The 233,436-nt window shown below is 36.5% G+C and overlaps 2 protein-coding genes across 3 annotated transcripts; one reads left to right on the top strand and one right to left on the bottom strand.

Moving 5' to 3' along the window:
* Positions 1–45,149: 45,149 nt before the first annotated feature.
* On the bottom strand, positions 45,150–188,315 carry DYNC2H1 (dynein cytoplasmic 2 heavy chain 1). 2 transcript variants are annotated; one of them, XM_063148920.1, is made up of 89 exons: positions 187,946–188,315; positions 185,486–185,656; positions 184,830–184,965; positions 184,397–184,515; positions 183,700–183,844; positions 182,684–182,916; positions 182,309–182,443; positions 182,102–182,215; positions 181,809–181,920; positions 181,534–181,658; positions 180,270–180,445; positions 178,714–178,909; positions 178,032–178,127; positions 177,389–177,541; positions 177,180–177,278; positions 174,952–175,091; positions 174,633–174,861; positions 174,049–174,176; positions 172,713–172,828; positions 171,339–171,466; positions 169,722–169,871; positions 168,737–168,942; positions 167,784–167,939; positions 167,581–167,695; positions 166,871–167,041; positions 166,315–166,697; positions 165,438–165,570; positions 165,230–165,347; positions 164,930–165,042; positions 164,721–164,840; positions 164,123–164,273; positions 162,399–162,601; positions 161,759–161,941; positions 161,273–161,455; positions 160,912–161,135; positions 160,215–160,330; positions 159,205–159,404; positions 158,285–158,549; positions 157,745–157,952; positions 157,221–157,350; positions 156,158–156,313; positions 155,278–155,537; positions 154,231–154,477; positions 153,378–153,529; positions 152,739–152,883; positions 151,376–151,478; positions 150,006–150,173; positions 149,761–149,885; positions 148,345–148,593; positions 147,420–147,528; positions 146,317–146,430; positions 145,360–145,502; positions 144,561–144,642; positions 143,136–143,290; positions 142,121–142,258; positions 139,701–139,814; positions 138,378–138,538; positions 138,092–138,215; positions 137,348–137,469; positions 136,372–136,458; positions 134,871–134,997; positions 133,039–133,180; positions 132,377–132,486; positions 129,807–129,905; positions 128,523–128,646; positions 125,577–125,740; positions 124,708–124,827; positions 121,875–122,009; positions 120,974–121,117; positions 119,239–119,328; positions 117,174–117,239; positions 115,095–115,145; positions 113,567–113,644; positions 112,291–112,422; positions 110,850–110,922; positions 108,062–108,222; positions 106,048–106,173; positions 102,931–103,041; positions 101,234–101,389; positions 99,228–99,303; positions 97,560–97,771; positions 95,729–95,833; positions 79,096–79,212; positions 73,627–73,836; positions 70,706–70,795; positions 55,973–56,082; positions 55,562–55,643; positions 49,176–49,292; positions 45,150–45,689 (listed from the first exon to the last, which is right to left on the bottom strand). In XM_063148920.1, exons 1-89 carry the CDS (start codon positions 188,144–188,146, stop codon positions 45,531–45,533), a joined length of 12,921 nt encoding a protein of 4,306 aa, XP_063004990.1. In that variant the 5' UTR covers positions 188,147–188,315; the 3' UTR covers positions 45,150–45,530. The 2 variants fall into 2 exon arrangements, with proteins under 2 accessions (XP_063004990.1, XP_063004991.1); XM_063148921.1 differs by having other exon boundaries at positions 150,006–150,152.
* An 889-nt stretch (positions 188,316–189,204) lies between these two features.
* DCUN1D5 (defective in cullin neddylation 1 domain containing 5) lies at positions 189,205–202,250 on the top strand. The gene is made up of 8 exons (XM_063148919.1): positions 189,205–189,538; positions 192,122–192,204; positions 194,689–194,759; positions 195,162–195,253; positions 200,042–200,150; positions 200,245–200,349; positions 201,058–201,160; positions 201,931–202,250. The coding sequence occupies exons 1-8, from the start codon at positions 189,459–189,461 to the stop codon at positions 201,984–201,986; spliced, it is 699 nt and encodes a 232-aa protein (XP_063004989.1). The 5' UTR covers positions 189,205–189,458; the 3' UTR covers positions 201,987–202,250.
* Positions 202,251–233,436: the final 31,186 nt, after the last annotated feature.

Raw genomic sequence — 233,436 nt, 5'->3', positions numbered from 1 at the left:
TCCCTTCCAAAAGATCTATCCAAGACCCTTGGTGAGGTCCTTGACCCCTCCCCACCCAAAATGCCCAGCTATAGAAACTTTTGTTTTGATTGGTCAGAATTGTCTAAACCTTAAGACTTGAGAAAGACACTTGTAAAACCAACATCAAGAGCAAAAGACAGTGGAAGATTTGGCACTGATTTGGAAGTGTCAAAAGACAGTGGAAGATTTGGAAGATCCTGCCAGCCAGGGGCACTCTCAGTTTGAAAGCAGAGGTCAGTACTAATTCATTCCATTTCAAAGGCTTGGTGCTGTTTTCTTCCTTGTCAAAGTGTACATGATTTTGCTTGACCAGTCTGTTCGTGGTTTACATGATGTAAACAGTGAGCAAATCTTGAAATCCTCTCTTTGTGCTATTGCCTCTATCCATTGTCCCTTCCATGTGTTACATCCTTGGAAAAAGAGACATGCTGGGAAGGCACAGCAGCATCCAATTCCTGAGGGCACATAAAATGGCAACAGTGATTACTGGTTTAAATAAATATAGCACCAGTGGTGGCAATGCAATCTATTCCTACAGTGAATAAAATTTAACATCCATGTTCAGACACTTCCTGTTATCCATCAATTACTGGATCAGCAGGAAATAGCATACTCAGGAGGAGCCACCTGGGTAATTGCATGGCAGGTAGTTAAAGGAATAGGCAAGTCAGATGGTTAAAACTTTAAGGAGATAAAACAACTTCGGTTTGAAAATCGCAGATTTTAGTGAGGATTATGTTATTAAAAATTAAAAAAAGTAATTTCTGCTTCTCAGTCAGAATTTAGCATCATATAGCTGCATGAAAACAGGAAGCAGAAAGATCAGCTCTTTCACTTCCAGCATCTGACCCTTATCTTCAAACCTTTTCTAGAAGCACAACTGTGAGTCACTGAGAGAAAAGTGATGGCATTTCCCATTATTTCCCTTCTGCAACTATCTCTGGCAATCCCTGGTATTAAGTTTTTTCTTGACACTTTTTGACATTTTTAATCACTTTTACCATCTTAAATATTTGTTTAGAATCCTATTGTATGCAAAGAATAAATATGTATTTCAACCACAGCCTGAGATTTATTCTTTGCTGGCCTTAGTAAAATTCTGTAGTGGATTTAGTGGCATCCACTTGCTGATGTGCTTAGATGCATAGAGTTCCCAGTGGACATCAAACTAGGAAGCCCTTTATTGAACAGATATGTTCTTCACATCCAATATAAAGACAAAACAATGAAGAAAACTCTAAAACAAAGAAAGTACCAATATAAATGTGACAAATTAAAACTTAGAAGTATAAATTTCCTTTTCAATACAATGATTGTTTTTGCAACTAGGAAAGGAAGGTGTGATGGATTCTGGCTACTCAGGTTGCACAACCTAATACCTAGAGAAACTGTTATCATCTCTGGACATCAAATGTCCTGCTGTCTCCTAGGAAAACTTTAAGAGTGCCAAGAAAGCTGTTATTTTCAAAGAAGTCAGAGAATGACTACAAGATTCAATTTTCCAGAATGTGTTCTCTTCTGCCAAACCCCACATAACTGCACCTCCAACTTGATGAATTTAATTTTTACTTAATTTTTAGCAAGCTACAGTTTCAAAGGGAGTTCTGTACTTATTGTGTTTTGAACAATGCAAGAGGAGTCCTTCTGACCCTGGGGCAAAAAAATAATGAAGAGAAAAAGAAAGAGAACGGATTTGTACAACCAGAATTCAAACAGTAAATAACAAAAAGCCCTTCCTTGGTCCCCATCACATTCTCTGTCTTATGCCTGCTGTTCATTTAAAGAAAAATTAGTTACAAAAGCTCCTTATGAAATTTCTTATGGATATTTTTAAATAGAAATTGTTAGGTACAGAAATCTCTGTCAGACCTCCTTACATTCTAGCAACAAAAATATTTGCTTTACTTATAATTTACATATATATTTTGCCCACAATAGTAATTCCTAATGTTTACTTGAATTTCAGGCTATTTTCCCTAGTATGATAATTTCTCACAAATTACTCATTTTGCTATTTCCTTTTCTGGTGGTTCCTTCTCTGTTTTCACTTAAGTTTTGAAAGTTGTGCAGTCCATCAGCTTCTGGCTGTACACATCAGCAAAAACTTTAGTTCATTTTCCACAGTTACAGCCAGGCAACTGGCTTTTTCTGTGCTTTTAGATCATATTCTCATATTAGCAATGTTAATGTTTGCTCTAGCTGTGTTCTTCTTTCATGGTTACAAAATGAATGCTCAGAATTTCCTATTGTGTTGAAGGTTTGAGGAATCCATTAATCCCACTTAAAAGCCATGATACAAAGAGGATGCACAGAGCACACTGTGGAGAAAGGGACTTAAGGCTCTGGCAGGAGCGCTCTGTTAGGTACCTGACAGGTAGAGTATGGCTTCTCTTACCCCAATTCCTGTAGCCACATCAGGGCGCAAGGCACTGCCCTGTATTCTTTAGGCACAGAAACATTTGCACTATTTTATGCTTTTAAGTAATGAAAAGTTAAAAAACAAACAAAGGTGATCGGGCCTTGCTTGACCTTCTTGAACCTAATCACTTTGAAGCACAGAGTGTTCACACAGCATTGCTTGCCCTGGCCAGGAGCTCTCCTTCAATGCTCAGCAGACTCTCTCCATCTCATGTATCTGTTCCTTCAGGCACAGTCTGCTCTGGACCCCTATGGACCCACCATGTCGAGGACAAGAAAACCACCTGCAGGACTCCTTTTCTTCAATCTTGATGTATTTCTCCCATGTAAATAAACTACAAAGTGAAGACAATTGTGTTACTCATTTTGATTACTTCCTTAATTCACTCAGATAGATTAAGAAGAAAAGTATCCCAGTAGGTAAAAATGGATCCCGGAGAAAAATTCTGGAAATTGAGCAAAGCCAATGTCAAAATCTCATCACATTCAATCTGACACATGGTTCTATTCTGGACTTTATATACATGAAAAATGGAAATTTAATTATACCTTTTTACACTGCTGCAATCCACTATTTATCTCCTCTGAACTACTGACCTTCTTCTGTCATCCTGAAACATCATCAAAGGTGCTGTTTGTTCGATTTAATTGCCCACGGGCAAGTAAGTCTGATGTGCTCTTCTTCATCTTGATGACGTGGGTGCTGTTAATTGAGAGTGATTAGAGCACAAGCCATGCTACTGGGGGAGCTGGAAAAGTCAGGCCAATATGTGTAGTTCTGGGGGATGGTGAGAATCTTTAAGCTTTTAAGGCATCAATGCAAGTTGTAAAGATGACAGGTATGGCTGTGTTCAGGACGTGAGCATACAGTGACCACACTCCTGGAAGGAGGCAGGGAGATGTCCTTCATGTCCAGCTAGAGATGTCCTTCCTGCCCTTCTCTCAAGACATGTCTTTTCTCCACAATACCCTTTTTAAGGAGTGACAAGGTAGTGTTGTTTTTCACAGATGAATGTTTGCATTCAGCAGCATGCTCCTGAATTTCTCCATCTTATCAGGTTGTGAGTAATTACCATGCGCCACATCACCTGGAGTGCCATTATGCAAATTTGCATATGGCTTGAATACGCTACTTGGATAAATATTTATCATCCTTTAAAGCTTCTCTTGGAAAAGAATGTCATACCTTCTGTTCTCTCTTATCACTTCACATGAACCATGATTCAAAAAGAATTTACAGCTGAAGGGAAGGTCTGTGGAGAAGAGGTTTGGTGCCTGCAGAGAACTTTCTTTCAGAATTCTGGAAGAATAAAACAAAAGGAAAAATTGTAAGTAACTAGCATATAAAAAGAAACATATAGCTTGGTGGTCCACCTTGTTCAGAAGTAATTTTATTCTCTTCTGCCAGGTTCTATTCTGTAGACTCTTCTCCTGAGCCTGAACCCCAAAGGATTCAGTAATCATTGTGAGAATATTACAGAGAAAGGCTTTCTCTTGTCAAAGTTACTGGCATGTTTGCTACCATCACTCTAATGCTCTGTCATTAAATGTTCATAGAATAAAATATATAATAAAAATTACATAAGATTAATGAGCAAGAAAAATATGCTCCTAATCAGGTTTCCTTTGGAGGTATTAAGGATTATCTGCCCAAGATATGAATGAGGTCTAGCATTGACCCTTTTGCCCAAAAACTAAGCTGGTACAATATTGCCTCGTTAAAATTTTTGGAGCACAACTCTAATTTAGAGATTCAAGCAAGGCACACTGACAAGTGCAAATATGCACTTGGTTTTGATGGAAAGGAAATGAGCAAGATAAAAAGGTTCTCTTTCATAAAACTTTGGGTTTAGGAAAGTGTCAAACCCAACCTGAGATCCAGGCATGGCTTGAAACACAGGCCTTTATAAACTCCTAGTCTTGACTTTTCCAGAATGAACAGGTTGAGGATAAGGCTACCCAGGGAGACAGGACAGTAGACACAGATTAGGCCTGCTTGCTGTTCCCTCTCCATGCATGGTGCTTGTGGTGTCTGGGAAGGGTCAGAAAAGCTCTCCATACCACAGGGATGAGCTGATACTTCTGGAACTGGAGTCTTGTAAATGTTTCTGTTGATTGGGCAGAGAAAGACCAGATGTTTGTTGTGGTGAATGCTTGTTGCATTCACCCCGAGTCATCCAGCTAGATGTCATTTCACCCACCCAGAACAAACAAATTCTCTACTGCTCTTCTTGTGGGTGTTAGTGCTTCTCAAGAGGTCTCAGAAGGCAGAAGTGCAGCACCATTGCATCAGCTGAGCACACTAAATCCCCTCATCGTTGGAGGACCCCACTCACATGCTGGAGCTGAAATCCCTGTTCTGTTTACCTGCATGAGCTGAGTATATGCCAGACATTTTTCCCCCCAGTTCTAGCTTGCTCTTTCTTAGAGACCGCTACAAAAGATACATGATGCCTTCCCAAAGACACAGCATAATAGCTTGTGATTAATGGAGGACCAGTAATCAAGAAACAGGCAAAGAAAATGGTGCTTTTTACTTTAAATTATAACAAGAAACAAGCTTGATTTTATGTAAGTCAGGCTGATCTGATCAAAAATAGGTAGATAGATCAGGGAAGGGTATTTTGTAACATAAGAAGGAAACTTAAAATCTCTTGAGTGGCTAGCAATCCTAATTCTACCAACTGAAGAAAGAGATATGTAGATGCACACATTCATATTACAATTTGAGATGCCTTGAAAGAAAAGGTGGTGATGGTAAAATCTTTGCTAAATAGAAATTAGTAAAATAATGATTTGTTCATTTTCTTACCTGTTTTTCCTTAATTGTCTTCTTTGTCATGTGAAATTTACAACCCAAGTTCAACCAGAACATAGCAGTGCGTTGTTAATGGCTCACATAAATCAGGTAAATTAGCTATTTTTACCATTTGTCTTCCTGAAAGCTTTAAGACCAATTTGTGTTGCCTGTCCAACTGAAAGAAAAATATCTGTGCCTTTGTGTGTTGATAATGTGGGAGCTGCAGGAACTGTTGCATTAAGCCAGGTATTTCTTAACATACGATTTTCCTAAAACTGTCATGTTCACCTCCTTTAGGACTACTCCATTCTGCTTCTTCTTAGTACTGGGATATGTTCAGGGCTATACCCTCAGTGTAAAAGAACTTTAAAACAGTATCATTTTCTTAAGTCTCCATCTGCAATCACTAGGGAAAATGCTACAAAAAATTCTCAAGCATGGTAAAGAATTGTTGTTTCCTATGATTTGCAGACGCCTAGTTTCAGAAACCTTAAGAAGACCCTGGTTTTCAGAGAGAAGACGTTGATCTTGATATAACATAGGACACTATCTTCCTTTGGTTTTAGTTCCTGAGTGATTTAACCATGGTCATACAATATGAATCAACATTATCTTTCAGACTACTAACAGTTCATGATCAAAACAGGAATAGAACCTTGACTAGAGAGTAGCAAGTAACTATTTTAATCACTGAGCAGTCTTTCATTCTACACTGGAATTAAACCACTCCGTCTTTGTTAAATCAAATCCTGCTTTTTATTTTGTACTCCACGCCCTTCATGCACTTCAGCCAGCTTGAAAGCCTGTTGATAAACCATGCTCTGAGGAACAGAAGTTGCCTTGTTCAGCCCAGAAGTACCATATGTAGTATGGATCATCAGGGCATTGCACTTGCAGGGGCAGCCTGATTATTCCCGCATCCAACAAACCCCATCACGTAGATTTTCCCACTTACTGCTTCAGAGCAGGTAACATTTTCTTCCATTTAACACTTCTGATGTTATCCCAATAACATTGAAAAGACTTGAGCATCAAGGAAGAAACTTTAACAATGCCGTAAATACAGCCAGCAGAAACTTGCATTTTCCCCGTAAAGTCAATAGGTGTGTTTTGTGATATGGCTGAAGAGCAAATGCTGTCCATAGGGTTGGTATCCACTGTGAGAGAGTAAGACTTCAGCCAGCTCAATAGCATTCCCTGCAGCCAGAGAGAAAGGACTCATGCTCTGGAGTTCCCCCCAGCCTGCTCATCCTTTAGCAGAGTCTCCCCACTACAAATTGCACGAATCACAGATGAACAGTGAGAACGGATAGCTAGGGTGGGCAACCTCTGAACTTCTGCAGAAGGTTTAAATACATCATATGTAGGGAAAAAGGCCTAGTCTCTGCAGGCCACCAAGGCTGATATTCATAGGACACTCTTTCTTTAGGAGCATGGAGGCAAGCTTCCCCCAAAGATGAGAGCTGAAATGCAAAGTCACAGTGCTATCACACAGTGTGCCCCCCAGCTCAGACAAACTTGCTGTACATTTCTTGTTTTGGTATCCATTTATCATTTTAGCACTCTTGGAAGGTTGGCTGCTGTATCAGGTGCTATTTCTCTTGACGGAGAGAAGCAGAGTCATGAAACACCACCCATCTCCATCACGTACTCTGGATTAAGAGAACTGGATCTGGGGGTAATACCAAGTCTGGAATTCTTTCACAAGTTGATTTTACTTCGAACAAATATTTTGTTCTGCTTTTCCTTTGTTCTTCATGATAGTCTGGATTTTCATTTCCAAATTGACAGAATAAAGATGATAATAAGCTTCATAATATAAAACTTAATTGCTGATGTGTTGCACTTTTACATTTTGCAGCATGCCAGTGATCATTTCTGTTGGAAACTGGATTATACAGCATATACTTAATAACTAAATTTCCATGAATGTAAATTCCTTGTTCCATTCTACCTTCTACTTAATTTCTCTGAATAAATTAACTCTTGTTCACTCAGAAAAGGTGTTTGTAAAGTCTATGGACTTTACAAACATTAAGTCCATAGACTTTATGTGTATGTTTATGTCCATTATGTTGAACATAAACATGTTCAACATGTTTATGAGAACATGTTGAACATATTCAAAGCTCCTCCTTCCCTGCCTCTTTCCTTCCCTCAACACACATGACTAAGGAGGAGAAAACAATGTTCCACCACAAAAGTTGTTGAAAGCCCATAAACTTTAAAGGAAAAGTGAGTATGGGCATGCAATTTTGGGATAAAATGTTTCAGATTCACCATCAAGTTGCAGTTTAGGACTATCCAAGTTTTTGCCAGATAAACCACAATTATCAACTACTTCTCTCTGTGCTCTGCAAAACACTCAAAACACTTAATCTTCAAGATCTCCCTAATATTCAGTGAAGAGTCACCATCTAAACATTGAGATTATGGGATTTTATCTCTGTTTGTGTCCTGTAAGTAAGTCAGGTTCCAGTTACCTTCAGTAAGGCAACAGAAATTTCCACAGAAGAGCAGTGGTAACTGGTTCTGGGGACTCTTCTTAGTAAGGACCCTTAAGCCTTGAGCCAGACAAGGCATGTCTGGTGTGCCACTACAGCAAAATATTTCTCATCCTACAGAACCCAGGAAGAATATTTAGTGCTGGGGTAGCGCAGAAAAATATGATTTCCATTATGTGAGAAATGGCAGCATTTTGAAATTAATTTCTGCAATGAATTAGATTGTTCATGAAGAATGCTAAAATCTATGAAAAGAAGAATGCTTCTGCTAAAAATGGGAAATGCCAACTAAAACTGTCGGCATTTTCAATACAAATGAAAGTATTCCACTTGCTGAAAGAAAATCAATTTTAACCTGACAAATGGATGCTATGTTCTTGTGACTTACTCAGTTATGAAATGTAGACTCCAATTTTTACCTTTCCGTTTTCATAATCAGATTTGTCAGCTAAAAAAAGAGTAATATTTGGTCCAAGAAGTTATTTACTTGTGTTAAAAAAATCATATTTTCTGAAGGGAATTGTCCAGCATCAGTAGCTTTAAGAAGCATTGACTACAGTGTGTGGCACATGTGGTGTGTACATGCACATGTCCACACAGATGCACCCTAATTTTTCCTGGAGATCCAAGTAAAATCTCAAATTCTTAGAAAAAAAGGCTTTAGCTTCCAATGTGCCAGGCTCCCAGCAGGGTCTCTCCACCTCACTGCAGCAGATTTACTGCTTCTGTTAAGCTTTGCTGCTCTGCAGTATGTATGCACTTGCAAAGTTAATTCTGACTACTGAGAGACTACTGGAGCCCCAAATTAAGCATGGGAAATATATCTGGAATTGGAAATGCTTCTGAAAGCACAGTGAACTCCTGAAGTGTGCCTACTGTTTCTGTAAATTACATCTGCCTGGGAGATGCAATGCTATATGCTTTGGGATTCATTTTATTTGGCTTCTTGTTTGTGTAAGGCTAAGAACATAAGCAAAATCAAATCTAAGTAACTGAAAAGTTCAGCTGTGAAATAATAAGACAAGGAGAAACATTTCTTTCTCTTTGTCTCCTGGTGGAGGGTTATTGCAATCCAAGTAAAAATTTTCCTAATTTCTTCACTGCTCTTTGCACAAAGCTAGCAAGCATAGCCTCCACAAGATCCAACTTCTCTCCTACTCCTGAAAAATTAAAAAAAAATAAATAAAAAAGCACCCCTCTTTCCTCTACACCAAAAAGCTACAGGAAACACTTTGTATTCAGATTTGCCCTTGGCTTTTTCAAAGAAGATTTTGTCAATTTACATTCCCTTCATGCCCTTCCATAGTTAACTTTCTCCTGTTTGCTCAAGCTGCCCTCTCACCATTAGAATGATGTGAATATTTTTCAAATGTCAGCCTTTACCCTGAGTCACCACGCTGCTAAAGCATCTTGACTGTGGCACTGGATGCAGAACACAGACTGCTTTGATTAGGTTCCATTTTCTAAAATCTGATAGGGGCAACAGTTTTTTACACTATCTCATAATACAAAAACAAAATGAAGGATTGAAATCAATAGGCTATGGAGAATTGCATCAGCTGCATGAGAGATGGGCTGGCACTGCAGAGTGCTGTATTTAACCTGCTGGCTCTGGAAGCCTGAGAGCATGCTGACCACAGACATCAGGGCTAATGGTTATTTTCAGGCCGGTGTTTATCATCACTGCTCACACTGTTTAGGTACAATAGTTTATAATACATCAAAGCCTTAAACAGTGAATGGATTAGTGAATTAGGAAGCAGGTGATAATAGCCGGCAGTTCTACGGCAAAACAGTAAAAATGTTGGGTGCATACCTGCCTCTCTCCTTCAGCCAGACCAGCTGTGGTCTCAGGTTGTGACAGCTCCAAGATAGAGCTTGTTTCAAATGCACATCCCAGGGGTGACACAGGAACACACTGCTTTTTAAAATTGTGGTACTTGAGCAGAAAGTGATGGAGATTTGTCAGAGTCATGAGAAGGCAGAACACTGTAGCGGAGATCATATGGATTACTGTCAATACTGTCACAAGCACATAACATGCTGCTCCCCAGTGAACAGGCATCGTTTTGTCAGGCTGGAAGAAGGAAAAAAATAACAGCAACATCCCAGAAAAAAAATAACAGCAACATCCTGCAGTTGGAGGAAAAAAATTAAAGTATTATTAAAAACTAACATAAGCTGTACTAAAAAATAATTTCTTAGGTCACATCAGCAGGACAGAACATGCCAAGGTTTGCAGATGAGGCTATCTCCCTGTACAAGATAGCTGTGGAAGCTCATGGATCCAAGAAGTATGTCCTTTGTCAATGCTGGGGACCTAAGAATGACTAGCAAAGACAATTCATTTCTGCTTTATACTGCTTAAATTTTCAGACCAAAGCCATTTTTTTTAAGAAATATACTGATAGACATATGGATTAATTCAAAGTTCCTCACTCAAACTCCTCACATGAAAACAAGTTTTGTTCATTGGTTTGAAAAATCTTTTCATGAGAAGAAAACCACAGTTTATAAATTCCTCCACAGTTGAAACCACACATTTGACAACTGATCTTGCAGGATCTTAAAATCACAGAATCACATAGGCTGGATAGTAAGCCTGGGAGTGATCTGCTCCAACTGTCCCAGGCAAACCAGGGCTAGCTCCTGTGCAGATCAGGTTGTCTGGGGTCTTGGGCAGCTGAGTTGTGGGTACCTCCAAGGATGAGTGTGACAGTGTTCACAGGGGTTTTCAGGTGAGGGAAGAGACGAGAATATTGACTCCATGTTCAGAAGGCTTGATTTATTATTTTATGATATACATTACATGAAAACTATACTAAAAAGAATAGAAGGAAAAGTTTCATCTCAGAAGGCTAGCTAAGCTAAGAATAGAATAGAATAGAATAGAATAGAATAGAATAGAATAGAATAGAATAGAATAGAATAGAATAGAATAGAATAGAATAGAATAGAAAAGAATGGTAACAAAGGCAGCTGCCTCAGACTCTCTGTCCGAGCTAGCTTCGCTGTGGTTGGACATTAATTACAAACAACCACATGAGACCAATCACAGATGCACCTGTTGCATTCCACAGCAGCAGATAATCATTATGTTTTGTTCCTGAGGCCTCTCAGCTTCTCAGGAAGAAAAAATCTTAAGGAAAGGTTTTTAATGAAAAGATGTCCGCCACAGATGGGGATTCACAACATCTCTGGGGAGTCTATGACAGTGCTTTATCACTATTGGTGTAAAGATTTTCTCTTCCCCTAACGCAACTCATATCTGTTTCCTGCGGTGTCTTGTAGAACCCCTCCACAGACAGACTGGTTTCTATGCAGAGAAAGCATAAGCGTCTCTGGTTGGTATTTAGACACCGAATGAGATTCCTCTGCATCTTCTCCAGGCTACAAAGATCCAGCCCTTGCACCTCACATGTTAAAAACAACAGTCCCTTCACAGTTTTCATGGTCTCGCTCTGGACCTGCTCCAGAATGCCCATGTGTCTCTTGTACTGTGCAGCCTAGCACAGGACCTGGAATTGCAGATGTGTTTCACCAGTATTGAGCAGAGGGGAAGAACCACCTGACTCAACGTCCTGCCCCATCTCTTGATGATACAGCACAGTACAAGGAACCTGCCAGGGCAGATTTCCACCCCCTGCTCTGTTTGTGGTTCTTCAGGACTCTCTCTGCAGAGCTGTTTCCCAGCTGGTCATACCCAGATGGTCTTGTGCCTGAGGTTGTTCTTCCCTGGGGTCAGGACTTTGACATTTGCCCTTGCTGAGCTCATGAGGTTCCTGTCAGTCCACTTCTCCAGGCTCTCCAGTTCCCTCTGAATGGCAGACCTGCCCTGCAGCTCATCCGCTGCTCCAGCCAGTCAGGAAAACCCTGTGTCTGTGCTCAGTCTCCAAAAAACTCTCAGTCTGAAACTGGGTCCTGAGAAAAATACTAAATCCAGGAAACAAACCAAACCAACCAACCAACCAACTAACCAACTAATAAAACTCACCACACACCTCCCCGTATTGTGTATTACCGGTAAACACAGACCTGGAAGGAAAATCTCTAAATGAAATCACTTACATCCAAAAATTACCCCAGGTGCATGATACTTCAAACCTGACACCTTCACCTGAAGATCTCTGAAGACTTTCCATTGCTAACACTAGCAATGAGTGGGGATGTGTGCTGAACCAGCACTAAAGTGCTGAGCATGTCATTTCCTGGTCTCCTAAGACTCAGTTCAGCTGGGACAGGGAGCAGCATCCTCTGTGTGGTGCAGGCTGCTGACACACCCCTGTGTCCCCACCCTTCTGCCTCAGGAGGTCTGTGCTGAGATCCCATTGCAGACTGCAGACAGCTACTGAGCACTGTTTCTATAAACCCAGGAAAGGTGTGCTCTGTGAGCACTAATTTATCTCCTGCATTCCTCCTTTCTTTTCCTAAGGTATAACTGATCAAGTTCACTTGCCTTACAAATTACTATCAGCCATTCAGCAGAAAAAGTGGTAGCTCTTAGGTGACAATCAGTATATTTTTTCAAATGAATTGAACAATCATAGCAATAGAGAAAGAAAGCAATTTTTACTAACAGTACATTTGCAGACAAGGTGGGGGGTAGCCATTAGAAATCCTGAAGAACACAAAGGTTAAAAATACCTGATTGTGCACTGCCAGAATATTTGTATAAAGGGGAAAAATGAAAATTTTCCAGCATAACCATACTGCAATTGTGTTTCAATAAAACCAGGAAAGCCGTGGAATATGGAGACAATGCTGGTTTAATCTATGACTATCAGAGACTGATTTCCATTGAGAGTAAATGTAGGAAAAAATGCCAATGTAATTACTTTCCTTTGGAAAAATGCACTCAAAGTGAAACAGCATAACTTTATTTTCCATAGTATTTTTATGTACAACAGTTAATAATATTGGAAAGTGAAATACTTGGATGGTAGGAAAATGCCAATCTTATGATACAGGAATGAAGCCCTGTGTAATGTAGTTACTTGGTTTCTACATTCTGTACTCTGAAGGTAAGGTCTGACCACCTGCAAGACAAGATTTGCTTATTCCTTGCAATTTAAACATGTCCTGTTATAGTTCTGGAGCTCTTTATGTGTGCCCATTTCCTACAAAAGACAGATTTATGGAAGAACAAATATTGTAAGAATCAAAAGCCTTAAATCCATTATTTTAACAAACTATAAATGAATTGTCATCACTTTTGCATAGTTTAGAAGTCAGAAGAGAGATCTTATGAGTTAGTAAGATTTGCTGCATAGTACAGGAAACATTGAAACCATGAGGCCCATTTTCAAGCTCCCATGGAGCCCTCCACATGAACCATGGATCCTAGTCATGGCTTCAGCAATAACTGAATAAAATGGTAACAAAGTTAAATCAATTGGATTTTGAAGTCCATAATTTTCTATGTTTATAGTTTTGAGTGAAAAAGATGAATGCACATGGGAATGTGAACAGACTAATACAAATCATTTACATTGAAAACATCTTTTCAGCAGAAAAATTTCAAAGCACAAGTACTTTATCCTGGCAAGATCGTCATGAAAACTAATAACATAACTCACCTGCAAGACTGCTGGGCTTGCAAGAAAATATGAACTTACTTTTCCAGCAGTTAATACAATCTGTTGTCATAGAAGGATGCTTCACTTTAAAAACTTAAGCATCTGCAGTCACATGCTCTTTTTTAAGACACGGAGAGAGCAATGCTACAGTGCTCATCAAAGGCTCATTTGCATGCAGTGCCTCATTATTTTACTTCTGTTGAGGCCTCCAAAGTTTTGCTGACTGTATACAAGAAAGATCCAGTCCTTGGAAAGTTTCTTACCAGGTCTGTGAAAAGAAATATTCTCAGGTCCATACCCTTTGGAAATGAATGGAGAAGTGGACCACATGATCTGCCTTAAAAGACAGATGAAGGTCTTAGTCAAATTTTCTAAGGGTTGATAGCAAGGAATTTTTAAGAAGAAAGCCTTTTATTTAAAGTATTACATGACAGATTAAATGATGAAATACATGTTCTGTCTTCCTCATTAGTAAATTATTCTAAATCTCAATTTTTTTTTAACAAAAGCCCTGTTAATGTAAAATTTCACTGGCAATTAACCTTCAACTGATGTATCTGCATCAGTCAATCTCATAAGACAGGGTGAATCAGAAAAGGAACAACATTTTTTCTCTAACAGACTGTCACTTTAGTATTTCCTCCCAAATCACACAGTGTAATGGTTTCAGTCTAGTGAAGTCTCCTTCTGGGTCAACGCTCACAGATAAATAATGCAGCTCTCTGATTTGCATGTGCACAGCTCAGACGGTGATGAAGCAAATGCTCTGAAGGCTGCCAAGTAGAAGACTGCACCTGACAATGTGGGAAGCATCCAACCAAATAAAATTTGGGACCCCACAAGTGGTGCCTGGCTTTGACTTGGGAGTACTTGAACTTTGGCTTGGGACAGCGTAGGACAATAGGTGCAAAGATGGACTATTTCCCTAAAAAGGAGGTGGGTGGCGCCAAGGGCTGGACGTGGCAAATTCACACAGAGAAGTCAAAGGCTGTGGCTCATATGGGTCAGCAGCTGGGCTAGAGGCAGAGCTGCCAGATTTTCCAGGGAGGAAAAAACCAGTAAAGAAAGGAGCACTGGAGTACCTGCCCTAGGAAACACTCACACAGCAGAAATCCTCACTTGGACAATACAATATTTCTAGGAACAATATCCTCAGGAATGTAATCCTTGGAGAAAAGTAACTGAGCTCTGTTCCCTATTCATTTCCTTTAATTTTAACTTGTATTCTACACATTTCCTCTGACTGGTCTCCTCCGTGGAGGAAAAAGTTCACTTTCCTCACAAAGGCTTTTAAAAACACACATGGTACCTTTATACAAAATAGAGGCTACAGACATGACTCTCCAAGGTCTTCTAAACTCTTGGTGGAACAGAGAGCTTTTACATTATACATATTTTTTTGCATGATGTAATTCCTTAACTGTCCTATTTTTTTCCAAAATATCGGCCAATTCTGAAGGAAAAATGTCAACATCAGTCTTGAATTCTGGTTGCCTCTAAGATAATTAAGTATTTGAATACAGCAAAGGCACTTAAAGAAAAAATGACAAACAAACCCCAAAAAAACCAATAAGCCCAAACCAAAACAAATCAACAAAAAAAGCACAAAACCCAAACAACTCCCAAACCCTAACACAGATATATTCCAAAGTAGCAGAAACCAAATTGGAAAAGATCGTCCATGGATTCTAAGTTTCACAGGAAGCAGGAGGAAGGGCTACAGGTTTTCTGAGTTACTTTTCAACCTGTGATTCTATAATTACAGGAAAAAAAGACAGGAATTGAATATTGTCAGAGGGTAATCTACAGACTAAGATGATGGATGCATTGGCCAACATGCCCTGTGGGGGTCCATGGAGGACATGACCTTTCCACAGATGTGGGGAGGGTCTGGGAGCTCACCATTGGCACGCCTGACTGCTCCACTGCTTTTCTTAGGAGTTCATTTTGGTTTAGCAGTATTCTGACACATCTCTGCTATATCTGATGATCAAAAGCCTGAGATGAGTGACCACTGGGAACACCCATGAAATGCATATTCATACCTGCATCTCTCTCTCTCAGACACTGCACGTGTGCTCGGCTAATCCAGCACACAAAACAAACCCAACCACTAATCAGAAGTCTCTGTTTCTTGTCCTGATGGCTCCTGGGCAGCTTCTTTTTCCCATGTCATGGCAAAGATCACTAGGTAATCCTTGGGCTGAATAGTGACTTGACACCTGCTGGGTCCATGCACGCACTGTCCATTTGCTCAGTTTTGCATCGTGCAGGTAAGGCTTTGAGCTCAAACACCTGCTGTTTACAGGATCACAGAATCATAAAATATGCTCAATTGGAAGGGACCCACAAGGACCATCATTTAGAAAAAGCTAAGGAAGGCTTCTCTGTGGCTTGGTTGGTGCATATCTGATGTCCTTATGCACTGGGCTGGGTTAAGGCTTGAGCTCCTCCAGGAAAAAGCTATGGAGCTCTCCTAACCCTGCCCTGGGGCACAGGAAAGCAGTCCAGATAGTCCAGGCTTATGAAGAGGTTCACAGCCACATTTAAATGTTGTCTCACATCCCTGAGACACTGTGAAAAGAATGTTGACATCTCTTCTACATGGACAGGGTGGTTTTCCACATGGACAGTAGCAAAGCTTGGGACTATGCCTGAAACTCCCAGTCTGAGTCCACCTGCATGGGTCCTGAGGGGCCCACGAGACTCCCAGCCACCATGAGCCCCTCTAAAGCAATAACTAAGGCATGCTGCATCCCTTCTGAGGCCCTTCGAGTCACAGACAGTTTGCCATTTAGAATGTCTTTGGAGTTCATACTGAATTGTGAAACAGTGAGAGGACTGACTCTGTGGGAACCTGCCATCTCTGTTACCCCTGCAGTGTAACACAGGGGTGAAACAACAGAGCAGGAAGGCAAGTGGAGAGCAGAGGCTTTTTGGAAGAGTCTTCAAACACCACTCTGAGCCAAGACATCATCACATTGTGCAGTCCCATCCATACTGCCAGGGAGAGCAATCTCTGGACCATCCAACTACCAAACCACTCACAGTTTTTACATACCTATTTCTTCCACTCCCAACTTTTTTTTTTTTTTTTTTTTTTTTTTTTTGTTAATACAGCAGGCCATGGTCAATCAGTAAAACATGGTCATGGAGGAAAATAAAAAGCAGTCCAAACCAACAGCACAAAATGAGACAATGGTTGCAACAGTTAATTTTGCACTGAATGGGAAAATTGACTTTGAAATTTTGGAATAACTTTTTGAATATAAAAGGTTACAGGACTGCTGATGATCCATGTAAGAGTGTTCCACACATGGGCTGAAGACTTTCTGGTTTCTGTCTTGCTGATCAGATCAGTTTTCACATGAAATATTCTGACTCAAGCCCCAGCTCATGGCTAACTAGATATAGATCTTCTAATATAAAACAGTAATTCCACTAGAATCCTAGTAGAGCATGGACATTAATGGATCCTCTACTCCTCACTTTTCCTCAAATGAAGCTTTAACTTTAGGCTAAACAAATCTGAAAAATTACTTCTGGTGGAATTTAATTTCCCTGTTCACTAGCTTTACTTGTATTAATTAAAAGAAAATTCTCAGTCATATCTTATTTGACTGGAAGAAAATATTTTACCATCAAACCTTTCTGAATAAAATATTATTTCTGCTTTGAATAATTTCCTCCTCCAAAATATCCAGGTAAATTATCTTGCTATGCACATTTAATGAGTCCATCTCATTAGTATGTAGGTATCAATCAGAAACGTAAAAGCCATGATAAATTCAGTTTATTTCACCTCATCCTGAGTTCAACAATATTCATGTATGTTCCAAGGATGTATGGGAATATTGGGGTTTTTAAATGTATACTTTATTCCTTGGCTTATAAAGCTAACTTCTGATTTCTAATTGTAGAGCACGACAACCATGCCATTCAATATCTTGGGTCTTCCTCACAGTCAGGCTCAGGAGTCCTAAAAAGGGCAGAGAGTATCTTACAGGGAATTCAAACCTAGATTTATCACTGGGAAAAATCCCAACTTCATATGTTTTTTCCTGGCTGTCCTTTTAGTGAGACATTCTTTTTCATGGGAAATAACTGGTTATTTTGATACATTCTTCTGCTATTTTCCAGAGAGGGCCAGTTAGACTATTCTTTTGTACTAATAAATAGTTTTTACTAAAATCAGCAGTACATCTGAGAGTACATTTGCGTAATCACAATCTGCATCTCTCCTTCTCAAACAGAACGCAGTACCACAGTAGGAAAAACCAAAAATATCTGAACAGTTCATTCCAATTTTGCTAATTGGAATGAATTTGCAGGTGTTACACAAGAATATAGTATCAGACACTGAAGTTATGCAGGACTTGCTCAACACAATCATAAGCACAACCAAACTTTCAGAGGCAGACTGGTTGCCTGTTCAAAGGTAAGAGAGACTCTCCAGAGAGGTGGACTGGGCTTCTTGTCAGCTGTAAGGTCAAAACTATCAGAGTTTTTTAGCTCATCTTTCTACCATTACACTATTTCCACACAACTGGGCCCATGGCATAAAAAAATTCACAGCCCTGGCTAGGTCTCTACTGACACCTCTCTCCCAAGCTGGCAAAAATCAGCATGTTTCATAATCTATGTTCTTGTATGAACATGGTGTTTATAACACCAAGACATGGGTTTGACCCCCACCCATACAGGCCATTCGCTGAAGAGCTGGATTTGATGATCCTGGTGGGTCTCTTCCAACTCAGAATTCTGTGATTCTCTGATTCTCTATTTGTGTCTTGCACCTTGCTGTAATAGCTGAGTTTCTACAATTGGTAACATGTTTAACTACACTCATTGGAAACTGGTCATGTAACCTCTGGTGGTAAGTATCATGATTTTATCCCCCTTTGCTCCCTGCATAGGTGGTTCTTGGACATTCAGGGCTATTATAAATTCAGTCCTCAGTTCTGTGTTTGAGATGTCAGTGCCCTGGGCAGAGGGGGTGCCATCCCACCTCATGCAATTGTGGTTGCTGTCAGATTCTGCAGATTTACGTATCCTGCCAAAGAGCCATTCCTATAAACATACCATGGATGGTGAACTTTTAACATGGCAACATGATCCACTTGCAGAAAGGCTGCCTTTCTAGTTAAATGGCTGGCGTGCTTGTTAGAGTCATCTCTCTTACTGTGAAAGCCTTTCTTCCCTCCAGGACAACACTGACAGAGAATTTGAACATTTATTGTCCAATAAGTGAGTTATTATCATAAAATATCATGGAAAGTATTGATTGAAGAAAAAAATCTTTCTTAACATATAGTCAGGAGTTCATGACAGCAAAAATAATTTAACAACTATTAACTGACAGAAGAGATAATGTACATTATATCAATTCTCCAGTAGATACAGATCACAAAGGTTATCTGATTGAGATTCTCTGGTGTGTATAATACAGCAGGACTGTAGTAGCCTCTGAGACAAGTACAGCTGAATAATTCAAGTTGACATCTGTCTGGGTGCACTATCACAACTCGTTCCTTAAATTCCTAGATGCTGGTCTAAGATGTTTGTTCACATCCATGAGCAGTGAATGAACAATTCCCTCCCAAGACAGGTGTCCATTAGCAAAATGGCATGCCTCATTTGGCCTTAAGCATGGGTGACAGCTAATAAAAGCATATGAACATGTGTTATGTGTATATATGCCATAAAGCATAATCCTCTTTGCTCCATGCAGAAGTATTTCCTATTGCCCCAATTATTGTGAGTGCTGGGAAGTATTTCAGCATGGAAAATCATGTCCTTAACATCTGTGTCCAAGCTGGAAACAAGCAGATATTGTAGAGTGCTTTTCACAAGCATCCATTTAGGGGTTACTCCCTTCCTGCTGTCTATCAGCAATAGGATCCCTAGAAAGACACTTCACTGGCACATGCTCCCTTCCTGCCAGCTGTCACAGTGGCTGTGCTGGGCCCTGACAGTGAGTTAGGGCTGACAAGTGGCATAAAACCCTGATGCCCCTTCCTGGTGCAAAGTTGTAGTCCAGGAAGGGCAAATTGTTACTCCGGGCTACCTTCTGAGGCAAATAATGAATGGAACATCTATCCTATAAACCAACAGGTAAGTTTCAGCATTTGTGCCCAATTTTTTCCCAATGCCTTAAAAAGAGATACGAAAACACCTTCTCCTATGCTCACTGATAGGAAAGACACATTTCATTTTAAATCTTTTATGTGACAGTATGTTTCAGCAAGTAGATCATAAAAATTTAAATTACTGAAGAGGGGGAGAGGAGACATGCAAATTCTTCAAAGCTTACTGAGAGCTTGTACAAATCTGATTGTGCATCAGACTTTTCACTTAGGTAAATGCACTCCATCTCCCAAAGAAGAGTTATTCTGACTAAGAAAGGCTTCAGCAACGGACATTGATTTCAATTGCACTTCTGCAATACAATTAACTGCAACCAAAGTGTCAAAGCTGATCTCCTCATTGTATTTGAAAGAAAGCTGTCTCAAAGCAGCAACTGAGAGCTCCTGCTAGATGAGTTTTCTACGACAAAATAAGAACTCTTGGTTGTCTAAAGAAAGGGAGTGTTTTCTTCTAAGCTGGCCAAAATAACAAGCCTATGGGAGTGTCTATCTTAGATACTTTGACAGCAAAGAATTACTATTACTGCAGGACATGAGCTCAGAAAGAAAAGAAAAACGTAAGAAAATGTCATTCATATAATGAAGTTTGTTTCTGCATCTGAAAGCCCCAGGTAGCAACCTCTGTCTCTCAACTTTTAGACCTTCTAACAATTACCTTCAAGCATTCTCCAAATATGTTCTCAAAATGACAAAAAATTCCCTTTAACCAGTCTCAAGTGCTCAGAGCATTAACTTCCCAAAATCTCCCCAGAGATGATTGACTACAGAAAACAGACCCATTGGACATACCTATACAGTATTCATTACTCAATATTCTTTCACAACTTCATTAGGTTCCTCATGCGCATGCAACACTCTCACACCTTACACTTTTGTACACGTGGATCCTCCTCACCTTCTGGGCTTGTGCACAGCACGAAGCTAAATGGTAAATTCACCTACAAAGTCTGGCCAGATGAGGATTCAGATTCAGCAGCTTCTGTGGCTGTTGGAGGCACAAAGAGGCAGCTGATGACCAGCTCCTCCAGTACTGCTTGACTGACATATAAAGGTCAATGTTTCATGACATTGGGATCTTAAACATATTGTGGACCCTCTTCCTTGTGCTGGCTTAGCATCTTGGTGTGCTTCCTTTTTCTCTCATTCTCTATTGCTATTTTGGTTTCCTGATCCTTTTCTTACCTTCCAGTCATCTTTCTCCACTGCTGGGCAGATCACTGTTTATCCTGATGTCCAGCTGACAGACTTGGATAATACAGGAAAAGGGAGAACTGAGAAATTATTTGCATTCACTTAGCAGGAAGTGGTAGAGGAAGAAGCGAGAGAAGATACTCAAGTGAGTAGTCACAGGGAGACCAGGATTAGCCATTAGCTTGGGAGCCACTCTGGGCATGGTTATAACAGGGAGGTCACTGAAGAAGAGGAAACACTGAGATCTCAGGAAGATCTCCTGTCTTGCAGCCAAAGCATGCACAGGAGGATGAGTGGTGGTGCTTGGAGCAGACCATGTGTGGCACGAGGAGCTATGACTCTGGTCTTCCAGCTCCTCACTGGCATGGAGACAGAGCCAAGCAAGGGGGAGCCAGACAGGTGGAGAGTCTAGTACATAAAAACTACAGAGCAGACTCTCTCTTTACAAGATATCACACAGATATATGGATATATGTTCCTGAAACTGGGCACCAACCAGGCCAGAAGTGTGTTTGGAACACAGAAAATATAACTACTGCTTTTGTGATTTGGAAGGTTTCCAAAACAGTTCTCCTAGCTAGAGGCAGATGCTGCAGGCCACAGAGTTTAATAAAACAGTCCCAACCAAAGGTTTACAGCACTAAACTGCACACTTGAGGCCAGATTAGTAATAACAGATGGGCAAAATATAAAGCTACACAGGCTAATTGGGTTCCCTGTTAGTGGACACTTTCCATAATCCAAGGGATTTTTGAATGACATATGTTTATCTTCTCCCCCTTCTTTGGATACTATATCATTGTACACAGTAATAATGAGACACCTGTCTTGGTGATTACTGGGCTGAAAACCCTTATGAGGATGTTCACCTGCTGTGTGCCAGCTTTTTCATTGGTAAAACACAGACACTTCTCTCTGATCGCTTCTCTGGCCTCAACCTGAGACTGGCTGTCTGAAAATCACCGTGACTGGAGCTATCAGCATTTGCGAGGCACCTCTGCCTTGGCTAAGAAAGTCACCTGGAGGTCAGTTTTTAGATACAGAGGAAAGGTAGAGTGGGAAAAGGATGAAAAGAAGTGGAAATTGTTTCAGACATGTCACAGACAGTCTGGAGAGAAGCACAGCAGCAGTGAGTGAGTTCACGAGACCTCGGTTACCACCCTTGTCTGAAGCTGAGAAGCCAGCCTAGTGTCCCACAGCCATTTGAGTGGCCCACCTCTGCTTGGGGCAGTAACAGCACTTGAGACACATTCTCTGAAATCCACATGCAAAACAGCAGAATTGTTCCTCCAAGAAGGCTGTGGTCACTGAATCATTGTGGTGGAGGTTTTTCTATTTCTTAGTGATGCACAACTCTTTGTATTCACAGCCCCTTTTCAAGCGAGAGACCTCATGATGGACCTTCACAAAAGTGACTGGCCTTTCCAACACCTTAAAGGGAATTTCTTGCTTTCTGTGACACAAACACCATCCCACCAAACATCTAATGGTTTTTTATGGTTGTAAGTACAAGACAAATCCATCTGTGTCCCTGTCCCTTCCCTTCTACCTGTACATATATACCCATTGCCCCTGATGGACACAAGATCCTGCCACCTGCCCTGAGGTGTCTGTCAAAGCCGGAGCAGGGCAGGTCTGTACGAGTTCTCATCTCTGAACACCTGTGGAATTGCTGGTATGGAGCTCTAGAGAGGAGCTGGCTCTGGCCACAAAGACTACACAAAGCTCAACATTGGCTGAGTTATTGGAGACAGGCACTGAGTAATCGTGTTCCTACCTGTATAAACTGGAATCAAAAGTGAGTTATTCAGTCAGTGGAAATAAATGGATTTTTCCAGTTGGTGTAGCTGACGTGTACTGTGTATATCACATTTATATATCTTCCTTCCACCAACCAGCTCCCCTTTCAATAATCAAGCTCTATAGCTATAACAATTCTACTGACTGGAAGGAAATGTGTGTTCACAACATGCGCCAAGAGATAAATCTTGTTACAGCGCCGGCAACACATTCCATGCATTACATGTGCCAAAGGAGTAGGATTTATTCAGGTCATTTATGCTCCACTGGAGTGGAAAAAGGGAAAAAAAATAGGCTTTGCTATAATGAATTGGAGTCTTTGAGTCCTGCAAAGAATAATGCCCATGCATGGGCTGACAGGGATTGCCATCCATCAAGGCAGCAAGGGGTGGCCTTGCAGGACGTGTCTGTCCAGCACTCACAGCTCTGTGTGCACCATTCCCTCCTCAGCTGTGTGTACTGAGAGCCCTGCTCCATGTGCTGCACACCCCTCACACAGCCACCACCATGCTGTCCCCACACTTCACAGGGGCACCTCCTGCTGCCCAACACACCCTATCCCATGGGAAAACCCTTCCTGCAGCTCTCTGCTCCTCTTGGACAGGCCACTCTGACCGAGTTTCATTTTGCACAAATTATTGTTCTTCCTGCAAAAATGCCCAGAGGAAAGTGACCAGTGTCCCACTTGGCTGTGCACCTGCAGAGCCACAGATTCCTCTAATCTAAAAAGGGCAATGAGGGGAAAAAAGGGCAGAGGAAGGAGAGCTCAGCAGGCCAGAGCTATGGCAGCAACCAGAGCAGGCTTCAAAGCCATCACAATTCTCTCAGACAAAGGAGGAGAAATTATTTATAAACTCCTGGGAGTTGCTGCCTCCTCCTTCTCTTCCTTTGTCTGAGCATAGAGCTGTGAGCTCTCAAAGCAGAAAACACCCCTTTCCCAGGATTAAGAAAACAACCAGCACATTGTAGCTAGTGCTACCACTACAGGGTAACCCAATGTACATTTGCAGGCAGCTTGTTGGTATCTCAGTTACTATGGGTTAACAGCCTATCTATCTATCTATCTATCTATCTATCTATCTATCTATCTATCTATCTATCTATCTATCTATCTATCTATCTATCTATCTATCTATCCCTTTATGCCTTTATGCACCAGCATGTGTCCTTTCTTTATCACGCTTAAAATTCACTGGCACAGAGCAAGGGAAGTTAAAGAAGAAGAATAGAGCAGGGAGAAAAGGGCCAAAGTTCTGTATTTGAGTTTCAGCATGAAACAGATTAAATCCATCAGGATGTCACAGGCCACCTGTCCCTACAAAGAGAAAAGGGGCAACAAGTTCACCTTTACTGTAGTGGAAATAACATCAATGGTGCTTTAAACCCTTACTAGCTTGCACTTTACCCAGAAAACACTGTGTGAAGTCAAAGCAGCCAAAGAAGTATCTTGGAATGTAGAAACAAAAAGAGTTGTCAGTGTCTTCACATAGAGAGATCTGACTAAGCAGTCACCAAGGTTTGGGTTTTTTCACAACCTCCCTCCAAACCATGTTAAAATTATAAATATGCTACTGGTGAAGCAACTCCTCTGCTCTCTATTCAGTCCCAGGCACAATGGCTTTTATAGCAATCCTGATCTCTTTCCCACAGCACCTTGTTGAATACGAAGAGCCAAGCACATGCACGGGAAGAGATGCCTGAAGTTTTCCATGGATAACTTGTGTCCAGGCCTTTATCCCACCCAGTGGTTCAAGGTCCACTCTTAGCATGGGTGTCTCCACAGGCTGAGGTAACTAAGGAACATCAATGTCATAAAGCAGAGCCGTAAAAGGAGTGATATTCATGCTTTGAAATCCCCCTGGGAAAAAGTAGGTCTTCTTCAGGCAAATCTGATAAAAGGATCAGCAGTGAAACACCACGGTTTCTCCTCTGCCATATTCTCTGTGCATACATTACCTAGACAAATCATCCCAGAAACAGGAGACTAACACTGTTAATCAGTGTAGCATATTAAACATTCTTGATGCTTCAGGGGGAGTGGGGGAAGTCAAATGTAATTGTCCTGAGCAGAATATATTTCCATAACAATGAAATCTCAAAATCAGTCCCCTGTTCTTTTTAGCAAAGGAAAATTAGCATATCCCCAGATATCTTTGGTCAGTGGGGATACCATTACAACCTCCTGAATCTGTGAGAGCCATTTTGAGCTGCATTGTTTTATGACGACTCTGTCACTGCAATGTGACAAAATGGCACAGGTTTTAGTTCAGACCAGTAGATGGGGATTAATCAAGCTGTTATTCTTGTTGTTGTATACCACCAGTGGAGACTTTTAAATAACCAGCTGAGAGACTTATGAGTGTGGAAATTGGTTTTTTGCATATTCATTAAGAAGGAGAATTGTTCTGCCTTAGCAGAGCAATCTGTACAAGAGCAGAGGACCAAAACTTCCAGCAGAGTCAGGCGAACTGCCTGGAAAAACTGAGCCACATCTCTGCCAGTGGGAATGAGAATTTGAATGCCCTGAGAATCTGGACTAGTCTGTAAATAAGAGGGGATTTTCCCTGCAGACAAAATCCCTGCAGAGTTTAAAGAGACAGCAGGAAGCACTGCATTTTCTCTTGAAGCCATATAAAAATTGGGTAAAAATGGAAAAATCTGCTGTGTGCTCCCCTTACTGTGATGTGAGACTGTTACCTCTGCACCTGGAGAGAACAGATTTGGAAGAGGTACAAAACCTCCTATTGTCTTTATCCATCTCCAGGTGAAAACACTGGCACTGAGGGAAGAAACTTTGAGCTGCTGCTGGGAGTTTGTGATTGGCTTGAGGGGTAGAAGAAGCAGCACCTGGATCTCTAAATGAGAGAGCCTGGTAAACAAAAAGTCTGGGCACCTGAAATAATCACCTGAGATACTTACCTTCATAACTGGCCAAGGAACAGTCATCATCAAAACACAGTTCACACCACCACGAAGTACATCTGACAGGTCAGACTGATATTGGGAACTGTGCCCCAAATCAGTTTGTGTCACTTCATTGCCCAGAGGTCCCAAACACTGCCTCCTAGCACTGTTTTGTAGGTATAAAATTGGTTAGGACAATTGCTTCTTTATCCTTAAATCCAAAAATTACCCTTGAGGTCCTCAGACAAGTGAAATTTTTGTGGTGTTTTGCAGCCTTCTGCAATGCCATGTGCTACACATGCCTGTAAGACACCATGTTCCTGGGTAAGATGTGCATAGAAACAGATACCCCAGACTCTGCTCAGTGTGTAGAAAATTGCTGAACTCAGAGAAAATTGATGATGAAGACAAGTTTAGTGCATTTGGTAGGTTTATATATTTCTAAGTCATGGCTCAGATTGGGCCTTGACAGTCTATTCTTCAATGTCAAATCCCTGAGGAGTATTATTTCCAGAAATGTTTAATGACTATTTAATAACAGCTGCATAAAATATCTCTGATCATATTTTAATATCCCCAGTGACAGAATTGTTCAGTGATGAATTATTTTATGATTATAAAAATATATCTCTCCTTTTTCAGAGGGCTTAAAGCAAACCCTGGCCATGTAGGGCAGTCCAGGTATGAACTACATGAATCAGAGGGAGAAAAGGAGCACGGGAAATGCTTTGCCTCTTCATAGGAACTCACAGTGGTAAGATCTGTGACTGGCTTTTTAGAAAGGCTGAAAATCTTATCACTTAAGCATTTGTGAGTGGGCAGGTAAAGACAAGATACGAGTAATGAAATTCCTTGCTTGAAGGCACCAGCTGGTCAGCAGCAGGATGCAAGGCAAGAATTTATCTTCAGACAGCTGCCTGAAGAGCCCAGAGCAGATGCTAACACTTTACTGGAGTGTTTGGTCTTTCCCTGAAACAAAAGTTGCTGCCCAGAGGTTGGATACAGGTGTGCAGGGGTTTTCACACCCCAGCAGCATCCAGCCTCTGCCTCATGAGTAGCGAGGGCAAAGCAGGCGCAGCGGGTGCTACCAGAACCTGCCTGAGCTTGCAAAAGGCACTTGGGGCTCCCCTTGGCGTCTTCAGTGTTGCTGCTCTCCTCAGCTCAGTCTGGCTGCCTTTCCCTTGGCTTTTGGTTTTGGAGCCAAAGCACATTAGCATCTTGTGGCAGTGTCCTTCCCCCACCCCGGAGTTAAGCCATAACTCTCAGTAAGGCATCCTCTGGGATCTGGGGAGCAGATGTCACCAGGATAGCTGAGGGTGGTCTGAAGTGGTGACCCTAACATCTTGCTGGTTGCAGCTATAAGTCAGTCATCCTTCTCCGGAGGTACTGGATAAGGCAGGGCCCATTGAGCAATCCTACATGGCAGCAGGCTGCATGGCAGGATCCCCCCTTGGGTAGGGATGTCAAGGTTATTTCTCAGTGTTTAGGGAGTTCTTATAGCATCAGATATCTAACTTTGAAATCTTTAGAAACATTAGCATGTTAAACTTTGAAATATTAGTTGGGTGATATAAAAGATTGTTCATATATCATTCTTCAGACATAAACTGTTGAGCAAGCTGGGACGAGGACTGAAGCTAGGTTCCTCTCTGAAAAGGAGATTAGAACAGTTCAGTTAGGTAGGGGGTCCTTTCTGAGCCCCACAACTCAACAGGAGGGTCTTCCTGATACTTCTGACCCTGCATTCAGTTAATAACCAAGTTTATCTTGCCATCAAATCTTGTTAAACCACTACTGCATTAACCATTGAACATTTTTGACTCACTGGTTCAGATCAATACTAAGATCTCTGAGCTTCCCTCTCACAAGTGAGGTGCTTGACTCATCTGTGGCACAGCCACGCCCAGGAGTTGCCTTGCCTTGGGTGAGATGAGCACTAGCTCCTCATGAACCGAGCCACTTGTAAATGCGGATGTGATGTGGTGCTGGTCAGGAACTTCCTACTGCAGAAGATCTTACTCGTCTTTACCCAGATATCATCTGGAGCCAGCTGGTGGCACCTCCCTGCTCCTCATCTCAGACAGGCCTGGGTATCACTGCCTGCTGTATGCCTCATTTTGTACAGTGATTTTGGGGTTCACACTATTCACAGGGACATCTGTAATGACCCTCAATAGTCTCTTATCCCAAACAGGACTGCAGGTCAAGCATGGTATGTTGTAAGAGGTTTACAGCCTTCAGGTGGATGAAAGAAATATTTTTAAATAAGTGAAATACATGTGTCTGTATGTGCATAAAATAAAATATGAAGAGAAAATTTGCATGAGTTTACAGTGTTTACACTTTTACATAACCATTAAATGCCATTTTCTGGTAAATGGATTATTGGCTCAGTTGACTCAAATTCTCGGCTTCCAAAATTTATTGCTAGTTTAAACAGTTGCCACTCTTCTTAAGATGAGGTGGCTCTGAGCTGGGGAAGAAAAATATGTTCTTAAAGCACTTTGCATTCCTAAAGGGGATTGAAATAATCCTAGACCTTGTTACATTTCCATTTTTAACTGAATTAGTGACCCTGTTTAAATGTGCAGCCATTAGAATTTTCTTTGCAAATAGACATGGTTCCAGAAGGAATCTTTTTTTATTGTATCTATCATCATCAATATCCAAAAACTGTTTTCTCTAAGTTACTTACATGTGCATTTAAATTCCATTTTGAATGGGCTTCACCAGTCTGAGACCTTTGAAGTACAACTACCTCTGAAGAAAAACACCTTTAAAATCTATTCAGTCCATTGCAGACTATCAATATGGAAGACATTTCTGCTAAATGCCCTGAAGGTTTATGCCCACTCTTTCAAGAATTTTTACAGTCTATATCTTTTTGTAATTGACATTTCCTAAAGCTGTCTGTAAAAGAGCATTCCATGGCAACCTAAAGGCATCAGTTTACCTGCTGCTTTTTAACGCAGCAGCGTCTCTTTAAAATTCCAGCATTTACAGCAAATCTAAGCTTATGTACAAAAGCATTGCTAAATTAATTGTTTATGTATTGATGATTTCACTTTTTCCAAAGAAAAGTGGAGAATTCCCTGTAACTAAAACATTCCTTTGAGTGGTGTGACTCTTGTCCAAGTTGTATATCAGTTCCAGAGAATTTACTTTCTGTTGAAGGAGTTAGTGGCATGACTGATGCAACTCATGTAATTCAGACTTCTTGGTGTGCTGGAGGAAGTAACAGAGCATAGAATTGTCTCCCTTTCCGTATGTGGAGGTGCTTGGTCAGTCACCTGCACAGGAAAGTTACTGTTCTATAGGTAGCTATAATACCTTGATCTATCATCCTGTTCTAATACCTGGCTGGCGGCTTACCCTTAACAAGCCTTACAAGGCAATACCAAAATGAGTCTGGCTGCTGCCTCATCCTTCCAACACCACTGTGGACCACTGGGGTTCAACCTGGTCAGGCAGCTAAGCCCCAAGCAGACACTTCCTCAGTCTTTCTCTGTGGGATGCAGGAGATAATTGGACGGGCAAAAGGAGGTGTGCTGGTTTGGGCTGGGGTAGAGGTTATTTTATATATAGTAGCTGGTATTGGGCTATGCTTTGGATTTGTGCTGGGAACAGTATTAATAACTGAGGGATGTTTTCATAGTGGCCAAACTGTCGGAACCCAGGAAATTCCTCTGGCTGCCCTGGAGGACTTGAGCCCCTGCCCAGGGGGTTCAGAGACCTTGGCACAGAGCCCAAGACCCCTCTGCCTTTGAGTCAGCCCTTGGAAAAAACAATTACCAACTGTATATGAAGAATTACAAGCCACAAAGTTTTAAATAGAATGATGGTGAATTTATCACAGGGTGAAAATAAATTTTTGGTGTTTTAGAATGGGGATTCAGGGGGGCAAGATGGAGGGATCTGGGCGTGTCCTGACTTTCTCCTTCTTCTTCTTGGCCTCCATCTTCTGCTGTGATGTTGGCACTTTTAGGTTTGTTTAGAGTAGAAACTCACTGTCTAACATAGGTGATAGGTATTGGAAAGTAATTGTAAACATTGTAAACATAGTTTTTAGTATAAAAAGATAACACCGCCCCGAGGGCAGGCAGAGTGCCTCTGACTGTCTTGCTGAGGGGACCTTGGCAGGACAGGAGAAAGAATTTTATAGATAAGATACAATAAACAACCTTGAGACCGAGAAATGAAGAGCCCTGACTCCTTCAAACAGAGACTTTCTAATCCATCTCGGAGTCACTCTGACCAGCGAGAGATCCCGAGACCAAACAGGGCTTACACAGAGCCAAGGCCTTTTCTGCACATGAGGAGGCTGGGGGTTTGGATTTGGGAGGGGACAGAGCTGGGACAGCTGACCCCAGCTGACCCAAGGGACATTCCAGACCATATGGCATGATGCTCAGCATAGAAATATGGGGGCAGGAGAAGCAAAGGGTGGCATATCTAGAGGGATGGAGTTTCTCTTCCCAAGTCACTGCTATGTGTAATGATGTGTAATGGATCCCTGTTTTCCTAGGGATGGCTGAACACCTGCCTGCTCATGAAAACTGGGGAACAAATTCCTTGTTTTGCCTTGCTTTTGTGCATGGCTTTTGCTTTAGCTATTAACTTGTCATTACCAGGACCTATGAGGTTTTTTATTAAATTTACTGCCTTGGATCTATTTGCAAATTCTTAGTGGAATGATCATAAAATCATAGAATGCTTTGGGTCAGAAAGGACCATTCATCTAATCCAATCCCCTGGGATGGACAGGAACAATTTCCACTAGATTAGGTTGCTCTGGAGCCCATTCAATCTGGCCTTGGGCAATCTCAGTGATGTTGCACCTCTCTGGGCAACCTGTTTCAGTGCCTCACCACAAAAATTTTCACTTTTCCAATCTAAGTCTACCTTCTTTCAGGTAGCTGTTAAAGCTGTTGCCCCTTTTCCTGTTAGGTCCTGGTAAAAGACCTCCTCCCATATTTCTTATATTGAAAGGCCACAATAGGGTCTATCCAGAGCCTTCTCTTCTCCAGGCTGAACAAACCCAGAGGTGCTGGCTTTGCACCCATGCCACAGGAAAATGGGGTGCAATGGTTATCTTTGCAAAGAGGGACATTACAGTCTCACACAGAGAAGAAAAATGAATGGGCTGGGAGTTTTCTCTTACAGAGGAAGGCAGGCACACCCTCCTGCCCAGAGCCTAGTCCCGAGATCCCTAGATAGGGATGGTCTTTTCTTCTGCCCCAGCCCTAGTTCTATGCTATAAAAGACTGCCCTTCCTCCTATGTAGGCATACCATGGGATTTTTTCCCAGGCAGCAATGCCCCTTAATACTTGGCTTCAAACCCAGATCAAAACATCTGCATGCAGCCAGTACATGGCCAGCATCGGCTGCAGGAGGCACACAAACACGTGGGGAGGTAATCACTCTACTGTTGCTTCCTTGAGGCACTGAGAAGTACATTGTGATTTCCTCTGGGAGACCTGATGAGGACAGAAAGAGCATTTTTGAGCAGTTATTGTGATCCAGCCCTCCTTTGGTCTGTTTGCATGGGAGACACATGGCTGGATTGAAAGGAGTCTGAACGGAATTTGTTTATTTATTCATGTGGTCTCTGAAAGGTTATCTCCTGCATCGAGCAGCTGAGGACTTGTCCTGTCATGTTGTCTGAATAAAAACACAGCTCCTAAACCTGCCTGACTCCAATAACCTTAGTGAAACCTTGTTGGCTTTGATGGAACATGTGGACGTGACATCAGATGCCGAGGATTCGCTTGTCATCTCCATGGTAGCTCCACTTTGGGATGCTTGCTGGGCCACAGAAATCTGTCACAGACTAATCTGCTTGGGATGTCAAGGAAGCCAGAGCTGAAGCCTTGATGTATGAATCTTCTGTGCTGATAACTCTCTGCTGAGATTTGATGAATGCATAAAGAGTTGGCAGATGAGTGGGGTTTTTGATTAACTGTGCTAGTCTATGCACACTCAAGCTTCAGTGAGATTGTATATTGTCAGTCTGCTGTCTCCTGTGTGCTGAATTCTCATTTAAGCTTTTGTATTTAACAGAAAATTTTGATTTCTCTTTCACTATGGAGTTTAAAATGAAGTTCAAATCAGACACTATTTACAGCATTATAAAGACTGGGTAATAATTTCTGTATCTGTAAGTAGCTTTGAGATGAGATTACCTTTAATGTTTATAACTTCTCGTATTCACATTTGTATTAATGCATTTTCCTTAACAAGATAAGAATATTTCTCTACCAAGCAAATCCATCTGGAGTTGTGCTCATGAATATTTTTTTCCCAGGTATAAAATTCCTCAATTTCTGCAAAAAAAAAGTAGTTAACTTATGCTTTTTAAAGATGACATGGATCTAACTGAATCATTCAGGCACCAATAAAACCTTAAAAATTACTAGGAAGATCTAAATTTGTATTGCAACATACATACTGAGCAAGGCAAACAAACATACAGAAAATTATGTATTTCAAACCTGTAAGAGAAGAGAAATAGTTCATCCTGCTTTTTTTGTAATAATGCTGCTTCCTAAAGTGGTGCCCAGACAGCCACCAAGATGGGGAACCACAATCATCATCATGGACAAACATTACAGGTAATGTAATTTCCGTCCTGTTTTGCTTGTGGACTAAAAGCAAAGAGAGGCTGTAGGAACAGGGACAGACACACAATGTAAGAAGGATAGAAAGCTATTAGAAAACATCCAAAGAAGGGCTATGAAGATGGTGAAGGGTCTGGAGGGGAAGCCATACAAGGAGCAGCTGAAGTTACTTGACCTGCTCAGCCTGGAGGAGACTGAGGGGAAACCTCACTGCACTCTGCAGCTTCTTCATGAGGGGTAGAGCAGGGACAGGCACTGATCTCTGCTCTGTGGTGACCAGGGACAGGACCTGAGGGAATGGCCTGAAGCTGTGCCAGGGGAGGTTTAGGTTACATAGCAGGAAAGGTTCTTCACCCAGAGGGGAGACTGGGCAGTGGAACAGGCTCCCCAGGGAAGTGGTCATGGCACCAAGCCTGCCTGGGGCCGGGAAGCATTGGGACAATGTTCTTAGGCACATAGTGTTATTCTTGTGGTTGTCTTGAGCAGGGCCAGGAGCTGGACTTTGATAACCCTTGCGAGTTCTTTCCAGCTCAGGGTATTCTAAGACTCTATAACTCTGTGATAATACTAAAATAGTCAAAAAGGTGCAAATATGGCCCCAGGTGCCTTGATGTGTTTTTTGTTTCCTTTTTTTGGTTTGTAATTTTCTTATCTTAAATATTGAACATGTTCATACAGCCCTTGGTTTTAATCAAGTTTCCATTCAGTCAGTATGTCAGACTGTCTGGTGAAAATCATCCTGGCCTAACTGTTTTCCTGTACCTCAATACATTGGGATGAAACTTCTCATAGCCAACGTTAGATGTCATTTTTGCAGCACATCTGTGTTGACTATAGGAGTTAATCTTGTTTCCAACAATGCAGGTGAGGCCGTACCCTGCCTCTGACCCATGAGTTTGTACCTCTTTTTGCTTGATCTCACCTTGTCACTATGATGGCAGTAAAGCATTAGCCTGATGAAGAATTATATGGCTTCATCTGCTATGTTCTTTTGCACTGTCCCTTGCTATTATCCATTTTTTCCAAGAAAATCACTATGGAGAATTAACCCAGACTATGCACTATTTAATAATTATTGTATATTACAATTATTCAATAATTTTAATACATTGCCTCACTGCTCTATCTCAAAACCTTTCTGCCAGTGTCAGCTATATATGTAGGAACATGTCTTAATTATCCTCTAATTTATTCCTTTAGCTCTTAAACAGAATACACAATCTAATTCAATGCAACATAAAAGTTCACAATAGAAAAATTTATTAAGGTAAGTAATCTCCATTGTATGAAACTCCTGAAAAGGAAGAGAAAAGGGAGGAATAGCAGGTACTGGGTTTTCTTGCCATGTTTTGCATTCCTTAATGCACAAGTTTCAGAGAAATCTCTCAGACTCTTCTAACTCATTTTCATTATAATGGTCAATGGTAGCACTTACTGGCTCCAACCTTTCCTGCACCTTTTACTGTTTCTAAGGCACGCAGGACTGCAGTCAAAATTCAGAGTCTGGATGTGCTGCCAGAGCTTCGCTGCTTGCATGGCTCTGTAGCCTGATGTATTGACAATGTTTAAATGTTTTATTGCCTTCGTATATCCTGTCAGCTGGTCTTCCAGCAGGAAAGCCCAAGAGTTCTTCAGGAAGAATTGGTCACAACTGACGAGTTTTGAAAACACAATTTTCACCGTCCTTTGTAGGAATGGTGCCATTTACAACTATTTCTGGCAGAATGCCCCTCTGTGCCCAACAGAACCAGAAGAAACCAATGAAGTGTGGCTGAGTGTTTCTTTTATTGCTTTGGGGACCTCGCAAGATTTGAGTTAGACATGAGGAATTAAAAGAAAAAAAATTCCAAAGCCAGTTCATTTCATCAGTGTTTGGATAACATTAAAAAGTCTGTCTCCTACTACCAAAGCTTGGTATGCATGGCACATTTGCTTTTGACAAATCATCCTATCTCTACTGAAAAGCCTGTGAACCATTGAATAGTACAGAAAAGCCAGTGAAAAAAGGAAAAGGAGGAAAAATCCAGCATATTTTGAGTTACAAAGGCTCTACTTGTTCACTTCTTTGGAACACAATGCAACATTTCCATACACCAGTCTTCAGTGACTTTTAAGTTGTCTTTCAAAATGATCAAGTGCACTTCAGAGCACAGCCTCCTGTTTGTCACCCAGCAAGGAGTGCCCCTGTCCAAGCCATGAGCACCCAGCTCCTCCAGGAGAATGCTGTGGGACATGGTGTTCAAGGCTTTACTGAAGTCCAGGTAGACAAAATCCACAGCCTTTCTGTCATCCACTGAGGGTCACCTGGTCACATAAAGAGATCAGCTTGGTCAGGCAGGACTTGCCTTTCAAAAACCTATGCTGGCTGGGCCTGATCCCCAGGTTATCTGCATGAGCTGAGTGGTGACACTCGAGATAATCTGATCCATGGCCTTCCCAGCACTGGGGTTAGGCTGACAGGAGTTCTAGTTCCTTGGGCCATCTGATGGTACAGCCCACCTGCTTTGAGATGGTTCCTTCCACCTATTTTACAAACTGATTCCAGCATAGGATGAAAGGACTGCTATGCTTTCACTTAAAAAAAAATAAATGGGGCTGTAATATAATGGTGAGTGAAGCCCAGTGTTCCATGACAGCTGATGCCAAAGCCAGCTGCCTGCCACCCCTCCTGCATGGTGTGCGGAGCTGGGGCACAACTCTTGGGACCTGCAGCTACGCCGGGATTATAGGTCACAGCTTGACAGATGAGGATGACTTGCCAGGCCAAGTGAAAGTCATATCTGGTCCCACTTTGGACCAGATAACTTGGCTGGAAACACTCAAATGCTGATGAGAGAAATTTTGTGTAGAGAAAAATACCCTGGTATTATTCCCAAGTAAAAGCCTGTGTCAACACTTCAGCAAAAACCTGAGAGACCTGAGGTTTGCTGACTACCAAATCCTCATGAAATCCTTAAAAGCACAAGACAGGATTTTTCATAAGGTTCATAACTCCAGAGGATTAATGAGCCTGAGGCACTTCCAAAGTCCTGTTCATAATTATCAAAATATCACATCCTGTATGCTAAATTCTGAAGGGAAATATTGGTGTCTGTGGTTTCAGATTGTCTTCTGTACTTTGTAGTGTGGGCAACAGCTATTTCAGTAACTGAATTTGCAATTTTTTGGTAGTCTTCTTGCTTGTCTGAAAATATATTTTTTTTATACTTCTGTTCCATCATCCAGAACAAACCCCAAATATCGCAGCAATCTGTAGGAACCAAATAGCACGAAAATCAAGGGCACATGCTCTAAGACAATGACAGCTTATCTCCTATCATAGGTCTGAACTGCTCATGCTATTACAGTCTGGGTGAAGAATTTCCAGTGCCACACGTTTTGGAGTTGTAAACAGACAATTTATACAATTTATACAGAAGGAATCTAAAATTGTAGTCACATATTTTGGAGTAAAGGCTATAGTATGTACCTTGAAAGTGGCCAGACTCTGAAAACTAAATTTTATAATGGCAGGAATGCGTCCCTGTAGCTGACAAAAAATGCACTCGTATTAAATCAAATCATTTTTATAAAGCAAATTAATTGTCTTGACATATAATTTTAGTATTAACTGTTTGAAGACATTTTATTTGTGATTGGATAATTAATCTCAGATGTATAATTTACTTGTTTTGGTATCCTTTGGTGGTTTTGGTATTTCATTTATACTGGTATTCTTTTAGATATGGAGGAATATGTTCAGGTTTCAAAACAGAAAATTCCTATGAATTGAGGGATAAAAACTTCTGTATTGCAGCAACCCTAGAGGGACAGTCTAAAGTATTAAAATCCTTTTAAAATTTTTTATTTAGGACTGATTTCAACGTACTTTCCTTCTCAGAAGTCATGTTCTAGTGAATCATAATTTTCCAAAGGAAAAAGGAATCAGCACAAATTTCTTAACAGGCCCACAAAAAAACCCCAACCAATAAGTTCTGCTGTTCACCACAGCCATGGCCCCCACTGCACAGAATTGTTTAAGGTCAAATTAGCTCAGTGAGACATTTCATCAGCTGATGTGAACCAGCACAATTCCCCTGAAGAAAACAGAGATGTGTTGACTTATGGCTGCTCAGAGTGCACATGTAAATTTTCCAAGTTTTCCACAGCACTATTCCTTCTGATGATTTGTGTTAATCACTCTGCCCCAGATAGGTCTTCAAGGTGGTCATGATGGAATACAGTCAACAAATAGCTTGTCATACCACAGATTACTCATGTCTAACTCTGGACTGAATGTCAAACCCACAACTTTGGCATTATCAGCACCATGCTCCAACCAACTGAGCTGATCATATGAGATCTACTGTAGAACCTTGCTCGGATTAAACATCCCACACAGTGGATCCAACTCCTCATCCTCCTGTCTCCAGCAACATTCAGCTGCAGATGCTTTGAGCTGAAAGGAAAGATGATCCTTCAACAGATGCATCACTCCCTTCTTGGCTTTCCAAGAAAATCACCACAAGGCTCTTCCTATATTTGCAAGTGTCCTCCATAATGTTAAGACTAGTTCATAATAGGCTAAGATGAAAGAGGTTTTGCAATTTTGAAAGAAAATATAGTTCCTGCCTGTTCTTATTCTCTCTTAACCCATTTCTGTTCTGTTAAAAGTTTGGAGCCTGGCAGCAGTGGGAAGGGATGTGTGCCTGCTCCGGGCAGATGAAACCTCTGGGGAACAGAGGGGACCTTCCACCTGGGAAACAAGTACACCTTTGCAGTTCAAGGGACCTTCTGGAAAATAGGACAGAGGTAAAACAACCCAAAAAATCAGAGCGTAGAAATCCCACTAGATCAGAAACTGGTACTGTTGCAAAACAATTAAGAATTAATTTTTTTTGAGTACTTTTTTAGAAAAATAAAAATTTCTCTGCAAAACACCTACCTCTGAAGTAGTTCCATCTGTAGGTGGGAAAGAAATGTGATCTATTTCTAAACAACTGTGAAATGAATAGAGAAATACAAATTTGTAAAGATATATTCAAATTTAGTGTTCCTTTAAATTAAAATGGCAAGAATAAGTAAGTATTTGCTTAATGGATCTTGGCTCAACTCCCATAATTTAATGAAAGGACATGAGCAACCCTTCACATTATAATATTTGTCCTGTTCATGAAGAAGCACTGGGAGAGTGTTGTTCAACAGGATATGAAACCTGTTGGAAGCAATTTACTATAGTATATGGATATCAAATAAAATAAAAAAATTTACATAGTGTTACCTGAAACTTCGTGACCACATGATCATTAAAAAAGAAGGAAAAAGATAGTTCAGAATTCAGAAAAACTTAGCAAAAGCAGTTGAAGATGGAAAACAACTAGATGGAAAACAACATTTTTTTGCTATCAGCAGACTCTGAAAGGCTGTGATTGTTTTGACCTGGAGGAAGTTATTAAAAGGGCATATAATTAACATAAAGTAAGAATCTGAAAAGAAAAGTATGTCTTGGGCTCAAAATTTCAGACAACTCAAAGAAGTTTTACACATACATATATATGCATAAGAGAAATATTCAGGGATATTCTGGGTAATGCATGTTTTACTGGAAAGGGAATGAAATCTGTGCTTAGGAAAATGGAGAAAACCTTTAGTTTGTAGGAAAGAGAAGGAAATATACATAGCTTTACTGTACTGCTTTTGCCTATTGCTGCGTGCATTAACATTTTTTTCCTTTTTCCTCAGCTGTTCGTAATGGCAGCATACTGGATCATTTGACATAGTCCTGATCTAAACCAGAAATTTTCACCTTCCATTCATGATGGCAGCACCCAGTTGGATGCTAAATTTGACTCATCTTTGCATTTTTCCACTGCACAAGTATTTTCTGGGTTACAAGGCATACAATTCTTCATCAAGCTGATAGATTTTCAGTGTGGACTACTCTTCAGGGTAGCTGGCATGATGCCAGTAGGTGTATGGCTCTTCTGACTGCAGTTGTTTCACATTCCAGTAGTGAAGCATTCCACTAAAGAGGTACCTAAAGAGGCTGATCTGGAGCAGAGACTAGACAGAGTTAAAGGAATAAAGCAGATATTTATTAAAAGGCCTTCAAAAGATACACCTAGGGCAGTACAAGAGCCCAGCCATGGCTCTGCCCAAGATGGACTCAGATGGATGCAAGATGGATGACCAGTAACAAATTTTCACACTTTTGTAAGTTTTCGTCCATTTACATATTTGGGTGAATTGTCCAATTTCAGCTTCAGGTTAAGAAATCACATCCTCCCAGATTGCTCTCATCCATTCACTGTTGTTTGTACTTTTAGGGCCTGAGGCTGCAATGGTGTCCTTGGTTCTCAGGCTGCAAAAGGATTTTGTCAAACTGAACTGTGAAGAGAACCTGTTAACACTTTTTATGAAGTTCAGAGTCACACACTAAGGCAGTGCAGAGTACGGAAAATAGAAAAGTTAAAACTTAAGGCATCACCCCAATTCCTCAACAAGCATGTCAAATTCAAATATTATTTTTACAGAAGATTATTTGGGATTCTTCAGTAATTTTTAGGGCTTTTGCTCCTTAATTTTTAGCTTTCACTTTATTTAATTTTGTTCTGTTCAACTTTCTATTGCTTAGGAAATTGCCATGTTTCTAGTTTCTTCTGAAACTTTTTATTTGACAGGTCAGTTTAAGATGATCCCTAAGGCTCATCCCTTATTTAAAAAACACAGACTGAGATGTCAGTATGACATCATATGAGAACCACACTCAGGTTCTCTGAAATGAATTTTGATGCAAAGAATTAAGATTTCTGTTGTGGTCTTACCTTCTCTGAGTACTCTTTTTGCACTTAATCTAATAACCCAATACTCGTCTTGGCAGGCATCTTGCTTCTGAAGTGTTCAGAACATTTATTGTTGGGTTTATGCCTTGAGGTTCCTCTAAATTGTTTTTGGCTTGCTCTATTATGGTTTAACATTTCATTCATCCATTTATTCTGTGAACTGCTTCATTTTCCATTGACTAACCCCTGAACTTGCTGATTGCTTATGAGGCAGCTGTAAAACTGAAGGACTTTGCAGGTCATTTCTATATGAAGCAGAAGGTAGAAAGAGCAGAAGGACATTATTTTCTTACTGTAATTTATACACTGTGCTTGAAATGATGAACATGTAACTAATCCACCAGACGGAGGCATGGTATATTTCAGGTTGGAGGAGACACCAGGAGGTCCCCAACAACAGGGTCACCTCTGAGGACAGAACGGATTGCTCGGGGTCTTATCCAGTCCAGTTTTCCATACTTCCAAGCACAGTGACTGGACAACATCTCTGGGAAACCTGTGCCTGACCTGTCCTCCTGCCATGAAATTTGATAACCTCCCTGTATGCAATGGCAAGCTGCCAACAAGTCCCTCCCCATAAAAGCTGCCTCTTCTCCAGGCTGAAGAAGGCCAGTTCCTTAAGCCTTTTCCCAAAATTCATGTGCTCTAGCCCCTTGACCATCTTGGTGAACAGTCTCTTGTTTGGACCTGCTCCCATGTGTCTGTGTCTCCAGTGGGGAGAGAGCCCAGCACTGGGCCCAGAATGGCAGATCTGTGTTGCCAGGGCTGTGCAGGGAGGGATCACCTTCCTCAGCCTGCTGGCCATGCTCTGCCTGGTGCAGAGCAGGAGGCTGGTGGCCTTCCATGCTGCAAGGGCAACCCTTCTCCTCATTCTTCCTTCTTCCTATGCAGTCACTGAAGATGTACAGAAACAGCTGCAAAATGGGTTAGAGTGGTCAGTCAGTGCCTTTTCCACTTGCACAAACCAGGCATCTTGAAGGAAGGAGAAATTCACTTGCTGAATCACTTATTTCTAAAAAGAACTACATCACAACTAACTAAAAGCATTTTTTTTAAGATGTAGCTGCTTATTCAGCACTGCTGTAAGAAATTTCCTCTGGAACAGACTGTTGATGCAATGTTCTATAGACTATAAATTGTCTTTACCTTCCAAACTCAACTCAGTCCCCTGCGCCAGGCTCTCACCAGGGTCTAGTCCACAGTACCATCTAGTGGGAAATGCTGATATGACCATGCCCATTCCAAGAAATTGTCATTTCTTCCTGATCTCAGTAGGTGAAATGTAAGAAAATCCTCTTAGGCATGGCAGTAGTACCATGTGGGATTGCGTGAGGAGAACTCACCTTGCCAGGGGCTGAAATGAGTCAGTCAGCTCTGACGATGAAATTGCCTATCTGAAACATTTAATAAGCATGATTACTAATTACTTCTTCCAAGGCTGATCTGTTAATAAGAATAAGAATAAGAAGATAATAATAAGAACAATAAGAAGAGTCCATATTTGCTGCTCTGAAAAATTAAGTAGATCTGACACTAGGGGAAAATGATGAAGAATATACCTAAGACTTCTTCTAAAGAGAGCTGGGGCAGCTTGCTGTCTCCTGAGATGCAAAGGCAGTAGCAATTTTGACACTTCTGTAGAAACTGCTCGCAGTTAGCGTACATAGATCTGACACCCACCTAGGGCATCTGCTTACTGCAGTTCAGGCAGCTTCCCTTACAGGATCACCCAGCAGAATGAACACCAGGCAGGGTATTTACACTGTGCTCAAACGATATGTGCTCTCAGTTAATTTATGTGTTGGACAAGACACTGCAATGCAGATGGCTTTGATGAGGAAAAAGTAGAATTGCAGCATATTCTCACACAGGGTGAATACCCAAATTCTTGCATTGACTAGCCTGTCATACCTACACACTCATTCTAGAACTAGCCTGTATAAAGATCTCTGGATATTCTATCATGATTATTTATGAGCTATAATTAAGTCAAATTAATTCAACTTTAAAATAAAAATAAATAACCACCTCAATTTCCACAAATATCATATCCTAAGAACTATTTGTGCGGCGGATTGTAGCCCATACTAACAGTAATTGTTGTGAAGCTCTTCAAAGAACACCAATTTTGCTCCGTGATTTTCTAAAACAGGCCAATGGCAAGTCTTTCTGTTTGCACCAAACACACAGAAAGTGAAAAACAAAAACCTTCTTCTGTTGCTTTCTAGGTCATGAGAACTAGGAGGAAATCTAGATTTGAAAGACTGGCAGTTGTTAAAACACACTTGTTTGGTGAGCTCTGCTGTAAGGAGCTTCAGTATCTGAAGAGAAACTCAGCTCCAGGAGATGGGGCTGAGTTATGCAGCCTCACTACCTGGAGGCCATGAGCTGAGATGCAGGAGGATGGCCTCTCAGGCACGTGGGCTTCCAGGGAAGCTTCCGAGCTGTGAAGAGCTCCAGTGCACTGATGAAGCTGCACATCTTCAGAGGAGCACACAGCATAAGGACCCACTGAGGCTTAGCTTGTTTTCTCCAGCATGACCCACTCTTTATTGGTCTTCAGACTCTCCCACATGTAGTTTCTCATTCACACCTTTCATTTGCAAAGGATTAAAAATGTAAAAATTAAAGGGAATTAAAAATGTCTATGTAAATCTTCATATGGAAATTTCTAGTCCTGGTAAAGGCTGCACATTTTTATTATGGTAACCAATATTAAGTTGAATTTATGCAAACCTATTTTGTCATTGAAAGACAGTCTATCAGTTTAAGAATTCATATAATTTGTATTTGATGCTTTTGAGCATGGAGCTCAGGTTATTCCCCCTTCAACTCTAACAGTGATATAGCTGCTTGGGGAGGAATTACTGCTGTTCTGAGTATTGATGTCTGAAAGCTGAAATAAAGAAACAGAGAGGAAAGACAATTTGCATCACCAGTTCTATTTATACTCAGCATAACTTGCATAACTTGCCTTCCACTGCAGTATTTGGACTTTAGTGAAATTGCAAAAATTTTCCGGGAAAAAAATTCTAAGTCAACTTAACTTAGCACTAAGACATGTGAGGTATTCTATCAACATCATAGGTCTTGTTTCTGAAAGGCTGTTTACTCCAAATAGCACAAAGTGAGTCTGACTCTTTAACAAACCTGTATTCTTGTTTGAGTACACAGCACATTTGTGTCAGTAGACTTGCAGTGAATTTGCTAAATGCACCAAGCAGCACGTCATCCAATGGAGGACAGCACCAATATCTCACAGAAACTTGATTGCTATAAGGTGCAAAAGGAAGAAACTGGTCAAGGTTAAAATACATGCATTTGTAAAAAATTGTTTGTATTTTAAGGACATTCAGATATTAGTGCATAATCTTCATTATTTTCAAAGGTTTTGTTATCTTTTAAGGTTTTTTTCACTTTTCATTTTGTCACTTTGATTTCTGTTGATAACAATTTGCACTTCCTGAAGATCTGCAGATCTCAAGTCTTCAAAAGAGAGTGTTTACAGAGCAGTAATGTGTGTTTTCTAAGATCTCTTTATATATCTCTTTTTAGTCTTACAAGTTCCTATACCCTTGAAACTGAATAGCAGAAAAGACTCTTTCAAACCCTTTCCAGACCATTAAGGCATTTCTGATGTTTTTATTTCTTATGTTTACTGATTCATACTTCTCAATGGCTTATGCATGTGATACAGCTGCACTTTGGTGGTAATAAAAACCCTGCAGTTCTGTTTTTTCTGCCAAAAATACAATTTCTATGATCTAGAGTAGCAGTTATCTATAGTATCTTTCATTTAAATTACAACATTGGATAGAAAGACAGCATATTATACAATGCAAACAGACAATATGTATCAAGGAACAAATGATAAGTAATTTCTTTTTTCCTCTTTAGGTCATCTGTGAGCCATCTAAAACATTAGGTTTATAACTCCAGTTATGAGAAGGAAAGATTAGTAAACTTAAATCACTTAAACAAAAGAAGTATCAAACACACTGCTTAATACACTGTGAGTGCAATATATAGCTCCCAAGGTTTGGGGGTATTTTTGTGATTATAATATTACATAATAAAAATCTACTAGATTTCAAGCTGAAAAATTAGATTGACATTTAAATCAGTTTTCTGTCCTGTGCTGAAAAAAATATAAAAGACATCAAAGATACCTCAGAAGAGAGAGCCTTTCACATCTGTAACAAAGATCAGCCTCAATGGGCTCCCACAGGATGTCTGTCCAAATAAAAATATAACTCAATGCTCTGGTTATAGCTAAACATTAAGAGGCTTGGGGGTTTTTTTCATATCAGTCAGGGAATGCCTTAAAAAAAGCAGAAGCAAACCGATAGTTCCAGTAATGTGAAAGGGCTCTAAACTGAGAGGACAACCAAACAAAATGAGATTTAATCAAGCTGGCTAAGAGAAGACTCTGACAGAAATGCATGAATGCGTGTCTGGCAACAAAACTGATGCTGTTGGCTGAGAAATATTCCACAGTTCTAAATCCATGGCAGTAGTGACTGATAGAAGAGGTTACAAACCTCCAGAGATAGGCCAGTTCTGAGGGACTAGGATACAGACAAGTCATCAGTAAGAAACTGAATCAGTTCCTGACCCTGAAATATAAATACGGTGTGGTAGGTTGGGAGGAGTCTCTTTTATATCTGTTCTTTGTGATAGGATCAATATCTGTATATTAGTAGAATCAGTGAGACTAAATATACAGCAAGAGGAGACTTGAAAGGAGAGACTTTAAGTAATAATCATATTTCTCTTGGCAATATGTAAGGCATTTTGAAGCTTATAATGAGGAGAGAAGAAAAATAAAATAAAAAAAAAAAACAAGGAAATTCCTAGAATATTCTTCTAATAATTTCTTTCATGATTTCTATCACTCACCACTTTTATTTCCCATTACAAGTAAGATAGGTCATCAAAACCACCTACTATATCTCTGGTCTTTACTTTCTTTGCAAGGTAGATTAAAAGAAGATGTATTATTTTCCAGACATCTTTGTGCAAACACCTGAGCATCTGTATTTCTCTACCTGACACTAAAAAGAAGCTGGAATTCATAAGAGCCAGTATACTGATCCCTCAGTTTGAGATATATGAGAGCTGAAATTCAGTATAGGTTATGAAAAAGTTGGATCCAAAAGGGAAAGTTGCAGTATGTTCTTTACATGTGCCTAAGGGAATTAAAAGTATGCCCTATGCAAAACTTTTCATCTTCAAGAAAGTCTAGTATGACAGAATATTTTCTCTGGACAAGTCACCCTTTAAATCTTTACAGAGCTTGTATATAGATTTACACAAGTGCTTTCGTTCTGATAGAGACTTTGTTATTTTCCCCCCAATTCTTCTTCAGAAACTTTTTTTTTCCAAATTTTCTATCCTTTTACTCTTTGCTAAATTAGAATGAAATATATAAGGGAAGATAAGGCAATTATCTGAAAAGTATTAAGTAAGTCTATTCTGCTTTTAGACAGGATTCAATTTTAAAAATGTACATTCAGTTGTATCAAATTATTTCAGGACATATATTAGAAGAACAACTAAAATGGAAAACTTTCCAAATAGAGATGAAAGACCAAGTTTAAGGCATGAACAATAGAGGAGATAAAAATGCTTGCTTCCAGAAGTTGGGACCAATCTTTTCTCTGCTTTCCTTCTCTCTCCCTCAAACCATCAATGAAAAATATCAGGAAAGTGAAATATAGTCTTAATTTAAATACTAATTCAAAATGATTATAAAATCTATCAGATATATCAGACTGAAAACATCCATTTTGTTTTCCAAACAAATCAAGAAAGTGCTTTGCCTTTGGCTTTTAAAAATATCTTTATAAGGTGTGTAATTCCAGTTAAAAATTAGACACTTTCAATTGTTATGTTGAGACATCAGTAATGCTGCTTCCTGCTGGATTTTAGGATTTTGTCTAATTGCACTCCAATGCTCTGACAGCATCCCAACCTGACACATCATGAAACAGTGAAATCAAACTTGGGTATCCTGCACTAAGAACAAGATCCCAGGGGCTTCTCATGTCACAGACCAAAAGCCCTATTAGATCCCTCTGTCTTTCATTTAACAACTGGATGGAAATCTCTCTTTTTTTTTTCAGTAACTTCTAGATAATACCCATGATAGCAATCTAACTTCGTAACTTCACATGAAGGTCATCGAAATCCTATTATTTACTAGCTATACAAAGAAATACAATTACAAGCAAAACATCATTAAAAGAGACTGAAACATTTATCCTGATTCTTACCTTCAAGTAAAGCATTAAATTTCAGTTACAAAAGGTAAGTTTTTAATTTTTACTTTATTAAATAACAGAGGCATATGAATAACAGTTTCAAAAGGATAATGAAAAAAAAAAGATCAAGGAAAAAATGCTGACTTTGAATTTTTATTCAATATTTCTGAGCAAACCAGAAGAGATTTCAATAACTTCAAGAAAGAAATACAGCATATTACAATCTAGAGAAATAATCTGAATTAGCAGTTTGCTGAATAGTGCCATGTCAATTTTTACAATATCCCACAAAGATACATTGAAGTTCTATCAAGTAGAATTATTTAAATACATCTTAAAAAAATAAACAGGAATTAATAAACCATTGCTTTAAAAATATAAAAACAATGAATCTAAATTTCTCTTTGGGTAAGTAAGAAATTAGATGTTAAAATGTCTCTTAACTTCACAAGTTGATGCAATTTCAGATTACTGATTTTTCAAAAATAAAGCAGCTCCGCATTGAATCCACTGGTCTTGGTTTCCTCCGCAAGGTACATCAATATTTGTCACCACACGGTCTCTCTCCACACTAGAGTAGACTGGTAAAGATATGCATTCCTCTGGAGAATATGGACCATATGCATCCTGTCAACAAACAAGCTCTTAGTTGTCACATAAAAAGACAACAAAGCATGAGAAAGCAATATTGTCCACTGGCATGGTATCTAAAGTTAAGATACAGTTTGGACACTGCAGCCTTGGAAAAGGAAGTCTTCATTCAGGGCACTAAGGAGAAGGATTGAATGAAGCAGGGATTTCAGAAAAATTGCTGTCTCCATAACTCAAACACCAGGAAGGAAATAACAAGGGTGATCCTCTGAACTACATATGAAAATCTTCCTTCAGCTAAAACCCTCCCAAAAACACACATCAAAAGTGTCTGCCAAGCAGGCTAAGGGAAGTGCAGGTCAGTTTCCTGCAGGGAGAAACTGCTCAGGAGCCCCAGTGCTGTGGCGTGGGGAGCAGCTCTCCTGGCAGTGCCCTGGCAGACCCTACTGCCCCCTCCATCCCTGCAGCAAACCCTGCCCTCCTCCTGAGGCACAGCCCCTGGTGTCATCTGAGACACCTGCAACCATCATACCGCAGGGACTACAATCCAAAAATCCTCACCCCACCTGTTCCAGGCTACTTTATTGAACTGCTCCTCTCTGTTGCCTACCACAAACTGCCTGATTTCCTCCTAGGGCTTTGCATGGGGCCCTGTCCATATGTGTGACCACAGAACTGAGCTCAAAGACTCCATCAAGACTTCCTACAGCACTTAATTTCAACCCATGATGTATTTAGTTACTACAAATAGATCAGGGTTTGATTCAACTGATATATATTAAGCATGTTTTCTGTCAAACTCAAAATGTCCCATCCTGTCAACAGGAAAATGTCAGATTTTCAAGAACGAAATAACAAAGAAGCAGACTTGTCAGAAAAGAATTTTAAATAAAAATGAGTGCCATTTTCACTCAAATCACATCAAATGTGAGTTAGTGATGCTCCAATATTAGAAAATAACTAAAAACAGGAAAAAGGAAACATGCAAACAATAACTGTTTCAAGTACTTTGCCTTGCATATGAAGTATAAAATCATTACTAAAGAATTTTGCTGTTCCTTTTGAAAATCAACTTCCCCTGTCTTTTGAACAACAGTGTTTCAATCCTTGCAGAAGATTTATGTGTGGTAATATTTGTATAGAATAATTTATAACCAGGAACTCAGCTGTTCTCAGAAGGACTGTACTTAGTCCATTTATAACACTACTGAAGAAGACAAAATGCTGGCCAGACCGAGAGTAAAATGTTAATCAGAGAATTTAAATTTTGCCAAAGCTGGGAGCCAAAAGCTGGCCAGTTTGCCTTCAAAGACCTGTTTTTACACTTTTAGGAACAAAATATCTGTTCTTGTGCCTTTCTCAATCCTGCTGATGTTTTAAGGAATCACATTATTGGAGGGTTAAAACCATTCTGCGGTAGTCTTTTTAAGTCACAAATCCTTATGTCCTTGGCTTAAGTACAATCCAAAAGTTCTCTTTGTTAGACTGCCTCATACACAGTTCCATCCCCTTTAGTGACACCCTTCACAGCATGGGATCCATCAGTGGATTAAAAATGGAAAGGACCTTCACAGTTTAATGTGAGAATAAGAGAACAAGCTTATGAGAATAAGCATGAATATGAGAATAATCATAGTGTTAATAGCTAAAAATTTTCTGTTTAGACCACTGCAGGATTTTGAGGGGATTCTCTCAGAGAAATTCCCTAGGTTGAAGTTAAGTTTGGTTGAAAATTACTTCAAAACATTACATTATACATATACTTTTGCTCACTAGATTTCAAAAGTTGCATTTATGGAGAAAAGAAAACAAGTTCAAAACCTAAGAATTCTAAGATAATATGTTCAATTTTATGCACTCTTCTCCTAAGGAGAGATAATTAAATTAAGGGAAATGAATGATATCCAATTCTGCTTTGGTTTCTGAGCACAGTATTTGATTATAGTCAATTTTTACAGTGATTGTAAAACAACTCAAGGGTAGACCAATTCAGAAAAACTCTCCTTAGAGACACTTTGTATTTAAAAAGTGGGCAGTTGACAGGTTATGGCCTGTGTTTTATAAGAACTAGATTTTTTTCCCAACACAAAGATGCCAGTTGGTATTCATTTCAAATATAAGTACATTTGACAAAGTTTAATTCATTGATTATTGAAGTATCTAATTTTTTAATTTTACAGATAAAGCTCTCCGCTGATTTCACATATAACTTTTGGATCCTACCTTTGGAGTTAAAAAAAATAGTCTTATTAAGAAAAGTACTAAAAAATCTGTTTTATTTCAAACACAAGATGAACATCTTTCAGAAAAATGGGAGGACTAAGAATTCTCATTTAAAATGTGTTTCCATTTGGTGATACCATGGAAAACCACATATATTACCATCCTCCACATCCACCACTGAGCCAATATATTAGAATGTCTGGCAATTCTGTATTTATCCCATGCACCACCTCTCAAGTAAATTAGGAATCTGTTTATTAAGGTGAAAAAACCAAAACCTGTAAATACCAAAAAACTGAGAAACCCTTCACTGGTCAACTGAGTAAGAGCTTTTGTGATGTTTTCATTTTTTGTCCTTTTTTAAAATTTTCAGTATTTTCTTTCTTAATCAAGCTGGGAGCAATGGTGCAGATGGTGGCTAGCATTTACTTCTGTGTTCAAGGTCTAAATCTGTTGACCTTTATACTTCTAATGCTGTCCTATAATATAATGCTATATTTCCCCTGCTGGAAATAACAATGAGAGAAAAAGTAAGTTGGGATACAGCAGTGTGTTAGCAGTGGAGCTCCTTGTGCTTTATCTGTCACAATACACAAAGGCCATCATGGAGGTCTAGTCTGTTTCTAGAGTCACACTGGGCAGACTCATCCCAGATATCTTCTGATGGGATGGGCTTCCTAAATGTGAGACAAATTCCATAATAAGCAATTTTTTGTTAAAAGACACACCCTAGAATATATTTTATGTGACTTTTTGAGTTATTTATCAGCAATTGCTATGCCAATTGGAAGGCAGAAGCAGTAACAGGTTTTACTGTTTGGATTACTTTCTTTCATCTTAAAATCTGCAAGCAGTGACTTTTTTTAAATTAGTTTAAGTAGGAGAAAGGCTTTCTTTGCTTACAGCTCACATCATATTCTCTCTTTTTATTGCCACTGCATTTTACTTTAATATTTAAAATGCAAAGAAAATATATTCTAGGAATGAACTCCCAAACATATATATATATTTACTAATAAAGGTTTGTAAAAACATGCCAATGTTTTTAAAAGACAAAGAAACTAAGGTATGACTGAAATAAAGCCCTTGAGTTCATCTAAGCAATATAAGCTAAAGAATATAAACAAAATAACAATAAGTTTCAGTTTTAAATAATGTAACTGCTTTTCCTAGTAAAGACTGGGATTTTTATTTTGAAATGAAAGGAAAACAGGTCAGCAACATCATACTGAAAAGCTACTACACATCAAAAATAAAATTATGGGTCTTGAAAGTTTAGGGTTTTTAATAATTTAGTACCTGTGGAATCCAGGCCATGTAACAAGGGAGAACAGATGACACACTGGGAGAATCATGCAGATTTTCTGAAAGTCGATTTCCATCGAAACGACAACCTTCCAGTTGTAAGCCACTGATCTGCCATGGAAATATAAAATATTCAAACATAAATAACAGAATTAAAATGTCAATAATGATTACACTGTGCTTTAATAAATGATGAACCTTTTTACTGTGAGCAAATTTTTAAATGACAGGAAATTAATTACTGTTATGTTCTTTGTGAGAATAGGAAACATGATTTAAAAGCAAGATCTGGACCACACTTCACTGTGAACTTCCTCTGATTTGGATTCACATTCTTTGAAATGCCAGAGAAAAATACCTGTAAATGTCATTAATTATGAAACTGCAGTTGCCTGGCATTTGATTAATGGAATTATGATAGCAACAGCCAAGTTCACAACCATTACAATGTCGAGAAGAAGAGAAGAACAATCACTGCAATAAGCATGACTTCCTGCTTGGAAGTCTGAGCTCAGCTTTCAAAGAATGGAATGTGCAACCACAGCTTCAGCAGAGGCAAACAAAATACACTGAAATAATAGGAGAGAAAATTTTATTTAACAAACTCAAAACTTCTTAGACAAGCATTTTGTTGTTTGGCAAAAAATTAAATAAGAATCACAGGTGCTCCTTAAGTAACTATGCAATGCTTTATTTGCAACATCTTTCAAGTGTTTTCTTTTAATTAATTTCAGCCTCTGAATTAAAGGTTCTATTTTTTCTTCTCTGGAGTCTTCCATAAGTTGGTGACCTCTATTCTAGATTCCTTAAAAATTAATTCCAATATTTGCTGATAGCTTTATTTTCCTCAGTACAAATACTACTAGATTACAAATAATAACATTAACATTAACAACAACAACAACAACAATAATAATTTTTTTTTTTTTTGGCCTGCTGAAGTGACAACTTCCATTTTAACAGTAATAAAACTTTATTCAATAATAACTTTTATGCAGCTTTTCAAAGGCTAACTATCCAGCTGCAGCAGATATGTAACAGAAGCTACAATCTGAAAATCATCTGCCTGTTACACTATCGTACTAAAGCCTGAATTAAATTTATCATACTGAGGTTTGCTTTCACCAAATGCATGGTTCATAAAGAAGTGCTGGAATTAGGAAATACAATGTTGCTGGAAATTGGAGGAGTGATCACATAAGGAAAATGGAGAAAAATGTAATTTTCCAATATATTTTCCCTTGCAAGAAATTTTGAAACATCTATCAGATTGCATAAAGGAGTTAAAGTATGATGTTACAATGAAGATTAGTATCATAGATGAAATGGATATAATTTCCTTAGGTAATTTTAGTATTTTAAAATTATGTATTTCACACCAAAAGATGGAATAAAGCAGTAACACAATGTGAGTTACTGTCATGACTGAAAAGCAATGCTTTCCTCCCCAGTGTTAGGGGTTTTCAATTAATAGTGTATTAAGTGTAAACTAGCTAAGATTACATTTTGCATATTTAATCTCTAATTATTCTTTTGATTGTAGACAGGCATTACACTCTTCAAGAATTTGCTTCTTTAAACTCGTATTTCTCTTTTATTCTCCCAGCTGAGCTGGAGAATCTTCCTTACAATGTGCAAGATGCAGATGTAAAAATTTTAATATGAAAAAAAAATATTATAAAACATGGCTCTTAAAAAAGACATAGAACAAAGCTGTGCTTCTCCTTGGACAGACAGTGACCAGAGAAGTGACAATGCTCTTTAGAGCAATCTGTGCTTCATATAGACTAGGACTAACAGCAAAACCACCAAAGCTGTGGATAACCTGAACCAAAACAATCTCAGATGGAAAGTTCAGAGTAGACTTTTTGTCTAACTTTCACACAAATTTTAGAAAGATTCATCTCCTATGTTATTCTTTCTGTCCTTCTTGCTTTCTGCAGGGAATATTTTTAGGGATCATAGTTTAATAAATAACTGGCAAAGTTATTGGACAAAGATTGGTCTGATAAAGCGGTTTCAAGTTCATTGCTAGGGTGTTCAAAGGTCTGGCCATCCTGAACATCTCTGAAAGAAATTTCTATAGAAGTGGGTTACCTATTGAAAAAACTTTTTACTGCACTTTTCTTCTTTGGTATTTGCAGTCCCTTTGACACTACAGTTGTGGAAAATACCATTTGATCTCCTGGAAAACTTCTCCTGGAAACCAATGCTAGAAACTCCTTTGAAGATTAGGACCCAATTTCTACTTTCATTCAACATTAAAAGACATTAAGAAAAAAACCCCAACAATACTAGAACAATGTACTTTCCATACCATTTGACTGAGTACACCAATATGCTTTCATTTCTATAATAAACATTATAGAGAAATTACAAGTACTATGATAGACTTGAATTTCACAGCATCTGTAATATAATCATAGTATCTTTGAAACTCATCAGAGAGTAATGGCAGAAATTGACCATAAATTTTAATTCTTACAAAGAATTTGGCAGTTCACAGCTATCAGTACTAATTTAGATTCAAAAAACTTATTTTTACACATTACAGACTATGTTTCTTTAAAATACCTTAGTAGAAAGTGGGCTGATACCATGGTCCAAAGCACATCTGTTTCCAAATTTCAAATTCTCTGCAACAGATCTTCCCTTACTAATTAATGCCATAATTTTCCATGACATGATCCAAACTGCAGCAGACTTTGGGAAGCCATATTTTCACTTTGTTACCTCTACAGGCCTCCATCATTAATTTATTGACATTTTGAGATGGAGGTATACTGTAAAAAAAGACCTCTCAGCATGCCTTATAATAATATATCTGTCAGTTGCTAAGAGTATAGTTTTGATCTTAATACTCATATTGTGGATTTGAGACTCTCAGTAATTTTTTTTTTTTACTGTGTATATTAAGTCCTACCCAAGGTCATATTACTTACTACCCAATAAGTTTCTTACCATGTTTCTTCCTTTCTTTCACTCTTTTCTACAATACAGAAAATGGAATGCCAAAAGGAATGACTACCTGCTGTTGTGCAACAGCACAATCCGTGCACAAAGCAAACAGAAGAGACGTATTTGCATATCAATATGTAATTTTAGTGCAATAGCCATACATTTTCAGTACCTTTTGTTAAAGCAACGTGGAGTGACATTAAAGAAGATGTAGTTTCATACAGATTGATTCTAAATCAAATATTCATCACATCCTACTAGAGGAGATCCACTCCACATCATACATTTAAACCATCACCTGAATTAACACTGATAATTTAGTATCTCGTTTGATAATTCATATAAGACTAAGGTGTGTTCTTGGCCTGATTTTTCCTCTGCCTACTTTGCAGTTTCACTGACAGTTCTAGAACTGCACACTTCTAATTTACAGATGATCATGGGGTAAATTATTTGTATTTTTATGCATAGTAAGATCAACCATCTACAATTGCTGAAGCTTGATGCCATTTTTTAAAATCACAGCAAGACCAAGAAAGCATTTTCATCATACAGATTACAAGAAGATCTCCTTGTTCTTTCCTTATCATAGAATAAATTCTAAGTCATCAAAACCTTTTAAAATAAAAAGTAAGAAAAAAATCTTGAAGAACATGTCTTCAAAGCCTGACAGTTTTCCTAAGAAAGTTATATAGAGTATGTGTGACTATCAGGTTTAAATTCACCTGTATTCCTACTTGTACTTCCTTCAACAGAGACATTCTATTAGGTTTTTAAATATTTGTTGATTCAGAGACTTGAGCACAACTCTCCCAGAGCCTGAAAGAGAGTCCCTCAACTCTGTGAGTACAAAATCAAGTCTCGCAGTGGAGTTAGTTACATGAAGTGAAATAATACTATTTGCATCAATTGAGACTGATAAACCTCAGAATAGCCTATACCATGGTCTGGTTCCTGCAGGGGAGTCTGGTAAGCTACAATTTCTTATTTAGGTGGGATAAAACAAGTCCCAGCTATCTCACCACAGGATGTGTTCCAGGACTTATTATTTTTGCTGATGGGATTCTCTTTCTTTGAGTTCCCACTCAGAATAGGTTCCCATTCAACAAAGTTAGCCTGAATTCTTGAAACTGCTGATACAACATTTACTTTACCAGTATTAAAATTCATAGTGCTCTGGTGAACCAACCTAAATGTACAATCCAGAGGATCCTTATCAAACAAGATACATTTCAGAGAATTACTTTTCTGAATCAATAACAGTTTTATGCCCTAGTTATAGTCCCTCCTAATGTAGCTTTACTAATGGGGAAGTCTCCTCTCAGCTCTCCATGAACATGAGGAATGACTCATGGTAGGGAAATCTAAATATTCAGCATTGCAAAGGGTTCCAAAGCCTTTCCATTCATCAAAGATTAAAAGGAACAGTGAAAATACTAGTGATTTCTTACTAACAGAGAATCAATGAGTATTTCTCTTACAGAGGAAAAGATAATATTCAAATCAAGTGAAGAAACTTGACAGGATTCTTATGTTTTGCTAAAAATAACCAATCACCTGCTTCTTCTATTCTCAGGGCAGAGAATTTCTCCTTAAACAAAATTCTCTTTTGATTTTAAATCCCTCTTAGAACATGACATATTCTTGCAAAGCAATAGATCATATACATTAACCTTTTGCCTACACACGATATAGACTGCCAACAGTGTACTTTAACTAGCATTGCCAAAAATTTACCACATAAATTCTCAGACAGTAAAACATTTTAAACTTCAGTCAGAAGTTTAATATAAACTGGAGTACTGTAACAAAACTCTTTCCTCTCATTCTTTATTTGCCAAGCAGCTCTTTCAATCTGGCAACTGTAAAACACTGTGATATTTTTTAATATATGAATACACTGAGTTAATGTTGTTTAGGAGTTGAGGTACTTGACATTGACTTCTGATATTTTTCAAAAATGTTAACATCGTTTTGAAGAACTTCAAGCTCCTACAGTCTGCAACTGATAGCTACGCTACTAGAATGACTGGTCTGAGATGTGAAACTCAGTTTTGACTTACTGCTATGGCCTTAGAAGCCTTGGCTGAATCTGTAACCTCAGACCATATGATTTGCAGGTATATTTGTCATATACCAGATTTATACCAAGTCCTAAAATTCCCTGGTTTATTTATCTCCAACTTTTACAGACCTGTCTTCTCATGCTTCTTATGAAATGAAGCAGGCAAGCATTACTCTTACTTAAATATCAAGACTGAAGAATTTGCAAAATTACATTCTCTAGGTCCAACAGGAATTATTCCAAAAAGTTCAAAAGACTGCACTGTATTTAGGGCAGATTGGATGATTACAGTTATGTTTACTGGCTTTACAATATATTAATCTTTTAGGAGTATGAAATCTTACATTTTCTGTATTAATAATTTTTGACAGTGTAAGAAGCCAGCTCAGAACCCTAAAATCTCCCCCACCCTTGTTTCTGTCTGCATTACTAGACTAGAGAAGGTCCCCTGCCACTTGCTCTCTCTCTCCTCATGCAGCAATCTCTGCTTCCGCTGCAGGGACCCCACAGCTGCCGCTGAGTTGTTGCACTGGGCACAAGTGTCTCTGTGGGGATGTGGTTTTAAGGGCTGTGCTCCATGCTGACCCAGAATGTGGAGCTGTGCAGCATTATTTTGGGATCAGCACATCTGTAAGAAGACACAGCACAGAAAACTTATTTTGTCAATTCCCTACAAAATTAAGTATAAAAAAGGTGCACACAGACCTGTGCTGACCAAAGTGGTAGTTTTACCTGGAATTAAGTTAGTTAGTTAGAAGTTAGAAGCTAGTTAAGAAGCTAAATTAAATCATTTGAGGATTCATCTCTACTTTGCTGTCAAAGCAACAAGTGGTGGCTTTGAGGCTGCTGGCTGGGCTTAACTAACATTTAAAAATTCTTGGGCTTTTATCATATCAAAAACTAGTCATCTTATGGTTTACTCTGGTTTATCTCCTTAGTAGTCTGCTTCCAGTGATTAAAGAAATTCTAACACATGGTCTTAGACTTATAGATTTACATTTGTATTTCCTCTGGCTACCAGCCACTCATCTATCTGGACAAGAGCAAAATTCTAACTCATAAAAATTGCAGCTTCAATTTTCATCTAAGAGGTGGTTGAAGAGAATGGAGCAATAAGCTTAATTTTAAAATGATAACAGTGACCAGGGAGAAGACAAAAGATAACTGCTTTTATTTTCGGTTTTCTGTGGAATTTTGCACTGTCATTTTAGTAGCTGTATACGATTTACCAGTCTTTTTACCTCTGGTAGACCAATTATTTATAGTTCAGTTTTCTAGGAAGTTTATGGGCAGATGACTTAGGCTATACTGATAAAACATCCTCATAAAATACTAGTACAACATCCTAGTAAAATACCTTAACTTGGAGTTTGCCTTCCTGTATTCGCCCTTTCCATGAAGCTGTAAATTTGAGACTGTCCACCGAACACCTCATTACTCTGCAATGGAAACACACATACAGTAAATTTTACAGACGTGTAACAACAGGATAGCAAACACAATACCAAACTCAATGTATTTTCAATGTGTACCATATGATACTAAGTCTTAATTTGAAGAAAAATACATCTCTAACAGAAAAAAATAAAATATGAGTATTTAAACAGGTAACAGCTACTTTACTTCAAGGCAAGAAATTAAAAAAAGATGACTGATGACAACAATTGACATAACTTTTTGGCTCTGTGTCCTCAAAATGAAATAACCTTCTTCACACATAAGGAACAATGGCACATTAGCACAAATAGGCACATTATTTTTCCCTCACCTTGCAGTCTCCTGGCGTAAGGCATTGAGAAATGTGTCTGGATGAAACAGCTCAGAAAGGTCAAGGGTGTCTGACAACAGTTTCTGTTTCTCTGCTTTGTCTACCCAATTCTAAAAGAGAGAATAAAAAACAACAAAAAAAAAAAAAAAGAAGAAAAAAGAAAAGAGATCCTGAAATAATTGAAATTATTATTTGATTTTTCTACATTTTGAGTTAATGTGGGTATGTCAATTATTATAATTAATGAAAAAAGCTTGTGTAAACATACTGTAACCTCAAAGCTTAATTTCTATTATTTCACACTGGTAAAAAAGAAATGAATGCCCTCTTAAAAGATAAAGAAAATGAGCAGTTTATATGTAACATGACTCACCCATTCTAAATAAACTCATGTTTCGTTCTTTGTTCATTGCAGCTTACTTTCCACAGTGAAAAGTTATCATTGTGTGATGAAAATTATAATTTCAACAATTTTATCATTGTTGGAACCCTATTTCACCTTTACTTACTGGGGTGTTTATGTTTTCCATCAAATAGCTGCCATTCCTGTGTTTGCTTTAATAAGTTCAGCAAAATAACTGCATTCCTTTTAGGTACACTTTAAGATCATTTTTCCATATAAATAGCACATTGTATTGAAGAAACACTTGATTTTCAATCTGCTGTAACAGTTTCTATAACTACTTGCCAACAGGTTTTTTAAATATTCCTTACTACTAGGTTAATGCTGCCATTTTTAGTATATTAGTTGTAGACATGAATTCACAGAATTGATTATAAGATAAAAACTAGACTCTACTATATGTGGCAATAAATGAATCTAATAAAGGTGGGGGGAATAACTGTCCTCAATTATCCTTACAGAGCACATGCCTCAACCTTCTTCCACTCTTCTTACTGGCAGCTGGGAAGCCTGTTAGGAGCATCAAGCTTGAATTTCTCACCAATGCAACATCTTGCATGCCAGCATGGGAAAAGAGGCACACATTGCACTTGGCCATCTTTATAAACCATGCCATCTTTATAATCCTAAGCAATGCAATCTTAGTTTGGTTCTCAAGACATTAACAATCTCAGGCAAAGAATTTGCTCTCTTCAGACAAGATATTTAGGAACCTGACTGGTTATACAACAGTTTACACTCAAAATCCTCTTCTGAAACGCTTACAGTGTATCTCTTTGGTACAATTTATTTATATGATATAGTCACAGTCCTTACAATGGCACTGCAGTATGAACCTGAGGTCACTGTATAACCACCCTACAAGTAAGTTCTTCACAGATATGCCTTCAAGGCCAGGTTGGATGGGGCTCTGAGCAACCTGGCCTAGTGAAGGTGTCCCTGCCCATGGCATGGGGGTGGAACCAGATGATATTTAAGGTACCTTCCAACCCAAACCATTCTGTGATTCTGCAAATACTAAGATAGAAACTAATCAGAGAATAAGATTCCACATGCTATCACATGAAATATGATATCAAAACAGAACAGAGAAAGACAAGCCCCACTCCTTTCTAGATACCAGCTCCCACGAAATTATAAATTGCTGTAGTCACTGAATAAAAAATCTTGAAAGTTACACTCTCATCACACAATGTACCTGCCAAGCATCTCTATCATGTTTCAAAATTACTTTATTGTATTGTTTGAACTGCTTACAGATGAGTAATTCCATAGAACCATTTTGGAAGTGACCAAATCATCGAAAATTATAACACTCAGTAAGTTTAAGTAGATAACACTCAGTAAGTTTTATTTTATTTTGGCAGTGTGTCACACATCTCCATAATGCTTCCACCATGTTAAAGCCTTTAATCAGTTTTGGTTTTTTTTATATGCCACATCACTGACTATAAGCCCTAACCAAATGATTATGAATCAGTTCAGAGATTTCTGCTTTCCATTTTCATTAGGTAAATGTACACAGTTAATGACTCTTATCTGCATGATTCTTTTAATGACTTTATATAACTTTATGAAACTTATGACTTCAATTTCTTTTATCATATCAGTAAATGTATTCTGATTAGGAGAGGTTTTGTAAATTGTTTTGTGTAATAAAAGTAGACTTCAACTTGTAATTAATATAATCATTATATTGCTGTCATCAAATAAACTTTTAATGTCACTACTAGAGAGAAACACTATCAGGAACACAGATGTTTTTATTCCACCCAATTAAAAGACCAATATGAGTAATATTAATTCTGAACTCATATAACTAGTAGTACTAGGATGTACAAAATAACAAAAACTTTCATTAGACCACAAAAGCAAAATTTTAATGTCTTGTACTGCTCTGTATAAAGCTGAATATGCAGCTCATTTACATTTATTTACATTTAAATAAATAATTTTAGATGCAATCAAATGTATTTTACAACCCAATTGTAAAAAATATCCTTATGTTTATTTCGGTCCTATAAGATCACATGACAGCCTATTAGGGAAATGCTACAGTCTCGAGAGACAACACCAATCTATTAACAGATCATTTGTCACTGGTAGTGCCACTGCCATAGGGCTGGAAGAGATCAGGTGTTGACGGGAAGGAAATTTAAGCTAAGCTGTAGAAAGACTAAAGTGATGTTTCTTGAAAAGAAGAAATCCCTCCCCCATCCGAAATCTGATAGAAACATGTATTTGTCAAAGTGATGAAAAGTTGTTTGACTTCTTATTCATCTTGCATGGCCATGCAGCATTTCAGTCTGAAGGGCTTTCTTCCATCACCAACTCTTATATAACCAACAATGTGGTCTACAGTCCGAATATCCTAACTCTGAAAATAAGTTTATTCAAAATGTAAGAAAAAAACCATTATCCACTCTCTTTGCAACTGTTTATTTAAAAAAATCATTATTTCAATATTTTATTAATATTTCTCATTACAATTACACTAGGAATTTAACTGTCTGTGATAGATTAATTTAGAAAATTATTACTATTAGAAATATAATACCAAAACTTATCAGCAATAGTCAAAATGCTTGCAAAGAATTCCTGGGAGGGTATTTCAAAACTTCCATTAATGTGGGGTTCTGTTTGCTATAAAAAAAAATTTCATTTTCTTTTTTTTTCCCTTACAAAAATAAATCTATTAGCATGGTCTCAGGTAATTCAAATAATATTTTTTCATGCATCTTAACATTCAATAAACATCTATTCCACTTTCAGAGAGAAGTCTTCCTTATCATCAATAATCCCAAAGCAAATTGAGTGCCTCACTGAACAGTGGAACAATAAGGAGGCTGCCAGATTTTCACATTATTATTTATACAGCTTTAGGAACACAGAACTCCTCTAAAATGAAGCAAATACTCTTCCTTCACCAGTTTTAATTAATTCCAAATGTATATTATTCTACTGCATTTTTCTATTTCTGTGGTCTCCAAAGAGAACTTATGCTGAAAAAGAAAATCCTATAAATCACCACAGAGGTGATTTCATTTTTGTGCCTAAATGGAAAATTGTATTCAGTGTTACACACATATGCATAGCCAGGAACCATACGGTATAATTCTGTTTTTCTACAAGTTTTAGAAGTTTTCCACATTACTAGGGGAAAATATGCAGAACTTTGGCTAAGTCTGGCAGTAAATGATGGTGAGTAGCACTGCTAGGGGAGTCAGTACTCAGTTAGCTGGAGTTTAGACTGAGCCAAGGTCAAACAAGCAGTTATGCTACAATCCCATTTTCCTCACAGTGCAGCAGCTGTTCTACAGGTGTGCTCCAAAGTGCAGGCATTCAATGATAAATACCAGCAGGAATGACAGTATTACAGCTCAAAGAAATGAAACAGAAGGATTTTTATAGGCACTGAGCCCAGAGGAGGTAATGCCTAGGTTTCTGAGGAACAACAGGTATACAACAATTCGCTCCCTTGTGGTAATTCTTTCTATGTGAAATCCTTCAGCCTTTATTCTTGAGGAGCTATCCTTCATTAAATGAATGTGTGAATATTGCAGTATTTCAGATATATGATAAGGTGTTGGCCCATACTTACAAATGATAAGTAACAGAGTAATTAATTTGGAGTTTATGTTTGATTTTTTTTCCTTTTTCTCTTCTCCCTTCCCTTCCCTTCCCTTCCCTTCCCTTCCCTTCCCTTCCCTTCCCTTCCCTTCCCTTCCCTTCCCTTCCCTTCCCTTCCCTTCCCTTCCCTTTCCTTTCCTTTCCTTCTTTCCTTTCCTTTCCTTTCCTTTCCTTTCCTTTCCTTTCCTTTCCTTTCCTTTCCTTTCCTTTCCTTTCCTTTTCCTTTCCTTTCCTTTCCTTTTCCTTTCCTTTCCTTTCCTTTCCTTTTCCTTTCCTTTCCTTTCCTTTCCTTTCCTTTCCTTTCCTTTCCTTCCTTTTTCACCACTGGCTACTGCTTTAAACCAAATACTATTGAAGCTTTATTTCAGTTTTCCATACCTCAGAGCCCCCTGCTTGTTGAGGAAGTCTGAGCAATAACAGCACAGTGTTACAGCATGAATGTTCTCGGTCCCTCAGCATCAGCATGCTGGCTAACCATGTGCTAGAAGCAGATATACACAGTAAGGTACAGCTGACAGAAACATAAGCAGATGTGATCTCATTATGGTTACTATATTAGCTCATCTTTTATCAAACAGAACTTCCCCTGAATTTCTGTTTCCGACATTTAATATGGATACCAGAATGATGCATAGGAACTGCAACAACATTCCTACAAGTTCATGACTGACATATGCCAAAAATATCTACTTCCAGATATTTCCTGTATGACCACTAAACACAGAATCCAGTTAAGCAATACTCCTATGCTTCATGCCTTCTAGTTTCTTCTTTCCCAAGTACATCAGTCACCAAGCACTAGATTGTATTTGCAGTTATACAGCAAGTGTATAACTGGGTAAGGAAGCCTAAGAACTGGAACTATTCCTTGGTGAATCAACTCTCCATTTCCAAAAATAAGTTGCAGAGGACAGAAAACAGTGGCATACAATATTCTGGTGTAGATAACAGACTAGACTGTCTGCAATAATACCTGGACAAAGTCAGGACTACCTCAGATATAAATCCTTTTCAGAGCTCTGGAGCAGGGATGTTGAAATCTATACTGTGATGGTGCTGGTGTGACTAAACAGGGATAGAGAATACTCAATATATTGGCCACTGGTAATGATGGGATGCACTGCAGTAATTTGTTTTACAGTACCAGCTCAAAGGCTATATTACAATGAAGAGAGCCACAGAGAACTGCTTACTTTGCCATGGCTCGTTTCCCTGGTAACACTCCATGAAATACAGATTTTCCATTAGCATCTCCCTCACAGTCCTTGTTCCTTTACTGAAACGATGACCCCTTGAATAGCAGTAACCAGTCACTTTCCATTTGTTTCATTCTTGTTTACCAGTTCATTTATTTTTTGTTAACATCCTCTCTTAAGGCTGTCAAAATACAGAGAAAATATCTCACCCATGCCGGTGTCACAGAACTCTACTTTATTAGCAACTATTGAGGCTTAACCTAACTCTCAGACAAGTAAAAATGTTAATCAAACAGACTGAAGCAATCTAATCAGAAATTGCTTAACTCTGTGGGGCCCATATCCCAAAATGCCTAGAAGATACCACAATTAAAAAGGCAAAGAAGGAAATCTGGGTTTTTCACATGAGAAAAAGAGATTACCAAATGAAACAGTGGCTGGTGCCACTCCATTTAAACAAAGGAAGTAAATGATGTCATGGACAGTCTGTGATGTGGCATCCTGGCACACCCTCTTCCACTCCAATAAATAGTACACTCCAATACTGCTCAGATTAGCAAATAGTTTGTTCAAAAGAGAGATTACTGCTCAGACTAGCAAATAGTTTGTTCAAAAAAGAACAACTTTGTGAAGATGCCGAATATAATTAAGTTGTTTTTTTTAAATTGATGCAGTAAGCTAGTATGGATTGTTGTTTGCTCCTACATTGTAAAGCTATGGCAGTTAGCAAAAATATACCTCAAGTGCAGCATATAAGCTCTCTGAAGCTCATAAAACCTTTTGTTAAACCCAAAAGCAAATTTCACTTGTTATGGCCAATACCAAATGAACAGCTCATCATAAAGGCTGTAGGTCTCTTTCAGATGTCCTGTCACATGAGAAAGCTAAGAGAATGCTGAAGAGCATTAGCATGGTATAAAACTTCATTCACGCCTGTTCTCAGGAAGCCAGAAAAACATGCATTAGGGAGCAATTTAAGGAAAAAATATTTCACCAATTGTTAAACACCACATTTTCTTTTTTTGTTATATTTTAAAATTAATTTTTGCTTTCTTTTTGCTTAGCTGTAATGGATTTAGTTTTTAAATTACTTCCCATCACAGAAACAATTTATTCATAAAATTAAACATTTTGGCATGCAATCCAATTGCAATTCAGAGTAGCTCCAAATTCAACACCCAATTTAGCTTGCCCAGCGCACAGTCTACTGTAGTTCTGTGAATCTCCAAAGATACCTCCACAAAATCATATATTTCCACGAACATCTCTGGACAATATGGGTAATGTTTCTTAATTTAGAAGCTGAAAACTAGACAAGTGTTTCAGATGTTGCCTCAAAAGTGAAGAAGAATTAATAACTGCCCTTTGACCATTTGTAAGGTCATTAGGAATTTTGCATTTCTAATGGTATCTTTGGATTTACACATTGGTTTCAGTTTTATTATTCTAGTAATATCTTAATGTGTTCTTTATTTGATGGATTCTTCTGTTCATATATCCAAATCAGTGCTCTTTCTCAGTGTGATAAAATACATGAATACACATGACAGAGCAAATCTTCATAGCTTTGTAATCTGCATATCTGAAGAATGAACAATATTTGGTTTAGTTCTAAATTATTTACTGCCTTTTGCTGATATATAAGTAATTTCAATTGCTTAATTTATTGCATGGGATAATGAAATATTAGAAATAATACTGAAAATGTTAATTATCGAAACGTAGAAGAAAACACACTGTGCGTATAAGGAAGAGCACACACAATGCTGCAAAAACAGTATAAACCTGACAGGAATTTTGAAATTCAAGTTCAGATGTAGAGAACAGATTTCTCATTGGATCATAACTCTCTTAGTTCAGAGTGACTGTGTGGAATTACCACTACAAATATCTCAATATGCTTTTGCATACTGTCCTTCATATGGGGGCACACATTCTAATTTAGTCGCTATTTATAGCACTCAGCCGAACACACTGGGAAACATCATAGAGCAGGAAGGCATTTATCCTTCTGCCTTTATGCATCACTTACACACCTTAAATAGGGATCTAAGCTTCCATCACTCTTAACAACTCTTCTACTTTGACTCAAGGTTTGGTTTCTTCTCTCTTCAATTATGTACCTCGCTGAACATTTAGAAACAAGACTACATCAGAAAGAATTTTACCAAGTAAAAACCAAACAACAAAATGAACAAAACCCAAATCTGAATGCCTTTCTGTGACTTCAGTTTTAAAATTCAGTCATGTCTGTTTACAGAATTGCTGAGTGCACTTTCATCCTGCTCTGATCACTTTATTTGACTGTGAATTCCCAAGAGTAAAACTACTGCACACTCAACAGATAAGGAAGGGTTTAGTCAAGAATTATTCTTATGACTCTTTTCCTTCACAAACAAAATTTGAATTGACAGCCTTGAAACTTAAAAGGCTCCAAAATTTTAAATATTTTTTATATATTGGCAAATGGATACAATATGAAACTGTTGTAATTTCAAATTCAGTAATACTGCATCTCCTTCAAAGAGAGAAAGATAGGTCAAGATGAGGTTACATCTCTGCCTTCCCCCAAAGAAAAGATTGCTAATTAGGGATGATGCTCGCTTGTGGAATGGAAATCTGCTTCTAATAAAAAAATTAGCTTATTTTTAAATACATATCTGCAAATGATATTTGAGAAATAGTTACAGCATGTTACCATTGATTATGACCTGTTAAAATCTCAAAACAGGAGATAAAATATTTTGCAAACTGCTACACCAACCCAGTTCCCAGCAAGCCATCTAGAGGTTAAAAAGAGCCCACGATCACACTACCTTTTTGTTACAAAGCCTAATTTATTTCTACATATTCCACATAATTTATTTCTATGTATGAACTTCTAACTACATACTCTGAAATCAGAATTACAAATAAAACAATAACAATGGATTTTGAATAGATTGCTTACTTTTTAGTAGATACAATATTTCTGTCAGTGTAGTGGTGATCAGAACAGCAAGTTACTGTGACCAAGGACAAGTCCCACCAAACCAACCCAGTGGTCTTTTATAATGGAGTGACTATAGCACTGAGCATGGGCAGGGCTACATATTGGGATTTATGAGCCATCTATCTGGATATCTGTACAGCCTTTGACATGGTCCCTCACAACATTTCTCTTTCAGAGAGAGATGGATTTGATAGGTAGACTGGGAGATTGATAAGAAATTGGTTGGATGATCACATCCAGAGGGTGTTGATCGATGACTCAGAGTCCCAGTGAACATCAGTGACAAGTGGTGTCCCCTCACGGGTCAACACTGGAACCAGTGTTCCTTAATATCTTCATTGATGACATAGATAAAGGGATCAGGTGTACCCTCATCAACTGAAGGACAGGATGCCACCCAGAGGGACCAGCCAGGCTTGAGGAGTGGGGCCCTTGGAATCGCTCGAGGTTTAACAAGACCAAGTCCAAGGTGCTGCACCTGGGTCATGGCACCCCCTGGTACCAGCACAGGCTGGGGATGGGCAGATGGAGAGCAGCCCTGCTGAGAAGGGTGTGGGGGCGCTGGTAGGTGAGAGGCTGGACATGAGCTCTCTCTAATTCTAAGTTGTCTTAAAAAAGCAAAGCAGATTGATGGGATGAACCTACAAATTGGTACATTAGCATGTGCTGCAGCCTTCTCATTTATTAATGGACGGAATTTAAAATTACCAGTTTTTGACAGAATAACAGAAGGACTCATTTTCATATGTGAATGATAATAACATCGTTTTCTACCACTTGTACTAAAATTAACCTTTTTTGCTTGAGCTTTTGTCAGACAAGACTATCCATTTTACTCTGCTTTCTCTTTTGCAGACAGCTCTGTCCATAATAAAAGATACAGTGAAAAACAAGTTATTAGAAACAGAGCAATCTACACTTTTAATTTTGACAGATTAAATGCATAAAATTGATTAATATTTTATCATTGCATCTTTTCAGCTTTCTTCCTGTATTGTGAAAATGTATCTTGTAGCTTAAAGAGAAAAACCAATAAATGATCATTACTATTTTAGTTTAAATGAAGGATATCTACTACAGCTTTGCATCTTCTACAATATATAGCACAGCTTTTTGTAATTTACTAAGTATATAAATACTATCTTGCATTCATAGAAGAAATACAGAATACTAAATCTAGGTTTTTTAATTTAAATCTAGGTTAGGAAAGAAAGATAATTTTCTTTAAAAGATTGTAATTCCATATATAATATCTGTAGAAACAATGACCTGGGTTTGTCCTCTTTTATTCAACACTTACAAAAAGTCATTTTATGAGTAATTATCTCCTGAAATAAATATTTTATAATCAAAGAGCTGAATAATTGCTTAGCAGTATGATAAGGGGTACTGCGCAAACTTCTAGTTACAAGGTAGTATTTCATAATTTCAACAGAACAGCCATTCTCACAAAACATGCCTAGAATTTCAAGACTTTAATGAACAGCCGCTGAATTCTGTTGAAACAAATTACTTTTCTCAACAGTTAAGCCTGATATTTATTAAAATGCCCATAACTTGTGGATGCCTCAGTTTAACAGAGCACCAAACACTCACTGGGAATAAGCTACAACAGCTCACAATGAAATGTGAGCTGGGGAAATGAAAGGAAATGCAGGTAGTGATATTTTCCCTTTTCCAATGCTGCTTTTTAAAAACTGTTTTTCCAGTTTTTTGTGCAACTCTTTCTTGTGCAAAAGGCATGTTTTTCCAAAACTTGAGATAAGTACAGCTCATTGGCAACTGAAATTATTTACCTTTGAAATAGCATAGTTTGCAGATTTAAAACCTACTGTATTTTGGAGGAAAAGAAACATTTCACTACAAAAAAAAAAAGTTATATTTAATTTTGGGCACCACAATATATGAAAAATAGTACGTTATTAGAGAGTGTCCCAAGGAGGGCTGCAAATACAGTGAAGGGCCTGGAGGGGAAATTGCATCAATGCATTAACACAGCTTTCTGTAAGAGTACAAAAAATGCTTCAGCTTTTGCTTTAATTTCCTTGGATATTAGATCTTATTTCAATGGACAACTCCTATTATCCATCCATGTCCAAACCTTTTATCTCACATTCTGTTTGGTCCCTTGTTTGGATGGTGCATTTTTACAAAGCACTACTGCTCTATATCAGCCATTACTTAATCAATGCAATCTAAGTGAGTCAGTGATTAGAAAGGACATGATAAAACAGCTGCTAAGAACTTCAAATTTGCCTGTCAGAGACAAACAAAACATTTTTTTAGTAGTACTTGCAAATTTCCAATTTTTACCAAGCAGTTATTAATTAGATATAAGGTCTTAAAAGACATATCCTGGCTGATAAATTTGGAACAAAGTAAAATCATTTTGCAACATGATGAGAACTGAGGGAGTCAATTGAAGATCAGCTCCTTAGCAGATAATATTTGGCTGCAGTTTTATTTTTGTTTTGATATTCATGACAGCTAAAGAGGAGAACCTAAGAAAAACAGCAGAAAAATGCTAATTCTTCAGAATAATGTGGAAATTTGAGCTAAAATAATGGAATGGGTGGATTTAAAACACAACACTTTTATGAATTTTTGTGCTTCAATATTAGAATACTGAATCTGGAGTATTCTGCACTGTACAGAAACCTAGGTAACAGCTCTTCAAATAGAGAGTCATGAGAGGAACAAGGACAAGGTGGGGAACCAGCCAAACTAATCTATCTGAATCAGCCTCTCCTAAAACTGTACAGCACAAACCATTAAGCTATTGTCCCTGCTGCAAACTCTGCTAAGGCAATGTATTAGAAAACACTCCGAAAAATAAGTGTGATTACTTGGACTGGGATAGGCCTTATTATGGAGTGCCCAAGTGAATGAATAGCAGGACTCAGCATGGCTATTCTGGATTTGTACAAGATTTATTATGTGAGTTCTTTAACCTGGTGAAAATTGAGAGGATTTGATTCCCTTGGTTTTCTAATAGCAGCCTTTCTGCCTGTTATCAGCGAATGAATATTTAATATCTCAGCCCAGATGCCTGGGGTGTGAAGGAGAAATCCTGGGGTTCCTATTCCCAGAAGGTTTTATAGTACATTCAGCAGGCAATTTCCAAGAGTTCAAACCTCATTTACATTGGGCATCCAATCCACCTTTCTAGAGACCTAATTGTTGAAACGGAGGAATAGGGTTCCAAAACAGGAACAAAGTCATTCTTCCTTAAATAGTAAAAGACCATTAAAATAGTAAAAATCTTATACTAGGTGATCAAACTGGTATTGAAGTTAAATATTACCATGTTAGATTTTACTCAGGATGGAAAGGGACAAGAGAACATCTCAGAAAAACATAAGTCTCTTGAAAAAAATATCAAATTTAATTTCTTTATATACTAGGAGTACTTTTTAGATGAATGCACAATTTCAACAAAACCTTTCATAAATTATGCAACTAAAAACTTTCAGTATTCATAAACATGTCCCTGATTAGAACTCTGAAACTGGTGCTTATGATTCTGAGGTCAGAATGTACACTGCAAGACTTCTAGCAGCTTTCTAACTCAACAGTCATCCAAAGGAAGAACTGTTTTTGTAAATGACATAAAACTAGATGAGTCCAAAAGAATGAAATATAAGGTCTTCTTGGAACAAGAAGAGTTTGGGATTCCTTTTTGAAAAGGAGAATTTAAGCTCTTTATTTCATTCTAGTGGAAACAAAAATCAATTTCCAATTTGTTGACCTGAAACAATTTTTAAGGTTGCTATTCAGCTGACATTTGCCTGGGCTGCTGTTTTGCCTCTTGGTAGCTGCAGTTCTGAGTCTGCTCTCTCTCCTTCTCTCTTGCTGGTATCCACAGCCATGAGAAGACACTTATCTAGAGACTGGGATGCATTTAATACCATTATAGGCTGATGTGCCTTATTGCTGAGCTATGATCATGAACCACAGGAGAGGGAAACCACAGAAAACATTTAGGGTGCCATCATGAGGAAACTGACAGTAAAAGGACCAAGAATTAAAACTTATACAATGACCACTGATGATTCATACATTTCATATCTTAATGTTGGTAGAAAATATATCACTATAGACAGACAAGTTGAAGCACAGTATTATGAAGTTCAATGTCAGCACTGCTAATTGAAAGTATTCAGAACTCCATCTTAGAAGAATGTTCAATACATAACATTTGCTTCAATTTAAAGCAAAAGCTACCATCCAAATATCAGAACTTTCACCTGGAAAGAAACCACCTATTTACATTTTACATCAGGTCTGTCACCACAACATAGTATACAGCAACATATGGCTCTACTGCATTTTACATACACAAATTTCTTCACACTTTCATTAGGCAGGGGTTTTTTGGGGTTGTTTTTTTTGGTTTTTTTTTTTTGGTTTTTTTTTTTTTTTTTTGGTTTTTTAAATTTGCTTTTTACTGAGTAAATTCAGACTTAAAAAAATGCAAAACCTGTTGTTTTTCTGCCTGTTGTTGTGTAATGCTCTCAGAACATCTTTATACTTCTATAAATTCTGCTATAAATATTTTACCATCTGGCCTATATTTTGTGTTCCTCCCCATCCCCATTAAATGCTTGCTGCAGTTGCTTTTATTGTTTCCTGCACTGGCAGCAAACCACTTGACAAGGCAGCCTTTAACTAATAGCATAGGCAGAGACTTACTCCATCCTTAGTAAATGTAATCCTTTAGTACAACTTTGATCTTTCAGTGTCTCCTATTTTCTCTTAAAAATGTCTAAATTAAACCTTTGTCAAACAGTACAGTGTAAGTCAATATCTTACAGTTAATGTAACAGAGGGACATAAGAGTAACTAAAAAAAAAAGCTTATAAAGCTGGTCATATAAAACTAATCCAAAATATGGCATTTATTGAAATATAAATCAGAAGATAATTTTCAGAGTTGTGAGATATCTTTATTGAAGCCCTTATTGAATTTCTGAATACTCACCTAGAATTAACTACTGATTAATTACATTTATAAAATCAATAATGAAAAGATAATTAAAAAATGATCAAGACTAATCAGGAAGGTGTAATGGGCACAGTTGGGATTTGGAATCACATTTAAGCAAAAAGATGATTCAACTGAAATGCCTAACTAGAAATAATCTACATTTTATAATAATGTACAATATAGAAATACACACACTGTATTTTGGATATGATTTGACTAGAAGCTTGAGATGCAAAACAGACTGATACTTTATTATTAAGAATTGCTCCAAACACAACTATATTAGATATTTGACATTAAAGAAATAAAATGAGACAACCAGTAGCTATTATCACTAATAAAAATTTAATATCATGTACTGCTTATGGACACAATCAAGTATCTACTGCAAAGCTGTGGCTTAATAATCTTTCTCTCTCTTACAATAAATAACTGTAAAAAACTGTAAATGAGTCCTTCATAACTTTCATAAAAATGACTAATCCAAATGTACCATTTTGTCAGTAGTTTGAGAAATGAGAAAGGAAGATTACTATCATGGTAATGCAGCAAATATAATGCAACACATTAGTCAATAGCTGACTGGAGTATTATACGGAAATAAAAGCTTCTGGAATACGTGTGGTTGAAAATCACCTGTTACTATTAACACTAATTTCATCCTGTTACCTCTGCATACTTTGTATGGGAGGTGCACTCCACACAGAAGCTCAATCTTTAATCTCAGACTTCCACTAAAAATAAATCATATTTTTAAGGAAAATTTCATGCAGTTTGGTCACAACCAAATGAAAGTAGAAGTTGCAAACAGTAATGTACTCTTGAAGCTTACAAACACACTGAATCACCACAAATGATGTCTTTTTAATACTAAAGGCTGTAACAGTCAGAAAAAAGAGAGATGGGACGAAGTCCAACTCCAGTTATATGACAAATTAACATCTGAACATGCTTTAACTTGTTGCTATACATATTTATATTTTTTCCTGTTTTGTACTTTAAACTTTTTTAGAAGGAAAGGCTAAAGAAAAAATAAGTATTAGCCAAAAGAAACTGTTTGCATAACAAGAATATTATTAATACTTCAGAGACATTTATTTGACAGTTTCTTTAGAAAAAGAAATGCCTAGAAGACACATGGCACTCAAATCTTTCTTCTGAATCTGACAGTCAACATAAATGTTGACAAAAATCTTGGTATCCCATTGGACAAGATGTGTTAATCAAGATCAAAACCAACAGCTTTCTACTTATTGCCTGGAGGCAACAAAGATCTGTCCTTTCTGAAGTAGTCCTCCTCTCTTTCAGGTTTTCTCTCTATGTATCCAACACAGATAAGGAATCTGTTTCCTTAAATACTAATTAATTTAGATAAATTATTGATCTTTAGATTTTTATATACCTTTTCACACATCTAAAATTTTTTTGGACCTGTGTTTGTAAAGGTCTACTGTAGTGGAATTTACAAAATATACAGTGTCACTGAATACCAGCACAGTGAGTAAAAAATGACTCTTTAAAATTACCTGTATAGCAAGTGCTCGAGCTACAAGACTTCTAAGATATTGCAAAGGATCTTCTGGACCTTCCCACTTGCTTTGCCATGTGGCAGGACACTGAAATAAAAATATATACACTGAAAGTATCAAATCCACTGTCATTTCATTTTAAGTTGGCAACTTGAATAAAAATAAATAACCTGGAGATCAAATATATCTACAAAAAAAAGACAACACCAGCAATATAATGATCAAGAACATACAACCTCAAACAGAAAGGTTGGATCCCCGCTAATTCTTTGTGTGACCCAGCCACAGTGTTAATGGAGAGCTTGCAAGAACCTCTGCTATTCAATAAGGAAATATCAGTTGCTTCCATAAATATTTCCAAAAAGGCTAAGAGCATTATGTCTTGGGAAGTCACAATGTTATCTTTCAACTGCAGCCAGTTTCCCACTCCTCTGCTGTAGCCTCCTCAGACTTCAAAATGCAGCTGTGTGGCTCTGTGATGAAGACAATCTGGTACAATTCCTCTGCATGATTATTTTCTCATCACCTTACAGCTTTTGTAGAGCAACACCTGAGAAAAAAAGGCCTGCAAGACTTCCCAATATAAATTTTTGATTGATTTCAAAAAGAAAGGCTTAAAAGGGCATCTCTTAAACTTCCTCCTTATAAGATAAGGATAGAAACACTAATTTTACCTACTCCACAGGAATCTAAAGCACACTGAAAGTGACTGCAAGATTCCCCTACTTATGAGAAAGAGAATTAATGTAAATCAGTACCTGTGGAATATTGTACACTACTGAAGATGCTAAGCAGAATCAACAGTTTATACTGTTTAATATTTACAGCTGCATTTTCCAGGAAGTTCCCATTCTAATAGAATATGTACTGAACAGGTATTCAAAATCCAATCCCAGAAGTTTGCAAAAAAAGATATCTTCCAAAGTAAATACACTGTATTTACCTTTTATAGATAAAAACCAAAATGTAATGAGATTCAAGATACTAATTAAAAATTAATTCAATAATCTAGAATACATACAAAACAATTAATAAAGGACAGTTAACTGCATGGGGTTTTTCCTAACTGGATTTTTTGAAAATTATTTTTTATTTGAGACCTTGCATTTTTGCAGCCTCTTCTACTAGATGTGCATTTACAAGCAGCTCATCAATCTATCACTTACAAGGCATTTGCCTAATGCTGTTAATATATCAATCTAAATTACTTTAAGTCTAAAGAAATTGCTTAGCTAATTGTTATTATGCAAGTGTATCTCAGATGTGCTTATGCTCTTTTTGGGTGGGGTGGAGTTAATTTTCTTCACAGTGGATAGTATGGGGCTAACATAAGAATTTTACACAAATACAGGACATTGCCAAACCTTTACATGTCATACATTTACTGAATTTTACATTCCTATTCATAATCCAGCAGTTTCTTCAGGTGCTATAATCTTAAAAGAGCTACAATCCTAGTGGGTTTAAAATACAGCTTTTGAAAAATAATCCTTTGCTACATAAAACATGAAAACGCTAAACAAGAAGAGCGTATAGAAAACACATGAAGAAAATCATTTTAGGATGACAAATGGAGTGAGGTTTAGCTGCCATGCCAAGAATGTGGCATTAGCCTCTCTGGAAGGCTGCTGAAAAAATTGCTATATAGTCACAATCCAATGAAGTGATCCATGTCAAGGAAAGTGGGTAAGTAAGCAGATGAAATGACAGAAGCACTGGTCAATACATCAGGAAGCGCTGAACTGATGCTTATGAGAGGTTAAAATGCACAGAATTTTGAAGAAACTTTTTGAGGCAGTGATCAGCTTCACAGCTCCTGCCAATTCCAACAGAAGAGTGCAGCTAAAGCACACAAGCAAGCCATGCTCTCTTGCTCAGTAACAATAAATATAACTAAGAGCTAAAGAATGGCCATTACATGTATCCCTTCCATTCACTATGACTCGGACTTAGCGTCAGTTTCTACCACATAGTCAAAACATGTTTTAAAAGGCAATGAGATTGCTAACAAGAAAACTTAATTTAGTCTGACTGTACAGCAATTTTGCTAACAAATGCTGTCTTGTGAATCTGAAATGACAAGAAATTCAATTATTGTTTTGATTAGAATTTGATTTATCAATAAATGCATAACAGTCTTTTCAACAGCACTTGTTTGTCACATGAAGATAAATAGGATGTTAATAGGAATTATTGTTCATTGCAGAAGCAATCTCATTATCTATGCATTTGCATTGACAGAATTTATCAGTTGCTGGAGGCAAAACGAAACCAGAGCTTCATGTCACATCAATGTTTGACTATCTTTTAACTCAATTATCTAGATATTAATGAAAGAGCATGTATATTTGCTGTCACTAATTGTATCAGTTTATAAACATGCCCAGCGTAATACCAAAAGATATGGAGAAAGTACATATAATTCTGACTGATTTCTTGTATCTCAATAATATAGGGTGAGATGATAGGTTGGTATGACAGGCACAGTTTTTCTGGTGAGGTATGGCAATACTCCATACTGAATAAATGCAAAGAGAACTATTATTACAATTTAAATTTTAAGAAAATATAAAAACTAAGTAAGGGGACAGGTTTATATATTCTACTGGCTAATAGTATTTGACTTATCTAGCATGACTTGGTATTTGAAATTGAAATAGTATTCCACAACTTCTAAACTTATTGGATTTGTCTTTTAGAGAAAGTTTGATAGGAGAGTAATACATTCAGAAGATTCTGCAAATACTTCTGAAAAATGTACAGAAAAAACGGGTTTTGTTTTAGAGTTTCTACATTTAAAAGAACTCAATTTTAGAGTATCAATAAAAAAATTTAGAACATGGAAATGACTACTAGTTCAGTTTACTTGGGTTTTTTCAATGCTTATTATAATATATATTCATCACAAACTGACTTACCTTCTGGTTTAACAGAGCACTTGCTAGTTTTTGTACTTCAGAACTCAGCAGCGAGGTGCCTCTGATGACTTTACTTAAAGAAGCAAGTGACTGATGGACGCTCTGCACAAGGCGAATGGCATTGAACTGCTCCAGGGTAATGAACGCTAAGATTGGAGATGCTTGTTGTTCTGCAGGAGGAGACACCTTCTGATGGATCAGGTTAGAATTCTAAGGAAAAACAAGGGATATCCAGTTAATAAACTCAGGGAAATTATAGTGTTGTACAACACATAATTTATTTATTCATGATACTTCATATGACCTTATTAGCTTTGAAATAGTAGTGGTATCATCTCTTTTCTGGTACTGAATTATAACTACAGTGATACTTTCAGTACTGTCTGTGACATATTCAATAAAGGCACCACTCTTCTGAAACAAGTCTGTCTATCCAGTTACTTCAAAAGTTCTTGAATTGCTGAAAGATCTTCCCTTAGCTGAATCACTGCTTTTAGTATTAATGTGCTAATATAAAAAGCAGTAGTGTACTCAGCACAACAAAATTTTACTGGGTACTGTAAACTATGTTGCCAGTTCTTGCTTCCTGAGACTAGTTCAACATGGAATTGAATTAAATACTATAAACACAAAATAAATATCATTTTATGTGTAAATCTAGAGTAACTTGACTCTGAGAAGTACCGATGCTCTTACACTGCCATTTTTACTATTCACTTCCCTTCCAATAAAGTCACTAAAAATCCAAATTTATTCAATAATTTTAAGAGATGGTGCAATTTTGCAAATCTTAATTCATATGCAACTTATTACATAAATATATTTTTGCATGTGTTTGGAAACTGCCAAACTGTAATGTGGCAAGATGCTGCAAAGAATTCCAGTTATAAAATTAAAAACCTTTTAGAAAATTAAAATTCTATGAGGCACAAATGCTAAAAGTAAACCTTAGCCAATGGGAAAAAATGTTTTGGTATTTCAGTTTCTAGCAATTTAGGAAAGATAAAATCAGATTTTATTTTCTCTAAAATACGTTTTTTAAAATAACAAGTTTTGATTATTTTTCAGGTTAAATAAATTTCTGAATTGTCACATGGCAACTTGCTTTTCAGAAGGCACAAGATATTTACCTCTATAATCTTTCCCAGGCACTATGTATTTGGCAGAACATTTACATTTTTAATTTCAAGCTCATATTCCACTCAGCTACCAAGCTAAAATATGAGAAAAGCTAAATGAATGAGCAATACTTTGGCTTATGACTGACCAACAAAAAAATTAAGGATAAAGTTTTCCAACACTGTTAAAAAGGTATACAAGAAAGCTACTGATCCAAGTGCCAAAGCATGCAGTATTTACAATTGTTATGCTTTGCATTTTTTCTTTGCATGCATTAAAAAATCACAGTACCAGTTTCACATCAGTTTTTCTGAGACCATGATTTGCTGAGGATATGTAAAATGTAACACAAAACTAGCATAAGCTAGCTGATAATTTCTTATTGAAGTGTTTAATTGCACAAAATAAAGAAAACCCAAGACATTCCACCTTGGAGGCTTTGCTCCATCTTTGACACTCTCATAATTCACAAAAGCTTGTTGAAAAAGAAGTCCTTTAAGTTCCTCAATATTGTCCTTTACAATAAGAGTCTCCTATGAATTTCAGATTCATTTCATCACTCTTTCTAGTGCTTTCCATTGAGCATTTGTTGAAACAACCCATCTATCATTTCCATAGGAAAATTAAACATAAATACCAATATCAGCTTATACATTTAATGTTCTATTATATTTTCTTAAAATCCATTATGTATATAACTCACATCAGGTTTTAAAATATGTGTATGCTCATGACCTGCTTGGGAATTAAGACAAAAAACTGCTGAAGTACTGGGTGTTTTTCCTAATCATAAGAAACTGAAGGTAGATTCTAATCTTTAATATCAAATACTGTATCTTGCTACCAATATTAATCAGGTGTGTTTTCAGATGTTGATAATTTCCCCTCTTTCAGTTCTGCATATGTTGCTATCTTAGTATAATATAAGACTTCATAAAGTCTCACCTAAAGTGTCCCAGAGCTTTACTTTGTTACCTTCTTAAATGCAAGCTTTTGCAAACTCCAGTATGTCCTGAAAACTGCCTCCTCAGAAATGTTAACAAATGCAATGAAAATAAACTTATATACCTTTACTAGTTCTGCATTTGATTCAAAAAGCAGTTTTGGTGGTGGTGGTGGTGATGGGTTTTAGAAATCCCCCTTGCCCTTTTGATGTACCTGTTTTGCCTCCTCCTTCGAGACTCTCTGCCTATTTGTTTTAGATATTAGCCTCTCACTGTTTTTCACATGGTTTTCATCATTGAAAATAAAATAAAGAATGACCCTATATTTCTGTTTCACTGATTTTCCTTCATGGAAAAGTCCCTGTTGTTTTTTTAAAGCTGAGATAGCTAATGAGGTACCAGGCACGTGGTGTGATTCTTGGGGCTCTTCTGCACAGTGCCAGGAGCTGGACTTCAAACTAAATGGCAGGTTCAAGAGAGTTTAATTAATTTGGTAAGTGTCAAGATGTCATTAAATCATGCTGCAAAACACTGTAAAAGCTGTTTTAGGACAGTATTCATTACAAGGATGTTTTCAATCAGAAGAATTAATATGTATGTTTTCAAATGAGGCTAATACAGGTGAAAAGGTCATGACATTCTGCATAAGTTCAGAATGGCTTTGCTTTTGTAATTTCAACACAGATGCAAAATTATTTGAAGCTCATTTTAAGTATCTATTTCATTTAAATAAAATTCAATTAAAAATTTCAGTCTGAATTCTGGCTAGACTAATAATCAGTGGAATAAGGAGAGGCAACTGCCATGATTCTATTCTTATATATAGATAAAGAATAATAAACCTCCCAGTTCAATAATTTCAGGATACCTGAATAATTGGTAGCAACAATTAACAGGGTTTTGTATCATGCATGATCTGAGAGAAAAAATGAAGCCCTGCAAATTACCAGAAATATTTCTGAAAAGCATGTAAGTTCCTTGACACCCTATTAATGTAGAAGAATCATATTTCATTTAGAAATGTCTAAACTGAAAAAAGCTAAAATTTCCAAAGCATATCTGCCATTTTTGCTGTTTGGCCATGAAGAATAATATAGGCTCTGAAAACTGAACAAAAATAACTGCTATTCACAGAACCACAAAGCTGAAGGTTGGAAGGAACCTCTGGAGATTGCCAGGTGCTCAAAGCCACAGCAGATTGCCCAGATCTGTATCCAGTCTCCATCCAAGAATATGACCCCTTGCAGCTTTTCCACATAGACTCCAGCCAAGTGCCAGGGGTAGTGTGGAGCATATGAAGCTCCAAGGGGTCACAGTCTGAGGGCCAGACCAGCCTCAGCAGGCTTTCCACAACGTCCCACAGCTGAGCACCTGGAAGGCAGAAAAACTGCCTAAACAACAGATGAGGTCAGAAAATGGGAGCATCCTTCCCCCAGCTGCAGGGAACTGCTCACTGCTGTTCCTTAGCACTTCCTCCCGGTGCTTCTGCGTGGATCAGGTTCAGTTGGCTTTTGGAGTTTCATTAAGAGTGCAAAGAGAAAAATATGTCCACACTGCAAGATTATGATCAATCATTGAGATGTAAATTCTATAGGATATACTTATGTCAAATGGTAAATTTTGTTGAATTTCAGAATTTTCAGTACATAGATGTACAACAACTGTTTTCAAGGTATTTGTAAGATAATCGTTTTTTAGTTAATTCTTGATTGACACACTCAACATGGGAATAAAAACGTTCAAAACAACTTAATCGTTGTCTACATATTAACAAATTTCTGAGGGTCTTTTTGCCTCTGGAATAAGTTTCTTTTCCAGACTCCAGGAATACTTTTTTTTAAATTTTACTTCTTTATATCTGGGATACTGTATTAATTTCATATTCTCTGCCCATTCATGCATAAATAAAATAATTTATGATTATTAACTTAAGCAGCAATTCAACTATCTTCTTCATTCCAATTTCCAGGTCTTTAAAAATTCTGCAAACAAAGATGATGCCTTCATTGAACTATCAATCTAGAATGAGAATGTAGTACTGCATGCAATGTCTGTAAAATATTAAAAATATCCAGGCCTTTTCAAAGCTGGAAGCAATTACTGGTTGAACAGATAATGAAAACTAATTTTGATAAAAATATTATTATTCAAATTTTTTTTAAACACTCAAGAAAATGTCCCCGACACAAAAAATAAAACCTATAAAAGGTTTTATCCTTTTATAAGATATAAAAGGATTAAAGCTATCCTATTCTAAAGGATATATTCAAAAGATTAATTTAATTATCTGCTATTGGCATAAAACCTTTAGAAAATCAAAGAAACTTCAAGTTAATATGGAATCCTTGAATGTTTTGGGTTGAAAAGGACCCTAAAGATAATCTAGTTCCAGCCCTCCTGAACAGGCAGCGATACCTTCCGTAGACCAGGCTGCTCATTTAACCTGGTTTTGAATATTTCAGGGACGGAGCATCCATTAGCTCTCTGGGAAACCTGTACCAGAGCCTTACCACCCTCTCAGGAAAGAATTTCCTAATATCTAACCTAGACCTACCTACATGGATTAGACGAGAATTCAATGAGATACTCGAAAATGTTATGGTAAATTCTAATGTGTACCTCATGTCACTTCTATGCATGTGGTCATTTGAGTAAAGGGAAAGGTTTTTCCCATTACAGTGTGGGTGTGTACCCACACTGTAGAGACAGACTAAGACACAGTTTTAGGCCACAACATCTTTTGATCTTTTACTTGATCATTGAGGAGACAAAATAATGGCCTAATGTCCAAGTGGGCACCTAGCATGAGGTGGGAGAGATCCTTCCCAAGTATGCATACTGTCTGCATTCACACACATCATATCTAAATGTATGCCGGGAATAAGAATTCAATGGGTGGAAACCAAGCTTTACAATATAAGTTAAAAAACACTAACAAACCGAACTAAGCAAGACTAACAAAGGAACTTAAAGAGAGTGATACTGGATACTGCAGAGGGGATTTTCATGAACCTCAGTTTAAAGCTAACACCATATTTCAACACTATTAATATGTCATTGTATTTGAAATCATTAAAAAACACCTTGTGAATATCAGATAAATGAAGAAACTAAATAAAAATCTAAAGTGCACTAGCATTTTCCTTGGAAACACACAAAGGATGCTAGTTTATGTTTTGAGTGTGATCTCACTTCCATATGGAGAAAAAAGGTGATAGCCTGTTGCATCACATACAGACTTCACAGCTAATTATGCACCTAACACTGTACTTTCTACCTCAAATGCATTTAATTTATTTTTTCTCTTCTTATGTTTCAACACTTGAGATAATTCATTAGACTATATTTTTAATGTATTTACCAGAAAAAAAAAAAAGTCCTCTTTTCAAATTAGGTACAGTCCTACCTGATTAAGCTTCTTCCATAGGTTGAGAACAGGAGAAAGTTCTGTTGACCATATTTCTCTGTCAAATTTGCAGCCAGCAGTTACTGACCTACTCAGAATCCGAAGCTGGGAAATGACCTGAGTGATGAGAATACAAATGCATTCTTGAAGAAAGATAAACAAACTTCTTTTAGTACAAAAATGCCATACACTAGCAAATACTCTTCAATTTATCTATGAACTGTCCTTTCCTGCATACCTAATGACTGATCAAAACACAAACAATATCCATATTCAAGAACAACACATGAACTTCATTCATATGAACACTTGAACTTCATTCACATTAAACCTAAAAAAAATCCCTACATATTGTCTTATCATAATAATTGTCTTCGTCCAATTATAATTTAAAAACTAATGAGATGCATAAGTTAACAAAAAGCCTCTTTTCCACAAAATTTAGAGACAAAACTTGAGCTCTGCCTTTAACTAGGCTCCATCTGTAACTAAAATTTTAAGGGGAAACAAACTCCCAAAATATGTTACTAAATACATACAATAACTATCACACACCAAAACTTGAGACAATTATAGGAAATTCAATCTGATCTGACCAGGATCTCTTATTTACATATTCATGCCACCTCAACCTCTTTAAATGCATTACTATTAAAAAAACAAAGCATGAAATTAAAAAAATAACTGCAAACCTTCCAAATAGGAGGGGAGCTTCTAGTTCATTAGGTACAACTGCCTTTTAATGTAAGCAACCCTAGTAAGTTTGCAAATCAACCGATAAAATACATCCATACATTTGGAACAAAGACCACTGAAATTAAAATTCTTCAGTGATACTGCAGTCCGTCTGTTAAACTGTATATAACCCCCCTGGTATTTTTGAGGCATTTTCATTAAATTTTAGTTATTTTTCACAAAGTATTTTTGCAAGGCATGTTAGAGAACAACTTATTAATTCTCTCCTCTTTCACTTGAAAATAAAGAATTAAGCTTCACAGCAAAAATGTATTAATCATTCAGAATCATTTAATTGTAACACAGACGGAGGGAGAAAGTCAAGTTGTTTTTCTGAGGGGATTTGACTTATTTTCTAGTCTTGAAAGATGTGCAATGATGAAGTGCTTTCTTTTGTTTTTCATTTTCTTTCACTGAAGCAAACCTCTCCTTCCTATTTATCAGCCTTGATAGGGACTGTGAAGCACTACAAGATGATAGTACACGCAACCATCATTTCAACTTCTATAAACAAGCTCTGACCATGAGACTGTGGTTTAAAATCCTGAAAGAATAATTTAAGGGCAGTAGTAGAATCACAGTCTCAGAATGTAGGAGAGTAGATTTCAGCTTAGTCAGGGATCTTTTTAGCAGAAAGCAGTTGGCAACTGTTTTGAAGAGCAAAGAGGGGCCAAGAGAGCTGGTCAATCCTCCAGAAAAAAATTCTCAAGGCACAAAACCAGTTCTTTCTGATGCAGAGGAAACAAGCATGATAAGCAAGTCAAAGAACAATCATGACAGAAGATCATCATGGATGTAAAGGAAGTTAGTGACCTCAAATCCTAGAATATGCTGAGTTGGAAGGGACCCACAGGGATCACTGAAGTCCAACTCCTGGCTCTGCACAGGACATCCCCAAGAGTCAAACCAGGCGTTTTCTGAACTCTGTCAGGCTGGTGCTGTGACCACCTCCACTGGGGAGCCTGTTCAGTGCCCAACCACGCCCTGAGTGAAGAACCTTTTCCTGACAGACAACCTAAACCTCCCCTGACACAGCTTCAGGCTGTTCCCTCAGGTCCTGTCACTGTCACCTCAGAGCAGAGATCAGTGTCTGCCCCTCCTCTTCCCCTTGCCAGGAAGCTGAAAGCTGCAGTGAAGTCCCCCACAGAAGATGGGGACAAGGATGGACTACCCGGCAAGAGTAGAAAGGCATTGCTCAGTTGTGTTGGGGTCAGGTAAGGAAAGCCAAACCTCATCTGAGTTTAAAAGCAGCAGTGTATGCAAAGGCCTAAAAGGGCTTCTGGCAGTATTCTAGTAGCTAAAATGAAAATACGAGCTACTGCTCTTTATAGCTTCTGTTACATAAAATAACATTTCACCCTCCCATTCTCATAACTTAATTTTAAACTTTCATAATCCTTTGTGTAACCCAGCTATTGTGTATATCAAAAAAGATTCTTGTTTAATTTAGCGAAAAATTAATTTCTCTGATGAATGTTTTGATCATAGTATCTTTATCATTCTAGCTATTCTTCCTCATTTTCACTCTGCACATATGCAAATGTTCTGACAAGCAATACAGATAATAAACACACATTTGTGCCTTCCAGATATCATTCTTTCAGCTATAGTTTTGTATCTTTTAATTTGTTTTTGGGTAGTTGCCTGCCATCATTTGCTAAGCAATAAAACATTGATATGAAATACACTTTAACTGGTAATTCAGAATGTGGTACTTCATATAAACTTGCATATAGTGCATACTATAAAGCTGAAAAATGTTTATATGATTGCTTTGTGAATATGGGGGACTGAAAACATTAACTCTGGTATTCATTTTCAAAGTGCCTTTAGAGGTACAAACATGCATCTCCATACAGCTGAAATGAGTTTGAGACGTAGTGACTGCAAGGTAAGTAATTAAAGTATTTTTCTATCTCTACTCTACAGTGTTAGCTGTCTTTTTCTAATTATCTAATTATAAAATTTGTCAATATAGTTTAAATAGGAAATACAGTACCTATTCTTTATTTGAATTTTTTTTCCTTCATTGTGCCTATATGTGTTTCTGCTTTGTGTATTTCATCAAAGTAGTTCAAAAATATTGGGTTATCATTATCAAAATTTAAACACTTAAATTAAAGGTACAGAATCAAAAGAAATCAAGTCTTAACTCTCTGTGTTCTGGAGTACTGTAATATACAATGATCTTCATCAAATGTTCATGTAACATCATTAACTCTTTACAGTTCATCCCATTTCTTTTCTCAGGTATAGCAGGCATGATGGTAGCATACTTTACTCCTAAAGTTTCCATGACAGCACAGTTTTCAATTCACCATAATTTTTTTTTAAATTTATGGGTTAGGCTGAAACTTTTTGTACTGGTAGCTCTTTCAGCCTGATTTTTTTTTTCAAAATTTTAACCTACAATAATCATTCACGTTCAAGACACAGATGAAAATACATTTGATTCATGTCAAAAGACTCAGGTTAACTTTTGAACTGCTTCAACACCCCAAACTTTTGCTAATGGGCTACAAATTTAATGGCAGGACATCTGTCCGAATTCAGGAAAGAATTACAGATTGTAAAATAGTAACACATATTACTATTTAAGTATGATTACAAGTTTGATATTAGAACTTGAATGGTGCAAATACTTCATTCTCACAAATCCCAGTGAAGTTCCTTACAGGGTTGACTAGTCTATACTACTTTGAATCAGCTAAAGCTTGAGAAAATGTTTACTTTCTTCTCTCAAATCAGTCTCTATCTGGTTGTTATGAAAATGAAAAGGGAAATATATTTTTTTAAATAGGATCATAGAACAATTAACACTAGAAAGAAGCTAGGGAGGTCTCTAGTCTAATCTCCGGTTGGAAGCATGATGAGCTTTAAAACCAGACCAGGTTGCTCAGGGCTTTATCTGGTTTTGAAAAATCTCAAATACAGAGACTGAAGAACATCTCAGGATGACCTCTTCCACTGCTTTACTACCCTAATAATTAAAAGGTTTCCCTTAAAATCAAATCTGGACTTTTCTTGTTTTGGTTTATGTCCTGTAAAAATAAGAGTCGAATGGACTGGGACAAAGAATGTGTTAATACTGGGAAGGACCAGAATAAAATCATGAGTGGGATATATCACGCTATTAGAATTCTCAGGTGTATCACAGAAGTGTCAAAAGGATTGTGGTTTGTTTGCAATTGCTCCACTTAAGTATTTTCACCTTCAGGCAACAGAAATAAGTTTTCAGTTGGAAGGGAAACTGGATTTAAAAGGAAAAGGACTATCAGGAACACATTTCAGGGGTATATATGAAAACCAAAGGGACAGGACAGGAATGAACACATAGACTAGTACCTAGAAGGAAGGAGACCTTGGTTCAGATGACAAAGGGAACATGATTAGGAATCTGTGTTTAAGAAGATGAAACAACTCTTGGGTTGAAAGAGGGCATGTTACAGTCACACTAGGCAAGCACAAACTCACCCTTACCTATCCTTAGACACTTATTTGAAGCTTACTTAAAACTTACTCCAAAATATTATCACCTTAGCCTTAGCCTCCCTAAATAATCAGTAGATAGATCTTAAGTGGGATAACTTGCATTTAAAAGGTTCTCTTTTGAGCACATAGGAAAACTAAGTTCTATACATAGGTACCTCAGACAGATGGGTCTATGCCATAGAAATTAGAACGAGGCTTTTAATTTAATTTCCTGGAAACCTAGCTACAAAACTTGAGAAGAATTTTCTCTCAATGTAATATATATACAATAGCATCAGCCTAACCTATCATAAACTTCAAAACTTACTCTACATTAAGCTTGCCTTAAACATGATGTTTCTACATGATGAGCACACAGTGAGATCACAAGTGACCAGCACAGATGCATACATCCAGGTCTGTGGAATCCTATTCTTTGCACTCTAACCCAGGTATGTACTTATAGTACTAACGGAACTGAAAATTCAATCACAGATGTAGAATACAGGGTACTCAAAGTAAGAATACTTTTACAATACCTAACCTTTGAATGTTCCCCTTTCTTATTGCAATGTATCCTTTTTATATATTATACACTAAAAGCTCTTACATTTTGTGCTAGTTCACACCAAATGCAAATCTACCATTAAGCAGGAAAGCAGTACCTTCATGAAAATATGAGAGAGATAGAAAAAGAGATAATAAAAATATAAAAGCAATCACAAAAAATGGTCTGTTTAAAGAGGGGCAAGAAGATTATTCAGAATCGAAATTCTTGGTAGAATCTGTCTGTTTTAAGTAAGGCTAGCTAATCACAACAGTATTTAAATAAAAAATTCAATAGAGCAATTTATTTGTGAACAATTACTCGAATACTGATGAACAGACTAGAGAAAATGCTACCAAGTATTTTCTCTATTCTTAATAGAAAATTCATGCACTGTATGTTTTTTTCTGAGTTATGAGCACAGGAAAATACAAATTGCATATATTAAGAAAGGTGGGGTTGTCAAACTAAGAATGACAATATTTATTTACCCAGATATTAAATTGCTTGTGCATCTCAGCTTTTTAATCATTACACGCTTTTGGGTGCATCTACAGACATATGCTGCTATATTGACCAACACATTAGAGTAGAAAACGTGTATCTAGACAAATTATGTGAGATAATGAACAAAATGGAAAGCTATAAAGATAATGAATATTCCCGTGCAACTTTCTATGGAACTACTAAAAAAGTAATGTTTTACCTGAAAATTAAAATTCATGGAAACAAATAAAAATGCGGAACTGTTCAGATTTTAATTTTTCCTTCTCTGAAACTTAGAGAAGACATTTCTAGGAACACAAATCTATTTCTGTTCTTTACTGATGCACAAGACAAAGTCATGCTTTCAGTCATTCACGCTACTGCAAAAAATGCTCCTTCACAAATACAATATATAATAAATGCAGACTTACATCTAAAACTTGTATTCACTTAAGAATCAAATCAAATTTTATACACATTATTAAGCCTTGAAAAGAGGAAAGTAACACAGTCAAAAATATCTTGTGAAATTCTGACAGTGAATTTAAAAAAAATCAGATAATTTTTGAACTTAGTATGATTACTGTTCTAAGAATTCAAAGCTGGAGAGATTTGCTAGCAGATAACTGCTATTTTTTTTCAAGATTATGGAACATATAAAAAAGAATTTTTATTTTTGTACGAAAATCAAGCAAAGTCCTCTGTAAATCTACAGATGTCAAAGCAGATACTCTACTGCCATCTACCAGTTTTGAAAGGATGTAGTATTAGCACAGAACTTCTACGCTCCATTTCTCTGAATGAAACAATATATCCCTTTACACAGCTGTTTAAGGAGATATTTCTGGTTTTATAAGACTTTAGAGCTCAAAGTAAAATATGAAGCTATAGCTTAATTACTCTGGTAAATACTGTGAAAGTACTAACTAGTGCAGGGCAACTGTGTCTTTACTGTGTCACAAGAGGGAGCAGGTTTCTGTGTGACATCCCTTCTGCCAGAACTACACGCTTCCATCCTGCTTCTCACAGCTTGGCTGCTGTTCCCTCATTGCTGAGAACGGAGCCTAAGACTCAACTGGCACTGAAACCTCTCTGACTTTCAGTCCCTGCCTGTGTCCCTTACCCCCTCTGTAAGCACAGGATCCATGGATGCTGTTAGGATAAAGGTACTTAAATGGCACTTGTAAGCAAATCATTCCTACTGCATGTGGATCAGTAACAGACAGTGTAGGTCTGTCTATGCCTGCTCTTTTCTTGTTCCATCAAGGCCACCTCAAAGATGTACTTTCAATCATTAAGGATCTGAAGTAGGGCTGGACTCTCTACAGATACTTGCCTTCTCAATCAAACACAAAGTAAATGGGCAAAGATTCACCATGCCTGTATCTTCCTTTATACAGAAGAGGATCATGTATCACATACCTCTGACAATAGGAAGACCTTCTATATAGCAGGGCTTCAGGGGAGAAAGGAAGAAAGTCAACAGCATGCTGTATATGGACAGCACAAGCCCTAGCTGAACCTTCTCCTAAAGAATAACTAAGAGGTTTACTTCATAGAAGTCGACAGGATACACATTACCTGGAGACCATGAAGCTAAAAGGAGTGCCAGAAGAGCTGGTTGACCTTAACTAATCACACACCCTGACAAAATTTAAGGAGACTGGAAAATGAGAGCTGTTTTTTTGAAGAGAACAAACTTCTCATATGCAGAGCACCACAAATATATTTTCATATACACAGCAACAGTCCTATGAGAATTAATAAGGTTATTTGAAGCATTACATTGATTCACTAAATTGGTAAAGAGATGTTTTCTACCTCTTTTTGTTAGAGCACAGTACTGTGGCTTCCACTCCATTAATGGCACAGCACATTTCTTTCATGCATCACCACAGGTGTATTGAAAATACGTCCCATATATCAAAATTCCTTTTAAGTACTCAGATCTCTCAGTTGCAGGGTAATAAATACAGGTTGACATTACTCATCAGTTTCTACTAGAGACTGTTAGTCATGTATTTGTGATGTGGGATGTAATAAATGTCAGCAATTAAATGCTCTGAACAATTGAAAGGTTATATAATTGCTAAATTATTTTAGGAAAATAAATTCATGTTCATCTGGAATCTATAGTAATAAGATAAGATTTTCAATAATAATACAAACTGTTTTTCAATAGTAAAAATACTTTTCAATAATTATACACATATTACTCTATGTGGCATAATTAGAATTGTGGAGGAACAGTAAATATAAAATTCATGCTCTGAGTCCTGCTGAGCTGGATTATGAAAGAGAAAATTGTGTCTGTTGACAAACAATCAAGAAGCTACAGCTATCATTACAGCTGCACCTTGAAAAAAAAATCACACACCACAGCCCACCTATTCTATAAACAGTAGAAATTCTGCAGTCAGATGTATGACTGAAATATTGGGTGGACATACCCTAACTTTTTTTTTATCTTACTTGGGTAATGACAACTGTGGGTTTTTGGTGTACAAACTCAAGCATGATCCTGCAATTTGAGAGTTGCCAGTGTCCTCATATACCCTCCCCCACACCTTCTGTCTCTTGCTGTCAGAAACAAGGCAAAAAGCATCACTGGAACCATATATCTGATCAGTTTTAGTAAGCCAGAGAGCAGTTTAATCTAAATATAAGGATATTCAAGGAATAGCAAGAAGAGGTACAGAATCATCCAGTGACTTGCTGAAAATAAAAGTACATCATAAACTAAGTTAAAAAAAAAATGTAAAAAGCTATTTTATTGCAGTCAGTGAGATCATTGCAATTACATTTAATGAGGCAAAATTTGCTTCATGTTTCCTGACCTTGATTTGTACCTTGTCTACTTTACTAGATTGCTCTACACTGTTCTTCATTATTAGTTTAATATTAATTTTAGCTTGAGAAATATCCATCACATAATAAAAAATAATTATAAAAAAGGTAACTTTTTTCCTATAAAATTTCTCATTTTCAAGTAAGACAGAAGAGCAAGAGTATTTACTTTAAATAAATACTGTACTTAGTCACTACACTAAGGGTCAATTAGCTAGTCCTTTTGATTTCTGATGGATTTCATTAAAGAAATTGTTGTTTCTCTTTAAGCAATCACATCTATGATTCAGTAAGAGATTTCTGTGCAAGTATTAATTCCTGTGGAGTATTTAATTTGGCAACATGTTTTTTGCCTGAGTTTTAAACTTGACATTGTTCAGATACCATAATTTCTAAGTCATGTAGATGTAACGTGTGAATATTAATTCCCTATGTTGAGTTTCTGCTAGAACAATCTCTCAAGTTTTCAAATGATTCAGCTGCCATTCATGATGAGTATGAAATGTCATGTATGAATCACAGAATGACAGAATGGCTGGGGTTGGAAGGGACCTCTAGAGATCACCTAGTCCAACACCCCTGCCAAAGCAGGTTCACCCAGAGCAGGCCCCACAGCATCACCTCCAGACAGGTTTTCAGTATCTCCAGAAGAGGAGATATTCAACCACATCTTCTCTGGCAGCCTGTTCCAGTTTTATGTCATCCTCATATTTAGGAAGTTCTTCCTCAGATGGAACACCATGTGATTCAGTTTGTGCCCAATGCCCCCTGTCCTGTCACTGGGCACCACTGAAGACATTCTGGCCCCAATCCTCTTGATACCCACCCTTAAGATATCCATAAACACTGATAATATCCCTCAGTTGTCCCTTCTCCAGGTGAAACACACCTAACTCTCTCAGCCTTTCCTTGTAAGACTGATGCTCCAGTCCCCCAGGCATCATAGTCCTCCCTAGAGCCCCCTCCAATAGCTCCTCATCTTTCTTGAACTGAAGAGCCCAGCCCTGGACACAGCACCCCAGATGTGCCTCACCAGGGCTGAGTAGAGGGGCAGAATCACCTCCTCTGACCTGCTGGCACTGTTCTTCCTGATGCACCTCATGATCCCACTGGCCTTTTGGGCCACGAGGACACTGCTGGCTCAGGGACAGCTTGTTGTCCACCAGGACCCTCAGATCCTTCTCCACAGAGCTGCTCTCCAGCAGGTCACCCCCAATCTCTGCTGGTGCCTGGGGTTGTTCCTCCCCAGGTGCAGGACCCTGCATTTGCCTTTGCTGAACTGCATTAGCTTGCCCTCTGCCCAACTTCCCAGCCTGTCCAGGTCTCACTGAATGTCAGCACAGCCCTCTGGGGTATCAGTCACTCCTCCCACATGAAAACAAGTATGAATACAGGCACAGATCATTCCTAGGCATTTTTAAATACTCCCTGTAGTATAATACTGTGCACTGGAGCTCTGTACAAAAACAAATTTATATTTATAGCAGTGATCTGCAAGATGAGATTTTTACTGAGATTAAGAAAAAACATAAAAGCTTTATACTATGTCAAAGAACTGCATCAACAAATTTTTCACGGGAATTACAGCTTACAAAATCTTAAATTAAGAGTTATCTTTTAGTCACAGAAGCTCTCTAAATACCATTATTTGCAACTCTGCATATTTAAATTTCAAAATATATGTGAAAAGGCTGTATTATTAATGATGACTTCACTGAAGGCAATTTCTGAAGTGCTGGTTAACAGCCCACATTGCAAATGCAGGTAAAATTTATTATTTCTATTTATATATATGTTGAGGATAGCCATGAAGTAAACTACAGAATTAAGATTTTGGATTATGGAAATAGGACACTAGTTTAATGGCCATAAGGGAGAGGGAAAATATGATACAGTATAGTAAGCAGAGGCAAAATTTGAGGCAGTAGAATGGACAGCACATTAATTTCAGTTGATTAAGAAGGAGAAATAAAAGATTATTTTTGAATAAGCTTCAGAAGAAGTCCCCTCATTGTGTAGAAAGGCCAGAATTTTTAGCAAAATGACTGAGTAAGCATGGAGTATCTCTGTGGATTGAAAGGTGAAAAAATAAGGAACATATAAGAAGAAAAATCAAGAACAGTGAAAGAACTGCTGGGCAATTCAAGATGAAATTAGAAAAGTCAAAGCCCATGTGGAGATAAGACCAGAAGGAAACAATTAGGGATGAAATGGGTTTCAACACATATGAAAAAGTTCAAAGACAACATGAGGCATTGACCAAATGTAAGAGAACATGTGAGGCATGGTACATAAACCATGTATTCTAAGGCCTCTGTGCATGGTGTAGGAAGCAAAGGTGCAGATAATACTGGGAAATCCCATGCAAAGAACATGAACACATTCATACACTAACAAGGACTTCAATCCAGCTGTTGGCTGGTCACCAGTGGTGTTCCCAATGCTCAAAAGTGTGGCCAATTCTGTTTAAAATCATTATCAATGATCTCAACGAGGAGGTTGAGTGCACTCTCAGCACCCTGGCCGACGGTGGGCAAGTCTCACAAGGTAAGCCTCGCAAGCACACTCTCTGCCATTAACGTGAATGATAGTCTTGCCTGAGGATGCATAATGGTGGGAACCATTCATTTGCTTTAGCAGTTGAATGAAATAAACTGGCAATGAACAAATAAAATTTTGAAATGTGTTGGTCTTTCACTGCTCTGGAAAATGAAACAAGCAAAAAAATATGTCTACTAATTAATAAAATCCCTTTTTTGTTTTTGAGACAAGCACAATAACTTGCATACTTTAGGATGCTTGAAATTTCACTTCCTTATCCTGAACTTTTCAATTTGAAATTGAATACTTAGATATGATATGCAAGTGTAACAACTCTATTTACATTCTTACAATACTCAATGCAGAAATGGCAAAAAAACCTATTTTCAAAATCCTGTTCAAATAAAAATCTAATTTTTCAAGCAGTCCAGTTTTCAGAAGAAAAGAAAGCCTCCTGTATTCTGAGTAAGCAACACTTCATAGTTAGAGGTATTTTCTTTAATCTCTTCAATGCTCATGAAAATGTTCATCATACAAGTATTAGAAATGCTGCTGACATTATTACAAAGCTTGACTCAAAGGTCAATGGAAAGAAATAGGTAATTCCAAAAGGTGATTCACTCCTTTATTTCAGATGCCTATCTAAGACTGGCACAAATTATTCCCTGTAGCTGTTTGTCTTTCTTTAGTAACAAAAAATAAAATGGATGACTAGCTAAGAAGAGGTGGATAAGAGTCATGTGATTGAAGCTAGTTGAGAGGTATTACATTGGGGTTTCTTTGTTTTCATTTCAATTGGCTTTGAATTTGGCTTATCATATTTTTCTATCACAGTACCTAAATACTTTAAAGAAAAACAAACTCATAAGAAATTCCAATATCAGTCAGGGGAATTTGAAGATGCTTGAATCAATAAATACATCAGAAGTCTTTCAGCAGGATTTAAACAAAATATCCTCTAAGAGCTGAACTAGAAATCTAACAAAAACTTCCTGTGTACTCCAAAGATAAACTCTAATTCAACGATATCTGTTTTTAAAATACCATTGACTTGTGGGAAATGTTAGAATAACATCTAAATAAAATATTTGGTGTTAACACAGGAGGTATTTTAAGAAATATTAAAACACTAACTGAAGATAATATCAGTGAACGAAACAGGATTTCACACATCTACATAATTCACACCCTGGCAGGTATGAATTTGGTATCTTGGAGCTGGACTCTAATACACAGGGAGCCTAGATAACAATTAGATTAGGCACATAACTCTGAGAACAATAAAGCATTTTTAGATGACTATCATCCTTAGAAAATTTTTTTTCTATTATATTAGTTTCACTGCCAATGTGTAGTGACTAGCCAAAAAAAAATGTCTGTTCTGGTAAATAAAAGGGAAAGTTTGTGACTTCCAAGCAAGAAGGAAAATTTAAAAGATTAAATCTGAGAAAAATAAATTACCTTGTATCATCTACCCTGTCACAGAAAATGATACACAAATTTGAATTCTATTTGAGACTATACAATTAGTATGAAAAAGGTTCTTAAAGCAAGTAATTCTGTAGCAAAATCTGAACCACCTAAACTGCAGAGTATCACTGGTGTGGTTGAAAAGCAAATAAAATTACAAAGGACAAAATACAGGAAGAGAAATACTTCTAGCAAGTTCAGTTGAAGTGAACTGGAACCCAGTTAATATTTAGGTTATAAGTATTCAGACCTCAAAATTTTTAATTCATATATAAAATATACAAATAGATAATTTTTGTAGTATTTCTTCAAAAATTTGGTGAAAAGCTACAGTCTGTGGACTCTTCAGCGATGAGTCCCAAAGGATTATTTTAAATCTCTGATGCCCTTAAGCATTTTGAAGGTGTATTGGGTGGACCTTGGCTAGCCACCAGGTGCCCACCATAGCTGTTCTATCACTCCCCTTCCCAGCTGGAAAGGGAAAAGAAAATGTAAGGAAAGGTTCATGGGTCGAGCCAAGGACAGGGAGAGATCACTCACCAGTAAGCATCACTAGCAAAACAGACTTGAATTGTGGAAATTAATTTAATTTATTGCTAATCAAATCAGATTAGGTTAATGAGAAAATAATCTTCAAATCCCTTCTCACCATCCCTCATTTCTTCCTAGGCTCAACTTCATTCCTGAAATCTCTACCTCCTCCAATCCAAGTAGTGCAGAGCAACAGAGAATGGGGGCTGTGGTCAGTTCATCACACATTGTCTCTGTCTCCTCACTGTCTTCCCCTGCTCCAGCACGGGGTCCCACTCACTTGAGACACTACTCCATTCACTTTAAAAAGCAAGTTCAATCGGGCATGCACAATCAACCTCAGGAGGTCATAAAAAGCTACTGCAAATCCACAGATTTGCCTTCCACTTGTGCTGTCACTGGGATGGTGGACATAAAAGAATCAAGATGCTGTCCAAGTACAGATAGACTGTAACTATCTTTTATCTTTGCATGATAATGTGAGAGTATTCATTCATTTATGAAAATATCCAAAACAACCTAATCTTCAACCTTACTGAGACTTAACCTATCTCATATGATACTCTCTGTGAAGCATTACAATGTGTAAAAGAATGCAGAATTCCTGAGGCAAGATATTATTAGAATTATTAAACATTGTATTGTATACAGAAAAAAGCAATGAGCAAACCACGTGCAAGCCATATTCATTATCATTGTCAGTCATATTTGAAGAATCTTGTGCAACTTGCCAGCTACTGACTGTATTTTTTCTCAAAATAATTTATTGCATTATTGAAGAATGTTTAGATTACTCAGTTGAGTGATCATATATAGCTACTACTGACAGGCTGCAGTTATTTGCATTTGGCAGGATTTGTTGGGATCACTCAACACATGCTACACTCTCTAGAGTGCCTGCAGTGAATATGTCTGCTGTGCTAAGAAAGGAGACAAAACAATGCCTCTGCATTTTCATTTCATCCTCCTAAGGTGGTTACTGGCAATAAGTCATATTAGTTGCAGGTATGGTAAATCCTGTACAGAACAGGATAATTCTTGTTGCTTTTCCGAGGTTTAAAAATACATATGCAGGTCTGTCTGTTTCAATCTGTCAAAATTCCATTTATCACATAGGATAAATTTTATTTTGATGATGACACATGTATAGTTCTATTACAATTACAATGAAGGATGAGATTTATTGATAAAAATTCATAAAAGCACAGAACTAAGAGTAAGAGATGAGTCCACTGGCACCAAAAGCCCACTTTGCAAGTGTCTAAATTGCACACTCTTCTCATTGCACAGGAAGCCTAAAGCAAAGCTGCATATATTTTGATTGGTCTAATCATTGGTTATGATTAGACTGGGAGCTGGACCGCCTGAATACAGGCCAATATGCAGGCAAAATACAGGGTTTATCAGGTCAGGAGGAAGGAGCATGATTGTAACTAAGTGGTGATGACTGTTGCTGAGAATGAGGAAACTGAGCTGCAGTACAGAAACTCTCTACTGGTGTACAACAGGTAGGATGAGGTGTACTGACTCCTGCAGCTGCACTGGCAGTGGAGATTTTTTTTATTTTAATGCACTGTTCTGCAAGGAGAACATAGCAAGGGATGTGAGATTATTCATTACCATATTCAACATATGAGATGTGTCAAAGGCTTATTCTAACATCAGGTGAGGCAGAAACAAAGAGACACAGTGAACTCTGGAAATCCAGGCTCTAAAACTTTACCATCTTCATCCACTTAGCACGTCATTCAGAAAAAAACACTAAGTCATGCTTCTAAGATCATGCCTTTTTAAACAAAATTTTTTTACCTGTATGAATTCAGTATTAAGACTCTCAGAATTGCACTACAGAATACTGGAAGACATAATTTCTAATAAATCAATTAGTAATTGCCAGTGTAAAAATAATACTGGTAGCAATATTCAGCTTTTAAATTAGAAAAGTTCTCTGCTGATAAGAAGCTGTGAATATAGTAACACAACAACACTTGCAAAATTTCTAAAAAAATACCCTTTCTTTTTATTGATGTTTTGGCTTTGCCCAAACACTGGTAATGCACAGGTTACAGAAGAGATACCTGCATGACTTCAAAATGCTGCACTGTGCTGCAGCCTATTTCTACTAAAGTGTTTTGCTGCAGCAACAGCAGCTATCGCTTCTAGGCATGAAAAATTAATAATATTCATAGAAAGTCTAGAGAATCAGTGAAGTAGTGGACATGATACTACATTTCACCTTTCTAAAGCTAGAGACATGGCAGCTGAGCTGGTATCAACTTGTTTCTGACTACCCTTGTCCATTACCTTTAGCTTGGTAATGGATTTCTGAGAAACACTCCTGTTAGAAAACAACCACTGAATTTCCAGTTGTGAACCATGGCATCACCTATGGATCTAAAACAGCTGCCATACTGTCAGAAATGGAAAGGGAATAGAATTCACAGTGAGGAAGAAGCACAGTTTAAGAAAGGAACATTTCTGTTACTTAAATTGCCTAAGACTTAAAGAAATACTGCAAAATACTATCAGAAGGATGAGAAAATATTTCATATGACAAAAAAAAAATCATCTCACAGAACAGTAACTAGAGCAGTCTCACATTTTCAAGATTATAAACCATAGTTTATAGCTTATAATCAATGCTATGGCAGACCAGTTCAGCAGAATGTGAGTTTACATGTAAATGCACTCATTATCTACTTCCCTTCACACAGGAACTCTGAGTCCATTCTGATTTTCAAATATTAGCATTTTTAACAACGGCAGATTTTAACAAGCTATGCAAGCCCAGCTGAAATAATGAAAATAATCAGCAGTCTACAGTGAATCTGAGAGAAACAAAAGCATCTAAATGGATGTTTATGTAAATGATTTTAAGACAAAATCAAAGAGAGATACATTTAATCTTGGAGCATGCATTAGCTTTGTATTAGACAAGTTATTCAGTTCATCCTATTATATTATGCACCTTCATCCTACTGATTTGTCTTTACATGTCTTTATGTTTGCATGTTCTAAAGAAAATAGTTTGACAATACAGCTATGGATTTAAGTCAGAAGAAATATTTAAACAAATTTACAAGTACTGTATTTGATTGGCAATAAATGCAATACTCAAAGGCTTTTTTTTTTTCAGTCGATCAGAGGTCTTACCAATAGGACATTTCTGCTTGGAGCCCTTTTTAAGTGACTGCGAGCAAACAATTAGATACTTTTTTTTAAAACTGCAATTATTAGTCTTGAATTCATAGGAAACTCCAGCTATAGGGAACTTTCAACTGATTTTGCCAAGAATGGTTGGGCCAGATGAACACTGAAGATTCTTCCAACCTGTGATTCTATAATTTTATTTTTTCCCCTCCATAATTTGTCTGTACATAAGACATCACACCAGGGCTGGGCAGACAAATACAGAGAACCTTGATATATAGACCAGCTCACTTCACAGTTCTGATTTATGAGTCTCAAATCCATCAACTTTCACATTATCTGACACAACTAATTTACCAGTCAAATAAACTATGCTAAAGAGTATTTAAAATATTTGTACTGTTTAACTGCACCTATACAGTAATTGTATGCTCTCATCCAGACTTCACTTAAAAATCATATTTCTATTTGGAATTGAATTTTTTGACTCATTGGAAGAACTCTGGAACTTCTGGAAAAATTCTTCAGAATTTCTTTTTCAGCAAAAGCATAAAATCTTACCCATATTCCATGTGCAAAACTATCGTACCACTCTTCAATGTGAACTGAATTATATTATTGGAAACTTTCTCAATAATTATCTGTTTATTTAAGTTCTAAATGAATACTCTTGTAACTAAAGATTATATGTTATTACATTAAAATATTATACAGCTAAAAATCAAAATAATTAAAAATACACCAATTTACTCTGACTTTCTTATGGAAACAGCATTTATGAACAGGTGGTTGGGTTCTTCATCTTACAATGGCTGCAGAAAGGATTCAGAAGTCAATGAAAAATGGTAACTTTACCTGGGAACTGATGATACGCTGTGATGAACGAGCAATATTAGCTGGCAGGCCAAAAAAGTCAGGTTTATCATCCTCTGGGAGGCTTTCAATAATATGACGATAATCCTGCATAAGAAGAAAAGAATAGACAGAACAGCGGAAACTTTTTATTCCACTCATGAAAATTAACAGCATATGCTGAAAAGAATTTCATTAAGAGCAGAGCACAACACAAAGATTAAAATAAGTACATAAGACATGACACATTACGATAATCCTATTTATACAATTCTTAATTTTATGTATCAGAAACTATCTCTTTTTATGTAACATTTCCACCCTAAAAGACCAAAAAGCAATTCTGATTACAGTGATGATATCAAATGAAAACAAAAATATGCCAAGACCATTCCTGAAAAGTAGGTAAAATATTTCTGTTGAAAACTTAAAGGTAAGATTAATGACAATACAGAAAAAAATACTTTGGCATTTGGAATTCTAATAAGAGTATAACACATATTTATAAAATTAAGAACACTCACTTCTATTTAAATCTACAAAAATATTCACTCAAAGAAAGTGAAATAGTTTAGATAAAAATAGGCTTGAATAATCATTGGAGATGCAGAATAGCATCAGTAGTGGTTACAGTGTAAGTCACTAGTGATGCTCTCCTGCACAAAACAAACAGAGCCTTAGTGGTAGACTAATAGTGTTGCACATCTCTTTTATTGTGATTTAAGGGCAAAAATGTTTACAATCTGCAAGTCTGGCTACACCCTGTTGCTTATGTGCCATGTGCATTTTGTCTTTGCCTGCAGGAGCACATGCTGGATATGCACAATTCACTTTAACATGGAATCCCACTTCAGAAGTAACAACAGTAGCATAACTCTACACCAAACTGAGGATAATACTACTTGAGGAAATACTACTTGAAGAGACAAAACCATAAATTCTTACATACACAATCATATAAGATATCAAGAGATATTAAATGCTGTGCAGGCTAGAAAAAAAGATTCATCTACTTGACCATATTATCTACAAGAACAGAGACCAGCCTGGTTTGTTTATCCCTTCTGTTTTTATGATATTAACTCAGCACATCTACAGAAAATAAAAAATAATGGTCATAATAAAGTAATAAAAAAAAAATCCAAACCAAATCTAAGCAGTCAGAATCCAGGTAAAGAATGTCAAATCATAGCACTTTACTTTAACTGAGATAATACAATTTATATTTGTTCATATTAGAGGTCTAGTCTGGAGTCCTCCATTAGAATGCAAGTGAATCTTAATCGCAGTAACAAAAAAAATTATATTGTGAAAGGACAGGGGGACATCAGTTGTTTAGACTGTTGAATTCCTTCTCTTTTACACTAGAGAAATACTGAAGGAGAATCAGAATCCATATTTATCACCAAATAAAATGTCATATACCCTCCATGGCCTCTCAACAGATTTCAGAACGTTGATACATTTTGGAAGCAAGAAGGTATTATTCAGATTTTCCTGTTTCATCCAGAAGTTGTAGGAATATTTAGCAGTGTTTAAAAAAACACTTTTATGTTAATATACTAATTATATAAAACATAATTATATCTTTGTCATAAATTAACCCAATTTATTTTACACAACTCTTCATAGCTAGGCTCTGCACCACAGTCCAATCAGATCCCATAAAAAAGAAGAGTAAACAGACAGACTTAATGCTCCACACAAAAGAGATACTTTTCTGAAGAAACAGAGGTATCCTTTGGATTGTAACTTGGGTTTTCTTTGTGGAAATATTTCAAGAATAATTCTTGAAAATGAATTATTTTTTAGGTGATAGAAGATGTGTACGTACCAAAATGCTGCAGGAATTCGGTAAAGAGATGGAACATGGGAAAGTACTCATCTTCTTGCCTCTGGTATTTAAACTGCCAATGATTCGTGAATTGAAAAGCTGCTCCAAGTAGGACCGAAGAACTCTCATATCAAAGTAATTATCTACACGACCTCCATAAATTGCATTTTCAAACAAGCCATGAACAAATTCCCACTGAAAATCTTTGGAACCTATGAATTAATTAATTAGTATTAGTTTTGTTTCACTGAATAGCATTGCATTGTCATTTCTTCTTGTCACTGCAGTTCTTCAGGGTAATAAGAACAGATGAACACATCAAATAATTAAATTTTTTTTAATCGTTCTTCTATATGACCAAATAGTAAAAGCTGCAGGAACTTGAAAGAGTTTGTAAATATTTGACATTAAAAAAATGAATACTTAGTGTGTTGCAAATGAAATACTAGAAATTTTGCTTTAGACTTGAAGTGCTTTTTGAACTAAGTGGTTATATGCATTTCAGAAATTATGCTATTAAAATTTTAATTTTGTGTTTCTTTGTCATAAATAAAATTTTATACACTATTTTCTACCACAGTATCATCTGATTTCATAAAATAAGGTGAATGATTAAACCAAAAGCAGATCATGCTCCAAATAGGTAAGATTCCTGGAAATGTCATCTTTCAAACACAAAGAGGTCCACGATAGATACTTTGCAAATCATTATGAATCACACAACGTAGCAAATAAATTAAAGCGTGTTAATAATAATTTCCTGGTCAGGTTGATGTTGCATTAGATTACTCTGACCCAGACATATCCCATAAGTTCAAAGAAGTGATTTTTCCTCCATTCTATCATTGTTGCCCAAAATAACTATGTGGCACAATGATCTACTTGTATCCTACAGCTTTCATGAGCAGGTGAAAGCTTGATCAGAAAGGTAGTCCCTAAAGTCCTTGAAAGGGGGAAGTGGCAATTACTGTAAGTGGGGTTTACTGGTGGTAACTGTTGTTTCCTAATGCCTCAGTCATTCCCTCATAAGAAAACATATTTTCACAGTCATAATTAATGATTGTCATTGACAGTTAATGATTCCACCTCCTTACCTCTCTGTGTGGTTCAAGTCTGCACAACTAAAGTCTGATTTTAGAAGTACTAACCATCCACAAATCCCATCTAAGTCAACAATCATAAATTATCTCTACATATCAGTCCCTAAATTTAAAATGCAAGGAGTTAAAAAAAATGCCTTTACCATATTAACTGATATTAGAAATTCCTACACTGGTTATCAGAACAATTAATTGAGATCTACCTAATAGTGAGTTTCAATATGAAGAACTCTTTTATATTCAATTCACAGTCAATTCATTTTTTAAATATTTAGGTGAACTCACACTGAGAAGGAATAGACACACAAGATTTCATCTTACAGGCAGCCCTGTATTTCCTATTTCTTCCTCTGGACTCAAGAAGCTGAGCAGCATACTCCCTGGGCACCAAGAATTATTGGTTTGCCCAATCACCCAAAAAATGGATTTATGATTCACTCTGTTTTACTAGTTTTGCTTACTGATGATGAGCTCTACAGCATCTCCACTTTTATATGAGTGTTATAGAAAGATAAAGCTCCTCATGCAACATCCCTACTAATGGGACTTTCCTTAAGAAGTGACTTACCCTCAAAGAGTCCATCAATAATGTCAAAACCAGCACGGAGATCAGACAAAGAAAATTCATAAAACTTGGTCCAACCCTATCATAAAAAGAAACCCAAAGAATTTAAATAAAGTGATAATTTAATCACAGATGATAATGAAGTAAAATACCAGTAGCATGTAGTCACTGAATGCAGTATAATACTTGAGGAAAAAAAAAGAAACAACCTGTGTCCTCTAAAGTGTATTTTTTGAAAGATAAAATAGCAGTAGTATAAAAAAATTCAGTTGTAACAGTGCATTTATTTTATATACTTACAAAACTCAGAATCCATTGAGTATGGAAAATATAAACTTAAGGTTATTTTATTTCTCGTCAATATTTACTTCAACTAAAACTTGCTGACATCTGAGACTAGATCATGCATTGAATTACAATATTTTATTTCTGAGGGACTTTTTGTATTTCAATATACAGACAGGATTTTCATTAATAGAACTGATTCTTCAAATACAGTCTTTAAAATACTCCCTTCACCTTACTCCTTAATTCATGTCACTTATTGTCTGACAAAAAAAATTATTAATTACTGCTACTATTTCCATAAGAATGCTGACCACCATATATATTTCAATCATTTGCAGTTTGTACCTCCTTTTTTGTTCTTGGGGCATTAGTTTTTATGTAGCAGGAACGCATACTGTGTATGTAATTCTCACAAAAAGTTTTCAGTGTAAATAAATACTGACAAATGAGAAATCATTTAGGAAATCTAAGTTTCAGTGGTATATCCTGTTGCTCTATCCTTTTACAGTGTACTTTGCATATGGATGATAGCATAGCAAGTGCAGTGCACATGATTCATGATGAGAAATGCAAATGTGTCAGCCACATGCGCACGGTCCAGTGAGATGAATACAGCCTGAGGTGAAGCCTGCAGCTGCTGCCCAGGTCACAACAAACTATCAGCCAGCCACCCTGAAGGTCATACTCTGGAAAGATGTGCCTAACAGTACTATGTTGTGGTTTTAAGACAGATCTGTACATGAACCCAAAACAACTCAAATTCATTATAAAATGCAAGAGCTTCTACCTGAGATTAGCTACTGTCCATCAATGTTAATACAAAATAATTGTGAAATAAAAACTCATCACTGTATACACATTTGTGCAGCTGAATTAAAGAGAGCACCAATCCTATCTTGTGTTACTTGAAAAACTGGTGCCAAATGAACATGATTTTGAACAAGAACAAAGGAAAATTCATTCCGTTTACCACTTCAATTATTTTCACCTACTGTACTTCTTGAACATCATATTCAAAAGCCTTTTTGGTTGTGACAGGCAACCAACCTTAAAAAAATCACAAAGTCAAAACCAGCAAAAAACTCTCAAACATGCCAGATCAAATCCTTCAGATGACAAAGTAATTTCGTATCTAGTCTATACAGAAGAAAACAAACAAGACATAAAGTAGTTTGCTGTTTGGTGTTTATTTTGGTCTGCTTAATTTAAGCATCTTGCAGCCAGAAAAAATGTTCACTTTAATCAAAAATTTAGCTAAGGTAAAAATGCATCTCTGAAAATCGTTATAATCCTTGCAAGAAATTAATCATTTCCCTTGTTCTTCCTTCTCCTTGAAGGAGTTTGTATGAAGAAATTGTAGACAATGTCATCTCTTCCTTCCCTCCAGTGTCTCTTTTCATTCAACTGTGTTTCCATAATATTTTTGCCTGTCCCAGGCAAACAGGATTCACAGAATTTTTTCCACACTTCTGTAGCAGTATCACTTAGGCCACGAATCACAAAATAACCCCATGGAGGCAGAAGCAATTTTCAGAGGGACAAGAACTGAGGTTATCAGGATCTTATTTTGCAATGAATTCAGAGACAATAAAGGCAGCAGAAATATAGAAGTTTTTCTCATTTCTGAATATGACCCAAAATATACGTGATGAAAAATACTTTTAAGTATAAAAGCTAATAAATAGGGCAAATTTTTTACAATATAGCAAATAAATTACTACCTGAGGGATATAATTTCTTCTTTCTTGGCATACAGCATGAAACCATGCTAAACAGAAGAGAGAATGCGCTCTAGACAAATTTCCCTTTTTGTTGATTTGTTCTGGTGTCCAGGATTCATAAGTTCGCAAGAGATTTTTTTTGAGGCCTGGAGGTGCCTGCATTGGAAGGAAAAACACTGTTCAAGACAGAACACCTGGTATTTTTATGTGCTATTTTCTTAGATTATAAACTGGAATTTGTAACTTAATTAAATGACAAACAGTACTTAATAAAATAAAATTTAACAAGAAAAAAAAAAGTTTGTAATAAATGGCCTAAAACCAGAATGATTCTATAGTGAAAATAGACATACTGAAGGAAATGGTAACCAGAACCAACTTATAGGACTGTACTACACTAAAATAACTTAGTGGTAGGTAATGTTCACAAGCACTAGAAATAACTGCATTTAAGGTGTAGGCAGTAGCCAAAATCAAAGTGCTTAAAAGTAAAAACAACTGAACACTCAGCCATTCTCAAATTATTTACAAATCTGCAGACAAACATAAATTTTAAAGATATTGAAACTACAATTTTGTATCTCTGAAAATATTTGTTGTTCTTTCTTTCTTTTGAAAAATGGCTTTTAGGGTTTCCATAAATTACTACCATTGTTGCTTCTGACAAATAATTGCAAAATATTGTAATAAATTGACTTTTTTTTAATATTTGTATCTTCATTGGTAACATTCTACATACATTAGAACATACTACAACCATATAACAATCAAATACCATTTGCAAAGTCATTGCCTATCATGTGGTAACAAAACATTAACTACAATTGGAAAGGGAAAAAAATTATTTAGAATATTACATATGTGCAAAGTTCCAATTATTCCAAAGATAGTGGAATGAGTAACACAGTATTGCGGTTTCTATACATTGAAGACCTCAATATAAGCAAGAAGGGACTGCAAAAACTTTAAAATACCTGCAGTCAATGTAAAAGTATAACTATTTCAGCTTCTATAAAATCAGCAACATTGGACTCTTAAAGGTCAAAGTTTCCTGGATTAGCTGCAGGCAAAATCTCCAGACTCCATTATCAATGGAAGACTTAGAAGCACTCCTACTAATGATTTCCATTTTGGACATCACTGCTTAAGTGCATTCATGATTAGACTACTTTCCATTTAGTCCCAGTTATCCCTTAAGTGGAGCCATTTCAAATGCAAAGCTCTCAATTTTGAGAAAAGGCTTTTAACTGTATGTTGTGCTGTATGGAAGGAGAGTCAGTTTTTGTTGAAAGAGTCCAATGAATATAAAGCTCTAAGGCCAAAAAGGAAAATAAGGAAAAGAAACTGGGATTCTGTAATCTTCAGATGAGGCTATTCATCAAGGAGAAATTCCTTGTTTTCCATCTATGTAACAACACTTGAGTAGATTTTTAAGAAAAAGTGACTAAATGCACAAAATAATCTGGAGCACAAAACAGAACAACTAGCTCTCCGATGTAAACTTATTTTCGATTCATACTTTCATTTGAAAAAGCATCTAGGAAAAAATAATATTTCAAGGTAAACCCATATTTTTTGTATTGCATGTAATTGAAGTATAAGGTAAAACCATTTATACTATCTAAACATATAACTTGTTATACATCAAGGTGCATTCAATGTAAGAATCTAATAAAAGCTTTTCAGACAGATCTTACTTCATAAGTTATTTTCAGGCTTGATTGAAGCAAAATTGGAGTAAACTTTGGATGAACTTCTGTAGTAAGCCAAAGACGAAAGTTTGGTTGAGGATGTAATGTATTCAGTTCCTATTAAAGAGATGTTATATATTGAAATAGGCTTTGAGATGATTGGGGGTTTTTATACATAGAACAGTATTTACAAAAGTATAATATCCTGGATTAGAAAGTTAGGTTTATTTAAAAAATCGACAGTTGCTTATACACATAAAGTTATAGTTCAAGATGTGTTGCCTCCACACATTCTATATCATTGCTCTGCTCAAATCTGAAGTTCATCCTAGCTGTGTCAAAATATTTGCACCTTACTCTTAGATACTAAATTCAGTACATAAAAATATAGAGCAGTTCTTTACTTCTTTTAAGTACAATAACACCAGAAGGCTACATCAAAAATGATGAAGGCTTGCAATGTGGGCTGCATATCAACAACAGATCTCAATGACTTTCAACACCAGTATAGCTATATTAATTTCTTTTTCTTCAAGTATTTGTTGTATGAATCCTTCATGTATCATGATTCACAGAAAACTGAAGATTGGAAAACTGAGTTCTAAGAGAAATACTGTCAAAAGTTATTTCAAATATAAAGGCTTCACAAAAATACATAATTATTGAATATATGGAAACACACTGCTGGTGCTTTAGGCTCAGTTGAAACCCACACATTCGTCATCAGACACCAAAGTTGCCTGACAAGTGGTTTCAGAACAAAGTCAAGAGTTTTGTGTATGTGTATTGGAAGAAATTTAGCTCAGAAACCTCTTGAAAGACTTTCTTACAAGCCATTCATTCTGATAATCTCTAGACCATAATTATTATCATTTTGTTTTCAGTGTTTTTAGTAAAGAAAATAATCTGAAAAACTGTTACTTGTTCAGCTACTTAAGTAAAATGACAACTATAAGTGGTACACAGTATAATGGAATTGTGAAGCTTGGAAGAAACTACCAGAGGCTGCCTAGTCCAACTCCATGCTCAGAGCAGAGCCAGATACAAGTTGCCCAAACCTGTAGCCAGTCAGGTTTTCAGAATCTCCAAAGATGGAGACTTGGTAGCTTCTCTAGGCAACTTGTTCCAGTGTTTGACCACCCTCACACTAAAGTAAGCTTTATCATATATTTAAATAGTATTTCCTGTATTTTAGTTTATGCCCATGGTCTCTTGTCCTGTCATGGGATACCACTGAAAAGGGTCTGATTCAGTCTCCTTTATTCTTTCCCATCAGCCAATACAAAAAATTCTAAGATCCCCTCTGAGGCTTCTCTTTCCCAGGCTGAACAGTCCCAGTTCTCTCAGTTTCTCTTTGTATGATACATGCTCCAGTTCCTTCAGGACCTTTGCAGCCTTTTACGGAACTAGTTCCAGTATGTCCATGTCTGTCTTGCACTGGCCAGCCCAGTAGGGGACACAGAACTCCAGGAGTGTCTCACCAGTGCTGAGGGGAAGGACGACCTCCCTCCACCTGCTGACAACATTATCTAAAACAGCCCAGGATGCCAGTAGTCTTTGCTGCAAAGTCATTTTGCTGGCTCATGGTCCCCTTCTTACCCACCAGGACTCTCAGACCTTTTCTACCAAGCTGTTTTTCAGACAGTTTGTCCCCACACTGTTTGGGTGGCTGGAGTTACTCCTTCTCATGGGAAGCACTTGCCATTTCCCTTTGCTGACCTTCACAAGGTTCTTGTCAGCCTACTTCTCCAGTCTATCAAGGTCCTTTTGAAGGAAAGTACACTCATCTGTTACATCAATCATTTCCCTCAGTTTTTTTATCATCTCTGCTAGCTGAGGATGCACTTTGTTCCATTATTCACCTCATTAATTAGGATGTTAAACAATGTTGGTCACAGTATCAATGCCTAGAGCACAATGCTGATGACTGGCTCCAACTGGAATTTTAATGCTGAAAGTAACTCTTTGAGTAACTCAATTAGGCCATTTTCAATCTACCTCGCTGTGGTACACTTGGGTCCACATTCAAAGACTGTGAGAACTGAATTTCTGTACCTGGATGGAACTGACTCATGAATATGCAGCAGTCCCTGGAGAGGATGTTCAAATGTAAGAATTACATAGCCTCACACTTGCTAATGGTATGCAAAACAGGCAAGGGGATGTGCAGACTCAAACATCAGCAGATCTTAGTATATATTAAGCTCAGCAAGAAGTTTAACACATTCAGTATTACGTTCATGTGGAAAGAATAAGACCCTCCTGACACATATATCCATATTTTAATACTTACAAGATCTGAAATTTTGTATTCAGTAAGGAGCTTACAAACATTTCATTACTGTTGACTGCCTTGTTCAGACTACATGACAAACATATCAGTGTTATCTTGCTTTGCCTGTCCGTTTTTTCAGAATGGATTATCGGAATGCTGAAGGTACGTGCCACATGGTTACTGTGAGACAATGACAGACTCCAAGCTGATGTCCATGGACTATGCTTTATAAAAATAATTGAAAACTGGAAAATTAAGACTGTAGTAACTGTTGAAGGAATTCCATGATTTTCTTCTGAATTTCTTTTGAGGATTTCATGGTGATGTTCATGAAAAGTATATCATGTAAAATCAATTTTAATTAGTAAGTTAGTGATTTTATATGCCAAAAGTGCATGTTTCTATAAAATATGAGACATTTTAATTTCAAATTAGCAAAAACCTCCTAGTGACTCAGCCTGAGTCTACACTTCAAAAAAAAAAAAAAACCTACTAAAAAGAAAGTCCTAGAACTAAGGGGGGAAAATTTCAATTCAAGCACACGTAGATTCATGGTTCATGAAAAAACATCGGTAGTATCCCATAAAATACCAGAAGTCCTAACTGGAGCATTTGCTCACTCACTGTGGTAGAAATACTGTACATTGCACAAAAATTAAAGCACTCACACAAAGAAGGGAGCTGCTTAGATCTGAAGCAGTTCACCTTATTCACGACTGAGAAAACCACATAAGTATATTTTTAAACTGCAATTTTAAACATCACCATAGAAATGCCTGAAATGCTTCTAAAAGGTTGCATACTAATTTTGTCTGGTTTCCCGTATCATCTTCTCTATTCACCCTCACCTTCTCCAATACAGGAAGCCAAGATGTAACGAGATGCAGGTTCTTCAAACACAGCCATTCTCCATTCTGAGCACATTCTCTTAAAGTTTGAATAGCCAGGTCAGCTTGGCCCTGGCCCATGGCAATCTGAAATGACAGACACAGTTGTATCAAGAATCTCTCATACCTCATTTAACAGTTAAATACAATTTCATGCTTTCAAGTTAGGAATACATACTTTAAAAGAGTGCTAAAGACAACCAGAATTTTCTCTAATGTTAAAGGTTACTAAAGTAGGGAAAAGATTAAGGAAAACAAGTTCTTCTTTGCAACTTATCTAGCCAGTTTCTGTACAAACAACATTACCTAGTCTTTTAATAGAAAAAGCCATACATCACTCGGTGACAGTGATTATATTCTCTGGGAAGTCAAAAAGTAATTTAAATAACAATGACTAAAGTGCATTACTGCAAAACTGCAAATATAAGAGAGAAATGAGAACTAAGTTTCATTTGGCTAGAAGTTAGGAGTACTCCACTTGAAGAGAAATACTCAATTTTGCTGGGATATATGAATAGTTTAACATATACTCCTTTCTTCACTTTTTATAGTACCACATTAGTTCTACCTTACAATCTATTTGGAAGATAAAGACAACAAAAAACCCTGAACCAAAAAAGTAGAAAATAAACATGTTTCAGCCAATGCAAAAGGTCTTGTCCTGGTATTAGGATTCTCTGACTAAGTAGAACTGTCCATAATATCTTAAAATAATTGAAAATAGCCAAAAGAAGACAGCTGAAAGTCACTAGCAATACAGTAGCAGACGGTACAAATTTAGCACTCTTTTCATTATCCCATGTGAGAAATTTATCAGCAGAGAAGAAAATTCTATCTTTTATGTTCTATTCAAATTACATGAGAAAGTGTAGGAAAAAAACCAAAAAATATTCTCATTAGTGTTACAACTTTCAAGTGATTTAACTTTGAGTCCTGATCCTTAACTGAATACCATACTATGTTGCATTTTGAAAGTCCAACATATTGGACTTTATCCAAAGGATATTTAGAGATAAACATGAAAATCGATGTGGCAGAGTAAGAAATATGCGTTCTGCAATGTTCACAGCTAGATAAGATAACAGTAGGATCTAAATATTTAGAGTTTGATGGGAAAAATATATTATACCAGTTTATGTTCCAGGAAAGGAACAATTTCAAGGACTATTTAAAAGCAACATTAAACTCGACATTTTCCATTTCTATGCTAACCAGTTATCAGCTAGATAACAACTTCCCTCCCCTTAATATGTCAAATGACAGAAGGAAATAATATTTTTGAGAAAGTTATAAAGCATATTGGTACTGTGCATTGGGAATATTAGGAAACCACTTGATTCATATAATAATTTTAATTGGAAAGGATCCTGGAAGGTATCAAGTCCAATCTCCTGCTCAAAGTAGGGCCAGGTATGAAAGATTAAATCAGGAACTAAGGGTTTTGTCCAGTGGATTCCTGGAAACCTTCAAGGATGTAAAATATCTCAAAATATTTTACAGAATTTCATGAAATACCTAACTATTCACAAGCACTGAAGACGCAATTTGTGTTTTCTATCGAAGAAAGAAATGTGCAAATCCTATACGCAGAGGAGATTATAAAGTCTAGGTTTTAGTGGGTTTTGTTTTCTTCAGTTACTCCACACCAAGAAAGATGATGCTGCAGCACGTAAAACAATTCTCAGCCTCTTTTGTTCTTTTCCATCCATCCTCTCATTTTTTCCTTCTCCACACTGGAGGAATGTCTCTTATTTGGATTCTGCTTTTGAGAGCATGACTAATGTGTGTCCCTTCTCCAGTCCATTTTGCCAGTGGAATGAGAAGTTAGTGTCAAGACAGGTGGGAACAACAAAACAGCACAGACACCAAACTATGATTTTACTTACTAACTTTCTTGGAAAACAAAGTAAAACAGATATTACTACAAAGTTTTACACATTGTGGGCTTTAATCACTACACTTATCTAAGACTGACCTGATGGTAGCACTCAGTATTTCTTTCAACACTGGCAAGTTCCTGTAATTCTTGAGAAGGATCAGCACCAGGAGAAATTATTATCAAGATGGGTTCAACTTCCAGTGTCTCTTTATACAGACGTTTCATATTCAGAGGTGATGGAGATAATTCTTTTATTCCTGTAATTAGAATTAGAATTATTATGGAAATAAAGTGACTATACATGATGGAGTGCTTCATTATCCACTTAAGAGTTCATCTGGCTGTCAAGAGTTCTGTTCATGAGACACCATAAAACCAGTTTGAAAATGAAGAAAATATCCTTACAACATGCAGGTAGGTATTAGGCACCCCATACTGAAAAGAAAAATATTTCTCGATTTCCAGTTTGACAAACTGCAGTCTTTATTTAGAGTGTAGTCTTGAGGAAAACATATAAAAAGAGAGGAGAGGAGTGGAGTGAGAAGCTATGCTATTTGCCAAAAGTCATTGCAGTGTGTATGTCCACATGCAGAACTTCTCTCTTTACTGCTTTGAGAGCCTTAACTATTCGGCTTACACAGTTCTTGGTACTGTGATTACTTACATCTATTTTTTGTTTTAATATACAACTTAAATGTCTACAATGTTGACCTAGTAAAGGCAAGGTATTTATACATGAGGCCAAAGATACACATATAACTGATTCATAAATTAAATAGTGTTGACGACATATTTTCATGCATCTTTAGAGCAGCATTTAACCAATGTAGCATCGGGTGCAACAGGAAAGCAGAACATAGAGTAAGACAGAAGAGCCCAAATCAGTGACACCTATGCCACAACTACTAAAAGATGCAATACACACTTCCTTGAGGATGCAGTCTGTTTTCAGACTTGAGCTATTGTATGTTGCACATAGAACAACGCCACATCATTTGTACCATAGAATCATGGAATAGTTTCTATTGAGACCTCAAAATCATCTGGTTCCAATCCCCCACCATAGGCAGGGGCACTTTCCACTAGACCAAGACGCTCAGAGCCCTGTCTATCCTGGCCTTGAACGCTTACAGGGATGGGGTATCCACAACTTCTCTGGGAAATCTGTTTCAGTGCCTCCCTACTCTCACAGGGAAGAATTTCAGTCTAATATCTAATCTAAATCTACTCTCTTTGAGTTTGAAGTTGTTCCCTCTTGTTCTGTTACTACATGCTTTCTTGTGGGCCCCTTTAAGTACTGGAAGGCTGTTACAATGGTGTATTTGTGTATAGCATGTAAAATAAAGAAATAAGCATGCATCAGGTGTTACAAAATACCTTAGTAGAAAATTATGAACATTATCCTCAAAAGAAATTATTTTACTCTCTCTTCACCCATAAATTTCAAAATATAGGTAAAAGGTGAGAAAAGAAAAAAAAGGTCTGGATAAAACAGAATTGAAAGGCTTTCTTTTAGGATATACAGCTCTTTTGGAATTCATTTTTTCTCACAGGAAAGCTGCCAAATGAGATTGGAAATTTAATGGCTCCCTTTAGAACTAGGTGAAACAGTTTGCTTAAGTTGTTTCAGGGCAAGGACACTCAAAAAGACAATGCAGAAAAAAAACTATGAAAAAATATTCATACAAGCATGACGTTTTTTATTGGTTAGAAAGTGCTAGTCAGGATTTTGCCAATCTTACTGACACACATGAAAAATCTGTGGCTGATTTGTGGATGATTTACTGGTTTTGAAAACCCAAATGGAGTCCATGGTATTCTGCCTTCCTTGGTGAGGCTGTAGCTTCACTCATCAAAAACAGTCCCTTGTGCAGCATTCCTCCAAGGAACTGGCCCCAACACAAGTAATTTATGTAATACATTAAGATTTGGAAGACAGTAAACAAGCAAATAAATTTACTCTGCATTCAGGTCTCTGCTGGTTTTTGAGCCACACACACTGTAGATCACTCTTGTCATTTGAGTCCAGCAGGCAGGGACATTGTCAGCATGGGCCATGTCACCATGACCCACATACCCTCTCTATCAACTAATAATGTTTGACAGATAAGCTATACCTTAATGCTGAAAATCCCAGTCTGGCTGACAGATATGGAGCCAATTTTGAGCAACAAATAATGTCCACAGACAGCATAAGGGAGTAAGATAAAGTGACTTTTAAAACTTTCAGTGCTTACCTTGATGAGACACTCAAAACTGCTAAAAACTGAAGGAAGGGTTTTGTGTGCTGTACTGCAATATAAAGGTTATTTGGCATACTGGTTTCAAACTTTGGATATAATAGGTATGAGAGAGGAAATTGACTGACTAGAATAAATAGATAACCGTAGCACTGAACCACTCTAATCATGTGTATTTTTAAACAGACAGTAAAAAGTATTACAGACCAAGAGCTCTACAAAAATGACTGATATTAATGAAATAATCTTTTAAGACTCAATTTATAAAATATCAAACCTAATAGTCTTTAAATGGTAAATTACATAAAATAATATTTATGGAAAATCTGAGTCTTAAGGAGAGTGCTGCAGTGTAAAACTTAGAGAAAACCAGTTATCTTCCTTTCTTGATTACTCCAGTGTTCAAGAATTAAAAGATTTTGACAGATCTTTTTATTATATTTTCAATCACTGTGCAGAATAAACCAAACCATTTTAAAAGCACTTATAAGAATACAAGAACAAAATCAGCAAACCATTTACAGTATATTTTCATACACTAAAACTTAGGGATTCCATGAGAACTATAATACAAAAGCGGAACGTAGGACAAAAAATCCTATTTAATTGTTGTGCAGAAATACCCTGGTGAAAATTTAACTTACCTAGGGCTTTACATGCAAAAAGAGCCATGGCACTCTGTAGTCTGTCTGGTCTGACAGCCTGGATCACAAGTACCTTAAAATAAAATATATTCAGAGGAGATGAGTTATATATAGTGATAATTAAAAATGCAGAACTCTTATAAGAAGGATGAATTCTTTGAATTTATCTTCAGAACAAAGTTATTTTCTCTGAATATCTACAGCTATCTGATCATTGCTTTCCAAGATAATTGACTGTAATTGTCCTTTTCTAAGTAGTTTGTTCTATTAACAGAGTCAGAAGATAGATCTACACCTAATGTCTACTTGTAAGCTACAAACTTTTCTACAATATTTTAGAAGAAAAGTAGCTATGTGGGTAGCTAGAATGACAGAAAGCACACTTAGCTTTGTAACAGCATCTAAATTCTGTGCACATATAGAGGCAGCAATGTCCTACTTGGAATAGAAATATTTCTGGTTTCAGTTCAAACTAATTTATGAGTGGCATATCAATCTAACAATGTAATTTCAATACATTTCATAAACAGAAAACTCTTAATACTTTCTGTACAAGAAACAAGATGCACTGATCATTCCAGATTTACTTTCGTATAAAAGCAGACATTTTCTGACAACACACTGCAGACATAAGAAGTGGTCTTCAGCATTTCATTGATCAAATATGACTCAGAAAAATTCCTTTCCAAAAGGGTTTGTTCCTAAATTGCATCCATGCTATTTCAGAAATTTCCCTCCTCCACAAAAAACTCCAAATAGACAGTAGCTAAGAGCCAATCAACATGGAACTACATTGTCAAATACCCCATCATTTCTCTGGATGTTTTCATATAAAGTAACTTCAAAAGAAAATCACAGCATAATTTGAAAGTAAGTAACAACATCTTTTTCCACAAACACAAGTGTTTATATTTTTCTCTTCCAGAGGAAAACAACCTTCGGGTTGAGGAAGGAACTTGCCTTTCTCATATTCTTGGTGTGTTCTTTAGCACCAGCTTTTCAGAAGTCATTTTTCATTTCTTCTATTCTATAGAAGCAGAGGCGGCTACTGCATTTTGTGTCCGATGTGTGAGCTTGCACATTCAGTGAAGTAAGATGCTCAACAAGCTGACACATATCACAATAACAAGTAGCAACCATGAAAGAATTTTAATACATATTCATAAAATTAGTTCTGTGAATATTTCTAAAGAATTTGTTACTTGATAGGGTGTACTCAGTTGTTGCTAATATATCAACACTAAAAAGAATCAGATAACAGAGAAATAATATGCACTATTGTAAAAAAATATAGAATTCTTAGATTAAAAAACCAAAAAGAAACCAAGTTAAACTGCAGGACAATGTAGATACTGTCACTGCTTATAATTCAATCAGGCCTGGATGTAAAATATACTTTCCCCGGTGAAGTCATAATTAATATAATGAATGGAAAGATTACCTGCTGAAACAAGGACATTCTTTGTACAACAGCAGACGGAAAGTCTTGTTCACATACAGAGCTCTGAGAAAAAGTGCGCCACAGACTTTCATCTTCAAAGCAAAGTGTCTGATAGAGACCTGGGAGAGAAAGCTACGAAACAAATATTGTAGATTTAACTGTAAAGAAGAATAGCCATTTGGGCATTGTATATTTTAATTTATTTCCAAATATCATTATGAACACTACTTGGCAAATCACAAAATTCAATTTTATCCTTGGAGTTAGGGAAGAAAAGAGTACATTTTAAAATTAACCACTTGTTTACCTGTTCCCTGGAAAGACTAAATCTATATTTGCACTCTAATTTTAGTTTTACACCTTAAGGTTCTTTGATTTTAAATTTTGGGCTTTACCTTTAAGCCCTTTCCTCTAATAATATCTGCTATCTGGTATCAGTAATGGCTTGCTATCAGTGCATACTACTGATTCACTCAGTTACTCAAGTTCTGTTTCTTTGTTTAAACCTCTAACTATTATGCTTGCCACAAAATTATTGTGATTATTCTTGATTTCTGGTTAAAGAGAAATTAAATAGTGAACTCTGGGTTTAGCAATAGGCATCCTTGCCAAAGAGCAGTCAATGGTTTTTTCCTTGCGTCTGAGCTACATGCAGGAGGAGAAGAGGCTAAGATAGAATTGCAGGACTAATATTTTCCTTTAGTACCCTTCAGGATCACAGGACTTCAACATTGACCAATGCAAGAAAGAGTTTTTGTTTTAGTTCAGTCTGAGCAATCACAAACTCTACAACATCTATGAAGATGCACTGAGAAATCTGATAAGGAGTATATTAATTTCTGAATCAACAGTTTATGGCTTTTAATACAATATGAAGTGATTTGTGAAAGTCATTACACTAGTGAAATCCACAACTAAATATTGTTTGCAATTTTCTTCTATCATCCTGCCTATAAAAATTGTAGAATTGTGCAGTATTTTCTAGTATCAGTAAGATGACAAGTTCACTCACATGCATTGAAATTCATTACAGACAGGGTAGAAATGTTCACGAAAAAGGCTCAGAAAAATGAGATTAAAATAAAAACCAAAAAACATTTGGTCTTTTTTAGGCAACTATATATTAAGCCATGGTTCCTGGAAGATAGAATAAACAGCTTAAAACAACAAAATATTTTGTTCTGACAAATAGATATCTGAGTATTCATGTCCAGATTGCCATCTGCCAAAACCAAAGTTATTTAAATTTAAATTCAAGAGACCACATGATGTATACCTTCAAAGATGCTACTGCCCAGACTCGGTCCTGTTCTATCCAAGAGGGAACCTGGTCACGAGCGCTTCTTTGTGAATCCTTATGGAAGCAAGTTATATCACACATGTAAGCTACACAATCTTTTATCAAACACTATATTCAGTAATAAGGTTGTGAAATACATGTTTTTTAATAAAAACATTCACAACAGCAATCTTTCCGCTGTTTTTTGCTAAGTTCATAAATGGCATAACAAAAAAGCTACCAAAATATTTAAATACGAGACATAATGCTCACATTAACACTCGCTCAGCTACTTGAGCTTGAAAATACTTTATCCATTTAGAGCATCCTTATAACCTTCTCAATTCTAAGTAATTTTTTACTAATAACAAGTGACACAAATGATTGGCTATCTGCATAGGCACTCTGAGAAACTGGCTTCAAAAAACAACTCCATTGCACATATTCACAATCATGAAGATGGTTCTTCACACAAAGAGCCAAACACCTGAACATCTCTGCACTGGTAATTTGGCAACAGCTCTATTTTTCTGCTCTTTAGATGTTTGGCATGGAGGAAGTTCTAAGGATGAACAATACTGTTTAAGCTCCAGTGGAATTTCTGTATTCACTACATCATCTGTTATTAAAAGATCTTACAGTACACATTAACCAGTCTGAGGAGTCTCTGCATTTGGATCTCTCAAGGAATGAGAAACTTCAAGAGAATCTTAAACGCTCAGCAGAGAAAAAGAGAAGCTTTTTTGTGAAAGGGTATCTCAGCCATGAGTTACAAAGTCTAAGAAACAAAACTAGGAAATTTGGAAGTGATTGTAAGAATAAATTTGACATGGGTCTGCAGTATACATTCCATTTGGGCTGAAGGGCACACAAGCACAATCTTTCCAAAACCTATGGATTGTGCCTTAGATAGCGTAGAGGTAAGACTGGTATTAAATTCCATTATACAATCAGATCACACATTCCTAGAAAATGGCCTACAGCAAGAAATACTTGACAATCACTCAGTTCACAGACATTTAATTGAATTACAGTGACTCCAGACAGATGAAGGGGGACTTCTGCAGTCACACTGAAATTCAAAGCCTGTAGTTGAGCCTTCTAATGGCTAGAGAAACTGGATTTCAAGGATCATTTTAGCTACCAGCTGCCTGAGAAAATGTACCTAAAGTACAACACATACATGACTCTGGGAGAAGGAGGGATTCAGAAATACTGATTTTAGTTACAGAAGAGGGCTGAAAACGTCCTCAAACATGCAATTTCAAATTGCCATCCTGGTCACAGAAAAAAAAAAAAGAAAATACACAACAAAGGCAAAAAGATATTCAAATTAAAAAAACTATTTGCCATGTTCAAAAATTCTTTAATAAATTTATATCTTTATATTACTATGCGAAAAGTTACTTTTTTCTTTAATGTATGAATACAATTAATTAAACAACATAATAAGAATAAAACTTTAACTTTTCAGGATTAAAGAAAGTGTTCCTTATTTCAAAATATGAAAGTAAATGTAGCTTACTGATTTTCTGATGGTGTCTCCAATGATCACACCTGTAAAAGTCTCCCATTCCTGGGTGGAATAAATGAACAACTCAAATAAGTCACAAGACAACTTTAAGAACTAAGATTAATATGTAGTAGCATGTAGACAGAGTAGGAAGATAAGCAAATTAAATGCTAGATTCTGAAAGAGTTCCAAGACATTTTTTAATGTCTTGCTAGGAGATGCTACCAGAATGCGAGTCCTTTTGCAGAATTCAAGCTAAGTGGCTGCACTGCTTTATAAGAAAAAAAAGCAAAAAGGAAATTCTACACTTTCTCAGCACCCACAGTTCCTATCCAGACTGCCCATCTACAGACTATCAGGAAGCAGCAAATGTGGCTGGCAAGGGCACACGTCCTGCCTGGTGGGGCATCAGCAGCCCACACAGAACAGGTAACTATAGAAAGAATGACTGAATTTATGTATGATTAAAAATTTTAGACTTCATATATGTATCCAGAAAGACAATTTTAAGTCGTTTAGACAAGTATTTAAAACCACTAGAAATCACATAATCCTGTATTTGGAGGTGGCAAGAAACAGACCAAAAATTCTTCATAAGTATTGAAATTTTGCATAAATAATACCTATATTCTATGATGAAGATTTTTTATTAAAGAGAATAGTAACATCAGAAATTTAAAAGTCGATTGATATAAATCCCAGCATAATATTTTGCATCCATCAGTCTCACTGAGTCTTGAAAAGGCTCCCTCTTTCATTTACAAACTGATGCTCATCTCCCAGTTACAAAGAAAGTGCTTGTGCACACAAAAATGCATGGAGCATTTTTTGGTTTGTGCAATATTGTTATGAAGAAAAGAAGAAGCACAATATACACAGAATATAAAACTACCTCAGAAAAATCTATACATATTGATTCAGAAAGAGAATGTCCCTACTGAGAATCAAGGCATTCTAAGGCATATTGCTGAAGTTGTACTATAAATTTCAAATCGCTGTGCAAAAAAATACTTAAGTGAAGAAGGTTCAATTCTTCTGGGACAGGGTCTTAGAATACTAAATTCTCTAGCAGCATATTAAGCAACTCCTAGTCTCATCACATTAAAAGCTTTAGAAGAAATAATTTCAAAAGAATAACCACTTCAGCTGCATTTTCTTCACTAAATATTTTCTACAAGCACTTTTCTCTTAACAATTTAATGAAAATAACTTTTGCCTTTCAGAGAAGTAAAAAAAGTATTGCTATTATTTGCCTGTTTTCACTCTTGAGTATTCAGATACAGTAGAAATATGCATTATATGTAACCTAGATTAAGCTGTCTAAGAGCTCTAATAGCTGATGGAAATGCATGCTTAACAATAGAAACCAACACTTAGGGCTGTACTTTACAAACACTTCAGAAGCCAGGATTTAATTTAGTCAGAAAACTGTTTCCAGGTTGCAGCCTTCATGACTTTAGAAACTCAAGAAAGATAAAGCAACTTATTTTCAGAAGCTCAAATAAAATAATAAATATCAAACAGCAAACTTTGTATAATGAAGAGCAGCCAGGATATATTTCTGCTAACAAATGAGTTATTTTTATGAGGCCACATCATTGCTTTGTCAATCCATATGTCTACAATGAAACTACTTCTTCATTGGAGGGTTCCAAACAACTTGTTTTGAACCTTGTACCTTAAGCTCACATATTTCATATAATCAAGTTTCATTACTTCCTTCAAATGTATTATCTGATGTTTACCTCTATAATGGACTCTATTGAACTGACATCTACTATCATTTGATGTCTCTTCTGATCTCCAGCTTCTAGAACAGAAAGCCATAGTTTTGTCTCTCCATTCCATGGAGGTACTTTAGATAATTAAATGTGTCTTGACTCAGTATAATCAGCCATGTTTAAACAATTCTATTAAGTCAATTATGGCATACTGTTTCACTGAGGGCAGACTATATAGGATTAATCTGACTACACTACAGACAACCACAACTAAGTCCTACACTTGCTGACAAAAACTTTTTATCTACTTATTTACTCTTCATATAAAGTTTGAGTAAAATACTTGGGGATTTTCTTCTTTAGCACTTACATTCTCTTGAAAAAGCTCAGGGTGCATTCCTCGTACAAAATGTAGAGCAAACATTAGCTGATCAGCCTGAAATAAAAGCAGTAAAAATGTATTTATATACTCAGGAAAAGTCCTATTTCCAGTTCTTTTTTATGAGTAACATTTCTTTAAAAAAACACCTCCAATTCCATAGTAATGACTTAGTGACATATATCCTAATGCAAAATTGCTACACCCCTTTGCAAATTAGAGACAAAAACTAACTCAAAGTGGGCTGTGGAGTGGAGAGCAAAGGGGCCCCTACTAGGAATTAAAATCAAGTTTAGCAAGGCACTGTAGTTCTCATTTTATTGATAAACATGAACATCATACAACATTGAAAACAAACCACACCATTTAACTTTTCCATCTTCTCAGACAAGGTCTGCAAGCAAATCCATATCATAACTGCCTATTGAGATGCTCCCTGGAGGATCTAATATCCAAAATTTGAACAAGAATTGTTTAGAAGGACAATAAGTGGCCTAGACCAAACCAGCTTTGAAACAAATTTAAGCAAATCAAACAAATTTGAAAATTTAAACAAATTTGAACATTTAAACAAATTAAAAAGGGAAGATGGGCCAGTTCAAGTGCTCAGGTAAATTTCTTGGCACCACTTCATTTAGCAACATTCATGAAGCCTATGTACACATAAATAACGTCCACAGACAAACAAAATCCTTCTTTTTCATTCCAACATGCTTCAAAGGGTATGAACTCATATAAGCTATAAGCTATACTGTTTATGAAGACACTAGTAAAGACTCACTGGCACAGCAGTCTTTTAAAATTTTCATGGATAAAAGGAAGAATTAGCAGTGAATTGTGGATGGTGTGAAGAGTTTATTTATTCTCTCCGTTATTAGAACACAATAGTAAACTGGAGGGACCATTAGTTTGAAGCTGCAACAGTACCAGTAAACATATTTTCAGTATTTACTAAACTCCAGTCTGACCACACTTAAAATCTTTCCTACTAGAAATCTCTTCTCTGCCTTGCACTTGAACTCTCTACTCTTCTTACATATAAAAATTGCTGCCTTCCATATTCACAAGGTGTAATGGAAGGCTTAGTGGAAGGCTTCACATAGTTATGACTTCAAAGACAAACATTAATTATTATGAGACTATTTCATGAGATTCCACTTGGACTTTGATAAACAAAACCCCTTAGAAAGAACTGCCACTCCTATATCTTCAATACAGCATTGCTAGATTGGGGGGCAGAGGTAGGAGGTGGTGTAAAATTTTCAAGCTTTCTCCATTCCCACAGATCAAACCACAGACTTGCGTGATTTGTACTGCCTCAAACCATATATGCAGATCTACTGTGCTTCCTTCAGCCTGGTACTGTGAGACAAACACCTCCTGCTATGACAGTTTAATGTGTAAGTAAAAATTAAAACTAAAAATCGAAGGCTTAGTTTCCCTAGGTTTTCAGTAAGAAAGTAAGAAGTGAAAAGACATCTGACTGAAATAAAGAAGAAATACATTAAGAACATTTTTTTGAGGCAGAACAAGGAACAGACAGAAACAAAAAAGGTAGCAGGGAGACCTTTGGCTACGAAAATAAAAAGGCGAATATCACAATGTAGGACTTTTAGAAACACAGAATCATCTAGGTTGGAAGGGAACTTTAAGATAACCAAGTCCAAACATCAACCTAACAAACCCACTTTTGTTTTCTTTTTAAAACAAACCAAACCAAAATACAGAAAAATCCCAAATAATCACACAAAAACTTATATTTAGGAATGCAAGAAATAAGAGCAAACACAAAATGAGTGCTCAGAAAACTGTGATGCCCATGTCTGACTCTGAAGCCAGAATGAGGCAGAGAGGTAGAGCTCTGTGGAGAAATGTGCATCAGCAATATTAATTTGGTCATATACTGATTTTAAGTCTGCATTTAGCATGTTAATTATTGATAATATTTTGTATCTACTACACAATACTGTTATTTGAAATAGATCAAGTGTGAGCTGCTGAAAGAAAACTTTCAAACCCAGTGCACTGTATAAAAGCCAGAAAAATACAATCTTACCTTAAACAAACAACGACAAACGTATTCATACACTGTATGCTTCAATGTGCCAATAAGTAGCTTGATTCTTTCCTCAGTATTACCTGAATCCTAAAAAAAAAAAATTTCAGATTTCAAAAATTCCCCTGGAAGTAAAAAAATTTCCACATACTTTGTAAATTTCAGCAAAATGACACAAATAATCTGGGATCTACATGACACTAGTTCTAAAAACATATTAAATTCATCTGCAGTTATCAATGATTAAATAGGAAATTCATGCTGAAGTATTAAGAAATGAATATTTTGGCATTGAATATTTTGACTATGAACATGATAAAACTTTGTGTAAAAGGAGAAATACACTGAGAATGAGAGTACGTTTCCTTCTCCTAACCTTAAAATCATTAAGATCTCATCATTGTCACTTGATAAAAAATTGCTTATTAATTGAATTACTATATTTAATACTACTAAACAAGTATGTTGATCTTAAGTGTAGTTAATAAACTTCTGGTCAAATCTGGCCCAATTGAAAAGAACACTGTAGAAAACAGTAAGTGTACACTGTTCTTCAAAGCTCATAGACTGAAAAAATAATTCTAACAGGAAAAAATTTGAAAGACAGGACAAAAGAAGAAAGGGACTGGGGGGTAGGGAGTGTGTTACAGGTAGTATAACTTCTTTTCCACCATGCTGGAATTTGAAGAGACGAATTTAAGAAGGGTATTTGTGCAACTGATTTGCCTAATGCCTTTCCCATGTCTAACAGATTTCTTGGCATGAAATATTGGATAGAGGAGAAGGAAAAAAGAAAGCAAGTAACAAAGACAAAACCAGATGTTGAGCTTTAAATAGGTAACATTACAGGCAGGAAAAAAATTATGAAGGAATGTGAGTAAGAACAAGAAGTTAAAACATCATGTTGTGGAAAAGAAGTAATAGGAACTTCAAAGAGGGCCAGTTCACATAGTCAGAACTGTGTTCCTAGCAATGACTGGAGATGAAGGAGAGTTGTAAACACAGATGCCAGAACAAAGGAGAATCCAAAGGAAACATGATGAAAGATGATGAAAGGCTGATGAATGACTTTCTAAGTAAAAACAAAGAGAAATATGAAGAATTTTGGAGATGCTTAATAAAAAGAAAATGCACTATTACTCAGTGTGGGTATTTTGATCTAAGGAGTGAGGTGACAAGGGATAAATCCATTTTTTGCTTCAATAAGAATATACTGGCCTAAGAACACAGAAGAATAAAAAATACATTTTAAACAGGACAGGCTGCAGGCATGCTTACAGACTGTAAAAAAGTAGATAAAGGTATGACCTTCCTTCGGGTAAATGAATCAGGTAGAAATACAGGATTTTCTTATTCTACCCCTTGTTGATAAAATTAGCTTTATTAACATTTTAGATCATTAATTTATTTAAATAAAGCCCTCAGTAAACTTATAATCAGCCTTTGTTTTCCTAATTTGCCATAGACAAAGAACAAGCCTGAAATCACAAAGAGTCACTTTGCTTTCAGATGGTAGAGAAATTCTGGGATTTATATACAACATAATTTATAAGTCCATATGCCTGTATTCTGAACATCTAAAGAACAACAGGTCAGCATCACTACTTATTATACACTTCATCATCAGTTATTCTAAGCTTTTTTAAAAAAACGTCCAGATGGACTAATAAATTCTAAGGATGAAAGCAGATGGACACTTCTGCAGCATTAGCAGCTTCAGGAGAAGAGCAAATACCTGCTCGCTCTGCAGAGCCCTTTGGAAAAGCCGCAGGAACGCCGCCAAACTAAAGCGGTACATATTATTAATTTTGGACAAGTCAGAGATAATGAAGTACATCTTGCTAGCGCTCTCAGCCAAAGGAAGATAGGCATCCCTCTCCTGTGGAGGAAAACAACACACACATAAAAAAGCCAGGTGCATTACTGCCACCTACTGATTATTGCATAAACATTTACTCAGCCCACCGAGAAAATATTCCCATGAGTCCCACTGATTTAGAAAACAGAATCCTTTGCAAGCCTTCAAACTGAGGGATCAGCACTCCAGACTTCAACACTGTACTGAGATTTAAAAATTGGAAGAAAAAATTTTTATCAAAAAAAATCCTTTAAATTATGAAGAACATGCTGGAAATTAATCCCTAGGGCACTAAGATCTTTCCCCACCACAGATCACATCTCAAAATTCAATGGGAAATTTTAAACTAAACAAATAGAACACAGAAGAAAACTCTGCAATCTGTCACAAAAACAGGATGTCAGATGAATAGCACCAGCAATTATCTAAACTTTTCCAATAGCAAGGGGCATGTTAAGCAAAAACACCCACATGAACGATAATGTTTGCAACAGTGGATGACAAAAATAAAGTCAAAACCCATTACTTGCCAAAATTCCTTTAGTTCAAACTGGCAGACTTTAAACTGTGTAAGTACTCAGCATATACAAAACAAAACATTTTAATTACTGAAAATACTGCATGTACTTTCATATCCAAAATATCATTTACCCAAAAAGAACTAACATCATATGTTCCTCATCCTATAACCCCTGGATGTACGTATCTTCTCTAGATAAAAGATGAATATTTTTAGCAGGAGAAAAACAGTACTTTAAAGATTAAAATATTCTTCTACCTTATCAAGAAAACTCTGAAGTCTGGAAGATTCAGCCAGTGATTCTTGGATGAGTGCACTGCTTGCTTTAGTTTGATTCAAAGACTCAATCAGATCCTTATTTTCTAGTATATTGCCTTGTGATGTGGCAAGTGTCTGGAAAAAGTAAGTCATTTATGTCACATTAAAAAAATCCTGTAAAGTAACCATTTTGGAAGCTATCTTTCTGATCTGTATGCATTTCTGAATCATTGAATGCATCTCAAGAGCTTTCAAAAACTGATAGTCACTCCAAAAACTGAGACATTTTTTAAAGAAGTATGGAAAATACAGCTCAAGAACGTATTCCAAAAATCCAGACTGCCATATTCTGAAACCAGCAGGCTTTTGAAAGTGATTTCTATGACTAGAGTCTTAGGAACTAATATTCCCATGGTAAATACAGATAAGGTATTTCTTTCTTGTGTTTAACTTCTTATTTAACCTGAAGTTGGCTACTTGTAAAAACTTCCTGTACTCAGTCATTCATGAATTCATTTTCCTTCAAAAGCATTCCAGTTCTCATAGAACTCTCATCTCCAACTGAGATGAATATTCACATTACAAAATATGAATATTCACATTACACAATGTGAACAACTTAAGTTTCATAATCAAAGATCACTTTAAAATCCTTGGGATTGCCCCACATTTTTCCTGAGTTCTCCTCATTAAATTAAGTGATTAAGAAATTAATCTCACTTCTAAGAAGTGGGAAAAGCTTGAATAGTTCACATATATCTAAGGTTTTTTACTAATCTTCAGTAAATACACATAAAGATAGTTATTTTGAAAACTGGTTGCTTGTCAGTCAAATCAGTTCTGAGCAACCACCTGTAGGACATCATTTTAGAATATCTGGAAAAACCGATTCACCAGTTAGAGTAGTAGAATATACTTACTGCTCTACCTGAAACAAGTTTAGGAAAGGATCATCTGCTTTTTCAGATAGCCCAGTTCATCCATGAGGAATCATATTGTGAGCTATGAGACAGCACCCATGTCATTACTCTGAGGCTTTTAGAAGGAAATCAGTACAGTACTTCAGAGAGAATGGAAATGTTACTTAAGATTAACTTAAATTTAGCCAGACCTCATCCAACATTGACTTCATTGATAATGAAGTCCACCTGCCAGTTTCCACTGAGCCTTAGGTTTTTTTCTTCAGGGTCAAAGAGTATCCTGATTTCAGGATAACTAGCTAACAAGAATTCCAAAATTGAAATCAACCTTGCCATAATTACTCAGATGCTTTTTGTTGCAGATATCTTTAGGCATCAACTTCTTTAAGTTTTGTACTCAATAATTCAGATCAGATAAATAAAAAGATTTTTGAGTTCTAAGATTCCATAAAAAGTGTGTTCTAAAGTGTAATTTGCTTTGTTGTATCTCTGAACCCTCAGCTTCTGGTAGACAATATGTGTTAAAATGGTCAAATCTGGATATGAAATTTTATTGGAGAGCAAGTTTCTCTCTTCCTGTAAGAGAAATCTACCCCATCAGAGTTTTAAGAAAGGGCTGACCTTAGTATTTGAGAATTAACAGGGAGTTCAATAGGGACAGTAAATGGAAATTCAAATCACATAAAATAATTATGTACAAAATTCTCAAACTGAGCTATTAATCATAGAATTATGATTGGATGGGACCATCTAGTTCCAACTCTCCTACCATGGGCAGGGATGACCCTCACTACATAAGGTTGCTCAAAGCTCCATCCAAACTGGCCTTGAACACTTCCAGGGATGAGGCATCTCCACATTCTCTGGGGAACCTGTTCCCAGAAGAATGGTGCCTTACCACCCTCCCAGCAGAGAATTTCCTTGTAATATCTAAACTAAACTTTCCCTCTTTAAAAGCCATTCCTCCCTTGGCCTGTCACTGCATATCCTTGTAATAAGCCCCTCTCCAGGTTTCTTGTGGGCCAGTCTAATCTGCAAAACTATTATTTTATGCCAATCCATTGCACTCAACACTGCAAAGTTCTGCGACTTAGCTACAGACTGAGGGTTTAGGGCACCCGGTCAATCTCCCTGCATCTCTGACCTTTCAGAAAGACAGGATTCAAGGATCCATTCTTACAAGCATGAAGTACAATTTCTGTGAAATCCATGGCTAGAAATAATCAAAAAATAAAACGCCCCTTCCTTGGAAGCTACCTTTTTTTAGAGAATTGAACAGATGTTTCTGAGCATAAATACTTTCAATAAAATAAAAAGATGAACTGGAAATTGAGAACTTTAATTTTAAATGCAAGACAGGGAATGTTTACTGTAAAGAATACTACAACTCATTGCTAATAGGAAACAACTGTAGAGGTTTAAAATTTTAAATGTCTCAGCAATCCTTCCATTTTGTAGGGGGATTTTTTTCATTTTTTTCACAACACAGGATCATTTCTCAACTTGAGAAAGAGTCACTTGATATGACTCACAGGCTTAAAAGTGTAGCTTTTTTAAAAACTCATAATTTCAAAATAAAGTAGTATAATTTTTAATAAAGTTTTCTCTTCTTGGTATGTTAAAATTACTGAAATTTCTAATCAACCTAAATCAGCCTGAATCTATCTCACCAAATTAATAAATTTAACTATGAAACTGCTTAATGTATTGAATACTACAGTTTCATAACAGACGTACCTTCTTATCTACTCTATTCTTCCAAGAGGTCCAGGCCAATAATGCCTTTTTTTTTTCTAATCAAAAATCCTGACAGCTCATTATTCCAACACTTCCAGCATCTCCACTCAAATACACAATAATGTGATTATCATCTTATTGATCTAACAGATATTAAAGAGGTAAATTTGTTTTACCTCCAAAAGAGAATCCTCAAGTTTAGCTAATTGTATCTTCTTATCTTCTTCCTGTTGTAACAGCTTTGTCTTCTGCTCTTCCAAATCAGGCTTTTCATGCTGAATTGTTAAAGCCAAAAGCTAAAAACAAAGAGAGAAAACAAAAAAGAAGATTTTTTGGGTTTTTTTTTGTATTTCCACTTCAAGAGGGATCAGTTTTCATGTATACATTGCATGATGCCAATTCCATACCTCCAGAGGAAGGAGGAAATCCATATGGCTATCTATGCTTCACATTTTGAATTATAGCTTACTTATCAACATCTCATCTCCATCCCATTCTAAGCCCCTTGTTAGTGTAGAAAAACTTTTTTCATACCAAATAAGGAGGGGATTTTCTTCCCTTAATTGATCTCTTTCTTTTTTTTTTTGCTTTCTTCCATTTGTATGTCACATTTTGATTCCTAGACTTTATGGATAAAACCTCAACAGCTACTAGCATTTTAAAGGAAATAAAATACACAGTATTTTGGTTTCACTACATTTTTTTCTGTACACAAACTACTTTGATGATACCAGCATTATTCTCTAAGTAGGACACTGAAGAGCTGTAAGAGAAATGTTTCCATGGTACCATAAATGCACCTTGAACAGAAAGCGAAGGCTTAGCAATTAATCTGTTGCAACTGAAGTCAATGAGAACATTTTCATTTTCTCTACTGGACTCACTCCTTGTTTCCAAAGTACATAAAAATTTTACTATTTTACTTGTGAGCTTGAAAATACCTCCATAACTGTTAACGCAAACTGCACCGTAGGGCTTATTCCAGGTGCTGGATGGAGCAATGCATGTTCACTACACATACACTGGTTTTATTGTAAATGCCTACCTGCCCTCTTAAACCACTTGCTGTTGTGGTAAAGTTTACTTCTGTAACAATAGAAGAAGCATCAGGTGGAATGAAGGGACTTGGGTTCCTTGTTGATAGAAAAAGACGGAACTCTTCATTATAATCTATCATTTTTTCACCTATTTGTACAGCGTAACGGGGTCCTGTAAACAACAAGCAGATGTTAAACTCACTCTGATTGGAACATTCTATAATCATCTGAAAACAATGGTATTTATGTAATAGTTTATGATCAATGGATCTAAATATATTTTATGATATATATATTTTTTTTTAAATTGATTGAAAAAAAATACAAATTCAAAAAATTTAAAGAACACATTCTAACCTGCATTGTTAAGAGACAGAAAATTAATAACATAGCAATAATACAGGAAATTACCTAGTGAGAATACTTAATACATCTGAGTAGTTTAATTATCCTTACCCAGAACACAAAGCATCAAGGACAAAAATGCATTTGAAGTAAAAGTAATACTAACAACTTTTTGAAATCTTCAGACCATGAATAGGAGACAAAACACCACAGAAGATGACGTTGAGAATCCCACTTATGTATAAGAATTTTGTCATAATTTAAACACATTCCTTTACTTTTAAATATTGGTCTATACACTAGCCATAATTATATAATTATATACTGGTTAACTAAGATAGTTCAATATTTCCTCCTCCAAACCCATTAGATTTAATCATTGGTTCTGTTATATTTATTTGTAGAAGGTTGATGTTTCTGTATAATCATAATTCTATTAAGATACTATTTTCTACAATAACTGTTATAGAGCAAGTCAATGAAGCTAAAAACGATGGAATAGCTAGACAGCAGAATGAAAGAAAAAAATTCCATCAGAAATATCCCATATTGTATTTTAAATAATTTAATCATATTATGAAAGAAACAAGTAATTTATTAAATAACTGATGTCATGGTCTCAGTCTGTTTATACTCCTCATACTTCTCTATATGTCTGTTACAAAATAAAACTATATGTACAGTCCCCTCCACCCCTCTTCCATAACAGGTTTCCATTCCAGCAGGGTTAGAAAAGAACAGACTCAGAAAATGAGATGATTAGATTAAGATTTTGCCTCCTGATACTGAAAAATAAGTAAGAACGGAATTATAAGTTGAAAAGTGAAAATTTCCATTCCAGAAAACTTTCCAAGATGGCAAACTTAGGTGCTTCTCTATTTTTAGCACTGGGTGCAGATCAGAAATATAAATCTCTTGCTAAAACACTGGTAGAGATGAAAATAACATACCAATTTTCCTTCTATGCCAAAGATCAGAATAAATTTTAAGACTATGTTGTAAAAACGTCAAACAGAAAATGGAAGCTGTACGAAGACAAATTTACTGCAGTATATAATAATAATGCAGACAGGTCCCCACACCCAGATTTTGACAAAAAGAAGGAGTGCATGCCTGCTTATAAAGTGATGGAAAGATTCAAATAGTGACCCATTCTTCCTTTTTCAACAACAGCTCTTTAGTTTGGACCTGCACAGACTTGGCATTAACATAGCTCATTAAAAAGCAAAAGAGGACATCTGAGTGTTATGAGCAATTTTCCTGAACAAACCAGTATATTTGAATTTAATCTGCGTTCTCCACAGTTCTGCAGCCACAGTCATCTTTCATACTGTATCTCATTAGCTCTCCAAAATTCAGCAGAAGCTAGAGGGGCAAAAAAAAGTTGTTACAGTGTTCTACCTAACCCTCCACAGATCCCTGAAATCACTACTTTGCTTCCATTCTTTTAATGAGAATAAACAAGCAGGTGCATCTGTAATGGAAGCCTGATTTAAAATAACACTTTCTTTTCCCTAAATAGATCTTTCTTATATTGGTGATAAATGTATATATGAATCCTACAGTATTTGCATTTATTTTTATTATCTACTTACATTTGAAGAATTATTGTTACCTCACACATCATTAGATCTCAATAGTAGATGAAATGACAGCAAAAAAAGAGTCTTGAGCTATTTTTAGTACCCAAAGTTCATAGAGTAAATTACAGGCTGAGGAATGATCACTTGAAGCAGAAATACAATTACAAAGGATAATACAAATCTATTTTAGTTACTGTAATTTAGAAAGTACTCAAAACACACATTGCTGTACTTTTTAATTTACCAAGTTCTCTTAATATAATTTCCAAACATGTAACATAATTCAACTAAATTTATGCTGAGATATTTGCATAATTAAAATTTATTTTTGCTAAACTTTTATCACAATTTTTCATATAAAAAATTTCTTTAAAGCAGCTAAGTTTAAAGCAGTCATACAAACAGTTAGGTAGAACACATTATCTGTCCAAAACAGAGATATTATATTGCAAAACCTAAACATTGTGATTTTTCACTTTTCTTGCATTGGTTAAGGGAAACCTCCTTTCATGAAATTCCACCATTTTGCTGATCTCTATGACCCTTCCCATGCCAAGGGCACATCAGGAACAGACTTGTGTTGCCTTTAGGTTCAGAGAAATCCAAGAGAAGCAGGAACATCAACATCCTAAACCTTTGATTTCTAACTGCACTAACAGTTGTGTAACTTCTGGTTTATTTAAGGCCTAAGTTTCCAATTAAAAGTATGTAATTGAAATCATCACTGGAAATCAACTTAAAATTTAAATTTTTAGGAGTCTATAAAAACACATTTTTGTAACTTCAATTTAATACTTTTATTTACTTTTAAATAACTTTCAATTCAATACTTTCCAATATTTTTCCACTTACTAAATAAGAACATATCTGCAAATTATTTCATGCACTGAAGTGTTAGCAGCAGGTTAATACTACAGAGGAAACAAACTACACAATATTATGTTTTCAGAAAAATCAAGATTAATATAAATAGATCTAAACTACAAAAGTTTTGAGCGAGCTTATGCAAAGATCTCGGTGATTTACCTTGAGCAATAAGATCTTTTCTTAGCAATGGGTAAAGCACAGGTTCCACTCCATCCATTTCCTGTATAATAAGTGTCTTCCCAAATCTCACTGCTAGCTCAAGAGCAGTTAGGAAGTTGCTGTCCTGGATAAATAAGAACATATTCCTTTGACTCATGCTTTTTTGAAAAATACAAACACTTCAGAATGAGTAGAAAGGCATTACACCAAACAATCCAAATCTAAAAATCAGTAGTATAGATGAAAAATCCTATTATAGGAATGTGATATTTTAAGGTTTAGCCACAAATGTTTACTTTAAATAAACTTGATCAACTGATCAAGAAAACCTATTTAACATGCCTAGATCCTCAAGTGCTGCAACAGAAGAGAGCAGGTTCACTGTCATGTCTGCCAGGTGCACCTGGAAGTCCTGGTCAGGTCTCTTATCTCAAATTTTAAAATGTAGCTATGTCTCAAAACTGAACCAAGCACAGGATTCACATTATTAAGAGGTCTACAGGCAGTCTTTTGTTGCACACAGGTGTTTAAGTATCCATGTGGTGTTTATGATCCCATTAGTCAAGAGAGAACCTGGACAATATAGGCAACAGAGGCTAAAAGGTAATCAGGCCAATCAGCTACCAGAACAAACTATCAATTACCCGAAGATATGTTATCAACTACCACCAGAGAGTATCTACAAAGGTTGCACAGAGCCAGCAGGGATCTGTGGAAGACCTACATGCTGTTGAAGGCCAGGTGGGGTTCAATAAGGGACTTCTGAATAGCACCAGATGCCTGCCTGTGTTTCAGCAGGCTGAAACAATAGCCAGTTGTTTTAGCAGGCTGCAACTGAGCTGCACCACACTACTCAAGTAAGTAGTTACAGGTACACAATGAACTTCAGGTACCCTAATCTCCAACTGAAATCAAATTTACTCTTTCCAATGTAGATAATACAACACAGCAATCACAGGGAATTAAGTGAATATATACTCCTGAAATCCAGTGAACTGCAACAAAGTATACAAAAGACCTCTCTATTTGAAAATCTTTTCTATCTTCCTCTTAGCAGGGAATATGACATTCTGAGAGATAGTAGGACAAAGAGGCAAACGTGTAGAAATAATACCAGATGTTGACTCTCCAATTTTAAATAACCTAGAACTCTGCAGGGAATTGTATGCTTCACACAATATAAACTGATTTTTGGTGATTTCTATCACAAACCTTTAAACACTACTTTGTAAAATCTGGAATAGAGAAAGCTCAAACAGAAAAGACCAAGAGTAAATACTGCACCTGTTGGTTAACAACTTCCAAACGAGATTCCTTCAAATGCGTCTTCAACCATTCAGTAGCCCGGAAAGAAGGGTCTATCAAAAATGGACAAACTTTACTCTAGGGAAAAAATACAAATATATTTATTAAAATCTATTTTAAGAATAAAATTGGATTTTTTTTATTTCCCCAAACTAATGGAATATGTATTTTAAAATCTTTTTTAATTAACAAACTGCTTAGAGAAACAATAACAGACTAGGAAATTTATATCTTTCATTTTAACTCGTCTTTAAAAAAAGCAAGGAGACCATTCAAATCCAAAATTCTCAGACGTTAGTCCTACTGAAGTTAGGCAGTTCTTCACCTCTTAAAAATAGGATTCTCTATTCAATGAGTATAATCTACAGTTGTTATTCACAACTGCTTTTAAACTTAGAAGAATTATTAGTTTTCCTTTTTCTTCCTCTGGTGGGAAAAGGTATACAATACTTCTGGGTTTGGACCTCAATACATTTTAGAAAGAATCGTGAATAAAGTATTTTGCATGCACAAAGCTACACTCAACTCTGTCCAGTACATCCATGTCTCTCTTGTGTTGTGGATCACACAACTGGATCCAGGATTCCAGGTGTGGCCTCACCAGCGCTGAGTGAAGGGGAGGGATCACCTCCCTCGACCTGATGCCAATACTCTGCCTAAAGCTGTCCATGATACCACTGGCCTTCTCCTTGGCAAGGGCCCATAACTGTCTCATGGGGCTACCTGGTGTCTACCAGGACCACCAGGTCCTTTTCTGCAAATCTGCTTTGCAACTGGCTGGTCCTCAAAACATGAGGGTACATGGGATTGTTACTATCGAGGTGCAGGACTGTGCAATTCCCCTTCCTGAACTTCATGAGGTTCCTGTCAGCTCATTTCTCCAGTCTACCAAGGACCCTCAGGGCCTCAGTCCTACCCTCTTGTGTATCAAAGACTCAGTCATAGAATGGCTTGGGTTGGAAAGTCGCTCAAATACCACCAAGTTCCAACACCCCTGCCAAGGGCAGCAATGCTACTCACTAGATCAGGTTGCCCATGGCTCCAATGCAACCTGACTGAGCACTTCCAGGAATGGGGCATCCACAGCTTCTCTGGAAAACCTGTGCCACTGCTTCACTATACTCCAAGTAAAAAAATTTTCCTTAACATCAACTCTAAAGCTCTCCTCATTTAGTTTATAAATATTCCTCTTTCTCCTCTTATTATCTACCCATGTAAGGACTTGTTCTCCCTCTTTTCTGTAAGCCCTCTTTAAGTACGGAAAGGCTGCATGAGTAGTCCCTAGAGCCTTCTCTTCTCCAGGCTGTGCAACCCCAGCTCTCTCAGCCTGTCTTCATAGCAGACATGCTCCAGCCATCAGGCCATCTTGGTGCATCAGCTATGTCTCCCAGTTTTGCGTCAGCAAACTTGCTGAAGGTTTAAACATGTATTTTCCCCAACTCTGTGGTTCAGTCTGATAGAAAAGCATTTCCAAGTTTGGGGCTTTTTCTAGATCAAGTTCCAGTATTCCAAACTGAGGAGCTACACAGATCTCAAACTGAAAGACAGGACATGATGAGTATTTAAGCATCAAAAGATGATCAGCACAAAACGCTGAAAACTGTACTCTAGATCACACTGGTAAAATATCATGTCAAATTTCAGCTTTATGAGGATGTACACAAGGAAAATTATTTGACTTGATTGAGTGTTTCAAAAACCTCTTTACACATGGTGAGATTTTTAAGAGCTCAATCTATTCAACTAATGAAAAAGATGAAAATAAGGTTTTATTGTAGCATATAAGTAGCTTTAATGGTACAAGACAGTGTTTATTGAAAAGCTTTTTAATCAAACTGAGAAAAGAATATACAGATCTACTAAAAGGATGATAAAGCAAGATAAATTCAAACTGGAAAAAAATCAGTAACTAATTTAAATCATAAATCATCTAAGCAAATCACCTGTAGTAAATGCAGATTCTCCTCATGCCATTAAATATTTACTTGTTAGTAGATCTAATAAATGAGTAGAATATTACATACATATATAATCATATGTTATGTATTATAGGTATCTATATATATGATAAAACTGGATATTTTCCTTTTCTCAAGTATTATTAGACAGACATATATATAGATATTTAGATAGATATATATATATATATAGGTATATATATAGATATATTTAGGTCTTGAACGGTATCTGCATATAGCCTCTTCCTTTTTCTGAGAAAAAAAAAGTAACAGAAATTATATGCCCAAGTGAACATATATAGGACATAATCTTCTACTGGTCATTTGGTGTTAATAACTATTCACACTTTAAACCTGAATAGACTGATATGGAATAAAATAGTGGCAGCAAAACTGAAAACAAGTATTTTCTTTTACATATTTTTTCCTTTTGCTACAAAATATCCATTGTTACATAAGCATTTATTTCTGTATGCATGTGTGCTCTGTGATGCCAATAAAAAACATAAGTGAAATAGTTCAAGTTGCCATGTTACTGAAATTTGCAAAACTTTAAATACTTACAAGACAAGACAAAAAAAGCAAATTTACCTGCAAGATGACAAGAGCATTTTCTATTGAAAGGTCATCTGAAGGCAAACCTTCACTTTTCCAAACTAACTCCTCACTTTCTGTACACAGGAACCGTCGTAAATCAAACTCTGGCAAATGAAAGTGTAAGTTTCTGTCATCATTTACAGTCTGCATATTTTAAAATCATTTACCAGTGTATACAGAACAGAGACTTTGTTCTATTAATAGAGTGCAAGTCTGTAGACTTCCTTGAATCTATTATTTTATTGCTTTTATTGAACTTATTATTAATAAGTTGCAGATGTCATAGAAATATTTTATAGTTTTGCTAATACACAGATAAAAATGATAATTGAAAAAGCAGAAGCATTCAGAATGCACTGGCAAATTTACCACAGTTAATGTGAACACATTCATTTTTGTAAACTTTTCTTTTTAAGAAAGGACTATAAAGATACAATTCTTTATAAATATTTATAATGTTAATAATTTCATAGAATGATTCTAAGAAATCATCTATCGGTATCTAGAAATATTTATTGAGTAAGAAAACATCTCTTCTCATTTGGGAGTACAAAGACAATTGAGACAGTTCATTAGAACTCACTGGCATTTCTCACTTCCTTAATCAAGCATAATTACTTGCATGCAGACACTGACAAACACACACACAAAATTACTTTCAAGGCCGGCTGATTTGGTCCATTCATCCAAGCTGTTTTTCCTCTGATCCTCCGGAGCAGCAGAAAGATATGTAATAAATGCAGCTGCTAACTGAGCTCTTTTAGGCAGCGTTGCCAGGTCATCTGTTATCTCTGACACCTTCAAAAAAGGAAGTACAGAAAGTATAGGGGTTTTGCAAACATAAACTGTATTAATGTGTCTCATCAGTTACTAAAATGTCAATTAAGTTTGCCTGCCATTGGTAATACAGTTGAGAGAGTTTCTCTTCTTGCATTTCAGATATCTATACCTAGCTAAGACACATGGAAGTATGGGATAAATTCCTTTCAGCTCTGGGCTAGAGCATGCACAGATATTTCTGAGAATGTAGCTGATAAAAATCCATGAATTTGATGAACAGTTCAACTTATAAACCAGTGGATAAATAGTATATAGCAAGAAAGATAAGAAATATGTGATCCTAGTCACAGTCAGGCTGTAAGTTCAACTTACAATATGTATACAGACAATAATAACTATGTGCAACTTTTATATTTACTGCTACTCACTGCACACTTACATGATAAAAATAAATTTATCATATATCTTCAAATAATCCATCTGCACTAAATCAACTCTGGTTTGAAATATTTCAGTATTTTGAAGAAAAATACAGTGTATCAACATCATATGCGACTGCCATAATTGGTTTCAAAGTCCTGTCACTTTTACTTTAATCAAATTTACATTAAAAATAAATGCTGATGCACAAAATAAAGGCAAATTTTTATTGGTTCTTCTTCACTTTAAAGGGAGAGAAACACTGCCTTTTTACTGTCTTCATTATGGGATGAGTTCCTAATTTATCTATTTGCCAGTTTAGTCTACAGCATACCATTAACAGATAGTTTGAATTTTCTAATGTACCAAAACGAAAAACTGTGAGGAACCACTTTTAGAAGCGCTTAAACACGGGAGTTCAAATACCCAATCCTTACTACAGCAGGTAGCTATATAAAGCTAATTTCAGAGGAAAATCTTCCCAATTTTTCCAGAATGGTGGTCAACCTACAAGAAGGATTCATCTAATTTTAACTTTGGTTCTCCAAAATGCAGGCATTTAGTCTGATTGCTGAGGCTTTTTTCAGTATCAGTGAAGACACAGAATTATGAATCTCTACATGAAGATTTCTTCTGAATTATGATCTTCTGACTCATGAAAGTTACTTAAGGGCTTTCTGGAGGTGACAGCTGTTTTCAGCTTATAGGTATCTTCAGATTCTCCTTTCTGTTTCAGACTGTAGAAGGATCTGTGTCTCCAAGACTTGTCAGTTTCTCTCAAATATACCATTTGAGCAACAAAGATATGCTTACCTTCCCTACTTCAGTAGCAGAAAAGTTTCAAGCATTAAAGTGAAGACTTCAAAAGCAAAACAACATTTTGGGTATACCTATATGCACATTTACACACAAATGCCATGAAGGTGATACATTTTAAGACTGTAATTGTATAAAATCTGTCCCTTTGGCTGTATCTTAGGTTGGAGAGTCCAACTGCTGACATGTTCAGCCATCTTAACAATTCCATTCTTGGGACTGAAAACCAGCACAGAATTTTGTATGTTTTCATTGAAATACAATATTGGAGGAGTTTTACACATAGCAAGGTTATAAGTATGATGAAGTAAAAAGAAGTTTCAGAAAAAATTAAAGCTTTATTTTCTAATGAGAAATCAAAAAATGTGCACTGGAAGAAAGGCATAATGACAGCAACTCATTCTCCAAGCAGTGCAAAACTGTATTTTCAACTTATGAGCTATAAGATGTACTTTTGAAAATTTTCACTAACCTGAGTGCTCCATCTTTTGTGTTCCCTATCAAGTTGATTTATCAGCATCTCTGCAGCTTTCAACGTTTTCTGCGCTTTACTTAGTTCTGCTTCAAGTTTTGTTGCTTCTGTTGTTCTATTCTGGAACCTGCAAAACAAATACTCCTTGTAATTGCCATCATGAACTACTAAACTTACCAAGAGTTATTTTCAAGGAACTTTAACTGATTGAATTTTCATGAATGCCTGGCTTATTGTTATCAAAGAACACAACTGCAGTAGTTCTTTTTTTTTATACCTTCTGCTTCTAATTGGTAGATGGGCTTGTTAGACTTTTAGCTAACAAAATCTAGATGGATGCACAGGTGAGATTTAAAAATTGATTTGAAATACAGACTATAATGTCTGAAAATCATTCCTTCTTCTGCTTAAACAGCCTGGCAATTTTAGTGATTGTGTAAACCTTTGTTCTGCATGTAGTCAGGACAACAGCAGGCTCAATGCCATACCATACATTTGTAACTATTTGGTAAATTTTATCTATCAAATGTTTAAAAAACAGAATTAATAATTCACATGTATGACTCCAGTTTAATTCACAGTAGTCTATTTTGTAAACTAATATGAAGTAAGAACATGCCCAAAAAACAGGCATGTTTTAGGTATTATTTCACACTGTTCAGTATCTATTTAGTTTGATTAATATATCAAATAATTAATACATTTAATTCACCTATTAAAAGTAATATATTTATTACTTTATACATATGTAATATATAATGATAATATTAAATATTTAACTCTAATATATAGTATTTTATTAATCTAACAAATCACTGTATAGTTGATTTACAATAATTCAATAATTATTGGGTTTTTTTCTTTGCAGACCACAAAACATGACTTTTAGTAATATGTACATATGTCAGGTTGCAAAGTATCTCCTATACTAAGTACCTAATAAAAACATCAAACTGAAAAACTTGGATTAAACAGAATCTGGAGAAAGTATAAATGTTTATCAGATCTATTTTTATGCCTCTGTGAGTCATGTACTTGATGAGAGGCTAAGAAAAAAGGAGAGAGCTAACTAGCTAACTGTCAGAAAAGTAGGCCATCCTAAAAGAAATACTGCTTCTCTTCAAGCTGTGATCAGTAGAAGTTTTGTATAGGAATGTTTCCAAAGTCCTAAGGAGTCATTGAAGTCCTCTGTGATTCAGAAGGTGATAAACACACTGTTATCCTTTGACATCTACAATGCCTCCAATGAAGGCTACCAACACAGTCAGCAGAGAGAAGCAGATACTTTTAAGGAGCATTTATTTCATCTGATCAAGGAGATGAATTGTGATCTAACAATATTTATCTCCACTGAGAGTACAGATCGCCAAAGCATCACTAATTCTGATGTAAATATCTTGCAGGACAGGAAGTTACATTTCCTTAGATAAAATTCATTATTCATACTGTAAAATCATCCATGTTTTTTATTTATATCTTGAAATAAACACACCCAACTTACTTGTCTTTCAGTTCCAATACTTTTTGACCAACGGAGTTCAGAAGATCCTCTAATTTTCGTTTTCTGTCTTCAGTTTTCTTGAGATTACTAGAAAAATGTAACAATTATTTTAAGACTATGGAACCAAGGGAAAAAATAGAGTAAATCTAACAGGAAAATAATTTGCATAGAGATAGTTCAAAGATGTTCTTCATTGTGTTTTATATTGAAATATATATTTTTCACATGTAAAAGCTTTTGAGTACTTCTCATCACATAGTTTTAAAAACGGAAACCAAACACCCCATTCCTAGAGATCCAAACAAATTCTTCTCATACAGAATTTTAAGACCTGGAAAAATAATCAGTACAGATTCCTCAGGTTATGGATGGTCACAGGACTATGTCTTATCTTTCTGATCCTAAGGAGAAACTGATAATGCTCAGTACATGACTGAAAAAGAGGAACTTTATACCTCATAAAATAGCATGGGTTTCACTGAGAGAATACATTTTAAGCATACCTGTGATGGTTAGTGAACAGTATTCACTGTTCTGACAGTATTCAGTTGAGACAGGTGACTCATGATTGTACAAAAAGCATCCAAGATGTAGCTTCCAGGAAAAAGAAACTATTGCACACTTACTTCTTCTGTCTCAGTATGTACGTTTTATTGCCTCTGTATGAGGTTATCTTTTATCATTTGTTTTTAATAAAATTCAATTCACACAGAATCTCAGAATGGTTAGGGATGGAAATTACCTCTGGAGATCATCTAGTCCAACCCCCCGCTAAAGCAGGATCATGATCAGGCACAATTTTACTATCAGAGGAGGAGACTCCATAAACTCTCTGGCACCTCATTCCAGAGCTCTGTCACCCTCAAGTAAAGAAGCCTTTCCTCATACTCAAATTCCTCCTTGGCAGCCTCAGTTTCACCCATCACCATTGGAATTGGAATTAAAATCACTGATTTTGTAATAGAATCTAACTTACGCTTCCAAGCCAGCCTTTTCTTTTTCCAAAGGCTGAATTCGTTCTAAGACATGGGAATACTGGATGTTGGCATTCACCCAAGCTGCTAATGGAGCAGCTGCAGCACTGGCTCGTTTAGCATTCTGAAAAATTCAGTACAAGTAAAGTGGTTATAAGAAAGTCCTTGAAGTATAACGTAGAAGTGATGAATACAGGATAAATAACGGCAACAGATTTTCTAGTTACCAACTTAAATATGCTAATAAGCCAACTCTTCTAATGAACTAATCTTTTAAATTGTTACTAAGATTATATTGAAGGCCATCAATCCATGTAAAAAACCACAGTGGGTAGAGTTTTTACAACTATGAAGCTAAACTGAAATCAACAAGTTTTAAATCAATGAATGATTTATTAGACTCTTACTGGTACAAGGACGCCAAAGGAGCCAGTTAGAATTCCTTGGTCTGAGTTTTACTTTATAGCAGTATAAAAATCTTTGAGTACTCAACTCCATAATGACTTCTTACCCCATCCCTTCACACTCACCAACCAAATTTTCACTTTAGGGGGCAGTATGTAACAGAGTAATCTCTGCTACACCTTCATCTGCTTATACTGACAAATTCTGTAAGTAGAATTCATCACTTTTTCTCTAACTGAAGTTCATCCTAAAAATTCTGCTGCCAAACCAGGCAATCGTGTCTTTTCTTTTGGTCTTTGTTTGGTCTTTTTTTCCTTTTATGTAATGCAATCAGGAATTACCTTTGGATCAAAAGATGCTCTGTTTTTAGAAAGAAGTTCTTCAACACTTGCTCGTATTTCTTTTGGAATATTACGGGCATCAAATGATCCTATGTCCTCCCTTACACTTCTTTTGGCCAAGAAACTGTGAAAAGAATTAAATAAATAAGTAAAGAAGAAACAAATGTTACAAAGGTTACTTCCATATGAAACCGAGGAATTCTGAGCCGAAGATTCCTGAATACAATAGAAAGTAGTTCATATGGTAAATTAATGTTTCATTTTAAAGGTTAAATAAAATTCTTACCTCTTCATGCTCACCCACGATGTATCAAAAATCCCCATCAGGCGCAGAACGCCCTCCAGAATGTCTCTGATTATGTCAGGGGGCATCCGTAGTGACCGGATTTCTAACAAGGCCTCTGGCTTTATATTTCCAACAGCCAATTTAGCTTCAGTAACCAATGGCTTAAAACATGAAAATACATTAAAAAGAGAGATGAGCATATGAGAAACTGAGCATTTCCCATTCCAGTTTTTTTTTACACAATTTCTTGTTCTTTTTAAATACTTTATTACCTATGAAACTAACATTGATGCAGATTCATGTTTACAAGTTACTAAAAAATTACCATGTATTTACTAAGTGATAATAAGTTTACTTCCATATAAAACAGTATCATATAATCTTCACATTGTGATACAGGTAGCTTTTAATAATGATGCTAACTACTATTTATAAGCATGACTGGGGATCTCTTTGTAAATATCCATAGAAGTACAGGCCACAAGAGCTTTCTATTTCCAGTTGCTAAACAAATCCTTCACCCTTATCAACAAAGCAACAAAATGGTGAGGAAACAAAGTTACAGATTATCATTAAAGACTGTGCACACCTTGCACATCCTTCATATTTATCAAAGACCACAGAATGGGTCTAACCCTGTAGTTCTATGTCTCTTTCAATACAAGGATATAATTCCTTGGTACCTATAACATTTAAAAGAACAAAAAATTAAGTTGTTGCACTGTTCTCTTAGTTTTTAGTATAAATTTAAAATGCATGGTATGAAAAATACAGACTAAGAGCAATGAGTGAACACACATACCTCCCAAAAAAACTGATGCCTAACAGCTGTAAAATCTCTAAAACAAGCAGTTTGCTGTATCATCATTAGATATACACTTTTCAGGATTTAGGAATAACTGTAAATTATCTCCCACTAAACTATGTCCGTTCAGCTGATCATAAAAAGCCCTATATTACTAGCTTGATCAAAGCAAAGTAATGTAGTTGGTTTATATAAAATATGAGTAATTGAAAAATAGTATATAAAATCAGCAGAACTCAGCTGGAGAGCATGGCAGCATAGAAACAGCAGGTGAAGTAAAGATTTGGCTTGCCTTTCTTTCTGTAATTACTACCTAACAGAACACAAATGCCAGAATGACAATCTCCATTTGCCACATGGCATACTGTTTTCTAATGCATAAAAGTTTTAAGATCAAAATAATTTAGAGTAAAATTTACGAATTGCAGGGATAAATTCTGCAAAACTATTTTGCAGAACAGGACATAAGTCAGATAAAATCAGAGTGCAAAATATTACTTTTCCTTATCAGCTCTTACCTGAACTTCTTTCAGTTCATCTTCAATTTTTCTTTTTCTTTGTTCTATTTCTGCAGCCTCTTCTGCTATTCGTTGTTTTATTTTTTCCATTTCCGCTTTTTGCTCACTAGCACTCTGTAAAAAAAAATCCTTTAGTTTGCAAATTTACACAGATTTTATTCCTTCAGGTCTCTTATTTCTTTTAGTTTTCATTATAATAATTTGCACAATACCAATTACAATAAAATAGCTGAATGTATTTGATATCAGGCAGGCTGGCTAAGTAAATAAACTATATGGAATAAGCATAATTTGCTTTTACTGTGTGTCCTTCCCTTTCTTTACCACAGATCAGATCTGTACCTCTATCAGTGACGCTCATTATGGCTTTTTCCCCCTTGCATCTGATTTTCCATTTCTATGTCAGCCTTCTTCTAAAAGCATAAGGCTGACGCCTCTGTAACATTATTATTATATTTGAAAATACTATTTTCCTTTCACTGTCTTTGTCCTGATCCCATTTCATTTTCAATTTCTTTCACAGTGCCATTAAAATACTCTTTTTCTATCATGTTCATAAAAGCAGCAGTATTGGAACTATAGCTTATTAGGTAGGGATCATAGGTAGGGATTCTTTACTTGGAATTTCGTACCGATCTGTCTGTAAGAATAACTGTCTTATGTCATACACTTATATTGTAAATTGTTTAGGTTTACACTTTTTTTTCTGGGTTTGTACTGTACCTACCAGTGTCTACAGGCAGACAGTAGCTATTAGCCATCTCCAGGAATCCTAAACACTTCAGTACAACAATTAATACCTAGTACATAAAACCACAGTGGAAAGGACCTTAAAAGGTTTTCTTTATTCATTGAGGATAAAAGTATAACATAAAATATCAGTACTCTAGGCTCAGATCACCTAAAAGATAAAGACAGCAAAGCCCAGAGTTTCTTTTTCCAGTATATAACACATTATCATCACCAGCAATTGTCAAGTTGAGTTGAAGCTGTAGCAGAAGGTAACAGATGCATAAAAACAGAGAAAATCTTAAAATAATAATAATCCTTTCAGCACTTAACCCAAGCAACAGATCAGCATATTATTGAAGATTACATTCAAATCCATAAAACATTAGCTACATAAAACTAGATTAGACATTTCATGCAAATGAACATTTACTGAATGATAGCTCTGAATAAGAAAACTTTAACATTCAGTTGTAGGTCAAAAGCTTTTCTCTGAAAGGAGATTAAAAGAGTCTGTATGTATTAGAGCTCTCTCTGTTACATAAGCTAGATCATTTGAAGTGACATTAAAATATTAGAGGGCACCTATACTTTATGCTAATCTAAATAATCAGACTTTCACTGTAATTTTTCTGATGTCAGTGAGGCCATTGTGTTTCATTGCTTTTGGCCTATCCTTTGATTTTCTCCCACGGCCTAGCATGTGCTACCCACATACCTGTAGCTCTACTGGACAACAGCAGATGCAGATTTAAAACTGAAATCATCAATACACCAAGCCAATCATTATTATTCAAATTCATGTACTACAGACAGAAAGAGCCTAAAAATATTAAAAACTGCCTACAGGAAGAGACTTACAAAGAATGGAAGTAATGCACCTTTAAAGCACTGTGAAACAAATGGTTTGAAAGACCAGGCATTTATTCTACTGCATACTGCAAATGTCTTTGACATCAAATTTCTGACTAACCAGATTAAACGGTAACCAAATAAAAAAAAAAAAAACCAACAGTGTAGTGACAGTAGACTCATTACAGTTTATCCTACATTTATAATTCCAGGAAGTATCAATGTAGAGACCTATTGTCTATAAAATTATTTTACTTGACTGAGAAAACACTACTGAAGAAAATTACAGAATTTTGAAAAGAAAATCTGCCTCTGAGCTGAAGAATAAAAATTCAAAGGGTGATGAATATAAAGACATTATCTAACCTTCTCTGACGTTAACTTCTGAGAACCAGACCTCATGAAATACATATTTTCTAATAGTTCAAAAATTTAATTCCTGGTATTTGTTACTTAAAATAGTGCTACTTGTAAGTATTTCATTGCAATTTCCTATCTGGGATAAACATAAAAGCCATCAGTTTGGATTAACAAAGTTCTAGGAAAACTTTCAGACAGACTAAATTACAACAGTGAATACTGCTCAGGTACAAAACTTGTAGTGATATCTTCCTACTCAACCAGTTCTAACCTGATTTAAATTACATAATACTCTGTCCTTTTGCAACTTTATTCAAACCTCTGGGCTCATGCCTTCCCTTAGGTAAATTCTGGTAAATGCATCAGGTTTGTAACAGTTGAAAAGAACATGAAACATAGGCAGTTACAGAGACCAAAGATAGAAAAACAGCTGTTTTGCCTTTTTTTTCCCCCCACTTCTGATGTGATTGTATACCCACCTGCATAGATATTGTAATTTCTTGAAGAGCAGCATCAGCTTCATCCTGCTTCGTTTTGAGCAAAATGCTTTGTTCTCCAGCTTTCCTGTTCAGTTCATCTACCAGGGCTTTAGCTTCATTCAGCTTTGAAACACCTGCCTATAAAGATTTATAAGAAGCAAATATTTAGGAACAAATTTGAAGTGAATTTAAATTAACATTTGCTACAAACAGTATGGATAAACAAAGAATAATATAGACTAATCTTTTTTTTAAATCGTTTTTCACATTTTCTTGATACTATTTAACCTAAAATTTAGATCTGGTAGTTCTAGCTGTGTCGCTCTAAGATCTATTACTACAGCCAGAAGATAAAAAAAATCTCAAAATAATAAACTTTAAATGAAAAAACAGCTAGCATATACTCTTTTTCCCAGTAATTCAATAGCATTTCAGTTAACTGATATTAATTCAATGTAACTATATCTCCCCTAAAAGCAAATCAATAAAAGTTAAACAGAATGAAATAAAATAGATTATCTGATTTCTACATATTTGAACACTAAAAAACATATATATAAAATAAAGTTTCAATTATGCTCAAAATTAACTATTTTCTTAATTCACACTTTCTACATTGTTTACTTAATACTAATTATATACTACCAATATTTCAAGATATGTTTAAAAAAAATATCTGGAAGATATTTTGGTTGAGGATAAACATCTCTAATTTTCCAGTAAATTATAACTTTACTTAACAGAGCATTTAATAAGAAAACATGCCCAGTCTGATACATTCTCGAGGAAAAGTATTAATAAAAACAAGAAAATCACCTTTTACTCTTTCAGGCACTTGAACAGAGAAGGGCATTAAGATTGATACTATTTCTCTCCTGAAACCAGAGCATGAGCATTTGCCAATAGAGGACAGACCACATTACCATGCTAACAGCTACAGCTCATTAATACAAGAGACATATCCTAATGCAAGAATATATTGAAGAGTCACATGTTAAGGGTTTCAAACACATACCTGCAAGTGGTTCTGCCTTTTTATTAGCTCTCTTCTTTTACTGCTGTTGATGGTACTGTACACACGGAGGAATGTCATATACCTGCTGGGTGTTGCTCCGTACATTTTGCATGATTCGTGGATTGCCAAAAATGACTTCAGAAAATCAGAATGACCTGTGCAACATCATTTGTTATACAGATAAAATTATACTGAATTTTATCTCACATTAAAATAACTAAGAAAAAGCAAGAGAATATGCTTGCTTTTCGAGATATGAATTAAGAGTATTCAAAATAGCAAAAAGACTACACATTTTATAGCACTCTCAAGGAAACAACATATAAATACATTTGGAATGCCTATTTCTCAGAAGGAAATACACTGAAATTGTTTGATGTTTGGAAAAGCCAGCAAAATTAATTGCAGACTACTGAAGGCTAATCTTATAAGAAACTACTTCCACAAGAACTGAATTTTAAAATACTTGGGACTGTTTTAGAAATAAAGCCCATGTGTTTTTGTCTTCTCCCTTATCTCTGATGACAGGCAAACTAAAAGGTTTTCCTGTCATTCAGTTTATTGAACAGCTTCTCAAAAAAAGCCCAAAGATACTGTAAAATAAACTGCATTACCCTACAAAAGAAAAAAATGCTAGAGCATATCTATATATAAATGAATGCCTGCAATAAGTACTGCAGCCTAGATTAATTATGATGATCTAGGATAAAGAGGGATGGTAATGTGAACACCAAATACTATTTTTGCCCATTATTCTGATTGGTCTATTAAAAAGCAATATAAACCAAGAAACTCCAAGTGATCCACTTACCATCTTATATTCTGTTAGCTCCATGACCTCTAAGTGCTACTTTTATAGGAAGTGGCTAAAAGTAGTATTCTGCAAGTGAGTGCTGGCACTGGTCACTTAGATTATGTTTGAGACACTCTTTTTAACATGACTATATTTGAAGCCTTATGAAAAAACCTAATTATTCTGAAAAAGGGGCATTACTTCCAACAAAGGAGTTTTTGAAATTAATAAAGTAAAATGAAAATCTACAAAAATAATAATGAAATATATAAACTGAAAAACTCTCAAAACATCAAATTTTCAGATTGTGAAATAACATTCACATAGAAGGAAGACACTGACCAAAACAAGATATAGCTAAATCAGTGTATAAAACTGAATATATACAGTGACTAATTGTATAAAATTGAATATATACAGTGACTACTTGTGACAGAAGAGACTGCATTTGATCAGCCAGGATGTATGTTCCAGACTAATGCTCCCTTGTGCAAAATGCCTGTCATGTGAATAGCACCAACGTCTATGAATATGCTGGTAAACACATCCTTAAAGTATCTATTTTATTACCTACGCCCAACACAGGATCAAGTGTTTAATAATAATAACTAGTAGGTGTACTTAAACATTACCTGAATGTTTTTTCTTAACTTCTTTATGTGTTTTTCCAGTCTTTTCTTGTTCATCTGAATCACACAGAAGCATTTCAGGTATCTAAAAAAGCCACAAAATTTTTTGCATGAAAATTATGAACAATGACATTTTGAGTTAAATTTTTTAAACATCCAAAACACAAACCTTCCATCTAGTTTCTCTTCCGAAAAGACTGAAAATGATACACTTAGAATAAGGAATCTACAGAATACTTTTAGCATTAGAAAGATAAATTCTGCCTTTCCATGTCACTGATAACTTCCTATTCTCTCAAGTGGAAGATATTTATCCCAGAGGCACTGCCACCACTGCTGTTGGGCTCAGCCTTGGCCAGTAGCACATCCTTCTTGGAGCCAGCTGGCATTAACACCACCTGACATGGGGGAAGCTTTTGGCAGCCTCTCACAGAAGTCACCCCTGCAGGCCAACCTGACACCAAAACCTTGCCACACAAACAAAATACAACTGGCTTTAACATTTTGCTTGTAACCTATATTTTGTTCTTAAATGCTGTGTTTGATCAGAGTCATAGTAGTCAGCATGTTGCTCAAGTCAGCCCACAGAGAGAACAAAACATAATGTTACTGGTAAAATAACAATACTCATAATACTTCACTGTTCTGTGGAATTTTCCATCTTTGTAGAAGTGTACAAAGGGATTAAATAGGTACAGTGATAATTATTCCTTCACAACCTTAAATATCTTGACCTTATTCACCAGAGCTCAGTTATATTTAGAGATACTAATTTAAGTAAGTCACAATTAATGCAACTTACCTTTTTCATACTGTCTTCTGACCAGGTTTCCATCCATAAAACCTGACATTTCTTATACAGTGCTGGATTACTTTCACAGTTTATTGTGAAATTTAAATTGGTAGAATCCATGATCAAGACAACATGCAGATTTTGTTGGATCCCTAAGGAAATGCAACAATTTTTAGTAAATAAAATCTGACTACATGACGGTAGCTTTAATGCAAATACAACATAATTCACTTTTTTTAAAATACTTATCAAAAGGCAATTTCTGAAAAAAAAAAAGCCTATAACATCAAATCACACTAGGAAAGGAATGTTTGTAAGTAGAAACTTATTAAGTACCATGAATTCTTATTAACTATACTACAGTGCATTTTTTAATTCTGAAGAGCTGGCAGTATTTAAGTAGAAAGCACTAGTTCTCATTCTAATTCATGTAGACCAATAGAACCAATCAGAAGTAGTTCCATGGCTGGCTGCTATGACTGTATTCTTTCAGTCATATTCCTTGATTTATTTCTAAACTATTTAATCTTCTCATTGGGCCAAGGAAGAAACACAAATAATTAAGAAAACTATCTGTAAATTTGCTTGTAATTACTCAGAATTCAGAGTGATTTCTTGGTATAATTGATCAATAGAAGAAATCTCTCTTACCAAATATAAATAAAAGCCATACAAACCAGAAAATAATGGGAAAAAAATCTTTCTTCCTTCTAATTACTTTCAAAAGCAGATTTCCTAACATTTGTGCAACATTCAATACAAAATTTCAGACAGAAAAATAAATTTTCAGCTGAGGGTTCTGTGCTCTCAAATACCACAAATATTATTCCTGCCTGCTATTTGATTACTAATTAAAAGTAAAGACTGCACACAATAAAAAGACTATGTTAGAAATTATTTGAGTCCATTATTATATCACTTTTTAAACTTCATATTTAATTATAACTTATAACTCTGTTGACATACGGTATGTGAAGTAGTTGAAAATTGGTCCTGTAAATCCATCTTGCGAAGCTTGATCCTTCAGAGGAGATAGCAATGGTTCTAATTCTTCTATTTTATACAGCCCAGGAACTTCTCCTATTTCAAAAATTAATTTGAGTCAGATAAAATACACTTTAATTATTTAAATTGCTTTGAAGGTCTCCCTTGAATCCTCTGTATAGAGAATTCCAATTTCATAGTTTTCACCTCTATACTTTCTTGACTATTATCCCACTTTCTTAATAATTCTTTTCATGATATCATGAAAACAAAAAAAAACCAACTTACAGTGATTCTATTTAACAGTCTACTTTGTTTATATTGCTGAAATGTGTTTGAAAAAGGCTCCTTCAAATCTATCCAAAGACAGTGACCCTGTTCTGCATACAAAACAAATCAAACCAAACTGACACACACCAGGAAGATGAAAGTGAGTAGTCATCCAGATTCTCAGACATAAAGTTTTAACACTGGATAATCAAGATTTGGGGTAGATCTGGGGTAGCACCTGAGAGACAGGAAAATCTGGTGCTCTTATTAATCAGCTCTTAAACTACCGCAGTTCCAAAAAAACAATTTAGTAACTTTGACTCAGTCCTTCAGTGATCTTCTCGTTGATCCAGGAACAAAGCTGGACACTAAAATAAAGTCACTTTTGTTATTTGTTATTGTTGCTTATCATCCCACTACCTTCAGAAAAGTGAGCTTTGCTGGTGACTCTTTAGTAAAAGAACTCAGTCTATACAATCTAGTAAAGCATTGGAAACCTCTCAATTTTGAGTTTTATTATAAAAGGGAAGCAGAAGAGTAGAATGCATTTTCATTCTGCTGCTATGCTGTTATCAAGAACTCCTTTGAAATGAATTAGAGGAACTGAAAGCACTGTACTGTAGGGTAAATTAAAGGACAACTAAGTGGACCTTGAGTCAGGCTCTTACATACAAGTACTCTAATGAAAACAGCACAGAAAGCTATCTAAAACTTCTGACAGAGACATAAAGTTAGAAAACATTCTCTAATTCTGCCTCGTTGAGCTAAGTCTGTGTGGTAAAAGTAGTACCATACACTCTTTGGACTTGACTCACCTGAGGACAGTAAACTGTTGACCATCTCCAGGAAAGTGGAATGAACAAACTGATAATCTTCCAGCAGCAATACCACCTGCTGGGCTTCAATGCCTGCAAGCTCCATCACCTAGAAGCAGGGAAGACATTTAAACCTCAGTGTATGGTCCAAAAGAGAATGATAATCATACAATATCCTGAGTTAGAAGGGACTGGCATGGATCATAATCTTTCCTTGACTAGATATTACAAACATATTTTCTCCACAGCATCTACACTATTACATATTTACAAAAGATTTCCAGGTGATTCAGTTAAAAGGGATATCAAATATAAGGAACATTTTACCTAGATATACAGCTTAGTAATGAAAAAATAATTAAAACCAGGCTCTTTCATAAAGTATATTTTTGTATATTACTCAATGATAGAATTGTATCACTCTTTTGTATAGGCAAAGATCTAGAATTTTCTTTAGGATAGCTGAAGGTAATGAGAAACTGTTGATTCAAGGCTTGCATCTGGTTTTAAACAATATGTATACTTTCGCCAATCACTAAAATTTCATTTTATTTAACTACTGTTAACTGGAAGATCATAGTAGAGACAGAAAATAAAAGTAAATACCAACCTGAAAATATATATATGAAAAAGCCTGTCACATAAATATTCACATAAACTTCAAATTTCTAAGTTCTACAACAATCAAAAAGAGCTCTGGTATTCCAAAAAGAGGATTTTCAGTTAGTTACTCTAAAGAACAGTATCCACATCTAGAGTGAGAACTTCTAAAAAATTACTTGTTTCATTTAGACTATCATTCTTCTTCTCTTAAAATATCTCTTTTCCACAATCTTTGGTGTCCTTCAAAATTCCCACATTCTTTTTTTTTTTTCTTTAACATACACCTACAGCATTAGAAAATAGATCAAACTGAGTGACTTACATATTTAAGATCAGTTTTGAACTGCTTCAGCTGATAACCTCTGGAAATTTTGGGAGTAATCAGCACAGCTCCATGCATATGACTGACTAAAGAGGTAACTGTCCGACGACCTACACCACTCCGTCCTGCTAAAAGAAGTGATCCTCCAGGAAAACTCAGCACTCTGTCCACTTTGGACATATAACTGAGGACTTCATGGAACAGTAAAATATCTATCTCTTTTTTGTCCCTTCCATAATGAATTATACCCTATTTAAAAAAAAAAGAGGAAAAAAATCTGATCACTAATAATAAATATAAGCAGTGAGATATGCAAACATCCAACTTTTTAACGTCTAGAAAAGAAAGGCTTAAAAGATTAAGAGACCACATTGGGCTTCATTCAAAAGTTTTTTTTTTCACAGAATTTAGAAACATCACATACCCTTTATGAGTAATAAATATATCAAAAATTAACATATCACACTACGCCCAGCACCAGAACACCTTGGAAGTCTTTGATATATTGAAATAGGAATCTACCACTGAACTAATTAAAATTGAATAATGGACCAGAACGAAGTCTGAGCTGTGTTTCTGACTACAGATTAATTAATAACTCAGGAGAGTGTTTTAGGCATCTAATTGCTGCATAATTGCTTATTATGGAAGTTCCTAGTGAAAGACACACAACAGCAGATCCTATGATTAAATTACGACCTTGTTATACTCATTAAAACCTCATCTTTGAAGCCCAATGTATCCTGCAATGAGGAAAAAAAAACACCAAAACCAACAAACTCCCTGCTTACTAAGGCTATTGAATTTCATAATTTCCCATATAGTGTATTGGTCACAAGTTGGCACTTAAGGAGAGGTGGTAGATTCCCATCTACAGGCCATCAAACACTACGACTAAGGGTGACAATCTCAAAACTCTCATCCTAAAAATCAGATAGCGTAGAGGAGTTAAAATGTTTGCATTTCCTCATCAAGCTCACTTTTTTGTACTTTAACTGCTTAAAAGCACGCCAAATCTCCAGCAGTTCCTCAAACAAAAATTATGCGACCATACTGCAAATTCATAAAGAAATCATTTAGTAAAACACTTAGGTACTCAAACAATACACAAATATATATGGACATAAATGTTTCTCAAAATGTTGGTTCATCAAACTTTGAATCAAAATGTTGGTTCATCAAACCATCAAATGTTGGTAAATCAGCAGGAAAGACAACTGATGTCCTTTCATCAACCTAACCTTGCTACATACTTCCTACTGCCTGCCACATAACACCACAAGTCTTCCCTTCATCAAATGCAAAATGCTTCCTTGAACAGGAAGCAGCCCCAGCATAAGCCTTGTTGCTTGCATGTTACTCTTAGGCAAAACTGTCTAGAATCATTGCTGTGTATATTCTTTAATCACGCCTCACTTTTTGAATAACATCTTTCAGGTCGGTTGAGTTTAGTCTGCCAAGTGGCCTCCCATGTGGTGGTAGTGCCTGGCCCGGTGTGATGAATGCCTCTTGACAAGCTCCCCAAGTTACATAAAAGGTATCTGTGGGAAAAAAAGGAAACTTTTGAAACTTCAGATGTTCAACTCATATGCTATCTAACTTGACTAGGCATTTCCTAAACAAATATTTCAGGTTTGTGTGGTATGCTTCAAATGGCTTACCTGCCATATTTTCCAGAACATTTGAGCCCCAATCATCTTGAAACACATTGGTCAAAATGTTATCAAATACTTGAAGTTCTTTTGTGCCAACAATTCTGTCACGGAACAAGCAGCGTGCCTCATAAGCAAGAACTTCCAATACAAAGTCTGCAGTGTGTATCAATGAACCTACAAAATTTAATGAGAGAATTAATTTCATATATTTATAATAGATATTCAATTTTCTACTTTAAAATATGAAATTGAAAATGATTACATACCAGCAGGAGAGCATCGGTAAGGAAGAAATAAGAGAAAAAGTAAATATTATGAAGTGCTTTTTAATAATTTCTTTATGGATCATTACAAGATAAAATGAAATATATTCTATTAAAACAAGTTCTCTCTATTAAAACAAGTGTCAGCTTTTAACAAAACTGAACAAGGTGTTGCACTCAAAGTTAAAATTAAAAGTCAATTTTCCAGGCAATGAAACCAAGAAAAGCCAGAAGACATTTTTAAAATTAAGAGAAAGACTGATAACAAATACTAAAATAATAGTAAATACCCAAAACAGTCTGTATTAGAAAATGCCAATAGAGACTCCAAATCTTAAATACTCCTCACAAAAGGAAGATGAGTAAATAACAAGCCTTCATCACTGGAAAAGCACAGGCACATGTCAATGTTAGATACAACTAAGAAGTCCTTAAATCAGCTAAGATTACCCATCCATTGATTGTCAGTACAGCTTTTCTGACATCATTCAAGCTGCATTTGCCATCTCATGATCCCAGAAAATAAATGGAAAGGGAGCACAGCATTCTTATCACTTTTATCCTCTTTAAGCAGCCCTCTATGCAACCTTCTAATGAATGTAAGAGCTAAAACATAATGAGTAAATTCTTGTGATGTAGTAATAATACCAATTTCAGAGACAAAAACAAGATAAGAAAGCAGCCTATGAAGTATAAACCAGGTTTATACAACCAGGTACAGCAGGACAAGCATGAGGCAAGGCTCTGGGAACACAGAAAACAACACATATGCTCAAAAAAACCTCAACACAAAACAAAAAACCACAGAACAAAACAGTGAAGAGTAGGGGGCACAGTTCAAATTCCCATAGAAGGAATGCAGTCCCAAACCATTAACTTCCCTTAAACCATAAATAGCTCCCACACGTATTTTAAAACATTGTTATAATTTTTTTTTAACTTGTTTACTCTTATATTATGGAATGAACTGTCAGGCATTTTTTCCCTCCATTGAGTTACAGACAGTTCACAGTTTAAAAAGATCAATGTGGAGCCAACAGTAAGACTGACATCAATGATAATCTAGCCCATTTTAGAACTACTTTATTAATGAAAACCAAACAAGTGACTTACCACCTTCTAAATCATATCTGAATAAACCAAGAACCCACTGAGTAAGAATACATGGTGTAAAAAGGTAATGACTGTGATCATCAACTGTGAATTTTGCTCGTACCTAAAAATGGGAGTTAAGGAAAGGAAAAAATGATATTGTAAAATTTAAAGTAGTTTTCTAAGGTACCAGATAATTAGTTTTCCAGTTGGTGAACATTTAGATATTCTATGAATGTACTCCTTGTTTAAATCTTGTTTTCTGACCACGAAAGATTTTCCTCAGAACATTTTTTCTGTACCATTTTGTGATGGAAACAACTGCACATCTCACCTAGGACTGTTAGTGCAGTATTACTAGACAAAATACATAATTTTTTTAAACAATACCAAATATGAAACATAAAGGCAATACTGAAATGTAATAAAAACCTACCTAAATTATTAACATTTTCTCACTAAAACCTACCTAAATTAGTAATATTTTCTCACTACAAAATACTTCATACTTACTCTTCTCCCAGAGAGGATATTCGAGGATATTCTAAGTACATCTTTAATTCAAGGAATAACTGCTTTCATCAGTTATTTGATCACAGTGTAATGAGACTTCAACTCATATTTCTTGGAATACATCAATAATGTCATTGGAATACATCAATAATGTCATGAAACTCCTGCTAGGAGGTGAATGCCAGCCAGTGACTGAGCCCACATCATAGTCAAAAGGATCAAGTCTGTCTATATCATGCTTCTGCCTGGATGGGGATGTTCATACATTCTACAGCAGCACCACACAGCACCTTCCCCAGTAAGGCTATGTACTGATTAAGAAATACAAGCAGTTAAGCATTTTGCTAGACAAAAGTTCTTAAAATTTCAAGTGGGAGGCTAAAATGAATTTGTGTCCAGTTGTAAACACCTGCTTTTAACAGTGTACCATTGTAATAGGTAGTCCTTGATGTTTGTAAAGGATGCCACCCTCATATCTTCTTCTGTGTTCATAACAGCATCCGTAACAACTCGACACACAATCATCTGTGGCACTGACTGTCTCCTCATCCATTAAGTACTAAAACACTACTATCCACATTTTATAAATCAGAAACTAAAAGTACAGAAGTGTTAAGATGTGAGCCAAAATCCTAAAACAAATCTGTGGGAAAGCAACAGCACTTATTGCTTACTCTGCTTGCTTCTAATACCTAAGATTTTCTGAAAATAAGAAGTTCCAAAATTGATATCAGCTTTATTAAAAAGATATAAACTTAGATTTTAATACTGATAAAACTTTTTACTTGCATGTTAATATCAAAAGTTTATTATTTGTAATAAAATATCTGAACTCTCCATCTCCTTGAAGAAAAAAAAAAGGTTTCCATACCTGTTGATAGATCTGAACCATAGATCCTGCTAGCTGATGTATTTTTGATAAAGAACCCCAAACAGGGTGATTCTTTAGGTTTTTCTGTAGTACAGGTTCCAAGTAGGCACTATAAATAGTTTGCAATTGTTCTCTTTCTGGATAGCTAAAAAGGGAAAAAACCTAGTCATTATGGACTTTTTCTGAGTAATTAAAACTGAGTTATACTTATATAATTACTGAAAAATTTCATTGAATAGCATTTCCATCCAGCAGCTAAGAAAAATCATAATTTTATTGAATTAGGCCACTCAATGAAATTTTCTAAGTACATCTGTTGATATGGTCACACTTAAATAAATAAACTTCAATTTCTCTAACTTTATAACCAAATACCACCTTAATATAAAGCTGCAGAAAGTAGTTTACTGCAAGCAAAATTATCCAACAGGAAACATCTTTCAAACACTTCACTACCAATAGGCACCTGCAGTTGGACTCTGAGGCACCAAATAGCACCAAATCTGACAATCACAAACTGTGAGAAAAAATGAAAGACTGGAAGAGCCACATCTTTGTAAAGACTAAATTGACAAGACGTCCTTATAAAGAGAGGCTGAATCTGAGTTCTGAGAGTTTGATTAATTTACATGCACTTACTCAATTGCACAGAGACGAACAATAGAGGTAAATCTGGAGGTAAGTTTATGTCTTCCTAACGTTCCTCCAGCTGACATGGAAGCCACAATTTGGATGTTTTCTAAACCAACCCATTCCAGATTTTCATCATAAAATCCTTGATATGTAAGAACCTTTAATAATCAAATAAATACTTCATTAAAGGAAAGTCAACAGAGTATCATACAATATAAAATATAATAAAAAGTGAGAAATATACCATTATTTATGCTTTCTTAACTGCCTGAGGCATCTTACTCCTTATAATTTTGTCATCTGCACATTTGCAGGACTCCATTTCCCTATCATTAATGAAGATGTTAAAACAGATCACAGCTTCCAAATAGACTCTGTACCACTGACAATCACCCTTTGGGCCTGGCTCTTTAGCCAGCTTCCAACCCACCTCACTATGTGCTTATGTAGCCTGTATCAACAGCTTTTCTTGTGAGAATCTTTTGGGACACAGCATCAATGGTCTCAGTGAAGTCCAGGTAGACTACATTCACTCTCTTCCCCTCATCAAGCACGACTTGTCCCTGGTGAATCCATGCTGACGGCTCCTGGAAATCTTCTTATCATTCATATGTCTACTGCACTGTAACTCATTGAGATGAGTGCTGCCTTTATTTGTTTATAAATATCAGCCAAACAAAAATGGTATCTTATTTCTGGCTGACACCTACACAGTCTACTAAAGCACAAACAAAACCAATGCCAATACAGGATGCAGTATTTCAACACTGAAATTAATCAACGTAGGTATTTACTACATATGCTAAATTATATCCAGTATACTTGAGTCTCTTTATAAATAACAGACATAAGTATTCACCTGCTGCAGAAAAGCCACGAGAGTACTTGTTCCCCATTTATCAGGTTTGGGTAGATTTATGTCTTTTAAGTACAAAACAAGCCTTTCACAGTCCTTTGGTCTGTACACTCGCCCAGTGTTTGTGCTGATTACAATGCAAGTCTGACTTAATTTCTGTAGAAGATGTTGAGAAGTAGTCTGTGCACTGCAGTGAACAGTGGCAATCTGAGTGGAGCGGAGCTGAGAAAATGCATAGTGAAGCAGCATCCTAGAAAACCAAACAGGTACATACATTTAGGCATACATAAATTAAAATGCTGTGTATTCAAAGGTATTTTATAGTTTTTGAATTAACATGCATATACTACATCCTATATTCATGGAAGAGGTGGAACATGAAGTTTGCTGAATTCAATATAAGCAGCATCCTAGAAAACCAAACAGGTACATACATTTAGGCATAAATAAATTAAAATGCTGTGTATTCAAAGATATTTTATAGTTTTTGAATTAACATGCATATACTACATCCTATATTCATGGAAGAGGTGGAACATGAAGTTCGCTGAATTCAGGATTCTTGCCTTTAAAACTCTTAATATTTTCCATTCACAAAATTCAATGGAAGTGTAGTGTATACAGCTACACAAAACAAATAGGTAATTCAATACCTTGGTTTAGTGACTCAAACCATCTAAATAAGGAATCTAACAAAGGCAACAGGACGTGCTAAATTGAGTTGCCTGCACATGGCATCTAGAGCCTCTTGAAACGAGACTGGATCTCATGTGCCTCTCTAAGCTGCTGCTCCATGACAGTTGGTTTTCCAAAGATCCTGTTTCATATCTACAAGCTACATTCAGATATCTTGGATGCAGTGTGACACTATGAAATGTCTCTGTAGAGCTTCATAATTTACTTACTTGCACTACATAAGGTTTTTTTAATTAATGACCTAAACCAGTCATATTCTATCAGAAAGTCATATGATAAAAGCATTATAAAAAACCTACAGATTCTGTCAAACAACTGGAAGTATATTTTACTTTAAGCAGAAATTATTTTTACCCCTTTCCGCATCCTTCAGGACCAACAAGAAGAAATGGCTGCTTATTATTAATATCTAGCCACGGTTTAAAGTAATCTAAACCTCTCTGCATGTCAGGGGTCTGGATGACAGGAAGTGTTTGGTGATTACTGAAGTCATCAGCTGTTAAGTTTTCAGGTTTTTTCAGCTGATACAGCATTAACTCTCCAGTGTCAGTGTCATAATATGTGTCCAGGGGCTTCCTCGGATCAGGAGGAGACGCTTGTGCCCAACTGAAGATCTTTAAAAAAAATAAAAACAAAGTTTCAGTTAAATCCAGATTCCTAAGAACAAGATCTACCATTTCAAGCTAGTCTAAAGAATGTTCAAAGAATATTTACGTAAAATCAAACATATAGTTCTTCGATTTGATAGTTTGAGACTGCCTTTGAGAATTAATTAATATCATGCATATACTTTATGATTAAGTCCTTAACTAAACAATAATATATTACTCTTCCACTTTTCATAATATAAGAAAATTAAAATAAATTGTATTTAGAAAAGCTTTAATTCTTTTTTATATTAGGCATCCTAATAAGAAGAATACCTAAGAATATGTCCCTGATGAGGAGGAGGTAGAGTCCTGTTTCTATTTCAAGTATTTTGAACAGAAAAAAAACTCACAAAAATAAATCTGAATTACATATACAATACATATAGACAAACACAGTCTGCTGCAGTGAGTCCTAGAACTAAGCAGTATGGACAAAGGTATTTCACTGTCTCTTGGTGCAGGACCAAAGGATTGCTATCTGGGATGGTTGCAATGTATCAGAAACACATAAAACATTCCTTCACTTCTCAGCTTTTTCCCTACAGATTACACAAATCAAAATCAAATTAGACCACAGAGATTACCTCTTTTGCAAATTCTTGTCTTGATTTCATGTTGAGATTGCCACCAAGACCACGTAACAAGTTAATAATAAACTGTCCACGATCAGTGCTCCCATGAAGATGAGACAGCCCATTCATCACAGTTCCAACTAAACTTGTTTCCACTACAAAGTCATTCTGTAAATTGAAATTTATAGTAGATGTAAATATATTCCTCAATACAAATGTGATGTATTGCTAGCATGCTTTTGTTACTCATTGCTTTTTGACATTTATGCAAATGAGGTAAAATCTCAACACTGCTATTGTTCTAGAAAATTCACTTGACATTAAAATATTTCTAAACAATGATATAGTGGTTTTAATTCCAGACTATGAGTTAATGTAATTTAGGATAAGCAATCAGAACTTTCCTCACAGATTTTCAGACTCTATAAAGAATAAACATAACTGTACACTGGAAATCTTCCTTTTGAACAGATTATTTATGGATTTTTCTCATTGGCACCAAAGGGAATTTGCAGCCTCAGGAACAATGCCATGGCTTTTACTTTGATACTTTAAAAGTCAAAAAAATGCCATGGGTAAAAGAACTAGGAGGAAAAATAATTAGAAGAACACAACAGGACCATGTATGTTCCCCATGAGGAGATAACGCACATTTGTTAAACACTAGCCCACTGGACATAGCAGTGGGGAAGTTTCCTAAAAAATATTTTCAGCACATAAGCTACTTGATCAATGCAAATTCAACTCCTCCAGAAGGTAAGTCTGGGAAGCAGAATTAATGTGGTCACAGCACAAAGCCTGCCAGAGTACAAGAAGGGTTTGGACAATGCTTGCAGGGGCATGTTTGATTCTTGGGGTGGTCCTGTGCAGGGCCAGGAATTGGACTCCAGTGATCCTTGTGGGTCCCTTCCAACTCAGGATATTCTACAATTCTATAATTCTATCTAAAAAGTGCTGAGATTTTTTTTTTAATTACAGTTCAAAAATTAATCTGAATGATCCATTTAGTGCTAAACTAGAAAAATGAATCATACTTAACAGAAGCTGAAATTTGATTAAGTATTCATTTACTAACCTTCTTTACAACCCAGTTTAAAGCCTTTTCAAAATAGTCCCCAATCCAATTTTCAAGGTTGCATCTGTATTCTTCAGGCTGACTTCTTATCCAAGACTTTATTAGAGCATTAAGATCTGTATCTTCATCACTAAGTCAAAACAAAACAAGATTCAGATAAATACAAGGCACCAATGTCTTTAGATAGATTGTTTTAAAAGAACAACAAAATTCCAGAAAAAGTCTAGTAAAATACTTTAATAATTTCTAACCAATATTTAAAAAATATTGGGCTCTCCAGTGAAGAATTTAAAGTGTCTTTTAGAAAAAATCTATAGATTTTAGAAAAAATCTATAGGGATATTTCTGTCAAAAGTTTATAACAAACACCACAGAAGGGATACGCAACCTAAAGAAACTTCCCCAGTGATTTACTTCCTAAATGTATGCAACTAATCAGATGCTCCCTTCACTTGAGCATACCTTTCAAGAAAACTAGTACATATTTGCTCACTTTAAAAGTATGGAATGCTCTTCTGGCTTACCTGAGAAAGATCATTCCCATTCGAGATATTGTAGCAGGAGAAGCACAGCTAAGGTCGTGAGTTTCAAATATAAAGTTGACATTTGAACCAAACTGAATTCTTTCTCCACTGGGCATAGTCAACAATTTGTTGTCATCCAAAACAGAATTCAAAGACTCAATCCATTCAGGATCAATATCACCATCACAAATTATCCATGAAGTAACATCTATTTCCAGACAGAAAAATAAAATATCAAACCCAAGAAAACCAGTTCAAAAATATCACCGCTTGCTATCTTAATGTTATTTCTTATTCTTTCTTCATTATGACTTACATTTCTATGAAGATACTCCTCACATGCTTTACCTTCTGCTGCCTATTTTGTTTTCTTATAACAAAATTTGCAAAGAATGTACCGAGGCATTTGGCTACAATTGTTACTAGAAGTTTTCCTTGCCTTATGCTATCCACAAACAATACCCCAACATGAAGAAGTACTTGAAAAGGAACGATTTCAGTAATTTCAGTGTAACACCCACAAGCCCCTCTCAGACATACCTCGGGGCTCTCGCACCACTTGCCGAGCACTGTTTGTAAGCACTCCGTCAGACCACTCCCTGGTATCCATGTCAATGCGGCCCAGCAGCTGATGCCGGGGCATGGCTTTGGGATTCATTGTGTACTGCTTCACCACTCTGCCAGTTTTACCAAGGGCTGCCTTCAACATCCGCCAGAGCGTCGATTTACCTCCACCACTGGGGCCTACGATAACTACACCCATTCTTTGACGCAGTTGTTCATATAACTCCAAGGCCTTCTTGATCTAGACAATGAAAGAGATAATGGCTATGCAAAACTGTAAAGCTAAATGAAACATGTTCCTTTACAGTATTTCTGAGATTTACTTTGCATGCAGATACTTTCTATAATTTTGGGGTTTTTTAATAATAGATAATAGCAGATATATTTAGAGTTATGATACTATGGTTTATGAAGAAATTTATTTTACATGTTAGGAGCATTTCACTAAATTGCTAATATAAAAATATGCTGGAAGATACAAAAGCTATCTTCCAGCATATTTTTAATGAGAATTTAACAAATCTTCAGTCACAAAACTTCATCCAGTTCTACAATAAATAAAAACAAGGCAGAGAACTGCTTGTGAAAATCAAATATTCACATATTTCATTCTTTCATTGTCCAAAATATTCATTGGCATTTGTATCTGTCTTGAATGAAACTGTGTGTCACATGTTCACATCTTGATTTTCCTTTCACTATTTTTCTTTGAATTACATAACTGATCTACAGTGCTTCGAACACACATGTAATTTTTTGTATACATGTAAATAGAATCTAACAACCAGTTATTCTCACTTTTTTATAAAGAGTTTTTCAAAAAAACCCAGAAACTTGTTAAATGAATGTAATATGAATCAAAATAATACTGTTTTGTTGCTGTAGTTGATGTTTACCTGTGTGCTTATAATTTCCAAGTTTGCCTCCTCAAAGACTTGTTGTAAAGCTGCAGTTAACTCAGCATATTCCACATCTTTAGAATCAGTGCCAGGAAATACATCTTTAACCAGCTCATCAAAACGAGTGCAGTCTGCAAATGTAAGCTTTGATGTGGTGTTCAGTCGCAAAGCTTGAACCACTATGTGACTTTCATTAACTGGAAAGAAAAACAAAGAAAACAGATCAGTTTAAGCTGTGTCAACACTGCTCATACATTGAAAGTAGAATTGGAGGATAGATTTCAGAATTCCAGTTCATATACCATTTTACTTGCAAGTCAGGTATTGTAAGTACAATATATGTCCAGAAATGCGTTCTTTACAGATATGAGGTGGCTATGATGCTGGTCAGATGCAAACCATTTGTTATGTCAAAATCTGTAAACTTTCAGATACATGCTGGTTAAGCAAATAAAAGCAGTAGCTGTCTTCTAAAGATGTGAAATGCTCATCCATTCCACACTCTTTAATTCCCTCTCATTTAATATCTAAACGATAACTTAAAAAATCTTTTAAAAATGCAGTGACTCAGTCTAGGCCAATATATTTCTATCATTCCTACCTATCCTTATATTTGTCTGTCTACAATCTGAATCTAGTGCCATGTGATAACTCTGCAAAACTCAGAGGCAAAATGGTCTGATAACTAATGAATACTGACAGCATCAGAAGATCAACTTTCCTGTCCTGAGACAAGTGAAAACAAGAGTTTGAGAATCATTTAAAATGATTCCCAAATGTAGCCCTGTAATCTATGTTCTTATCATCACATAAAAGCTCAATCTAGAATGCAACAAATCTTTTGTGATCTCCTGGTGAAGGTGGGCTTTCATAGATATTTTTTTCTTTCCTAAATTACCTAGAGATACAAGCCATGGCTTTATAAAACTCCAGTGAACAAGAAAGCTCAAGTGAATTATAATTGTATATGATTCCAAAGAATCAAAATTAGGTATGGTCAGTCTTACCTTCTTGTTTTGCATCACTTTTCTTCAGCTGATGAAGAAGAGTGCCACAGCCTCTCAAAACAGTCTTCAGTGCTCGTAAACCCCAATCATAGTGCTGCTGTGGTGTCAGAAGCTCCCTGAATTTAAACATAACAATATTGCAATAAGCTCTAGGTGACAACAGCTGAAATTTTGGGTTGGTGAATGAACACACTTATAATACAGGTTTGATCAAAAAAGAAACTGTCACATATTTGTACTTCCATCTGAAATGCATCTCAGAAATACAGCAATGACACTCTGGAATTTTAAGAGGGGTTATATTCAACACGTACTTATTACTGGCCCTAACAGCATTCACTATAACTTCTGATCTTTGTACTCTCTAATGCATATAGTTTTAACCAAACAGGCACTTGCATTTCAACAGTTTTTAGAGTTCAATACAACACAATGCTTGTCAGCATTCATATCCTCACATTTATATTTAGTGAGATACTAGGAAAGCATTTTAACTTATGAAGTTAAGTATTTTAACTTATGAAGTTAAAATACTGATGACCACAGCATCCCAAAAAACCCACTTCCTTTTCAAACCAGGACAAGTATCTGTACAGAGATTTGCATGGTAAACCACTTAGATTTAAGATCTACAAGGGAAGAAAGTTACAAAGGTAACTTTACTAAGGAAGGGAGAGGTGGGGGGGTGAAAGCTTACCTTGCTAGATTAAAAATAGCCACTAATTTTCTACCCAGTATTTTAGCATCCTTAAAGCCTTCTGAATACAATATAACTTCTGCAATGAGTTCATTGTCTGGATGAGTCATGGCAACTGGCCTGAAAAGTTGCTTGAGGTTATCGGGCAGCTTTTGTCTTCCTCCATAACCTTTTCCAGCAGGATTCAGTGTGATAAAAATTCCAGAATTCGGATCCATTTCAACCTAGCATTAGAAGTGCATTGTAATGATATGTTGTCAGATGAAACAGCACTGAGAAATGCTGGGTGGACCATGTTTAGTTACAGTAGTCAGTTTTTAAATGTGGCCGATGTGAACAAGATAATTAAGATTTGCTGTACCTTTTTGCCAAGCATCTCACATACAGGACTGTGTTTCTTCAATGCATGTTGAATAGTCTGAACCTGCATGGATACTGCAGACAATACAGCTTCCTCAAGCCTATTGAATTCATCAAAACATCCCCAGGCACCACACTTCACTAAGCCCACAAATATGCGTCCCATTGACTTCACATCGATGCCCTTGAAATTGAAAAGAATGTTGTCAAAATTCAAATAAAAAGAAAATATAAAAGAATGTCTTCCCATCCACTAAAAAGCAGGTCCCTGAAAATATCCACAAATTTCTAATGGCAACTGACAAACTATTTAGAATAATTTCCATAATAAAACTACTACAACTACAACAAGTACTACTACTACTAATAATAACAACAACAATAACAAATAATATTATCATTTTAATATTATTTATGGAAAATAATATTGCTTTATGAAGTATGCGTGTAGATATCCATTTCCTAAATTAAACAAAACCATATTCACCTCATCACAATTAAAGACCAATACTTGTCTTCCAAGAATCCCACCCAAGGCTTTCACTGATTCTGTTTTCCCAGTTCCAGCTGGACCATAGGGATTTCCTCCAAGGCCCATCTTCATGGCCTGAGTAAGAGTTAGGTAACACTTATCTGTCAAAGGTGTATAAACAAGTTTTGGGGAAATCCCCTGCAGAAACAAAACAGATTATATTGATGGGTAGACAGAAAATACTGGCAATTTAGTTACTTTTATTTTATCATAAGTAATTAATTTGATAATATAAAGCAACAGTCAGAACTTCTGTGTCATTAAGAATATGAATTTATTTACAAAGCTGTCCTGGTTTTATATCAAATGCCAATGTATTGTTTAATTTTTTTCACAACTACAGATGAAACAGCATTCGATATATAAAAACAAGCATATTAAAAAATATGTAGATGATAACTTGATACAATTTATATTTACCCCATCAGCATTAGGAATGAAAATTATTACCCTCTCAATATTATCTATGAAATAGCACGTTAAGGACATAACAAAGTTTAGAAAAATGACAACAGGTCGGAGACAATCAGCCGCATGTATGAAATGAGTAAGTGTTTTACACATACATAAAAGCCACTATGTAAAAATATCACACCTGATATTCATAAGTATATTGGAGTTCAGCATCTACCATCTGAACATAACATTTTTGGTCATTCATATAAAATCTCAGCTGCTTCTTCCAAGCCCAGTCTTCAACACTGTGAACCTCAGCTTGATTCAGCTGCTTCACCACATCAATGTTATGAATGATATCAAGAATCAGAGCTTTAAGCTTGAGCTCAAGAATTCCAGATTCTACAAATAATCACAACAAAAGAAAAAGTCACTCTTGTATAGCAAAGAAGACACGTTACCAATTCACAAGTTCATTGTGCTGCTTTCTATTATCAGCAGATTTTAATTAGATTTTGTTTGAATTATATAAAGGTTTTTTAATTTTTTTTTTATTTTCTAAAGCAAGCAGTGTAAAATAAGATCCTGACAGACAATGTAAATCATGTAACTTTAGTCATTTTGATGCGACTTTGTCTGCCTCTATATGGTGGGGGGGAGGTGGGATTTGAGACAGAGGAAGAGGGGGAGAGGAAAAAGGAGAGGGAGAGGCTTTTCTGCAAAGCAATTTATGCCAGGAGTCTGACATAGCCACGTCTACTTCAGCAATCAGTGGCTCAGCCTGCTGAGTGACCTGTTGAAAATCTCAAAACCATTCTACACACACTCTCCAGATTTTACTCAGAATAATTATGGTGATGTGGAGTGAAAGTTCATTAACAGATTGGGTAAATTAAGTATACTCTTAGAGCATATTGTTTCATTTAGTTTCATTGAAAGAAATCAATGTTTCTGTGTTTCTATACCATTCCATGATGGGAATTAAATCAAAGTAAGTGAGAATAATCACAGCTCACCTCCAAATCCCACCTATTTTCCAAACTAAAGCATAAATGTAATGTATTATACAAGAGATGAAATGAACACTCTGTAACTGAGGAAAATTCTCAAACAGCTATAGAAACAGCACAGAAAGGGAGCTCAGATAAAGAAACACACTTACATACTTCTGGAGGTAGGTGATATGAATCCTGATTCTAATTAATGTATCAGATGTTTACAGTTCACAAATTGTAAGCTAAAATTTAATGCAGTAAGCAGCTATACAAATGTGGTTGAAGATTATCAACTACATATCAAGTCTTTTTATACCTAAGATAAAAGCCATCTCACTTAACCTGCAGTGTAGAGTTTTTTATCTGACGTAGTCACTCAAAGCCCCACCTCTCATGAAAAGAAAGAAAAAAGCACTCAAAGGCATAATTATTCTAACCCATTCGGACTATGTAAGATCTAGAACAATCATGTCTTGAGAATAACTAGCTTATTTTGCCTCAAAGGTACTCAAAATTATTAGCTCAGAGGCAGATGTGGATGTCTAATATAGAAAAAGAGAATAACCTACACAGTTGGACAGTATATGCTGGCTTGACACAACGTACCTCAACTGTTGTTTACCCACTTCCTGTGAAACAGTAGATACATAAGCTAAAAGACAGAAACGTACTAAAAAAGTTCAGAAAAGAGGTCTCCAAATATATAAACTCTCCAAGACAGTTTCTAAGATATATATAAAAATCCTTTTGTTTACTTTGAAATATTAATGACTCTAATCTGGGATGCATTAGGTGACTTTATGTAACTCAGCTTTGTGAACTCAAACTGAGACACATTTATATAATTTCCTGTTTAAAATAAACAATGTAAAATACTACACAACTGCAGTCATAATAAAGAATTATATATTAAATATCATTTTTATACCTGTACTCCCAGTATCTTCTATGTCACTACCAATGCTAGTATAATGGTCCAGTTTAGCTGTGAGTTCTAATTCTAATTGTTGCAGATTATGGGTTTTGATAGCACTTTCAACATCTTCAGTGAACAGAATTTGTTCTGCCAAGGAAAGAATCTTTGGAAGAGAAAGTTCAAATTATATTTTGTAAATACTGAACATATATGAAAATTAACCAGTTTTTCAATTAATTTGTACTTGCTTATTATGTCTGATATTTAAAATATTTTATTGTATAATTTTTAAACAAAGCCCTACATTTGCTATCATCCTAAGAACAAGTAAAGCCATCAAAAAACCTAGCAAAATTTTGCCTAAACTTGCAACATAATCTAAAACAGCAAATCTTTTTTATTAAGTGGTATGTCAAAATGCCATGCAAAAGACTTGAATATTTCAAATTTTGCAAAGGAATTTAGTAAGAGCACATATTTTTAAGGACTTCACTACATGATCAGCGAATAAAATGGACTTGATTTGGGTTATTTTCTTCCAAATCTAAAAGAAAATAACTTATTTTGTAATTCTAAGACTACACAGTGGCATTGTTGGATCAACTACTACCTGGGAAGGAAAGAGTGATGGATCGATTGAACCTTGAGATTGTTTTCCAGCATCAACACAGTCAATTAACATTTTTTTCAGGGTCTCCTTCATCTCCAAAGCCAAACTGTTTAGCCACACCTGACAAAGAGATAAAAAACCTCAAAATTATATTAGAAACTAATATCTCAATGATGTTTGAACTAGACTAGGATGTGATTTTTTTTTACCTCCACATCATTTGATAGAAGAACTTTATTTCTAAGTGGCACAGTTTCTCCTTCTACAGACTTCATGGCAATAATGTATTTAAATTCTTCATCAAAGCTCACACTATTAATGCCTATTAATCAGAAAACATCAATAAAGTTATATATTCTCAAAGTCAAATATTAATTACTAAGTGTCTAGTCATGGAAAGAGAAGAACTGCAACATATTACATGGCTTCAAAGACACTTATCTCTATAATAAGTAAATAAGTAAGTTTCATAAATAAGTAAATTTCACAAATAAAGATTAAAGCATTACCAGCAAAAAGTTTCTTAAGATGAGACTGAATAACCAGAGGATTCGTAGACTGTCCTAAAATTTCTAATAAATCATCATCTCCAACAAAATAGAATCTTGGAAATGCTGAGCGCTTTTCCTATATAAAAACAGAATAAATCAATTTTGTTGATTTAAACCCAAGCTTACTGACTCTCTTTATAAAAAAATGTATTAATGTTCACTGTACCTCTAAAAACTCATTCAGAGATTTCTGACACCTCTGAAGTTGGTCAAGTATGGTAGTTAAGGTATTTTTTATTCCTGCCCGGGCATTCAGTGATGTTATCCTATTGTCACTCTTAATATCTGACATAATGGATCTTGACAGAAAAAAAAAATCATAAATAAATTATAATTTTAATTTGAATATTATATATATAAAGTTATGTGAATAAAAATTAACACACAAACAAGTAATATAAACAGCTGATATATAACTTTTACATTTTGTTATTAATGATGAAACATTTCAGAATTTACCTCAACGTCTCTCCAATGTAATTTAAGAACAATTTCCTGCTAAAATTTCTCTACCCAGAACCAAGATAACTTAATTTTTTGACTTTTATTTCCATTTAAGTTATTTCAACTCAAGCCAAGACAGATAATGGTACATATTTTTCCACATTTCTAAAACCTACTCCCTTTTTTATCTTTTTATTTGTTTGGAACAAATAAACCATCTGTTTCCTCCAAAACTGTGTCACTTTCTTAGTGAACAAAGTGATATTCTTCAACATGATTCTTGAAAAAACAATTCCATCCCCTCTACTTCTGCTGCTAAGACTAACCTTGTGTTTGCCTGCCTTGCTCACAATCTTTGATACCTCTCAAGATTCCCTTCTTCACATGTTCCCCATTAAATGAAAACATTACTACTTTTATTCAAATATATGTTGCCATCACACATATATATCTTCTGAATTCTGAATATATATCTTCCTGCCACCGACCTTTTTGTTCATACATATGCCAATTGTTCCATATATTTTCACTATGAAGAATGTTCCAGACTACATGTCAAAAGATACTACAAAAGGTAAGTTGCATTCCAAAACACTAACCTAAAGTTTTCATCAACTCTGTTAAAACGAGCTTGTTCTTTGGGGAGAGCTCCACGACCAAATATGGGTTCCAAATAGACCCATTTCCTTTGAATTTGGTTTAAATTCTGCAGGTACTCATCCAAGTCAGCTAGCTTTTTTTCCCAGATGGACACTTTATCTTCAAAACCTTTGTAATACGGGGAGTCCTTAAGAGATTGCAGAAGGCAGCGATGATCTCCAACTTGATTGACTGTATCCTTCCAGTCTTTAATAAGCCTGATAGTCTTGCCTTGGCTATCTTCATAATCTGTTAACACGAAGACAGCTCCAACTCCCCAGAGTTCAAGCTCACGTAATGCTTCTCTGATTGTGATTTCACCTTGAGCTCGACAATTCAAATCCTATTTAAAAGCAAGAATAGATCTTATATGAAACTACAGAGCTTGCAATAAACTCTCCATTCAAAAATATAACACAAATTCTACTTCTACAGTATTTAAAATATGGAAAAACATATACCACATAAAGTAAGCCATAAAATAAATATTGATCCTGTATTTAATATTATTCATACCTTAAGCTCCATTGCATTTTCAATAATGGCATCTGTCACTTTTAATAGATCTCCAAATAGCAACCCCTCAAGTGTAGTGCCTCGGGGAAGACCCAGAAGACGAAAGAGATCCAACCAATGGTCTGGAGAAAGATGTTCTCCTCTTACATATTTTAGGAGTGGAATTATCATCTATAGAAAAAACACACAGGTAAAACCATCTAGGTGTTAGGAAAATTGCATCTCTTTGATTACAGAGTGACATGCCATTCAAATAAAAATAAAATTTAAATTCTTAAACTGAAGTACAATTTTTCCAGTTCCTGAATTTAAAGTTTGGGAGTATGATTCTGAAGACAACTCACTGTAAATCTGTGTCTATGTAAGCTGTAATGACCACTCTGTTTACTGTAGAGAACTAAAAGTTCCCAAAATTAAGTGAAATGTTCAAAACACTATCAGAAGACATTTTGTTAAATATTAACATGGTTTTATAGTAAGAAATTAACAATGAGGTATAGAATGGAGTACATTACCCAATAATATCAAAACACTTTTTGTTTCACAGGACTTTTTGAAATTCATAGAATCACAGAATTATTTGGGTTGAAAGTGACTTTAGAGATGACGTGGTTCCAACCCCCCTGCTGTGGGCAGGAACACCTTCCACTAGACCAGGTTGCTCAAAGCACCACCCAACCTGGCCTTGAACAGGGTAATTAGCATCTTACTTTGTATTTGTCCACTTCTTTTTGCAACTTTACTGTCATTACAGTATGTTCTTTCATCTTCCTCAGTCTGTCATGCCAGTTAAACAAAAATTCTTCAAATAGGTATATCTTACTTCTGCAGAATCAAACATAAAAAGGTCATAACAACACAGTACTACAACCACACCTGTATGCCCATTAAAAATAAAGTAACAAGATGTTACCTAAAAGTAATCCAGTCTTCTTTGGCTTTTTCCTGGAAACCTTGATAAAACTCTTCATACAGTGCCCAGACATCTGCACAACTCTGAATATCTTGACTTACAGCTTCTGACAATGATAAGTCAGGCTCCTCCAACTTAAAATGACGGCATTCTTCACTGCATAAAAAGATCATTGCATTATGCATATTCCACTGTACTTTTATGGGTTAAGAAATGGTACCACACAAAAATCATCATACTTTTTTAAGAAAAGTCATTAGTTTTATTGAAGAATATTGCTGCCAACTGCACTTTCCTTATAATCCCCTTCTTGAATAAAAATAATGAAGAAATATGAGTGATAACTCTTTCACACAATAACCTTCTCCCATAATCACTATCATTTTCCATAAACTTTCATTTATTTTTTATTTATGAGAAAGTTGAATTGATTTGTTCCCTCAAAATCCAAGCTGGAATTAAAATATTTTTGAATTGATCATTTCTTCCTGGTGGTAAAAAGAATATGCTAATTTTATTTGCCATCATTTACATGCCAAGGTAAGAAGTTAAATAGAAAACCTTATCTTCAAGATCTGCAATAATGAGCACAGACACCTACTGGGAGAGGTGAGCTCCTCTCCACTTAAGTTACAAGATCCCAAATCTTCTCTTAGTGAGAATTTCAAAAGTCAGAATTAAGCCTTTGGGGTACAAACTTCCTTTTGCAAGACCTCAAGAGACTTCTCAATATATTTATGCAAAAAACATCTAGAAAAACTTAGCTTAAGAAATTCATGTTATGTAAAACCAACAAAAAGGACCCTGAAAAGCTAATGAAAAACATGTAATACAAATTAAATTATTTGCAACATCTGTTGTGATAAAAATTAGTGAACATTTTCTGAGATACTATTGCTGTAAAAGATCAATACATTAGTGAATAAGATATACAGGGAAATAAACACACATACATGAGTTTTTCTTTCATGATTTTAAGTTCATCAAATTCTTTTTTTTTTTCCTTTATCATCTGAGCACTTTGTTCGAGTACATCCTGACCACCTGTTTCAATTACATCATCACTTGGCTTTAGCTGATCCCAGCGAGCTTTGAATTTTTCAAGATCTTGAAGATATATATTGACACGTGAAAGCACATTTCCTTTCATCACTTCCATCTGCAAAGCAATAGGCATAATTACATTCCTTAATGGTTTCTATCTACAACTATGATCAAAATCTATGCATCAACTTCAAAACTTGATAATGACTACTTGATCAAAAATCAAACTCAAACAACTTCTTGTAAAATACCTGAAGAAAGAGTTCAACTTTATTCTCCTCACTCTTTTTCTTTTAAAAGGGGCACTACTGTTTTTATCATGTTAGTACTTGAGACCTATTCACTCACCCTATGCTACCTACTTAGCCTTGCCTCTTATAGCATATAGAAAAAATGCTACATGTATGGCAAATTAATTTCTTCAGCAGAACTTCAAATGAGTTAAGTAGTTTGCCTATGGACTGGAATTACAGGACTGTGCATAGGTTAGCAAAGTTAAGTGAAAAGAAAATAAAAAGCTTCAATACTAAAATCATGATAAAGAAATGGAAATGCTATATTTAAGCTGTTATCCTCTTTTCCTCTGTTAACCATTGCATTTATGAAGCCATTTCTGTCACGAGAAAGTTGTTTTGAAACAGAACTACAACAATAGAACATTTATTTTAGCATCAGTTCAACGAAAGTTTCCCCTAGTTACTGCTTCAGAGTTAACAGTTAGTGCTTAAGAGTCTAAGCATTCTTCCTCAGACAGCTCTCCCTCAACTCAATAATGCCCATGTTATTATTGAACTGACAATATTTATGTATTTAATCTAAGAAAAAAGTATTGTTCCAGACATACTCAAAATAATTTCAACATTTTCAAGTAAAACTTTAAGCTTTCATTGCTACCTGTTCAGCAATCATAAGCTGGTGGCTTTCCATCATTAATTCAAATTTATCCCATGTAGCTCTTAGGTTACTGATACTGTCCAAACCTGCACCAGCCACAGTTCGCAGAAGTTTGTTTTTATCTTCAGCCTCTTGAAACAGAAGAAAAATCTAAAATCAGAAAGATCAGAAGTAAGTATGCATGTAAAAATTCAGCAAATTCTGTTTACCTAAATCAAATACATATGAATCACCAATTCTGTATGCACAGATAACAAGCTTATATACAGCTGGTTTTTTTAATATTGCTTATAGAATAATATTAAAATATTTGAAAAAAATAATATCTGAAGTATTTAGAGAAATTCTAAACCTTGATCCTAACATGAGATATACAGAAGTGAATGTTAACTATGAAAGAGGTAAGTGCCACCTTATAGATTGAAGAGATCAATTCAGTTAAATTGAAGAAGAGCAGCAGCGCAACAGAATGTGATAAATCTCTGCATATGTTTGCTGGCTTTGGCTGGCATGCAGGTCATTTTGCTCTTAGTAAATGTTCTGGACTGCTCAAAATGCTTATAAAAGAATTGGAAAAGAAGACCAGTCTGTGAGATTATTAAGTTTACTAATGATAGTATGTTATTTCAGGCATTAAAATACTTCACCTGAGAAGAACTACAGAATGAATGCATAAGAAATAATAACTGATGATAATAGTGACAAGCAAAATTAAACTAGATAACCATGAAGTGACAGAAATGTGGAAAAATAAATTTCACATGTACAAGCTGAGTTCTAAGATAAAAACTGCACTTGACTGCTATCTTAGGCCTGTGACAGCTAGTTTTACCAAAATGTGAGCTAAATCTAAGGAGTACGAAGCAAAACTAATATTATGAGTCACAGAGACCAAAAAGATAATAAGAGGTAATATTACAATTTCATCATGTAAATCCATGGTTTATTCAGATCTTAAAAGATTTAAAAAATCTGTTGGTCACACAGAAAAATGAAATAGAAAGAAAAGACTTATCAAAAGGCAACAAGGATAATCAAAGTTATGAGTGGGCTTATGCATAAGAAAAGATGAGAATAACTAACACTATTCAATCTGCAACAGAGATTGCTGATACTAGACACAACAAAGTAGAATACAGACATGTGCCATGAAAAGGAAGAATAGGAACTGTTTGGTCCATATCTCTTCCAATATAAGACATAAATGGCATGAAGTTAACAGATGCCAGTTGGAAAAAAATAAAAAGAGGGGTTCTACAAGTAATGGGTAATTGATCTACACTTTACCAGAGTATATTTTGGATGTCAAACATATGTTTGCTCTCAAGAGAAGACAAGGTAAGGCTGTGGAAAAGAAATCCACTGTGTTATTATATGCTCAGGAACCACATAAAACTCAACAAGGTTCAGGTTGAAGGTTAGAAGTAAAAAGTATCAAAAAAGATACCCTGATTTTATCACTCCACTGCTGGACACAAATTACTGTGCTACATGGACTATTGCCCTATGTGACCTGAGCATGATCTTTACTAGTTGTTTTTAAATTTAAGTTTCCATACTAGAAAGAAATTACAGTTTTATAGCTGTTGCTCTGGATAGAATAAAATAGTCTCTTACCCCCTCTTTTCGTTCATGTAGGCTTAAATATTTTAAATTGTCTTCTGCTACTTCCTCTACAGTCTGGGGCCTAATCACTAGTGTTTCCATGGCATCAGTGAGAAATGTAGAAACATCACAGAGGTGAGCTACATAAAGATGGAAAACAAAGTTACCATGGAGAGAATATTTCTAGTTTTAAATATCCAAGTCAGACAAATGCACAAGGATACAGCATTAGTCGTAAGTATGCAAAGTATTTATTTAAAAATTGCAGACTCCAATCTTGTCTACTACCTGAACCAAAACTGTACATTTGTGTTTACAAGTAGCTTTCCAAATGTAATCCACTGTGTCCAGTGTATGATTTAGACCATAAGTATCAGAGCTCCTTCTGAACATTAAACATAAATAAGTGAGGCATTTATTTATATACTTTCAAAGGTTGTAAAAGTCTTTTTTTATTTTTTTTGGGTAAACACATATAAATTGGTTTTGGGTTCTTTGGGTTTTTTTCTATTTATTTTGGTTTGGGTCTTTTAAAGAGGCTAACTAACCAAAGCCACCCTGCTTTACATATTGAAAAGATTCACGAACCAATGCCTGCATAAGCTATAATGTTGTATTTACCTAACAAGGTAAATCTCTTTTGATACTGAGAAAGCAGCTGTACAGCTCCAGGAAATCTTCCAGGAAAGATTCACCTTTCAGCTATGAAATAATTCACTTTCTTGCACAATCCCTCTTTTATGTTTCCTGTGACAACCATTAGATTTAAAGCACAAAGCACTGTTATTCCTCATCGTCTATGCTTTATTCCACTCTGTCCTGCTGTTCCATATATAGGTTAATCACCCAAAACAGGGAAATGTTTTGTATTCTTCAACACAGCTTTAACAGTTTTGACATGCAATTCTATGGAGTAAGTCCAGATTATTGTAGACTGCTCATGAAGTATTTCAATTTGTAAAAGAAAAATCTAATAGCATTTTTATTACATTTTATGACACCTTCTCAAACATCTAGGAAATTTTCCTCTCTCAAACATTAACTAAATTTTCTTCTCTGAAGAAACAAAATTTTTCTTCAGATAAAAGAAACAAGCAAGACAATATCCATATGTATTCTTTTACATCTGTAAGAGAGGTGGCCCAAACAAGAAAACAGGAAAGATACACAATGGACATCAAAGGGTCCTAGGCTACATCTGTAGTGAAAAAGTAATATTGAGGAATACACAGCTGTAACAGATTATTTTCTCTGTATTGTGACTTCTGCAGTTCACTCTGCCTGAAAGTAAAATATTTTTATAAAAAAGTATATACATTAACACAAATGTGCCCAAGTACAACAGAAACAAACAAAACAAAAATACTGTTCATTGATATTATTTACCTTGAATAGATTTTCTCAAAGAAACAACTAGAATGTCATACAACTTCTGGATGAAGTCATCAATCACAGTTTTCACAGGGTTGCAATTCACAGTTAAACAATCTATTCTGATCGTGCTTCAAAAAAAGAGATTAAAAGACAGCCAATATTCAGTAGCATACTTAGTTGTTAGTATCTCTAGATCTATGTACAAGTATAGTTTACCCCAACTTCATAGTTTAATGAGAAATTTCCCTTATAATTCTACAAGTGAAAGTCATAGCTTCTTGGGAAATTAAGCCATAGTATTGAAATTTTTACAACAATTATACATTTTACTTTCAGTTTTATGGGGACTGAGGTCCAATGCTCTGCTTCTCCAAATAGTTAGAAAATGGCTTGATTTTATATTACCAGTGCCATAAAATTCTGAAAGGCTATTACCATACTCAAAAGAAAAACACATTCATTATTTGTATATTCTTGTCTTTAATTCTCTGATTTCCATTACAGTTCACTAACTCAGCCTTCAACAGCAATAAGAACTGAAGACAAGCCATAGAGAATCATTTCAAGGCCCCATATCTAATATATCAGTGACCATAAGTAGATACCCAAAGAACACTAAGCAAAAGGTCTACCTTACTTGATATCTTCCTGACTATCCTCCCTCAACACTAATCTTTTCACCTCATGGATTTCTTAGCAACATGTTGCTTCTGCCTATAAGGCACATCAGCCAGCTTCTCTTCTATATACCTCAGTTTGTCCACGAACTCATGGAAATCTTTACTATTCAGAGTATCACTACCCACAAGTTCTACTTCTCCAGCCTGGAATGTCACATCTTTCTCCTTGCTCTAAACATGATTCCTACCAGTTTTACTTTAGAACTCTAACCATACAGTACAATCGGTTTGTGAGAATATACATAGGAATAAAAGCCTACCCTACCGTATTTTAAACTACAAGTTGTAAGAGGTGATCAAATGTTTCATTACAGGAATTACTCCAAGACAAACATTTGCTATGCCTGCATCTAACTCCCACATATATTTCACATGTACAGGACTTAGCTAAAATATTTGTTAAAATACTATGTTTTGGAATATTTCAGTAATAGCCCTGAATTCTGAGGAAGTTTCCCATTATATCAAGAAGAAGTAATTAGTTTTCAGAGAAGGTGACACAAATAAAAGAGAGTATCTAAAAATAAAAATGAAAAATCGAAATCTAAACACTTAAAAACTACATCCACATTTTAAACACTTGATCTATATCTTCATCTCTATTTCACTACCTTTAAAATACCTGATAGAATACAATATTCAAACAAAAGAATAGAGTTACACTATACCTTGGAAGACGTTCTGCTTCTTTCCCTCTCACTTTTAATGCCTTGAAATTTTTTTCCCAGTCCTGTTTGCTAGAAAGGTGTGTCTTCACCAAATGTTCCATATCTACTTGGCCAATTACGACCCATTCCTTTCCAACATTATTTTTTTATTCCATGGAAAAGAAATATTTTCCAGATTAAAAAACAGTTTCTCAATAACATTAAAATACTCTAATAAGGTTTTCAAGTTACATTCTCTTTAACCTTTGTGCTTCTTCAATTATCTGTACATTTTCCTAGTGCAAAAATCAGGAGGTAAAAAACAGTTTGACATGTTCACACATCTAAGGCAATTCAAAACAGAAAGAGTGAAAAGTCAGCTATTATACAGTGTATTCAAAAGGAACTATAGATATAATTCAAGTCAGGCATGTACTTCAGTGGTTGGCTTGACAAGGATGGACTCGCTAAGCTTTCGCTTACATGCCTTGAAGAAAAGAACAATTCACAAATGTCATTGCTCAACTACTTCTAGAATGTCCAAAGCATAAAATGATACAAATCTAAGTGAAAAAAGGTATGAGTAGGTCTACTATGGAAAATACCTTGAATTGATTAGAAACATCTGTCAGCCTTCTGAACAAATCCTCTGCTTTGCTGAAAGCGGTCAGAAATCCATTTGCATTTCTTTCAGTCATAACAGTGAATATAGACTCATCTTCTGCCTCACTTACTCCCCTAAACTGATTTGGAATAGAGATGAATCTCTTCATTTCTCTGTAATATCTAGCTCGCACTTCTTCAAAAGGAGGTCTGAATTGCAAGCGACCTTGCCTAAAAAGTGAAACAAATAACAGAAAAACTAGTATCTTAATGTAATATGTGCCCGAATATTTTCTTTTAAGAAAAAAAAAAAAATCTTACTTGAATGTCAGATCAATAATTATCTCTGGTAAATTCTCATTGAGTGCTTCTAAGCCCATTTGATACTGATGCTCCAGAGCTTTGTAAAGTTGATGATTCCAGTGTTGTCTCCAAGCTTTCATATCACTCGATTTGAAACCCTAAAATTTAACAATGTTTATTTTTATTTTATTCCTCAAACCATAAGATGAAACTTATACAGTATAAAATCCAAAGACCGGGATCTTATTAAAATTCAGTAATCACACAGCTGGCACAGACCAGGTCATGGCACCAAGCTGGACAGAGTTTAAGGACCATGTGGACAACATACTTAAGTCACAATGTTTAGTTTTAGATAGTCCTGTGAGGAGCAGGGAGTTGGTCCTTGTGGGCCCCTTCTAACTCAAGATATGAGTTTTTGATTTTGTGACCAGTTATTGCATTTATTGCATTTATTTCAAATTAATATAGGAATTAAAAAAATATCCACATCAAACAGTCTCTGTGGTAAATCAACATAGGAATTTCACTGATATTCATCACCCATTGGTTTAACCAGAACGTTCTTCAGGGTTACTCTAAAATGCACAGGACTCCACTGGAAATAACATAAAGAGCTGGCTGAATATGAGACTTAAACCTGTATCACACCTCCTATTTTCTTATAATATGTAAGCTACCTTTTAAATATAATTAATAAAAATTCTTGTGTGTTTCCACAGAACAATGTTAACTAATAGATTATTGTAAAATTCTACTTCAAAGAATTCAGTTTTTCATCGAAATCTGCTACACTGGACTGTAAGAACATGGAAAGCCTTATCATACAGTCAAGTTCTGTAAATCATAGAATATTCTGAGCTGGAAGGGTCCCACAAGGATCATCAAATCAATCTCTTAAGTGAATTGTCCATACAGGGATCAAACCCATTACCTTGGCATTATTAGCACCTTGACCAATGGAGCTAAATGGTCATTTGCATATCATGGAGGAATTTGCAGAAGGACAACAGAAGCTAGGAAATAAGCTAGAAACTCCTCCCAGGTTAAAAGGTTATTTTGTTTAATTGGAGATTTTCAGGCAGGGCTTTGGAGGCAGTCCAGGTTTGCTGCAGGAAGCTATACAGTTAAGGTCCGTCCTACAATTCAAAGCTGCCTATAGGAGCTCTTCCAAGATTCTAAAGATTAAGATAACCTGAAGTTGTCTTAATTAAGCCTTAAAACAATTATAACAGGGTTTTTAAAGAAATATGTAACACATTGATGACAACAGCATTAAGACTACACCATCTTATAATTCTTGGAATCACATCTAGTCAAAGATTTTTGAAGAGTGACTGAAAACAGTTTAGGTAATTTTCCATCTAAAAACATTTCATAATATCAAAATAATTTTCAAACAGATCCTAAAGGAAATCTAGATTCTTTTCATAAAATATACCAACTTAAAGATAAAAATCTGCAAATTAAACTTGAAAAGAAACCAATCCAGATTATTTTTTATATTATCTTGGGAGAATAAAACCAAAATTAGAAGTAAAATACTGTAAAGACACTACATTTATTTGACTAGCAAATACCAATGGAAGTAATTTGCATTATAAAGCATAAGAACAACATATCCATCTAGGAATATAGTCCTTTGATTGCTGAAGGCTATAGGAAAAACTAAACTGGCTTGAATAATAACTCAAAATAGCTTCCTTGGTAATATGATATTTTTAATCAAAATCATTATCATCTTAATGACACTAAGGGTCTTTTCCAACCTTAAGGATTCTGTGATTCTGCTTAAAAGTTGTCAGTCGATAAGTGAACAAATAAAAATATGTTTTTCTCATTATTTCAGGCAGAAATGCATTTTAATTGCAAATTTTATACATTTGTTTTATTCTGTGTGTGGATCACTCATTATCTGTACCAATTTCTTGATTTTAATTTGCATTAATGGCTCAGACACAACTGATTTACATTACCCAAGGTTTTCCCCATTTCCTCATCTAACACCTGTCATTGACCAAAAGTTCTTCTCCCATTGCTAGTATGACAAAATAAAATTATCTCCGTCCTCCTCATCTGTAATTTTATCTCACGTCTGGCATTAACTAGGACACAGATGTTTTCCTAAGACAACTAGTAACTCTTTAATCAGAATTAATTCAATCATGCTATGTTTGAGTCTTAAATCTTGATTACTGTTGAAAAGTCAAATGTTCGCAGTTTGCAGTAGGAAAATCAAACCCTGCCTGTGACTCGAGGCTGGCAAAACCAGTTCTGAGCTCCTGAAGTCCATCTTTCCAACGCTGCTGCTGCCGCAGTAGATCAATATTCATAAGGGATATGACCTGTTAAAAGAATTTTAAGGGATAATAAACATACTTATCCGTCATGTAAATTAAAGAAAGGTTAAGGTATGCTATGACAGACATTACTTAATTTCATCGGGAAAATATACCTTTTGTATGAAGTTCGTGTGCCACTTTCTTAGTTTTCTATTTTCAGTGGAAATCCGTTCAGCAGCACGTTGGAGTTTTTGGATATAAGCCTCTAGTTCTCTGGGATTATCCCATGTTATTTGAGCTTTTCCTCCAGGACCTGATTTTGGATGCTTTAAAAACACACATTTGTAACATTTAATGACAGTCTATCAACCAACATCCAGAAGTGATAATATAACAAAAATTGTTTTATTCCTAGCAAAACAAATGGAGGATCTCCCTTTCCCTAGCTGCAATAGAGACAAGATAATCTGGCAAATCACAGACACGTAGGGGCATAGCATTATAGCTACACCAGTGCACTGGAGAGGGATTAATGACAGACTCCTAACAGAGTTTGAAATAGGTCAACTGATGTTGAGACTGCTGCTCCACAAAGATAAGCAGACATCTAAAGATGGGAGAACACCTTAAACGCCTCACTTGGTCTTTGTTCTGCATAGATCAAAACCAAAAATGTGACAATAATTGCTAATCAACTTCACCTGTTTATCAAGAAATAATTTTTTAATAACAATGCAATAAATGTAAAAAAAGCAGCACAGAATATGCACAGATACCACTGAAATTAAAAAGACAAAGATAGGGGAATTGTTTCACCTTAATTATCTGTTCAAATGCTAGAGCAGATTGTAACATCATTGGCTTTTGACTCCAAATCATTTGTTGATCAATAGAATTATAGAAATGTGCCACCTGTAAAAAAAAGGAGAGCTTAAATTTAAAAGAAAACATAAAAAGTCTCATGTCACCTTTGCCCAAGCTGTAGGAGTATCCCAGATATCAATGACACCTCATGCGAAATTGAACTGAAATACAAGCCAAACAAAAACATATGTGGCATTCAGTGCAACCAAAAAATAGGCCCCCCACCCCCAAAAACCCCAAACATACTTCCATTAAAATACTTGCTCATATATTTTCAGTTGAAAACTAGCAATGGTGAGGAAAAGTTGTTACATTTTATGAGAATTCCCTTTAGCCATAATTATAAAAAACTGAAACTAAAACCGGGTAATCAACTAATTACTTGTCGTATTTTTGTATATTCATACAGTAACTTCATATGGCTTTAATATTGTATTTCAAAAGAAGACATATTCTGAAATTTTAAAGCATTTTTGTTTTCTTTTATGGGTTTTTCTAATTTTTCAAGAAAGAAGTCACTTTCATACAGACAAGCACAATGAAAAGCTTGACCACACAGACAGAAAAGACAGCACTGTAGAGAAGTTCAAGCAGGGAAGTCAGAACAGGAAGTTGTTATGGCATAATCTTATACCTGCTTGAGGATGACTGCCTGCTTGCAGAACTTTTGTGCAGTGTTTGCAAGATGCTGTATTTTAGCTGGTATAGCAAACCCAAGGGCTGAAAGCTGACGTACTTCTCTCAGCAGAGTCACCAAACGATCTGAATAAAGTATGTTTAATGTTCCAGAAATGGGATCCAACTCCATCACAGGGCTGTTAGCTTGGATACTGAACCAAAATCAAACATATTACTGAATATAATTTGATATTTATTCTTTCTTAGGTGCATTTTACCACAATATAACAAACTATACAAAACAGCTTCATGTCATTCTATTTTGTTTTTCTACGCATATTAACATTTTCATTTACTCAGAAATTATTCCAGTAACCCTTCCTTTAATTCAAAGCCAATGAAGATAAAACAGATCATTTTTGCTTACAAAGTTTTTCAGGTTTGTGAGGATAGTTAACATGTAACTCACAGCTAGACACTATTTTAGATTACACTGTATCCATCACAGTCTGTCAAGCAAGAGCCTTACCAGCCCCAGTCTCCAGCACTGCAAAGAGGCAAGAAAATAATGAAACAACCAATCCTAAGAACCAGAACTTGTATCAATGGAGAATTTTGGTATATTCAGCCAGATGCTCATAAGAACATCAGCCTTTCTGCACACTTTATTCTATTTTTTTCTCTACTTTAGCAATGCTTCTACTACCATCCTTTCTTAAATACTTCAGCCTTACTGATTCTTTTCTTTTTTTCTTATCTCTTTTCTAGTTCCCATATCCATTGCATTCCCCTTTGTAGGGAGCTACTTCTTTTCTTGTTCTTTTAGTTAACCATTTCACATATTTTAAAATCTCACAATAACAAGATTTTATAGTACTAATAAATTAGATGGCTGTTATATATTTGAGTATTTTCATTAAAATAAAAGCTTTTGCTTAGTATAAACTCCTGTATCCCCTGTAACTGTGGACAAATTCTTTTCAGAGGAATTATGCAACACTCAGAGTTGAAGACAGAAGATATGTACCCAATCAACTAGAATTGTTAAAATATATTTTAGTATCCCATACAGAAATTTTATTATTTTGGGAAAAAAATTCATGACGTTTAAATTCATCTGCTTACCCTTCTTTCATCTGCCTTATGTAGACTGCAGAATTTCTTGTGCATAACAATTAATTTGTTACTCTGCATGTGTTATCTGTATATCAGAGCTATATTCTCATTTAGTCTCTATGCATTATCACTATAAAGATTACAATGGGTAACAAGTAAAAACAACAAGCAAACCAAACATGTCTTTCATTCCAGGTGCTAACAAAAACTCCAAGATTAGCTATTGATCTGCAATATTGGCTATTAATTAATAATTCATAATATTGCCCTATATACTTCATCTTACTAAGCAAGACTGGCAGGATGATGACAGTAAAATAAATTGATCTATTTTGTCTCTCCATTCATTCTCAACCCTGTAATAGTTTTTTATTTCCTTTGTCAAGTTCTAATGAATTATACCACACTACAGATTTCATTATTTAATAAACATTATTTAAACAAGAGTGTATTTACCAAAGTCCTGACTTGGGATTTGATAATTCTGACTGGATATTCCTAGACCAATCATCAAATTGTTCTTGCTCATATACTTTCAGCTGTTCCAGAAAAGAATTTGCACTTTGATGAAAAGTTTGAAATCCAGGTAAGTCAGACAGAAGAGCCTCTGCCAGCTTAATAGAATCATCCACCTTAAATACAATAACAAAGAAAAGAAGGTTAATTTCCCAGTATTCAGTCAGAAAAGAAAAATCCCCACAATAAAACTCAGTATTACAAAACATCCAAGTGGGATTCAAAAGCTGATTATGGAAAAAAAGTGAATTCTAAACTGTGTCCCAATGTCTGAATTCTCTTTACAGTAAATTGGGTTTGAATAAGCTGTTCACTAATAACACTGACAATGGCACCCACTCCTATTAAGATACCCCAGGATATCCCACTTGGTCTTCAATTAAGTCTCTGTAAAGGTACAGATCTCCCATGAGTCTTCTGTTGTATCCATAAAGTCCATGACAATACTCAAAGGTATTTGAAATGGAATTTCGTATCTACAACGGACAAATTAAAATCCTAGTCAATACAATCAGTGGATATTTGAGAGCAATTAAAAAATTCAGCACAGCCTAAAGCAGACATAAAACTGACATAAATCAGCTGAATCAGGCTAATAGATATTCTGGGATAAACACCTTCTATTCTTATTCAAATCTAGAGTTATTGTAGAGGGCACTTATGTTCACAAAAAACATTTTGGTTTTCACTGGTCAGTGTTGTCCAAAAATGTTTAACGTTTCCTACTAAAGTATAAATACAAACTTTAAGAAACAAGATAAATTAAAACAGAATTGTTGTACATTTACTGCAAATTCCCTGGCAAGCACAAGCTCAAAATGTACTACTCTTTGATTTCAAGAAGACACTACAAAGGTTAGTAATAACAAGTGAGGATCAGGATTTCAGATTCTGGGTACCTGTGAATCCTAAATACAATTTTAAAATGCAAACTGGAGGGTAAAATTTAACAAAAACACCTACTGTATGAATTTTAGTCTCTTTTTTTTTTTTTAAGAGCCAGTTCAATTTACTACAAAAAGACTACATTCTGGGTCTGCCAATAAAATTCAACTTATCAAGCAGCATCACTGATAAGGAACCTTGATTATATAACTCTTGGGAAGCTCACCATTTTTCTGTGTGGAATTCTCCACAGAAATGTCAAATACCATGTTCTACATTCTATGAAAAAATGTGTGCAAACAATAACAGAATCTGTTACCTTCAGCTCCAGCTGCTGTACCCATACAATATTATTGACAACTTCAGAAAGGTTCTTGCCTGACAGCGGTCCAGAAACATCACCAGGAACACCATGGCATCGAGTTCCAAAGTCTGTCTCATAGTCTAACACATGCAAAAGATTCATTAGAACAGAAATCTAACAGAGCAACTTTAGATCATTACTGCAGTTATAAAAATATGAGGAAAACTGGAATAATTCTGTAAATAAATAAAGATCCCTGCATGCACAAAAATACTAAAGCAATTAAATACCTTTGACATAACCTTGAAGTGCTGCCAGCAATGTTTCCCTCTCAAAAAGCAACTCTTTGCTTATTTTTGGATGCTTTATCAGTTCCTTATGCTTCTGAAATATTTGAAGAAGCTGGAATATAAAGATTTTTAAAAGTTATCACTTTCTTAGGAAAAAAATTAAACATAGGCTGATACCACCCAGTAGTGCTGTCTTTGGCTCTAAGTACTTACTCCTATCCCCTAAACTGACTACTTAGGAATTAAATAACTTGATCTTCAGGAAAATTTTCAGAATACAGAATTACCCATACCTGCAGTGGACTGTCCTGAATTTCTGAAATAAATTTCTTCAATTTGCTTGCTATTTTTTGTTCCGCTGGTGCAATAATTCTTTCATACTGAGAGACTGCTGCTCTCCACAATGGCTAGAGATAATGAGTTCATGTGTTAGTTTAGGGCTATATACATTGCAGAAAGACACAGAAAGAATGTGAATAAATTAAAAATAAGCATTATACCTCTGTGTAAGGATTATAGTGTACAGGATTTAGGCCAGCAAAGGGTTCAAACACATGGGAAAGATGTAAAGAATTTTTTTCTCCAGCTGGCAAAAAGAACACAAGTTTTTCATGAAGAGTTCTAACAGTTAGCACCTATGAGGGAAAGAAAGTATTTGATATAACAAATGTATTTTTACATAAAATTTATATTTACAAGTACACATGTCTCTCCTTTTTACAAGAAACTTTTGAAAGACTCAGACAAACAGATTATAGAATACTAACTGACTCTGAAAAGACTATGGAAGTACTTTAATTCCCTTTTTTTAATTTGAAACTATGCTGTTTAATTCTGTGTCCAATGAAACTAATGTGTATAATTCAAACCTCTACCTCATCAAGACGTTGGCCAAGTTTGGCTATCAGTTCAGGGGAATATTTCTCATTTTTCCATGGATGCAGAGTGTAATGTTGCCACAGTTGTCCAGTCAGGTATTCACAAGCTGACACCCACTGCTCACAAACCAAGATGCCAGCCTGTATATTTTCTTTAACACTGTGAAAAGTATCCTCCCACAAATTCAAAGCTGCTAATTTTCTCTGAACAAATCTACCTAGTGAGCCACCTAGAAGACAAAAAAAAATTAAAAAACCAAGATGTTTAAAATAATTACTTTAATGCTACACCACATTCCAATCACATTAAAAAAATAGTGTAGTGTCTTGACTTGAAACCACAGAAATGTAGCAATAACTGATTATTTTGTTTCCGATTCAATAAATCTCTTGAATATCTCCAAGGTAAAGAGAAGTTGGTTCAACATGTGAAGCTGATGGATATGGATTCTGGATTCCACACACAAGCATCTGACTTTATCAGCAGCAATGGCTGAATCTGGCTGCTCCCCACAACTCTTCCTCACACACACACACATCTGGCAGGAGCACACAACCTCACTGTCCTATGCCTGTCCCCAAACATGGGGCTGCTGTCAAGAGAATGAGAGAAGAACCTGTCTACACATCTTGCTCTCATCTTCACACAGACTGAACTGACCTTTAATGGGAGTTTATGTAAATAAGTTTTCTCCTCTGCAAGAAAGACAGGGAGTCAAACAGAAGCATGACACATCCAGCCCACAGGCTGAAAGATATCCAACTCCATCTTCTAACTATCTATTACAACTACATTATAACTTACTATTCCCAAGCATATGTAAAGGCATCAGAACTGGCTCAATTACCACATACTAGAAGGCAAATAATATTCATGGATCATAATTACAAGAAGTAAGCACCTTCATGATGTGGGCTGTTATTGGTGCCTTTACAAGGAAGAAGGTCTCTGCTCAAGGAATCATTTTACTTTTCTTGCCTGCTCATTTAATAAAGACTGCATAAAGGCTTACCTATCACATCCAAGAGATTATGCATGCGAGACTGTGGATAAGGATCATGCTCTGTCTGTCTCCACACACTGTCAACAGTGTCCTTGGTAGCCTCCACCAAATCCACAACTTCAAATAATGAGAGGGTATCCAAGTTGTAATAATCCTAGAATAAAATATGCTTAATATGTTTACTTTGCAAACAGCATTGTCAAAATATTTACACTTTTCTGAAGATGGCAAGTGCTGTAGTTTCCTGAGGTTTACTGCATAACAGAATATGTCACAATCCTCTTGAAAAACCAAGCATTTGTGTAAGTTTACTCGTGTGAAGTATTCATTGCTATCTGAAGCACTATTCAAGAAAGTGCTTTGAGGGTTCCTGAAGTGTTGCACAATAGTATTAATGGCATCCCTTTCATCTCATGAGTCAATCCCCAGCTCACAAACCATAGCATACAGTTCTATTTCCACAGCAGCTCCTAGTATTCAATGACCAAATCCACTCCCAAGTAAATGTCAGCATTCCCATGCACCACTGGCACTACAAGATACATGAATATCATTTAAAGTAAAACTTCGCCTAAGAAAAAATAACTCAATAGTTATATATTCATATATTTGGAAAGAGTGTACATATACTGACATAGATTTCATAGGAAGAGCGGTTCTTACTAAGTCTAGAAATATTTCCCCGATCACACGAAATAAAACATACTTTTGCAATGTCCTCAAATAGGTCTCTAAAATATGAAGCTCTCTCTTTACTACATCCTTTATGTCCACGATGAGCACATTCTCTCCAGAACTGAAATTCATCTGTTGGTGTAAGTATAGCTGCAAATAAAATAGAAAATATTTATATATTAAATGAATGAATGTTTATAAAATACATTCAGTCAGAACATACTTTCTAAAGCAAATTTATACATACGGTTATGCAAATATTCTCTAACTTCTGATCCTGAGTACATGCAGTATAAAAGTCAACTCTGCTCTTCTGGCATGACCAAGTAATTCCAGTCTACTAGCAACAACCAGTTATATTTTACACTGTGAAATCACTGGGAAACCTAAACTCTCAACTTGTAAATAAATTATTTACTCTGAATTCAAAAATTAACTGTAAAAGACATAATTGCAAAACAAACCTCGCACATCATCTTCACTGAATTTTGTTCCCGTGTAACTGGGATCTGATCGTCTGAGAGCAGTACTCAAGCCAGCTTCAAGCTCACTTAGAAGTTTCTGGAGCTTGGGATCAAATGCTTTACTCCATTTCTCATCCTGTAATGAAAATTTTGAAAATTATGACTCACATGATAGAGGAATTAGTATTTTCTTCCCATTAAAAAAATACAAAATTCAGATTAAGTACCAACCACGTAGTGGGACAATGTACCATTTTTTTCCCTGAAGTCAAGGAAGAGCACCTCATTCTTTTGATTTAACAATTCAGAATAATACTATAAAAAACATTTTTATTACAAAATCAAAAGTCAGTTGCCAGGTTCATAAAAGCACCCTGAAAGCATGTGAGCCATTTTTCCACATTAACCACCAATGGCTAGTGTATTCCACATTTCCTGTCAGGCATATGTATGACCAGAACCCTCCTTAAATCCTTACTGATAGGAGCTTAAGTACTTTCTTTAACTTAGCAACTATAGCTATCAACCACTGCTTAATCTCCTCAAACATTTTGGTTTCATGACATGAAATATTTAGCTCAGAATTAGGTAACATCCTATTGAATTCCAATGTCTCAATATAAATCTACAGAACATTAAAGTAATATATTGCTCACCTTTAGTAATACTGGTGCAAAAACTTGTCGTACAGCTTGATAAAGGGTGTTGATTGGTGAATCTAGCATAGATGACACAAGAATATTACTGTGAAGATTATCTTCAGTAATTACATCAGGTCTCAGCTTAAAGAACACCAACACATTATTCTTTGAATCAGTAGCTTCAATCTGTAATAATCAAGAAAACAGGATTTGTTTAGAAAGCTGTTACTAACCATTTACAAAACAATTTACCTCAAGAAAACATATAACATAACCATATTCCTCCCTCTGGACTTTGATAAAATTCTGGTAGTATTTTATTTGCACAGAAAATTAAAATTTTTATGATACTTATTTCTGAGTCCATAGGAACCTGACTTCCAACATCAAATACATAAGGCCTTCTACAGCATATAATGTCTGTAATTATCATCAGTTCTTACTATATATTGAAAACTCCACTTACCACTTTCTCTGGACAAAACAGAAACTCTGTCTTGTGTAGAGAAACTAAGCATTAAGCCTATTTTTTTAATTGCATTTTTATGCTACAAACCTTTGGGAATATTTTTCTATATATTCTAAATATTCTGTATGGTTCTCCTGAGTTTGTAAATACATTATTATAGATTTCTCAAGAAGAGAGACAGGCATGCTCCTTCATCACTGAAATCATAAATTGCAGCATGACAAACGTTCCATCCACAGCCTAACTTATGGGTAAAGTTCAAAAACTTGCTATAAAGTAATTACTGAAATTATTTGTGGCTAAGGAGAAATCATAGAACTGGAAAATTTATTAAACATTTGATAAATTTATAGCAAAAAGATATGCTAAGCGAAATCCCAGATCCTGTACAATTGCAAACATTTGTGTACTATTTTTCTGTTAAAAGAAACCAAGGGTAGTAGAAACAGCTTTCAGTTCATTGGGCAGCATCAGTTTTACTTTCTTATCAAGTGTTTAGCCTAGCTCCCACAGACATAGCTTCACTGAGACAAGTACAGAGTATAAGACCAACATGCATCTGATCTTCCACAGCTGCTGAAAGCTGCTTTGCACTTCAGACAGTGGCTCAGCAGCACCCCCAAAAACTGGGTCACAAATATGTTCATTCTTGCCTGAATACAGCAGGCACTAGACTTCACAGAGGATTAACCAAGGAGTTATGTAAGTTAAGGGTCCACATCCACATGCTGAGGACCCCTTACATGCTTCTTCCATGCGTGAAGCCACTGACATAAGAGACACCAAGTCCCTGGTCTCACTGCAGAACAACAGGTCCCACTGCCAAGACCCACACCTTGCCTGTACACTCTGAATGGCTGCACCACACCATGCCCTCCCTACATGGTGACACTGAGTGCACATCACACCCCATTGGCAGCAATCCCAAGAGTCACTTGCTGAACACAAGACTCAAGGCAGGACATTTCACACAATGAACCTCTGATATGCTTACAGCTGGACCCATCAATTTGAAAAATACATGCTTTGGACAAACACCCACTTTGGATTTGTCAAATATCAGCCAATGTGCCATACATTGGGTCCCATTCCCTGCATGGACACTGTCCATGCAATCCTTTGGGCCACGTGCTTGCAACCATGCCCAGGAAGAAATCATACATCCAACTCCATGCCCTGGGCCATTCACATAGAGACAATATACAACACACTAAAGCTGCACCAACATGGGCACAATCTGCTAACAAATGTATCGTCGGCTGACCATACAGTCTTCGTGGACTCTGGGGACGATGTTCTTGTTTCAGCAAGGATAGAGTTAATTTTCCTACAGTGCTGTGTTTTGGGTTTAGTATGAGAATAATGTTAATATGACACAGTGGTTGTTGCTGAGCAGTAATTACCCAAAGCCAAGGACTTTTCAGTTTCCCATGCTCTGCCAGTGAGGAGGGCACAAGAGGGCAGGGAGGCAGCATGGCCGGGGCAACTGGCCAGAGGGATATTCCGTAGCACAGAGCATCCAGCTCAGTGTATGAACTGGGGGGAGCTGGTCGGGAGGCACCGATCGCTGCTGGGGGACGGGCTGAGCATCAGTCAGGGGGTGGTGAATAACTGCACTGTGCATCTCTTGTCTCTCTTGGGTTTTATTCCCCTCTCTCGCCCCTTTTCATTACAGTTATTAACATTAGCGTGTTAGTAATTAGCTATTATTTTACTTTATTTCGTTTCAGTTATTAAACTGCTCGTATCTCAACCCACAGCGTTCTTTTCTTCCCGATTCTTCTCCCCACGGCGAGGTGGGGGGACAGTGAGTGGTACTTATTTGCCGGCTGGGGTTAAACCACGGCAGCCGCCAGAAGCTTGCAGCAGACACAGAGACCTGCACAGATATTCGCAGAAGGGAGATGTCTCCCAAATCTGACACGTTTTTACGGCCACCAAGCCTGGGCTGACTGCGGGCTCTGCCTCCCCGCTCGCACGCCGGGACGCGGCGGACACCACGGTACCTTGTTGGAGGCGCTGAGCTGCGCGCCCGAGCGCTGCACCACGAGCAGGAACTCATTGCCGTCGTCGAGGAAGCGGCTCAGCTCGGGACGGGAATGCAGCCCCCCGGCCAGGGCAGCGGCACCACCCGCCGGCTCCAGCCCGAAGTAGTTGGCAGCCGTGGCTGAAATAAAGCGCTTCCTCCTGTCTCCCTCCCCGGCCATGGTGGCGGCGCGAACCCCGACAAGGCGGGATCAAGGCGGGGGCGGATCCAGAGCGCCAGGGGAGCACATGCAGGCGCTGGCGAGATTGGACTCAAAAGGCTCACGGCGGGAAGGACGACGGCTCGCTCCGGGGCACAGAGCTCCGGAGAGGCCCGGAGCCGTCCCGGCGTCGTCGGGACCCGTCACTATGGTGACCAGAGATGGCGGCCCTGGCGCGCAGGCGGCCTAGCTGAGGGTGGCGCGGGGCAGGGAGGCGGCGCTCGACGCGCTCGGAAATCAGCGGAACGGGGCGGGACGGGGCTGGAGCAGCGGGCGGAGCGGAAAAGGTGCAGCGCTGCTCCTTGGCGCGGCAGCAGCGCCCGGCAGTCACCCAGGGCTCGGCCGGCCCAATCCGCTGCCAGGCTTCTCCTGGGTTCACCGAAGCAGCTCGTCTGCCATCAGCTGCATCACGGCCGCCGCAGTACCTGGGGTGTTTTCCTCGCCCCCGCCCCACTCCGCTAGGGAGCCCGTGGTGCCCGGTACAGCAAGGCGGAGAGGGACCGCGGTCCCAGCCCCGGCGAGTGCTGGGAGAATGCTCAGACCGCCCACCGGGACCACAGGCTTGTGGCTGCCCGTGGTTTCGCGGGCCAGTGCGGGCGTAGCGATCCGCGCCCCGCTCAGCGATCCCGGCCGCTTCTCTAGAGTCTCCCTAAAAGGACGGAGCGCCTCGCGTCCCGCCCAGCAGCTGCCCCTGAGCTCCGCCACCGCTCGCGGCTCTCGGCAGGCGGCTGTCCCAGCCCCGAGCCCGCCTCCGGCGCTGACGGACACCCAGCTCCCCCCCGGCTGTGGGCTGTGACCGCGCGGGTTCCAAAGCACTGGAGGGGTTGGCGCTTCCCCGTTTATTTCGCTGCAAACGCCGAGCCGTAACCGGCACGCGCGCGGGCCCCGCTCCGGCCGGGAAACGCGCGCGGCAGCCCCGCCCTCCCGGGGGCGGGTCCCGGTGCGGCCCCGCCCCGGCGGCGCTAGCACTTCCTGCCCGGCACCGTCTGTGTCCGGGTCGTTCTCGCCGTTCTCTCCGCAGCCGATACCGCCCGCGCTCGCTCCCGCCCCCGGCACGACACCCGCTTCTGCGAACGGAGCGGCGGCGGCGTCTGCCCGCGGCCAGCGGGGGACGGCAGCGCCCGGTGGGGCTGGGGAAGAGCAGCAGGAACGGGGTCTCCCCTCGTTTCCTCACCGCCGGTCTCGGGAGGCGGCGGCGGCCAGGGGAAGCGAGCCCGGGGGGGCCTCGGCTGCGGGCCCCGGCAGCGGGGCGGCCCCGCCCCGAGGCAGGACGATGCCGGTGAAGAAGAAGAGGAAGTCCTCGGGGGCGGCGGCGGCGGACGACACCGGCCTCAAGAAATGTAAACTCGGCAGGTACCGTCTCGCGGGGCGGCGGCCGGTGCCGGCGGGCACGTCCCGGGCCGCTCCGCTGCGGGCCCCGGGCTGCGGCGGCCGGGGGGCTCCCCGGGGCGGCGGGCGGGCCGTGTGGGGCCCGGCAGGGCCGCGGCCGTGCCGGGGGACACGTCCGGTGCAGGTGCGGCGCTCGCTCGGCGTGCGGCCGCAGCGGCGGCGTGGTCACGCCTCGGCGAGAAACGCCACGGAACGGCTCCCGTTCCCGGCTGGCTTTGCCTTTGGCTCTGCCTCAAGGGCCAGTTCTGGCATTTGTGCCCATATTCTATCTCGCTGGGGTAGGCGGCTCTCCGCTCTTTAAGGTTGCCGGTCCTTAGAGGCTCCGTGCTAAATCGTCGTTTCCTCTTTTTTTTTTTTCTTTTTTTTTTCCCTTTTCCCCTTTTCTTCTTTTTTTTTTTTTTTTTTTTGCTTTTTTTGCAGTAAATTGGTAGGATCGGTCAGCACACTGGAAAACAAGAGCAGGAAAGGTTTCTCTGATAAATACAGGCGTCGGAAGCATCTTGTTCATTAACTACTCTAAAAAGACCGCTTTATGCCGAGATACCCAAAAGTTGGTGTTAGAATGATAAGCCATTAGCGCGGTGCAGCAGGAGCTTACAGGGTGGCTTCCCCGAAGTAACTGCCTGCTTCGTCTATTAGACCTTGTTAAGTATGCCAGTAGAGCAGTAGTTACGGCTAACGTCCTGAGGACATGAGGATACAAAGGACTTGCGAAATCCACACTACGGGAATGGCTATTGCAAAAAATTGTGGTGTATGGCCTTTCTCGTTGGCTGGCCAAACTTGAGCTTAGAAGTACACAGGCTTTTATTTTGTTATGATTGTTCATTTTGGGTAACCATTCCAGAGCTCATTTTTTGTAGTCATTGATGACCTTTTAGTTTCAATCCGTTATTCATTGCCTATAAATCTCTTCTTGTGCCAGCATGATCCTCTGTACCACTCTACTCTCTCATGGTTCTGCCTCAAAGTATATTTAGAGGGAACACTTTTGTTTTCTCATACTTTACTTTGTATACTTCTAAAAACTAAGTTATTCTGGTTTGTAATACCAAATTTCAGTTTCCGTGCTCATCTTAGCACTTGTTTGCATGTGTTCACTTTCAGTTTGTCTTTCTAGAACACTGTTAATGGAAATTTAGGATTTTAATTTCTTTCACTTAGTGTTTTTTTGGCTTAAGAAAGGAAAAAAACTCACAGATTCTACAGGGAGCTGGTTGTTGGGCAGAAACTATGATGTCAGTCAGAGTTCATGCTAGGTGATCAGAAAATGCTAGATACACAAGCGTTTTTGGCATTATGTTCTTACACAACAAGTTATTGGTAATATTCTTTAGTAAAATCAGTGATTACAAATTGATCTATGTTAATCTGGATAAAGCCAATAAGCAATAGCACACCATATGACTGCCTCTTTCTGGTGACTTGAGTTCCTCATGCCAGTTGGATGGACGGATGAATGTTTGTAGGACTCCTTTAATTCTAGCTTTCAGCACAGAATGCTTCTTCTTAAGAGTGTTGTGTTCTTTAACAGTGAAGCTAAAAATGATACATGGGAGTTAAAGTTGTTCATCCCTCTCAGAATTGAACTATTCTTCTCCTGCTTGACGTTTTAATTTTAAAATTGCAATGTGGGAGCTGCATAATTTTAAAGCCTCATATGATTAGTTCTCACCTCATTGTTAGAAATAACCTTAGCTTGTTTAAAAAGTCTGTAATTTGTGTTTGAAAGGAGGATGCATTGAAAAGGTGCTGCAACTCCTTACTGACTGAAGGTGCCTTTGTGTAGTCGGTGTTTTTACTGGAAGAAATTCTGTGCGTTCTTTTAATGAACGATGAATTAGAGAATTCTCTTCCTAGGCAAACTGGGTTGTGTGTTACATAATGAAAACAATAATGGGGGAAGCTCTGTGTGCTGAGCAGCTTCAGTCTTGCCACAGATTGCACACTGCTATTCTGGTATATGTACCAAATAGCTATAGAATTTGTAGATGCTTAATTACATGTATAATGTAAACCAATTGACCGGGTATTTTTCCCAGATTTGAATGGTTAACTATAAATAGCCTGACTTTTAAATATGTCAAACTCTGCAGCTTCTGTTGACCTTAATGGGGTCTGTGCATGTTCAGCACTCTTGAAAATCAAGCTGCTTATTGGAGACCTAACATTAAATGCTTGTATGTATAAATAAAAATAGATAATGAGGCATTTGAATTACTGAGGAGTGATATTTTGGCCATCTGTGTGGGGCTTTTTTTGTTTAATATCTACAAGATAACAGTACTTCTGCATTTCAGGAAAAGTAATAGTTGCAATAAATTGAGCTATGAGATGGTTGTAATCTAAAGGTAATTTTATGTTCCAGCAGCTGAGGATGACACAGCTGCCTTTTATGAAATTCAGCATAACTCTAGATGTATACTGACCTCATTAAACAATTTAAGTAGATTCATGATAAATATTGTGTAATTTAAGTTTTCCTGGTTTTCACATGTGTCATTAAAATAACACTGTTCATCCCTGTGTTTCTATTTGCTACTGCAGATCACAAGCATCTGGTAAAGTAATAAGTGGAGAGGAACATTTTTCAAGCAAAAAGTGCCTGGCTTGGTTTTATGAATATGCAGGTAATATGCAATGCATTCGTGTTTGAAACTATATGGTTTTGTTTTAAATAATGCAATACATAAAACATTACTTGTGTTTTGCTTTTTGTATGCTGATGTAGACATAAAAATATGTTCATGTATTTGCTTCCTTATAACATGCACTTGAATTAGGATAGCTTTTATTATTGCATTCTTGGTATTTGTTCTTTTTTTACTTGTTTTTGTTTATGCTTTATAACTTTAAAATGAAACAACAGATATGAGCAGTACAATGTTGAGCCAGGATATACTGAGTGATTCATTTCTTGCTTTGAAGTTGTCAAGTAGAAGTCAGGACATTCAGAGATGATTCAGATTGATGCTTATGTGTCTAACTATATCTTCTTTGTGATCATATTGGAAGGCTAATGATATAGGTCATGATTTAAGCTCCTTGGATTTCTGTTTTACAAAACAAAATAATAGAGGTTTATACTGGTTTTCCATCTGAGAATTTGTACTAATATTTTTTATATTCTAAATATCAATGTTTCATTCCATTTGAAGTAGCCTCTTTCAAACAACTCACAATTGCCATCAAATAGCTGCTTTAAGTGAATATGCAGTGTATATCACTGCTATTTATTTACCAATTCTATTTTTTCTGAATTCAGGATTTCTGAATCGTTACTAATTTCTTGTCTGGTCACTACTTAAAGTCCATCATAGCTGGTTGGTGATTAAAACTCAATAATTGTCAGATCTTAGTATGGAGAGAGCTGCTGATTTATCTGCCAGCAGTTGTTTTGATTATATTTATCAAGACTGATATTTTCCTTGCAATCTTTTCACACCAATGAACTACTCTTGTTTATAGTAATCTGCTCTATACTTTAGATTTGAGGCATACTCTTCTGGAGTGGAGTCTTTTCTAGGGAAATAATAATTCAAAGTTAATTTTCTTGTAATAAATTTCTTTGCACATTCTTCAGAATTAATGTCTGTAAATTTTGTCATTGAGTCAAGAATTGAATGTAGGAGGTTATACTTTTAGTTAATCAGCAATCAAAAAATGCCACGTTTCTAGCATGAGCTAGAATTCCAATTAAATTATATACAACAGAAGCTAAAATGCTTCCATTAAAAGATAAAACTATACACACACATTTAAGTGTATGAGTTTTATGTATGATTTCTGGACCAGAAACACTCATTCAAGCTTTTACTTGTCATTGCCAGTGGACCCTTGTATGTGTTTCTCTTCATAACTTGCTGGGGTTTTTTAAGAATTTTCTATCTAACACTGTTTAGCCTTGCTTACCTAGGCAAAATGTCGTTTGCAATATTTTTCAGGAGGTAGGTATTCATGATGTTAAGTGTCAGTTGGATTTTATTTTTCTGCAGAAGTAGCCATTCTCAATAGGTTTTATTGACGGTGTTCTTACCTCACAGTGAGTAGTTATTCAAAGCACATTATCCAAACTCTTTAAGAGGCTTTTGCTTACACTGGCAGCAGATAAAGTGGAGACAGATTCGTCAAGGACTCTGCCTATTATAAGCAGCAAAATTTGCCAAAAAGTTGTGAAGTGGTATGTTGTTTTGGAAGCTAAAACCTTTGCCTTTTACATTAGTTCATACTCATTAACTGTTAATGTAGTGATCCAGGACGCATTCAAATACTGTGTTGACAGGTCTTTTAATAATATTTGGCTGCCCAGTAGGAGTCATTTTTGGAGGCTTAGTCGAAATAACTGAAGCCAGAGAGATTAGAGGAAAAAATGACCTGGAGTGTCTGTATGCACTCTTTAAAGGCACTATTTTGCTGCATTTTAGAGATTTTGCTGTTAAAATGGAGAAATGACAGCATAATGCTAACTGTTGTGGTCCTAATCAATTTGTTTTCATTATGGTCCTGAACCTTTTTTTTGCTTTGTATATGGCTAACATGCTCAGCATTTCTTCAATTTATTGTTTTCACTTTGTGTGTTTTACTCAGCGTTGTAAAACTCATCTTACTTTATTTGTAGATTCACTCTCTGTGTTAGTGTAAACCCATAATGTTAGCACCATTGAAAGAATAATATGTGTAATAGTAGCTCAGACAGAATTAGAATTTTTTTTGTTGGTGATAAAATAATTTTTTAAGAACATTATTTATAAAGTGACTTCAGCAGAGAGTAGCAGTACCCAAATTGTCTTAAAACAATTGAGTGCCACAGTTATTGGAGTTGAGCTGGTCAATAGGAAGCTCAATGGAGTTTTTTGAGAACTCGGATACAAAACCAAGATGGCTCATCTGCTATCATAGGGAGGCAGTGCACAGCACAAACATTCTGGTGTAGCACATACATGTCTACACAATTGCACTTGATAGAATAGGTCTTTCTTAAAAGCTACTTAATAGTGTAATTCAATGTTTTTAGAAATACTTTGGGTGCAATATAGCCTAATTATTGTTCATAACTCTTATGAGCAGTGAATGTTACTTGGATTTTTCACTCTGGTGTGGTTTTTGCTTTGAAGGTCCTGATGAAGTTGTAGGCCCTGAAGGAATGGAAAAATTCTGTGAAGACATCGGTGTTGAACCTGAAAATGTAAGTTTCTTTCATAGTGCTAATAACACCTAAGGGGATATTCGATAAGGTTAAATTCTGTGTATAACTCTTAACTCCACTAAGCAGAGAGTTTTTCATCTTCCTGCTTGTAGGAGCTGCTCTAAGATATTTCAGCTGAATACATCAGTTTTACTTGGCTGGTGTGTGAGGTTTTTTGGGTGGGTTTATTATAGTAATACTTAATTTTCAAAAATTGAAAGTGAGGGAAAAATTACATGTAGCTGAACTTTTTAGTGGTAACAAATATGAAGACTAAGCATGTATCACAATTGCTAGAATGTTTGAATGCTTTAGAGTTTTGTTCTTGGACATTAGTAAATCAGCCTTTTCTTATGTTCTGACTTCTTTTCCTCCCCTTATTTTTATTTTTGTTTCCTCTAGATTATTATGTTAGTTTTAGCCTGGAAACTAGAGGCTGAAAGCATGGGATTTTTTACCAAGGAAGAATGGTTAAAAGGAATGACCTCATTACAGTAAGAGTGTTTTTACATATCTAATAGAATGTTCTAATTTTATAATTGTACCTATAACTTAACTATTCTTGTTCTGTTTCATGTATGTTGGAAATAAGACACAAAAAAAGCTGTCTTTTAGTTCTTGTTTTGGTCCACAACTGCAAAATTAATCTGAGTTAACTCAAAGGATTAAATTATTGTCTAAACCTTGTTAAGTCAGGTTTTGATGGCTTCCTTTTCTTGCAACAATACGTTAAAATACCATTGTAGTTAGCAGATATAAATAAGTAGATCAGGAGATGCACATAAGCATGTCTCAGCACTGATATTATGGAAAGATTTTACTGATTTCTGAGCTTTATAGATGATGACTGGATAGTAATTTTGGCTATTGGTGTTATTTATTAGATGCACATCAGAAGCCATACTTAATGCTTAGGTTAAGTAACACCTTTTCAATTTATAAGTTAACTTCTTGCTCTTTCTGTTTGCATTTGGATTTTTGATTAGTTAATGCTCTGCCTAAAGAGTATTTCTTACATGAAAGTAATCAGGTTTTTTTTTTTGTGAGGCTTAAGTCAGTTGTTACTTTTTGTTCATTCTTTGTTGAACTATTTATGGTACCCTAGTGTTGTAAGGCTGTCTTGTTATGACACTGCATTTAATATTACAAATAGGGAACTACTCTTGCAGCTAGAGCAGAGTTCCCTGTCACTTGTGGATTGGTTTGGGAAATTGTATCAGGCATATACCCTCTGGTTACTCAAAACTCTGGAGTAAGTGACTCTGGACTGACTCTCAACTCTTACTTGATTTGGCATCAGGCTTCTGACAGTTGCCTTGATTATTTTGTGACTATCACCAGAAATTAAATTAGGAGTGGGAATTATTAAATTGCCTGAAGTTCAGGGTGACAGATTAAATTCTGTGTGCTTGATTTTTCAGATGCAGTGAATGGGTATTGGTCACTTATCTGAAGTATTTAATTCTTACCCCCAAATAGAAGCTTTAAGAGTTATCCAGTTTCACAGAATGCAAGCACGGACATGTATGAAATCAGGCCCCTGTTCAGAGCCCATGTTTTAGACTAATAATTTGCTGACTGGAAGTCTTCTGGTTCTTTTCAGAACAGAGCTGGTCATGCTATAGTCTAAATGTGTTTAATACTGAAAATAGGGTACTGCTGTGCATTTTCATAGAAACAGACTTCTGGTGAGAGCGCTTGCCTGAGCCTAAAGCAGTTGATGTGTATGTTTGCTTCCCCTGTTGCTCTCTAAAAAGCTGGCTGAGCAGCTGGGTGAGGCAGAGATGCTCACATAGCACAACTCAAGATCCATAGGCTAAAAAATACGTGCAGGTTTTGGCTGGGAGTGAGCAAGCAGTTCTGTGATGTTTAGCTGCCATCTGAGGTTAAACCATGATGAAAGAAAATACAAAGCTGTAGACTTGTGCTGTTATTGCTTACTAGAAAGGGAGGATTATATTATGGGATTCCATCTGGAATGGGATTATCTATTTTCTCTTGAAAAGTCTGAAAGGAGTTTGAAGGAAAAGGGTTTTACACTTAATAAAATATTATTGCATGCTTACACAGCTTATTTCTTTTCTTTCTAATTTTTGCATGAAGAAATGAGATTGAAATGCATTAAAACCCTGGAGTGTATTCCACATAGACTTCTGTATAGAATCTTTATTTCAAGATACGTGAAATGTTACACAAGATAATTGCATGAACAGTGCTGGGTGGGATTTAGCTCAATAGTAAGATACCTAAATGTTTGGTTTATGTGCAAGAGCTGGATTTCTTAAACTCTTACTGCAATCTTTGGAGATCCAGTCAGTGTAATGGAGCCTAGGGAAGTAGCCAGTTTGCCCTAAGACCTAATGACTGGTCACCTCAATTGCTCTTAGAGGTTGCTTGAATGAATGGCAACACCTGAAGCTTAGGACATCCCTGACAGTTAGATGGCAGCATTTGGGTGCCTGAATCTTGAAGTGACATTCTCTCTGCATGTTGTTTTGTAATACACTGGTGAGGTTTGCTGTTTATGAGAAAAATAAATGTGTGGTGAGGTAGATACTGTCAAAATGAAGGTGAATTCAACCTAAATATCATCTTATGAGACCTAAGCAGCTTAGGCTGGGAGGTTTCCAGTATGTTGTGTAGGTGGGGTGAATTCTGCCCTGTATGTGTGTGTGTGCATATACATATATATGTATGTATATATGCAAGCTCTCTTCCTGGCAGACAGAAACAAGTACCTCTGCTAGGCTGATTATTTCATCCTTCTTATGATGAAATGTATATAATAACCTTAAATGCTTTTGGTTTAATGTTTGTAAACATCTTACTGATTTTTCTTTTTAGTATAAGACAAGTATATATGAATAGCTATGAAATGTAAAACATTGGACTATCTGAGTAGGAGTTAATGAATCATCAGTTTGTCCGTGTGAGCTGTGCCTCAGATGATCTCTCTATCTAAACAGAAATTAAAGTACATTCAGTTTGTGGTGCTAATTTGAGTTTTGTTAAAAATGTGACATAGGGATGAGAAGAGAATGTAGTAAGCTAATGTCTAATTTTGTTCATCTTGAGGTAACACTATTCAGTGCTATCTTTCAGTAAAGACAGTTTGGGAAATTGCATCTTTTTCTAGTGTCTATACAGGAGTTTAGTGTTAATTCACTTGTGCTAATGAGAAGGTTGTTCTGCTTATTAGGAAGATTATTCCAAGTATGGGTGACCTCGGTTGTGTGTTTTATGGTGCAGCCACACAGGCAGCTGTGCCTTTGTAAAAGAGGAGTTTGACAACTCCTTGCCTATTTTTGGGAGGAAGGTCAGTTGCTAGGTACAGAAATGCCTTAAACAGCTTTAACCAAAATATGTCTGTGTGTCAGGATCCAGAGGTTGGTGCTGGTCTGAGCATGATCCATTTGGCTTTTTGTTATAAATGCACTGATAATAAATTGCTTAGGAGTCGTGATACTTAATTATTGCTCATTTTCATACCAGCTTTTTCAAAAGAATAAATTGTGTATTAAAATACACATAGCCAATAGTATTGTAGACAATAGCTGGCATTTTACTTTGCACTTAGATTTATGATTATTTGAACAATTTTAACAAAGTAGTTTGCAAGAAATTTAAACATACTGAAATTTGAGTTTACCCATGATATGGTAAATAGTCTATCAAGTTATATCTAACAATGTGTGATAAACCCACTATAAATATTTTATATGTCACTAGTACACTTAAAACTTGAGCATTTAGGTAGATTAAATAGGTAGATTTGTCCTCAAATGTGTAGAACATTCTGGTAGAAATAGGAAGCTTTGAACAGTAGAAGAGATATGAATAAAAAACACAATGCCTTTCTACCATAGCATAATGCCATTTTAAGGGTTAGATAGTAGAATACAGACCAATTCAATAGCTGAAGACAAAAAAAGTAATTTTTTTTTTTGTTACATTTACTAAATCTCATTTAACAAGAGATCTTTTCAATTCGTTATATGGTTTATCACAGAATATACTAGTTGTCATCTGAATATGTAGCCTAATTAGCTAATAGTTTTATTTATTTAACACCAGTGTTGGCTAAGACTTAGTGCTGCTTTAGGTAGATGCTGCTAGGTACAAGAAATAATAAAAGGTTGCATCAGTTAGAATTGCTACTGAGACAGACTGACAGACAGCTGTGCACACACGGGCTGGCAGATCTGAGGAATGGGAAGTATCAGCTGTGGGCAAAGTAGAGCATCAAAGCCCAGCAGCCCTTGCTGGAGGCCTGTGTGACAAGTCAATGTGGAGCTGTTAGAGGTGCCAAATGTATTCTCTGAGAGGCAGGCTGCTAAAAGGGGGACACGTGACCAGAGGAAGTATTTATGTACAGCTGCTTTTCTGAAAGTATGCTTCTTCATGAAGGATACAAGGCAAGGCAGATTTTTTAATTTATTCTTTTTTAGTCATGGCAGCTTTTATAAGAATAGAATGTCCTGTTATAACTGTTCTATTGAGTGAATATTTTCTGGAGGATTAGCAAAGTTAAATTGCATTCTCCTTTGGCATTGTTGGTGAATCTGACCCATTTTCTATTTCCTTGCTGAGTAAAGTACAAGGAGATCTTTCTGCCAAGGGGTTATTTTTGCCAAAGCTTTATCCTGTTGACTAGTGGACCTGTATGTTCTCATAGAGCCTTTGATTTTTCGGTTAAATGTTACTGACTATTAATCAGGTGATTAATGTTTTATCAGAGCTTGCATTTATCAGTCATAAAACATGAGCAGACTAGTATGTTTTGCAGAGTGCCTGCTCAATCCTGCCAGTTGTAAACACACACTTGAAAACTACGTGTTTAGGGTTTACATTTTCCCATTATTTACAGCTGGATTTTACCCCTTAATGCTCACTGAATGATGTTGTCTTCAAACATTCATAGTGATTGGAAGATAAGATACTGCTGGGTGTGAGTATAGATTACAGAGTTTGGAATTAAAAGACTATTATTTGAAATGTGAAGCATGCACTTCATATGATGTTGCTGATATATTTAAAATTAAAAACTTGCTTACAGAAGCCAGCATTCATTTCAGTGAGCTGCAAATATTGAGCATGTTCAAGATTCTTCAAGTCAGTTTCACAGTATTACTCCTGTGTTCAAGTATTTCACAGTATATCTAATGATTGCGCTGTGACAATTTCAGGTTTTTGTGTTTGCTGGCTTTTTTTTTTTTTGTTGTTGCCTGATGTTGTGTTTTGAACTCCTAATGTTTTGGTTTTTTGTTGTTTTTTTTTTTAAGGTGTGACTGTACAGAAAAATTACAGAGTAAATTTGACTTCTTACGGTCACAGTTGAATGACATTTCATCCTTCAAGAATATCTACAGATACGCCTTTGATTTTGCAAGGGTAAGACTGCTGAAATGTTAGGAAAGTTCTTACTTTTATTTATTCAACAAGCTTGTACTTGATTGGTTTCTGTGCTTTCTTTATTCAACCTTAGGAAAAAGACCAGCGAAGTCTTGATATTGATACTGCAAAGTCCATGTTAGCTCTTCTGCTCGGAAGAACTTGGCCACTGTTTTCAGTATTTTATCAATACCTGGAGGTACAAGTTTCCTTGACTTTTTGAATGTTGGCATAGTAGTTGAACTGTTCTGTGAGAATATTGTGGTTTTTTAATTCAAAAATGTCTCTGTATTGCTCCCTTTACCTTGCTCAATGTGCTTATGAAACAGTAGTGTTCTTGTATGCATCAAAATACTTTTCTTCCTCTCTATGCCCCAGACCCTTTTCTTATCAAAGACAGCTAAAATTCCATCTTGGTTTTACTCTTAAATATAAACTTGAAAGTAAGTAGTAGAACCCCACTAGTCTATTCAGCTGCATCTGCACTGCATTTCAAGTTTGCTTTTTATGTCCTTATGATCATAATGTATTGTACCCTGGAGAAAATAAGATTTTTAAATTTTTTTTAATAGTTCATTCTGAAAATACATCTCAGCTAGATATGCCCCACTTTAGGGCTAGGCAAAAATATACCAGTTTTTGAAGCTTAGAGGGGTAACTTAACTGATTTCCAGGTTTTGGGGAATTTGATTCTGTTCTGATCGTCCAAGAAATCATTTCATGTTGTTTCATAACTACAAAATATGTTCATGTGTAGTATTTTTTAAAATAGAAAATCAAGTAAGTAATAGCCATTGTAACCTATTAAATAGTTTGTTAGGAACTCATTGACGATAAAAAGATAAATGCAGTGCAGGAGTACCAAATGCCACTTGACATTTTAATATTTTGAAATTACTTTTCCTAGCAATCGAAGTATAGAGTTATGAACAAGGATCAGTGGTACAATGTACTAGAGTTCAGCAGAACTGTCCATGCAGATCTTAGCAACTACGATGAAGATGGTGCATGTAAGTATTCTTAATGTTTTGCTTATTCAAATATTAGCAGAGAATTTTAAAATTGCATAAAATGAATTTCTATTGCAGAAACAATACTGTAAGGTTTGGGTTTTTTTCCAACAATGAATACAAAAACAGCCCTGATAACCATCCACCTTCAAGCTGCAGTTATTAATTTTTCCTACTTGTTTGTCAGGGGTATAGTATGTAAATAGTATGATGATTTGCTTGAGCCAGCTTGTATTCAGTGAGAATCTAGTGAAGGTGCTTGCTGCATGCAACTGTAGACTTGCAAGTAGAATTATAAACAGCGAACTCTCATTTTGTTCTAATATATAATAAACCATATATAATAAACCATAGCTTAACAATTTTTGCCTACTTGCTGGTATTTGGGGCTGAACTTTCCACCTGGCTGGTAGTCAGTCATGCCATGACTGAATTGCCTAAGTCCTATTTTGGTCCATGTTGTAATTGTTCACAATTTTGAAAACTTAGGAAAGAAGGAATTAGTTGTGCTGTTTGCAACATTTGTAAGATTATTTTTATGCCTTCCATTCCGTTCACTCCACCGGTCAGATATCGGGAACAATTTTTTCCATAAAATGGGGGTTTTTTGCACTTTTTGTCATCCTTGGATTGGAATGATTGTACTAATCTATGAGTATTTTACCATGGGATTGCCATGGATGTTTCCTAGAACAGTAGTTTTAAATCCTCATACTGAAAATGTTTGAAGGACATTGCCCATTATAACTCCAAGTTTTGTCTGTCTGCAGGGCCCGTACTTCTGGATGAATTTGTTGAATGGCAGAAAGTTCGTCAAGCGTCATAGCAAGAATTCAAAAGAAAATGCAAGAGTTTTTTTTTTTGGTGCCCGCCTGTACACAAAGTAATGAGAAAAACAAAGGATTGCATTTTCATTCATAAGAAAGACTTTACAGTAATTTTTTTTTCCTTTTTTAAGGAGACTTTCTTGTTACATGTGATATGGGCATTGAACCACACCTCTTCTGAGACTGAAAGTTGGAGTTCTTGTTTTGAGTCTTATGTTTATAGCATTTCTTTCAGAACAATAAAGATTCAGATTTGTGACAAAGGCCTAAAAGTGAAGGATGTCCCTTGAATGTGAGTGTGGTGTCTATTTTTAAAACCAAATCTATAAGATATCTTTCTCAGAAGTGCCCTTTGCTATGAATTTTTGAAGACCTTAAAATGCTTAATTGACGCTCTTGCTTGCTGTTGGTGTGATTGTCTGTGTGGCAGATGTTAGAAAGAATGGCTGATTTTGGAAGCCCTGGGTGGGAGTGTGCTAGTTTATGTAGCAAGTATTGGTCATGGGTTGTGCCACGGTTTTCAGCTCCTCGTGGAGATAAAGGCCTTAAACTCCTGCTATTGTTTTTTATTTCTCTGTCTATTTCCCACCCAGTGGCATGGCATTTAATGGCAGACCCTTTCAAAGTAGAAAGGTGTAGAAGAAATGGCTTTGTGTGCAGAATGGCTGAAAACTAGTTGCCTGTACTTCAGATGCTAAACACAGATACTCTTTGGTACAGCAAGGCAGCTTCAGATTTTTACTGCTATTTAGGTTTTTTGGATTGCTTTGTACAAGTGCAATTTATATTTTAAAAGGGAAAACTGGGAAGACTTGTTTTCATGCTTTTCTTCTTGCATGTTTTAGACTGGAGGCACTCATAACATGACTTTTTTTTCCTCTCTGGATGGTTTTCATAATATAAATCAAGAAGCAACTATTTAATCACCTACATTTCACCAAGTAACAGGCTGCATGTAACAGGATATTAAATAGCACCCTGTTACTCTGTGTTCTGAGTCCCAAAACTACTGTGCTTGCCCTTTTAGGCATTCAGTATTCATTACAACTTTTAAATATAGTAGAAGTTTCTCACTCTACCTCCATGCCCAGGAGACTCAATGCCACCCTAGATAAGGGAAGGGATTTTAATCAGTACATGTGAAAAACCAAACCAGAATGAGAGAATGAAGCATTTCCAACTTCTGCTTTATTATATAAATGTATTATACAGACTGTGATAATACTGGAAGACTCTCAGTTGGTGATCAAGGCCTGTGTGCCAAATATTTTAACAAGTGAAATAAGAATAGACAATGTAAGCTTGGCATGACTTGAAGATCTTTGCCTCAGGGAAATTCTGTTTTGCACATCCCTTAGTCAGACTAAGAAGCGCGAGTTTTCCTGTCCTTAAGGAAAGCTGTGTTTCCAAGATGATTTTTTTTTTTAAGAAGGCGGGTGGAAAAAGGAAGGTATGAAGAGAAATAAGGGGTACCAACCAAGTGTGTGCCTGTGCTCTTTTTCTACTACTGAGGACCACACTTGCAGCTTCTCTAGAAGTATGCTTGCTGTGGGCTGCAGGACACTGCAGTGCTGGGCTGTGGGCTGTTCTGCGAGTCACCTTGAGCTGTAGAAGCTTGGTTTCACCCAAGTGAGGAAAGCACCAGAGGAAAAGATACTTGGAAGATTTCTGCTTGTACAATAGCTAGTGTCTGTGTGCATGTAAACAGATGCACTACAGCTGCTCTAAATATTTTTTTCCCGTATTTTACAAAAAGTACCTAATTTTAGACCTTGTGTGAGCTGCAGCATTTCCCTTCAACATGTTACAAGTTATCCATTTGCATTGCTGATAATTCTGATGTCACTCATAACAGAGTGCCTTTCATTTAGGAATTGCCCTACTCCACAGGAAGCTTCTGCCAGAATGAGATTAATTTCAACAGTCCTAAGACCTGCTGGTACAATAAGGTCCTAAGATGCACAGATAAACATGCACCATGTTACTGATGTCAAGGGATGTACTGCTGTACACTAAATCTCTTCAGGGATGTTGATTCTAAAATTACTTTCAAGTTCACTGCAATGACTCCTTGCATACTGTGTTTAGTCCCCACTAGGGTGTTCTCTTTCCAAAAGTTTTGAAATTCTGGTCAGAAGAATCTTTTATAGCTTGATTTTTAAAAAATCATTGCTTTTAGGTAACTGCAAGCTGTTGTGAGTTCAATTTAAACCATTTGGTCCTAGAGGATGATATTAGAGTGTAAAAGTAGGAGTGATGCACCTACCAATCTGAGTCAAGTACTTGCCATTAAGGTGTAAGACACTATATTATGTATCATTTGTATCTGTTAAGGTTTTATCAGTATTCCTATAATAAATCCATGTTTCAGGGATTTACAATGTGGTTGTGTGAGTGATTGAAATTCATCAGTTACTGTAAAACTTTGGGGATTAATGTATTTAAACTAGTTGAAACAGTTTCTCAAGTTTGAATAAAATAGAATTTCAAGCCCTGGTTTTTTGCTTAAAACAGCAGTCCAGGTGTATTGTTTCAGTGTGAATTAATGGCTTGTACAGTTTCATTGTGAACCAGTCATGTTTATTAGCTGTGTTTTATTACATGACCTTACAGCTTATTATGGATAACTGCCAATAGCTGTTAGCTTGGTTTTTTGTTATTTTAATTTTGTGCATGCCCACAAGCCAAACTTGACTCTGCTTTCTTTAGTCTTTGAACTTTAATTTTTGTTTTGTTCAGTTGTATTTCACTCTGTGGAAATTTTTTTTAAGTGTTATGCCTTATCTTTCAGTGTTCTAAGATGAAAGTTTCACAGGTGAAATATACTGCCACAGAATGACAAATTGAAGGTGAAATGTCTTCCAAAATTAAATCATAGTGGTGTCTATATTAGTGGTATAAATTTCACATTAATCCCACTTTCACTTCTTGACATTAGTTCTTCCTAGCACAGTTAAATCAGTTCTAGTTTTCTTAGGTAACTAATAGTTTGCAGTTTAAAGTCTGAAAACACCCACCTCTTCATGGGAAAAGCCATACCGGTAGATCACAATGTAGTATTTCTCTTATGTAAAAATGTGATCTTGAATTGAACAGTTGTGTCTGTTTACCTATGTCTCTAACTGTTTATGTAGTTTTCATCCAATTTCTCTTTACTCTTTAAATTAGCTTCTTAAGTTCTTTACTAATGGCTATAATTTCACTTTTCTCTGTAAGAGACTTTGGCTCTTGAGATGACTGCGGACATCAGCTTGGTACCTGTTTTGGGTAGCGTGGATGAGGGCCCTGTGGTCTCTGTGGCTTTTGTTCAGGGTTTTTTTTTATCTATCAAAAGCTTTGTGCTGATACATTGATAGTGACTGCACAGAAAGTGCGAAAGGGACCATAAGTTCAATGTTTCTGATATTTTCATATTTTGAGCTAGTAAACAGTTCCTTCAAAGCAAAATGTAGAAACTTGTACAGGTTTAGCTTTATGAAGTGTGATGAATAAAATGGTATGTATTAGGACAGAAAACTTATTTTGTCATGCTGCCTCTTAGTTTTTCCTTATGTGTTTTTGTGTATGTGTATTTGTTCATAAAATCACTGAGGTAACTTAATTCCCGCAAGATGGATCAGTCTCATTGTTAAGTCAACTTTATTGAAGAGTTTCTTTGCTTCTGTGTTTAGATGTAGGAAATAGAACTTTATCACAACTGTGAGTAACAACAAACACTGTTCTTGATTATATCATCCTGTGTTATTAGGTGCTGATAGAACATCATGATCCTGGACATTGACTCTCATTAATTCATTGAATGAACACAGTGCCAGCAACCTGTTGCAGTGCGTGTGAATGAAAAGGGAATGAGCTTTCCTGTCTTCTCCAGCTGCATCCCATTGCTCTCCCCCAGTGTCTCTTAGGTCACATGTGTGTTTTTAGGAAGGGACTTGGTGTTTTGTAATATACTCTTCCATAAGGTTTTTCAGAGCCCATTACAGAAAGGATCAAAGACAACATCCTGTCATATGTTTGAGTTAATAGCACTGCTCTCTCTCAGACCTAAGGCAATGGCTGTTTGTTGCCTCCATGGTTCTGCTTTATATTGGTTTTGACAATGAAGTTCCTGATGCCTTTCTGAGCCAGTAGAAGTTTAGTGATATATGGACAGCAGGCATCTCATATCTACAAGTGACAGCAAGAGTTTTGTTATTTCTTTACCCATCTGTATTAACATTCTTCCTATTTTTAGCTGTCTCTGTGAGAAAGGGCATTGAATTAATAGGTAGGTGCATTAAAGCCTGAATGTGCACTGCAAGGTTATGTAGCCTGTGTTACCTTAATTTTAATTTCAAGCCACTGCCAGATGTGTCACCAGAATGAAATTGGCGTATCACGTCATCTGGATTCTTAACTCTAATCTTGTTCCTGTTTTTGTCCTGTTTAATCAGAGTATAGCATTCTACATATTTGGATCTCCTTGGCTTTTTCCCCTGAATAGTTACCATAATAACAATGGCAGAAGATGGAAGTTACTGCATTTGTTTTATAGGCCTTAGATTAGACAGATGTTCGTCTTGATGAGTCAAATACTATTTCTTTAATCCAAGTTGGTTCCAGTGTGTTTCTGTTAAATGACTTACTACTTTATAAGTTATGAAAATGTAATTGTTGTGTCCTGTTTCTCTAGAAACTGTACATTGATCAAGTTGCTTTCAACGCATAAAGTTCTCAAACTTCTTGAATTAAATTTCTTGCCTAATTATGACAATTTAAAAAAGAATCACTGTATGTTTCAGGGATTTATCCATGAGTGTATTTTTATCAGCTCAGTCGTGAATTAGTGCTGATTATAAAATAAAGGTATTTTTGGTTGATTTCAATTCTACCTAATGTGCAACTTAATTTTTCCTTAGTGTTTATAGAATTACTTTGTTTCCTTTAGTCTTCATTTTGTGGTAGTAAATTAAAGGGCTAGAACACAGACTGCTAGCTAATTTTTTTCTTGTGGTAGCACTGAGGTGAGTTTTTTTTTAATTCTTTTAAATGTTAGGATATTTCAGAAAGGTTTGTTGTGCCTATTATAATAATTAAATGATGAAATGAAATAGTAGATGTGGTATCTAGCCTCCTAGCTATCAAAGGCTTAATTTGAAATTATTTTAGCATTCAAAATCAATTAACTATAAATCAGTTTTTCTAATGAAAAAAGGAGTATCCTATGATGTAATGTCTCTCAATGATTAAAACTTACTAAGAAATATGATTAACAGCTGTATATTTCATCCTCATAAACTGCTCAACATATGTCAATTAGAAGACGGACAAAATGTTAGTCCGGACACATTGGAAAAAGAATTATTAATCCATGGCACATATAGTGGCTTTAATTTTTTTCAGATTACAGCAGTAGGAAGAGGAACATTTATTATATGAAAAATAGGTTCTCTGCATACTTGACACTTGCACTGGAGTGATGCTTTGTGTAGTAGTTACAGTTCTGCCTACAAAACAAAGGAAATGGTTTATTCACTCCTGCATGTTAGGCGGTTTTTGCATCAGGACTGAGAGTAATGCAAAGAAAAGGCCACTGCTGGAGCTCTGAGGACTGGGCATGGGTCATGACATGGTACTTCTGCCAAGATGGGAAATGGAAATATTGATGGCACATAGGGGAAGGAATAGGAAATACATTTCCAAATAAAAATATTCCAAATAAAATCCAGTCATATCCTGCCATTTTCCCCTGTATTTCCATGATTCTTGGTGTGACCAGGGGTATGCTCTATCTGTGTTTCAGTCTTGCAGCCTCTATACATGCACATGCATCTTTATATATAAAAATAAATATATAATTGTTACCCATCTAGTGTTTAATGTGGTGGAAACTGCTCAGAAAGATTTTGAAGCGGTAAGGAGAATTAGGAGATTCTCATTCTGTTCTGCTCAGCTTTCCTAAATCATATATACTTCTCTGGGGCTGTGGAAGTGGCTGATCACCTTTCTGTCCTATGCAAATCTACCCTGATGGTGTTTTTTCTACCTTGGAGTGGTTCTGTCCTCGAAGGGAGCTTGTTTAAAGTTCTGATAGTGAAACACTGTTTCCTTCCTGTATCTTCAGTAAGCTGATTCCAGACACAGTGACTGACTTTTTGTGATTTGGGGTTGGCTTTTTGGGTTTTTTCCCTTGGTATGGCGATTACTGGCTTAGAGAAGGAATATTCTAATGAGGAAAAATGTATTTATAGAGTTGTTCATGGGAAGACAGTAATTATTGCTGTCACTTGAGTGAACCACTATGATATTTATGTACCAAGGCCCACCCCTTGCCAATGTTTCTGACTTTCTTTTATTTCTAGTTTATTCATGAGGCTGTGATTTTAGGTCGTGGATTAAATCACACAAGGATATTGCTGTGGCTGTGCTGTACAACTGAGTCTGTGCTGTACTGAAGTTCATTACAATGTGTACTTCTAAAATGCATATCTTATGACTTTAATTATGTACTGTGTTACAGTTTGTGGGGCTTCTTCACATAATTTTGCAACATAGTGAGTATGCTGCTTTGCTCAATGGAAAATGGTTTCTGAAGTCATGGGTAAGCACCTGAAATGTTAGGAGCTGTTGAAGCGGGAGTAAGCTTCCAAACAGAGTTGAATTTGCTTTTTTATTTTTTGATGCTCATTTTATTTTCCTAAAGGGTCACTGTTCATCAGGGAACATGTTCATAGTCCTTGTTTAATACCAGAATGCTATTTTTCTATCAATTTGAGAGTTTGCTGACAGCTAGTGCACTAGCCTGTAAGGCTTCAATTTCTTTGTACTGGGTACTGTGTTGTTAGTAAAATTTTATTCCAACCTAATGATACAACTGTCCTACTAACACTGTTCTGCTTTGCATAGTGCTTGTCTTTTAACTAATCTTCTTCTGCAATTGCAGTAGTAAATATTTTTTCCATTTAGATACATCATCTATAGTTGCTCAGTATTCATTAAAAACATCATTAAACCAAGAACTTGTGTGGTTCTTGTTGTCTTGGTGGTAACAAATGCCAGAGAGAAAAATCACCTCATTCCCATGTCTTGCTTAGTTTATATGTTCACTGAATGCTTTTGCCTTTTTTTAACTCAAAGATTTGATGTGTATTAGTATAGTTAAATTCATCAATAATTATTCCAATCAAGCTGTACAATCATTTTGGTAAAGTTAATAATGGAAGTAAATAACAGAGACTCATTTCTCTGAACATTTTAAGATTTCATCTTTACAGAAATTGGATTCCTAATGATTGAACAGACATTTATTTTATGCCCTTCTCTCTTAGATTTTAATAGGTATTTTTAAATTAATTTTCTGCAGTCCTTGAAACAGTGCTGTCATCAGTGCACACTAATTGCCAAGCTTTTGCTGCTGAGCAGTTCCAGGTGGAAGACAGAGGAAGTGCTGACTTATAGATTGCAGGCCACTTTTGGAACTGCAGGCTGTCCATCCACTGGATTCCCTGTCCATCACTTGGGTTACAGTTTGAAACAGGTGTGAGGTGGGCAGCATCTTTTTGTGTTACACAGCAGTGAGAAATAAAGATGACCGTGTTGCATTTTGTCATGTCTTCACGGAGTTAGAAATGGCGTGCTGTAAGGCACAGGGATACAGAAGGAAGTTTCAGGCAGTTTGGGATAGTTAGTTAGCTTTTGGCAGGTATACTGCTTTATGCAAACACTGGTCTGGATTTTCAGGCTTTGGATGTTTCTTTATGCAGATATTTAATATGCTTCACAAAGGGCCTGCTTTTAAGATTTGAATATCCAAAAATGTCACTGTTGCAACAATGTAAATCCCTATAGTGTTATAGTGGCTGATAGGAAGAGGAAGCCATTTAATGTCTGGATATTTCCCACTAACAGAGTCCACAGGAGACAAGACCAGTGAACTCTTGTTGAAACTTGTATGAGTTTCATGCCTTCAGAACTAGAAATTAAAGGACTTTGATTCAGTTGTATGGTTAGAATTGGTGCTGCACATGTACCTACTATTCAGCAGCCCTCCTCACCATTCAACATTATTTTATCCAAGCACGGAGGGATAATTTTGGCTAGGAATTCATGTTTATTGGCTTATCTTTCCAGCAACCAGAGGAGAGCTTTACATCTTACATGTTTGCAAGTACATCTTGCCCCCAAATGGTATGCATTGACCTTTGTTACTAAATGTTCTTTATCAGTGTTTGATGTTTAGGACCAGACTCTAGTGAATTAGCAGTATGCTAAACAAGTAAATTTACAATTTTATACAAACACAACACAAGTTTGTAGACAAAGTAGAAATGACACAACCAAGAAATCTCTCCCTCCCTACCCTGCTTCCTTTCTCTGTAATGTCTATCTTTCCTGTAAATGAATGGAAAAATCCTGAAGAAAATGTTCAGAACAGTTAAATGACAAGAAACTAGGTTTAGAGATAAGAGTTTTGTTTTAGTTATCATTTTACTAAATAATTTGATTGGAAAATAATGGAGTTGGAAGTTAAGCTTCATAAAGTGCAGTGAATTAAAATTACAATATTTCAGTGTGTAGTTTCAATGAGTTTTGTAAACACCTTAAAGAAGTCATGCTTGTATAGTTATAATTGTGGTTTTCTTCCTCATTCCAATAAAATACAATAGGGAGTCTATAGTCATTCAAGGAAATATTTAAATTTGACTGTTACTATTGACTCTCAAAGTTAAATGTTTCTGTTTTGTTGAAATTACACCTTCTATCTAATTTTTCATAGTCTTTCTCTGCTTAAAGAATCAAATGGGGAAAAAAGTAGTACAAAGGAAGCAGAAAGTAGTGGTGTCTCACTTAGATAATGTGAGTAAACTTAACTGAAAATCTGCTAGATATAGTTAAGCAAAGTTCTCTGATGAAAAAGACTGAGAGCAGAGGAAATAGGAATAATGTTGTATTTGAAAGAATATTGAAAATATTGGTTTCTAGCTAAAGCAAGTTTAAAAAAATTCCACCAAAAATTTTAATTCAGACTCCGTGTTGTAAACATGTTACAGTATTTCAGGCTTTCAGCAGTGACACTGACTTTGAACAGTAATTTCAAAATTATGTTTTTAAAAGATGAAATTAATTAGGTTTAATAGAACTGTGTTGCCTTATCCAATAGGCCTTTTTTATGTTTGCCACCTGTGCAATCCACTGTTGTAACCAGTATAGAAATAAGCATCTCCTTACTATCTATTTTTGGCTTCAAAGAAAATGGGTTATATTTTAGAATACTGAAATACAACAGGTTATTTTCAATTTTAACGCAGAGAGAGGATTTGGAGCTTTTAACGGTGTGACTGAGCAAGTTGACTTTTAGGTAAATATAACTAGAAAAGAATCAATGTGTATTCTACTGTTCATTAAAGGATGCATTTACCAAATATCTCGCATATGCTGCAGTGCAACAGCACAGTTTGCTTTTTGAAAAGGCCATTTGTTTTTTAAATTGAGACTGATTTCATTAAGAACTCAATCCACACCTAAATTTTGCTCCACAGAATCTCTTGATGGTACCAGAGCCCATCAGTCTTCAGGGCTGTCTCCTTGCAAAATACATGCTAGAAAATGAGCAAAGAATAGCGAGAGTCCTGCTATGTACTCCAGGAAGCCAATATCAGAGACTTCTCATTAGGACTGCAACTTTAAAATACTGTTTTCCAAAGAGGCCTGGAAAGGTTCTCTTTAGGCTATCATAGTGATACACCTATGATTACAGATAAAGGAATACACTTGGAGCAATATTATTCAAGTCTGCTTGTAAATGTGTTAATGCAATACATGCACCAAGCATAACCAACTGTGCCCACATAGAATCCTTAAAAAAAAAGGAAGAAATACTGTTTCATTATATTTACAACTTTTACAACCATGTGATTTTAATGCCTCTTTCTAGCCCTTTAAATATTTATACCGAATCATTGTGTCCTATAGAACTTCAGGTAGTGGATGGAGGTGGGTTTGCAGAGTGCTCTGGTAATGCAAAGACAATATTGTTTCCCCATGTCCCTGAATTGGATCCTGAAGCTCTCTGTCCATCTGGAAATGAAGCCTTTTGCTTCTTCCAATAATAATTGATGAGCAGGGTGTGTTGGGGAGGTCTGAGAACACCATTCCTTCAACAGACACTTCTGTCTGGAGCAAGGTTTGGAGCCAGCATCCAGATGCTCCTAAGGCTGCAGGCAGACCTTGGGCACCTGTGCAACATCTAACCACAGAGGTGACTATAGCTCTAATGGCCCCAGGTTCTTTCTACTGCTTTCGTAGCAAGTGTACCAAGTACCTGCTGATGGGGGTCCCCAGAACTGCTGCATTTGGTGTGTCAGAGTCAGTAGATGCCTGAGTTATGTCTAATCCTAATGGCAGTTCAGGGAGTTGGCAGCTATTTTGTTTCTGGGCAAAACAGATTAGGCATCCCAAAATATACCTAATTGTTTGAGCCACTCAGGAACAGTCACAAACAGAGAAAACAGTCTTATTTTTGTCCAGTAGCCTACTAAGCTTTTGTGGCTTTCAGGAAAATTCAGGTGAATATTCATTTTAGTAGGGCTTAGATTTCTGATAAGTGCACTCTCTACCAAAGGCAGCTCAGGCACATTGTAAATTTGCTCTCCAAATTCTCTTAATATCACTTTTTGCTCTGGCTCGTCGGTCCAGTTCAACAGAAAAAATAAGGTTTATAACTGAACATATTCAGCATAATGTCAGCGATTGGAACAGTGGATCAGAGGCACTGGGTGAGTTCATCAGACCATTGGAAGCTAGAGCAGATGGGTCACAAGCCAGTTCCCATGGGAGATGGCAGCACATAGCTGTCTTGTGACCAAAGCAAAGCAGGGGACACTGGATCAGCTGAAAGATCCTCAGAAGAATCTCTGCTCTGAATCTCTCAGAAAGAGATCCTCCCTCTTTGTCAGAAGACCTTCTAAAACTACTTTGTTCAGCACTTAGAATTTCCTTGGAGATCTGCTCCAGTCCATCTCAGTTTAATCATTTTCATTAAACATCTGCCCAAGGCCTGCAGAAATTCAGGTGTAATAAAAATGGAATGAACAGATTTAAGGCACTGTCACAGGTATGAGGATGAAATGAGAGGCTGAGCTGCCAGGGAGACAGACACGATGGTTTTAACAGCAGTAAGAAGAGCATGCTCAAACACATTTCTGTTCATCACTTTTGTTTTGTCTCTTGCAATTTTGCTCTACTTTAAGAGACATACAGACCTGGACAAACTTCAGAACTTGTATCTTTTTTTCTCTATTGTTTGTAGAAAGAAGAAATTAAAGCAGGCATAATTACTTCATTGGAAGAATCACATCTATGCAGCCCACTTCTGCTATTCAGATTAGCCTATTCTGGCTAGGTTGGGTTTCTTTACACTGCTGCACAATGAATGATGCTTAAGTGTGACTTTTACTTGCTATCTATGTAAGATGAAGTGGTAAATGCTCCTATGGCTTGATCTGATATCTACAAAAAGAAGATTTCAAAGATTTCAAAATTCTAACTTTGTCCATATATAATTTGAAAAATCTAAGGACCATTTCATTTGTGAACTTTCTCAATAAGTAGAAACTTCAAATAACTTCAGTAAAATGTCAGTAGTTCCTTTGTCTCATGCAGATTTTTCTTCCTAAAGTAACATTATCAGGAAGTTCCTTATTTTCCTGTTTATGAGGTGATATTTTTTATCAACAGGACCATACCAAACGCAGACCAGGTAGATCAGCATTTCTGCATAGACTGGGCCAGCATTATTGTTCCAGCTACAGGACAGAGGCAGTGGACATGTTAGTTTTTGAGGTCTTGGATGTGTTTTGAAAGAATTTTTCCGTCCTCTTCCTGTATCGTTTTGTTCCTGTGGAAGTCATATTCATAACCTCATCTGAGGTGGACTTGATGACAGAAAGTTCATAAAAGTTATCAGATATTTGATATATTTTAAGTAAGCAATGAGGCAGTCCCTTTTAAAGTTCATACCTCATATGGAGATGCTTGCTTGCAAATATTTCATGTTTTTCCCAGCCTGGACATGTCACTGATGTAAATCATCAGTCTTTGCTTCTACTAAGTATTTTGTACTGGGAAGTGTTGTTTATAGTGCAGCTGCCCTGTAATAGGTATGCCCAAAAAACTCAGAAGGCTGTGGTTCCTTGGGAAATTTTAGATGAAGATTCTACAACAAATGTTGTAAAATGTATATAATTCAATGATGTGCTCTATTGATTTTCTAATCTGTATTCTTTATTACCTTATATGCACATCTTCTGTAAGAATTACATTTTTCTATTACTTGTTTTGTAAGCTGACCACTGATTCAGAATTCACTGGATAATATCATGTGGCCCAAGAAATTTAGAAGTAAACCATATTAGTCCCACCTTGTCTTAGCACCCATGCATGTATGAATGCAGTAGTACTGTGGGCTTGACCTACTGGGGTGCTGTACAATTTTATTAAGTGTTCTTGGGGTAGCTGCCATTTTTTTTCATTTCAGGAGTGGGTGATGTCTGTATACAACTTGCTTACAATAGTGTTGTTTTAAGAAAGCCCAGTTACACATCTCAATTTGCTATTAGTACCATACTGCGATTTGTTATTCAGCATTACCCATTGTGAATTATAAACCAGAATTTTAAGAATTACTATAGTTGCAAGTCTAAACAAATACAGAAATAGTTTATATCCATTTGATAGTTTTATTCCAAAGCACAAAGTTGATTCATGTCCTGTACCACCAAAATTTTGGCCTTACCGGTTCTTTTTTTTTCACCAAGTTTATGTGCCTCTTTCCTGTCCCAACTTTTGTCTGCTATTCCATCCCTCTTTTAATCAATTCAGCTGAGAGCCAGGTAAATTCATCTCTCCATGGTACATGCCCATTTTCCATGTTAAAACTTTGGATTAATCACAGTCATGGAATATGCTGTCTTGGAAGGGACCCATCAGGATTATCAAGTCCAGTTCCTGGCCTTGAGCAGTATCCCCAAGAATCACCCTGTGTGCCTGAGAGTGTTGTCCAAAGTGAATCTCTTTCATTGGTCCCAGAGAATCCAGATGGCAGTGATGAGTTAGAGCGCTTGCACAACTCCAGAATTTTGTTTAACCATAAAAATAGCCATAAATTGTCTATACCGCTGGGAAACGCTGAAACTTTAAGGGCTTTTGCTAAATATTTTATGCTGGAAAACCATGAACTTCATGCCTTTCTTCTTTTATTTATGGTTTCTTCATTTGCGCATGTCATTTTCTTCTGTGAGTGGGACAGATACATTTCAGGGCAGGAGCAACCAAAATTAACGTACCCGTTTTTAACCTCTGGGTGACACTCCTGTGGATCTTTCCCTCGCAATTCCAGCTTTGGAGGAAGGCAGTCTTTAGCTGGCTCCCCCTGGGCAGGATCAGGTGCTGCGGGCATCCCGAGCCAGGCGCGCTGAGCTGCGGGAGCCGCACGATGCCGCCAGGTGGGGCCGTGTCCCCAGCCATGCCGGGGCCTGCTGCCACCGCAATTCCAGCTGCCACCGCAATTCCAGCTGCCATCGGAACGCGGCACGGCGACACGGGACGGCGGGAGCGGGGCAGGCGCGGCTGCGGGCTGAGAGGGGACCCTGCGCTCTCTGGGTCTGGCGCACGGAACTCATCGGCTGCTGAAAGCATCCCATGCTGACAAGGCTCCTCAGATAGGCTCTGTGCTTCCTTCGAGTTACACGAGGATATGGACAAGGTCAATTTTGGATTATTTTCGCTCTTTCGAGTGTAATGCGTTGACTGAAAGACTACAGAAAGTCTGATGTGACACCGAGTATTTAGTGCGGCAGGGCGCAGGAGTGGGGGTTTCTTAAACACTGCGTCCCTAACTCCTTAAACATTAACAGATGTGTCCCTAACATCCGAGAAACAAACAAACAAACAAACAAAAACAACAACAAAAACAAACACAAAACCCAAAGTCCCAACAACATCAGCAACAATACAAGCTGAAAATAAGATTGAGAACAGAAGCCAATATTCCTTTTTAACCTATAGCTGAGTGGTGTGCATATAATTTTGTTCTGTCTTACACTCTCTTATCTGGACATGAAGAGTAGCATCTTGTCCTTGTCCCACAGAAGTAGGATTTTGTTCATACCTACACTTGGAAATGCTGAAAATTTAAAAAAAAAAAAAAAATCCCCCAAAACCCCAACATATTTCTTATTTTTCAACTTTTTTTAATGTGGAATATTGATATGCACTAGACTTTTATAAAAAGATTCTCCCACTCAGTGATGTAAAATGCCTAATGTTAAGTTCCTAGGGTTCTGGTGGAACTCTGCCCCAGCTGCTACAACAAAATAAGAATTTTAAACCATCTGGAAATTTGAACACTTCACATATTCCCTGTATACCTATATATAGTAGGCCAAATGTGCCACTGCCACTACAGGGACTGAAATAAGCCATTAACCCAGTTGGACCAGCCAGTTAAACCACTATTCTGTTCCTGTCCATACAGCCACATTTCCCTGTTGACTTTCATGCTGCGCTTTTTCATATGGCATGTCTATTGCAAGAATATAATCAAAATATAGTTAACAATCATCTGGCTACTTTAAAATTCTAATGCTTCTGCAAACTCCCTAGCAGAGTAGAGATTTTATTGTTTTAGAAAACATTCCATAATACACTGACTTGTGAACTGATTTAAGTGGTCAAACCGTGCTGCAGTAGACAATTTCAAAGGAAATGGAATACAGCTCTTTTCCCTGCTGATTCAACTGCTGAGCTATGCATCTTGTGATGAATATGCAAGTGATTCCTAATGGAAATGAGAAACAGATAGGAAAACTGCATAGTTTTTGTGATTCAGGGAAGTTTCCAAACAACAAGCAGAGCTACTGACTTCTATCTGGATGGCAGGGTGAGGTGGAGCTTAGCATTAGGGTGCACACAAGCAAACGTGGTGCCTCAGCCCCAGGACACCACTGAGGTGTTTAACACAGCCCTGGTGCCCCCTGGGCTGCCTCACAGCCCAGCATCCTAAGGAGATGCAAGATACTGGCACACAGGAAACAGGACCTGGGGAAAAGGCACAGGGCTTTTATTTTAATCTCAGCTGTGATGTCTCAAGGTCTGCTGTCTCTGTACATGGACAGTGAGCTCACACCTGGCTGCCCTGAGCAGGGTTCAGGAGTCTGGGAATAGGCCCTCCAGATAATAAATCCTGAAGTTGTCTTTCTTGAGCATAATTCCCTTTTCCTAGCTTTTGTATGTAAACGTTTTATATTTATATGTATGTATATGTTTATAAAGTGCCTGGATAGCATAAATAGAGAGTATAATAGAACAAATAAATTTGGTGCACTAAAGATTGTAGCTCGGGAATACTTTTACATACATATAGCTTCTGTATGGGCTCAAAGCCTAAGAAAAAACAGAATGCATTTACAAGAGTTAAGGTGATCGAAAACCTTAGTGTAGAGGATAAATACTCCAGAAATAAACTTGAAGTACAAAAATTGCTATAATGAAGCATTCTAGATTATTACCAACAGCCACCAATTAGAATTGAATTATTTTAAGGCATATTAGCCAAAATCTTGCAAATGTAGGATTTGTTTGAATGAGAAACAGTCTCCCCCAGGAATTCAGAGAAGCAACTTCACAACATTTAAAAGTAGACTAAATAAATTGTAACTAAAAAAATCACAATAAGAAATCCTAATGACCTGGTAATGAAAGGCACCAGAAATTTAATAATGTGGTTTTGAAGTCTGATTTCTATGATTACAATTCTTTCTATGATTACAATATATTCTCTCCTCAAAGGCAGCTAGCTACTAAGTCAGACAACTGTCATACCTCCTCACTGATTTGTGTTCCTACCACTATAACATTTATTTTATGAAGAACAAATGTCTAAAATAATCTATTTTTGTATTGTATTAGCCATATTTTCTCTGTTATTTTCGTGATATTGTCCCAGACAATATCACAATATTGTCTGGGAAACTTATTCTTCTGAAAATAGAGAACTAAGTAATATTTAAAGACTATGGTAAGTTAAAAGTTAATGTACAAGGGCTCTCTGAAACTAGCAGGGCATTCAGGCACTGAGGTGGGCAAAATGTAGAGCTGCTTCCTACTCAAGCCATTAGCAGTCAGGATATTCATTTTTCCTAAGATGTACAAAATATTAATACTTTCAAAGGCTTTTAAAGCTATTGTAATTCAATATAGACATTCCAGCTACAGACACCAATCTTTCCTGGAAGTTTCTGTTCAGTATTTCACTTATCTTGGTAACTCAGTTGGTGGGCATGACTGGTCTTGAAAACATGCCCATGTTTTCCTTACAACTGGATGTTAAATGCATAGAGAACCACATTTTTAAGCGCCCCCACATTTTTAAAAATCCAGATACCTTGACAAGGTGGCTTCTTATCCTGTATCAGAAAAAAATGTCAGTAGAAAATTAGTCTGTGTCCATAAAGACTTATGATTCCAAAAAATGAAAGAGCTTGGCTCATAAGTCACTGCTCCGTTGTTCTTATCATCTCTATATCTTGGGGCTTGGAATATACAACCACAAGTACAACTTTTGGTCAAAGCTGGATAATCAGCTTATTTTCACACCATTGAGAAGAATTAAGATACTTGGACATGTTTTTAATGATTAGTATAGTCATAATTGACAGCAGCATTGACGCAGTTGAAAATTTAATCTCAAAAGAAAATAAATATGGTATTTTTTCCAGAGCAAACCCTAAAAAGCTCAGGCTTCCTAAAAATTACTTGGCACAAGAACTTAATTTGGGCACAGTAGGTAATAACCCTACATTGGCAAGGAGAATGATCAGATGACTCATCACAATATTCTTCCCCATCTCTTATTTTTATGATTTTTGTTAAGATTCAAGCAGAGGGCTACCTCTTATTTGGCAGAGAAGCTCAACTGCAGAATATCAGCTCCAAGTTTCTGCATCTCCAGGTACTCTTTATGAAGAGAAGACACTGGCACAAGCAAAGTGAAGGAAAGCCACCTGCTCGTTATTGGTGGGCAACAGGGCTGGGCACTGATTTGCAGCCAGGGAGTTTCTGTCTGGCCTGGTTAGCTATGAGCTCTCCTAAACTGCAACTGCCAGAGTTCATCTTTTCTTCTTGCATTGAGGGCCAGGAGTAATCTGGAGAACAAACCAAAGCAATGAGCAGATCAAATTAGTTCTATGTTGTGAAGGGACTGAAGCCATATTTTACTGTTACCTTCATGCATTAAGTAATGGGCACTAGTCAATGCTCCTTTGATTGCTTTGTATCTTCCACCTCAGTGCAAAGGCGTGTTACAGCCCCTGCTGCTTGGCAGCCCATTACAGGCTGTTTAGAGCAGTGTTTAATGACTGGTTGGGTTGTCTGTCTCTAATTGGAAAAATTCTTTTCTTCTGAATACCAGAGAGTAGCAAAGTCACAGCTGTTCAGTTGTTCAGTTATAAACAGTCAGAAATCAAGATTTACTGCTCATTTTACTACTCATTCTTTTTTTTTTTTTTTTTTTTTTGAGAGATGTATCATCATTTTTCTTATTACCTGAATGTAATATATGAAGTATCCATTTCTGTTGCCATTTTACTAGTCTGTGTTATACCCTGTCTCCTCATTCTTCATTTCTTTGTTCTTTTTGGGACCACAAATGATATTGATGATATCACAGTACACGAAGTACTGTGAAGCACAGACAGGATTAGATTGTTTGTGAAGCTCACAGAGAGGGATCCTTCTCTCTTGCATGGCTGTATAGCTGTGATCACACTCAAATTTCTCATAGAAACACATTCAAAATAGTTTTTTTCAGATGTGCCAAGAACTATCAACCTTACCCCCAACAAGTTAATTCCAGGAACAGCTGAGTACAAAATAGTATTTTCTTCCATCTAGAAGTATTTACAGCCAAAGAAATGGATCCTCCTGGGCTCCCGTTGATGTTTTCCCAAAGCAGAAAAGATTTAATTAACAACACAAACATGGGGAAGCTCCAAAGGCATCAATAAACACATAATATAGTAAATTTTTGCAGTTACTCTTAGATCAAAATTTAGCAAATGTCTGTTTTTTAATACAACTCCTGAGCTTGCTTCAAAAGTATGTGATGAGAATGAGTTCCAGGGAAAGGGAAGAACAACAGAAGTTTTCAGCCCAGATAAGCTAAAATTAAGGTAAAACCTATTTGCAATACCCACTGCTAAGCAATTAAGTGTTCAGCATGACTCTCATTAATTGAATAATTTAATGGATTGATAACTGAGGAGAAAACTTTCCCTCTTGCACTTCTGCTCTTTGTATTAATTACATTGAATTCTAGTGCATTAAAGAAGATGAATTAAGGATTCACCATAGGACTCATATCAAATATGCAGTATTCATCACAAAATACACCAAAAGGATAAAAGACAAAGCTATAACCCAAAACTGTGTGCCTTAGCAATCCTTCCTTTCAGTAGCGTGGCTGTCAGCTTCATTATCTCACAATTCTGAATCAGCATCTATGTATTGAAAGGAAATCCTGAAATCTGAAATCCTAAGAAGACCAAAGCTTTACTATTTTCAATACTGGTATATTTTTTACTCAAAATCACTGACAAAATCAGATTTTTAGTGTTACTATTTTGATTCATATAAATATTTGGATTTTCTCTGCCACCTGGGCAAAGATATTTATCCATAAATGAAGTGTTCATACTTCTTGACAACATATTAGCCATCCTGTAGGATCTATATAATTAAAAAGGAAAACTAAGCACCAGCAGCTTCCATAGTACCCTGAGAGAATGCTGAAGTAATTGTTAAATAGAACTGACCTGCAAGTACTACTCAGTATGCTAGAAAACAGAAGCCAGTAGCTGTTTTTAGAAATACAAAGGTCCTGGATCCAAAAGGGCTTCATTTCATTATGACTGAGAGATTCTGAGAGGAACCATTGAATGCAGTCATTAGTTTATTCTGGCACAGCAAGTAACCACATGTTTCTAAGTGAAGTGAGAGCCTATGATCTTAGAGATGGTGTACAGCAATCTAGGCTGGTAAAGATGTAAGAAGCCCAAAAAATCAAAGTCCATCTGTACATTATTTCATAAGAAGTCCTTCAGAATTACTTTGGGAATATTCATAAGTTGCAAAATAAGGGAATTTTTAGCATCTGTAATTGATAGAAGGACAGGAAGAAGGAGCTACTCACAAGTTAAACTGAAGTCTTAGTAAGGGGATGCAAAAAAGGTTTCTCCTTTGCCTATGACTCCAACTTTGCCTTCAGATGTCTGGTCCAGCAGCTTGTGGTCATTCTTCCAGTATTGCCACTAACTAACCTAAAACAGGCCTGCTTTCAGTTCAACATATACATATACTCTAAATCTAGACCATTCTGTCTTGTGTGAATGCATGCATTTCATGAACCTGACTGGGAATAACTGGTATTTGAAACAAACAGTCACAGGTAAAATTGGAACTTGCTTGACAGTTGCTTTTTTGTTAGTTATGTGATGACATTATTGGTATAGCTGGTGTAGAGTCTAGAGACCAAGTCCTATGAGGAGCAGCTGAGAAAGCCATGGTTTAGTTGACAAGATGTTGTTCAGTGAATAGTTGGACTTGATGGTCTTGGAGGCCTTTTCCAACCTTAATGATTCTGTAATTTCTCAGAGATCATATACTGCCATGTTAATGTTTTAGGTTCTATCACAGAAAAACAAAGGCGGCATGTTCCAAGAGTAGCTGGAACAACATTCCTGCTGCTATAGCCCGCTCATCCATGCACAATTATGTGGAAGCTTAGACACAAAGGTGTTCATGATTTTGTTTAATCCTGCAGCACCACAAGTGTTTACTATACATTGCCTCTGAACCTTTGACAGCAAAGAAAGACATAAAAAAAAAAAAGTAAAAACCAAAACAAAATAAGCAAATAAAAAGCAACGAACAAACAAAACCCCAAAACAAAATGAGCAAATAAACAAATGGCCAAAAAAGAGAAAGTGAGAAAAAGAAGGTCAAGTTCCTTGACAAAGAAAGCCACCTAGGACATATACAAACACATGCTGTCATAATCCCCATTCTTCCATCCATCTTTTGGTGCAAATGTTGAATAAAAATACATGGAATTCCTGCTCTCACTTGCAGCCCTTTGTGCTCCCACATGGTGATGTTCCTACATTGATGATTCCCTTTTCCACATGGTTCCTTCAGAATGAACTTTAATTTGTCTTTCTTTTATTTCTAATTAAATTGTATGATCTACACTTTTATTGCTTTATGTGACCCCCAACAATATTTAATGTCTTAGCCTTAACCCTAATCTTTTGCATTTTATGCCCACATCCTACTGCTGCTGCTCTGTATTCATATTTAATAGTGCTTCTGCTTTTATTCAATTCCTTCTTATTCTCAGCTATCTTCAAGTATAATGGTACCTCTTTTCAACTTTGTCTTACTTCAGAAGAGTTTGCCTTTGCACAATTTATATTGTTTTTCTTGCTTCTTTTAGAGGCTACTCTGCCCTACACTCTTAGATTATTTTCTTAGACTTGGACTATTTTCTCAAAAGATTGCATCTACCACTTTCCTGATTTTCTTGCGGTCTCCTTTCCTGAAACCAATTATTCTTATTCCCTCCTTCTTTCTTTCCAAAACCAAATTTATAATCTATACAGCAGAGAAAATAAGGCTGTGACAAACATTATGGAGCAGCTACAGTTGCTATGTAATGACCTAAATGATTGATAAGATCTGAGAGTAATTTTAAGCTTTATTTTAATTTAAAGCATTTGTTTCATATTCATTTTCACTTATGCATAAGTGGATGAAACGTTATATCACTATTAATTTCTCTTGACAGTTATATTTATGTTTCTTTTCACTTCCAAAGATCTCTAAAACATTTAAAGGTATACAGAGGAACATTGTAAAGCTTATTAGGAAGAAACCATGAGAGTTCTATAAAAAGAATACATTTGAGATGTAAGGAAATAATTATTTACTTAAATTGTACAAAAAACACCACAGAGGGATAATTTCTACCTGACTTGATAAACAAATTAGGATTTATATTACATAACAGAATGCCTTTAACAGAATGGTAATGCTACTGTAGCACTAAATAGCAGAATAAATGCACGAAAGGGATGAAATTTAAACACTATTGGAATTTACTGGAACTTAGTAGTCTTAGCAGCACTTAATGGAATTTAGCAGTCAGGTTCATTATGTGAGTGATAAACATTAAAAGAAAGGAAGAAAATACTTTAGTCAAGAAATCCAGAAGTAAACTCTGTCCTCATAAAAGTTTTCACAAGGCTTTTAAAGATCAGAGGCAACTTCAGTTATGAAGATGTCAGCTAAACAAAGAAGAAACTACAAGGGTTGCAACTTGCATGTCATGAAAAGCTGAAGGGTTAGAATATGCTTTGTAGATTAAGGAATATAAAGGTACTGGATATAGAATATAAAGAGGCTAGACCCTTTGGCTTTAATACAATGGATGAAGAATTATGATTTACTTGAAATTAGTCCCTTCAGAACAGTCAGAGGGCTGTTCCTAGCATTGCAGGGCTCAGCTCTGAAGTGAAGAAGATTGTGCTCCTGCTCCCAGCATCTGCAGGAGGTCTGCTGCCACCCTGCAAGCTCTGCTGCCGGGCACCCTGGCAGGATTGAACCCACAGAATGTTTGTTTGTATTTGTGCAAACCTGATTTCTCCACAGCAGTATTGTGGAACTTAAACAGGAGAGCAAATGACACAAATCTGAAGAGCTATTTAAAAGCATACTCAGTTTCCTCCTGCCCTTTAATGCTTTGTGTGTTGGCATGTTTTACCTCTTTTCCATGAAATTGATTTCTTTGTAATTAGTTCAGATTACTGTCAGCAGCTGCTGCCAGACCTGCTGTTTATAGTGACTAGGATTCTCGAACTGGGCAAAGTTTATTTGGAGAAGGAAGGTGAATTTTTCATTTAAAACCTAGTGTACAACAACAAAAGCAGGCCAAAAAATGTTCTGTCCTGTGGCACTCTGTGGTCTTTACTGGCAGGAGCAAAACCAGTGTTAGTGTTGTGCTCCTTGTGGTGGACTCTTCCCACGCTGACCCAAACCTCCCCACCAAGGTAACCCAGAGCCTCAAACTTCTTCTCTTCTCTATCCTGACAAGAGGGAGACTTGCTGTCTGTGCCTCTGAATTCCTGATGTAAACAGCAATTTTTGTGGTTACCATTCTTGGCAAAAGTCATGCTTCTAGGAAAAAAAACCCTTTTGTTTGGAAAACAGGAAAAAGCAGCGAGGGCCACTCAGAAGTCTGTACTACAGGACCCATACTAAATGGACTAGAAACCAAAGCTGTTACTCAAAAATCTGCTGAGTTACACAATTCTTAGGTGTCAGATTTACAGGACCTGATGTCGGGTCTCTGCTCCACACCCCTCTGCCAGCTCAGCATGCAAACTGAGTTTTTAACTACCCTGTACAGATTAGGCATTTATCTTGCAGCAAGATAGTGGGACAAGATTTTGAGACGTCAGTTAGAAGTTAAAAAGGGAAGAGCATGGGAAGGGATTCTAGTAGATTATTCTTTGGAGAGATACAACACAGCCTCAGGGCTGCCAAGTAAGCTGCAACAGGATCCACAGCTCTGCTGTACATCATACCCATAGGCACGTCCAGAGAACATGACTCCATTCCATACCTGTTATGTATTGGCTGTGCAGCCTCATATATCAGACTGCTCCCAAAGGGCACAGAAAACGCAGGAGAGCCACACTGCTCCATTAAACAGCCAGGAATGGTGTGTCTGGGGCACACAGCACAGGTGTGCCCACGCCACCACAATGCTTCACCAGCCCCACACCTCACACTACAGCATCTTCACCTTCTTGTAGTGATGTTTAATCCTTTGCTAAGGTTTAATCCACATTCTGCAGGGCTTAACTGTAGCTGTGATTTTGGGGCTGTGAGGCCACTTCAAGGCAATTTTTATGACTAATTTATTCAAGTTAATTTTCTGGTAAGATTCATAATCAGAAATCCAGTTGGAAGTCCAGATACCGCTAATGGGAAACAAACCATACTCAGAAGTCATAAACAAGAGTAGACATCATAGCAAAAATATGATACTCAGAGGAAGTTGGAAGAAACCCTCGTAAGAGGTTGGAGAACCCTCAGAGGAGATTAGAGAAAGCAACCCATGCTCAACAGTAGATTAAAACTAAGAAAAATAACATTCTAGACATAAAAGAGAACGTACAACGACTCCATGGGAAATTAATTTTCCTTGTTTAGTTCATTTGTCATGGTTCCCTGCAAGAAAAATTGGTGTTCTTGGGTTTATATTTTTATTATGCCTGTCCTTCCTTGCTCTCAGAATCATAGAATATTCTGAGTTGAAAGAGACCCATAAGGACCTTCATGTCCAACTCTTAAGATCAAACCCACAAGCTTGGTGTACCTGTATTTGCTGATTTCCTTCTAGTACAACATCTTAATAATAAAATGAGAGTGAGCTTCTTTTCTGCTCCCCTTGTTGAACAATCCCTCAGGAGCATCCTGCCCCATGACCATGATGGAGATGGGATCACATGGACCTGCTGCATGCTCTGGCACTGTTCCCCTCATTCCAGGTTTCTCTCTCCCCATCTCAGGCTTTCCAGGAATGGAGCTGTGTTTCAGTCCTCTGGGTATGACAAGGAGAACACCAAGGCCTTCCATAAAGAAAGCCTTCCGGACTCTGCTGTGGGATGTTGGGGAATTAAAAAAGGCTTTTGCTCTTGTGGGGAAAGTATCTTGGACAGAAGTGAGTGAATATCTTAGTGCATTTGGACGAATGATAGGCATATATTCCTCTCACTTTTGAGAAAACTGAGAAACGGGGCTGGGGAGAGGCCACCATAGGCTGGTACCGTCAGCAGAAAGAGAGGACAGAAAAGGAGAAATCAAGATAAACGTATCAAGAAATTATTCTTGGAAATTACCACGGAGCTCCCCTAGCTAGGGAGTATGTTTGTGCACTGCAGTGTTGCAAGAAGTAGGTCACAGACTTCCACACAGGCTGTCTGGAAGCCACTGGAGCCATTCCCATAGCTGTGGTTTGGCTCAGGCTGCAGGCTCCCTGTGACATGCCCAGCAAAAGCAGCACCTTCTGGAAGCTTCTGCCAGCTGGGCTCAAAGGGCTGAGCTGCTCCAAACCTCTTCTTCTGGGCCTGAGCTTAATACAACTGGCCATAACTTTAGCCTTATTTTCTGCTAAGATGACATAGCTGCCCACTTGTCTTCCTACTGGAATTATTTTTATTTAATTACCAAATTACTTCAAGGCAAACATTTTATTTACAGCTGATATGGTAATACTTCTGTAATTTCCACTTCCTGAGGGCAGCATGGGGGAATGGCAGGGATGTACAGTGATGATGGCTTTCTCAATCATTTCAATTCACCCTGCATAGTTTTGCCAATACCAGTGTAGTAATTCAGGGGAAAAACTAGAGCTAGAATAAAGGAAGAATTTAACAAAGTGCCTAATAACATTCCCTTCCTTCTTAGGTCCGACGAAAACAAGATAAAGTTTGCTGATTCCTTACTTCCCAAAATGAGTACTGAATTAATGAGAAAGCCACAAATAGCTTCTCTTTCCTGTCACACTCCACAACTGCACATAACAGAATCATCCACAGGCAGCAGGAAACCAGCGGTGGTGCTGTTCTGCAGCAGCTGCTGGAATGACATTGGGAAGTAACTTGTCCTAAAAATCTTAAAATCTCTTTTTTCAGACTGTGCTCTCACTTTTCTTTTGTTCCAGAAAAAATAAGTATATGATGGAGAAGATGCTATCCTGACAGGACTTCAAAGAAATTACTACAAATAAATTTGTGCAGTTAGAAAAAATACAAGATTGATGGAATAATTGTCTTTTATTTTAGCAGACAAAAAACGAGTTTGTAAATCATGTGTTCTTTTTCTAATATATTTTTCCAAAATATAGATATGAAAGATATCTAGATAATTCTCAATCTCACTTCAAATACTGTAATTATAAATGGGAGACTAAAGATAAAAAGACAATGTTAGCCAGGAAAAATTATATATATCTTGTGATTCTTTGTTGGTTCCATACAGCACAGAGATGTAATATTGCAGAAATATAGAATTATATAAGTGCAAAAAATATTTTTACGAAGTCCAACAGGCAAATTACTGATCTGAAGAGAAATTATTAAATAATCAATAATGTTTCTCTTGTGCAGCTGTTGAGACTAATGCTCTGTGGAATTTTGTCACTGAAAAATCTCCCTCCTCTTTCAGACTGTCACCTTTTTTCACTTCCAAGTTTTCATACAATACACATTGAAGGCATCCAAGACCTTTTCCTGTAACTCACATGGGCAGGGCACCAGTTTTGAGGCCAGGTATCTTAAATTCTTTGTAGGCTTCTGTTCATGACTGATGTAGAACAATGTACGTATCAGTAGTAGTATGTGCAAGTTTTATCTAGAACAATTAAATGTCCTCCACAACCACCATGAATCAAGCCCAGAAACTCAAAATATGGCCTATATTTTTAAATTATCAAGTAATTGAATAGAGAATTAAAATATTTGAAATCTCTATTATTCCTAGTAATATTAGTTCTAAAGCATTGACAATGTTATTAATATTTAATGCATTTTTTCGAGTCCACTGCATTTTAGCAAGCAGATGTTTGAGACATCATTCGCTTGATTTGGTAAAATGTCCATGAGGATCTGTCCTGTAGCATTTGCAGCCTAAGACAAGAATTTCAGACTTATCTAAAATGTCCAATTCTATTAACCAAAACAGATATGGGATAATTAACCTGTGCTTGTGTCCCAGATACCACAGGCTGAGCACAGCATTCCACCTCAGTGGTTTTATATTCCCTTGGGCCACAAAAGCTCATCCTCGATGTCAGTATCTACATAGCTCAAATCCCTTTGTTTATAAGCAATGTTTTTCAATGGACATTCAATTTCATGCACTTGCATTTTAACTATGGGCCCTACATGTTAAACTTGAATCCACATTTCTGAACTTTTCAAGCTCCTTCATGAGTTACAGACCCGGAGAGAGAGAGGGTGAGAAAGAGAGAACATGGTGCATTTACAACCCCTGTTCACTCGTGCTCCATCTCTGGTTTTATGATGGAGGAGCTGCCAAGTAGTGTTTAACAGCTGCTCTGCTGCTATAAATGTGACTGCTATACTTTCTTTCTTTATCATTAATTTCTGATGACTAGTGCTGCATGGAAGATGCAGGGTTTTTCACGTCCAATGTTTTTAAGTATCTTGGTTTGTAATAGGCAATAAACATTTCTTCACTGGAATGCAAAAAGTCATTCCAATTGAGGACAAAACAAACAAGTTCAAGGTACATTGGAAATCAGGATTTGCTGCTTCATTAAATATTTTTTCTTATTCTATTTATATCTAGCTGTCTTGAGTTCAGTACCAAGATGTGAATCATGTGTTATGTTTACTGCACATTTTATTTCAAATTCATTTCCTGATACAATATAGACCATCAGCTCCAGCGCACCTGGGATTGCAGATATTAAGCCAAATTTTGGGCCATAGTTTCCTTCTACACTCACTTTGTTCCCTCTTTAATCTTAATAATTTCACACTAATAAGCTGATTAATTCTTCTTGATAGAGGTTTCAGACAAGGAACACAATTACACTGTCATTTGCTATTACTAGATTTATGTTTATTTAGGAAGGAGTTTCTACCAAGAAATGGTTAATTATGAAGTTACCTCCAGATATCTAATGGAGCAAAATTTCTTGAGTCATATCCTTCTCAAAAAGTCTAATTTTTAACATGCTCATCTGCAGTGAATTACAGCTTACAACTGGTTTGCACAAAATTTCATATAAAAAGGGCTAGTCCTTCAAGAGAAACAAAGAGGGGAAACCAGGAATATGTGACGAAAATGCTTAAACCCAGAAATATGTGAAGAAAATGTTTAAACCCAGAGATCAGTTTTTCTTCTGTGTCTTCTTTTTCTGGGAAATAAATACATTGACTGGCAAGAGCGCTGCTTAAATAACTCTGCTTGAGTCTGGGACTATAGCTGGGACAACATGAAGAATCTTTCACAGGAGGAAGAGGAAGTAATTCCATCAAAATTCCATCAAATCTTTCTCCCTTGGTGCCATGATAATAATCCAAATAAATCACTCAAATTAATTACATTAATTAATTTTGGAATGTTTGCCCCTTTATGAACAGTGTGCACAGTTACCTTCTTTTTTCCTCCATTTAATCCGAATGCCTTGTGTCCTTAATGCCTAAATCATAAGGTGTTGTCTAGTTTAGAAATATAGTTTGTCCTATTGCACCTCTGAATAGTTTTCAGACTCCAGGCCTGTCTAAGATCCAAGTTTATGTCAAATGAGATAATCTTGAGAACTTTCATTCTTCATTAGGGAATTTCATATGTTTATAAATATGGGGTGGAAGGCAGATGAACACATTTTAGGAAAGTCCCCTCAAGTAACCATTTAATTAGATGTCACAGTATGAAGACTGTACTCACTGTTTTATTCATAACTGTTGTGTTATTGGCTTTTATTCAGAGGCATGCATGACTGACCTCTCTTTCCAATACTGCTGTCAAAAATTTCATTAACTCACGTTGAGTAGGAGTAAATAATTACACTGAATGTTATTCATTCTCCTCTGTGCCATGCCCATTCTAATAGTATGTGTATCACTTCTTACTATCTCAGGTTTGGGGTTTAGCCTTGAGCTGTTCAAGGCTCAACATTTTACCCCTGGAAGTCTGCTCCTTGTTGATCAAGACAGGGGTCATTGCATCGGAATTTAACCACTTACTCTGTAAAGATGACTGACAGTAATGTTACCCCTTGTGATGGTTTGTTTTGGTTTGGTTTCAGTCTGAGTCAGACAATACTCAAACATCTAACAAAAAGCCCCTGGTATTTAGCAGTTCCTCAGAGAAATCAACATCTCTGTAGCTTCATTCCTATCAGCAAAGAATGCCCTTATTAAAGTATTTTGCAGCTTCTGTTATCAATAATGTCTTGGCTGAATCACCAAAATCTATTGAGAGAAACAGAACATGATTACCCTGAACAGAATGTTCCCAGATAAAAGGCATTTGGGGCAAACTGAACAGGATTTTCCCCATGACACATTTTCAGCATCTGCATAGGCAAGTCAAATCATAGGGACAGACATCCAGATTTTTCAGAAAATAGTTCTGAATAAACATCTAAATAACTGAGGATCTTAATATCTGCATAAGTGTCATGTTGCTCTTACTGCCTGCATAGTACTGTGTTTTCTAGCACGTTTTTCATGTGTTAGAAAACACAATTTTTAACCATTAAAGTTTTGGATTTATCAGAGCCCTGGAACTATGCAACTATTCTGATAAAGTGAGAAGGTTGGTTACTTTTTACCACATACATCCTATATAGGTTGCCTGAAAATACAGTGTGAATAAATTAACTATATCTTTCAGATGTTTTAACACCAATTTTTGACTCTTTGCAAAAAATTTAGAAGTTCAGAGCAGTGTCTGTCTACAACTGTAGACTTCCAAAAAGAATACTAAAAATAATATCATGTCAAATGGATCATTCAGCTAAAGTGTTTGCAAAAATGACAACACACCATTGTGCTTGGATAGAGTTTAAATCTGTATTGCTTTAAAGAGAAAGAATTAGTATTTAGAAGAGGTTAATTTAATTTTTCTTTAACTTGCAAATCATTTAGCAATTGAGCTGCTTGTTGTTATTCTTCTAGTTATTTTTTAATAGTAATTGTGGAAAATCCACTAGTGACTCACAGAACAGACCTCTGCTTTCAAGTGCCTGTGAAAAACACCTTACACTTCATTCCTTAGGTAAACAAGATGAAGGAGTTCCCTGCCTCAACTGTCTGCCCATTTTTTAATAATCTAAAAATACTGACTGAGTTTCAGGCTTAGACTTGAGTCATAGTTTAAGCAAGTCATAGAACCATTAATCAAGTCTTATCAAATCACAGAAGAACAGTTTCAATTGTCCTAAGTTAAAGTGGGCACAATAACACCAGCATGTTGGCTTTGGCAACCTACCTACTCTTTTATGTCCCCAGTCATTTTCTAACTCTCATGTGCATGGTGCTCACCCACACATGTACATTTCAGACTGAAACAATTAAGAACAGCCCATTTTGAACACTTCACCCTCTTACAAATCATTTGTAGATACCATTTTCAAGAATTTTTTAGCCAGTCGCTTTGACTTTTTTTTTCCAAAGGAATGTGCTAAGCACATGAATCAATAGAGAGCCTGGCATAGAATTTAAAGGGAGAAAACTTTATATACCAAAAGCATATGTATATTTTGGGTTGTCAAGTTGATATTTATTTGGAGCTGCAATATCAACATGCTGTGATTACATGGAGATTGGATTGTGAGACAGATAGCTGTGGATACACTTTTAATGTATTTATTTGTTGAAGAATTAATTTGCAAACTTCCTTTGAGCATCATGCACTAGAATTTGCACTATGACTGTCATTAGTGAGTTTGCTGATGTTATGGGTCTGTAAATTAATATTTATAGCGGATTTCACTAATAGCTTTAGGATCCTATATTATAGACCTACCAGTGAATTTTCGTTGACCTGGATTTGAGGACCAAAGTGAGATGCTTAACAAACTGTCAGAAATGAATGGAACTGACAGATAACTTTGAAGCTAGGGACCAATATTTCTGTACACCCTGCATAAAAATGCTTAGTTGAGTAATAGATATATATGAGGATTAATCATCTAATGCTGGTGAAACATTCAGAAGCTAGAAGACTAGTTTTTAGAATTTTATTGTTGACTCACTACTATAAAATTGGAGAAAGTTTAGAGCTTAAAAACATTTTAGACAAATATTTTTTTCACAACAAAATACAATTTCAGTGGACCTGATAACATTCACAAATCTGAACAGGGTGGAAGAAACATGATCCAGCCTAGACAAAGCCAGAAAGCCAAAAGCAATGTGCTGAATGTAGTTTCTCAGCAGCTCAGATATAAAATACTCAGATTCCTTCTGAATGGTTTTTCAATCATCTCTTGGATCAGTAACAACCATCATTCAAAGAAATGCAGAAATATAGGTTAATTTAATTTGGAAGGATCCTTGAGAGATCATATAGGCTACCACTGCCTCAAATTTAATTAGATCATGTTTCTTCTGGATTTGACTACACAAATTTCGAACACCTCCAAGGACAAAGAACTAAAACTCAGCCCTTTCAAATATTTTACATCTCTCATGACAAAGAAAATTTTCCTAACACCCAAGTGGAATTTTAAATGTTCAATTTTGTTTTCATTGCCTCTTGTCCTTTCTCTGCCCACATCCAGGGAAAGTCTGCCGCCATCTTCTCTGCATTTTCTTGTCAGATACCTGAAGACATCAGTAAGGTTTCCCCTTCACCTTCTGATCTCCAGCATGAACAAACCCAGCTTTCTCAGCCTTCCCTCTTTCCCCTGTGCTTGAGCCCCTGACCATCTTGATAAGGTCCTCTGTGCACTAAAGAATCCAGATCTGGACACACCACTCCAGACATGGTCTCTCATGTGCCAAGCAGAGTGTGTGAGAAGATCACTTCCCTGGATCTTATGGCTGTAGTTACTACCCAAGGGTTTTTAACTGGACTTGCTTAAGCCTTAGCTCTCATTAAGGAAACATGAAATATGGGTGGTTTTTTTCCAACAAGAAAGATAAACACAAAATACTTCACATTAAATCACTGGGGCTTTCAATTTTTCTTATTCTGACTGAACAAAACCATCAGTTATTCACACAGTTTTAGAAAAAACCCTCACATTTGTCTGGTGTACAGCACATCATATATCCTATAATTTATCTTACAGTTTGTTTAGCCGCATGGGGTTTTTTGGTCATGTCAGCTTTGAATGAGAAATTGATCTTTTCTTCCTGTTTTTTATTCTTTTCCTGTAAATGATAATGAAGCAATGCAGCCAAAAAGGCACCATAAGGTAAAACAATCCTTATGCTGTGATTAAGTCAGAAGGCAGTGTGCACTTCTAGAGGAGTTGTTTCGCCACCAAAAATCTGTAACCATGTCAAACTTGTTTCTGTTGTAAGCTCACATTCTTTCTGCCTTCTGGACTTGGAATTTAAATAGGCCATTGTATGAAAGAAAGAGTGAGCTGTACAAGACTAAATCTTCACTCAGAAATCAATGGCTCAGTATGCAGTGGCAGGCAAAAGAAGTCAACAAAGAACTGGAAGTTATCAGGATAAGTGCTGAAAGAGGGAGTGATGGGAAGATTTTCCTACTATATCAAAACTCCCAGTGTCCAGTTTTGGGGAACTTAGTGCAATTTTGTTCTCCAGATCTCAGAAAGGAAATAATGACTGTGAAGAA

This window comes from Melospiza melodia, chromosome 2 (assembly GCF_035770615.1).
Source record: "Melospiza melodia melodia isolate bMelMel2 chromosome 2, bMelMel2.pri, whole genome shotgun sequence".
NCBI classification, from domain to species: Eukaryota; Metazoa; Chordata; class Aves; order Passeriformes; family Passerellidae; genus Melospiza; species Melospiza melodia.
The sequence above is the reverse complement of the archived record's forward strand: the minus strand, read 5'-3'. Positions and strand labels throughout refer to the sequence as shown.

Excerpts from the sequence above, each read along its gene's own strand:
- DYNC2H1 (XM_063148920.1), bottom strand. The coding sequence starts at position 188,146 with ATGGCCGGGGAGGGAGACAGGAGGAAGCGCTTTATTTCAGCCACGGCT. Across the intron at positions 167,042-167,580 it reads AAGAAGTGGACAAATACAAA|ATGATAATTCCACTCCTAAA; the intron begins GTAAGATGCTAA and ends TTTTTTCTATAG. Across the intron at positions 112,423-113,566 it reads GGGCAGTAGCATCTTTGAAG|CTTTCTCTCCCAGGTCTCTA; the intron begins GTATACATCATG and ends TTTGTTTCGTAG.
- DCUN1D5 (XM_063148919.1), top strand. The coding sequence starts at position 189,459 with ATGCCGGTGAAGAAGAAGAGGAAGTCCTCGGGGGCGGCGGCGGCGGAC. Across the intron at positions 194,760-195,161 it reads TCGGTGTTGAACCTGAAAAT|ATTATTATGTTAGTTTTAGC; the intron begins GTAAGTTTCTTT and ends TGTTTCCTCTAG. Across the intron at positions 200,151-200,244 it reads ACGCCTTTGATTTTGCAAGG|GAAAAAGACCAGCGAAGTCT; the intron begins GTAAGACTGCTG and ends ATTCAACCTTAG.